The sequence below is a fragment of the Saccopteryx bilineata genome, chromosome 7 (assembly GCF_036850765.1).
Source record: "Saccopteryx bilineata isolate mSacBil1 chromosome 7, mSacBil1_pri_phased_curated, whole genome shotgun sequence".
Classification (NCBI taxonomy): domain Eukaryota; kingdom Metazoa; phylum Chordata; class Mammalia; order Chiroptera; family Emballonuridae; genus Saccopteryx; species Saccopteryx bilineata.
Window position 1 is genome coordinate 72344593 of NC_089496.1, and position 282077 is coordinate 72626669.

General features: G+C 48.4%; 7 protein-coding genes and 2 non-coding genes across 17 annotated transcripts; 6 read left to right on the forward strand and 3 right to left on the reverse strand.

The window, feature by feature from the left end:
• Positions 1 to 14355: 14355 nt before the first annotated feature.
• Positions 14356 to 51597, forward strand: ACSBG1 (acyl-CoA synthetase bubblegum family member 1). Of its 3 annotated transcripts, none has more exons than XM_066238445.1 (16): positions 22019 to 22249; positions 23047 to 23215; positions 26132 to 26230; positions 27151 to 27251; positions 34991 to 35214; positions 35626 to 35714; positions 35977 to 36097; positions 40737 to 40817; positions 40904 to 41053; positions 41369 to 41545; positions 42284 to 42465; positions 43729 to 43959; positions 44594 to 44811; positions 46792 to 46931; positions 47383 to 47626; positions 49705 to 51597. In XM_066238445.1, the coding sequence occupies exons 2-16, from the start codon at positions 23166 to 23168 to the stop codon at positions 49788 to 49790; spliced, it is 2193 nt and encodes a 730-aa protein (XP_066094542.1). In that variant the 5' UTR covers positions 22019 to 22249; positions 23047 to 23165; the 3' UTR covers positions 49791 to 51597. The 3 variants fall into 3 exon arrangements, with proteins under 3 accessions (XP_066094544.1, XP_066094542.1, XP_066094541.1); XM_066238444.1 differs by lacking the exon at positions 22019 to 22249 and adding an exon at positions 22363 to 22481; XM_066238447.1 differs by lacking the exons at positions 22019 to 22249; positions 23047 to 23215; positions 26132 to 26230 and adding exons at positions 14356 to 14474; positions 15281 to 15424.
• IDH3A (isocitrate dehydrogenase (NAD(+)) 3 catalytic subunit alpha) lies at positions 50583 to 69688 on the reverse strand. The gene is made up of 11 exons (XM_066238448.1): positions 69556 to 69688; positions 67219 to 67281; positions 63694 to 63777; positions 60379 to 60493; positions 59400 to 59587; positions 58785 to 58918; positions 57982 to 58084; positions 57818 to 57882; positions 55487 to 55571; positions 54907 to 55059; positions 50583 to 51995 (listed from the first exon to the last, which is right to left on the reverse strand). Exons 1-11 carry the CDS (start codon positions 69580 to 69582, stop codon positions 51912 to 51914), a joined length of 1101 nt encoding a protein of 366 aa, XP_066094545.1. The 5' UTR covers positions 69583 to 69688; the 3' UTR covers positions 50583 to 51911.
• A 91-nt stretch (positions 69689 to 69779) lies between these two features.
• Positions 69780 to 85789, forward strand: CIB2 (calcium and integrin binding family member 2). Of its 4 annotated transcripts, XM_066239424.1 has the most exons (10): positions 69780 to 69849; positions 71051 to 71302; positions 72635 to 72781; positions 75119 to 75153; positions 77219 to 77330; positions 79286 to 79433; positions 81982 to 82177; positions 82578 to 82601; positions 83857 to 83901; positions 84990 to 85789. In XM_066239424.1, exons 2-8 carry the CDS (start codon positions 71150 to 71152, stop codon positions 82597 to 82599), a joined length of 813 nt encoding a protein of 270 aa, XP_066095521.1. In that variant the 5' UTR covers positions 69780 to 69849; positions 71051 to 71149; the 3' UTR covers positions 82600 to 82601; positions 83857 to 83901; positions 84990 to 85789. The 4 variants fall into 4 exon arrangements, with proteins under 4 accessions (XP_066095521.1, XP_066095522.1, XP_066095523.1 ...); XM_066239425.1 differs by lacking the exon at positions 83857 to 83901; XM_066239426.1 differs by lacking the exons at positions 72635 to 72781; positions 83857 to 83901; positions 84990 to 85789 and having other exon boundaries at positions 82578 to 83642.
• SH2D7 (SH2 domain containing 7) lies at positions 83835 to 91549 on the reverse strand. Its single transcript, XM_066239423.1, has 6 exons — positions 91343 to 91549; positions 89717 to 89806; positions 88717 to 88882; positions 88223 to 88435; positions 86282 to 86956; positions 83835 to 84635 (listed from the first exon to the last, which is right to left on the reverse strand). The coding sequence occupies exons 1-6, from the start codon at positions 91516 to 91518 to the stop codon at positions 84585 to 84587; spliced, it is 1371 nt and encodes a 456-aa protein (XP_066095520.1). The 5' UTR covers positions 91519 to 91549; the 3' UTR covers positions 83835 to 84584.
• A 6643-nt stretch (positions 91550 to 98192) lies between these two features.
• On the forward strand, positions 98193 to 172872 carry TBC1D2B (TBC1 domain family member 2B). Its single transcript, XM_066239758.1, has 13 exons — positions 98193 to 98599; positions 123852 to 124005; positions 136358 to 136523; positions 139509 to 139669; positions 149738 to 149970; positions 150560 to 150955; positions 151438 to 151548; positions 152543 to 152736; positions 155633 to 156127; positions 158579 to 158696; positions 163415 to 163600; positions 166550 to 166671; positions 169786 to 172872. Exons 1-13 carry the CDS (start codon positions 98270 to 98272, stop codon positions 169979 to 169981), a joined length of 2862 nt encoding a protein of 953 aa, XP_066095855.1. The 5' UTR covers positions 98193 to 98269; the 3' UTR covers positions 169982 to 172872.
• An 8560-nt stretch (positions 172873 to 181432) lies between these two features.
• Positions 181433 to 215070, reverse strand: ADAMTS7 (ADAM metallopeptidase with thrombospondin type 1 motif 7). Of its 3 annotated transcripts, none has more exons than XM_066239872.1 (24): positions 214748 to 215070; positions 207423 to 207778; positions 206611 to 206776; positions 205461 to 205663; positions 203044 to 203127; positions 202328 to 202452; positions 201582 to 201731; positions 199936 to 200079; positions 195444 to 195588; positions 194340 to 194432; positions 193805 to 193950; positions 192487 to 192656; positions 192182 to 192315; positions 191195 to 191315; positions 189351 to 189595; positions 188957 to 189098; positions 188370 to 188496; positions 187834 to 188047; positions 186220 to 187554; positions 185302 to 185454; positions 184715 to 184888; positions 184480 to 184626; positions 183483 to 183642; positions 181433 to 181743 (listed from the first exon to the last, which is right to left on the reverse strand). In XM_066239872.1, exons 1-24 carry the CDS (start codon positions 214848 to 214850, stop codon positions 181586 to 181588), a joined length of 4995 nt encoding a protein of 1664 aa, XP_066095969.1. In that variant the 5' UTR covers positions 214851 to 215070; the 3' UTR covers positions 181433 to 181585. The 3 variants fall into 3 exon arrangements, with proteins under 3 accessions (XP_066095969.1, XP_066095970.1, XP_066095968.1); XM_066239873.1 differs by having other exon boundaries at positions 193805 to 193911; positions 207423 to 207781; XM_066239871.1 differs by having other exon boundaries at positions 207423 to 207781.
• Positions 215071 to 222412: 7342 nt separating this feature from the next.
• On the forward strand, positions 222413 to 222485 carry TRNAK-CUU (transfer RNA lysine (anticodon CUU)). Its single transcript has one exon. It is a non-coding gene; the product is annotated as a tRNA-Lys (tRNA).
• Positions 222486 to 231032: 8547 nt separating this feature from the next.
• On the forward strand, positions 231033 to 275821 carry MORF4L1 (mortality factor 4 like 1). Of its 2 annotated transcripts, XM_066238287.1 has the most exons (13): positions 231033 to 231189; positions 247473 to 247519; positions 254144 to 254211; positions 257050 to 257166; positions 258808 to 258894; positions 259676 to 259756; positions 266127 to 266152; positions 267689 to 267777; positions 269701 to 269802; positions 271325 to 271413; positions 272078 to 272250; positions 272510 to 272594; positions 275078 to 275821. In XM_066238287.1, the coding sequence occupies exons 1-13, from the start codon at positions 231150 to 231152 to the stop codon at positions 275160 to 275162; spliced, it is 1089 nt and encodes a 362-aa protein (XP_066094384.1). In that variant the 5' UTR covers positions 231033 to 231149; the 3' UTR covers positions 275163 to 275821. The 2 variants fall into 2 exon arrangements, with proteins under 2 accessions (XP_066094384.1, XP_066094385.1); XM_066238288.1 differs by lacking the exon at positions 257050 to 257166 and having other exon boundaries at positions 231034 to 231189.
• On the forward strand, positions 232725 to 232800 carry TRNAA-AGC (transfer RNA alanine (anticodon AGC)). Its single transcript has one exon. It is a non-coding gene; the product is annotated as a tRNA-Ala (tRNA).
• Positions 275822 to 282077: the final 6256 nt, after the last annotated feature.

The following is a 282077-nucleotide window of genomic DNA, read 5'->3' on the forward strand; positions in this document are numbered from 1 at the left end:
TATGATATCTGAGGCTCCCTTCCCAGCTGGGCTGTAACTCCTTAGAATATACCCATGTTAGTTCCCTCTGCCCCCGGTGTCCACCTGGCACAGTCACAGGTGCTCATTGGTCTGCATTGGAGGGATGCAGAGATGAACGTGTGGCCACGTTCTGCCTCATCTGCCTGAGTGTTTGATCAGCCCTCAGATCCAGCAGGAAAGGCAGGCTTCCGTGGCACCAGGCTAGCAGAAGTGGCAGTTTAGTTGACAGTGGTAAGGAGGAAGTCTCCCTGGAATGTACCAGAGAAAGATGGATAATGTAGGGGTATCTGGCAAGGCTTCCTAGAGGGGATGAGTGAGGAAAACCTGGAGTGAAGGGAAGCAGTGGATGTCCAACCTCATTACCCTCTTTACCTGGGCCCTCCTCAACCTTCAGCCCCTTTTTATCAGCTCCCAGGCTACAGTGTGAATGTTCTCTACAAACTGCGGCAAAGCCCTAAGAGAAGCAGTCGCAGATGCTAGGAAGGTTCTCAGGTGACTCAGGTCCTCACAAAGGACTGGTCAAGGCTGACCTACCTGTTCTCAATCAGCCACAGTTGGAACTCTTTCTTATGGGGCTCACTCTGCCTTCTTGGGGGGTGGGGAGGTCATGGTCTGTCTGGGTTGTGCCTCAGGGAGATCCCTGTAAAGAATGAGTCACCAGCCAAGAATGGTTTATGGAGGTGATCAAATTCCTGTTTGGGAAAGAAAGAAATGGTTTTCTAGACTGTTGGACAGATAACATTAGAGAAAAGGATGCCAATTCATTCAGCTGTGACTGCCCAGCACTGGGCGCTCCACTGAGTTCTTGAGAAATCAGGGAACAGTCCATTTCCTGGTCATTGCATCCTCACCCCACTATCCCCCATCCTCCAATGGCTGCAGGGGCCACCTCTGAGTGCTCACCTGCAGCTTGGTAGCCCTGGGCTCTTGTCACATCGGTATGGGCTAGTCCCATCTGTGGGACTGGGCATGTCCCAGACTCCTCAGCTCCTGTCACAATGTATGACGGCTACAGTGGTGAGGCACATGGATGTGGATGGCTCTGGGCGCAGGTGGCACCAGGATAACTTCCCTCCTCATCCTTGTTTCAAAGGTCAGGCTCCCAGCACCATTAGGCCAGGAAGCATCCCCTCACACCTGAATGTGAACTTACCAGGCCCCTGTTTCTGTCCAGCTAGTGCCCTCTGACATGAAGGAGCAGGGGCTGGGAGAGGAAAGGCTCAGCTGGAACCCGAGAGGCCCCAGCCTGGCTCAGCTAAAGATGCTCCGTCTTTACCACCCCCATTCCACCGCTACCTGGCTTTGCAGGTTTGCCATTAAGTAGGACATGGGGTTTGAGCAGAGTGGATTTGCCACGTTTAAACTGACCTGCCCCAGCCTGCCTCAGCTATGGCTCCTCTGCCTGGGCCACTTGCCAGGACTCTGAGGTCTTGGCTGGTTGTCCATGGTCCCCATTCCCAGCCAGACCCTGGGGGAGGTCACAGATGCAACCTGCCCAGGCAGAAGTTGGAGAGGTCCCAGACTCAGAGTAGACCTATTCCCTGAAGCTCCTTGGTATTGGGCTTCGCCAGACAAAGGTATCCCCAGGCCAGACCCTAGGCTCAGATAGGAGGACTTGTGTACCCCCTCCCCCAGGACACTCTTCGGTTCCTGTCCAGTGCCACAAGCTTTGGATGCAGAGGGCTGGAGGCAGTGATCTCCAGGTTCTTTAGATCTGACGTTCATAGACCTTACCTGGGGTGAGTGCTTCCTGGGTTTCTAGTCAGGCAGGCTCTTTGGGCTCCCTTGATCCCTGCCCAGGTGATGCCCCTGAGAGATAGGTGTCCATGTGAATGTAGTCACTGCACAGATGAGGAAACCGAGGCTCTGACACATGAAGCCTGCACCCAGGGTCATGCTATCAGTCCAGTGCTCTGTCCCCAGCCACAGCCCACTCCCCAGCTTCAGGGACAGCAACAGCACCCTCAGCCCCCAGGAGAGTCCTGGAGAGTCATCAAATCTCCATTTTCTTCATGATGATCTGCCTCTGTCCCAATTTAGAGCTTTCTAGGGTTCCAGTAATAAAAATAACAAACACTATCTCTTTTCTTTTTTAATTTATTTCAGAGACAGAGTGAGAGTCAGAGAGAGGGATAGATAGGGACAGACAGACAGGAACGGAAAGAGATGAGAAGCATCAATCATCAGTTTTTCATTGCAACACCTTAGTTGTTCATTGATTGCTTTCTCATATGTGCCTTGACCGCGGGCCTTCAGCAGACCCAGTAACCCCTTGCTCGAGTCAGTGACCTTGGGTCCAAGCTAGGGAGCTGTTTGCTCACACCAGATGAGCCCGCACTCAAGCTGGCGACCTCGGAGTCTTGAACCTGGGTCCTTCCGCATCCCAGTCTAACGCTCTATCCACTGCACCACCGCCTGGTCAGGCCAAACACTAGCTCTTATAAGAAGTGTCCACACTGTTCTTTCTATGTATTTAACTTACTGCAACCCTGTGAGGTAGGAGTTATTATAACTCCATTTTACAGATGAGACAGTGGAAGCACAGAGAGGTTAAATAATGTAGCCAAGGTCACACAGCTTTTAAACAGCTATCTTGTCCCAGGTTTCCCTAAAAAAGAACCCACAACAAAGCTTATGCCCTTTGTTGGGAATGGATCCCAGGGCACAAAAGCAAGGAGGAAAAAGAAATGAGGGGGAAAAGGAAGTGGGGAAAGGGAGGAAAGCAAATACAAGGTAATGAGAGCATTTCTGAGCTGCCCACTTTTTCACAAGAAAACATAGGTCTTTGCTATGTCACCATAGGGCATCTAAATAGGCCGATGCTCTGCACTCTGGACCATTCTGTTGAGGGTGATAGGGAGGGAACTGACTGCTTTCTCCTTCCCATTTCTGTGTCTCCACAGAAGGGAGCCAGTGTAGAGTGAGGACAAGAAGGTGGAGAGGTGTAAGCCTTTCTGGGTGGCAGACCCAGATCTGTCCCAGTCTGTACAACTCACCCTCCCATATTTAATTGTTAACCTTGTCTTGGGTTGGACAAGTTATTTTGTTGTCCATTTTGTTAAGCTTCCCCTTGCAACCAAGACTCCTCACTTTACAGATGAGGAAACAGACTCAGAGAAGTAAGGTGACTTGACCTTGATCACATAGCTAATCCAAGAACCAGTGTGCTCAAACTCTACCCTATACCATCCAGATCCACACAGGTCACGTGGTCCTCGATCCAGGTCTCCCCATGTGAGGGAAGAAGGTGCCTCTTCTGCAGAGATCACTGCCTTCCTTCTCTTATGCCCAGTTTTCTGTCCCAAAGGGCCTGGTCCTAGGTTGGCACAACACCCACTCCCACTCCGTCTCCACTCGTTAGAATCCTCTATGTGCCCACTTTCTTCTGCCCCTGCTTGCAGGAGAGCTGTCCTGGTGGCCTAAATCTCTGAGAATCTGAGTCCCAGGGAGAAGGATTTGAATCTCAAAAATCCCTGGGTTCTATGTAGAGCTGGAGGAAACAGTTCTTTCTGATCCTGGGCCCCAAACCTTACCAGTTCAGTTCAGAAAGGGACCCCAGAGGACAGGGAGGCAGTCCAGGCCCCAGGGCCCATCAGGTGCACAGGAGTCTCACAGCTGGACCTTGCGACCAGATGTCTGGGGAAAATAAGAGTTGCCAGAAGATGTCCTGGGGGAAGGTGGATGGAGGAAAGTGGTGGCTGCAAGAGAATTTTCCTTGAGAACTTGGACAAGTGGGAGGTTCTTGGCCACCAGGGGCCAGCAGAGGTTCATAGTTCTCCTTCCTTAGCTCTGGGCCTGCACCGTGAAACCTTCAGCCAGAGTCTCAGACTGCAGCATTTCAAAATTTTTAAAAAAATAAATAAATGAAAATTATATCTTAGTAATACGCACATGATTACAAAAAAGTAGTCCAGAAGTGCTTATGTTGAAAATATACTGTAGTACTCCACCACCCAAATCCCCAAGGCACCTATTTTCTTTTTTTAACTATCTGTTCTGAATACTTTTCTTAGAGGGTTTCATAGTTTAAAGACATAAGCTTATCTCCAGATCTTGATTGATCAGCCATAAACAATACTAGTGCACAGTGATTTAGCTCATCACCCTTAGCTCCGCTCCCCAATCTAACTTGGTTCTGTTATTTGCTCTTGTATTTGAACAGAATGCTCACATAGCTCTCCTCTCTCGTCCACTTTCACAGTATCTCACAGCCCTCAGCGCAAGGTGAGGATGTGAGGACCCATTTACCTCCCGTCTTCTGTCAGCCATTCCTTAACTTCCACGTTGTTAATGTTAATAACATTTATCTTCTTTAATGAAAACAAAATTAAAAGTTCTCAGCTTTGCCTGACTAAGCAGTGGTGCAGTGGATAGAGTGTTGTACTGGGATGCAGAGGACCCAGATTTGAAACCCCGATGTCACCATCTTGAGTGCGGGCTCATCTGGTTTGAGCAAGGCTCACCAATTTGAGCCCAAGGTCGCTGACTTGAGCAAGGGGTCACTCAATCTGTGGTAGTCTCCCCCCCCCCCGCTCAAAGCACATATGAGAAAGCAATCAATGAACAACTAAGGTGCCGCAATGAAGAATTGATACTTCTCATCTCTCTTCCTTCCTGTCTGTCCTTATCTGTCCCTCTCTCTGTCTCTCTATGTCTCTCACACAAAAAAAGAAAAAAATAAAGTTCTCAGCTTTGGCCTGACTAGATAGCTCAGTCGATTAGAGCATTGGCCCGAAGCGTGGGGGTTGCTGGTTCAATCCTCGATCAGGGCACGTAGAGGAACAGATAGATGTTTCTGTCTCACTCTCTCTCTCTTTCCCCTTTTCTCTTCTCTTACTAAAATCAAATAAAAATTTTTTTTTCATTCTCAGCTTTTTCTATAGCAGATTCTGAAAGTGTCCTATGACCACATACATACATATATTAGAGGTAATACATGGGCGTTTTAAAGAATAATTTCATATTAATTTTAATATGCATTGGGAAGAACCTACATATATATATGTATATATCATGAGCCCTTCAATTGGTGGTTTCACAAATCTTATTGTTTAGGTTGAAGCTAGAGTCAGTTTTTAAATTTTAAATGTGAGTTGAGGTGAAGAAAAGGATTAAATGATGTACAGTCCTAGAGGCAGATATGGTGAAAGTCGTGTAGGAGGGTCAGAGATTGATCAAAAATGGTCTAGATTGTCAGAGTTGAAAGCCAGTGAGTGAACAAGGACTTTGTTGAGATGATTGAGCCAAGCGATTGTGGTTCTTTCCTTCCCTGTGGGCTGAGGGCACAGAGACAACATGCTTAGCACTGAGGACAGGGAGACTGTATTTTCTTCCAATTAATTGTTGACAATCATGCCACATTCTTACTTGTGCTATGATTTATTTTTGCAGGTTTTTCTCTTGGTGTTCCTAATCACTCTTTTTTGGTTATTAACCAACCAGCATATCTTCAGGTTGAATAATTGTCTGGGTCATACCACCTGTTACATGGAGCCCACTTTTTGCCTGGAGACATCCAGGAACCATTTCCAAAAAGAGCTGTTTATTATGCCTCTGTGGTCAGAGTCCACAGCTGAGGCACAGTTAAACACTTTTTGGTACAGGTCATTCCTCTGACAAATATTTATTGAGGATCTATTCTGTACCAGGCACTGTGATCAGAGAAGGAGATAAAGAGACAGAAACCCCTGCCTTCCAGGACCCTGCATTCTAAGTAACAGGTGATAAAACACACAGTGCGCTAGAGTTAGATGAGGGTGAAGGCATGAACAAAATAAACAGAAAGGGGGGAGTGCTGGGTGGGGCATGATTTTAGATGGGTGGTCAGGGATGGCCTCACTGATATGGTGACATCGAGGTGGAGACAGGGAAGTAAAGGAGAGGCAGCCAATACATGAGGATAGTACGTTCCAGGCTGAGGGACAATCCATACAAAGGCCCAAGGCAGACAACTGGAAGATAATGGGAAGGCAGAGAAGCATAAGTCATATGCTTCAACAAGATAAATCCTCTGAAAAAGTCTTGGATGAATGGGAAATAATCAAATTACCAGATGCAGAGTATAAATAATGATTGTTAGGATGTTTAAGGATCTCAAAGCTACAATGGATGGACTTAATGAACACCTCAATAAAGAAATTATAAGCATCAAAAAGGACACGGAAATAATAAAGAAGAACCAGACAGAAATGACAAACACAATATCAGAAATGAAGACTACATTAGAAGGAATTAAAAGCAGGCTGGATGAAGCAGAGGATCAAATCAGTAACTTAGAGGACAAGATAAGCGAAAGCACAGAAGCAGAAAAGAAAAGAGGATTAAAAAGTCCGAGGAAACTCTAAGAGAGCTCTGTGACAACATGAAGAGAAATAACATCTGCATCATAGGGGTTCCTGAAGGAGAAGAGAAAGAACAAGGACTAGAGCAGCTCTTTGAAGAAATTATAGCTGAAAATTTCCCTAAATTGATGCAGGAAAGAGTCACACAAGTTCAAGAAGCAGAGAGAACTCCATTAAAAAAGAAACCAAAGAGACCCACACCAAGACATATCATAATCAAAATACCAAAGCTAAGAGATAAAGAAAGAATATTAACGTTGTAAGAGAAAAATAGTCAATCACCTACAAAGGAACACCCATAAAGATGACATCTGACTTCTCAACAGAAACACTTGAGGCCAGAAGGGATTGGCAAGAAATAATCAAAGTAATGCAGAACAAGAACCTACAACCAAGACTTCTTTATCCAGCAAGACTATTATTTAAAATTGAAGGAGAAATAAAAAACTTTCCAGACAAAAAAAACTCAAGGAATTCATCACAATCAAACCAATGCTGCAAGAAATGTTGAGGGGCCTGCTGTAGACAGAACAAAGCAGAAATATATATATATATATTAAAAGAGGAATATAGATTTAAAGAAAAAAATTGAAATAAACAACTATATATCAATAATAACCTTAAATGTAAATGGATTAAATGCTCCAATCAAAAGACATAAGGTAGCTGAATGGATAAGAAAACAGGACCTATACATATGCTGTTTACAAGAGACCCATCTCAAAACAAAAGATATACATAGACTGAAAGTAAAAGGATGGAAAAAATATTTCATGCAAATGGAAATGAAAAAAAAGTTGGGGTAGCAATACTTACATCTGACAAAATAGACTTTAAAACAAATACTATAGTAAGGGATAAAGAAGGTCACTACATAATGATAAAGGGAGCAATCCAACAGGAAGAGATAACCATTATAAATATCTATGCACCTAATATAGGAGCACCTAAATATATAAAGCAGACTTTGATGGGCATAAAGGGCAAGATCAACAGCAATACTATAATAGTAGGGGATTTCAATATCCCACTAACATCTATGGATAGATCCTCAAGAAAGAAAATTAACAAAGAAACAGCAGAATTAAGGGACACACTAGATCAACTGGATTTAATAGATATCTTCAGAACCTTTCACCCTAAAGCAGCAGAATATACATTCTTTTCAAGTGCGCATGGTACATTCTCTAGGATAGACCACATATTAGGACATAAAACATGTCTCAACAAACTTAAGAAGATTGAAACCATATCAAGCATCTTCTCTGACCACAATGGCATGAAACTAGAAACAATAGGAAAACTGAAAAACATTTAAACACTTGGAAACTAAACAGCATGTTATTAAACAACGAATGGGTCAACAATGAGATCAAGGAAGAAATAAAAAAATTTTCTTGAAATGAATGAAAATGAGCATACAACAACTCAAAATCTGTGGGACACAGCAAAAGTAGTCCTGAGAGGGAAGTTCATAACATTACAGGCATACCTTAAGAAGCTAGGAAAAGCTCAAATAAACAACTTAATCCTGCCCTGGCCGGTTGGCTCAGCGGTAGAGCGTCGGCCTAGCGTGCGGAGGACCCGGGTTCGATTCCCGGCCAGGGCACACAGGAGAAGCGCCCATTTGCTTCTCCACCCCTCCGCCGCGCTTTCCTCTCTGTCTCTTCCCCTCCCGCAGCCAAGGCTCCATTGGAGCAGAGATGGCCCGGGCGCTGGGCATGGCTCTGTGGCCTCTGCCTCAGGCGCTAGAGTGGCTCTGGTCGCAATATGGCGACGCCCAGGATGGGCAGAGCATCGCCCCCTGGGGGGCAGAGCACCGCCCCTGGTGGGCGTGCCGGGTGGATCCCGGTCGGGCGCATGCGGGAGTCTGTCTGACTGTCTCTCCCTGTTTCCAGCTTCAGAAAAATGAAAAAAGAAAAAAAACAACAAAAAAAAACAAAACAAAAAAAAACTTAATCCTGCAACTAAAAAAACTAGAAAAAGAATGGCAAGTAAAGCCTAGAGGAAGTAAAAGGAAGGGAATAATAAAGATCAGAGTGGAAATAAATGACATAGAGACTAAAAAAACAATACAGAGGATCAATGAAACCAAGAGCTGGTTCTTTGAAAAAGTTAACAAGATCATGAACCCTTAGCCAGACTCACCAAGAAAAAAAGAGAAAGGACTCAAATAAATAAAATTAAAAATGAGAGTGGAGAATTAACAATGGAAACAGCAGAAATACAAAGGATTATAATAAAATACTATGAAGAACTGTATGTCAAAAAATTAGACAACCTAGGTGAAATGGACAAATTCCTTGAAACATATAATCTTTCAAAAATCAGTCTGGAAGAATCAGAAAACGTAAATAGACTGATTACAACAAATGAGATAGAAAAACAGTTATCAAAAAACTCCCAACAAACAAAAGCCCCGGGCCAGATGGCTTCTCAGGCGAATTCTACCAAACATTCAAAGAAGAACTAACTTCTATTCTTCTTAAGCTATTTCAAAAAATTCAAGAAGAGGGAAAACTTCTAATCTCCTTTTACGAGGCAAGCATAATTCTGATTCCAAAACCAGGCAAAGACAACACAAAGAAAGAAAACTATAGGCCAATATCGCTGATGAATTTAGATGCTAAAATTCTCAACAAAATATTATCCAACCAGATCCAGCAATACATGAAAAAAATCATACATTATGATCAAGTGGGATTTATTCTGGGGGGGGCAAGGCTGGTACAATATTTGCAAATCAATCAATGTGATTCATCACAAAAACAAAAGGAAGGTAAAAAACCACATGATAATATCAATAGATGCAGAAAAAGCATTTGGTAAAATCCAGCACCCATTTATGATCAAAGCGCTCAGCAAAGTGAATACAGGAAACATACCTCAACATGATAAATGTTATCTATGATAGGCCCACAGCCAACATCATACTCAATGGGCAAAAGTTAAAAGCAATCCCCTTAACATCAGGAACAAGGCAGGGGTGCCCCCTTTCACCACTCTTATTCAACATAGTTCTGGAAGTCCTAGCCACAGCAATCAGACAAGAAGAAGAAATAAAACGTATCCAAATTGGAAAAGAAGTAAAACTATCATTATTTGCTGATGATATGATACTGTACATAGAAAACCCTAAAGTCACAGTCAAAAAACTACTGGACCTGATAAATGAATTCAGCAAGGTGTCAGGATATAAAATTAATACTCAGAAATCAGAGGCAGGCCCTGGCCGGTTGGCTCAGCGGTAGAGCGTCGGCCTGGCGTGTGGGGTACCCGGGTTCGATTCCCGGCCAGGGCACATAGGAGAAGCGCCCATTTGCTTCTCCACCCCTCCCCCTCTCCTTCCTCTCTGTCTCTCTCTTCCCCTCCCGCAGCCAAGGCTCCACTAGAGCAAAGATGGCCCGGGCGCTGGGGATGGCTCCTTGGCCTCTGCCCCAGGCACTAGAGTGGCTCTGGTCGCGGCACAGCGACGCCCCAGAGGGGCAGAGCATCGCCCCCTGGTGGGCAGAGCTTGGCCCCTGGTGGGCGTGCCGGGTGGATCCCGGTTGGGCGCATGCGGGAGTCTGTCTGACTGTCTCTCCCCGTTTCCAGCTTCAGAAAAATACAAAAAAAAAAAAAAAAAAAGAAATCAGAGGCATTTTTGTTTTTATTTTTATTTTCTTTTTTCTTTTTTTTTTTTTTCTGAAGCTGGAAACTGGGAGAGACAGTCAGACAGACTCCCGCATGCGCCCGACCGGGATCCACCCGGCACGCCCACCAGGGGCGAAGCTCTGCCCACCAGGGGGCAATGCTTTGCTCCTCCGGGGGGTCGCTCTGCCGCGACCAGAGCCACTCTAGCGCCTGGGGCAGAGGCCAAGGAGCCATCCCCAGCGCCCGGGCCATCTTTGCTCCAATGGAGCCTTGGCTGCGGGAGGGGAAGAGAGAGACAGAGAGGAAGGAGGGGGTGGGGGTGGAGAAGCAAATGGGCGCTTCTCCTATGTGCCCTGGCCGGGAATCGAACCCGGGTCCCCCGCATGCCAGGCCGACGCTCTACCGCTGAGCCAACTGGCCAGGGCCTCAGAGGCATTTTTGTATACCAACAATGATCTGTCTGAAAGAGAAATTAAGGAAACAATCCCCTTCACTATTGCAACAAAAAAAATAATAAAATACCTAGGAGTAAATTTAACCAAGGAGGTTAAAGACTTGTACACGGAAAATTATAAAACATTGATAAAAGAAACCAAGGAAGATACAAACAAGTGGAAGCATATACCGTGTTCATGGATAGGAAGAATAAACATCATTAAAATGTTCATATTACCCAAAGAAATTTATAAATTTAATGCAATTCCTATTAAAATACCAAGGACATATTTCAAAGATATAGAACAAATATTCCAAAAATTCATATGGAACCAAAAAAGAACACGAATAGCCTCAGCAATCTTGAAAAGGAAGAATAAAGTGGGTGGTATCACACTTCCGGACATCAAGTTATACTACAAAGCCATTGTACTCAAAACAGCTTGGTACTGGCATAGGAACAGGCATATAGATCAATGGAACAGAATAGAGAACCCAGAAATAAACCCGCACCTTTATGAACAACTGATATTTGACAAGGGTGGTAAGAGCATACAATGGAGTAAAGACAGTCTCTTTAACAAATGGTGTTGGGAACATTGGACAGCTACCTGCAAAAAAATGAAACTAGATCACCAACTTACACCATTCACAAAAATAAATTCAAAATGGATAAAAGACTTAAATGTAAGTCATGAAACCATAAGCATCCTAGAGGAAAACATAGGCAATAAGCTCTCCGACATCACTCACAGCAATATATTTGCTGACTTATCTCCACTTGCAAGGGAAATAAAGGACAGGATAAACAAATGGGACTATATCAAACTAAAAAGCTTTGGCCCTGGCCGGTTGGCTCAGTGGTAGAGCGTCGGCCTGGCGTACAGGAGTCCCGGGTTCGATTCCCAGGGCCAGGGCACACAGGAGAGGTGCCCATTTGCTTCTCCACCCCTCCCCCTCTCCTTCCTCTTTGTCTCCCTCTCTTCCCCTCCCGCAGCTGAAGCTCCATTGGAGCAAAAGATGGCCCAGGTGCTGGGGATGGCTCCTTGGCCTCTGCCCCAGGCGCTAGAGTGGCTCTTGTCGCGACAGAGCGACGCCCCAGATGGGCAGAGCATCGCCCCCTGGTGGGCGTGCCGTGTGGATCCCGGTCGGGCGCATGCGGGAGTCTGTCTGACTGCCTCCCCGTTTCCAGCTTCAGAAAAGTACCAAAAAAAAAAAAAGGTAAAAAGCTTTTGCACAGCTAAAGACAATGTGAACAAAATAAAAAGGCAAACCACACAATGGGAGAACATATTCGACAATACATCTGATAAGGGATTAATAACCAAAATTTATATAGAACCTATAAAACTCAATACCAGGAAGATAAACAGTCCAATCAAAAAATGGGCAAAAGAAATGAATAGACACTTCTCCAAAGAGGACTTATACAGATGGCCAATAGGCATATGAAAAAATGCTCAACATCACTAATCATTAGAGAAATGCAAATTAAAACCACAATGAGATATCACCTCACACCAGTCAGAATGGCGCTCATCATCAACAAAACAACACATAATAAGTGCTGGAGAGTGTGTGGAGAAAAGGGAACCCTCCTGCACTGCTGGTGGGAATGCAGACTGGTGCAGCCACTGTGGAAAACAATATGGAGATTCTTCAAAAAATTAAAAATTAAAAATCGAACTTCCTTTTGACCCAGCCATCCCACTTTTAGGAATATATCCCAAGAACACTACATCAACGAGTCAAAAGGAGAAATGCACCCCCATGTTTATGGCAGCATTGTTTACAATTGCCAAGATCTGGAAACAGCCCAAGTGTCCGTCAGTGGACAATTGGATTAAAAAGCTATGGTACATATACACAATGAAATACTATGGGGCCATGAAAAAGAAGGAAATATTATTTTTTGTGACATTTATGGACCTGGAAACTATTATGATAAGTGAAATAAACCAGGCAGAGAAAGAAACATATCATATGACCTCACTCATCTGAGGAATCCAATGAACAATATGAACTGAGGAGCAGAATAGAGTCAGAGGTGGGATCAAAGGATCCAGAAAGAAAGCGGACAGAGGGAAAGGGGATGATAGGATGATAGGATGGGATGAGAGCAGAAAAGCAAATCCTCGAGGGAAGGGGGGAGGGTGTTATAGGGAGAGGGACAAGGGGGATGTACTGGGGAACACGGGAGAGGGGAGAATGTATTCGGGGGGGACATTAGAAAAAGAAGAAAATAAATAAATAAAAACAAAACAAAGGCCCAAGGCAGAAAAACAGAGGCAGGCCGGTGTGGCTAGGTGAAGGGGCAGGAGATATGGGAGGTGAGGTCCAAGAAATGGTGTGGCCAGATCAGAAGGCCTTGTGTCTCCATGTAAGGGGAAGGAATGCCTTTGGATGATTTGGCAAAGGAGCAAGATGCTCTCAGACTTCAGTTTTACTGGGATCTTCTTGGCCTTTTCCCTATGCAAGGGGTCCAAGACCCCACTCTGCTCAAGGCAGTCCCTGGAGTCCACAGCTGATGGAAGGCAGGGATCCACCCTCAGCATTGGCTGTTTTCTGAGTCCCTTCCAGCTTCCTCCCCTCCCGTTTCAAGGACTCCTCACTCTTCCCCACCCCACATGCCCTCATTCTCCCTTTCACTTCTCACCTACCTTTGATCTCCTTCCAAGCCACCCTGTCTTATCTCTAGGAGAGGAAAAACTGTCTTTTTATGTACCCTACATCTTCTTGTCCCATGTCAGTGGCTTCTGGGAATCATTTTTTTTTCTAGATTTTATTTATTCGTTTGAGAAAGAGAGAGAGAGAAAGGCAGAGGGAGGGGGGAGCAGGAAGGATCAACTTGCAGTTGCTTCTTGTATGTGCCTTGACCAGACAAGCCTGGGGTCCTGAACCGTGGACCTCAGCATCCCAGCCTTATTCTCTGTACCGCCATAGTCAGGCCTTCTGGGAATCTTTGTTTCTGCCTTGTGTGGACCAGCAGAGGGAACACGGTCGTCCCCCCACAACCCTGCCCCAGTGAAGGGAAGGAGGCAGACAAATATGCAAAAACCAGGGTACTACCTCAACGTATAGCAATGCCCTGAGGAAGCCTTGCCTGCCTGGCTCTGTGCTGGGTGTCTCCCAGTCTTCTTAGTTCACCTACACCTCCAAGAAGCAGTGATCACTGCCCCATCATCACATGACAAAGCTCAGGCACCCATGGTGGAGTGCCTTGCCCAAGGTCACTCAGCAAAACAGAAGAGGCAGGAATTGAACCAGGTCTGTATAACTCGAGAGTTTCGGGGTTTCCATCTCCTGTCGTTCTTCACTGTCACATGCAGACCACCCTCCCCTAGAAAATACAGACATGTATAGACATATACACATACATGTACAGATACCACATATACATACATACATACACATACATGTAGATACTACACACGCATATAGGCGTGCATGCACAGAGCCACACACATAGACATACATACACACATAGAAACAACATGGATCTGCACATACATGCACACCCCACACAGAGACACATATAAACACACACACATACCACACACATATTACCTGTGACTTCATGGGTACTTGGTCTCCAGGTAAGAATTTCCTGTACCATCCATGGCTGTCTCTGGAGAGAGTACCATGGGCTAGGCCCCACTTTGTACACTATACTGGTTCCCAGAGCACATCCGGTTCCTGCCAGCAACACTTGTCCCTAAGCAGCCCACTGAACTCACTGATTCCTTTTGGAGACCTAGGATTCTTCACCAGAGTGCCTCCTGTATACAGTTATACTGGGTTGAATTGTGTCCTCCAAAAAACTCATGTCCACCTAGAGCCTTGGAATGTAACCTTCTTTGGAAATTTGGTCTTTACAGATGTCATTAGTTCACACGTGACAGAAGGAATACAGCCTTGGGAAGATGGCAACAGAGATTGGAGTGACATGTGTGCAAGCCAAAGAACATCGGGATTGCTGACAACCACCAGAAGCTGGGGAAGGCAAAGAAAGATTCTTCATTGAGCCTTTGGAGGGAGCCTTTGGTGACACCTTGCTTTTGGACTTCTGGCCTCCATCACTATGAGAAAATAAGTTTCTGAGTTTTAAGCCCCCCAATCTGCAGTACTTTTTTCCCTCTGCCCCAGGGACTGACACCTAGTGTTAGAGGGGAGACTTCTGATGCTCAGAGGAAGCCATCTGTTCTCCCTGCCCCTCAACAGTGTATGGATACCAGCACACCCACCATTAACACTGCTCTTTCCTTTAGCTGAAGGGCAGACCTTGCTTACATCTAGGTGCCCCTAGACAGTCACCTTTCTAGGTCCCCTGTATCATGTCTTCTTCAGTGCTATGCTCTGTCACCTATCTAATAGTCCTTAGAGGGCAGTACCCAGTGGTCTTCCTCGGGCCTCCAGTCTCTAGTTGGAGTGGATGAAATCTATTCCTGGGGCCTCGTCCAGTGACAGTGAGACAAAGCTGCAGAGTATGGGCAGTTAGGGGAGCAGCCACCATGATTGGGGTGCAGCTTGGTGCTGAGGAGGTTTTCTGGGGGCCCAGAAGCCCTGAGCTCATTGGCCAGGCTTCCTGGGAGAACGAGAGCAGATTTGCATAAAAAAGAAAACCGGCTTCATTGAAATTCTCCTCATCTTGACTAGAACAAAACCACCAAGAAAAGGAAAGTTTTAATCCTGAGCAAGTTCACCACTGTGGAGCGTTGTACGCTTCTAAAAATAGAGAGGAAATGGCCTCTTTGGGCCACTCCAGGGGCCGCCTCCCCCGCCCCATGCCCTCCCCCACTGCCCACTCAAGGCCAACCTCATGCAGTGTAAGACTGAGCTCTTTTCAGCAGATGCCCGAGGAAGATGCCACGCGGTTCTGGAGCTGGACACAGCTGCCCCCCCAAGGACCCCATCATGCTGGACAGCAGAGAGGTCCCACAGGATAGCCAGCTGGATACGAGCTTGGGGACCACCCAAGAACACTTGGGGACCAGGTAAGTCAGCAGTCAGGTCTCTGTCCACTGAGCCTGGGGTCAGGGTCTGGACTCTTTGTGAATTGGGCAAGCTGCTTTGTTCTCTGAGCCTCAATTTCTCCATCTGGGCATGAAGGAAGGATCTGGATGGAATTAGTATGGGGCTGGAATATGTGTTGTGTGGAGTTGCTACTCAGGGTCCACTCCTCTGTGTGACCGAGGGGATTCAGCCAAACAATGACTCACAACGTGCAGGGGTGTGAGTCAGGGACTATGCTGGATAGAGGAAGAATTTTCTAGCCACTAAGAATGCCCCATCTCATTGGGCATGTACAGTCAGTGACAGACAAGGACAGGGAGAGCCAAAGGTATGGCTCTAGTTTGCTGTGTGACCTTGGCAGATCTCTGCCCCTCTCTGGGCTTTAGCCTCCCTGTCTGCCTGAGTGTAGTGGCTGAAGGTTCCTCACAACCTTTCTGCTGTATATATCCTGTTAACCTGTGATCCAGAGGAAGTGGGCCCAGGCCCTGTTGGCCCAAGGTATGGGGAACCCTGAGAAGCTAGGACCCAGTCCCAGCCCTAGAACTCTACAACCGGGAGCAGGGAGAAGGCAGACACTTGGAATCCCAGAGCCCAGGAGGGGCACTTGACACAGGTCTTGGATGGTCACAGGAGCTAACAGTGGGAGAGGAGAGAGAGGAAGGGTCTGTGGGCAGAAGGAACAGTGTTGTAATGGTGAGAGGACACAAAGGAAGACAGAAAATTCAGGGATGGATGAGGTCTGAGTGGTGAAATGCAGAATGGGGGAAGGACCGGGATAGATGCAGGGTCTGAACCCTCTGCAGGGATGAGGAGAAGTTGCCAATGCGAGAGCTACAGCATGTATGGTTGTTGTTCTGGCCTGGGGGCGGGGGTTGTGGGGTTTAGAAGAAGGAAGGATCTCTCCATACAAAATGGAGTTAGTATGAATGTGCCTCACACACACACATGAATGTCCCCTTCCATGGCCAGGCAAAGAACCCAGAGTGAACTCCTCTCCTTACAGAAGCAGGGGCTCCTCACCTGCTCACCTGCAAGGTCTTCAAGAACATGAGGCCCAGCCCCCCCTGGAGTGGGCCCCTCGAGTTAAGCTGGCCAGTATCCCTCATCCAAGGGTAGGTTCTGGATTTGCTCTGGGAATCAATTGTCTTGCCACCTTGCTTCCTCCCTGGGGACCAAGGCCCCCTGTCCCCACAAGGTGCTCATAGGCACACCTCCTAAGTTCGACCCTCGACAGTAAACAAGGTCTGCTGATTTTCAGGGTTCCCTGACCTCCATGAAGGAGGGGCGGAAGTGGGGTCGGGAGCACAGTGTTTTTGAGGTCCATGCCTCAGGCCTGTGGTGACAAGGTGTGACTGAGGGCCTGGCCACCCTGGAGGAGGCTGGGCTCCTGGGCTCAGAGACCTGGGCCTGCTTTGCAGACCTCACAAAAGGCAGAGCCCCGCCTCATGCAGGGAAGGGGAAGCAGGTGAGGGCCTGTGGGGAAGAGAAGGATGAAAAACCCCCAGAGCTGGAGGGCCGCCCTCTGCTTTCTAGCTCAGTGACTCTCTGAGTCTCAGCATCACCCTCTGTGCAGATGAAGACAAAAGGCCTGACCCCTGTTGGCACTAGCAGGAAAGTTGGACAGACTGTCAGCTGGTGTGCAGTAAATGCTTCCAAAAGCTCAAGGGATGCCCTGCCTGCTACACCAGGAACTCTCTCAGCAGTAGGCTGGAGGCTCTGCTCTGGACCTACTGTGACCCTGGGCAGGACACCCTCTCAAACCTCAGTTTCCCCATATGTCCAAAGGGCGTGATAATGCCTGCTTTGCCAGCCTTGGAGGGTAGCTGTGAGGAAAGAACTCAGAGTCCTTGTTTCTGTTGTTCTAAAGTCAGAGACACTGACAGCTGCTGTAGGGCCCCACCTGCTGCTCTGCCCCTCCTGGCTCGCTTTGCATCCAGGGTGCCACCTCAGGCTGACTATCTGTGGTTTGTGCTGCTGAGCAGGGTGGGCTAGCTCTGCTGCTCTGCCCCTCCTGGCTCGCTTTGCATCCAGGGTGCAGCCTCAGGCTGACTGTTCTGGCCTTGTGGCTGTGGCAGTGCTGCTGAGCAGGTGGGCCTGCATTTCTCCAGGAGCCTGAGAGGGGCCTCATCTTTCCCCTCCCTTTCCCGCCGTTTCAGGAGAGAATGAAGTTGGGGAGAGTAGAGACTGAGAATGAGGACAGTGACGCACTGAATTACCTTCCGTGCCATGCCCGTGCAAGGCTGGAACCAAGGGGTATGGGCAGTGTCTGGAGAGAAGGGTCCAGGCCGGGAGAGATGGAACCAGCTGGGCCAGAACCAGTACCACTCCGTGCCCTTTGAGGCTGCGACTGTAGAGTGTGCCATCTATCAGGAGTGTGTCCAGTAGAGACATCTGTCCCTCTGAGCCTGAAGAAACCCAGGCTGGAGGAAGGGCTTCAAAGGAACTAGAGAAGGGAGCAGCTCATCCTGGGTTTGGTGGCAGGCAGGGGCGCCATGTGGACTGAGGGTGTGGTTATAGAGGAGTACTTGTGCCCGTACGGCAGGTCAGCTTAGGGCCAGGCTAACTCCTATGTCTGGATAGGCCCGGGTAGCCAGATGACGGGTAGCCAGGCTTGAGGACAGCCAGGACCAGAGGAAGAGCAGAGAGGACCCGGGACATGTGGAGGCAGCAGAAGCCTGGGGAGAGCCTGCTTTTAGGGAGGTGAACCTGGCAGTGGTCTTGGAGTGGAGCTGTGCTGGAGGCAAGAGGCCAGGAGATGGGAGCCTGCAGGATCGATTCCGGCCCAGGGAAGGATGGTGAGCTCCGAACTGACCACACCTTCCTGATTCCCAGCTACCTCCCCTAGCACTGCCTGACCAAGGACTGGGTGCAGAGAGAAGCCCCTCAGGGCTAGGATGCATTTCTCAGAATGTATCTCCGTCTCATGAAGTGACGCATGACTGTAATGATGACGCACACAAATAACTGCTGTCTGGTGTTTTGGGCCATCACAGAGAGGGCAGCATGAAGCTTGGAGCTGACATAGCTCTAACCTAGGTAGCCTCCCACACACCTGGGCTGTATGGTACAGCCTACTGCTCCTGGGCTACCAGCCTGTAGTGTCCAAAACAACACCAGATAAAATCAAGCAGAGGAGAAAATGATGTGATCGAGAGACAATAAACAAGAGATGGATGAGGCTGCCGCTGGCATAACAGAGTTACTGTTTTACAGCAGACTTTTCATAACTAGAAAGAATACACTCTAAAATAATAACCATACTACAGTAAACACAAACCTATAATGTAGTTGTTTATTATCATTATCAAGTATCCGTATTATACACAATTATATCTGCTATACTTTTATGCATCTGGCAGCATAGTAGGTTTGTTTGCACCCGCACAATCACGCACAGGTGAGCAATGCATTGTGCTATGTGTTAGGACGGCTGCAACACCACTGGGTGACAGGAATTTTTCAGCTCCGTCATAGCCCTGTGGGAACACCATCTTATATGAGGTCTGTCCACCAAAACGTCGTTGTATGGTGCCTGACTATGCGAGAAAGTGGCTTCGTGGTGACTTATTACGTGTACCTTTATGCACAAAATTTCTCAGAACAGAGTTGGAGAGGGGTGTACCAAGAGGGTCTGCTGACAAATGATAGAGAGTAGGGGTGCAGAGGACCATGGGACCCCTTTTGTACCTCCTCGCTTTTTGCCCCCCACCCCACCACTCCACAGCCCTGAGACCATAGGGTGCTGCCTAGTGGTTAAGAGCATAAACTGGCACCCATTTGCCTGAATTTGTATGTTGACTCTGCTAACCAGAAGACCTTGTGAGAGTTACATAATCTCTCTGTACCTCAGTTTCCTCGACTTTAAAGTGGGGATAGTGGCAATAACTACGTCACTGGGCTGGTGTTAGGAATGAACGTGCCAGGTGTACAACACATTGCCGGGCACACAGTGAGTGCCGGGGTTACTTGCTGTTACTGTTTTTTGTTCCTGCCTTGTTGTTGTTTCTCCCTGTCCCACAGGCCTCAGAGCCCAGTAACACTCCTGTTGAAGCCTTGTCCCTGCCCAGGACAAGGACTGCCAGCCCAAGCACCCATCGCAGTCACAGAGAAATCAGAAAGCCCTCTCTCTGTAACATAGCTAAGGAAACTGTGTTCCAGGTGGGACCAGGGACTTGCCCAAGGTCACCCATCTGGGCTAGGATCCAGGTGTCCCAGTGCCCAGAGAACTTTATCATGGGCACAACCAGATTGCCTGCCAACTCCTTCCGGACTTTCAGGACAACTTGATGACTGACAGTCGGGCTGTGTGGCTTAATAGGGCTGGATACTGTGCGTGCTGCCAACTAGCTTAGAAGTGAGCTGGCTGGTTACACTGTCCCCACCCACTGTGGCAGGAGCCAAGGGTGGAGCCTTTGGGGCTGAGGCCTCCATTCCTGTTGGGGCCATGGACTTGGGGCTCAGTAAAGGTTAAGTGCCCTGGGTGCCTGCTCCAAATATGCCCCTTCTGGTGGATCTGGGAGGATACGCCCCTTTCCAGGAGACCATGGGTTCCCAGAAGATCTCTGCCGTGGCCAAGCCTCCCTATGAGCTGGGAACCAAGGCTGGGGGAGGTTCACGGCCTGGGTCTGTCACCCATGCTCCTCTGCACAGTCTTTCTCACTGCCTATTGCGTGGGACACTTAACGTCTGTGTCACATGAAATAATCACTTTCACCCCTTGCCAACTTTCTGCCTTCAATTTGATTTTTTCCCCCTGCCTCAGTCTGGGTCAAGTGACCTTGAACACATCTTTGTTTATTGACCATCAGTCCCATCATTTCTGAGCCTTCAAGGCAGGTACCAGGGTCCCTTTGTTCACCTCTGTCCCCTGCCCCCTGCAATATCTACATAGAGGATGTGCTGAATCAAAGATAATAGTTGTGAGGCAGAGAGAAGTAATTTTTCAGTCAGAAATATGGGCTTAAGATTTTTATTGTATGGTAGACAAGTATGTTTAAAAAGCAGCACCCTGCCTCAAAATATAATACTTAGTACTCTGAAAGGGCCTTCACCAGGGCAACTCTAGGAAGAAGTATGAGGTCCTGATGCCCCTCCCAGAGGGCTTCCTGGAGGAGGAGGGGTCTGCAGAACAGGAGGAAGCTTCTGCCAGGGCAGGTGAGCTTGTGGGTTTTGCAAGGGAAGGGAAAGGGAAGAATACACAACTCACAAGCCCTCTTGATTCTAGAATAGCCCATTTGCCTGGCCTCATCAGTTTGGCAACTCTGCATCCAACAAGGTCATCAAACTGCCAGGAGGGGCTGAGAGATCTGGGGGTTCCTGCCAGCCCCCAGGTGAGGACATTTCTACCGCCACTCCTCAACTACATCTCCCCAGGGCCAACTCCTGTCAGCATCTCTGCTTAGCTCTCACCAGGGCAGGAACCATCATGTCCTCTTCAAGAAAGAGGAAGGGTTGGCAATTGCTTTATGGGGTTTGCTGGGAGGGGACTGTTAATACAGCTCGGGCTTCCAAACCCCTGGAACCCACGACAGCAAGAGAGCATCTAGGCACACTATTGGGGGTGAAGGGTCTCCTGGCAGGTTCTCCAAGGGGCTCATAACCCATGGGAGGCTCAGGTCAGCACCCCAAACCCGAATTGTCAGGGTGTCCTGAGGTGGCTGTGGGCAAGGATTGCTGGGAAAAGAAGCCTTTAAGGAACTGGGATCTGGCAAAGAGCAGAATTTTCTGGAAGTTGGTGCACTGGCATTGACCTTAGTGTGGCAATCTGGGGGTCATCTGCCATCTGACTGAGTGGAGGACCTTGGAACAACCCCAACCTCATCACTACCGCTGCATCCTGAGCCTTGGCCTTCAAATGAGGTCTTATTCCCCCACCCTGAGACCCCATGGGGCTGCCTCCACTTTTTCACCTCATCCAACTCCACTCACGCCAGAGGGAGTGGGGATTTTGGGGTCTAGGTGGTGATCTCTGGTGGCTAAGAGGGGTGTTTCCAAAGAAGCAGGGTCCCTGGTTTTAGAAGATGCTATTTATTTATAGTTCAGCAAGGAAAGAAGTCAGAGACAAGAACTCAAATTTAAAATAAGAAAGTTTATTTAAAAAGGTACAAAGCTAGTAGAACTAAGCCAGCTCTGGGTTGCTTGGGCTTAAGAAACAAGTAACAGAAGTCTCTGAAGCTTGGAGCTTCAGAGAAAATAAAAGGTAAAGAACGCGCCTGGGGGGAGGAAGAGGGGGGAAAGGCACAGACTTGCTCCCAAGAGGAAGAGCGCACCAGAAGATGCAGATGTGATGCGGTAAACCTACGATCAAGGAGGAAGTGGAGGGGGCATTAGAGGGGCAAAGGGCGAGGCGCAGGAACATTTGTTACCATGGAGTAGGGCTCTCCAGGGGCACGGATGAGACAGTTGGCTGAGTTTTATGATGCATTTAATGGATAAATCTAGTATACGCGGAGTCCTGATCTCAGAGCTAGTCCTGGATACCTGGGTCTCATATGCCAGATTCTGCCTCTGTCTGGGCATGTGACACTGAAAAATTTAAAGCTCTCTGGGCCTCTGTCACCTCATCTGGAAAATGGGACCATTACTAAAACCACATTAAAGGGCTGTTGAGAGGATACGGGCAGCCAACACTGGTGAAGCACTTGGCACAGTACGTGTATGGAGAAAGGACAAGTGAAAAAAAGATGAGCTTCCTGTTCAGCTCCTGGTGCCCAGAGGTGGCTCCAGGTGGAGGGCCCAGTGGCAGCAGCAGTAGGATGACAGCCAACAACATGCCTCTCCCACCCACACTGGCAGGTCCCTCCTAGGTAAGTCCCACAGGTGGGTAGTGGGGCTGTGCCAGGTGGGTCAGAGGTATCTGGGGCCACACCTCACAGGCAGCCCCAGGCAGGCTGGGGTGGGTCCTCATTCATGCCCAGCCCCACTGTCTCATCACCTGGAACCTGAGCACTGGCGGTGCAGCTCCCACACTCAATGCCCTAGCTGAGCGAGTGAAGGGGAGGCTGAGCCCTGAGCCTGCCGGCCACAAGGAGGAGGAAGGTGAGCACCAGGGGGCAGCCAGACCCTCCTGGCACACCCTCATGAGTCCTCTGTGGGGTTTTCAGATTGGTGGGGCAGATCTTTGAGGTGACACAGGCATGCAGACTAAGAGAGGTGAGGGGTGTGGGGTCATGTGCAGAGGACTGGAGATGCTAGTGTGGAAGCAGCTTGCAGACTCGGTGGTTGCTGCTGAGAGCTGTGGCCTGTGTGTAGGGAGTGTTCTCTCTGCTCAGGACTTGGGGAGTGTTTGGGCAACACCCTCAACTGGTAACATTCTCCATTGTTCTAGAAGACAGGTTTCCCTCTGCCTCCTAAACAGAGAGAGACAGGACCTGGAACCAATAGCAGGGAGGGCAGCCAGTGGTGGTCAGGAGTCCTTGTGGGTGATGGGCTCTGGGGAACAGAGAGATGGGAACCCAAAGGCGGCCACCTTCTGCAAGGCTGTGTGGGCTCAAGAGGGAGTAAATTATAGTTAGGTGCCCAGCCCAGTGAGTCATGGCCAGGAAGGAGGGCAACTGCCCCCTCACCCAGCCAGGCCATGACTCACACTGTGTCTCTGTTGCAGGGTAGTTTGGTGGCAGTGGGCCTCTCTGGGGCTGATGCAGCTCCCCCAGGGGACACTAGGACACGTTCTCTGAAGCTTTGTCCTGGGTGAGCTCACGGGTGTGCCACCCCTCGGGGACCATGCCAGAGGTGCTCCTGCTCAGGTCTGCCAGCTCCATCCTGAGGACCATGTAAGGAACTAGGGTCTCCTGTCTCCTGGTCCACTCACTGCCTTTCAGGGAGTGTACCTGGGCCTGGTGTGGCACCTGAACCTTCAGGCTTGGGTTTGGGGTTTTTCAGCCCACTCAGTCACCCTCCTAATCCCACCAAAGAACTTTTTTCTACTTACTCCCCAAATGATCCATGAGAGTCCACCAGTAAAAATGGTGAGAGATGACTATCTCCCAAGCATTTTTCATGTATCATGTTATCCTCACAATGGCCACAGTATTTAGGCAGAAAACTGAGGCCCAGAGAGGTACAGAGACTTGCCCAGTCATACAGCTAGTAAAGTTCGTTGAACCCAGGCAGGCCAACTGGTGAACCTCAATGCTATGTTGTTTTAAGGAAGCATTTATTGATCACCTACTGCATACAGAGCAGTGGCTTGGTTGCTGAGGGCTGAATGGGCAGAAAGGGCAACAGAAATAAATAGGAGATAGATCCCCGTCTGTGAGGGGTTCACATGGAAAAAGAGGACTCTCTTCCACTGACATGTCACACACAGAGTGAGAACCTGAGAAGAATTGGATCCAACCAGTGTTGACTGAGTTCCACGGTGCACCTCAGCAACTACTCCAGGCCAGAGGACAGTAGAATCAAGCATGAGTCTGCTCTCAAGGAGCTGCCCAAACCACATGTGGCCTCAAAGACCAAACCTTAGTGTACAAGGCCACGAGGGTGAGAGGGTGTTGGGGATAATCTAGGAGGGCTTCCTGAAGGAGGTTTGGCAGGAACCAAATGGTTTAAATGGTTCCCATCAGCACCTCTGACAAGATAGTTGCAGAAAAGAGAGGCCCATCGACTAGCGGTGGTAAAGAGAAAGAGTACAGGCTATTCCGGACTCCTCTGCCTTCCACACCCCTCACAGCATATTTGCTCAAATATGCCCTTTGAGTGTTTTCTTGCTCCTTGTGCTCTTGGGCAGGTGCATCGAGAAGTATTTGTTTCTGTGAATGGAGAATAAGATGAAGTGCTTCTAGAGAGTGTGTGAGGTAGAGATGAGTGCAGAGCCTGTCCTCAGCAAGGTGATCCCTTTGGGCTTTCTTCCTATGAATGGGAAAGCAGAAAAGAGAGAAGGCAGCATCCTCTGACTGTTTCTCCATTACTGTCATTCTGTGACATTGGGAACTTCCGCCCCAGGGCTGCAGCCAGCCTCCAGGATCCTGCACTCCGGGAGGAGTCTAATTGTCCAGAATGACAGTAATCCTGTGTTCATCACTGCTGACGGGCTTATGTGATCACTGTGGCAGTAGTGACAGCTCACCTGTTGTGGTGATTTACCATCCATGTATGCCTTCCAGGATAGCAGCAAGGTTCAAAAAGCCCCCAAGTTCTCTTGGGGAGTCAAAACAGTAGGGACTGCTCCCCCAGCCTCAGGTGCTTCTCTTTGAGGAAAACGTTATAAATTCCACTGTGGAGGCTATGTCCTCTGTATTAACCCAACATGCTTGGTTGTCCAGCTTGGTTATCTCATTTCCTGGTTGACTACAAACAGAATGTGCAAAGTAGGAGGCAGATGAGTTGCTGGAGGCTAGCACCCTTGACAGTGGGAAGAGATGACTAGTAGTAAAGTCAGTTGAGGATTTATAAACTAGAAAACCAGCAGCAGCATGACCAGATCTAACACATGGGGCAGTGGCCACGTTGGGAAGGGGCACTCGTGTTACAAGCCAGGACAGTAAGGTCTGTGATAGGTTGTGACCCTGAGTGAGAAGGAAATGTCACAGGGAGGTTTGGTGAATTCTGTTTCAAATGATGAACAAGGGTGATATCTCATTTACAGGGACTCAGTTGAGAAATTAGGTTTTGACCTTCTCGTAATCAGGCAGCCAGTGTTCTTCAGGCACGGGGCAAAGAGGGATAGATAAGACCCTTTATGGGCTGTCTGCAAGGGTAAGTGAGATGTTCCTGTCGCACTAAGTACAAGCAGGGGGCCAGGGTTCATCCTGTCACTGAGGGAGGGAAAGACAAGCAGGGGAGTGGACAATAGCAGTGTCTAACCCAGGAGAGTGGTGCCAGATGCCCCAGGAAAAGCCCCCACAGGGAAAAGGTGCTTCCAGCAGCCCCTCCCCCCATAAATAGAAGGTGCTCATTATGATGAGGACGCTTGGCCTCAGCGTCCTTAGGTGGCCATCTTTTCATTTAGTCTTTGTTTAGCTAATTTTAAAACTAGAACCAGTTTACACAGATTTTACTGGGTAGAAAAAAATGCTGCCTGTCCCTTTTAATGATGAGGATTTAAGAACAAACTTGTTTGTGAGGAAGCAGGAAAGGAGACAGGTGATTACAGCCAGGGATGACCGCAGCTAATTTGGGGGTGGCTGCTCAGCTGCTGATTTCAAAGGCCAGTCAGTCAACTTTAAGCCCTGGGGTTGCCCTGTGGCCGCCACCATCTCCTGAGCACTGGGTCAGGACAGACATGAACATTACACCCAGTGCTCACAGTGGGCACATCAGCCAGCTGTGCATGTGTCCTCTCATTCTCTGGGATTGTCTGAGCCCAGAGCTCAGGGGTTTTTTGGTAAGATCACAGTCTACTTTGTCCCAAAGTGGAGACAGCTTCTACTTGACAATTCAAGAGAGGAACAGCGGTATCAATGTTCTAAAGTCAGCAGGACAAGTGCCACGGTGTTCAGAACCTTCAGTTTCTCCTGCGTGATACAGGCGTCCTCACCCCAGAAGCATACTTTGTCATCTTTCCAGTCCTTCAGGCAGCATCCACTCAGCTGGTCACCATAGCAACAGAAGGGCAGCGCCAGCCCATCAGCCAGGCCTTGCTCACCAAGTTCCAAAGAAGGAACAGCTTGACCCCCAACTCATCCCCCTTCTCTCTGTCCCTCTTCCTTCATAACCTCCTGATGTCTTTTGCTTTAAACCTATCTCAGGTTCTTAAGCAGACTGCCACCAGGTGGGCCCAGATGTATTTGCAAACTTAGTTTGAACGTGTGGTTCCTGCAAGGAGTAAAACCGAATGTGAGAATCAGGTAACTGGCCCAGCTGCCTGGGAATTGGGTCCCACCCTGGCAGGCAGACAGGTCCCCCGGAGCCAGGGCCTGCCCTCAGGGCTGCCATGACCAGTGCACAGGTTGCACACTGCAGAACTCCAGCAGGCTCTGTTTACATAACTGATGACTGAAAAGTGTCCCTGAAATTGTGTGATACTGCAACCTGCTCAGTCTTGAGGTATGTGCTGAACTCCCATCTGCTCATCCACCCAGGAGGTTGGGGTCTTCCCAGTTGTGCCAAAGAGCAGGGAGACTGGGTTGATAATGGAGGCCCAGTAACCACTGGGGCTGTATTGGCCAGAAGAAGTGTCCAGGGTCAGTAAGGCTGGGAGGCAAGGGGAGTCAGGGCTAAGCATGAGGGCACATGGCATGAGCCCCAGGCCACCTGGGTCCCCTGCTGTTCTTTGCATGAGTGAATAGGCATAGGGCCTACCCACAGGCACTACCAAGGAGAAGAGGTCCTCGGCCTGCTCAGGACCCGTGAGAGTCAAGGAACACCCCTGCTTCACTCTGACTTTCTGAGCATGACTGTTATCAATAACTTTAGGGAGCAAGGTGTGGGGATTCCTCTCAACTCTGAAAATCTGCACTCCACTGGGGTGGTGCCCAGAATCCTCCAATGCTAGACCATTAGTTTTCTTTCCAGATGGGGACACTGAGGCCAGAGGGAACAGGCACTTGCCCAGAGTCACACAGCAAAGCAGAGCAGAGCTGAGCCAGGCTTGGTTTCTCTTTCTGCTGAGCTCTTAGAACCTGCAGGGAGAAGTTGGTTGGGGTGGGTTCAGGCTTGCAACTGCAGAGTTCTGGTCTCCTAACTCCTGCTGGGGGCACAGACCAGGGCTGGCCCCAGGCTGAAATGTGTGTTCACCATGTTCTAACAAGTGTTGCCCCTCCACCAGCTCGCTGACTGATGGGCACACACTCTCCAAAGAGTCCCTAAACCATGCTCTCAACTTCTCGTCCCCAGAGAAGGCAAAGGATGCTCAGCTGAATTCTCCAGGTGAGCCAGAGGGGAGCCTGGGCAGTGCAGGGTGGGGCCTGCTGCAGCGGAGAACTGAGTGGTGCTGGGTGTGCGGGGACACTGAGGGCACACTTCGAGTACAGGCAGAAGCAAGTGGGAGGCACAGGACAGAGCTTGGGAAATGGGGCAGGTAGAATCCTCACCACACTTCTTCCATCAGGACTGCTATCAGGGCCCACCCAGTGTGACGGAAGGTAGTGGGGAAAGATTTCTTCTAGAAGTTCAAGAAGGAGAGAGGCAGAGATAGGAGGCAGCTGAGGCCTCATAGGAGCCAGGATCTCAGCTGGGGTGGGGCTGCTGAGGACTGAGGAGGGAGGAGGTGCAGATCAGCATCGCCTGAGCACTGCCATCCGGAGCACTGGGGTGGGCGGCAGGCTGGCAAGCAGAGGCTGGCAGAGTTTACTTTGGAGGCTTGCACAGTCACATGCTCTCTTCATGACCTTTACCATCAGATAATTGCACCTTATTCATTCTTATTGACTGTACGATATTGTAGCAACGACAGTTTAGAAAGATGAAAACGGTGCCAGTACAGAGGGTCCCTGCCTCCACTCACCATACTGTCCTTGGGACAGAATGTTGTTGCCGTCCGGTCACCAGCCTGTGTCACCCATCGGGGATGAAGAGCTTCCCCCAGGTGCCGGTTTTCCTGGCTGTGAGTTTTCCCAGCTTCAGGATCCTCAGGGCAGCCGGGCTGTGACCTGCAGCTGCCCTCACTCCCTTGGGTGTTGGTGGGAACTGGTCAGCGAATGGGAGCTGACTATCAGTGGCAGTGTTTAAACTGGTTATGTATTTTGTAGAATGTTCTACAGTTTGGGTACACCTAGCATCTCCCTTGTTGTTAGAGGTTTGGGTTTTGGGGGACATGGGTGGGTGGTGGCATTTGAAATGGGACTAGCTTGGAGGCCAATGCCAAGGGTCTCTGAATGGGGCAGAGATGAGGCCAGAACCAGGGCAGGAGGAAGGGGCACTGGCCTGGGTTCTTGTTCTGAGATCTCTTCTCTCAGAGCTCAGAGAACAGGGCTGGTGTGAGGGCAAGGCCAGAGTCAGGTCCTCTGTCACAAGCATGGTCAGAGCTGGAGGGTGGCACTAGGACACAGGTCACCCTTCCCATTGTCAGTGAGAAACCTAGGCATGAAGAGGCAAAAGAGGGTGATACCAGGCCACCTGCTCCCTAGAGGCCAAATGCCATCTCCTCACCCTGGAGGTCTTGGCAGGGATCTGGGTGGAGTAGGTGCTGCCTGTTGTGCCCATCCCCAGAGATACAGAAGGGACTGGGCCAAGGAGAGCACTGACTGGTTTCTGTGGGGAGGGGTTGGAAAGAGGCCCCACGTCCTCCTCCCAGACCCAGGGCTCCTCCTGACTGGCTGGGTCACCTCTGGCGGCATCGTTAACGTGCTCAGGCTGGGTTTCTTCAGGCTGGGAGGTTCCTTCTCTGCAGCACTCAGAACAGCTGTCAGTGTCATGGCCTTGTGCACGTCAAAGCCCTGGTGCTCAGAGTCCTGGCTGTAGTGGCGGCACCTCAAGCGTCAGGGAAGGAGCCAATGTGTGGAAAGCTTGGTGTCCCCTGGAACCCCAGAAAAGCATGCAGTACCCCAGGGAGGAACAAGTTATCCCAGTCCTATGGCCTCGGTAGCTCAACCTGAATGCTGTCACCTGGAGTCCCTGCAGCAGTGGGGTGCGTGAAACATGTAGATAGGGAACCAGCCTCGCAGTAGGTCCCATCAGAAGGGCTGGAACAGGGCAGGGGGATGCACAGGGCACTGGAAGGGGGAACAGGGAGGCATCTGCAGAAGGCCATTCTGGTTTATCAGGACTTTGGGAAGCTGGCAGGACAGCCCACCTGGGTGTGTGCCTAGACCCTCCATCCTGTGTGCGGAGCCAGGCTGCTGGGATACTGCGGTAGACGAGCTTCTCTCCTGCCCTCCAAGAACTCCCAGTCTGAGTGCAGGCAGGCTCTGGGTGCAGGGCACACACAGGCTGGGGAGGAAAGCCTGCTACTTGGGAACTGGGATGGGCTCTTTGGAAGAGCAGGATCCCCAGCTAGCCTCAGACCCTTTAGCCACTTCTGGGCTGGGTCTGAGCTGAGTTTTCTGCCCCCTGGGAGTCACAGTATCTAGGGCGGGTGATAAGGAGGAAGGGACAGTCTGGGAGGGGTTGAGGGGCTTCTTGGCACCATTCTGGACACCCAGGACAGATGCCCCAAGGGATCCCGGGCACTGTCCAGGACAATGCCAAGCAGCCTCATTGGCTCCCATAGGCCTGGCATTTGGGTTGAGCCTCTTATGTGTCTGGGGGTGGATGGGAAGGCTGTTGGTGCAGCTGAGGTGAGACTCGGAGTCAACCCATACTGAGTGTGCCAGCTTGATGCTGGGGCTCAGAATCCTTTATCTCCACAACTCCCAGTGGCCTTGGGGGCCTGGCTCCAGACTTTGTGTGGGGGTGGAGACTGGAGCAGCCAGGGCTAGGGAGGCGTCTTGTGGCTGCCTCTTCACAGAGCACTTTCCCCAAGAGTGAGAAAAGGCAACTGTGCATCCATAGCAGAGACTATTGGGAGGGGGACTTGGGGGTTAGGAGAAGAGTTAAGTTCTCCTTCCCCTCATAGCTGCCGCCTTCATAACACGAACACATACCATGTGCCAGGCTCCAGGGAACTGCCTTGTGTTCTTTCATTTTATCTTCATAGCAGCAGTGGGGTAGGCATTTAATCATTCACATTTGACTGGGGAAACCAAGCTTCGAGAGGCTCATTGATTTTCTGAGGCACACACCTAGTAAGAGGTGGATCTCTTAACTGGCTGCACGCGTCTTTGGGCCCTAGATAGCATGGAGCACAGTGTAGTCATCACTACACTGCTGCCCTCAGCCTCTCTGGGGGCCCTGGGAGCTTTGCCTTAAGGAGCTGAATTCCCCTCAGTCTCCTTGAGTTCCCAAGAATATTGAGGGTCCATGAGCTCTGGCCCCAAGATGGCCACACTCCCAGGGGGAAGCCCCATTGAGTTAGGCCACAGAGCTGCTGGAATCTGGTTTCCACACAAAGGCAGCCTTGTGCTGGCCCTGAAGGCACATTTCTTTCTAGACCTTTCCAGGCTGAGCATGAACCCCCGCTGGAACAAGGGAGGGAGGAGATCCAGGCAGAGCAGCTACTGGGAATGGGTGGTGGAGGACTGGCAGGGCCTTTCCCTGCCCCCACTTTTCTAGGTAACCCCTATACCCACTGGGAGCTTTGAGCTGGAGGGAGGAGGCTGGGAGTCCAGCCCAGCTTGGTCCTCAGCCCAGTGAGAATAAGGGCTGCACTGGGCCAGCCTCCATCTCTCCCAAGTTCTTCAAGGGCATGGTTGTGTTGGGCTGGAAGGAAACAGATACGTCTTTTGTCCTGAGGCTGGGGAGCAGGGAAAGACCTCGGGGATGGTGGGAGGCAGAGGACCCACTGTCACTTCAGCCTGTGGGAGGAGTGGGGATGGGGGAAGGTAGGAAAGGCTTCCCAGACATCAGAGGAAATTTATGTAGGTGTCTCCTCTTCTAAGAAATGGGAACAAGTGGTCATTCTGGCCCCACCAGCCAAAAAAAGTAGGACCTCTAGGATCCTGTACAAAACTTTTCCTCATCAAAATGCCCAGTTCTGTCAAGTCACAAATGTGTATCAGGGGCTTTGTCTAGGCCCAGAGTTAGCCATGCTGTCCTCAAGGTGCTAAGCAGGTCTGTATACAAGGGAGGAGTCAGGAGGCTGGTCTGGTGCCCAAAATGACATGGGTATAGCCTCCAACAGCTGGGGTGCAGCCCCAGAGACCCCTGAGGTGGTATAGGCAACAGGCGGCAGAGCTCAGCAAGGTTCTTGGGTATCCTGGAGGAAGGGCACCCCCATCAAGGTGGGTGATGACTGAAGGTGTTGCTGGGTCTCAGGAAGGGACCACGGGGACCAAGGCATTCATATAGTCCCTGCCTCGATGTTCTTCAGACACTGCTTGGGTGTCCCTACTTGGCTGTTTCCTCCCAGGGTGTGCCCTGCCCGTATGTGGTGGTTCTGGGGCACCCCTGCACTTGGGCCCCTGGCTGGGATGCCCACTTCCCTCTCCCAGACCTCTGTCCTCCCAAGGGGTAGATCCCCAGCTCAGGGCTCCACAGGAACAGGTAAAGCCCAGCTCAGCTGCCCCACCCCAGTAGTCCAGTTCTGGACAAGAGCAGTCCTGGGGGTTAGGACAAAAGAACTAGAAGAATGGCCTTCATGGAGACCATTCCAGTTCAATTCAAACGAGAAACAGGCTGGGGTGGGGAGGGGTCTTGTGGCCAGAACTCAGAGTTTCTGACCCTCAGATGAGAAGGCTGGGGAAGGCCAGCAGCTAGAGGAGTCTCTCCCCTGGACTGCCAGGAGGCGCCAGGGCACAGGAGCTGGAATTGTAGCCTACCAGCTGGAGTACTTGGTATCACTTTGCCAAGGTCTGGACAAACTATTCTGGCCCAGGCCAGCCTTGTCCTTGTCTTTTCTGTGCTGGGGCTACCATGGATTCTTCCTTTCACATCCCCAGAAGAGCCTGGCCTGGGACTGAGGTGGTTCCAGGGGTCTTCTCCATATAGGGACCCTCTTTTTTTTTTTTTTTTTTTAATTTATTTTTCTGAAGCTGGAAACGGGGAGAGACAGTCACACAGACTCCCGCATGCGCCTGACCGGGATCCACCCGGCACGCCCACCAGGGGGCAATGCTCTGCCCCTCCGGGGCGTCGCTCTGTTGCGACCAGAGCCACTCTAGTGCCTGGGGCAGAGACCAAGGAGCCATCCCCAGCGCTCGGGCCATCTTTGCTCCAATGGAGCCTTGGCTGCAGGAGGGGAAGAGAGAGACAGAGAGGAAGGAGAGGGGGAGGGGTGGAGAAGCAGATGGGTGCTTCTCCTGTGTGCCCTGGCCGGGAATCGAAGCCGGGACTTCTGCACGCCAGGCCGACGCTCTACCACTGAGCCAACCGGCCAGGGCTAGGGACCCTCTTGGCACTAGTTCCAGACTGGCCTTTGCAGCAAGGTTCCAGTGCCCTGAAGGAGCGTTCTCAGAGACTCTTTGGTCCGAAGCCTGAGAGCCACCTTTGCCCAGGATCAGTGTCCTCTGCTTCTGCATAATGAGCTGGGCCAAGGCCTTTCCCACAGGATAGAGCACCATCCGGGCTCCTCTCTGCTCCTTCCCAGGTCATTGAGAGTGACTTCCTCTGTTGCTTAGCCGCCTTTATTCCAGAGCCCCAGGGAACACAGCTGCCTGCCTGCCTGCCAGGGCACTCCAGCACAATGGGCGATTGATAAGACACAGGCCAGGGTCAGGCCAAGACTGGTGGCAACATGAGAGAGAAGGAAGAGAGAGGGAGGGGCAGAAAGTGCATGCTGGGCCTTGGGAAAGCCTCACCACTCTACTTTCCTTCTTGTAGCTCCCATGCATGGGAGTGGGCTCGGCCCCTGGCACCAGAGGCTGAGGACCCTGAGCACTGAGCTGTAGTGGACTCAGGTCAGAAGGACATTGATCAGGCAGGGCCTCACCAGGCCCTGTCACAGGCTCTCAGACATGCAGGGTGGGGGTTCAGCCTGGCCTGGCTTACTTGGGCAGCAACGTGGGGAGGTGAAGGCCTGGGTTGCTGGACACATGGTTATTTGGTCCATTCCTCCTGGGTTTGGGATGGAACAGAGGCTAATATTTCCCCAAAAGCCCCCCTGACCTCTGCTCTAGGCTGGGCTCTGAACTCAGGACCCAGGGAACTGTCAGCCCCACCTTCAAGGGCCTGCAATCTGGTAGGAGTTAGTTAATAGGACAGAAGAAATTAGATGAAGGAACTCTGTCCAAAATGTCCATCAAAATTATAAATGGCTGTTTTTCTTTTTTTTCTGATTCAGGAAGCCCACTTGTAGAAATCTATCTTTTTGGGTGGCCTGGGACATGGATTGAAAGCTGGAATCATCTGAGTATCATTGGGGAAGTGGTTGAATAAAGTGTGATATGGTCAAATAACGGAGTTGACCCCCCCACACACACACACACAGAGTGAGAGAGACATTCATGTCACAGAAATTAAAGGTAGATGATTTAGCTCATGGATGTGTTTGATTTGGTCCACATATTTTTTTTAAGGTATGAGCCAACATTTAAAAATCAGGCGATTACACATAAACCCCCAGATTGCAGGTAACTCTTGTTTTCTTTCTGACTGGGCACCAGATCCTAGTGCAGCAGCTGCCCCTTTGACAAGGCGTGTGCTGCCCTGCCTCCAGTGCTAAACATGCCCTGCTGCCTCCCTGGCACAGGCTGGGGGTGGCGCAGTTACCACTGGCCGCTGTGTTGCTTTCCTTAGTGAGAGCCTGTACCATTTTGCGTCTTTATCAGAAGCAAAGAAACAAAAGGAGTGTATCCAGGAACATGAGAGTGAGCCTGGGGCTTATGCTGCTGCTTCACATGCACATCCTGGGACACTACACTCATTCATTATTGACTATTATACATTATTTATTAGGATATGGATACATTACCCACCTGACCCTTAAAGGCATTTTGGGTTTGCTACCCTCAATTTATATAGTACTAACGTGATCCTCTTTCCCCGTGTTGAGTAAAAAAAAAAAAGGAGCAACAGAATAAATCTTTTTTTTTTATTTATTTATTTATTCATTTTTAGAGAGGAGAGAGAGAGAAGAGAGAGAGAGAGAGAAAGAGAGAGAGAGAGAAGGGGGGAGGAGCTGGAAGCATCAACTCCCATATGTGCCTTGACCAGGCAAGCCCAGGGTTTCGAACCGGCGACCTCAGTATTTCCAGGTCGACGCTTTATCCACTGCGCTACCACAGGTTAGGCAACAGAATAAATCTTAACTCCTTGTACATATATTTCATCAGCTTGATACACTCCATTGTCAATGTAATGACCTGAAGGGGTGTGATTCAGGAGGGCCTATCCCTTTTTTTTTTTTAATTTTTGTATTTTGCTTAAGTTGGAAATGGGGAGGCAGTCAGACAGACTCCCGCATGCGCCCGACTGGGGTCCACCTGGCATGCCCACCAGGGGGTGATGCTCTGCCCATCTGGGGTGTCGCTCTGCCGCAATCAGAGCCATTCTAGCGCCTGAGGCAGAGGCCACAGAGTCATCCTCAGTGCCCGAGCCATCTTTGCTCCAATGGAGCCTTGGCTGCGGGAGGGGAAGAGAGAGAGAGGAAGGAGAGGGGGAGGGGTGGAGAAGCAGATGGGCGCTTCTCCTGTGTGCCCTGGCCGGGAATCGAACCCGGGACTTCTGCACGCCAGGCCGACGCTCTACCACTGAGCCAACTGGCCAGGGCCTCCCTTTTTATATTATGTACAACTAAATAGATTTGGGTTTCTTAGAACAAGTATGTACTGTTTTGTGATTAAAAAAAAAAAGATAGTCACTGTTAAAATTAAAAACTTTTGGCTGAGAAAAGGTTTAGTAACAGATTATAGAGCTTATTTCTGATCTTGGCAGCTGGTGAACAGGTAAAGGCTTCACCTCCCTTCAGCTGTTCCCTCTCCTCTTCCTTGTCCATCCTTCAAGGCTGTCAGACTTCTTCCTCCAGGCAACCTCCCACCTATGTCAGCCCCTAGCTTGTCTGCCAGCCCTCACGGTCAGTGCCCAAGGCATTGTTGGGACCAAAGAGCAGACAGCTTCACCCAGGGGAGGACCAGGGGTGGCTAGAGACAGCCCTGGGCCAGCATGACCCCAGCTGTGGTCTCCCCACCCTGCAGAGGAGGCACTGTGGACGACTCGGGCCGACGGGCGGGTCCACCTGCGCATAGATTCCAGCTGCCCACAGCAGCTCCCCTACACCGTGCATCGGATGTTCTGTGAGGCCCTGGACAAGTATGGGAATCTCCATGCTCTGGGTTTCAAGCGCCAGGGCTCGTGGGAGCACATCACCTACTCCCAGTACTATCTGCTGGCCCGCAAGGCCGCCAAGGGCTTTCTGAAGGTGAGGGGCCCTTGAGGCCGGCCCTCCCCTCCCCAGGCCCTTCTGTCCCCTGGCCACTTGCCATTACTGGTCCCTCACAGGCTTCCTCCACAATTACCTAACACCACTGGGCCCTCACTGAGGGTTTCCCATTTAGTGAGCCCTCAACAGGTGTCAAGCACCTGATAGGAGCTTTGCACTTGTGATCCCATTCAAATCAAGGTGGGCTGGGAAGCCGAGTGCTGGACTGAGGGGCCATCTCCTGGGAAGGCCCTGGGAGGGGCAGCAAGGCCTGCTGGGTGGCAGACCCCCAGGGCCTTCTTGGGCTAGGTGGATGCTGGGAGGGGGCTCTGTGGTCTGGAAGGGTGGCCTGATGGGAATGGGAGGCTCCCTTCCCTGTTTGCTGACCTGGTCTGTCTGTCCTGGCTGGAGCTTGGCCTGGAGCGGGCGCACAGCGTGGCCATCCTTGGCTTCAACTCCCCAGAGTGGTTCTTCTCGGCAGTGGGCACAGTTTTTGCAGGGTGAGTAGCTGGGGTAGGGGCAGAGTCCCTGGAGGTAGAGGTGGGTAGGGAGAGGAGAGACAGTCATTATTTCTTTTTAGAGACCCTCACCCCTCCCCAATATCCCATCTCTTTTCTGGGTTTCCCTCTGCCTGGGACAGCTGTGCTGAGCTGCTGTGGGAGCCCTGCCTGTCTGGGCATGGGAGCTCTCTGGGGCAGGGGCCTGGGCAGAGGGGGTGGCTGCCTGTACCTGCCTGGACATGAAGGATCTGGTCCCCTACAGAGGCATCGTCACTGGCATTTACACAACCAGCTCCCCTGAGGCCTGCCAGTACATCGCCTGTGACTGCCGTGCCAACATTATCGTGGTCGACACACAGAAGCAGCTAGAGAAGATCCTGAAGGTTTGGGGGAAAGGCATGTGGAGTTTGGGGGTTAAAGCTGGGTGTCCTTGAGGACTTCCAGCAGTTAGAGGACTTTCTACCCCACTTGCAGAGCCCCCTTCATCCTCAACAACGCCCATGCATTAAGACTCATTCGCCAGTTCAGAACATTGAGGCCCAGAAAGTTCAAGTGACATGCCCCACATCACTCAAGTGGGTGACAGGGCCTGGGCTAGAACTGTCAGCAAGCCAGCTGCTTCCTATGACTTTTTCAGGTCAGGGTCGCGCTGTGGGTGGCTCAGGACCCTGACACCCTGAACACTCCAGTCAGATTCTCAGCGGGATGGGATGGGAGGACAGGATGAGGGGCCACAGGTTGGGCTGTGTTAGGACTTCTACTGAGAACACAGCAGGAGCTCAGAGTGCCTCTATTTTTCTTTTAGAGAGGGAGAAAGAGAGGGACAGGGACAGATAGCAAGGGAACAAGATGAGAAGCATCGACTTGTTGCTGCACTTTAGTTGTTCATTGATTGCTTTCTCTTATATGCTTTGACCAGTGGGGCGTTAGGGGTGGCTCTAGCTGAGCCAGTGACCTTGGGCTTCAAGCCAATGACCTTTGGGCTCAAGCCAGAAACCATAGAGTCATGTTTATGATCCCACGCTCAAGTCAGCGACCCTGCACTCAAGCTGGTGAGCCCACGTTCAAGCTGGATAAGCCCGTGCTTAAGCCTGAGACCTCGGGGTTTTGAACTTGGGTCCTCAGCATTCCAGGTCAAAACTCTATTCATTGTGTCACCGCCTGGTCAGACTCAGAGTGCCTCTTGAGCCAGCTATGTCTTCCTAGAGGGTCGATGCCTCCTCATTCATGTAAGGCCCGTTTCTGATTGGCTCTGTCTCCACATGCACTCTGCTGGCGTGTGGTGTACTGGGGATACCTCTGTGTCCAGCAGTGTGCAAGGTCCACTGCAGCACAATTAGTCTTCCTCACAGGTACACAGCCTCAGGTTGGCTCTGACGCATGTGCATGTCCCTTCTTTTATGTCACTTGACTGTTAGTCTGAAAATCCTCTTTCCACAGGCACTGTGGACCTGCTTTTCTTTACTGTTAAGGACTTATCAGATGGGCTCACTATAGCAGTAAGGGGGACTGTCTTCCTGCTTGGGGGTCCTGGTCCATCTCTGCCCCTTCCTAGCCTTATGTTTTCAGGATCTCCCATTCTGAGCATCTCCATCTGTCTGACTTGGATATAAATGCTTGAGATTGGGAGAGGACATATGGGAATGGATGATTCGGCCCACAGTGAACTGCTCTGGAGGCCCCCGTCTCACTCTTTCCACCCCAAGCATTAGGTCCTTCACCAAACAGATAAGGGACAAATATTCAAAGGATAGTGGCAAGTTACTGGCCTGCCAGGCACCCTAGAGCTCAGCAGGGTTCTGATTTCCTTGGGAGTGGTGGCTTGAGAGGCCCCAAAGGCCCCAGCCAAGAGCTGACCCATTTATCACATGGTGTTCTCATCAGGTACCAGGTGGAGAAGACGGTAGAGCTTCAGGAGCCACCAGTAGGTTTTGTCCTGTTCCTTAGCGAGACGGTCACCTCCTCATAGATGTAAATCTAATCCACATGCCCTCTCCTCAGCCCCATTGGCAGCTGAAGACACTGAGGCCCAAAATTAGGAAATGTCCACTCTAGGCAGTTACTCAAATTAAATTTGTTATGAAAATTTCTAAAACTCAGAGAGAAGCATACAGTGGACCCCAATATGTCAATCATTGAGATTTAACAATCATCAGTGACATTTCATCACACTCATTTCACTGATGCACCTTTTGTGCTGATTTTTTTTTTTTTTTTTTTTTTTTTTGTGACAGGGACAGAGTCAGAGAGAGGGACAGACAGGGACAGCCAGACAGGAAGGGAGAGAGATGAGAAGCATCAAATTCTCATTGTGGTGCTTTAGTTGTTCATTGATTGCTTTCTCATATGTGCCTTGATGGGAGGGCTACAGCAGACTGAGTGACCCCTTGCTCAAGCCAGTGACCTTGGGTCCAAGCTGGTGAGACTTGCTCAAACCAGATGAACCCATGCTCAAGCCGGCAACCTCAGGGTCTCAAACCTGGGTCCTCTGTGCCCCAGTCCGACACTCTATCCACTGCACTACCACCTGGTCAGGCTGTGCTGAAATATTTTAAGACACATCTCTGACATTGTAATTTCTGTCCCTGAAAATTTCAATATGCATCTTTAAAAAAGGGACACCTTTCATAAATAATTGTGGTAACTTTGTCATAGCTAACACAGTAAACACTTCTTCCATATTTAATATCCATAATGTCTTTTTACAGTCGGTTCGTTTGAATCAGTATCTAAACCCTACCCCAGATGCTGTATGTGGCAGTGTCTCTTAAGTGTCTGATTTCACATCAAAGCCCTATCTTTTGCTATTCTAGCCACAGACCCACGTGGTCCCAATCAGCAGCATCAATATCACTAGGAAGCTGGTTAGAAATACAGATCCTCAGGCCCCACACCAGACCCACTTGCCTCAGAAACTCAGGGGTGGGCTCACATGTATGCTACGTTTAACATACCCCCAATGATGCTGACACAGGCACATGTGTGAGCACCTCCAGAATCTGGGTCAGCCTTCCTGAACAGCCTCCCACACCTAGATTTGTCTGCCAGCCTATTCCTCCAAACTCTGCTCTTCCTGTTAGATCACCCTGGTTTCATGCATTTCAGAGTAAACATTGTAAGCAAGAACACCCTGTAGGTGGCGCTATTGACTTCACAATGCACCACCTCACCAGGCGGTTGATGTCAGGTGGGACCACCTGTAGCGATGCTGAAATTTATCCATGGGTTTAGTGGCCACATGATCCTAGAAAGGTGATGTCGCCATCAACCTTCTTCCATTCATATTTTTGCCTGAATTAATTATTTCATGAGTGACAGCAAAATGTTGGTTTTCTTTTTTTTTTTTTAATTTTATTTTTTAATTTATTTTAGAGAGGAGACAGAGAGGGAGAGAGACAGACAGGGGGGAGGAGCTGGAAGCACCAACTCCCACATGTGCCCTGACCAGGCAAGCCCAGGGTTTTGAACTGGCGACCTCAGCATTTTCACGTCAAAGCTTCATCCACTGTGCCACCACAGGTCAGGCAAAATGTTGGTTTTCTAGTCATCAGCTAGGATCCTTCTCGAAGGAAGAACTTTCTCTCATCACCTGGGGCTCTTTGCTATCTGAAGCACCCCTTGGTACAGAGAAGGTGGATGTGGCAGTCAGAATAATGGTGTACAGGAAAAGCTCATTTTATTGTGCCTCACCAAGGTTGCGTTTTTTACAAATTGAAGACAAGACCATCCACCAGCAAAAAGATTGACTTCCTTGGTTGCAGTGGTCTAGAACCAAACCCGCAATGTCTCTGAGTTGTGCCTATATCTTGGTGAATGTTACATGCATATTTGAAAGCATGTGCATTCTGCTGATGTGGGCTGGAATGTTATATAAATGTTAATAATGTCAAGAAGGTTGATAGCTTTATAATATTAAATCATCTATATCTTTATTGATTTTTTTACTTTTTTTTCTTTTTTTTTTCAGAGAGAGAGAGAGAGAGAGGGATAGACAGGGACAGACAGACAGGAACAGAGAGATGAGAAGCATCAATCTTTAGTTTTTCGTTGCGCATTGCAACACCTTAATTGTTCATTGATTGCTTTCTCATACGTGCCTTGACCGCGGGCCTTCAGCAGACTGAGTAACCCCTTGCTGGAGCCAACGACCTTGGGCTCAAGCTGGTGAGCTTTTGCTCAAACCAGATGAGCCCATGCTCAAGCTGGCGATCTCAGGGTCTTGGACCTGGGTCTTCCGCATCCCAGTCCGACGCTCTATCCACTGCGCCACCGTCCGGTCAGGCACTTTTTTTTTCTTAAGTGAGAAGCAGGGGGGCAGAGAGACAGACTCCTACATGCACCCTGACCAGGATCCACTGGAAAGCTCTCTACCGGGAGATGCTCTGCCAACCTGAGGCTGTTGCTCAGCAACTGAGCTACTTTAGCGCCTGAGGCGAGGCCATGGAGCCATCCTCAGTGCCCAGGGCCAACTTGCTCCAACTGAGCCATGGCTGTGGGAGGAAAAGAGAGAGAAGGGAGAGGGGGAAGGATGGAGAAGCAGATGGTTGCTTCTCCTGTGTGTCTTGACTGGGAATCAAACCCAGGACTTCATGCCGGGGCCGATGCTCTACCACTGAGCCAACCAGCCAGGGACTCCCTATTGATTTTTTGTGTACTTTAGTTTTCCTGAACTTGGATCTCTGTCATTTCAAGTCAGTGAGACAACTGAGTTCTGTTTTCCTCTCCTTCTCTCTCTTCTTCTCCATTGTGGGCTGGATTGGTTTGTGAACCAGGCCCAAGGCTGGTTGTCCTCTAACAGAATCCTCCCCACCCCACCCCACCCCACTTCACTAAAGTTTTGATGGGAAATGTATGGCTGAAGGCCAGTGTCCTGCTGGGTCAAGGTCAGAGCTGGGGAAATCAGTGACCTTTTCCACAAAGTGTCTACCAGGCAGACTGACACCTAAAGATGGGGCTCTTCTCAGGAGGTGGATTTTTTTTTTTTTTTTAATGAAACTTCATTTAGTTTTTCTGTCAACACAGATCTGGAAAAACCTGCCCCATCTGAAGGCAGTAGTAATATATCAAGAACTTCCTGTAGAGAAGATGGCCAGCGTGTACACGGTATGGCAGAGGGCCTGGGTGCCCAGTGGGACCTCCCTGGGCCTGCCTGCTAACCTGGACAACCCACTCTCTCCTCCTGGCCACAGATGGAGGAAGTCATGGAGCTGGGGGACCAGGTGCCTGAGGATGACTTGGATACCATCATCAGTACCCAGCAGCCCAACCAGTGCTGTGCCCTGGTTTACACGTCTGGCACCACAGGCAACCCCAAGGGTGTGATGCTGAGTCAGGACAATGTAGGACTGGTGTCCCATTGTGGGTGGGGTGGGCTGCAGATGGATCTGGGCAGTGGCCCTAGCAGCCCCTGGGGAGGCTTCTCTGGCCCTCAAGTCAGGGAGTGGGGAAATGTGGGACAGCCCCTCAATCTGTGGTCCAGACTGAACCCAGCAAAGGGAGGGGGCTGCCCCTGGGGGGTTCCTGCAGAGATGCCCAGGAAGGCAAACACCCCAGAGGTCCTCCAAAGAAATAGCCCAAGCCCCAGGTACCCACATATGTGAGCAGTTCCAGGGCTGGCATGTAGACCCTGCCAGACCCATCCACCTCTCCTCCAGATCACATGGACAGCACGGTACGGCAGCCAGGCAGGCAGCATCCACCCAGCTGAGGTCCAGCAGGAAGTGGTGGTCAGCTACTTGCCCCTGAGCCATATTGCTGCCCAGATCTACGACCTGTGGACGGGCATCCAGTGGGGGGCTCAGGTCTGCTTTGCCGAACCTGATGCCCTAAAGGTCAGTTTGTGTGGATCACCTGCTTGTGTGGATGTCTGAGTATGTGTGCCAGGGCCACCCACATGTTTGCTTGAGGGTCCTAGCTGTGCATTCGGGACCTCCCTGGCTCCCCATGTATGTATCAGTCACAATTCTTTCAGCTGCAACCAGTACAACCTTCAATGACTGAACAAGAAGGAAAACTGATGGCATTAACTAAAGGAAAGTTGAGTCAGAGTAATTCTGTGGGGCTGCAGCACCATCAAGGACAGGCCATCCTCAGAGACAGGTAGCAGATAGTCACAGATGGCCATCGCCCAACCCTGTGCCTCATCAACTATACCTGTTCTTTGGGTCCTTTTTTTTTTTTAACCATGAGGACTTTCCCAGAAGCCCCCACCCCCCATTGACTTCATTCCACCTGGCATCTCATTGGCCCAAGTAGGGTCACATGTCCACCCTTACACTAGTCACTGCTTAGGGGGACAGGATATCACCTTGGAGTTAGAATAAGGAGTAGTCACCACCCAGGACTCAGGACCAAGGTTCTTCAGAAACATCTGAACAACATCAGGGTTCTATTGGCAAAAAGGAGCAGTGAGCAGATGGCTGTTGAATTGTGGCTGACAGCACATGCCCTGAGGTGTATGCATACCTGTGGAGGATGCCTGTGGTATGTGCATACTGACCCTAGTGACAGGGCCTCCTGCCCCCACTGGCCCTGAACCAGCAGGCCTATCTCTCTCTGGTGGCATGCAGGGGAGCCTGGTGAACACGCTGCGGGAAGTGGAGCCCACGTCCCACATGGGCGTGCCTCGGGTGTGGGAGAAGATCATGGAGCGCATCCAGGAGGTGGCAGCTCAGTCTGGCTTCATCCGGCGCAAGATGCTACTATGGGCCATGTCAGTGATGTTGGAGCAGAACCTTGCCTGCCCGGGCAGGTATGGAGGTCTGGGTCACAACCCCAGTATGCAACTGAGGGTCTACCAGGGCAAACCTATCTTAGATCCACCGGCCTGTCGGCTCTGTCTGGACCCTTGTGCAGAGGCCCTGACAATGGCTGGCTTGAGCCCCTATCCTCTTCCCAGGCCCCACAGAGTCATCTTGTCTTTGGGTTCTGACTGTGAGGACTAACTTGCTCCCTCCAGGTACATTCCCCTCCCGGGAGTGACTTCTGACCTCTGCAGTGACCAAAGAAGGGGCCACAGTGATGGCGCTTATCCAACCTTTTCAGCCTCCTAAGTGACCACTGGGATCTCTCCTGTGGCCTTTCATTTGCCTTTTACATTCCTGCACAGTGCTGTGGGAGGGTCAGTGTCATAAATCTGGCCTATACTAATTTACAAATATTTTCCATGATTACTGTCTGTGAAACAGTATCATGTTTCATGAGGCTTGTGTGCATGTGTCTGCACGTGAGCTTCATTTGCACAGATGTGAAGTAAATGTGCAGGATGACGCAGTCATAGGCCTCAGATGGGCTCACACACATCCATCCAGGCGTGTCCATACATGAATGCTTCCAGTCTCTCTACGTTGTGTGTGTGCTGGTACACAGCTGAATCTGTTTGTCTGACTTCCTGGCTTAAACATATTTGCAGCCCTGGTTGGTTGGCTCAGTGGTAGAGCATTGGCCCGGCATGTGGATGTCCTGGGTTTGATTCCCAGTCAGAGCACACAGGAGAAGTGACCATCTGCTTTTCTACTCCTCCCCCTCCCCCTTCTCTCTCTGTTACTCTCTCTCTTCTCCTCCCACAGCCATGGCTTGATTGGTTCAAGTGCATTGGCCATGGGTTCTGAGGATGGCTCTGTGGAGCCTCCCTCCGGCACTAAAAATAGTTTGGTTGTAAGCATGGCCCCAGATGGGCAGAGCATCAGCCCCAGACAGAGGTTACTGGGTAGATCCCATTTGGGGTACATGCAGGAGTCTGTCTCTTTGTCTTCCCTCCTCTTACTTGGAAAAGAAGAAAAAATAATATATCTGCACACAAGTACAGGCACACATACGTATGTGTGCCAGTATGTTCATAGGCAGGGCCAATATTTAAGATATTCAGTAATGGATTCAGCATTAACGCTAACCAGTCAAAGCAGAAAACTGGCCAGGTCATTGTGTACCCACTGAATACCCACCCTTTTAATGCTAGTGCATGTGTGTATGTGTGTGTATTTTCCTCTGTGACCTATTCTTCCTCTCCCAACAGTGACCTGAAGCCCTTCACAACCAGACTGGCAGATTATCTGGTATTGGCCAAGATCCGCCAGGCACTGGGCTTTGCCAAGTGTCAGAAGAGCTTCTATGGAGCAGCCCCCATGACTGCAGAGGCACAGCACTTCTTCCTGGGCCTCAACATCCGTTTGTACTCGGGCTATGGCCTCAGTGAGACTTCGGGCCCCCACTTCATGTCCAGCCCCTGCAACTACCGGCTGTACAGGTGCACCTGGGGTAGTGCCCGCTGGCCCACACACCCTTGCTCACACCCCTCAGTGCCTACCTGCTGACTGGGTTCCAGAGCCTGAGCTCCTGGACCATGGGGTAGGTCTCCAGTGCCGTGTTCCCTGGCCAGGCCTCTGTCCCATGGAGGTGGTCTCTGCCAGTGCCACACAGGTCTATTGCCGAAAGCCAAACAGCCTCGGACCCCTAAGCAGGGTTCTGATAGAGGAATTCCCCTTTGTACCTTTGTTAGTTGTCTCAGCATTGCTGATAACCCACGTACCACTTGGGGTAGGAGTTGAGGCAAGCCCTCTGGTGAGCAGAGAGGACAGTCACTTCTGGGGAATGAGTCAACTGATCATTTGTTGAGCTTAAATACCTCCTGTTTTTGCTCACCTGTCCAGAGCCTCAAGTTGTCCCATTAGGGACATTCATTTATTAATGCACCTGAAATAATTTGATAGGCCCTACTTCTCAGCTCTAGGTCCCCTGTTAAAATACAAAAAGCCTGGGAGGGGACACCTGGCCATTGGTGAAGACTGAGAGGTTGGAGAATCCCAGGGCTCTCTGGGGCTGATCTGAGGCTTAGAGGAACTGGCTCCCTCTTACCAGGCCTCTGCGCCCCCCACCCCCAGCTCCGGCAAGGTGGTGCCTGGCTGTCGGGCGAAGCTGGTGAACCAGGATGCAGAGGGCACTGGAGAAATCTGCATGTGGGGCCGCAATGTCTTCATGGGCTACCTGAACATGGAGGACAAGACACGGGAGGCCATCGATGCCGACGGCTGGCTGCACTCCGGTGACATCGGCCGCCTGGACGCAGATGGCTTCCTCTACATTACAGGGCGTCTCAAAGGTACGAGGGTGCGGGGAGTAAGGGGTCAGGGTAATTACACGGCCACCATCATTTATACCTGTTGCTATGGGTAGTGAGTCCTAAAGTGTCACCACTTTGATGGATGTCATTTTACTTAACTTAAAAAAATTTTTTTTCAACTTGTTTGTTCCACATAGTTGTTTGATTTAGTTGTATACTTATTGATTGCTTCTTGTATGTGCCCTGACCAGAGATTGAACCTGCAACCTTGGTGCACCTAGATGATGCTTTATTCACTTATCTACCTGGCCAGTGCCCATTTTACTTACTCTTGTCTCCTGTAGGGCAGATACTATTAAAACCTTAACTTACTAATGATAACTTGTCCAAGGACACTGAGCTAGTAAATGATGAGGTTGGGATCCAAACTCCCTAGAGAAACAAGGCAAGTCTTGCCAGAAAACTTGAAGAAATAAATATTTTGTATTTTTATATGAAAATATGGATATGATGTTGAATAGAACACAAATTGGATATAAAATGTAATATAAAATATAAGACTTCAAAGAAACTTCCTGCCTGACCAGGCGGTGGCGCAGTGGATAAGAGCATCAGACTGGGATGCAGAGGACCCAGGTTCGAGATCCCGAGGTCGCCAGCTTGAGCGCGGGCTCATCTGGTTTGGGTAAAGCTCACCAGCTTGAACCCAAGGTCACTGACTTGAGCAAGGTGTTACTCAGTCTGCTGTAGCCCCACGGTCAAGGCACATATGAGAAAGCAATCAATGAACAACTAAGGTGTCGCAACGAAAAACTAATGATTGATGTTTCTCATCTCTCTCTGTTCCTGTCTGTCTGTCCCTATCTATCCCTCTCTCTGACTCTCTGTCTCTGTAAAAAAAAAAAAAAAGAAAGAAAAGAAAAGAAACTTCCCGTAAAGAACATGGCTCTCCCAGGGAATAAGTTGGGGACTCCTCTGTGGAAAAGGGGCTTTGCTGACTTTGCCTGCGTGATGTAACATCCACCTGAACCAGGTGTCTCCTTCTGCTCTGTGCCTGATGTCAATACAGCACCTGTACACAGAATGGGACCAACTCATCTTTGTTGAATTACAGAGAATCAGGGTACAGGAGTACAATTTAGCTAAATCAGTCAAGGTGGTTTTATCAAATGCCTGTGCATCACCATCTAGCCTGGAAGTAAGCCATCACTCAGAACACAGCAGTGCCTTGAAGGCCCAGCACCTGGCTTTGCACTCAGAGGCACCCAGCGCACATTCAAATGGAAAAACGAACCGTGGATAAGTAGACTCACATCCAGAAAAGCTCAGAGTAGGCAGAGTTAGTGAGGACAAGAAGTCAGACAAGGCTTCTTGAAAGAGGCAGCTGAGCCGGTCCTTGCAAAATAGGCAGCCTGTTGGACAGGTGGGGAGAGAAGGCATTTCAGAGGACAGGTATAAGCAAGGTGAGAGGCCCCATGACAGGGTGGGGAGTGAACAGGCTCTGGGACAGCACTGGACTTAAATCAGCTTTGCTATGTGGCCCTGGACAAGCTAACTTAAGCTGTCTTTGCCTCAGTTTTCTCATCTGTGAAATGGAAAGAATTCTTTCTTTTTTTTTTAATAGGCACGTGGTAGGGGTTAAATGAGTTACTTATAGCACTTAGCACAGTGCCTGCACGTGGTGAGTACTGTGTAAGTGGTGAGTGGTCATCACTTAGCAAAGGCAGGGAGGGGTGACATGGGGACTCAGGGTGAGGTAGGAGGGTCTGGTAAATGTCTGAGTAAGCAGTTTTAGTTGATGAGTGGAGTGGGAGCACTGGGTAAGCATTTGTCCTCTAGAAACTGCCACCCCCCCCAGCAGGTGTGAGGGGATTCTAGGGAGTGCTGCTTCTCCTCTGCTAAAGAGGGACACCTCTGGTCTCCCCACGTGCCCAACAGTGCTGCCCGCTGCTTCTGGCCTCGGGGCCTTGGTTGAGGCTTGAGTCATGATTCAGCCGAGGCCTGGCCTTGCCTCCCCAGAACTGATCATCACAGCCGGTGGGGAGAATGTGGCCCCAGTGCCCATCGAGGAGGCTGTGAAGACAGAGCTGCCAATCATCAGCAGTGCCATGCTGATCGGGGACCAGAGGAAGTTCCTGTCCATGCTGCTCACCTTGAAGGTGTGTCTGTGAGTCAGGCCCAAGCTGAAACCATGTTTAGAAAGGACATGTCTAGGTGGGTATTAGGACTGGATTCTGGAATAGGCAGTTAGTTCTGCACTGAGGGGCAGCCATCCCATGGGGAAATTCCTGCTTCCCCTGGAGGTACCATTAGCAACATGTTTCTGTGACTGTCCTTCATGTCTTCCAGCATAGTCGACTGAGCAGGCGGTTAGCCTCCACGTTTTGGACGTGGCAGGACTTGTTTCCTGCTCTCAATATGGTTTTATTGCTTGAGGCCTCTAAGCTCTAAGTCTCAGACCTCTCCTCCTTCCACCGCAATCGGTGGCAGCTGCACCCTAGAACCGTAGCTCACAGGATCCACCTCCTGGACACCAGCAGTAACATTGCTCCAAGACTGGGCTGCGGGCTGTGGACTGAGGCATGGTGCTGATTCGTCTCTGGTTTGCAGTGCGTTCTGGACCCGGACACCTCTGACCCTACTGATAATCTGACTGAGCAAGCTGTGGAGTTCTGCCAGCAGGTGGGCAGCAAAGCCACCACGGTGTCGGAGATCGTGGGGAAGGATGAGGCCGTGTACCAGGCCATTGAAGAGGGCATCCGGAGGGTGAACAGGAAGGCGGCCGCCCAACCCTACCACATCCAGAAGTGGGCTATTCTTGAGAGGGACTTCTCCATTTCAGGTGGAGAGTTGGGTAGGTTTGTTTTGATTCTATTTCCCACTGTTTCAGGCACTATGTGGGAGGGCAGAGGTCCCTGATGGTACTTTGGGTTACTGACAGACATTATTCACGTGAGAGGACACTGCTCAGTGCATGAGCTGTGGTTGAGAGCCTGTTGCATGTACAAGGTATGTGCTGGAACATGTTAATTTTAACATACAACAGGTTTTTTTGTTGTTGTTTTTTCAAGTGAGAGGGAGGGAGACAGACTCCTGCATGCACCCCGACCAAGATCCACCCAGAAACCCCCATCTAGGGCTGATGCTCAAATTAACCAAGCTACTACCCTCAGCACTCGAGGCCAGCGCTTGGACCAACCAAACTATCCTTGGTGCCTGGGGCTGATGCTCAAACCAGTTGTGCCTCTGGCTGCAAGAGAGTAAGAGAAAGGGGAGGAGGGGAAGAGAAGCAGATGGTCACATGTGCCCTGACTGGGGATCGACCCCAGGATGTCTGCATGCTAGGCTGATGCTTTATTCACTGAGCCAGCTGGCCAGGGCCAAACAGATATTTGACTTTGCTTTGACTATAGGCCACTGTCCCCTCAGATCACCATGTGGCCATGTGGCAGACACCAAGACCCTGTTAGTGTTTGGGCTGGAGTACCTAACTCTAGAGCAGGTGTCCCCAAACTACGGCCCGCAGGTCGCATGCAGCCCCGAGGCCATTTATCTGGCCCCTGCCACACTTCCGGAAGGGGCACCCCTTTCATTGGTGGTCAGTGAGAGGAGCACTGTATGTGGCAGCCCCTCCAATGGTCTGAGGGACAGTGAACTGGCCCTGTGTAAAAAGTTTGGGGACCCTTGCTCTAGAGGGTGAGACCATCATAATCTGTCAAGTCAGCTCACATGGCAGGTACAGTGGTGAAGCCCTTCTGGACTGTGGTCCAGAGAACTAGGACTCTGCTAGGTCCTTCCAGTTCTGTGGAAGGTGTGGCCTCAGCAAAGTGGATGAAGTCATTCTTATAGCATCTTGGGGTATCTTCATGGCACAGGGGAGTTGGCAATGGCTTCTTCAGGAGGGTGCCCTCAGACCCATCAAAGTTGAACTCAGACACACTGCCACAGTAATGTTAACCTGCAGTCAGGCCTGGAGCATGTCTGACTGGTCTAATATTGAGTGCACAGTCAGCCAGACAGATGTCCTCTCCAAGCAGTTTATAGAAATGACTCTGATTTTGGAGTCTCTAGTTACATAGCCAAGAATGAGTTAGCACAAAATGAACTTTCAGCTGCCCAGGACCTTGACTCTGAGCCATTTTGCCCTTGCTTTTGAGGGAGAACCAAGTCCAAGATGAGTGATTTAGAGGCCTGTCAGCCAGGCCACCCCCTCCTCCATCACAGGTAGTCAAAACACAATGTCCAACAGTGTGTGAACTTTCACCAAAATGTGAACATGACTTGCACATTAGTTATTGTTGTGTAACAAACTACCTACTAATCTAGCAGCTTAAAACAGTAAGAGCTTACCTTATTTTCTGTAGGTCAGAAATTCAGGCAGCTAGCTGAGTGGTTCTGACTTGGGGTCTCTCATGAGGTTACAGCAAGTGTCGGCTGGGCAGCAGCCATCTGGAGCTGGAGGGGATCACTCAGTGGCTGTTGGCCAGAGCAGTGACCTCTCCACAGGCTGCCTCACAACATAGCAGTTGGCTGGCCCCAGAAACAGTGATCCTCAGAGCCCAGGGCAGAACTTGTAGTCTTATCATTTTGGTTGATTGAATAATTTATTCATTCAAGGGACAGCATAGAAAATACATCGAGGTCAGAAACAGGTTCAAGTCTCAAGGGTAAGGTGGACATGGCTCACACTACTACGTACATGAAAGAAACTGGTCTCTCAAGTGACAGACGATCACTTCTGTGTTCTGTTGGCCCTTTCAACCAATGCTGGTGCAACATGGGTACCAAGGGTCACTTAGGGCCATCTCAGAGTCTGGCTACTGTTTTCTCTGGTGGCTTAATTCCAGTTACAGGACTCAGTCTGGATCTTGACCACGTATTGCCTCAGATTTCTCAGAGTCTCACACTCACTTTTTCCAATTTCTCTTTTAGGTCCCACAATGAAACTGAGACGGCTCACCGTCCTGGAGAAGTACAGAGACACCATCGATTCCTTTTACCAAGAGAAAAAAAAGTAAGCAGGGCTTCCTTCTTCCTCCTGACGCCGACAAGCCTCCTGGAGAGTTCTGATCCACGTCCTCTTCAGTCTGGGCATGGGGACTTCTGGCAGGTCTGTTAGGTCTCGTCAGGTATGGCACCAGCATCAACATTTGCCAGGTCTCATGCCAACAATAGCTGAGAATTCCGAGAAACTTCGCGTGTCATAGTTGTAATTCTACGTATTGCTTTTTGTTCAGGTAACAGGAGACCAGCTCTCCTTCCAGAACTGAAGGGCTGACACTTTTTGGTCTTAGTTCCAGGTAGATTTTATGGGCTCACTGAGCAGGCCCGCCAGCTGCAGGCTGTGTGGGGAAGGGCGGGAAAGTCGGTTTGTGTTACCGTGTGTGCTGCAGGGAAAGCGGACGCTATAACTCACTCACTTACTCTGGAATCTGCTGGACACTGCCAACCTGCCACTCCATTCCCAGGCTCTCCTCCCCGTACTCGCCCACTGACTTGATGCTTCATAGAACTGCTGCTGCCTGTTTGTATTTAATGTGTGATTTGGACATTAAACTTTTTAACAGAACTGTCAACAAGTATGTAATTTTTTTCTGTCAGCTGAGCAGAAGGGACCAGTCGAGACAGTGGTGGGTATTAACCCACAGGACTGTCCGTGTACAACAGGCATGACTAACCACTAGCGCCTGGAAAAAGCAGAGGCACCAGCCGTCACTCAGATCACCTGAAGCAAAGCAGCCATTCCTAGTATAAGCTGAGCCAGTGACCTAAGGCATCTAATGGGAAAAGGCAGAGAAAGCCCACATCTCAGTCGGTTTGGGAATTCTTTATTAGTGTGAACCTAAGAATAATTTGCACAATCCAATAAAACAGAAGCAGCAGCAGCTTAAACAGAGTGAAATATACGTAAAATTGTTAAGTCTGGTTACAAGCCTAAAAAAGCACTCAGACATGGATATCTGTTAAGAAATCCCTGTGACCTGGATACATTATGCAAAGCCACAGGTTTACTTTATTACACGAGGGGCAAGGGACAACCTCAGCTGCCTTTGGTTCGGGGCCGAAGGGTAACTGTTCAGGAAAATAGTGACTCGGTGTCTGAAGATGAAGAAAAATCGTGCTGGGGGAGGGCAGGGTGCCTGAAGGTCAAAGGCTGTGAGCCCAAGCCCTATGCTGCAGAACTCGGTGAACTAGCTCAGCTGAGCTTGCTGTCTCTTACTAATAGTGCTCTAGGAAAGGGAGAGGGGCAGTCACCGTAACAAAATTCATAGTGTGGCCAGACGTTTTAGCAGGATCACTTTTAGCAGTTGACATGCATGCTGCAGAAGTGTGGCCGCAGACAGTGGTCAGCTGCCGTGTCTGACTTGGCAGTCCAGGGCTCAAAGGCTGTTACCCATGATGCTTCACATGTATCGTGAAGAGGACGTATGGCCCTTCACTTCGTGGAAAGTTCAAGAACTGTAAATCTCAAGGTAACAAAATAAACAAAATGCATTTGTGTCTTTGAAGTCAATATATTACCTACATCTTATTAACAAAAGTTACATCTCTCTTAATTTTCTTTGATCTGAAGTCTTTATTCATACTCAGTAATTCATATAAAGGACAAATCTGTGTTAGTTTTCTACATCATACAGTAATACATCATTGTCACTGTTGTTGATGTGAACTTAGGAAATTTCTCTTGTACCCATTTATTGATAAGAATGTCATCTTGTGCTATTATGTCAGTATTCTGTTTTATTCTATTACATTTTTCATAAACTAAGGAAAACTTTCTCTTTAAAAAGTTAGATGTTTTCTCTTAATTCTGTATCATATTTACAGCTGAGGAAAAACTGTTTTAATTAAAGTGTAAAATGGTTAACATGGCAAATGATACGGTCCACTTAGAGTTTACAAAAAATGTATACCAAATAGACATTAATAAATAAAACATGCACTTGGAAAAGTCCTTTGAAAGCAGACCTAAGGACATCACCTGCATCCTTTGAACCGACTTTATTAATATGCACGATCTAGAAATGTACTCTGTCAGGAAACAAGGAAACCAAGTGCACACAGAATGGGACGTGCTCTCATACAAGTTTACACGGTGTCGTTTGGAGTGACTGATGCGAATACCATCTGTAGAAACCTTAATCTAAATCTTTCACTCGATGACAGATTTCTTCTGTGAAGTCTGAGCATTTTGAATTGCCTCCCAAATCTTTTGTTAAGTTCTGAGGAAAGGAAAAAGGAAAAGGAAAAATGTATCATATTAAACCAAAGCAAGGTTTTTTTGTTTAAAGCACCTGGTGAGATAACCAGCTGAGCAAGTTACCTGTCTGCTCTCTTTCATTTAGTTCACTGCACCCACCCCATCGACCTACCCAGGAGGGCGGGAGTCTTGCTGTCCATGGCAGATGCCAAGATGTTTGATTATGGACATTTAATATCTAAACAAGGCAATCATATAGCCCTTGGAGAATTTTTTTATTTTTTAATTTACTGATTTTAGAGAGAGGAAGGGAAAGAGAGGGAGAGAGAGAAAGAGAGAAACATTGATTTGTTGTTTCACTTATTTATACATTACTGGTTGACTCCCTTATGTGCCCTGAATGGGGATTAAACCTGCAACCTTGGCATATTGGGACAATGTTCTAACTGAGTTACCCGGCCAGGGCCCCTTGGGGAATTTCTAAAGTTTAAAAAACTTAAGACATATTTTGATCTGTTTTTGGATGCTGGGAAACAAATACTAAGGTAATATTTAAATCACTAAGTCTCAAACTCCCTTTTTTAAACAAGAAATTCTCCCATACAGCCACTGTTTTCTACCAGGAAACATATCTTTTCTTTTTTTTTTTTCTTTTCCGAAGCTGGAAATGGGGAGTCAGTCAGACAGACTCCCGCATGCACCCGACCGGGATCCACCCAGCATGCCCACCAGGGGGCGATGCTCCGCCCCTCTGGGGCATCGCTCTGTTGCATCCAGAGCCATCCTAGCGCCTGAGGCAGAGGCCACAGAGCCATCCTCAGCGCCCGGGCCATCTTTGCTCCAATGGAGCCTCAGCTGCGGGAGGGGAAGAGAGAGACAAAGAGGAAGGAGAGGGGGAGGGGTGGAGAAGCAGATGGGTGCTTCTCCTGTGTGCCCTGGCCGGGAATCAAAGCCGGGACTCCTGCACGCCAGGCCGACGCTCTACCACTGAGCAAACCGGCCAGGGCCGAAATCATATCTTTAATCCCAAACAGACCTCATATTTCTCTTGTACCTCTGCATCCTACATAATTAAAAGGGCCTACTGTGTAATTTGGCACTTCTCTTCTGGGCTCTATAGGTTAAATTCACAAATATAACATCAGAATAAAAACCAATCAAAATCACATGCCCTTCAATGGAACTGTCAGGCTATTAAAAACAGCTTGAGTTTCTTGTATTTTAGCTGCAAGAAAGTAATTTCAAATTAAAGAATTTTTTAAAAAGGAGTAAACCTTGAAAACATTATGCTAGCCCTGGCTGGATAGTTCGGTTGGTTAGAACATCATCCTGATGTACAGAAATTGCCAGTTCAAACCCCAGTGAGGGCACACAGAGAAACAGATTGGTATTTCTGTTTGTTTCTCTCTTTCTCCCTTCCTCTCTCTAAAATAAATAAATTTTAAAAAAAAACTTAAAAAAATAAAACATTGTGCTAAGTGAAATAAACCAGACACAAAATGACAAATATACAATTCCACTTAGATGAGAAGTCAAAGTCTTAGAGACGGAAAGTAAAAGTGTGGGTACCAACAGCTGGGGGAAGGGGAGTCTGCGTTCAGTGGGGAAAGAGTTCCAGTTTAGAAAAGGAGGTTCTGGAGATGGATGGTGGTGATGGTTGCACAATATGAAATACATAATAGCACTGAAGTATACACTTCAAAATGGTAAAATTTGTATTATGTGTACTTTACCACAATTTAAAGAAAAAAGAGACCCCAGATTATGGATCAGCCTTTAAAGCCCAGCCCGTGAAGCCATCACCTCCTCCATTCTCTTCCCGCTTTCTGAGTAATCCATCACACCCCTTCTTGGGCCAGAAGTGCTTATGGAAACAGTGAAGCTGGTTGGGCAAGAGCTAGACTGGGTGCAAACCTCAGCCCTGGCATTTGGAGCTATGAGACCTTAGACAGATTACTTCATCTCTCTCTGTGCCTCAGTTTCCTCAGCTGTAAAATGGAATTCATTATAGAATCTACCTCACAGAACAGTCAAGAGGATCTGCTGAGATGACATGTACAAAGAACATAAAATGTAAGTATTTGATATATTGGCTATCATTAATACCTCTATGTTTCTGACGCACGTGGCACAATATATAACACCACTGTGTCACAGACACACCTGTGTCTCCATCAACCACCAGAACTAGAGCTCCTTGAGGCCCCAAGGTCTCCTCTTAGTCTTCAGTTTGCTGTACTCTTCACACCTTAAAATATACACAATAGTCTGACCAGGCGGTGGCGCAGTGGATAGAGCATCGGACTGGGATGCCGAGGACCCAGGTTCAAGACCCTGAGGTCGCCAGCTTGAGCGCAGGCTAATCTGGTTTGAGCAAAGCTCACCAGCTTGGACCCAAGGTCGCTGGCTCAGGCAAGGGGTTACTCGGTCTGCTGTAGCCCCCCAGTCAAGGCACATATGAGAAAGCAATCAATGAACAACCAAGGTGTCGCAACAAAAAATTAATGATTGATGCTTCTCATCTCTCTCCGTTCCTGTTTGTCCCTATCTATCCCTCTCTCTGACTCTCTCTCTGTCTCTGAAAAAAAAATGTACACAATAGATTTCTGCATAGAAAAAGTAATGGTTTTGGCCAAGCTCACATCACCAACAATGAACACCTGTGTCTGAGCTGGCTCTGACTCCTAAAGCTCTGTTTTTCTACAGCTCACTCGGTGCTTCTCAGCCCTTTTCTGGTGAAAGACCTAGACCGTCCCCCCTTCAGGAAATGTGTGCACACACACCCTGAGTTCACTCGCCCCCCACCCCCCCCAGGAGAAAGCCTGTTCAGCATCAGTCCTTCGAGGATGTTGAGCACCACCATGTGCTCCCTCCCAGAAAAAGCATGTGGAAGACACGCATTTTACGGTACAAGGATGATGGCATTACATTACCTTCCCACCCTTAATCGTAGCAAAGCAGGCAGCCTCAATCCGCGCAGCGTGATCAAACAGCCCCATGTGGCGCAGCATCATCACCGCACTGAGCAGCAGGGCCGTGGGGTTGGCCATGTCCATGCCAGCGATGTCCGGGGCCGTCCCGTGAACCTGCCTCGGGAAATGCGGCACTGTCAGGGGGACACAGGCTAGCATACCTCCTCCGGGAAGCTGGGCCCTCAGTCATCTTTTCTCACCAGTAGAAGATAGTTACTGAACAGCGGCTGCGCCCAATTCAGACACAGGTCTAGAAATAAAGCCGCACAAAAATAAAGGGCGGAAGTAAATTTTTTTTTCTATATTGCAATAGGACGGACAAACCATCTTTTCCTTTCAACTTTTGATAAAATATTTTAACTAAGGAAAGAAAAAATATGGACACAAAACAACAGGAACATAAATAAACCAAGCTTATATAAAAAACCTCAACAAAACATCATTTTCTTTCAACAATTAGAAAAACTCAAAAGTTCAAACATCCTGGTTTCTCACACCATTCTGACCTGAATTATGCTTTGGGTATAAGTAGGGTTCTTACCGATTCGAAGATTGCGACTCCGTTGGCGCCAATGTTGCCACTTGGTGTCACACCAAGACCTCCAATCAGTCCCGCACACAGGTCACTGGAGGCAAAAAGAATGTCAGGGATAGGCGCTTGCCAGTTTGCTCAGTGGCTAGTGTCAGCCTGGCATATGGATGTTCCAGGTTCAATTCCTGGTCAGGGCATAGAGAAGAGGCCACCTGCTTCTCTCCCTCTTCTCCTCCCACAGCCAGTGGCTTGATTAATTCAAGCATCAGCCATGGGCACTGAGGATAGCTCAAATGGTCCAAGCATGTCAGCCTCAGTTGCTAAAAATAGCTTGGTTGATTAAAGCAGGGCCCCAGAAGAGGGTTGGCGGGTGGATCTCACTCTGGGCACATGTGGGAGTCTTTCTCACTAACTCCCCTCCTCTCACTTAAAAAAGAATGTCAGGGGTATTGGTTTGAAAAACAAAACACCTTGCCAAGCACCCAGATATTAATTTTTATTGTTTCAGTTATTTATGCATTCATTGATTGATTCTTGCTATGTGCCCTGACCAGGGATTGAACCCACAACCTTGGCATATCAGGACAACATTCTAACCAACTGAGCTACCTGGCCAGGGCAACTTCAATTTTAAATACCATCCTCCACTGAAAGGAACCAGGACTCCATGGAGAAGTGGCTGATTCCAGGACTACAGCTAAGAAGATTCAGGATGAGCCTGGAGCATGGGACTGTGCCAGAAAGCAAATGACAGCTCAAAGGGCCAAGTCAGGACAACATAAGCATCAAATGAATGATGGTGATGGATATAACCACTGAATAAAAGAAATGAGTCCTAATTGATTGATCTAGATACATATGAGACAAGGAAAAGCTTATCCCAACAGAATACCAACTAATGACTGTAACAAGGCAGAGGTGGTTTAAGGTCAGTTGAAGCCCTGGGTGTAAAAAAAAATAATGAGCCTCTTGTCATTAGAAAAAAGTGTAGGCCCTGGCCGGTTGGCTCAGCAGTAGAGCGTCGGCCTGGAGTGCAGGAGTCCCGGGTTCGATTCCTGGCCAGGGCACACAGGAGAAGCGCCCATTTGCTTCTCCACCCCTCCCCCTCTCCTTCCTCTCTGTCTCTCTCTTCACCTCCCGCAGCCAAGGCTCCATTGGAGCAAAGATGGCCCGGGCGCTGGGGATGGCTCTGTGGCCTCTGCCTCAGGCGCTAGAATGGCTCTGGATGCAACAGAGCGATGCCCCAGAGGGGCAGAACATCGCCCCCTGGTGGGCATGCCCGGTGGATCCCGGTCAGGAGCATGCGGGAGTCTGTCTGACTGCCTCCCCGTTTCCAGCTTCGGAAAAATGAAAAAAAAAAAGAAAAGAAAAGAAAAGAAAAAAGTGTAAAGGTGGGGTTTTGTGGGGCCCTTCAGAAGTTGGGGCCCAGGGTGTGCACCTCCGTTAAATCTGCCTCTGTAAGAAGGAATGATGGACTCAGAAAATCACCATTTGGCTAACATCATAAGTATGAGTGTATACAGAGAGGGAGAAATACAATAAATTTGGTAAAATGTTAACATCTGGGGAATGTGGATGCCGAGTACATAGGAATTCTGTGTACCATTCTTACAACTTTTTTAAGTCTGAAATTATGTCAAAAGTTATAAAATTCTCGGCCCTGGCCGGTTGGCTCAGCGGTAGAGCGTCAGCCTGGCGAGCGGGGGACCCGGGTTCGATTCCCGGCCAGGGCACATAGGAGAAGCGCCCATTTGCTTCTCCACCCCCCCCTTCCTCTCTGTCTCTCTCTTCCCCTCCTGCAGCCAAGGCTCCATTGGAGCAAAGATGGCCCGGGCGCTGGGGATGGCTCCTTGGCCTCTGCCCCAGGCGCTAGAGTGGCTCTGGTCGCGGCAGAGTGACGCCTCGGAGGGGCAGAGCATCGCCCCCTGGTGGGTAGAGCTTCGCCCCTGGTGGGCGTGCCGGGTGGATCCCGGTCCGGCGCATGCGGGGGAGTCTGTCTGACTGTCTCTCGTTTGCAGCTTCAGAAAAATACAAAAAAAAAAAAAAGTTATAAAATTCTCTAAAAATGACCACTCACCTGCGTAGAGAGTCAGAAAACATTGAAGTCAATCAACCAGCCAACCAATAAAACATCTGAAGAATGTGAAGCAGGAACTCATGAGCAAGGAGCGAGAGCCCAGAGCCGATAAGGCACATAAAAGAAGGAATAATCCACTAACATGTATTCACTGATACCACCACCTAAATTGTTACAGCTGAACTCACATCTTTCAGCAGACACAATTTATTTTTTGGCATTTATAAATAAATTATAGGCAAAAAGGCTGCAATCAGACTTACCTCAAAATGTCTCCATACAAATTTGGCATAACAAGAACATCAAATTGGGATGGATCTTGGACCATCTACAAGAAACGCATTTGTGCATTTAGCAATCAAAACTGCACAGCACATGGACACACTACACACCACAGAAAGGAGAAGATAAGTATGAAGATACTTACATTCAAACATACTGTATCAAGGTACATCTCATTAAATTTAATATCTTTACAGTTTTCTGCAACTTCTCTGCATTTTTGCAGAAAAAGCCCATCTGACATTCGCCTGTATTTAATCAAATAGAAATCATTGAAAGCAAAAATTTGTAGAAAGAAAAGCATCAAATCACAAAAGTAAAATAAATTCAAGAAAGTAAGTTCCAGAAACCAATATGTATAATTTCAATTATTTTTTAGGTATCAGTGTTATCCAGCAAGAATTAAAAAAGATCTATTAATAAGAAAATGCTAAAATTGTTTTAAAAGGTTAACTATTTAAATGGTTTTACTATTTTACATGCTCAACACTTTTCTTGGGGGAAAGCAGGTGAGGAAACCTGTTTCTTTATACATTCACAGATGGCCTTTAATAGACCGGGACTGAATAACACAGCCAACAGTATTAGCACTATGAGAGCTATTTTAAGCCCCCGAGCATGTAGCATTCTCAGAAACACTCTTGCTATGCCACTTCTGCTGTGGCTCCAGACTCTACAGCTTCCTTCTCTGATATTTCTCAGTTCCTCCTTACACTTCCAGAGCCTGAATTCCTGCCCCCCGACCCTAGATCTGCTCTAGTCATTCACCCAGTGAGGCACACAAAATAGGAGATCACGACATAAGAGAAGCATGTGACCCTCTCACCAGTTACAGGTTATTTTTCAGAGACATCAGGAAGCAGTGAGCAAGCTGGACAGAAGAATGGAAAGCCCCATCATTGTTCCCCCCACAGAGCAAGACAGGGTGCTGGCCCCGCAGGGACTCACATGATGTTGGCTTTGTGCACAGCAGTGACGTTGCTCCGATGATTGTTCCGGGCATACTCAAAGGCGAACTCTGCAATGCGCCTGCTTGCCTCCTCGGTGATGAGCTTGATACTCTGCACAACTCCATCCACAATCTGAAAGACAGAAAGCCCTGCGTTGCTGGAAAGGGTGTGGCAACATCTCGGCACTAGACAGCTGCTGTGTGTCAATAGTATCATTAGTGGCACGCTAACACAGTGCCAGCAACCATGGCTAGCATCATGTATATGCTACACCAGGGGGGTTAATGTTGACTCAGTCCTCTGAGGTAGGTGCTAGAAGCCCCATTGCACAGAAGTGGAAAACTGAGGTGCAGAGATAGTCTCCAGCCCAAGAACATCCTCACCAAGTCAGGATTCCAAGTTCAAAAGAGGGCACGTTCTTAGGCCCATGCCATTCCCTGGCTTCTATGTGAGGACTGTTGGCCAGACACCCAGGACTAAGACAAATGCCCACATCTCACAGAGGTCAAAGGGAATTGGCTCTGGGAGATATTTTCACTGGGAATCTGAACAACTGCCAAAGCACTTGGGAAACCACCCAGCTAAGAATAACAAGTCTCTGAAATGAACATACCACATGCTCGATTCCACTGTACTCCCCTTCTGTGTTTTCGCGAATGGTGACAATGTTTACATCGTTGTAAGGGGTTTTATAGCCTTCGATTGAGACACATGGTCGGACATTTGCATAAAGGTCAAAAGTCTTACGCAGCAATAAATTCATGGATGGGTGACCAGCTGCTATTGGAGTCTTTAAAGGGCCTGTAATAAAGAACAACCAGATAAGAAAAGCATCTTCTCTTCTTTATAAACACAAGTTCATAATGTTTACTTGAAATTCCAATTTTTTGGTCTCAATTTACCGAAGTATTTAGGGCCTTTACCGTGGATGTCAAGTGGCTGTGCGACATGTTAACATACATGCTTTATGAACCAAGGGACACTTTCACAAAAGAGCAAGTCACTTCAAAGGAAAAACAGGTGCTGTTTCTTAAGTCAGATGTTCTCTTTCTTGTGGGTAAGTCCACCCTGGCTGGTCAGCCTCAGGCAAACATTCGCACCCACTCCCACTGTCACCCACTGACCCACTGACCCACTTGGGCTGCCTTGCACATGTGTTCTGCCTCTGACTTTACCTGCCCCTCAGACTCAGATGAAGGAAGGAACTCTCCTCAAGGAAGATTTCTGAAACATTAACTGAGCACCCACTGACTGAGGACCAAGAGTGACACGGTCTAATCCTCACCACCACCCTATGAAGTATCAACTCTATAACTGTCACTTAAAGTGGATAAAAACAACCCAAAATTCTTTTTGAAAACCAAAAATAAGAAATCTGTGCAAACCTCACAGGCAGTAAGTGACAGAGATGAGATGTAAACTTGATCTGTCTGGATTTAAAGCCTATCTCATACTAGGGTTTTGAAAACACCACATCTTACTATGGATAAGTAGCTTCATTAGAAACTAGCTTTATTTAGCTTAAATGAATAAACTTCTAAAAATATAGCAGCCTATAACAGAAATCAGCATCATGTCCATTTCACAGCTACCTTTCAGACCCATCTTGTTTTTGTCCATGGACTCTTTGGCTTCTGGAGGGATCATCCACTTTCCTCCTGGTCCTTGAATGGCAGTGACATTCCTCTCCTCCCACTGAATGGGGGCCTAGATGGCACAACATAGAGCACATGAAGGGGAAAGACTGAACATGAGTGACATTCACATCACAATTATCAACAAATTCTTCACTGTTGGATGCGACTAGTGAAAACACACACAATAAAGATCTAGAAAGTTCCTGACATGCAAGAAAAGATGTCATTCTCTACCTTGTCCAGAGGGACTCTCCACATCACCCCTGTCCAGTCATACTCCTAGCTGCCAACTGCCCACTTCAGTCATTCACAACTCTTTAATGTGGCTATAATTGGAATATCATTAGGAATGGAGAAATATGGTTTACAAAAATGTTACATAGAACTGATATATTGATGAACCTGGAAAACACTATGCTAAGTGAAATAAGCCAGTCATAAAAGACTATATATTATAAGATTCTATTCATATGAAACATACAGAGACAAAATCTGTGGAGGGGTAGGGTGAGAGACGGGAAATGGAAATGACTTCTAATGAATATGAGGTTTCTTTTTGGGAGATGAAAATTTTCTAAAGTTAGATCATGGTGAAGGTTGCACAACTCTGTGGATATACTGAAAATCACTGAATTGTACAATTTAAATTTTTTTAATTTATTTATTCATTTTAGAAAGGAGAGAGAGAGGGAGAGAGAGAGAGAGGAGAGAGACACAGAGAGAAGAGGGGGAGGAGCAGGAAGCATCAACTCCCATATGTGCCTTGACCAGGCAAGCCCAGGGTTTCGAACCGGCGACCTCAGCATTTCCAGGTCGACGATTTATCCACTTCGCCACCACAGGTCAGTGAATTGTACAATTTAAATGGGTGAATTGTTCACTGTGAATTATCTTTCAGTAAGCTTTTTTTAAAAAGCAAGATATATTGCATAACCTATGAAGGCAACAGTTTCAAGACATAAACCACAACATCATCCTTTCTTTCCACCCACATCCTTCAATGTGTACACCCACGATTGACAGCCAGCACACTGAGTGTATATTAGGAGTAAGAGCAGAGTAAGACATGCTCTTCACTGACAAGGAGCTTACAACTCAGGAAACAATCATATTTCAGTTCACCTAGGAATGTGCAAGCATCATTTCCTCTGCAGGAGTTTTAATTAGAAGCTCATGTAGAGCCCTGGCCGGTTGGCTCAGCGGTAGAGCGTCGGCCTAGCGTGCGGAGGACCCGGGTTCGATTCCTGGCCAGGGCACACAGGAGAAGCGCCCATTTGCTTCTCCACCCCTCCGCCGCGCTTTCCTCTCTGTCTCTCTCTTCCCCTCCCGCAGCCAAGGCTCCATTGGAGCAAAGATGGCCCGGGCGCTGGGGATGGCTCTGTGGCCTCTACCTCAGGCGCTGGAGTGGCTCTGGTCGCGACATGGCGACGCCCAGGATGGGCAGAGCATCGCCCCCTGGTGGGCAGAGCGTCGCCCCTGGTGGGCGTGCCGGGTGGATCCCGGTCGGGCGCATGCGGGAGTCTGTCTGACTGTCTCTCCCCGTTTCAAGCTTCAGAAAAATGGGAAAAAAAAAAAAAAAAAAAAAAAAAAAAAAAAAAAAAAAAGAAGCTCATGTAGAAAAAGAATATGTACAGGCCTTGGCCAGGTAGCTCAGTTAATTAGTGTCATATTAATACATCAAGGTTGTGGGTTCAATACCCAGTCAGGGAGTCAGGGCACATACAAGAATCAACCAATGAATGCATAAATAAGTGGAACAAGATATCGATGTCTTTCTCTCTCTATCTCCCACTTCCTCTCTAAAATCAATAGATAAAAGTGAAAAAGAGGCCTTGACCAGTTGGCCCAGTGGTAGAGCGTTGGGCCTGGTGCGTGGATGTCCTGGCCCAGGATGTCCTGGGTTCAATTCCTGGTCAGGGCACCCAAGAGAAGTGACCATCTGCTTCTCCACCCCTCTCCATCTCGCTTCTCTCTCTCTCTCTCTCTCTCTCTCTCTCTCTCTCTCTCCCCCTCCTGCAGCCATGGCTCAATTGGAGTAAGCTGGCCCCTGGGCACTGAGGATGGCTTCATGGCCTCTGCCTCAAGCACTAAGAACTCAGTTGCTGAGCAATGAAGCAAGGCCCCAGATGGTCAGAGCATCGCCCCCTAGTGGGCTTGCTGGGTAGATCCCAGTTGGGGCACATACAAAGAAGTCTCTGCCTCCCCTCCTCTCACTGAATTAAAGTTTTTTGTTTTTTTTTTTTTTTTTTTTTTCTCCGAAGCTGGAATCCGGGAGAGACAGTCAGACAGACTCCCGCATGCGCCCGACTGGGATCCACCCGGCACGCCCACCAGGGGCGCCGCTCCGCCCACCAGGGGGCGATGCTCTGCCCCTCCGGGGGCGTTGCTCTGCCGCAACCAGAGCCACTCCAGCGCCTGGGGCAGAGGCCAAGGAGCCATCCCCAGCGCCCGGGCCATCTTTGCTCCAATGGAGCCTCGGCTGTGGGAGGGGAAGAGAGAGACAGAGAGGAAGGGGGGGGAGGTGGAGAAGCAAATGGGCGCTTCTCCCATGTGCCCTGGCCGAGAATTGAACCCGGGTCCCCCGCACGCCAGGCCGACGCTCCACCGCTGAGCCAACCGGCCAGAGCCTCCTCTCACTGAATTTAAAAAAAAAAAAAGGTAAAAAGGAAAGAAAAACAATGTATGTATAGTTTAAATAAAGTATATTTCTTGACTTACAGTTGTTGGTATCATAAAAACCACTGATTTAATCTTACACATTATATCACCAAGCAGCTATAAATAGCAGTAATAAAGCATCATGTCAAAGTCCAAGTCTCCTAAATTCCCAAAAGGATTTTAAAATATCCACCAGTGTTAAAGGCTAAGCTGTTAGATAATAATACCTCACACTTGATAATACCACAGCAGAAATTCTTTTAAATCTTTCAGAATCTCCTATATAGTGTTATATTCTCTTGGGCAGAAAAGCTGAAGGCAGTAGACAGGTGACCCGGCAGGGCTGGAAGACCTTACGCCCAGGCAGGGTTCAGAGATCCACGAATAACTCGGTACTACTGCCTTGATTGCTTTCCACAGAACCAATGCCACTGCAGTGGCTTAAAACACCAAGAGTGACAGCAGTGGACACCAGTGTTTAAGTTAAAATTGTGAAGATTAACGACAGAGTGTATCTACTTCATACAAATGCAAACAATTCATCCTAAGAGTTCAGAGACTAAAAAAGTTTTCTACAGATTACTGTTAAAGGTATTTTTGAAGTCCACTTACTTTGGCAGCATCAAAAATCTTCATAACTGAGGCTGAAATTTCTGGGCCAATACCATCTCCTGGAATTAAAGTTACTGTCTGAACCTGAATATAAAAAATCATCAAAGAAGACAATAAGAATTGATTTTTTAACATTTAAAAAAGAATATCATTGACAGAAAAATCCATTTAATGTGTGTTGGCAGGTGTGTCTCAAGAAGACCCAAATACTATAAAGAAAAACACTCCTCTCTCCCCAGGACTCATCAAAAGAGGCAAGATTCAAGAGACTCCACAATTCTTTTATTTTTCTTTCTTTCTTTTTTCCAAGCGAGAGGAGGGGAGATAGTGAGACAGACTCCTATATGTGCCTCGACTGGGATCTACCCAACAACCCGTCTAGCGCCTATGATCAAATCAACCGATGCTCAAATCAATGAGCACCTGAGGCCAATGCTCAGACCAACTGAGCTATCCTCAGCACCAGGGTCACACTTGAACCAATCAAGCCACTGGCTGAGGGAGGAGAAGAGGGAGAGGGGAGGGGAGAGAGGGAAAGGGAAAAGAAGGAAACGAGAAGCAGATGGTCACTTCTCCTGTGTGCCCTGACTGGGAATCAAACCTGGGAGCTCCATATGTCAGGCTCTATCCATTGAGCAACTGGCCAAGGCTCAGACTCCACAAGTCTACTCTTTATCTGAGCTAAGAAGTTGTAGAAAAAATTCAAGTAGTGCACTTTAGATAACACAAAAATAAATTAAACTCCTAAGTAGATTTCCTAATTGATATTTCTTTTCAGACAAGCTACAAAGGGACCCATTAATTCAAGTCTGTTAAAGTAAAGAGAACAAAACAATTCAGTAATATTCTCACTAAAAATGAAAGGGCTTCTCCTGAAGGCAAGTGCTTTCCTCTCCACTGGGGTCCTGGAAAGTTTAGTTTCTCACACAACCTGTTCAGTCTCATGAAACACTTTCCAACACACCTCCAAAATACCACTGAAGTCTGTTTTGTCAGAGAAGACATTTCACATTAAGAGAGGGTCTTCATTTGTTTCAGTTCCTCTATAAAACTGGCTCCTTAATGACAAATGTAATTGAAATAAACTCAGCAAAGTTTACTTGTAACCAATAATAGCTCATATGATTATACTTGCAAAGTCTCAGTTATACTTAGAGTGACAATTTATTTCAAAGGCTTCAAGCAAGATGAAGCCAGCACTTCAAACATAAAAATAAAAATGTATAAAGAGAAATGATGAGAAGATTTAAATTGGTTAAGATAATCTTCACGGTTGGCTCAACAGATAGAGCCAACATCCAGCGTATGGACATTCAGGTTCGATTCCCGGTCAGGGTACACAAGAGAAGCGACCATTTGCTTCTCTCCCTCTCCCTCTCCCCCCTTCTCTCCCTCTTCCCCTCCTGCAGCCAGTGGCTTGACTGGTCTGAGCAGGGGCCCCAGGCACTGAGGGTAGCTCGGTTGGTACCAATGTCAGCCTTAGGTGCTAAAAATAGCTCAATTAATGCCAGCATTGGCCCCAGACAGGGGTTGCTGGGTAGATCTCAGTCTGGATGCATGCAGGAGTCTGTCTCACTATCTCTCCTCTTTTCACTTAAAAAAAAAAAAGAAAGGATAATACTCAGACCCTCTCTCCACTTAGGAAGTATTCATCATTATCTGGGGACTTTCTCTACCTGTAGGTTTGGCTCTGACAAGGTCCCCGGCCTTTTCTAGTTCCAGCTGCCTGTGCTACTTTCTTTTAAATCACTGATTCAAGTTTCCCTGATCTTTTGCTTTCCAGTGATGCTCCCTGAGCAGCTGGACTAATTAAATTTTTCTGTACAACTAAAGAAATTTTCTAAAAAATTAGTTTCTCTTTGTATTTCTTTCAAAAATATTCCCCTCCACAACCAGGCTAATACTTAAAAAAAAAAGGATAGTATGGGCCCTAGCCAGTTGGCTCAGTCGTAGAGCATTGGCCTGGCGTGCAGGAGTCCCAGGTTCGATTCCCGGCCAGGGCACACAGGAGAAGCACCCATCTGCTTCTCCCCCCCTCCCCCCCCCCCTTCCTCTCTGTCTCTCTCTTCCCCTCCCGCAGTCAAGGCTCCATTGGAGCAAAGTTGGCCCGGGCGCTGGGGATGGCTCCATGGCCTCTGCCTCAGGCACTAGAATGGCCCTGGTTGCAACAGAGTAACGCCCCAGATGGGCAGAGCATTGGCCCCTGGTGGGCATGCCGGGTGGATCCTGGTCAGGCACATGCGGGAGTCTGTCTGACTGCCTCCCCGTTTCCAACTGCAGAAAAATAAAAAAAAAAATTAAAAAAAAGGATAGTATGAAAATTAAGTCACAGCAGAGAGCAATGATCATCTCATTCATTAGCTTTCAGAAATGCATTTGAAATGCTTGCTTCACTGTCATTAAGCTTGAAATGCAGCCATACTGTGCATCTTTGCATGAGCAGAGCCCAGAACCTCTGGCTTCTTCCTATTCTTCCAACATATTGTGATGAATGTCATCAGGTCACCAAAAATACGTCCTTTATTCCACAGTACAGAAAGTGGGGGAAAAACATATACTATGGGTCTTGCAAATGCCTCATAGAATAAGATGTGACATGGGAGCATAGGAATTATGAAGTCCAAAGCAGATTCTGTAAGAAAGCTAAAATAAAAGCATACAGGAAGTCACTGATCCAAAATCTTAGAATGCTTTAAAAATGTGGTATCAGCTTTTAAAGCACAGAACTCTAATGCTGGGAATTCTTTATACACACACACACACACACACACACACACACACATTTTTTTTAATTTACTCATTTTAGAGAGGGGAAAGAGAGAGAGAGAGAGAGAGAAAGAGAAAGAAAGAGAGAGAGAGAAAGAGAAAGAGAAAGGAAAAGAAAAAGAGAAAGAGAAAGAGGAGAGAGAGAAGGGTGGAAGAGCAGGAAGCACCAACTCCAATATATGCCTTGACCAGGCAAGCCTGGGGTTTTGAACTGGCGACCTCAGCATTCCAGGTCAACACTTTATCCACTGTACCACCACAGGTCAAACTAATGCTGGGAATTCTAAAAACAGCAGATTTCATGAGAACTAGATGATACACTAACATGATAGTCTATAAGGATTGCATAAGGAAAGCATAAGCCTACAGGACTTACAGATTTTTGAGGCATTCCTATTTGGTGACCAATCTACTGTTTTTAGAGAAGCTCAAAAAATAAAAATGCAAAGCAGGTTTGAAGCTTCTCAACAATTTTTTCTCAACTTATATTAGTTTTGAAAAAAACTATCTTAGCAAAATGAGATTGTGAAATAAAGTAACAGGCTCAAGGGAAATTTCTATTTTTAACAAGGCTCCTTCCAGATCTTAATGTGACAGGCTTATATAGCTAGGTGTAATATAATTCTTTTAAATGTGATCTAATAGATTTATAAATGTTAGCCAATAATTTTAAATAAATGGAGATAAAGGGCGACATAATGTGTTAGAGCATCTTTCTTGAGAAACTTCTAAAAGGAAAAAAGACGTAATTATACTCACACCACCAGCAAAACCTCTGGTCACCTGTTTTGGGTTGTAGAATGCGCTCAGTAGCCGAGAGACCTATATTAATATCAACAAAGAAATGTCATGCACAGAATTAAAACCACATGCATTAAGAGGCAGAGATAAAACCATTTCTGATGGTTGCTAATGCTGCAAGTTTGCAGAGATATTTGGGAACTTCTGAGGAGTATTTTCTCATATATTAGCTCAATGTGGCAATCTACCTCAGATCCAAAAACCTCAATATTCAGATTACCTTTTGCTTTGAGAACTTAAATACTATATACTATAAAGTCAATTTTATCAACATAAGCTGTCAAAATATGTTGAAGGCAGAATGAAACTGTATTTTTTTCAGTTGAAACATTGGATTTTCCTCAAATGATCTGTCTTTGAGGCGCTTTCTGCTCCAATCCCAAAAGGGAATAAATGTCCCCACAGAGGACAAATGACTGTCAAAGGTTACATGGGGAGTCCATGTCAGAGAACCTTGTCTTCTGATTCCACAACCCAATATGCTCTCAATATGTTTTTTGGGTTTTTTTCTTGTAGACCACACTAAAGACAAAATAAATTGACTAACACATTATCAATGGTACTGCTTTAGTCCCTTTGCTTTGGTTCCTTGTCTGAAGGCTTCTACCACAGTTGAATTAGGTGTTAAGTGTAATCTCAGTGACTAAGGGATTGACTTCTGTTTAGACAGTGACACAGAAGTTGCTTCACCTTATGGACCAAATATGACATAACAATTACCATCACACACAAATCCAGGTCTGAAGAGGTAACAAGCAAAACCCAGTTACTAAATAAAACCATTATTTTTTTTATTTTTTATTTTTTTCATTTTTCTGAAGCTGGAAACAGGGAGAGACAGTCAGACAGACTCCCGCATGCGCCCGACCGGGATCCACCCGGCACGCCCACCGTGGGGCGAAGCTCTGCCCACCAGGGGGCGATGCTCTGCCCATCCTGGGCGTCGCCATGTTGCGACCAGAGCCACTCTAGCGCCTGGGGCAGAGGCCACAGAGCCATCCCCAGCGCCCGGGCCATCTTTGCTCCAATGGAGCCTCGGCTGCGGGAGGGGAAGAGAGAGACAGAGAGGAAAGCGCGGCGGAGGGGTGGAGAAGCAAATGGACGTTTCTCCTGTGTGCCCTGGCCGGGAATCGAACCCAGGTCCTCCGCACGCTAGGCCGACGCTCTACCGCTGAGCCAACCGGCCAGGGCAAAACCATTATTGATGTCCAAGAATTATGTTTTGTTTGATGATTGCAAAATAAGTTTGTTGACAGCTAGGAAAGTTTCAGGCATGTGTTCCTTCTACAGGAACAAGGTGTTTTCACATTAATTTAAGCCTCAAACAACTCTGTGAGGCAAGTATAGATATTTTACAGATGGACATATTAAGGCTCGGAGATGTTAAGTAATTTGTTCAGGGTCACACAGCCAATCAGTAGCAAAACCAGGATTTAAACCTAAGACACCTATATTCCAGTGTAGAACTTTTTTCACTAAGTAACACTGCATGTGGATCTCACTTTAAACTCCAAACAAATGAGAAAGAGTATCAAATTCTACAGAAAAAAAAATTTTTTTTTTTTACATAGATTTCTAGGGGACTGTTCTTGACCAGCACCAGAAGACCTGAAGGGCTGTTTTTTTCCTGTGCCTATAATCTGTGGTGGGACTAAGCTGGGAACACACCAGACGCCTGGGTTCCTGTCGCGGTGTGACACCGACTTCCTTCGTGACCTTGAGAACGACCTCTTCAGGCGCAGATGAGGGCCACCCAGGAACCAAGAAGCTGCAGTGATCTGAGCCCTGCCCAGCCCTGGCATCCGAGCTGTCAGGAGCACAGAAACTCTCCAGACGCAGATTCTCACCAAAAAAGTGGAGGCCCTTCTGGTTTTCTCTACGAGCGTTCGGGTGGCAATTCTAAGATGTAGGGTGCCCGTCTCCTTCGGAGGTTCAGAGCCTCAGGGGCAGACTGGGGAGAGCTACAGGGGAACTGGCAGGAAGCGGCCTGGGGTCCCTACGGAATCTCGCCTGCCCAGTGCCCACAGCCCGCGAGGTGACCCTGCCCTGCCGAGCAGACACGAGGAGGTCCGGCCATCAGCGCAGAGGGGGCCTTGCCTCGGGCCGTCCGGCTTGGCGTGGGCCTGGGCTCTGGCCTGGGGTACCGCTGGGAGCAGGTCCGCACCCCTCCCTCGACCTTGACGTAATCCCCCCCAGCGTGGCGCTTCCGGCTCAGGCTTCCTACGCGCTATACGCGGGCCACCGAGCTGCCTCCGCTTCAGATCGACCAGATCCACGCTCCCGCTCCGCGCTCACCTTGGACATCCACGCGGGCCCTGCCATCGCGTCTCCTCTCACCGCGGCGACAGAGCGGCTCCAGTGCGCAGTAGCGCAACCCCACTTCGGGGCACGCCCACTGGAAACCCCGCCCCAGAGCCCGCCCAGGGGATTCTCCTCGCCACTCCGGCCTGATCCGGACATGCGCCGCCTCCACTGGCCAATGGCCAGGCTCGTCTCACGGTGACGTACGCATCCACGACCCGGAAGCTGCGCTGTTCGGAATTCCCAGCGGGCTGCTTCTCTTCCTTCACTCATTGACTTGCCATTTAGGTAGGATTGTGGCACTGCTCCTTGCTAGTCAGTTGTTACCATCTGCCTTTTTGATTATAGCCATCCTAGAGTGGGTGAGGTGGTATCTCATTGTGGTTTTGATTTTCATTTTCCTGAAGGCTAATGTAAATACAGCGTTTCATTACCACTATATATATATATATATTTATTTATTTTATTTATTTATTTTTTTTACAGAGAGAGAGAGGGGGGATAGATAGATAGGAACGGAGAGAGATGAGAAGCATCAATCATCAGTTTTTTCATTGTGACACCTTAGTTCATTGATTGCTTTCTCATATGTGCCTTGACCGTGGGACTTCAGCAGACCAAGTAACCCCTTGCTCGAGCCAGCGACCTTGGGTCCAAGCTGGTGAGCTTTTTGCTCAAACCAGATGAGCCCGCACTCAAGCTGGAGACCTCAGGGTCTCGAACCTGGGTCCTTCCGCATCCCTGGGACCTCCTTCGGATAGTCCGAAGCTCTATCCACTGCACCACTGCCTGGTCAGGCTCATTACCGCTATATTATCTCCACTCCGCCACCGCCTGGTCAGACCACTATATTTTAGATGGCAACCCCTCCTCCCTACTGTCTATTCCTGTTCTCTGCTTTATTTTTTTTTTTAATTTTTTTAATTTATTGATTTTAAGGAGAGAGAAAGGGAGAAAGAGAGAAACATTGACTTGTTCCAATCATTTATATATTCATTGGTTGATTCTTATATGTGTCCTGACCAGGGATCGAACCTGCAAACTTTGGTGTATCAGGATGATGCTCTAACACAGTGGTCCCCAACCTTTTTTGGGCCACGGACCGGTTTAATGTCAGAAAATATTTTCACAGACCGGCCTTTAGGGTGGGACGGATAAATGTATCATGTGACCAAGATAAGCATCAAGAGTGAGTCTTAGATGGATGTAACAGAGGGAATCTGGTCATTTTTTAAAAATAAAACATCGTTCAGACTTAAATATAAATAAAACAGAAATAATGTAAGTTATTTATTCTTTCTCTGCAGACCGGTACCAAATGGCCCACGGACCGGTACCGGTCCACGGCCCAGGGGTTGGGGACCACTGCTCTAACAAACTGAGCTATGCGGCCAGGGCTGCTTTATTTTTTATACCACTTATCTCACCGCAATGACATACCAAGGGTATTTCACTTATGTATTTATTTACTGTTTGTTTTCTCCCCCAGGGGTAAATTCCAAGAGTTGGATTTTTGTTCTGTGTTGTGCTGTACTCTCAACGCCTATGGAAGCAGTAATTACATGTCCCCCTGCACTAGACAGGGCCCATGTTTAAATCCACCGATTACCAGCTGTGTGACCTTGGGCAAGTCACCTTCTCTGAGACTATTTCTTCATCTGTGAAATGGGATGATGACACCAAGCTCTACAGACTTAAGAGGTGTTTGTGGAATAATATTCAGGAAATGAGCACAGAGCAGGTAATCAATACTTCTTTCCCTCCGTCCACCCTCTCTGCAAGCAAATACATACACTGCCTTCCTCAAGGACCACACCCAACATCTGGGAGCCTCAGGAGCACGTGATTTGAAATCAGAGAATGAGGTTGAGCCTTGCTTTACCACTTCCTAGCTAGGTGGCACTAGGCAAGTCACTTTATCTCTCTGAGCCCAGGGTTTTTCGTAAGTATCATGGGAACTGTACCTCTTGACTTTCCTGAAAACTCTGCATAAGTTATGGCTTTTCTACCTGGAAAGCTGGAATGCAAGTGAACAGAGATTAGCAATTATAAAAGAATGTGCCAGAGCAGGATCTGAACACAATACTAGCCTGTTCACGGGCGTGTGGAATCTAAGATGAGAAGGAGAACTTTTGTAACAGTGGTTATGTGGTTTGGAGAGGTTTCAATTTCTCCAACTCTAACATGGGAGAAGGAAGTGCAGATGGGGAGAGTCTTACAAAGGCCTGTCTCTGCTCCAAAAAGACTTCTTTCCCAAGACTGAGGCCTCTACCCCACGTGTACAATACAATATAAACAAAGGATAGGGAGGTGGCTTGAATCCAACCACATTCTGCTACTTTCCAGCTTTGGGCTCCTGGGCAAGTTGCTGCATTATATAGCTCTGTCTTCATCTGCGAGATGGAGATAATGCCTATAGAATTGGCTGTCCTGGAGTTAGAAATAACACATGTGTGGGCTGGACCCTTAAAAGGCACTTGGTGGCCAAGGTATTTTATTAAAAGCCCCAGAAAACGCCCAGGCTTTTGTCAGAGTCAGTTTCTGGACACAGTAAGACCTTTAAATTGTGTCAAGTCTCACGTCAGTGTCCAAGGATTCAAAGAGAGGCAAGCAAATCCTGTCCTCCATAAGAGGCCCTGGGACCTGAGATGCCCTGCCCTGGCCCTGTTCCTTGTGGCGCCTTCATAGTCAGCCAGAGTGACTGACCCTTCCTTCTCCGTGAGGGACCGGCTTGGAGAAAGGCCGGGGACGTGCGAGCTCACAGGTCAGGGCTATCCTGCCCCATAGCCAGGGTCGCCAAAGCCCCTCAACTTGTCACTCTGCACCCCTAGAATGTGTCTACACACACCCCCAGCTACGCGCCCGCACCCTCACCGCCAGGGTTGGCCTTGCCCACACCGACTGGCCCGATCGCGGGTGCGGAACCGGCCGGCAGTTCCCTCTTCCCGCGGCCCGCGCCCCCTGGCGAAGCCCAGGCGCTCTGCGGCAGGGGGCAGGCTCCCTCTCACCGCGACCGCTGCAGGCCACGCCCTACCCTAGGCTCCGCCCACAACAGGCCACGCCCCTCCTCTAGACTCCGTCCCACGCCTCTCCAGTGGACTGCGCGGCGGGATGCGCGCGTGGCTGGGCGTCTGCGGTGGGAGGCGGCGCCCGGGTGGCCGCGCTCGCCATGGGGAACAAGCAGACCATCTTCACTGATGAGCAGCTAGACAACTACCAGGTGAGCCTGCGCTCTCCCCTCGTCTTCCCGTCGCTGCCGATTGCCTGGGTCACACCCGGCCTCTGCCTTCACTCCAAGCGTGACCTTGGAAGGGCTGCGACTCCTCAGAGCCTTACTGAGACAGCGAGCCTCTGTAAAACAGAGCCGAGCTGGGTCTTGTCTGGATTCGGAGTCAGGTACATCAGCCCCTAAAGGCTGTTGTAAGTTGGGGTGTCTTGTTTATCCTGGGGTCTCTTCCTTTGGCCCAGCATGGAAATAATGGAGCAAGAAAGCCATCCAAGACCCAGCCTTACATGGTTACCTCCCCGAACCCCCTAAGGTTCCCAATAGACCCGTTAGACTCTGCCAGGTCCTCCTGGGAGTTCTAGTATGAATAAGACTTCCCAGCTCCGCATGAGGCCCTGGCAGGGAACTAGGACCCACATTCATGCAGAACCTGCTGTGTACCAGGCACTGTACTTCCTGCAGTTACCATTAACTCCTTTGATCACAGTCTGGTGGGTTACTGGCCCCATTTTACAGACAGCTAAACAAAGGCTGAGGAGCCAGCCATTCAGGACCCTGCCCAGTGGAGCCACTCAGGAGTTTGAATCATGAATCTGAGACTCACTATTTGTTGGGGGGAGGGGGTGGACTGTGTATGCTCTTTGTCCTCAGGAGAGATAGACCTCACCCCCAGCACAGCCTCATGAGAGGAAGTGTGCACCATGGGAGGGCGCTAATAGGAGTGGGAGACCAGCAGAGAAGGGGGCTTTTGCTTTGCTGGAAGGTTCAGAAATAATGCAGCACTGGAGGAGGCCCAGCAGGGCTGGCAGGAGGCATTTCAGGTGGAGGGCACAGCCTGGATAAATGCTTAGAGGTAGGCACAGGTGAGCAGGTGGGTGCCATGCTGAGGAGTGAAGAGTAGCCCTGTGGGGGGCAGGGACCTGGGTTCCCATTCAGACTAGCCTGGCATTGGGTTACCCCTTGAGGCAGGTCTCTGTGTTGAGTTCTAATCTGTTGCCAGAGCCTGGCTGGATGCTGCCCACGAGTGGGGTGGGAGAAATGAGAACTGTGAAACCCAAGAGCCTCACATCTCCCTCCCTCTGACTCTCCAGCTAGCCACAGGCCAGCCAGAGGGTGACCCCAAGTTATAGCTGCCCACTTCCCAACTGATCCACAGAGCTTCATGTCCCCCACCCCATCCCCAGGTACCAGTGATCTTAAGGTTCAGTTTTCTTCCCAGACCACTTCTCTGCCTTCCAAATCCATCCGCAGACCCGAGGCTGCTCCTCCAGCTGTTCTAACCCTGCTGTCCAGCAGCAGGTCCTGTACCTCAGCCTCCCTTGGGCATCCCTCCTCCGTCTCCACAGCGAGGGCCCTGACCAGACCTCCTCAGTCCCATGGGGACTGAAGGTTAGCTACTTCCTTGCCCACCCCTCTTGTTTGCCCCCTCCAGCCACCTATACCTTATGGCACAATCCCTTAATTTTCTTATTCCACCTCTGTCTTTCTCCCCCTTCCCTCCCTCCTTTCTCTTTCTTTCAACTGCCACAGTAAGCATAACCATTGTCACACAACTTTTCCCATGGAAAGAGCTGCAGTTTATGAAACTCAGTTTTCCCATCTCTAACTGGGGAGACAATGCCTGCCCGCATAGGCTAGTGAGAAGGATTAGACAACGTTGGGGATTCAGAGCCCCCTCGGGCCAGGATCCTGACAATCATGGACAGTGTGCTGTGGTTCTCAGCTTGGGCTGTACCTAGCAAACATCCAAATGGCTTTGAAAATGGCTGATGCCCTCCCCCTGTCCGGATGCTGCCAGTGCCTCCCTGCCACCTTCTTCTCATCCCCATCCCTCCTCCACCCTGGGCCTCTCCACTTTCTTACTAATATGACCTTGTTGATTCCTGTGGTTACAGCTGCCAGGAAGCTGCTGATCTTCCCTGGTCTGTGTGCCTGGAACTCAGTCTCTGAGCTACGTAGACACACACTGCACAGCCCCACCAGGCTCCCTTCTCAGGGGCTGCACTGTGGTGGTGGCCCTGTCAGTCCTCACTCCTGAGCTATCTACCAGCCACTGCCCCTCCCGTCCTACAGGGTACCCCTCGGGCCCCTCAGAGCAGTGGCACCCGCCTCTGCCGCTAAATGCCCTCACTCACAGCCCTTGCACCTGCACTCAGTCCCCTGGGTCAAGTTCAGAGCTTCATGAGGTTTCTGGACCCACTAGACTGCTATCCTCAGTGGGCTGGGTGGTCAGGACTGTTCTGCCCCCAGTACTGTCCAGGGATGTTTCTGTGTGGGTCTGAGGAAAAAGGAGCTGGGGCTGCACACTGACTGCGTGTGTTTTCTCTGCAGGACTGCACGTTCTTCAATAAGAATGATATCCTCAAGTAAGTGTGGCTTCTGTTTACCCCTCAGAGCTGGAACTGGGTGGGACAGGGCCTGGGATCCCACGTGGGCTGGCTGTCCTGGCTGAGCCGAAGAAGAATGTCGTCTCTGTCAGGAGCCAAGTGCATGCTACAGTGTGAACTCAAGAGCCTCCCATCCGTCTTGGACCCAAATCCCTCTGCCAGGATTTGAGCACCTGTACCTGGCTCTGCAGTGGGTGGTATCAGGCACATTTTTATTTAATCCTAACTGTCACCTTGTAGTGGAAAAATTCAGTTTTATCCCCAGTATGACCAGTGTCACACAGCCAGAGGCTGAAGACCTGGCCCTTTGTTAATTTCCTGCATCTTGGATCCTGTCAGACTAGGAGTCCCTGTGGGTCAAACCAGGGTCCCTAAGGACCCTCTGGCTCCAGCCCTGATGACCTCTGACTCCTGGAAGGTGTAAAAGGCAAGGGCATGGCCTGCAATACCCCCACTGCCCTGAGCTTTCCACTAGGCACCTGTTCCTTGGACAGTCCCATTCTTTGGGGGCTTGGGGGGGGGCTAGGACAGGAGAGATGAATGAGTTGGCAGCCTCAGAGCCCAGGACCAGACAGTGAGCAGGATGCACAGAACGCCAGGAAACCTGGCCCCCTTCCTGGGCTATCAGGTGGCACTAAAAGGCACAAGGGCTCAGGATCACTTTCCCCAGAGGTCGATGGGCAGGCTGGGGCAAGAGCCTGTTGTCACAGCTTCCCGAGAAGATCACTCTGCTCGGACAAGCAGTGTCCCTTGGCCTTTCCTCTCTTCACAGGCTGTTCTTCCTCCCTGTCCCTTTGGTGGGCAGGGATACCCCACTTCCACCACTCTGGAAGGCAGGGTGAGGGGCAAAGTCCCCAGGCCTAGGCATCAGCAGACCTAGGCTCTGCTTCCACTTCCAAGTTCTGCGGCGTTGGGTGAAATCTGAGCCTCACTGAGCCTCAGGTTCTTCTATAAAATGGGGATCGTGATCCGACCCTCAGAACATTGCTGAGAGTCGGGAACCCCAGGGTGTGGGGCTTGACTAATGGGCCCCAGACCTAGGAACCTGCTCCCAAGGGCCTCAGAGCTACCACCCCCACCTCCCTCCGCCCCCACCCAGATGGGTTTCTAGGTGAGCTGCACCCTGAGCATGGACCAGATGGCAAGGAGGAAAGGTGAACTGGAGGTTCTTCTTTGCAGGCTGGGGCCCAGTTCAGTGATACTGAGTCAGAGTCACAGATAACCATCAGGGGTATCTCTCCTCGGCCCACCCCCACTCCCAGGTGGATCCAGTTGCTCCCTTGGGCACAGCCCTTCCACCCTCATGCTGACCCCAAGTGAGCAGCCCCCCACTCAGCCACCTTGTTCCTGTAAGTCAGAGCTCAGTGCCCCAACTCTCATACCCCCAGTTAGGCTGTGCTCCACAATAAGTGGTCCGAGTCCTCGTTCCCTCCACACACAGAGGCCCACCCAGCAAACAGCCTGGAGTCTTTGCCTATAGTTTACTTTATTATCTTGTTTTTTACCATCTTTAAAATTTTCTGTATCATTTATTTTAATTACACCTAATTTTTTTTTATTCTGCATGTGATACATGACCACAGAAAAATTAGATAATAAAGCCAGTCAAAAGAGGGCAAAAATGACCTCTAATCCTCCCTCCCGCCCCTAAATAGCGACTGTTAATCTTTTGATATATTGAACCTTTTGGTATGTAGCCACTATTTTCCCTTAGTGTGTATTTATCAAAAATTTGGATCATGTTGTTTTATAATTTCTGTGAAATTGCTTTTCCTTAGGCAAATGGTAAAAATAGATAAGAAAAAAATGACCTCACCACCTCCTTAATCCATTTAGTTGGACATTTTGGTTTTCAGTGTCCCACCATTGTATTAGCACTGTGGTGACTATCCTTGTGACACCATGGCACACAGCCCACACCTCTGCGATTACTACTTGGCATAAATTTCTAACAGAGGCTTCTGGATCAGAAGGTGTAGACTTTGACAGCTTTAGAGTTTTATTGCTAAATCACCCTCCAGGGCTTCCTCTGCTTCCCTTACAGGCTCCATGCGCGGTTCTACGAGCTGGCCCCCAACATCGTCCCCATGGACTACAGGAAGAGCCCCATCGTCCATGTGCCCATGAACCTCATCATCCAGATGCCGGAGCTCCGGGTACGTGAGAGGCCGCGGCTCTGGCAAGGCAGGAGAAGCATCGAGCAGGCCACACAGGTGGACTGGGGGGACAGGGATCCTGCTCCTCTGGATGGGGCAGGACAGCAGAGGCTCTACCCTTCGTAGCTGAGTGGCCCTGAGTGGTCACCGCACCTCTCTGTGCCTCAGTTTCCTCACTTCACTATGAATAAATGAGTGGCGTGGGGGGCTCAGGAAGGCTGCTGTGACTCATGCTGCCCACAGTCTGCAGGGCTCTTGGCCTGGGCCCACCCTCTTGCCCTTCTGTTAAATGGCCAGTCTACTCTTCTTTGTAGCCCTTCTGTCTACGTTTTTAGGTCATTTTTCTCTGCCTGCCCTGTCTGGCTATGGCCTCTCTCACAGCGTGGTCATCCATGGCTTCATTTCTGGACTTTTACTTGCAAGGAATCATCTTGTCAAAATGCTGACTTGGGCCCTGGCCAGTTGGCTCAGTGGTAGAGCGTCGGCCTGGCGTGCAGAAGTTCCGGGTTCGATTCCCGGCCAGGGCACACAGGAGAAGCGCCCATCTGCTTCTCCACCCCTCCCCCTCTCCTTCCTCTCTGTCTCTCTCTTCCCCTCCCGCAGCCGAGGCTCCATTGGAGCAAAGATGGCCCGGGCGCTGGGGATGGCTCCTTGGCCTCTGACCTAGGCGCTAGAGTGGCTCTGGTCGCAACAGAGCGATGCCCCAGAGGGGCAGAGCATCACCCTCTGGTGGGCAGAGCATCACCCCTTGGTGGGCGTGCCTGGTGGATCCCGGTTGGGTGCATGCAGGAGTCTGACTGTCTCTCCCCGTTTCTATCTTTAGAAAAATACAAAAAAAAAAAAAAAAAATGCTGACTTGGTTTGGAAGGTCTGGGGAACCCAAGGTTTGTTTTTCTAACAAACTTCCAGCCCATGTGGGTTTGATGGCCTCTTGTCCTCAAATTACATCTGTTTTTGCCATAAGGATTTCATGTCTATGGCCATACCACCCTGAATGCGCCCGATCTCTTCTGATCTCGGAAGCTAAGCAGAGTCAGGCCTGGTTAGTACTTGGATGGGAGACATAAAGATTTCATTTATGCGTTCCTCACCCATAATACACGTAAAATATTCTCCACCAGTGAGAGAACTGTGGGACTTTGCAGACAGTCCCTTTTAGGCCTCAGATGTGTGACTCTGGGGTTACCATATCATATCCCCTTGGGGCCTGTATCCTAGTTGTAACCTCAGTTCTGAGGGACAGGGAGGCCAGTGTTGACCCTAGGCAATCACTCAGTCTGGCCTGGAGAAGGGATTGAGCCCAGTCTCAGGGTCACCAGAGGGGTAGGGCACTCAGGCGAGAACCACATGGCTGTCTCTGAGCCTCCAGGACGGGTGGCCCCGAGTGATCTGTGATCAGAGGAAGGAATCAGTGGCATCGGTGGCCTCTGGACCACCAAATTCAAGGAGAATTCTAGGAGCTGGGTGATTGCTGACCTGGGGGGTCTGACGGGCTCTCTGACTCTTACTGCTTGTCATGTGCAGTTATCTAGCCCTTTGGGGACATCATCCCCTTTCACACATCAAGGCAGGAGGCTGCCTCTGTGTGCTCCTCCAGGCCCTGGGACTGATACTGGCTGCTGGCTCACCAGAGGTCATACTCCAGTGAGCACACCTTGCACACCTTGGCTCTGCTAAGGTCTCCGTGCTCGTCTTAATGATGCAATGCGACGTGACGTAACAGTGAACTCTTACAGGGGCCAGCCTGGCACACCTTTCTTCCTGTAACTCATTTAGTTGTCTCACAGCCCTGTTAAGTGGGTGCAATTATTTCCATTTTATATTTTATAGATGGGGAAGCTGAGGCCCAAGGGGATTACGTCACTTGTCCAGGGTTGCATAGGCTGTACACTGTCTGGCCCTGGAATCCTCCCGGTTAGCGCACCCCTGGGTGATGCCTGTGGTTCTTTCTCCAGGAGAATCCCTTCAAAGAAAGGATTGTAGAAGCTTTTTCTCAGGACGGCGAGGGGAACCTCACCTTTGATGACTTTGTGGACATGTTTTCTGCACTCTGCGAGTCGGCTCCCCGAGACCTTAAGGCCAACTATGCCTTCAAGATCTACGGTAATGAGGACCTGGGGAATAGGCACGACGCTAGGGGTCCATGTTGCTGTGAGGGGTGGCACTCCAATTCCTGCTGGCTTCTGCCATGGGGGACGCTGGGGACACCAAGAACATTTAGAAGAGTACTTGTCCATTAGGGTGTCCAGAGTTGACAGTGCACAAGAGACATCACAGGGTTCTGAAAGCAGAGGATGGACCCACCCCACCTATGTGGGTGAGGAGAGTTCACATGTAGTGACATTTCAGTGGGGGCTGGGAGGACAAGAGGAGACTGTGGACAGAAGTGGCAAGCACCGGGCAGAGAGAGCAGCCTGTGAGGACCCAGGACATAATGTGCAGGGCTCGATAAGGAAGCGGGACAAGGCAGGAGAGGCTGCTAGGACAGGCTTTGAGGAGCCAGCTGAGGGGTTAGGACCCAGTGCCCAGACCACCAGGCCACTACAAGGTTTCAGATGGGGCATGGGAGCTCTGTATTCTAGAAGCATCTTGTGGCATCCTGAGCTGTGAGATGAGGCTGGGGCTAGAGGGGAGGCTCTGGCCAGTTGGTAAGGGTCCCAGAGGTTCTCAGGCTGCCAGAGGCGAGGCCGCCTTTTGTATCATCCCGGCCCTCTGTTCGCTGTGCTATTAGCCACCAGAGGGCGCTGGGCACCACAAAGACTATTTAGACCTCACACTGACTGGTGTCCAGTCCTCATAGGGTCCTCTAACAGGGACAACGAGGCCCACAGAGGGGCTGAGACCTGTCCTGGGTCAGAGAGCCGCGGACAGACCTCCTGTCCCCAGCATCTTTCACCAGCCAGGCAGCTGGGCCCCTTCAGGTTGGTTTTTACATGTGGTTGTTTATTTCAGAGGACTTGGGTCTGAATGCTTCTGTGCACCCTCTGTGTTTGCACGTCAGAACAGAACCTATACTGTCTATCAGCAATGGTCACTGGTTCTTCAAAAGCTTTTTGAATTCCACCCATCACCCCTCTAGTCCTGAACCTCAGGCATTGTTTCTGGGAAGGGCTTGTTGTCTTCAGAGAGGGGTACACGTGATGGGAGGACCCAGGCTCCCTTGCTGGCCTGGCGGGGGGTGGACCTGGGGAGATAGTGTCTGACCTCTAGCAAGGACCTCAGTCTCTTCATATAAAATGGGCACAGGCATCCCCATCTCGCCGGCCCTGCAGGAAGGCAGCCAGCCCGTCTGCCAGCACATCACACCCGACATACTGGGCGCCCCTTGGAGGGCAGTGCGGAACCACTTCATGCTGCCTCACGGGCAGTCACAGGCCAGTGCGGAGATGGCAGGGTGGGCACCTGTCAGGAGCTCAGGCCCAGATCCAACACTGGCCACGGATGCGACCTCAGGCAGGTCACTTGTCCTTTCAAAGCCTCTTATTTCTTCATCTGTGTAGCGGGATTCTCATTGTATCTACTGAACAGGTTTGTTTTGCAAATTAAGTGAGCTAGACTTAGAGTGTGCAATGTTCACATTAGCAGTTACGCCCTTTGTCACCACCACGATGTCAGGGTTTGGCTAGTGGGAGGGGGAGCTACGTGGAGAAGGGGTTGAGCCCAGTCTCAGGGTCACCAGAGGGGTAGGGCACTCACTTAGACATTAGCCCTAACGTCTAAGAAGCACCCACACACACACACTAGGAGGTGATGTTTGAGCCAAAACTTGAAGGATGAATAGGAGTCTGCTGGAGTGATAAATGGGGAGGGCCGTCCAGGCAGCGGAGGGGTCCTGTGAGAAGATCTGGCTATTGGGTGGAAAAATGGTCAGAGGGCATTAAGGTCGCTGTGCCATGTCTGTGCCTTGGGACAGTACAGTGCCTTTGGCCAGCTAGACTCAAGCCACGCCCCAACTCTGGTGCACACGGGCCAGCCACGCTTTAAGAGGCATCTGTATCTCCTGACCAGTGAGTCTGACTGGGGGACAGAGGCAACAGACTGCAGTTAAGAAAATGTGGTCTCAGCGACCTGTGGTGGAGCAGTGGATAAAACGTCAACCTGGAAATGCCGAGGTCGCCAGTTCGAAACCCTGGGCTTGCCTGGTCAAGGCACATATGGGAGTTGATGCTTCTAGCTCCTCCCCCCTGTCTCTCTCTCCTCTCTGTCTCTCTCTCTCCCTCTCTCTCTCTCTCCTCTCTAAAATGAATAAATAAAATTAAAAAAAAAAAAAAAAAAAGAAAGAAAATGTGGTCTCAGCGTCACAGAGGCCTGGTCAGAATCCTCCAAGCAGCCCTCTGAGCTTGATTCAGTCACTTGGCCTCTCTAGGCCCGGGTCCCTTAGCTTTAGAAGGACTACCGTGTCACTGGGAGGTGAGGAGCTGAGTCCCCAGAAAGCCTCGGATGTGGATGTTTGAAGTGTCTCAGTCATTGTGGGTTTCTACGGGGCTGTGAGTGTTGCATGTGGTATACAGAGCTGCCTTGTAGGCGAGGCCTCTGCACTTCCCACCTGGGGACAAAAACCCCATGTCCTCAAACGTGTACGTGGAAAGGCTGAGGGAGGTACGGTACACAGTGTGACCAGCCTGGTCTGAGTGTCCCCGCCCCCTGGCAGATTTCAACACCGACAACTTCATCTGCAAGGAGGACCTGGAGCTGACGCTGGCCCGGCTCACCAAGTCGGAGCTGGAGGAGGACGAGGTGGTGCTCGTGTGCGAAAAGGTCATCGAAGAGGCTGACCTGGACGGCGATGGCAAACTGGGCTTTTCTGACTTTGAGGACATGATCGCCAAGGCCCCCGACTTCCTCAGGTGCCACCCGGGGCTGGCTTGGGCGGGCGGGCTGGCCTGGGGCCCATGGGTGCTAGGCCCTGTCACGCTCATAACAACAGTCTTGTAGGCTCCTGCGGCCAGAAGGCAGGAGGTTATGTCCCAGCCCAGCTGCCTCAGAGTGACTAGGAAGTCCCCTGCAGGGCCAGCTCTCAGATGAAGGATAAATACCGGGGGCCTTTGGTGTGTTGGGAGTGGATCCCAGGGCAAGGCCAGTTCTCCAAGCTGTCCTTCCCTCAGCGTTGATTAACTGTGTACTCTGCCCCCTCCATAAGGAACTCTCCAGGGCTGGGTGGGGTCTGGTCGGCTTCTCGCTGAGGAGCCCTTCCCCTTCCCCCTCCAGCCCCGGCCTCTCACCCTCTTTCCCATTCTCTCTTTTCAGCACCTTCCACATCCGAATCTAAGGGTATGTCCGAGGTTGCAGGGGTCCTGAAGCCCATTGTCCATTTTGCTGTCTACACAATTTTGACCTCCAAGCTCCCAGGACAAGAGTTGTGGCCTCCAAGGTTTACACTCACGAACATTTCCTTGGCCCTTTCAGCAAAAAATCCTTAACCAGGGAAGGGGCAACATGAGGAACACGGCCCTTCCTAGGCCCCCAGTGGTTCAGTCCCAGGATCCACAGTTCCCCCAGGACTTCCCTCTGTCCCCCAGCCTCCCCTGGGCCCGGTTCTCTCTTCAGAAATGCCCTCCCAGGAGGGGAAAGCAGAGCACCCAGTGGAGCAGGGGGTACTGACTTGTCCCAGTGCTGGAAACACACCCTGGTCACCCAGGGCAAAGTGGGGAAAAAAAAAGAGATTTTAACAAGCTATGCAATCTTTCTCCATTTGCACAGCCAGGCTGTATCCCGCCCTGCCTGTCCCGTCTCCCCGCCTGTCCCCGTCTGTTCAGTCTCCCTGCCTGTCCCGTCTCCCCGCCTGTCCCCGTTGGTTCAGTCTCCCTGCCTGTCCCGTCTCCCCGCCTGTCCCCGTCTGTTCAGTCTCCCTGCCTATCCCGTCTCCCGTCTCCCCGCCTGTCCCCGTCTGTTCAGTCTCCCCGCCTGTCCCGTCTCCCCGCCTGTCCCCGTCTGTTCAGTCTCCCTGCCTGTCCCGTCTCCCCGCCTGTCCCCGTCTATTCAGTCTCCCTGCCTGTCCCGTCTCCCTGCCTGTCCCGTCTCCCCGCCTGTCCCCGTCTGTTCAGTCTCCCCACCTGTCCCTGTCTCCCCGCCTGTCCCTGTCTGTTCAATCTCCCCACCTGTCCCTGTCTCCCCGCCTGTCCCTGTCTATTCAGTCTCCCCGCCTGTCCCCGTCTCCCCACCCTTCCCCATGGAAAGTTCTGTGAACAGTGGGCCCAAGGGCTCTGTCCTTGTGTTCGGCCTTCCCAACCATGTGGAACCCTCACTGGTGTGTGCTGTCCACAAATCTGTGAACTCCTGGTAGTAAAGCACTTTTCTGTCCCCGTGCTGTCTGTGTCTGCCAATGTCAGGAAGTGTTCCCCGGTCCCTTTCCTCCTCATCCTTGGAACCCACCATTGGCACTTCGCCTCTGGGCCAAGCACGGCCTTCCCGCTTCAGGCACTGACTTTTATTTCAGTGCTTCTGCCTTTGGGAGGAAGACGCATCTGTGCCCCCACGTAGGACGGACGTTGGGTTAGAATTCTGTTCCTTTCCTTCATAACAACAGGAGTTCCAGTGAACGTTTATGGGGCTCACTGTGTGTCAGGCACAGGTTGGTGGCCATACTCAGTCCTGACAACTCCTCTGGGAGGCGGGGACTCATCCATTTCTCAGAGGGAGGAGCTGCATGGCCAAGAGGCCACTAAGGGGAGAGGTCTCATCAATCCAGTTTGTCCGGGTGAACGCCAGCTCCGCCCAGGACGGGTGGGGAGGGGCTGCGGTGACCGTCCAGGATGGTCAGTCTGTCTCCACCTCCTATGCCTGCGGCAGTGGGAGGGAAGCAGCAAGCTGATCGTCACCCATGGGGATGTAGGGACACAGGTGGGACAGGACAAAGGATACGAAGGAAGGGGGTACAGGCAGAGCAGCCTGACCTGAGGGGTAGCTATCCTGAGAGAGTGAGTATCCTGTGTCCAAGCTGGTGATAGGCAAGGCCCTGAGGCTCCTGGAAGGGCAGGGCCACCTGGCTGGGTCAGGCTCTCATAGGGGGAGTGTGAGTCCCCTCCTCTCAGACCTTGATTTTCTTTTCTGGATGGGTGGAGGCCCTGGGGAACAGGATGTAGCCAGGAGCTGCAGGCAGCTGGAAGGCCTCTCCTGCTGTGTCTCTGAGCATGGCTCCATCGCAGGCCGAGTGGGTCTAAGGGGCACCTTCAGGTGGGCTGAGGGCCTCCAGTGACCCCTGGCATGGCACAGGTACTGGGAAACCCGTGGCGCAGACTGCCAGAAGCCAGGCTTTCAGGGTCTGGGTTTCTTGTCCACAAAGAAGAGCCTCCGGAGCTTGTCAGACTGCAAAGAGGGAGAAGATGCTGGAGCTGGGGCTCAGAGCGCCCTTCAGCGTTGCCTAGGGGTTGGGAGCCAGGACCTGATAAAGGCTCGGGCTCCACAAGCCCTTCACCCTCAGTGGAAATGACAATGTCGGCCCTCCAGTTTTGGGTGAAGGGTTTGCCCTCTTCTGGCTCAGGCTAAGGGGAGGAAGGAGTCTGGAAAGGGGTGAAAAGAAAAATGCCAGGTCCTCCCTTCTTTGCTGGAGTGCCCTAATGGACTCACTGGGGTCCTCGGTAGGATGGGGTGGGGCTGTACATGGTGCCACCATGGGCCAGAGGAAAAGCAGTCATGGGATGTGGCTTCTGTGGTTCTTAGGGCTGTCCTCAGGCAGGATCTGTGGGCCCAGGAGAGACAAGACCTTGGAGCCTCCTGGCCTGAGGGAGGAGCTGGCAGAGCGTCCTGCAATGGCCTTTCAGCTGGGAGCAGGGTTTCACTGTTCAGACCAGGAGAGGATGTCTGCGCTTGCCCGAGGTCTGAGGCTGCACCACAGCAGGTGGACTCGCCTGGCTCAACAGCTCCAAGTATAGGTGGAGGCTGCCAGGGCTGAGGGCTCAGAAGGGGCCCTCTGCCTCCCTGGGGACCCCTGACCACCTCTCTCTGCCCTCCTGATCCCTGCTTCCCCTTCTTATCAGAAACCCTCAGAACAATAGTTCTGTTCACCAAGGACCCTCTCTGGGCTGTGTGCTGAGCACATGATGATATCTAGCACTATCCTCTAGCCCAGCGATTTTCAACCGTTTTCAGCTTGTGGCACATATAAACCAATTACTAAAATTCTACAGCACGCCAAAAGATATATTTTTTGCCAATCTGACAAAAAATAAGTATAATTTTAATTCATTCATACCAGACAGTTATTGTGTTGACTACTGTCATGTTTTTATTTGACACTCTAAGGGAAAAGAGGTCAGTGCCCCTGACTAGTCAGGTATTGCATATTTTGAAAATTCTTGCGGCACACCAGTTGAAAATTGCTGCTCTAAGCAGCTGCCTCTGGACACAGCCTGAGGAGCAGCCCCTTCCCTAGAGGAGGGAATGCGGGTCCTGGGTAGGGTTGCTGAATAAGAATATAGGATGCCCAGTTAAATTTGAATTTCAGATAAGTAATGAATAATTGCAGTATTTGGAACATACTTATGCTAAAACAAAAACAAAAATAAAAAAACCTTGTTTATCTGAAATTCACACTGAGTGTCCTGTAATTATTTTTCTAAATCTGGTCAACCTTAGTTGCTTGAGGAAACTGCCTCACCCAAAGCCATATGGCTGGGAAGGTCTAAGCCATGACAAGTCAGACCTGAAGCCCCTTCTTCACCTTTCAGGGGCTCTGAGACCCCCAAAGTGGCCAAGAGGGAGGGACAGGGATCTCTGGTTCCCTGCAGAGAAAGACCTCAAAAGGGCTAGAAAGCCCCCATCTTACACCTAAATCTAATATCTCCCTCTTTCACCACCTCCAAGCAGATGTTAGGGCTGGAAAGTTCTGGGCACCTTTGGGCGGGGGTGGTGACCTGCCCTGCCCTGCCCTGCCTGAGGACTACAGGTCCCTCCTACCACCAGCTGTTCCCTGAGGGCTGGCAGCTGCCCACCCCCACCCCCATGGAACCCACCTTTATCCGTCCAGTGTCCTTGCTCTTGGCTGCTGGGATTTGTTCGTATGTGTTGCTAGGCTCCAGTAGTTCTGGGGCCCCTGAGATCCTCTCATAGCAACAGTCTGTGGGCACTGATAGCTTAGCATATGTGACACGGGCCCCAGTAAGTAGAGGTCTGGCTGGGCCACCCCAGGAGGCTGGGATCTGCTCGTAGGTACTGAGTTGGTCTGGTACATGGTTGGCCTGCAGGAAGCCTGTTGTCTGGATGCGCGCATAGTTGTCTGCAGAGGTGCCCTGGGAACAGGGCTGAGCCCTGTGGTTAGGCTTTGGAGACCCCTGGCTCCAGGCAGCAGTTGAGGACCCTAGAGCCTCAGAACTGGGGGGGCGGAGGAGGCCCCAGGAAGTGGGAGACACTGTAGGGCCCTGGTCTGGGCTCCTTCTAGAGAGGGCAGACCCTGGGCCATCGGGCCTGTTCTGGTTTGCATCTGAGAGTCTCGTCAGGGTCTCCTTGCCCGGGGAGCTGGCCTGGCCACCAGCTGGAACTGGCCCAGGCTTACCAGACACCTCTGTGTCCAGACTTAGCTGTGCCTGCTTCGTCTTCTTCAGGTCCGTGTAGATATCCTTGGGGCCTCCAAAAGTTAGGTCCAGAAGGGAGGCACTCCTCTCTGGGAGGGGCGGCACCCTGGTGAGGGGCTGGGGAGAGAGGAACAGAGGACCTTAGAAAGGTCACCGATTGCTATAAGGTCATCAGGTAAACTGAAGGGCTCTCAGATAAGCTGAGACTCCCATCTTGGCCTATTTACCTGACTTATGTACACATTGGTTACATGTGTTCAGGACCCAGCCAGCAACCATACAGGACTCTGAGGACAGCCTTTATATCCAGATCCAAAGTCTGGGGTCACCAGTTCTCCCCCTCAAGCTCACTCTGCCTCCAGAGTGGTCCCCTTCTCCCTCCAAGCCCCCTGAACCTACCCACTCACCAACCACTCCCTCCCCCTTCAGAATGGTCCCAGAAGTTAATCATTCGAGTATTCATTCAGCAGTGTGCCAGGTTCTGTGATTGGGTGTGTACACACTAACCTGAGAGACAGCAATATACCTCTCCATTACCTACGATAATAGGCTGATGTAATATACTTATAATAACATCACTAGGCAATGTGCAGTCAGGTCCTGATTGGTAATGAGGAGGAACAAAGTAGGGTAACGGGAGAGAGAGCCGCAAGTGGGAAAGGGGCGTGTTTTTATAGTTCAGGTGACTTTCCAAGGAGATGACGTTTTAGGCAGAGAATGGGATGCTGTGAGTGTGAGCCATGCAGGTGTGTGGTGGGAAGAGTACTATAGGCAGAGGGAACAGTCGCTGCAAAGGCCCTGAGATAGGAGCAAGGTTGGTATGTTCACAGAGGCTCCAGAGGCCTGTGAGGGAGGTGGAGGTATCAGGACACCTGGTAAGGCTCTTGTGGACCCTGGGAAAGATCTCAGTCTGTATTGTAAACTCAGGAGAAGCCCACAGCATGCTGTAATCTGATATTTAGAAAAATCTCTGAGCGCCTCCCATGAACTGCTGTGGAAGAACATAACGTATTGAGTCATAGGGACCCCACTCTACAGTTTACAGACGGACTTCAGGCATTTGGTATCCATTCTCTCATTCCAGCCTCACAGGAGCCATAGGAATGGTAAATTGAGGCTCAGAGAGATTATGGGGCTTGCCCAAAATCACTCAGCTAGAAAGGCCAAGGCAAGGTGTGACCAAAGTCAGCTGGCCAGAGGCAGGCCATGATATGAGCAAGGCCCTCAGTGTTCCCAAGCTGGAGCCTGCACCTCTCTGGGCCTGCTTCACCCAACATAGCCTGAGGGACTGGCCAGTGTGGCCTCTCAGGGCTTTCCTATGGGCTTGGTACACACGTCCCTGGTCTGACAGCCCTGACCCTGATGGCCCAGAATCCTCCTCACCTCCGTGCTCTCCTCCACAGACAGGTTCAAGGAATTCACATGCAGGCTTTTCTTCATGTGGAGGAAGGAGACCTGGGGCTTTGGAGGAGGCTGGGGGCTTCCGGCTTTGTCTGCGAACCGTGTTGCGGATGCCGTGGGAGGTGGGTCTCCCAGGCCTGGATTGATGTGGTGGAGGCCCAGGGTGACGGCATCGTATATATCATTGTCCTCTGGCTGCAGGCGGTGGGGACACAGTAGGAGTGTGGTCACACGTCTGGCCAGCCTCCAGCTGCCTGCCAGCAACTGCTGGTGAAGGACTGAAACATGCCCACCAGCCCCTAAGCTTGGGGAAGACAGTGCCTCATTCTCCTTTTCAAATAGGGACCTTAACCCCATGCTGAGTGCTCTTGCATGGCAGTAAATAGGGAAGAAAAGCCATGTAGCCCTGAATAGTGGACACCCTAGGCCTGGGCAACCCACCTGCCACTCTTACCCCAGGGGAGAGAGGTGCCTACCCGAGGACAGGCAGCAGCCAGAGTCTCCCCGAAGGGCTCAAACTGCACCTCCTGGTAATGGTGCACAAGCTCGGCCAGGCTGCCATGGCTGTGGGTGTCCCCTGAGACCAGGTAGCGCCGATTTTGGAGCTGAGTGATGACAAAATGCCGACACCGGTCACTGCCCCTGCAACACAACAGACTGGGCTGACCACTGGGCCTCAGGGTGTCCCTCTGCAGAGGGGGACTCACATCTGACAACCACTCTCGGTGAGTGGGTGGTTGTGCAGGGTTGGAAGCTAGGTTCCTGGAAGTACAAGCCTGCTCTGGGGGGTCAGGGAAGGCCAGGCTGGGCAAGGGTGGGGTGAGGGACACCCTCAGGTTGGTGCAAAATTTAAAGGACACCACAGAACTCAGTAATCAAGAATAACAATCCAATATTTTAGAAAATCAAAATGAATACCAAAAGAAATCTATGACAAAATATCAAAGTCTCAAATGAAGATGAGGACCGACCCTGCACTTGCACACGGCAGCCTCACCCGCCTGCCATAATCCCAGCCCTGTTGAAAAGATGGGACCCAGCTCCTGCCCACGCTGCACCACCCTGCTCTCCTCCACAGCATCACCCAGCAACCTGTGGCTCCGCCCACACCTTGATCTCCCACCCACATCCAGTTCCTTCTACTGGAAATGCTTCCTAAACCCAGCAACTTGCTATTCATCCTTCTATCATGGGCTCGAAATTCACCCCTGAAGCCTTTGCCATCCTCCCACCAGGAGGAGGTCTCCCCTGCCCCCCATTCACCCCCTTTGCCAGCTGGGGCTCCATCCTGGTATATGGCCAGTGCTGCTCAAAAAATGTCTGATGAGCACTGAGAGGGAGAGAGGGAGGGAGGGAGGGAGCTGGGGCCCAGGGAAAGCCACGTGGTGTGTGCAGGTGGGCCTCTGTGCTTATCTGCAAGGCTGAGTTATGGGAGCCGGAACCTGCAAGTTCCCCACCGAGGCCTCTGTTTCTTACCTGTAGGACAAGATGTAGCCAGTGGCTCGGTCACTGAGGCGGATGAGGAAGGAGCCAAGAGCTTTGTCACTGAGCAGCTGCTCCGCCTGCCTGGGCAGAGGATATGCCATTAATTGGGGCCTGTGCCCTGAGAGTAGCAGGAGCAGCCTGACTTAGATCTGCCAGAGAGGCCTTGCTGGCCATGCCCTTGTGTGCCAGAGCCACTGCACAGGCCTCCGAACCTCTAGAGAGATCTGCTCAGACCTTCTACTGGTCTGTGCTTCGTCTGGGTCCCATTGAGCAGGGTTGGCTCCTCACTGCAGTCTCTGCAGCAAGAATGAATCCATATAGCTGGTGAGTTTTAGATTTGTGGGGTCCTTGCTTAGGGCCACTGTGCATCAAGTAGGACTTTCTGTTATGTCCAGAGCCTGGTCACAATAGTATGTCCTGGCCCTGGCCGGTTGGCTCAGCAGTAGAGCGTTGGCCTGGCGTGTGGGGGACCCAGGTTCGATTCCCAGCCAGGGCACATAGGAGAAGCGCCCATTTGCTTCTCCACCCCCCCTCCTTCCTCTCTGTCTCTCTCTTCCCCTCCCACAGCCGAGGCTCCATTGGAGCAAGGATGGCCCAGGCGCTGGGGATGGCTCCTTGGCCTCTGCCCCAGGCACTGGAGTGGCTCTGGTCGGGGCAGAGCGACCCCTCCCCCCGGAGGGGCAGAGCGTCACCCCCTGGTGGGCAGAGCAATGCCCCTGGTGGGCGTGCCAGGTGGATCCCGGTCGGGCGCATGTGGGAGTCTGGCTGGCTGTCTCTCCCCGTTTCCAGCTTCAGAAAAAAAAAAAATAGTATGTCCTCTTCAGCCCCAGAGGGCCATGGGTATTTCTAAGTGGTGCCAGGTATTTTGCAGGCAAGGTGGAAAATTTCAGCTGTCCTCTGGTTTGACAACACAAAGACCAGATAGTGCCTCAGCTATGGACTCACCAAATACTCACTGAGTGTCTGCACTATGCAGAACCAACTACACAGTTTTCAGGGCCCAATACTAAGTGAAAATGTGGAAGCCATTACTCAAAAGCAAGAACTTCAAGGTAGTGACAGCAGAGCATGAAACCAAGAACAGGCCCTCCTGAGCAGAGGGCCCCATGCTACTGCATAAGTCAGTGCCCGTGAACCTGGCTCCACACAGGTCCTCATGACAGGCTGGACTGGTCATTCCCTCATCTAGTGCTTGGACAAGTTGGAGATTAGCCCAATTGGAATGCCAAACTCCCATGTTGGCCCTTATTTCTGGGGTTACTGTTCAGCCAGGTTTGCCTGGGACAGTCTCTTCTTAAAACAGCTCTACCTCATCATTAAGAGCGCTAGTCTGGATGATAAGTGTTACAGTGCTCAAGGGGTTCATCAAGTTCTTCAGATCTGGTCTGAACACATCCTGTTCCTGCCGCCCCTCTGTGTCCTCGCTTATATGCAGAGTGGGACTGGTGCCTAGGGAACTGGGTACTCCTCAGTCTGTTCCCCTGCCCACCACCTCCGGGGGTACCAGCCTAGCCCAGGAGAGGACAGGAATCAGTCTCATCCCAGAGTCCCCATACCACCTTCTTCTCCCCAAAGGGCTGTGGGTCATGCCGGGCAAGTGGACAGGAGCAGCCTTACTTGCGAGTGATGAATCCGTGAAACCAGGGGGGCAGGACTCCATTCTGCAGAATGAGGGGGGCCTGAGTCTCCATGAACCACCTCAGGGCCAGGCCCTGCAGCTCAGCCATAGCATGGCCGTCCCCGGCCCCCTCAAGCCCCCTGCCTGGGCTCAGCTGCCTCAGGCTGCTCTCCATTCTCACAGGCTCTGAAGTGAAAGCAGAGCCCAGACCCCACCTGCCTCTATATCTGTGTGTGCTCCAGCTCATTTGCCTGAGTCCATGCCCGCCTCAAACCACCAGCAGCACACAGGAGCTCTATTGTCACTTCTAGGCCGGTGGCTGGCTCTCCTTGGCTGGCTGTAGACACTGAGGGGAGGGTCCCTTCTGCAAGCCAGAGAGGGATGGGAAGAGATCCCTGACTTGCACCCAGCAGATAAGCCCCACGCGGCTTGACCTCGTTCCCCCAGCCTCCAGTCTTTTGCACAGGTAAAGACCAGCCCTTACTGACGTCCACAGCATGGCCACTGTTAGCAAAGTGGTGAATTTAAATTCTATGTATGGTTCCTTCATGGAAGCCACTTGTACTTCGGTAAAGTTTTTGTGCTGATTTAATTCCCCATTCCACTCAAGATTTATTTTCTAGACTCTAAGGTCATTATGAGGATGTAACAGCATGTTGGTTAAGAGTGAGGGAACATTTATATAGATTCAAGCATAGACAAAACTGATCAGTGGTGATACACGTTAGGATGTGGTTATCTGGGGACAGTGGGTGAGCAGTTGCTTGATGCTGGTCATTATATGTTTCTTGGTCTGAGCGGCGGGTTAAATGAGTATGTTCACACTGGGAAAATTCATGGAGCTCTGCACTCACAATTTATGCACTTTCCAGGTATATGTTCTACTTCAACAAAACAGTTCAGTTAAAAAAAATGAGGATGCTACATCCATATATTCTTGGTTCTAGTTCCAGCTGACTAGCTACATGATCTTGAGCAATGACAACTTTTCTGGGCTTCAGTGTCTTCAACTCTGGCACAGGGGCAATAATACGACATGTTGGTAGGAAATGAATTAAGTCCTTAGTGCTTATAATAACAACTGATTAGGATTAGCCATTACCTTGACGAAGACGACGACGATGATGATGAAGATGTATAACAACTCTGAAATACATTGGGTCCTTCCCTGTTGGTAACTAATATTATTTTTACTATTACAACTTCATCTCAAATCCAGATAAAAATACTGATGGCAAGTGTGTGATGCATGTTATTTAGAGGGAAGGCAAGGGCTGGAAGCAAGCCTCCGACCTCAGCCTGTGCAATGTCTTCCCTGTCTGAAACTCACATTTCACATCGGTAACAAGGGTACCAGGGCCTCCACGTGCCTCACATGCAGATGGAGTGAAATTCTGCAGGTCACGCTGTCTACACAGGCACATAGTAAGTGTTTCTGTTTCTGGAGGAAACAGGGAACATTACTTTAATAAACAGTTCCTTTCCAGCCTTGACAGTGAGGTGTCAACTCCAGCTAGAGGACATGGGAGGGAGCCATCATTCATGTTCTTGCTAGTTAATTTTCCCATCACGGATATAAGCCAAGCATGTGCTGGGGTTAGAAGGACTGGAATTTTGTAAATAGGGGCAGGCAGGTGGGTAGTTTATGTCTTTTTTTTTTTTTTTTTTTTTTTTTGACAGAGACAGGGAGAGAGTCAGAGAGAGGGACAGACAGACAGGAAAGGAGAAAGATGAGAAGCATCAATTCTTTGTTGCAGCTCCTTAGTTGTTCAGTGATTGCTTTCTCATATGTGCCTTGACTGGGAGGCTACAGCAGAGCAAGTGACCCCTTGCTCAAGCCAGCGACCTTAGGCTCAAGCCAACAACCTTTGGGCTCAAGCCAGTGACCATGACATCACATCTATGATCCCACACTCAAACCAGCGACCCCTTGCTCAAGTTGGTGAGCCTCCACTCAAGCTGGCGAGCTCGGGGGTTTCAAACCTGGGTCTTTGCGTCACAGTCTGACGCTCTATCCACTGTGCCACCGCCTGGTCAGGCTAGTTTATGTCTTTATCTTCCCTAACCTCTAACTGAAATCAGCATTTCCTTCCATGACCAGTGCAGGGAACAAACCTTTGTGTTGACAGCACCCGTGGCTTTGTCACCAACAAAAATCACAGGGATTTCCATGTCACATTACAGCTGTTGCAGACATCTTGAGACATCATTTTTGTTCATCACCTCAAAACTATAGTAATTAGACCCAATGCTGGATCCTGTTATTAACATGCTAATAAAGAAGCACATTGTATTAATACACCACAAATATTTTGATAGCTTTCGTTTTTTTTAAGATTTTACTTATTGATTTTAGTGAGAGGAGAGAGGGAGAGAAAGGTGGGGGAGGAGCAGGAGCCATCAGCACATAGTTGCTTCTAGTATGTGCCTTGACTAGGCAAGCTTGGGGATTTGAACTGGTGACCTCAGCATTCCAGGTCAATACTTTATCCACTGCGTTACCACAGGTCAGGCGATAGCCCTCTTTCAATACAATTTATTTCCAGTGATTCTATGCATTTTATTTTGTGCATTTAAAAACACTTTCAAAAAAGTTTATGGCTTTACCAGACACCCAAGCGGTTCGCAACACAGAAAAAAGGCTGAGGAAGCTGGGGTCTGACCCAGAGCCGGGTTGCTGCCAACAAAGTCCTGGAAGTATTCAAATACAAAGAAATGTGTTTCTCTCATTTTCCATGAAGTGTTCTTTTTCCACCTCCCTTTTAGGTCAGATATTTTTATGAGTGGAACCTGGGCATTTGCATAAGAAGACAAAAGCTTTGTGTACAAGAGGGGGCAGAGTCCAGGACAACTTGGGACAGAGGTGAAGATTCCAAATCAGGCAAATAAAGGGGAGGGGCTATATTTACACTCAAAAGAAATACAGGTGTGGAGGGCGAGGCCTAGGTCTGGGCCATCGTGTGAGCTCTGTGAAGGATGGGTGGGTTGACTCTGACAGTGTGCTCTGCTCTTCTGTTCGGCTCATCACTTGTGGCTGCCTCCTGGGGGCCACACCCTGGGGCATCAGATGCTGGAGCAGACCTGCTCTCCTCTACCCTGGATGCCCTGAGGAGTTAAGTGGTTTTAGGCTCTGGAGTCTGATTAATGGACTTAGAATTCCATTTGCTGGCTTTGTGAGGGTAGCAAGGTACTACCCTCACTCTCAGTTTCTTCATTTGTAAAAACAGAGGGGAGAGAAAGGAACCATCTGGGATTTGAACAGCTATCCCATGCAAAATAGTAACTGGAGGCCCTGGCCAGTTGGCTCAGTGCTAGAGCGTCGGCCCGGTATGTGGAAGTCCCAGGTTCAATTCCTAGCCAGGGCACACAGGAGACGCACCTATCTGCTTCTCCACCCTTCTCCCCTCTACCTCTCTCTCTATCTCTCTCTTTTCCTCCCACAGCCAAGGCTCCATTGGAGCAAAGCTGGCCCAGGCGCTGAGGATGGCTCTATGGCCTCCGCCTCAGGCGCTAGAATGGCTCTGTTGCAACAGAGCATTGCCCCCTGGTGGACGTGCTGAGTGGATCCTGGAGTCTGTCTCTGCCTCCCCACTTCTCATTTCAGAAAAATACAAAAAAAAAAAAAAAAGTAACTGGAAGTCACTGTGCACATGCAATAAACGTCAGCCCAGCTCTAAGTCATCATTGGGCTGGGAAGTCCCTAGAATATTGTCTCTGTCTGTTTCATCAACACTTCCTTGTCCTAGGTTCTCTCTCAAGGTCATGCATCTCCTACAGCACTAATAGATGGTAATGGGTTACCCCAAAGTTACTCTCTCCTGAGAGTGCTCAGTCTGGCTTGCCCTCTCAGGAGGCATAAGAGTAAGTGCATCCATGGAACACATTTTCAGAAATGGGATTGCATGGTGAGGGTATTCGCACTGGAAATTTTGATAGAAAATACCAAAGAGCCTTCGTTAGGGGGTTGTACTCACTTATGCTCAGTAAATATTGAGTGAATAGAATGGATAATAGTTTCAAGATTGGTCATTTTGCAAGAAAAACATGGGCAGGGGGCCAATGCTGGTCCAGAGAGTGACCAATTCTACTGGGACTCTACAGACCCCTCAATGTGACTGAGTGAGCTTGTCCTGTTATCTGTAGAATGTGGCTCCTGGGGTGGGAGAGCAATACCCAATGCCCCTTGCAGCCACCTTCCTCCCCAAACACAGCCTATTCTGTTTTATTTACAGGACAATGGCCAGGTACTGTGAGCTTGACAAGGACCTATAAACATACTGAGACCTGAAAACAAACCAAAAAAACAAAAACCCATATTAGTATTGGCTCCAAAATCTAAAGCTAGAAAAGCATGAAATCTAAGCGAACAAATATGTAAGTATCTGTCTATACAATGTAATACTGCATCAGCTTCATTTAGCGTTCATAAAAGTTCCATCATATCTGAAAATGGTCTGGAGGTCAGATCGTCTTACCTCACAAGAACCCCACAGTGTGCAGAGAAGCTGCCCTGCTGACCTTCAGCCCTCCAAGTCCCAGGGACAAGCAGGCCCTCTCCCGGGGGCTGGGAGCTTGGTCAGCACCTCAGATGCCTACCCTCTAAGAAAGAGAACCACAAGGTGTACAGATTTGCCTGCCAATTTGCTAGGGAAATGAGGCCTCCTGGAAGCTGGGTCCATACATCCAGGCTAAGAGGATCCCCTGCTGGGGCTCCTCTCTCTGAAGCTCTGCCGCCTGCCTTAGGTTGAGAGCTTCTTGCATTGGGAGCCAGGTCCAGTCCTTTTCTGAGTTTCAGCATCACCAACAGCAGGCAGAAACAAAGAGCAGGGCTGGGGCTGTTTGTTGAATGAATTAGCTACCAGACCGAGGACTGAATGCACATCAGGGACTGTGCCAAGTACTTTGTACTTATGATCTCGTTTAAGCCTCATAACAGCTCTAGCAGGTAAATGCTATTCTTATGCCATTCCATAGGTGAGGAAACTGAGGCACAGGAAGGCTGGGTGACCACACAGCTCCTCCCTTGAAACCCTCCCCTGGCCTCCAGAGCCCAGTCCATCTCCCTCACCCCCAAATAGGGCAGGAAGCGTGGAAAGCAAGTTCATGGTCAAAATTTCCCCTTTTCAGTAAATGGCAGCCATTTCCCCCTGGGTTGGCCACTTCCTTCTGGTCACTGGGTTTTCTAGAAGCTTAAAGGGGCAGGGCTTCTGGCACCAAGCATGGCCACATTGGACAGAGGCCGGACACAGGTGGTCTGTGTAAAGCCTCCCCTTGACCGCAGGGTTGACATTTAACCCAAGAGACTTGGAGAACTATAAAATGTCAATGAGCTATTTAAGGAGGGCCTCACCAGGTGGTGTCGCAGTGGATAGAGCGTCGGACTGGGATGCAGATGACCCAGGTTCGAGACCCCGAGGTCACCAGCTTGAGCACAGGCTCACCTGGTTTGAGCAAAGCTCACCAGATTGGACCCAAGGTCGCTGGCTCGAGTAAGGGGTTACTCGGTCTGCTGTAGCCCCAAGGTCAAGGCACATATGAGAAAGCAGTCAATGAACAACTAAGGTGCCACAATGAAAAACTGATGATTGATGCTTCTTATCTCTCTAGGTTCCTGTCTGTCTGTCCCTACCTATCCCTCTCTCTGACTCTCTCTTTGTCTCTGTAGAAAAAAAAAAAAAAAAAGGAAAAGAATGGTTCCAAGGAATTCAGAGCCACCAGAGGCAGTCCCCTCCTTGTAGGAGGGGCTTGAGGGTGTGTGAATCTGGTTAGAAAATGGGGGGAACTGAAATTGTGTTTTTTAGAATTTTACATTAACCATAAAAATTGTCCAAACTGATGATGGAGGGGGGATGCTAAGAAGATGAGATCAAGTGTGGAGCCCTCTTTCAGCTCATGGCACCTGGAATGAGGGGTGAAACAATGCAGGGTTAGTTCATGAAATCACCAGCATTGTGGAGTGGCCTCTTGAGAGAGAATTGGTAGCATTGGGGCCTGGGAGAAGTCAGAGTTGAGAGGGCATTAGAGGTGGTCCTGGAGGCCTCATGGGGCCTTGAAAAGGTTGGGCCACTCTACTTGGCTCCAGCAGTGGGCAGACACACTCAAGGTCCCCCATCCTCTTACTTGCTTTATTGTAAAACCACCCTAATTGCCTCTTGGTGTTGTGCAAGTACACATGCGTTAGTACTAAGTACAGTACTAAGTGCTATTTAAGCGGTAATTCTTATTCAAATATTATCACGCATTTATGGAACACAGTATGTTTTTTCTGTATATTCTATCCCTTCTTAGAATACAGTCAGCGTTTGGGCAGGGACACGACTGCGTCCCCTAGTGTCTGCACCTGCACCTGGCACACAGAAGGCACTCAGCAGATATTTGTTGAAGTCAATGCAGAACTGAGGTCTGGAGAGGCCGGACGTGCGCTGGCTTTCATTCATGCGTTCTACAAATATTTACTGAGCACCTACCCACTCAACGCCGGGCAATGGACACTCTCACTTGTGCAATATGAGTCGGTGAATCTGGCGGACAGACACTTAAACATACAGTTTTGTATCCACGGTGTTGAGGGGACACCCCGGTGGGTTTCGAGCCCTACGCACTCCCCTGTACCCACACTCCTAGACAGAAGTGCAGCAGTGCAGCACAAGAGGGCAGCGAGGACAGGGGTGGTCTGTCCACAAGTCGCTTGCAGAACTGCGGGGTCGCAGGGACTTAGCCCGCAGGGCCTCGGGGGTTGGCGTGGGTGGACTACACGTCCCAAGCGGCTTTGCGCGAGCAGGCCGTGGGCGTGACGGAGGTGGCACTACAAGTCCCAGGCTGCCCTGTGTTCGAGGGCGGGGAGGCCGAGAGGGTGTGGCGGCGGCGGTGCGCGCGGGCGGCGCGGGCGGGTGCCGGGCCGGGCAACAGTGGGCGCGCGGCGGGCGATGCCGGGGTCGGGGGCCCGCGCGGACGAGGGCGGCAGCAGCGGTGAGGGCGCTGGGCTGGGGCGGGAGCCGGCGCGGCTGTGCGGCTACCTGCAGAAGCTGTCGGGCAAGGGCCCGCTGCGCGGCTACCGCAGCCGCTGGTTCGTGTTCGACGCGCGCCGCTGCTACCTTTACTACTTCAAGAGCCCGCAGGACGCGCTGCCGCTCGGCCACCTGGACATCGCCGACGCCTGCTTCAGCTACCAGGGCCCCGACGAGGCGGCCGAGCCAGGAGCCGAGCCGCCCGCGCACTTCCAGGTGCACAGCGCGGGCGCCGTCACGGTGCTCAAGGTAGGAGCCCGCCCCTCAGGACCCGCCCCTCAGCCCGCACCCTGGAACCCGCTTTTCAGCCCGCCCCTCAGCCCGCACCCTAGAACCCACTTCCCAGTCCGCAGCCCAGAACCCGCTTCCCAGAACCCGTCCCGCCCTGTAGCCGACTCCCAGCTTTGCGAAGGTCTTCACATTGGACTGGCTCCTTCCATTCCCCTTTTATTGAGGCCACGGGTGCCTTCCTTTCCCTACTTCCCCAGCCTCTGTCCCCGTGTCCCTTTCTCGTGCCCTTTACTCCCTGGGCCCCTCTCTGTGCTGCCTCCCCCGTGGGGGTGACTTGTGCAGCCCTCCCCGGCGCTCATCACTGTAAGCTTGTTGACCTTGGCTGACTTCACCTCTCTGTGCCTCAACTGTCTCCTGTGGAACGGTGGGACATCAGTGGAATCTGCTTCGCGGGAGCGTGGGCAGCTGCTGGGTCAGTGTTACTGCATTCAGTGCCATAGACAGAGTGGACAGGGACTCCCCATCTGAGGTCCCACCGCCCCGTAAGTGGCAGTCAGTTTTCTTCTTATTTTGGCCGGAAAGTGGGACAGGGCTGCTTTTACCAGCTCTGCCTTGCATATAGGACTTACCAATTCTAGAGGAGGAACCACTGTGGGAGATAGAGTGCAGAAATATAGGCTAGACCAGTAGTCCTGGTGCCAGAAGCTTCCCTGGCCCTGGGGGTCCCATCATCTCCTAGGGACCCTCCTGCTTTGAGCACACAGGGTCTGGGCCCTGGCCGCTCCTGCCCCTGTGGCCTGCCTGGTTGCTGGATGCCTCCGCCCTCACTCTTTCTCTCTTCTCTTCCATGTTGTAAGCTGGGCTTTCTCCAGAACAGCAGGGCTGGGCTGGGCTGTATGACAGCTTTCTGGAAAGTGGGCCAAGTGCAGTGCTTAGTGGGCTGTGCCTAGCTCCCTTGGCCTTGTGAGCGAAGGACTGTTCCCAGAAACCCGGGACCCACAGCTGCTGGAGCTGCTCCCTGAGGTGTTCTTGTATTCTCCCCCATCCCGTCTCTAAGTGGGTGCAGATAGCCTGTTTCTCGAACGGAAGCCAGGCAGGGTTGCAGTTTAACTTTAGCTTATTTAGAAAGCATTTGTATGAACTTTAGGCATGACCCCAGTGAGTACATGGGAACTTTTGCCAAAGACAGTCTTGTCTTCTCTACATGCGGACCATCTCTGTTTAACAATTTCTGGTGGAATTGTTTGTTAATAAAGAAAACAGCATCCTGTTTCAGATCTGCTCAGATGGCTTGAGAGCCCTCTATCAGTTTTTTCATTTAGAAATTTTTGGAATAGTGGAGATGTCTACATATGTGGGACTATGGGTACAGTGTCAAGAGTGTGGCGTTAGAGCTGAATGAAGTTGAACCTGCATGAGTCTGCCTCGCACATGTGTTGGTCGAATTTGTCTGTTTCCTCTGCTGTAGTGACAATCTTACCTTTCTCTTTAGGTGGTTGTGAGGATTCTGAAAAATATTATGGGAAATGGGCTGGCACAGGGTAGACACTTTGTGGCAGCCATGGGAAATTATTGTAGTGTCTTGGCCAAATATATGTTATATTCATATAAGGGAACATTATGCAGCAGTGAACTTACAAAGGACTGAAAACTATAGGTGTCAATGTAAGTGACTCAAACATATAAAATGGACAAGAAAAACATTTATAGAATGACTGCAAGCAGAATAACACAATTTCTGTAAAGATGAAGTAGATCGTGTAAGTGTCTATGCCATATGGGAAGTGGGAGAACTGCATGGGGGAAGTGGAGACTGGGCCCTGGATTCAGGAAGACAGTTGCTGCTTGGGAAGAGAGGGCAGTGTGGGTGGGAATGGGTGCCCAGGGGCTTCCATTGTCTTTATTTCTAAGACTGGATGGTCAGTACGCCAGCATTTGTTTTGTTATTCTGTTCATCTTTGTATGTTCAGAGTATTTCTTTTTAAAAAGAAACTGATTTCCAGATGGGTTCCTGACTATGCAGGAATATTTTGATATATAATGTTGAATTAGTCCCAGAATAAGACAGAATGCCCAAAGCCAGGGTCTTCTTTATAAAACTAATGGAAATGGAAACACAGGAAGGCTCTCCAAAGGAAAGGAACGTCAGATGTAGGGTTTCAGAGTAGGGCTGTGTTTTAGGAAAGATGGATTTTAGTGTACCATGGTTCCTTTTAAGCAGTGAGAGGAAAAATTTTATGGTGGTAAAAGTGGAAATTAGCAATTTATGTTTCCTTTCACCTTTTGGATCCAAGGGCTGATTCTGTTAAGCTTTAATGTTTCATTTTAGGGTTTCTCAGCCACAGCTGAGACCCTGATTTCTGAGAAGCATTGTGGGCTGAGGAGATAAGCCCTGCTTAAACTTTAGCTAGTTATATGCAATTTTACAGATACCATTTCTTTTGACAGATGGTTAAAAAGAGAAGAAAAGAAAAATCAGCAATTTGCTTATTGTATTAGCATATGTTTCTCATTTTAAAGCGTCTTTCTGCCTTCTTTGGAGAAGCTGTGGTTTTGTTGGGCTTTTACAAAATGTTTTACTGCTTGAGTCTTAATGTAAGCTGATACTGGAATTTTGGTAAGCTTCTCTCTTCCTAAATGCAGAAACCTGGTCCAGTGCTTTATTTTACAGATGAGGGACTGGAGGCCAGAGAGGGGGTACAATTTGCCTGCAATTGTGAATTCAGACTCAGACCTTCGTTGAAAGTAGCGGCTTTGGGAACAATGAGTGTCGAAAATGTAGAGTATGTAATTGTATTATATGTTCTGACACATCTGCTTTTTTTTTACTTTAGAAATCAAAGGTTTTGTATTAGATAAGGTATAGTGGTTTCCTTTACTGCACTTGATCTGTCCTTTTTATGCAGCAAAAAGCACCAGGACTGTTGTTTTACCAACCAACCTTTTTTTTTAAGCAAGAGAGAGTCAGACAAATAGATAGGAAGGAAGACAGATGTGAAGCCTCAGCTAGTAGTTGCATCACTTTAGCTGTTCATTGATTGCTTCTCATACATGTCTTGACCAGGGGGAGGGGGGCTCCAGCTGAGCCAGTGAGCTCTTGTTCAAGCCAGCCACCTTGGGCTTCAAGCAGCGACCTTTGGGTTCAAGCTAGCGACTGTGGGGTCATGTCTATGATCCCTTGTTCAAGCTGGTGACCCTGCACTCAAGCTAGATGAACCTGCACTCAAGCCAGTGACCTTGGGGTTTTGAACCTGGGACCTCAGTATCCCAGGTCAACACTTATTCACTGTGCCACCACTGGTCAGGCCCAAGCAACTCTTTTTTTTTTTTTTTTTTGTATTTTTCTGAAGCTGGAAATGGGGAGAGACAGTCAGACAGACTCCCGCATGCGCCCGACAGGGATCCACCCGGCACGCCCACCAGGGGGCGACGCTCTGCCCACCAGGGGGCGATGCTCTGCCCCTCCGGGGCGTCGCTCTGTCGCAACCAGAGCCACTCTAGTGCCTGGGGCAGAGGCCAAGGAGCCATCCCCAGCGCCCAGGCCACCTTTGCTCCAATGGAGCCTCGCTGCGGGAGGGGAAGAGAGAGACAGAGAGGAAGGAGAGGGGGAGGGGTAGAGAAGCAGATGGGCGCTTCTCCTGTGTGCCCTGGCCAGGAATCGAACCCGGGACTTCCGCACGCCAGGCTGACGCTCTACCACTGAGCCAACCAGCCAGGGCTCTTTTTTTTATTATTTTATTATTTTTCTGAAGCTGGAAACTGGGAAGCAGTCAGACAGACTCCCGCATGCGCCTGACCGGGATCCACCCAGCACGCCCACCAGGGGGCGATGCTCTGCCCATCCGGGGCGTCGCTCTGTTGCAACCAGAGTCATTCTAGCGCCTGAGGCAGAGTTCATAGAGCCATCCCCAGCGCCTGGGCCATCTTTGCTCCAATGGAGCCTTGGCTGCGGGAGGGGAAGAGAGAGACAGGAAGGAGAGGGGGAGTGGTGGAGAAGCAGATGGGCGCTTCTCCTGTGTGCCCTGGTCAGGAATCGAACCCGGGACTTCTGCACGCCAGGCCGACGCTCTACCACTGAGCCAACCGGCCAGAGGCCCAAGCAACTCTTTATTGGGATGTATAGGATTTATCACTGGACATTTGGGAACTGCTGCAATGGTTAGACAGAGGCTGATGCTTCATTGTGGGGGGTATTTAGGGGTGCTGGAGGCTTTTTTCTCAATGAGCTTTCCTGGGATCTGAAGCATGGGAGACAGTTGTAGGGTAACTGGCACTTAGGGAAGAAGAGCATGTGATTGACTGAGGGTGGAGCTCTAATGACTCTTCTCTGCCAGATCTCTGCAGTCTCTGGAACAAGAAGCATCATCACACAGTCAGCAGATGAGTCCTATGTCACCTTACTCCCCTCCTTTTTATTCTAATTGTATTGATTTTAGTGAGAGAGGAAAGAAGAGAGAGAGAGACAGGAACATTGCTCTGTTCTTGTATGTGCCCTCACCGGGGATTGAACTTGCAACCTCTGTGCTTTGGGAAAGTGTTCTAACCAACTGAGTTATCTGGCCAGGGCTTCCCTTTTTTTTTTAATTGATTGATTTTAGAGAGAAAGAGAGAGAAGCATTCATTTGTTGTTCCACTTAGTTGTGCATTCATTAGTTGCTTCCTGTACGTTCCTTGACCGGGGCTTGAACCCACTACCTTGGTATTTCAGGACAACACTCTAACTGACTGAGCTAACTGACCAGGCCCCTCCCCCCCTTTTAATCTATTGATTTGAAAGAGAGTGAGAGTGAGAAACATCAATTCGTTGTTCCATGTATTCATGGATTTATTGGTTGATTCTTGCATGTGCCCTGACCAGGGATCAAACCCGCAACCTTGGTGTATCAGAATGATGTTCTAACCAACTGAGCTACTCAGCCAGGGTCTTACTCCCTTTCTTGAAGGCACTGAGTGCTCCAGTGAACATGTGTGTTGGTTTCTAAGTCATATGTAACTGAATAGTCATGCGTTCTTATTCTTAACCCACTTTTTTGAGGAAAATGCACATTCTCTGGTGTTGAAACTGTTCTCAGCTTAATGACAAACATTTGTTAGCTTGGGTAATCATGGTGTGTTCAGTACAAGATAGATGTAGTGGACCAGCCTTCTTGGCTAAAAGGTTCTGCTAATCCTACCCTGGGACATCTACTCGGGTCTGGAAACATTGTCTTTTACAAATATTTGACTTTCCTGGGTTGTCATGGCTTCCTGATTTGTAAGTTCTGTAAAGGCCTGTACAGACTCATGTGTGTGATATCACAATGGCTTTCCATCTCTCACTACCTGTCACACAGTTCTCACTGTGGCGTAGTCTCCATCCATTTCCTGTCTCCTGAGGACTGCTGTTTGTATCCTCACCTCAGAGAACAGTGCCAGGCACAAAGTAGGCACCCAGGTAGGCGTTTGTTTTATGAATGAACAGAAGTTGGTCACCTAGTAAGCATTGATTTTAGTGTGAGCTCCAACCCTTTAGAAGCAATCAGCCAGCCCCTGGCCAGTTAGTTCCATCAGTTAAGAGAGCATTGTCCTGAGTTGACAAGGTTGTGGGTTTGATTCCTCGTCAGGGCACACAGGGAAACAACAAGTGAATAAATGACTGCGTGATACAACAAATGAATGCTTTCCTTCCCCCTCCCCTCTCTCTTCCTTCCTCTCTCTGTCTCTCTAAAAATCAATCAATAAGTCAAAAAAATTAAGCCCTGGCTGAATAGCTTAGTTGGTTAGAGCATCATCCCAGAGTGTGGAGGCTGCTGGTTTGATTCTCTTGTTAGGGCACATACAGGAGCAGCTCAACGTTCCTGTGTCTCTTTCTCAAAAAAATAAAAAATAAATAAATAAAAAAGAAAAGAAAAAGAAGAAGAAGAAAAAGAAGCAATCAGCCAGAATTCTCAAATATATTAGATGATGTTCTCACCTCATGTCATGGAGGTGGCTGCCTTTCAATCCCCAGATTATGGTCGGTCCTATATTTTTACATCTCTTGTATTTCATACCCACTGTCTAGACTCTGAGAACACTTACATTGGTGGCCACATGTTTTATGTAAAGGGCTACACAGTCAATAGTTCAGGTCTTACAACCATACCATCTCTGACTACTCTACACTGTTGTACATAAACAACCATAGAAGTGTAGCTGTGTTCCCATAGTTTTTATTTATGGATTCTGAAATTTCATGTAAGTTTTACATGTCACAAAATATTATTCTTTTTATTTTTTCCCAAACATTTAAAAATGTAGAAACCATTCTTGGCTTGTAGATATATAAAATAGAGAGTGGGCTGGATATGGCCTTTTGAGGCTTCTGTGGGTGAACAGTTCTCCTTGGTGAGGTGCCTTTGCACATGAGCCACTGGGTGACAACCTTCGGGTCAGAACAAAATATATACAGTACCTTCCCCCAAAGAGAAGAACCTTGTTATTGAAGAAATAACTCCCGTATTGGGGAAGGGAAGAATTTTTTGTTTGTTTTTTTCCAAGTGAGAGGAGGGGAGATAGAGACAGATTCCCACATGAACCCAGACCGGAATCCACCCAGCAACCCCTGTCTGGAGCCGATGCTCTGCCCCATGCTCACAACCAAGCTATTTTTAGCACCTGAGGCAGAGAATCCATGGAGTCATCCTCAGTGTCCGGGGCCAACACACAAGCCATGGCTGCTGAAAGGGAAGAGAGCGAAAGAGAGAGAGAAAGAAAGAGGAGGGGGGAGAGGTGGAGAAGCAGATGGTTGTTCCTCCTGTGTGCCCTAACTGGTAGTCCAACCTGGGACATCCACATGCTGGGCTGATGCTCTACCACTAAGCAACCGGCCAGGACCAGGAAACAGTTTTGATTAGGAATTTTCAGTTCTCTTAGAGATTTATGTAGTAGGGTCTCAATAGCATTGAGTGAGTGTTTATCTCTATGCTATCAGGCCCAGTCCTCAGCTAAATTTTGTTTGCTTTCACAGAATGAATATGATATGGAAATAGTGAATTAGGCAGCAGTGATGCTTCTAACCAGCATCCGGTATATAGTCTACCTGGAGAACTCAGTGACGGGAGCACTCTGGGCACTTGTACCTGCAAGGCTTTCTGGGGGCACCAGGCTGAGATGATCTCTGGGGAGGCTACAGCTTTTGTGATCAACCAATAAACAGTAGCTTACTAAGCAGCACTGGAAACCCTGAATCAGCTAGAGATTCAGGCTAGGGTTGCTCCCAGAAGTGAGTCTAGTCCTGTTCTGTTATTCAAGCATCTGATGCTGTAGTCCTACTAGAGCATGAGCTCTCTGGACAGAGATCTGACTGGGGTTCACCACTGCATTCCTCATTCTTAGAGGAGTGTCAGGCACGTGTCAGATGCACCAAAGGAATGCTTCAGGCCCTCGTGTTTTTGTAGGGTGTGTGTTTGCTGTGCTCTTGTTACATGGTCACAGGGTCAAAGGGACATTTGCAGTGTGTGTGCATTCATTCAACAAATATTTTGAGTACCTGCCATATTGTAAGCATTATGCTTTTTCTTTGGATACAGCAGGGAAAATTTTCCATTCATTTAAGAAAGGATAGCTAGTTAAGACTTTAAAAATAGGTCAACACTTGATATAATAAAAGAATTGAAAGTGCTTTGAATAAAAACTTCGACAGAAACCATATTTGTATTCAGCATTGGGAGTAAATATCAAATGTCTGCCAGTTTTTCGATTCTGAGGGAGGTCTGGCATTTTTCCAAAGTAAATGAAGAAGAGGGAGAATCCTAATTCGGATATGGCCCAGAGCCAGAAATCTGTGCTTTGTGTAATAATTTCTGTGAGCACTGCAGGCTTGGAGAGATCTGTACGCACTGATTTTCGAGAAGCACTCCCTAGACAAGATGGGCTGGGGAGTTGGTCAGGTTTTGGTGTAATTGTGTAGCTGCTCAACGATTTGGTTCTTCTTTGGTCAGCCCTACCAGAAGGAGCAGGCTTTCCCTGAACTCTGCCTCAGGTGAGAACCTGTCTGCATGTGGGAGGCAGGCCTGGTCTCAGATGTGAGGTGGGCAGGCCAGTGTTATCAGAGATGTTGGTCTTGGATTATGTCATTTCTTGGCGGCAAGCCCAGTCTTCATTTCCCTTTCCAACCCTCTGATGTCCTGGGGAGGCTGAGCTTGCCGAGAGTAGCCTGACTTTAGAAATGTAATACAGCCAGCCGGCCAGCCATTCACCTAACAGATTTGTTGAGCAAGGCCCTGCCAGCATAGGGCATGTTGCTGGAGTGAAGCATTGCCTGTGGCCTCAGGGAGTGTGTCTGGCTCTGTTCTGGGCTGTGGACATTCTCTTAAAGTGGCTCTGTGAGCTGGAATAAGTTCTTTGTTTTTGCTCTAAGGGCCATTACCCTGAGTCAGAACTGAAGAGGTCCTTGGAAATCAACCTTCCCTGTCCGCACCTGACACGGAGAGGAAACCAAATCCCACAGCCAGACACCAAAACCTTTCCCAGACTCATGAACGATCTTTTACCATTTTACCTTTTCTTTCTTTTTTTTTAAAAAAGATTTTATTTATTGATTTTAGAGAGAGGAGTGAGGGAGAAAGGCAGGGGTGGGGGAGGAGCAGGAAGCATCGACTTGTAATTGCTTCTCGCATGTGCCTTGACTGGGCAAGCCCGAGGTTTCGAACCTCTGACCTCAGCATTCCAGGTCAATGCTTCATCTACTGTGCCACCCCTGGTCAGGCTATTTTACCATTTTAAGTGTACCAGTTGGTTGATATTTGCTTTGTATTTCCATCTTAATTCATTAGTAGGGAAACTAGGCTTATTCTGTTTTTCGTTGTTGCATACAGATACTGAAATTGTTCACTGACCTATTTTGTTTGGTGGCATAGATTAAGACATTTAGTGACCTAAAGGTTGGAAATGAACAGTATAGGTAAGAAATTTTCAGAGGGTCAACTTAAAAATAAGCTAGTGTCAGAGATGAGGCCTGATGGTCCCTGCTCCAGAGCCCTCTCTGGAGGTGTTCACACGGCCTCTGAGCGTGTTTTCTCTTGTTGCTCTATGAGCTGTGCCCTCTAGCCTCAGAAGTGTACCGTGTTTTATTTTTTTATTTAATTGAATTTATTGGGGTGACATTGATTAATAAAATTATATAGGTTTCAGGTGTACAAATCTATAATACATCATCTCTATACTGTCTGTTCACCTCCCCAAGACAGTCTCCTTCCACCACCATTTATTCCGTTTACCCTCTTCTATCTGCCTCCACTCCCCGTGAACCAGTGTTTTAAGCCTTACACTTTGCATGACTCTCTCCCATCTAAGATCCCAGAGCAATGTGCTGATAAGATTTCTTTCATTAAAGGGCAGTGTCTCCTTCAGAATTGTGCTTCTCAAAGTTGATGTGGGGAAGAAGCCTCAAGAGATCCTGCTAAAATGCAGATTGCAGGGTTCCACCCCCAGAGGTCCTGATTCAGGTGGTAGGCTAGGGTAGACCTTAGGAATCTGCATTTCTACCCATCATCCCAACCCCTCTGCTGTAGACCTCTGTGGCTCTCCCCCTTTTTTTTTTTTTTTTTTTTTTATAGAGACAGAGAGAGAGTCAGAGAGGGATAGACAGGGACAGACAGACAGAGAGGAATGGAGAGATGAGAAGCATCAATCATTAGTTTTTCGTTGCGCATTGCAATACTTTAATTGTTCATTGATTGCCTTCTCATATGTGCCTTGACCGTGGGCCTTCAGCAGACCGAGTAACCCCTTGCTCGAGCCAGCGACCTTGGGCTCAAGCTAGTGAGCTTTTGCTCAAACCAGATGAGCCCTCACTCAAGCTGGCGACCTCGGGGTCTCAAACCTGGGTCTTCCGCATCCCAGTCTGACGCTCTATTCACTGCGCCACCGCCCAGTCAGGCGCTCTCCCTTTGAGAAGCACTGCTGTCCTCCAGATTGTGAATGATAGTTCTCTTTGGTTCAGAAGTAAAGAGGTCTAGAGAGAACTAGACTGTGTGGTGGAGACCAGGAGGCTGAGCCCTTATCCTCAGGTGGTGCTCTGTGGTTTATATCTGCACGTGTTCTTTGCAGTCCCAAGTTTCTGTGCTCCAGGACAGTGGTTTCAGCCTGTTATCCCTCCCCACAATTCCTCGACGACCCTGAGGTTTCTGTCCCCCATGCAGTCACTTGGTCACTGGTATACCACCACATGCTCGGGTCCCTCCAGGGGCTTTCAGAGGGAGCTCCTGGAGGGCACTGGTCTCTCTCAAAGAGTGAGTTTTAGTGATTGTCACCACCCAATAGCTGGTAGGACTTTAGAGCCCCTGACCTACCACCCATAGAGGGATGAATAACAGAAGGGAACAGGGGTCGTCAAACCTTTTATAAAAACCGCCCACTTTTGCAGTGCTGGTCAACCTGGTCCCTACCGCCCACTAGTGGGCGTTCCAGCTTTCATGGTGGGCCAATTGCGCCTTTATTTGACCCAGTAGTGGGTGTTCCAGCTTTCATGGTGGGCCAGTCTCGTGTTTGTTTGACGACTCCTGGATAGGAGAACCACCTGACACTGTCTTGAGACACCAGCTCTACCTTAAAAGACTGTTAGAAGCAGCATGCTTCCCAAACACTCCTGTAATTCACTAATGGGCCAGGCAGATTTCTGGTACCAAAGGCCCCTGCATCCGAAATGTCTGCTGTGTGGGGCCTAGGAATCTTTCCCTCCGAGACCCTAGTTCCTAAAACTTTTTAAGTCAGTCATTCATGTGCCCTACTTTTAAGTTAAAAAAACACCAAGCCAGAGCAGTGCAGTGTTGTGTGGGGTGTGGAAACCATTGCAGGCAGAGGTGGTCCAAGAAGCTGCTGGCTGTGGCTGCAGGAGTTTTATTTTCCTGAGCTCATAAACCCTGGCTCCCTCTTATTGTGCAAGAGCAGAGCTGATAGGGAGCCATAGGAATGTAGTCTGTGGTCACTTGGAGGCCACGTGCTCCTTTTTTTCTGAAACAGAAAGCATTTGGACAGGCTTCCACGTTTCCTACAGGAAGAGCAGGCCCCGAGAGTGGCCTGGTCCTTGACCTTGTTTGGATGAGATCTGTCACCCGGGTAGCTTCACTGAGGCCTGGCCACTCACAAGCCCAGTTTCCTTATTGCCCCTTTCCTAGAATTTGGCTTATCTCTGTTCTATTTGTAGGCTTTATTCTCCTAGTCTGTTACCTTGCATTGTTAAACTCTATTAAATTGTTAAAGCTAAAAAGTTTAGTTGAAGATGGGTCCAAGAAATGGCGTTTCTCTTGAGGTGTTTGCTTGTTGTTGTTTTTTTAAGTGAGAGGAGAGGAGATAGTGAGACAGACTCTTGCATCTTCCTGACCAGGATGCACCTGGCAAACCCTATCTGGGGCTGATGCTTGAATCATCTGAGCTATTTTTAGCTCCTAAGGCTGGATGCTGGGACCAGCCAAGCTATCCTCAGCACCTGGGCCAAGCTCAAATCAATTGAGCCACTGGCTGCAGGATGGGAAGAGAGAGAGAAGGGGGAAACAGAGGGGAAGAGAAACAGATGGTCGCTTCTCCTGTGTGCCCTGACTGGGGATCAAACCCAGGACGTCCATATGCTGGGCTGATGCTCTATCCGCTGAGCAATCCAGCCAGGGTCGTGTTTGCTTTTTAAGAGAATGCTGACTATTAGAGGTGGCAAAACTGCTCAGACTGTCACTTCCCAGAGCAGATGAGGAGTGGGTTATCTTCCTGGGGAAAGGCCACCCCCTCCGACTCAAGTTGTTATGGAAAATGATTGTGGGGTCTAGGTTCTTGCTTAGTCTTTTGAAGAGATTTAGATTAGAATCCATGTAGTTATTTTAATAATTATTATAAATGAGTATGCAGCTGATAAGATGACATTTTAAAAAGATAGAAAATGAGAATTTATCATGGTCACTGGAGGATGAGGGTTCATGCAATTGCAATCAGCCCTGAGGAGCCTGACGATCCAGTGTCGTTTCCCTTCTCATTGTCAGTCACTGGGCTGAAACACAAGATTTCAAAACCTTCTAAGGGAAAAATTACATTTTTCTCCATTAGTACTAGGACAGATCTCTTGCGGTTGTTTCTAGGCTCGTGATTTTGAAACACTTAAAAGAAAACTTGGAACTAGATCAACCTGGGATTATAATCTTTTTTTTTTCTTTTGTTTTTTTTTTTTGTATTTTTCTGAAGCTGGAAACAGGGAGAGTCAGTCAGACAGACTCCCGCATGCACCCGACTGGGATCCACCCGGCACGCCCACCAGGGGCAATGCTCTGCCCACCAGGGGGCGATGCTCTGCCCCTCCGGGGCGTTGCTCTGTTGTGACCAGAGCCACTCTAGCGCCTGGGGCAGAGGCCAAGGAGCCATCCCCAGCGCCCGGGCCATCTTTGCTCCAGTGGAGCCTCGCTGCAGGAGGGGAAGAGAGAGAGAGGAAGGAGAGGGGGAGGGGTGGAGAAGCAGATGGGCGCTTCTCCTGTGTGCCCTGGCCGGGAATCGAACCCAGGACCTCTGCATGCCAGGCCGACGCTCTACCACTGAGCCAACCGGCCAGGGCTATAATCTATTTTAACTGAGTTTCGTTTTGTATTATCAAGTTGCCTCCAATATTCTTGTGCTTTTTATTGCTTATGGAAGAATTGTCTTAGACACAGCTCGGAAATCCAGATATCCTTTCTTAGATATAAGAAATAAAAATCCCTTCATTCTGAGCAGCATGTGGGTGGACTTCTTCCCACAGGATGTCAGACTTCCCCCATCTAGTTGTGTCTCCACCTTTCTGTGGCTCTTCATGGCCACCAGCCTTTCAGCTTGTAAACATGGTAGGCCCTGATCCTTTCACATCCTAAGTGATGACTGAGCTGCTGTGTCATCACATGTAGTATTTGGAGGGGTGAGTGAGTGGCTCTGTAAGGGACATCAGATGGCCTAGTAGATGAGATCTATGAACTGAATGAGTTTGAGAAGCTAGTAGGAGTTTGTAGGTAGGAGTTGTTAGTGCAGTAGGAGCAGGGGTCATGAAAGCTGGCTTCTGGGTGCCTGCTGTGTGGGGGAGAGGCAATAATCCCATGGGGCACTGGAAGCCATCAGAGAGTTCTAAGTGTGGGACATATAACACTTGATGGTTAGGTGTAAGAATAGGGTTTGGAGGGGGGAGACTGAAGACAGCAACACCAGTTGGAATGCTGTTACAGAGACCTGAGTGTCTGAACAGGAGAATGTCAGGGAGCATGATGGGAAAGTCTGACAAGGGCACTCTTTGGACTTCAGACCTGGTGATTCTCTGATGCTGGATATGATCTTTCTTCTCCATATTTGGGCTCACTGCAGTCTGTTGTTATAATGTCCTTAGAGCAGAACTGTACACTTTACGGCCTGGGGGTCATGCTGTGGTGACCCCCTTTGGTGTGCAGAAGACTAGCCTGTGATGTGGGAGTTGTCCTTGTGCATGAAGCCAGCACGCTTGCAGGATTTTCAGTTGAACTTGTCTGTGCTGGGGTTATTGGGATTTCACTATTTGAGAAAAACCATAGAGGAACTTCTGATTCCTGCTGAAATGCTGAGAAGATGGATTTTGTCCTGGGCATGCACTTCTCCTTCTTGCCCTAATAGCAAGAAGTATAGGCCCAGCTTTGAATTTCTACTATGCCTGTGAGATCTCATCCATGGTGAGCACGTGGATAGTGGGTGCCTAACAGTGTGCGATGCACTGGGCACTGTTTTGAGCTTAACGTGAAAAAAGTCATCTAGTCTTGAAACAGTAGGTTCTTGTTATTATTCACATTTTAACAAGGACTGAGGCCCAGACACGTTGCCTAACAGCCAGCAAATGGAAGAGCTGGAGTTTGAACCCAGACAGTTAGGCTCCACAGTCCTCGGCCATTAAATAGGTCATACTATCTTGCAACACTGTCATGAATTAAATTTGAATTCATTTTCCTTTATATTATGGCCTAGGTCATAATTCAACATATATTCATTTCTTTCCAAATTTTTAGCCAATTTTCCTAATGCCATTGTTTAATAATTAGCACTTGTCACATCAATTTGATTTGAAATGCTACATCACTGTTTTATGTATTTAGTCTTATGTTTTGATTCTCTGACAATAGTGCTGGTTTCATTATTGTTTCTTTATAATATGCAGGGCAAAGCCTTATACCTTTATTTTTTCAGAATTCTCAAAGGTTAAACTTTAGATGAATTTCATAATCTCCTTACCATTCTTTGAAGAACTCCTTTTAGAATTTTGACTGGATATTGATAAGTGTCTATAATGTGTTAGGATTTCCTTTTTTTTTTTTTTTTTTTAGATTTTTAAATTTATTGATTTTAGAGGGGGTGATGGAGCAGGAAGTTCAACTTGTAGTAGTTGCTTATTGTATGTGCCTTGACCAGGCAAGCCCAGGGTTTCGAACTGGCAACCTTAGCATTCCAGGTCAACAATTTATCCACTGCACCACCACAGGTCAGGCTGAGGATTTTTTTTTTTTTTTTACAGAGACAGAGAGAGAGTCAGAGAGAGTCAGGGAGAGTGACAGACAGACAGGAACAGAGAGATGAGAAGCATCAATCATCAGTTTTTTGTTGTGACACCTTAGTTGTTCATTGATTGCTTTCTCATATGTGCCTTGACCGTGAGCCTTCAGCAGACCAAATAACCCCTTGCTCGAGCCAGCGACCTTGGGTCCAAGCTAGTGGGCTTTTGCTCAAACCAGATGAGCCTGCGCTCAAACTGGCAACCTCGGGGTCCTCAGCATCCCAGTCCGACGCTCTATCCACTGTACCACCGCCTGGTCAGGCAGGATTTCTTAAATGTATGCTTAGGCGTTCATATTTTGATTGTGATTGTGAACATGTTTCTAACAGTCTATTGCTGGCAAAAAGGAAACTGTTTGCTCACTTGGATCGTCTCAGGCAAGAACTGACCAGGTCTCACCCAGCTCCGTGTCCTTAGTGTTGACCGCCACGTTGGCCTAAGTTAGGCTTTTAATAAATATTTGCCAAGTAAGTGAACACATGTTTTTAGGTACATGGTGTTTTTCCATTTTCCTTCTTTTGGATTACTTTAGAGAGATTCCCAGGAATGGAGTTGTGGGTTAAAGGAGATAAGTATTGTTACAGCTGCTAAAAAATGCTAAGTTTGGGGGTTTTTTTTAGAGAGAAGGACAGACAGGGAAAGATAGACAGGAAGGGAGAGAGATGAGAAGCATTAATTCTTTTTTTAAAAAGATTTTATTCATTTTAGAGAGAGGAGACAGAGAGAGAGAGAGAAGGGAGGGAGGAGCAGAAAGCATCAACTCCCATATGTGCCTTGAACAGGGAAGCCCGGGGTTTCGAACCAAGGACCTCAGTGTTCCAGGTCAACGCTTTTACCTACTGTGCCACCGCAGGTCAGGCAGAGAAGCATTAATTCTTCATTGCAGCACCTTAGTTATACATTGATAGCTTTCTCATATGTGCCTTGACCGGGGGGGGGGGGCTACAACCGAGCCAGTGACCCCTTGCTCAAGCCAGTGACCCCATGCTCAAGCCAGTGACCATGGGGTCATGTCTGTGATTCTATGCTCAAGTCTGTGAGCCCACGCTCAAGCTGGTGAGAACCATGCTCAAGCCCATGACCTCAGGGTTTTGAACCTGGGTATTTTGCATCCCAGGCCAACGCTCTCTCCACTGTGCCACCATCTGGTCAGGCTAAAAGGTGTTAAGTTTTGATAGGTAACCTTTAACAAAAGGGCTAGGGACCCAGGGAGTAAGAGAGGTTGGATTAATTGTTGTGTAGCAAGGATGAAGTTAGGGCGTGAGGTCTGGCTCCTGTGTGTGCTCTAATCCCCCTCTCCCAGTAACGCATTGCCTGCTGAGTGGGCCCTTAATAAATGTGTGTCAAAATGAATGAACTTGTGATCAAATGACTTTATTGTGGAACTTTTCTGAACACCAAAGAGAGAGCTGAGCTTGGAGGAAAGGCAGCCCCTAGGGTCCAAGAGAAGAGTCAGGTGGTTGGGGCCTGTCTTCCCAAGAGTTGACTTCTGGGTATTGGAGACAAAGGACTTCTGGCTTTTGGGAGCAGCTGGGGCATCACATGGTTCTCAGCCAGATGTCAGGGACTAAATTCTACCTCAGGCCGCATGAGGGTGGCCTGATTTTCATTCTCTCAACAGGCACCTGATGTGATGGCACCTAAAAGCAGCAGATGTCTGTTACATCAGGGCTGTGCCCACCCAGTCCTTGTGTCCCCTCACCCCCAGTACATTCTTGCAGCTGTATAGGGGGACTGCCAAAGTGACTTTCCATTTGGTCTATCATGTGGGGGTTGGTGCCAGTTTGAACCGGGATTTTAGCTGTCCTGAAGCATTATCAGTAGCTGAACATGAGGAGAGGATGAGTCAAGTCTCTGAGTGCTTACCTGTATTCAAGGTACTGTGCTAGGTGTCTTGGACCACAGTGAGGCCAGCAGGTCTGGCTTCTGTCTTCAAGGAATGCAGACTAGTGAAGAACACACAGGAAGTGCCCCTATCTCCATGGAAAGCTGCCCTGGGCTATATGGTGCTATGACCTCCCCGTTCAGAGTATGGAGAGAACTTGCAGGCTTGGGTCAGGGAAACCTCCTCTGGAGATGGCTTTTGCCCTGGGCTTTGGAGGATGAGTATGAGTGGAGACACGAGTCTTATGAGAGACTCAGGATTTGGCCCCAGGAGCCTTCAGACAGAACTGCTGACACCAGGCCTCCTGCTAGCTGCTTGCCTGGCGTCAGCTTTCACTTTGCTGAATTGTGGAGCTTGGCCTTGTCTCTGCCCTTCTAGCAGGAGTGCAGTGTCTGTCTGACTCTCCAGAATTTGGGATTCAAGCATTTTAAATGATCCTTTAGGGTTGGGCTGGGTTGGGCAGGGCAATTACTGGTCCTCTCCAGTCCTGCCTCTAACCCCTCTGGTGCTTGGTGAATGTGGTGTGGGGTGACAATTTCAGTGCTTTCTCAGTGCAGAAAACTCCCAGATTATTCGATGGTCCTCCTTGCCCCACTTTTAGAGAGGGTAGCAGATAAAGGTCCTAAAACTGGGACCCTGTCCAGCCAGATTCATTCTTTTTGGTCCTTAAAGAAAGTTGGCATCTGTGGACATGACTGGCATGGAGTGGAGGGAGATGTGGAGGTGCTTAGTTGAAGAAGGAAGTTGTCTTGAGTCATAAAGTTCTGTGGAAGGGAGTAGTGTTGGCTGCCCCACACCCCAAGAACCCATGCTCTTGGCCTGTGGGTTCCCCAGGCCATTCCCACCAACCTTGGCTCTCAAAGTGGAACTTATTTGTCATTATAATCTAGACCAGCACTTTTCAATACAAATACAATGTAAGCCATAATATACACTTTTAAGTTTTCAAAAAGCTGCATTGAACACATGAAATTAGTTTTAATAAACATGTATTGTTTAACCCAGTGTATGCAAAACATTTCATCATATAGTACTAGCTGTGTCTCACATGCTCAGTAGCCACATGCAGCTGGCTGTTGGACAGGTTAAATCTAGATGAATTTTACATGTCAAAGGGAGACTGGGACTGTGAAGACACTAGTTTCTGGTTCTACACCTGATAGGACTCAGTCTCTGTTTAAATAAAAGATACTAAATGGAAAACTCACAGACTCTGGATTTCTGCAGATTCCGCCATATTTTGTTCTTGGTTGCTCTTGGTCCTGCCCTGTCCTATAACGTGTATGTGTTTCTGTGTTTGGACTTCAGTTTCCTCAGAGAAGGGCCTTCCTGCCTCCCTGATGCTTGCTAGCACACACCCCGGCCATGTGCTCACAGCACCAGCCTTTCATGAGCTGCTGGGGATTGAAGTCAGATGTTTTCAGTGGTTTCTAGTTTTGCTTTTTTTTTTTTTAAAGGAACCCGTTAATCACAGTCTCGAGGTGTTTTGTCTGCCTTATTGACCAGAGAGAGTTCTGTAACATGAATAATATGTCAGACACTGAAAGCATGTGATCTACGTCTTTTGCCCCAGGGATTCAGTAAGAGATGATTAAGAGGTTACTAATTGTTTCCTAGTTAGATTTATTATTCAGAGATGTAAAGGGAGAAGGTTTTCTTATAAAAAGCAGATTTTTCATGGTGCCTGCAATTATAGGAGACAGCTGGAGAGGTTAGTGAGGGATCTGACACTGTGTGTGCCCAGTTTTCTGAGCACAGACAGAAATAGAGGCGAGTATGCAGGCTGGGGGGCGAGGGGAGTGTCTGAACAATCCCTGGTGGTCTCACATGTGCGCACATACACACATACCTCCTAAACACACATTTCTCCATGCTGGGGGGTGGGAGACTGGGGGCTCAATATGGACCCTGTGAGTGGAAAAGGGGAATGAGGTGGGCTTTGGGCTCTGATGTTGGCTGTGGTAGTGTCTCCCAGCCACTTTCCACTCCCTCCTCTGGGAGTGCTGGCTTCTCTTTTCCCTGCCCAGAGCCAGGCTGAGCCTCCCTCCTTTCATCCCTCCACTCTAACCTGCCACCCCCCGCCATCTACCCTGCACCTTGGGACTCACAGGTAGGCTAATCTCCCAGACATGAATCCTCTATCCACCTTCTCAGTTGCAGTGACATTGTATAATCATGGCATTGCCCCACTAGAAATTCTTGGGCCTGTCCCTGGGTGCCCCAGCCTCTCCTCTCTCCATACCCCTCTGCTCTCCCCTCATGCTGTCCCTGCCCCAGGGTCTTTGCACACACTCTTCTCTCTGCCTTGTCCTTCTGGCTACTGCCTGCTTCTCCTTTAACACCAAGCTCCTGTGTTGCTTCATTCATTTCTTAATTATTCAACAGATACAACCTCCTTTGTGTCTGACATTAAGCCCAAACTGTGACCTTTCGAATCTGTAAGGGGGCAGGTTTCCTGAGCTTCAAGCTCCATCGCCTTGCTCTACCTCCTCTGCTTGTTAGATGTTTGCTTGGTACTCTGCAGTCACAGCAGCCCATCTCGCCCCTCTGGCCTCTTATGCCACTTGACACACTCTTAAAACTACTGGTTTGTTTTTCTCATGAGGCCAACCCCTGATTCCAGGGATCTGTTATTCCTGACAAACTGTTATAGCAGGAGTCGGGAACCTTTTTAGCTGAGAGAGCTATGAACGCCACATATTTTAAAATGTAATTCCGTGAGAGCCATACAATATGTTTAACACTAAATACAAGTAAATGTGTGCATTTTATGTAAGACCAACACTGTTAAAGTACAATAAGTCTCCGAATTCTTTTTAATAACGTTGTCATGTTGTTGCTAACCAATGATGAATAAAGTACTTCTTACCATTAATGCGACTTCTGGTGCTGCATGGTTTTGCTGATGGCTTTTTTTTTTTTTTTTTTTTTTTTTAGCTAGAAACGGGGAGAGACAGTCAGACAGACTCCCGCATGCGCCTGACCGGGATCCACCCGGCACGCCCACCAGGGGGCGTCGCTCTGTCGCGACCAGAGCCACTCTAGCACCTGGGGCAGTGGCCAAGGAGCCATCCCCAGCGCCCGGGCCATCTTTGCTCCAATGGAGCCTCGGCTGCGGGAGGGGAAGAGAGAGACAGAGAGGAAGGAGAGGGGGAGGGCTGGAGAAGCAGATGGGTGCTTCCCTTGTGTGCCCTGGCCTGGAATCGAACCCGGGACCTCTGCACGCCAGGCCGACGCTCTACCACTGAGCCAACTGGCCAGGGCATTGCTGATGGCTTTGAAGTCTGGTTGATACGTGGTGAAGTTAAGCTTCATGCGGGTGTTGAGACTTCCATCTGTTAAATTTGATCGTAGGTTGGTCTTAACATTCTTTAGATGTGAGAAAGACTGCTCACATTCATAAGTAGAGCCAAACATTGTCAGTACAGCAATACTCACACGCCTCAGTGTGTGGTATGTGATGGGAAGCGCATTCCAAGTTTGTTTGTTTTTTGTATTTTTCTGAAGTTGGAAATGGGGAGGCAGTCAGACAGACTCCCTCATGCACCTGACTGGGATCCACCTGGCATGCCCACCAGGGGGCGATGCTCTGCCCATCTGGGGCTTCACTCTGTTGCAACCAGAGCCATTCTAGCGCCTGAGGCAGAGGCCACAGAGCTATCCTCAGCGCCTGGGCCAACTTTGCTCCAATGGAGCCTTGGCTGCGGGAGGGGAAGAGAGAGACAAGAGAGAGGAAGGAGAGGGAGGGAAGTGGAGAAGCAGATGGGCACTTCTTCTGTGTGCCCTGGCCAGGAATCAAACCCGAGACTCCTGCACGCCAGGCCGACGCTCTACCACTGAGCCAACTGGCCAGGGCCGCATTCCAAGTTTTGACAATCAGCTGGTCCATGGGTTGAAGTTTTTTCATTTCTCCCCACTTGTGTTTGCTCGCCAACTCTGCCTGCTGTTGTGCAAGACTTTCCAAATTTTCATTCAGTGATTTGAACTTATTCACCCACATGTCTGAGGCCTTCAGGTCAGCAGCTTGTAGCTCAAAATCTCTGACAGAGACACAGGGGATATAACTCAGGTTGGTGCTGTCCACTGCACGCTTGTGTGGATGGGTGACGAACTTAAAAAGACGAGTGCGCTCACGAAATTCTCCAAAGCGTGCTTTGAATGACTGCAGGAGATTAGATATGAAGCCCGCTAGCTGCTGGAGATCAAGATGTTGAGCAGGGACACTTGCTGTGCATGCATCTTTAAACTCTCCCAGTTTTTCAAAGTGTAGTAAACGACCTGTTTCAATGTCGGTGATGAAGAGTTCCAGCTTGTTTTCAAATGCAAACACTGCTTATTGAAAGGATAAGACTGTATTTCCAACGCCTTGCATTTTCACATTGAGCTGGTTCCAATGTTTAGTCGTGTCCACAAGATAGTAAAACTTCAGGAGCCACTCAGTGTTAGCTAACTCAGGATGCTCGACGTTTTTTGTTTCAAGAAAAGTCCGGATTTTGCTCAGACAAGCCGCAAAAGAGCTGAGCACCTTCCCTCTTGACAACCAATGCACATTGCTGTGCAGAAGCAGACCAGAGTAATTATTCCCAACTTCATCCAGCAGTGTTTTAAACTGGCAATCATTTAAAGTTTGGGCAACAATAAAGTTGACCACCTGAATGATCAGCGACATTACCTCACCAAGCTGCTCGCCACACATCTGTGCACAAAGCGCCTCCTGATGTAGGATGCAGTGAAAACTTAGGATGGGTCTCTTTTCATGTTCATGAAAAAGCGCTACGAATCCTCTGTTTTTCCCCACCATGCACGGAGCACCATCAGTACACATTGAAATAAGTTTATCCATCGGTAGATTTTTTTCTTTAGCGAAATCAGTGAAAGACTTGAATAAATCCTCCCCTCTTGTTGTTTCTTTCATAGGCAAAACAGCAAGACTTTCCTTACTTGTGTGTCATCGACAGCATACCTTGCAATCACGCTGAACTGGGATAAATGGCTTACGTCTGTTGACTCATTCAAAGCGAGAGAAAAGAATGGTGCATTTATGTCCTTCACTTATGTTGCCTCAGTTTGATTTGCCATCAAGATGGTACGATCGTGAACAGTTCTTGCCGACAGAGGCATGTCTTTTATTTGTTTGATTATCTTGTCTTTATCTGAAAAGTCATCAAAAAGTTCATTGGCAACATCAAGCATGAATGTTTTGGCATACTCCCCATCTGTGAATGGCTCTCTGTTTCTCACAGTTACTAAAGCACCAGCAAAGCTAGCCGAATTCCAGTCACCTTGTTGGGTCCAACCACGGAGTTGCTGCTGACTAGCTTGTACTCTGCACAGTAGCTCTTGACATGCTTTCTTCCTGCTGTCCCCTGCTGGATATTTCGATGCAAATGTAGTATGGCGTGTGTCGAAGTGCCGCTTTATATTTGGCCGTTTCATTGATGCAATTTTTATCATTGCATATTAGACACACTGCAGAACCTGCTCTCTCCACAAAGGCGAATTCCTCTGTCCATTCCTGCTGAAAAGTACGATACTCCTCATCTTTTTTTTCTTTTAGCTATCTTCTTTGTCAAAAGGGTTTCTGCAATTAGCTAGCTGACTACTTGATTAAAAGGAGGGAAATTTATTTCCTGACCTCACAACGACCCGTGTACATTACACATTATCCAATAAAAATTGGGTGTTGTACCGGAGGACAGCTGTGATTGGCTCCAGCCACCCGCAATCATGAACATGAGTGGTAGGAAATGAATGGATTGTTAATACATGAGAATGTTTTATATTTTTAATGTTATTATTTTTTTTATTAAAGATTTGTCTGCGAGCCAAATGCAGCCATCAAAAGAGCCACATCTGGCTCACAAGCCATAGGTCCCCGACCCCTGCGTTATAGTAAATGTTGGTTGATTGATGGATAAAATGATCAGTTAGCTCATAGGTGGGTGAATTTTCTGTAAAATACCCAGAGATCCTATCATGGGTGGCTTTACTTACCTGGGACTACATGTGCAAGTGTCACTAGAAAGACCCGAGGTTATAGCACTGGAGGCTGTCCCATGTTTGTGGACAGTAGCTGTATACTGTCAGGCGTGTAAAACAGTTATCCATATTTTCCTCTGACCTTGGGACCACTGTGTCTGATGTCTGTTCACTGCCCTGGACGCCAGTGTTGATGAGGTTCCCACAATTGTGCCCTGGCATCCTTCTCGGGGTTCCTTTATGGGGTTTATACCTGCCTCCTAGTTTATTTACAGCTAGTTTATTTTCTGGTTTCCCTCCTCATCTTGGTTGAGTTTTTTTTAATGTACATGTAATGAAATCCACTCTGTCATATATAGTTCTATGAGTTTGACAGAAGACTCACATGTCCACCACCAGTCAGGATACAGACAGCTCTATCACCCCACAATTCTCATGTGCTATCTCTTTGCAACCAGTCACTCCTCTCATCCCAAGCCCTGGCAACCACTGATTTGTTTTCTGTGCTTATAATTTTGCATTTTAAAATGTTACATACAGGCCTGACCTGTGGTGGCGCAGTGGATAAAGCGTCGACCTGGAAATGCTGAGGTTGCTGGTTCGAGACCTTGGGCTTGCCTGGTCAAGGCACATATGGGAGTTGATGCTTCCAGCTCCTCCCCACTTTCTCTCTCTGTCTCTCTCTCCTCTCTCTCTCCCTCTCTGTCTCTCTCTCTCCTCTCTAAAATGAATTTTAAAAAAAATGTCACATACATGAGAAAGAAGGGGTGAGTGTGGGTGGAGGTGGAAATAATGGGGACGGGAAAAGATTTTGCCTGGGACAGAGCATGCACAGTGTGGTGTGCTGATGGTGTTCCATTGAGCTGTACATTTCAAACTTGTATGGTTTTACAAACCAATGGTATCCTAATAGATTCAAACATAAATGGATAAATAAAAACAAAATTTCACATACATTTTATGTGACATTTAATGGACCATATAATATAAAGCTTTTTGGGTCTGGCTGCTTTCACACATGCATTTAATATTTATCTGTGTTGGGTGAATCAGTGGTTCCTTTTATTGCTAAATAGTATTCCATTTTGTAGGTAAGCCACAGTTCATCTGTTCACCAGGTGACGAACATTTGGCTTGTTTTCAATTTTTGGCATAAAGCCTCTGAACACTTGCATGCAGGTTTTTGTGTAATATATGTTTTTTTTTTGTTTTTTTTCATTTTTTTTTTCCATTTTTCTGAAGCTGGAAACAGGGAAAGACAGTCAGACAGACTCCCGCATGCGCCCGACAGGGATCCACCCGGCACGCCCACCATGGAGCGACGCTCTGCCCACCAGGGGGTGATGCTCTGCCCATCCTGGGCGTCGCCATGTTGCGACCAGAGCCACTCTAGCACCTGAGGCAGAGGCCACAGAGCCATCCCCAGCGCCCGGGCCATCTTTGCTCCAATGGAGCCTCGGCTGCGGGAGGGGAAGAGAGAGACAGAGAGGAAGGTGCGGCGGAGGGGTGGAGAAGCAAATGGGCGCTTCTCCTGTGTGCCCTGGCCGGGAATCGAACCCGGGTCCTCCGCACGCTAGGCCGACGCTCTACCGCTGAGCCAACCGGCCAGGGCCTGTGTAATATATGTTTTATTCCCCTTGGTTGAGGCCTAGGAGTGGAGTTGCTGGATCATTTGGGAACTGTATATTTATGAGTAACTGCCAGTTTTCAAAAGAGACTCTGCCATCTATATTCTGCTAGCAATAAATGAGGTTTCTAGTGGTCTATATATCCTTTCATTTAAAGATGTCAATTTAAAAATTTTTGGCCCTGGCTGGTTGGCTGTGTGGTAGAGCGTCGGCCCAGCGTGAGGATATCCTGGGTTTGATTCCCAATCAGGGCACACAGGAGAAATGACAATCTGCTTCTCCGCCTCACCCTTCTCTCTCTCCTTCTCCCTCTCTTCCCTTCCTGCAGCCATGACTTGATTGGTTTGAGCAAGTTGACCAGGTGCTGAGGATGACTCCCTCAAGCCTCTGCCTCAGGTGCAAAAATAGCTCAGTTGTGAGCATGGCCCCAATGGGCAGAGCATTGTCTTTAGGGGGCTTGCCGGGTGGATCCTGGAGGGGTGCATGCATAGTCTGTCTGTCTCTCTCCCCTCCTCTCACTTAAAAAAATTAGCCATTTTAATGGATGTTCCAGATAATGTTTTATTTGTAGTTTCCTTTCTTCACTCTTCCAGGTGCTGGCAGAGGTTAAATATCATTACTGATTTGATATGGCCAGGGTGGTATCCACTCCTTTGTGATTTCTTAAGACAGAACTTGGAGCACTCAGGGTGAAAGGGCAGCAGGAATATCAATCCTTCCTAAATTTTTTGAGGAAAATGTTGTATCTTATCATACTGTAATTTTAGAACTTAAATAGGTTTCTTATATTAGGGTAAATTCTTTATGTTAAAATTGCTATTTATGCCTGACCTGTGGTGGCGCAGTGGATAAGGCATCCTCCTGAAACGCTGAGGTTGCTGGTTCTAAACCCCGGGCTTGCCTGGTCAAGGCACATATGGGAATTGATGCTTCCTGCTCTTCCCCCCTTCTCTTTCTCTGTCTTTCTCTCTCTCTCTCTCTCCCCATTACTCTCTCTCTCTCTTCTCTAAAAATGAATAAAATCTTAAAAAAAAAATGCTATTTGCTTAAGCAACTTGTGAGCAAAAGCTGCTAGTCTTGAAATTGAAATTTCTTTGACCTGTTCTTCTAAACTTTTCCTTTCAGTGGTGAGTTGTCTGTTCTCATAGAACATCGTTTTTTTGTTTGTTTTTTTGAACATCGTTTTTTTAAGCCCTTCATCTTCTTGGTGGCCATAACACTTTGTTCCCTCTCTCTTTTTAGGCTCCTAATCATCAACTCATGACTTACTGGTTACAGGAGCTGCAGCAGAAGAGATGGGAATATTGCAATGGTCTTGACATGGTAAAGTGGGACAGCAGGACCTCCCCCACCCCTGGGGACTTTTCTAAGGGCCTCGTCGCCAGAGACAGCACAGGTGAGTGAGAAATGGAGGGACCCATGCCAATTTGACATGGCAAGTTAGCTTAGCAGGGAGATTCAGAATGAAAATCATAGTGAAGATCCCTTGTGAATGGGCAGCTTTCCATGCTTACTGAGTGCTTCCACGCCCAGAATTGTGTTCAGGCCTAGTAATGACCTTAGCAGTAAGGCAAGGCCATTGCCAGCACCCTGCTGAGATGACACAGCTGAGGTAGGCAGGTAGTTGTGCTGATGGAGCTCCTGTGTGCCTTCAGAGCCAGCCTTACTTTCTTCCCACCTGGAGGCACAGTACCCACACTTACACCTTCATGCTCAGGTGGGCAGAATTGCTAGAGTTTACAGATGTCTGTGTACACTGGGAAGGTTTTCTCCAAGAACTCACATGTGACCTGGTGATGTTTTTTAGGAAGACTGTACCTCAAACACCAATTCCATTTCTTTCTGGATCTGTGGCATTTCCCTATTCATGGCATAAGGGCCTTGGCATATGTGCAACTGACTTGTTTTAGAAACAAATGCCTTCATAGACTTTTTTTTTTTTTTTGTATTTTTTCTGAAGCTGGAAACGGGGAGAGACAGTCAGACAGACTCCCGCATGTGCCCGACCGGGATCCACCTGGCACGCCCACCAGGGGCAACGCTCTGCCCACCAGGGGGCGATGCTCTGCTCCTCCAGGGCATCGCTCTGTCGCGACCAGAGCCACTCTAGCGCCTGGGGCAGAGGCCAAGGAGCCATCCCCAGTGCCCGGGCCATCTTTGCTCCAATGGAGCCTTGGCTGCGGGAGGGGAAGAGAGAGACAGAGAGGAAGGGGGTGTGGAGAAGCAAATGAGTGCTTCTCCTATGTGCCCTGGCCGGGAATCGAACCCGGGTCCCCCGCACGCCAGGCCGACACTCAACCGCTGAGCCAACCGGCCAAGGCCTACCTTCATAGACTTTTAATTATTATTTTCCTTTTAACCCCCATTTCCCTGCCAACCTTGTTTTTACCAATCAAGTCTTTCTCAGCAGGTCAGTGGGAATCATGGCGTGTGCTCCGTACCCACTTATATGTTGTGCTGCGAGAACTCTCAAGTTTTCCTGGATGTCTTAACTCTGATGACACCAGAGCAGAGGTGATGCCTTGTTTTCAAGTTTAAAGCCTCTGTGTTTGGTTTACAAGTCTACTCATTGTTGACTGTTTCTTAAAGCCACCGTTAGAGTGCTTTTGATTAAAAGAAGCTCAATAACTGAAGCCACTTGGAACGTGTGGAAACTGTAGGGCAGGGGTCCCCAAACTATGGCCTGCGGGCCACATGCAGCCCCCTGAGGCCATTTATCCGGCCCCCGCTGCACTTCCAGAAGGGGCACCTCTTTCATTGGTGGTCAGTGAGAGGAGCATAGTTCCCATTGAAATTCTGGTCAGTTTGTTGATTTAAATTTTCTTGTTTTTGATTTTAAATATTGTATTTGTTTCCATTTTGTTTTTTTACTTTAAAATAAGATATGTGCAGTGTGCATAGGGATTTGTTCATAGTTTTTTTTATAGTCCGGCCCTCCAACGGTCTGAGGGACAGTGAACTGGCACCCTGTGTAAAAAGTTTGGGGACCCCTGCTGTAGGGGAACGAGCAGGAGTCACGATGGCAGCTACTGCCTTGGGCACAAAGGGGCTGGATTGGCTCAGTTCCTTCGCTCCGAGGTCCAGTGCTTCTCTAGCAGAGGCTCTGAGGTGTTACCCGGAATGGAGAGGCAAAGAGGTAACACCTGGCCTGTGGTCTGTGTAGCACGTCCTTCCTTCTTTCAGTAAACTTTTAAAATTGGCTTTTGAGAGACAGAGACAGGAAGGGGGGTGGGAGGAGAGAGAGCGGAAAGCATCAACTTGCAGTTGCTTCATTTTGGTTGTTTGTTGATTGCTTCTCATACGTGCCTTGACTGAGAGGCTCAAGTCGAGCCAGTGACCCCTTGCTCAAGCTAGAAACCTTGGGCTCAAGTCAGCAACCTTAGGTTTATGTCAGCGGTTCTCAAATACATTATGTATTTTCCGATGGCTTTAGGCGACCCCTGTGTTTTGGTCGTTCGACCCCCGCCGGGGTCGCGACCCACAGGTTGAGAACCGCTGGTTTATATTGAGTCCATGCTCAATTGAACCCACGCTTAAGCCAGCAATCTCGGGGTTTCAGACCAGAGACCTCAGCATTCCGGCTTGACACTCTATCCATTGTGCCACCGCTGGTCAGGCACGTCCTTCCTTCTTTTGAGCCAAAATACTGTGACCTGGGAGCCAGAGAAGGCATCTGAAGCCCATATTTGGTTCTGTTCACTTGGTTTGGGGGCTCTCAGGGTAGGAATTTGGAGTTTGTGCCCCTGACATTTACTCATCCATTCAGCAGAGTAGGCGCCTGTGAGCAGCTTAGTCCCTCTCCTCAGGGAAGTTCCAGTGAGTAGGTGTGAAGAAAACGTGAGATGAATGTGAGAGATGTACAGGATACAGAGGGCCATGAGTGGTTGGATACAGCTGTGGGCGGTCGAGGGTCTCTCTGAGGAGGTGGTAGCTACGCTGAGACCTGAAGGATGAAGAGTTAGCTGGGTAAACAGGGAGGGGGCTCCTGTGAGAGGGTGGGCCGTGGGAGGAAAGCAGGGCGTGAGACGAGCCTGGACGCACACCCAGGCTGGAGTTGAGAGAGCCTTGACATCTGGGTCTGGGGTTTGGACTCCATCCTAAGAGCAGTGGAGTGTCTGAAGATTTACCTGTAGAAATAACTAGTTTTAAACTTCCACCCATTTTTAGGTAGCTTCTAAGAACAAATAATGAAACTTTGGACTACTGGCCAATTTGTGAGACTATAATTATTCAGCAGTCAGAAAGTCTCAAGGAAGAAGTGGAGGAGAAAGGTTGTAGCCCCTTTGTTTAATTGTCAGAGATAAAAATTGGTTAAAAGATAAAATGTAATGGTGCCTTATGTTGTATTTGAAGCCGTATTGGCCTCTCTACACTGCATTGTGCACTCGTCCCAGGCAAAGTCTCCTTCTGTCCTCATTTTTTCCCATTTGCCCACCTCCACCTACCCCCACCCTTTTTCCCTCTGGTGTCACCACACAGTTGTTTGTGTCTGTGTGTTATGTATATATATATATATATATATGTTTTTTGGTTGATATTTACTATTTGCCAGACTCTGAGTAGGTCATTTTTTTTCTCTAGTACAAGATAGCAAACAAACTATGGCCTGTGGGAATGAAGTTTTATTGGAATAAAGCATCATCCATTTATTTGCATATTGTCTGTGACCGTGTACAATATAGTCTAATGAGCACAGCACCAGAGGTGAATTCAGGAACCTTTCTCTGCTTGGGGTGTTGGAGTATTTCCTGGGCTTGAAGACAGCTGAACTGAGTCTTGGAGGTCAACTAGCAGCCGCCTTGTGAACCAGGGAAGGAAAGACTTAGGGGCCCTGGAGACCTGGCACCTGGCGGGAGGTAGAGTGAAGTGGGTGGGCAGGAGTGACCAATGGAAGGCTGGATGGATGGTCAGGGACCAGACCTGGAAGGTTTTATGAGACAGGGGAAGGCATGGCGAGTGATTGGGTCAGCTGTTCACTGGAGATGAGGAACCATGCCGAAGGACAGAGAACGGCTTCCTTGGCAGTTAGAAGGCTGTTGTGGTGTCCAGGCTGGAAACCCTAGCAGCCTTGACCTGAGCTGTCACAGAGAAGATGGAAAGAAGTGGGCAGAGCTGGAAGAATGTTTGGTGGGAGAACTGGAGGATTCAGAGATGGATTAATTAGATTTCAGGGAGAGGGAAGGAGTTGGCTCATTGAGTTTGAAATAGTAACAATGGCCTTGTCCGCCTCCTACCCCCATAGTTGTATTATGAAAACTGCATTAAGTGTAAACATACATGTGTATATATATATATGTATGTATGTGTATTACCATTTTGAATTAGGATGTATTCAGTTGCAGTTAACAGGAAAGCTGACTAATAGGGACTTACAGGGACTTGTCTCATGACAAGTAGTTCATGGCTGGCAATGCCATTGAGAGACCCCTGTTCTATCCTCTGTCCCTAATGTTACTAGCTTTTCTCCTACTGCAGGCTGCCTGTAGAAGTGGCACCTATATTAAAAAGGAGAAAACTTGCCCAGAAACCCTTGATCATGCCTCATTAGCTAGAGCTGTCACATAGCCATCTGTACCTGGAAGGGGGTTTAGGAAGGCTAGTGTTGTAGCTCAGCATGTGGCCACCATCAAAACCAGGGTCTGTGGGGAAGGCAGAGCTGGAATGAGTACTTATTGGGCAGCTTGCACTGTCACAGTTGTTTTCTAGGGAGTAGGAGTCTGTTCCCACCTGTGTGATTGAATTTGCAACCTTATATTAAATCAAGTATTAGAAAGTGGGATAACTTTGTCATTTGTTCATCTGCTCTGTCTGCCTTCCTTTATGCAGCCTGGCCTGTGAAGGTGCGCAGGCCTCAGACACAACTCTGCAAGTCTTCTGTGTTTGAATAGACAAAGACCTGGTTTCAATACAAAGGAATAAGTTGCAGAGATAAAATCAAGGGTCCTGCACAATGCTGATATCTAAGAAAGAACAATAGACTCTGATACTGTAAACAGATGTATTAAGTGAAGACAGTTGGTTTAAAAAAATTATTACTGAATGGAGGCTGGAAAAAAGATGTTTAAAAAAAAAGTTAAGGGGGCCTGACCTGTGGTGGCGCAGTGGATAAAGCGTCGACCTGGAAATGCTGAGGTCGCCGGTTCAAAACCCTGGGCTTGCATGGTCAAGGCACATATGGGAGTTGATGCTTCCAGCTCCTCCCCCTTGTCTCTCTCTCTCTGTCTCTCTCCCCCCCCTCCTCTCTAAAATGAATAAATAAAATAAAAATTAAAAAAAAAAAAAGTTAAGGGCCCCAGACCTTCCTAGCTCTTAGGAATGCGATAGCCAGAACCCAAAGAAGCCCTCTTCCGTAAGTAGCAATAGCTTCATGACAAGATGCGTGTCCAGCACATCTGTTTGCTTCACTTCCCACATAAACTTATGAGCAAACAAGCCAGGGTTAATAAGACTTTTTTCAAAAACTTCTTGAGAGTTCAACAGGGCAGAGGCACTCACCGTCCCAGGAGGCATGAGTGCCAAAGCACTCATGTTTGAGTATGGATGGTTTTTCTTACCAACAATGGCATCGTGAAGACAGTTAAGGCTTGACGACATATTTCCTCCCTGAAGCCCTACACCAGGCAGTGTGACTTGTGTGCCAGCAGCTTATGTGGGAGGGGAGGGAAGGGAAGTGGCTACTTGTTCCTGCAGCATGTGTGTGCCCTCCACTCCGGTGCTGGAACTGACAGATGGAAAACTATTGGGTGGAATGCAGACCCAGCACTGGCAAAGCTGCATGAATTCCATGTAACATTAATATCACAATCCCATAAAGTGATCAAAGAAGTCTGAGCAGGCGGTAGTGCAGTGGATAGAGCATCGGACTGGGATGAGGAGGACCCAGGTTCGAAACCCCGAGGTTACCGGCTTGAGCGCAGGCTTGTCCGACTAGAGCACGGGCTCACCAGCTTGATCACAGGGTTGCTGTCTTGAGCATGGGATCATAGACATGACCCCATGGTCACTGGCTTGAGCCCAGAGGTTGCTGTCTTGAGCAGGGAGTCACTCGCTTTGCTGTAGTGCCCTGATCAAGGCACATGTGAGAAAGCAATCAATGAACAACTAAGGAGCTGCAACAAAGAGCTACAACAAAGAATTGATGCTTCTCGTCTTTCCTTTCCTATCTGTCTGTCCCTGGCTGTTCCTCTTTCTGACTCTGTCAAAAAAAAAAAAATCAAAGAAGCCGTGTTTTCTGTGTAATCCTGTTTGTAACTACGACACAATGCCAGGTGCTGTTCTAAAGTGTAAGTTGTGTCCACAAGGCAGCCTGCTCTAATGGAGAAAGCTTATGGGACCTTGGGCATGCTGCTTTCCTATCTGTGGATGAGATGCTCTCTGAACTTCCTTTGTAATTCTACAGTCAGGGTTCAAGTCCCCCCTCCTGGAGAAGATCCAACAGGAGACTGCACAAGGGGCTGGGGTTTGGTGCCAGTGGAGATGAGCTGAGCCTAGCTCTGCTGGGAGCAGGTGCAGGTAAACAAATGCAGGGGTTATTGGTGCTGTGGAACGGGGAAGACAGCCATGTTGCAGGAGAGCAGGGGGGCATGGAGGGGGGGGAAGGTTGCCATGGACTCAGGTGTGCATCCCTACCTCTGACTTAGAGGATCTCTCAGAGGCCAGGTGGCAAGAGGGATGGTGAGCCTATGCCCATTAGAGACTGCAGGGCCTCCTGTCTCATTCCCTGAACCCAGAGAAGGCCCTCCCTGCCATGTCATGTTAGCAGATTACCTACCATCTTCTATTTATTCATTGAGCCCTTTATCTGTATTTATTGAGTCCCTCCTCTTAGTGTTGGGTGTCAGTTGTGCAGCTGTTGGCTAATCACACCAGGTCCCATTCTCACAGGATGTGTGTCTTTGGTGGGGGATGTGGGAGAGTGGACAGACAAGTAATCAACGAGACACATGGACTGGCCCACCTAGAGCTCTCAGAAACTGGTGGCTTGCCCCATCTCCTTTTTGGTGCTTAGCTCACACTATGCCATCACTTGGAAGCTATGTCTGTTGACCATTTCTTCACAGTCTGGATTAAACTCACTTTGATAAAGGGGGAAAAAAGTACATTTTTAGATTAACCCCATTCTGTTCTGCAGCTTCCAGTGGTAATGTCCAGGCCCTTTTTGCTATCTTTGACACATGGGACCAGCCTTGTCCAGTGTTCTTTGCTTCTTTCTTGGATGACAGTGTGTCCTGGGTTTGGCTTTGTGGGCATTCTCCCACAGCACTCAGCTCTGCTCTCTGCAGAGCCAGCTGGCAGAGGGTCTGGCCCCATAGAGGCAGCAGGCTGTAGCAGGAGAGGAGGGAGACCCACTGAGGCAGCCTGAGTGTGAGCACGGGCCTCCTCCTGTGCTAGTAACAGCCTGTGGGAAGGGCTTCTACAGATCCAGAAAGCTGAGGCTGTCTAGGCCACAGTGGAATTAAGAGGTTGTGCTGGAATCAGAACCTAGGAAATGTAAAAACTGTAGCCCAAAGCTCACTCCAAGTTGTCATTTAGGCATTTGAAAGTGTTTAAAGAGAATAGAGAAGGTCTAACAGTAAACCCCTCAAGCAGACTTTCTCTCCTGCTGAAGCTGCAAGATCAAGCACACTTTGAATCCAGTTTGTCCTCTTAAAGACGTCCCGGGAATACTGCTGGTTCCCAGTTTGTGTCCTGAGGCAGTTCCCTGCATGCTAATGTTAGGACGTGTATTGAGGAGAAGCCAGCAGCTTTGCTTTTATTTAAGTAAATGTCACATGGTTTTCTAAAAACTGAAAGCCAGACAAAAATAGCAATGATAGCAAAAACTTGGAAATAGCTTTTTTTCACATCAAATAATTACATTTAGAATTAGTCCCTGTTCTCCATGCCACCCTTGGGCCCCGACTTCCCCAGGAAGCATTTCCAGTGTGGTGCGAGTTGCTGCAAGGGCTGGGGTTTCCTTTGTCACACGGAGCATTTGACGAGCAGACCTTGCAGAGGGGCCACCCTCACTTTGCTGTCAGCCCACACAGGAAGAAGAGGCTGGACTGGGCTGTTACAGGTCCTTGTGTTTACTGTATTCCCCCATGTGTAAGACGCACCCTTTTTCGAAAAATTTGGCGTCTAAAAACTGGGTACATCTTATGCAGTGGTTATAGATCTTTTTACTTGCATTTCCCACTTTTTTGCGCTTGTTTTTGCACTCATTATTGAAGATAGTGATTCATCATCAGACACAGATGAGGACAAGCTAATGGATGGGAGTTTTGACAGTGATGAGTTGTATGAATTTTATGATGAATAAAACTTGAGTTCGATAACTTTATATAATACTTTTTTTTTTTTTTCAAATTTCGGGCCCCAAAATTAAGGTGCGTCTTATACATGGGAGCGTCTTACACATGAGGAAATACAGTATTTCCTGTCCTGGCTTAGAATGGTAATGTTTTGCCCTGAGGATGAGGGGTCTGCGAAAGACCAGCCTTTGGGAAGCTGGGAAGCCTGGAAGCCCGGAGAAGCCAGGTATTAGTTTTATCTTCCTGCCTCCTTCTTGCCCATTGTCTGGCACAGGGACCCACCAGGGCTGGGGCCCACCTCTGATAGGTATGGTCGTGCACCTGCTGCGGTTGGTCCACCACAGGGCCGGTGACTGCATTCATGCTCTGGCTCTGGGCTTTCTTGTCCTGACAAGTGAAGCAGGCAGAAGAGACTATTCGGTGTTTGAACTTGTTTTTTGTTTGTTTATTGAACCTTCTTTTCCAAATGAAATCTTAAGGGGAACTCCAAAGAGGAAGCACTGTCGTTGACGCTGAGGGTGGCATCTCTCCCTCCTCTCCCTTTAACAATCTCTATGGCACCTCCTGGAGCCCCGTGGCTTAAAGGAGGGGTCTGCACACGAGGGACTTGATGCATGCCATCTGACTTTATTATTTGGTGTGTGTCTCTCTCTCCTAGATGTGGCTTACTTTAGGCGCCACAACTGTGTCTCACTCTGTTGTACCCTTAGTACCTAGTGGAAATCTATGGTGGGTTATAACTTCTAGCCTTCTTGACTCAGGCCTGTACTCCATTCCCCAGTCTTCAGTTCTTCTGTCTTCAACACTTTCTTGCTTTTCCTACTCAGAACTCTACTCTAAGCCAGTGTTGACTCTCCTGGCCAGAGCCAGGTTTCCCTGATAGAGACACAGCAGTCACTTCTTCACCCAGGACACTTTCCCCAGTGTGTTCCTTCCCACGCTGACTGTGGTCAGGTGAGTGACTTGCCTGCAGAGTGTGAGCCCATTGTAAGGGGTTATCTTTGGGACCATCGATTTCCTGGGGCCCCTGTAGCCCGGTTTTCTTGTGCTCTGCTTTCTCTACCAGAGCTCGGTTACCTTCACAGACGCCTGTCCTACACAACATCTGGTCTGGTGAGAAAGTCGTTTTTTTCTTGGATATCAATGTTCAGCAGTTCTTTTTTTTTTTTTTTTTTTTTTTTTGGTGACAGGGATAGAGAGAGAAGGGGACAGTCAGGAAGGGAGAGAGATGAGAAGCATCAATTCTTCTTTGTGGTACCTTAGTTGTTCAGTGATTCCTTTCTCATATGTGCCTTGACAGGCAGGCTATAGCAGAGCCAGTGACCCCTTGCTCAAGCTAGTGACCTTGAGTTGAGTTTAAGCTGGTGAGCTGTGCTCAAACCAAATGAGCCTGCACTCAAGCCGGCAACCTCAGGGTTTCTAGCCTGGGTCCTCTGCGTCCCAGTCCAACGCTCTATCCACTGCACCACCGCCTGCCTAGTCAGGCTTTCTTTTTTTTTTCTTTTTAATGAGAGAGAGAGGGAGAGAGAAAGGCAGGAACAGGCAGACTGAAAGAGAGAGAGATGAGAAGTATCAACTCATAGTTGCTGCACTTTAGTTGTTCATTGATTGCTTTCTCATTTGTGCCTTGACTGGGGAGCTCCAGCCGAGCAAGTGACCTCTTGGTCAAACCAGCGACCATAGGGTCATGCCTATGATCCCACACTCAAGCCGGTGACCCTGCGCTCAATTTGGATGAGCCCGCACTCAAGCTAGAGACCTTGGGGTTTCAAACCTGAGTCCTTAGCAACCCAGGTCGATGCTCTATCCACTCCGCCACCACCTGGTCAGGCTCAGCAGTTCCATTCTGATTCTGTTTTCACAAAAAGAGTGATGGATGGTATTCCTCTGTGGAGATGCTTTACTGGAAGGAAGTGTAGATCAATCTTTGTTGTGAAACAATGTTATATTCTGCTACAAACATGCCTCTTCTCAGAGATCAGATCATTTGGAAGAATAGAAAGTATTTGTAGTTGGATGCATTGTTGTCAAAACTTAAAAAGTAAATTTTTATTATGGGATTTTAAACATATGCAAAGAGAATAACAGTATTACCCCCATATTTATTAGGTAGTTTCAAAAATTATTATTTCGCCCTGGCCGGTTGGCTCAGCGGTAGAGCGTCGGCCTAGCGTGCGGAGGACCCGGGTTCGATTCCCGGCCAGGGCACACAGGAGAAGCGCCCATTTGCTTCTCCACCCCTCCGCCGCGCTTTCCTCTCTGTCTCTCTCCTCCCCTCCCGCAGCCAAGGCTCCATTGGAGCAAAGATGGCCCGGGCGCTGGGGATGGCTCTGTGGCCTCTGCCTCAGGCGCTAGAGTGGCTCTGGTCGCAACATGGCGACGCCCAGGATGGGCAGAGCATCGCCCCCTGGTGGGCAGAGCGTCGCCCCTGGTGGGCGTGCCGGGTGGATCCTGGTCGGGTGCATGCGGGAGTCTGTCTGACTGTCTCTCCCTGTTTCCAGCTTCAGAAAAATGGAAAAGAAAAAAAAAGAAAAAAAAAAGAAAAATTATTATTTCATAACCCACCTTGTTTCATTGATACCCCTGCTCAGTTAACTTTGTGATTTTTAAAGTGACATGTTATTTGAAGCAAGTATTTATATTAATTTTATTAAATAACAAAATATTGTTATTTTAAAGCAGGTCTTGGGTATTATATAATTTTAACCTTAAAAAATGCAAAAGCTTACATTTTAGAATGTTATAGTATAAAGTTTGAATCTGACATACTTTAGCATCAACACATTTGCCTGTGAATTTACTCCCCCCCTCCAAGTGAGAGGCGGGGAGGCAGAAAGACAGACTCTCGCATGTACCTGACCGAGATCCACCTAGCATGCCCACCAGAGGGCGATGCTCTACCCATCTGGGGCGTTGCTCTGCTGTGGCCAGAGCCATTCTAGTGCCTGACGCGGAGGCCATTGAGCCCGTGGGCCATGGAGCTGTCCTCAGAGCCTGGTGCAACTTTGCTCCAATGGAGCCTTGGCTGTGGGAGGGGAAGAGAGAGACAGAGAGGAAGGAGAGGGGGAAGGGTGGAGATGCAGATGGGCGCTTCTCCTGTATGCCCTGACTGGGAACCAAACTCGGGATTTCCACACTCTAGGCTGACGCTCTATTGCTGAGCCAACTGGCCAGGGCCTGAATTTACTATTTTATTTATTTATTTATTTGTTTGTTTGTTTGTTTGTTTTACAGAGACAGAGGGAGAGTCAGAGAGAGGGATAGACAGGGACAGACAGACAGGAACGGAGAGAAATGAGAAGCATCAATCATTAGTTTTTCGTTGCTCATTGCGACACCTTAGTTGTTCATTGATTGCTTTCTCATATGTGCATTGACCGCGGGCCTTCAGTAGACTGATTAACCCCTTGCTCGAGCCAGCGACCTTGGGTCCAAGCTGGTGAGCTTTTTCTCAAACCAGATGAGCCTGTGCTCAAGCTGGTGACCTCGGAGTCTCAAACCTGAGTCTTTGGCATCCCAGTCCGACGCTTTATCCACTGTGCCACTGCCTGGTCAGGCTGAATTTACTCTTTTACATCAACTCATTTGCCTGTGAATTGCTCTTCTGTAACATGCAAACTTATTAAATAGTGTTACTATTTGTATATATTAGCAAATATGTATTTGTTTGTATTCTCCCCCCACTTTCTTAGAGAGGAGGGAGTGTAGTGTGATCTGATCAGTGCTTTGCTTTTTTTGTTGTTACAGAGACAGAGAGAGGGACAGATAGGGACAGACAGACAGGGAGGGAGAGAGATGAGAAGCATCAGTTCTTTGTTGCAGCTCCTTAGTTGTTCATTGATTGCTTTCTAATATATGCCTTAACCGGGGGCCTATAGCTGAGCAAGTGACCCCTTGCTCAAGCCAGCAACCTTGGGCTCAAGCCAGCAACCTTTGGGCTCAAGCCAGATGACCATGGGTCATGTTTTTGATTCCACGCTCCAACCAATGACCCCGCGCTCAAGCTGGATGAGCCCGTGCTCAAGCTGGCAACCTCCAGGTTTCAAACCTGGGTCCTCTGCATTCGAGTCTGACACTCTATCCATTACACCACTGCCTTGTCAGGCAGCATTTTGCTTTTTGTACCTAACAGTTTGTCTTGGAAGTTGTTCTTTATCAGTACAGGTGAGTGGGCCTTGGTCACAGCTAATGTCAAGTTTACTGATCCACAGGACAGCAGAGGAGAGCCCAGCCTCCTCATTCTCTGGGCCGAGCCTGTTAACACCTGGTGGTTTGAAGGACATCACAACCTTCCCTAGAGAAACGATGATCTGCTTTAGATCAAAATGATTGCAGAACATCGATAGATACATATACATGGTTCCGGTTTTTATATAGTTTATCAATCAGTGTTTCATGGAGGATATCCATGTGGAAGCTTTGAGTAACTGACCTCTGTCTGTCTCTTTCTTTCAGATTTCATTTACCCACACCCAAATGATTCTGCAGAAAAAGCCAGAAATATCTTAGCTATGGAAACTGCCCCTCGAGAACTGGTGGGAGAACAGGCTGCTAGTCAGCCAGCCCCAGGGCAGCCGAATTCCATCAATTTCTCTTTGAAGCAGTGGGGCGCTGAGCTCAAGTGAGTCTTGGGAAGGTCACACGTGACACTGAAAACAAGTGACTTCTAATAATATATGTCATGATTTCATGTATAAATTTTATCTTCCGTCATTTCTGGGTCTGTTTCTATTTACTGATTTTTCTCCTCATAATTAGTATATTCAGACTTCTTTGCATGCCTGGTAATTTTTGTATTGGATGACCAATATTGTGACTTATCACCTTTCCAGGTGCTGGATTGTTTTGTATTCTATAAATATTCTTGAACTTTATTTTGGAATATAGTTGAATTACTCAGATAGTTTGATACTTTTGAACTTCCCTTTAAGCTTTGTTAGGTGGGATGAGAGCAACCTTTAGGTATAATATTAGTAACCTTTGTCCGAATATTCTTTCTGATGCCCTTGATGTAGCTGTTTTACTGCCCTGGCTGGTGGACTGGACACTCCCACCCCTGTATAGCCTCAGAGACTGTTCTCTTTGCTCCTCTCAGGCGGTTCTGTCCCCATTCTGGGATAGATTTCCTACAAACCTCACAGTCCCCCCACTGGGGACTTTGGGGACCCCTGAGATCACTTGCTGTTCAGCTCTCTCCTCCAGCACTGTGCCCTCTGAATGCACTTGGATTCCCCCGCCTGGGCCATGGCCTGGAAACTGTCCCAAGCTGTAAGCTGGGCTCTCCTCATTTGTCCCCTCTCTCAAGGTTACAGTCCTGTGCGGCCTGGTGTCCAATATCTGAAAATCATTGTAGGCTACAGTTTTAGTTGTTTCAGGGCCTGTAAATCCAATCCCTCTTATTCTGTCTTCACTGGAAGCACAAATCTCAACATAGTTTTTAAAAGTTTTAATGAAATATTTTTAGCACATGGACAAGTATAGTAGATGAATTACCTGGGCAACCACTGCCCAGTGTATATAATATTGTCATATTTCTGCTGCATTAAAAAAAAAAATTAGCCTGACCAGGCGGTGGCGCAGTGGCTAGAGCGTCGGACTGGGATACGGAGGACCCGGGTTCGAGACCCGAGGTTGCCAACTTGAGTGCAGGCTCATCTGGTTAGAGCAAAAACTCACCACCTTGGACCCAAGGTCGCTGGCTCGAGCAAGGGGTTACTCGGTCTGCTGTAGCCCCACGGTCAAGGCACATATGAGAAAGCAATCAATGAACAGCTAAAGTGTCGCAATGCGCAACAAAAAACTAATGATTGATGCTTCTCATCTCTCTATTCCTGTCTGTCTGTCCCTGTCTATCCCTCTCACTGACTCTCTCTCTGTCTCTGTAAATAAATAAATAAATAATAATCTTCAAAAAAAAAATTAGCCTGACCAGGCAGTGGCGCAGTGGATAGAACGTTGGACTGGATGCGGAAGGACCCAGGTTTGAGACCCCAAGCTTGCCAGCTTGAGCGCGGGCTCATCTGGCTTGAGCAAAAAGTTCACCAGCTTGGACCCAAGGTCGCTGACTTGAGCAAGGGGTTACTCAGTCTGCTGAAGGCCCATGGTCAGGGCACATATGAGAAAGCAATCAATGAACAACTAAGGTGTCGCAACAAAAAACTGATGATTGATGCTTCTCATCTTTTTCTGTTCCTGTCTGTCTGTCCCTGTCTGTCCCTCTCTCTGACTCTCTCTGTCCCTATGAAGAAAAAAAAAATTAAAGTATTAGGTACAGATCAGATTCTCTGTTCTCAGTGTTCCTGTTCTTTTTTTGCCGTTCACAGAGGTGACCAGAATCTGCATTTGACAATTATCATTTATGTATGGATTTTTAAACTAGTTTTACTACATATGTCTGTATCTGTAAATATCTATTAATAGTATTGTCTTAAAGATTTGAAACACTATCCTGTTGTATATATCATTCTTTAAAAACTTTTTCAGGCCTGACCTGTGGTGGTGCAGTGGATAAAGCGTCAACCTGGAATGCTGAGGTTGCCGGTTCAAAACCCTGGGTTTGCCAGGTCAAGACACATATGGGAGTTGATGCTTCCTGCTCCTCCCTCCCCCCCCCTTCTCATTCTCTCTCCTCTCTAAAAATTAATTTAAAAAGTTAAAAAAAAAAACTTAAAAAAAAAACTTTTTCATTCAGTATGTTAAAACTATCTATGTGATACATGGAACTTTAGCTAGAAAGTACTTTCCACAGGACAAGAATCTTTGTCTTGTTCACTGGCTTATCCCAAACACTCAGAATAGTGCCTGCCACATAGTAGGCACACAATAAATATTTGTTGAGTGAATTCATTCATTTTAAATGATGTAAAATCTTTGATTTTATGAGTATTCTTCAGTTTATCTGCTTTCCTGTTGATGGATATCTAAGTTTACATTTTTTGCTAACATGAATAGTGCTGCAATGAATGTTCTTTTTTGTGGCTCCTTGTGCGCATATGAGAGATTCGTCTAGGAAATGCTTGGTCTTAGGGTGGACACCTTTGCCATAACTGTGGACTGATGATTAGTCTCCATGGTAACGGTATCAGTTTATGCTCTCACTAGCAGGGTATGAGCATCCTCACCAGCATTGGATATTATTAGATATTATCATTTTATCCAACCCTGGATATGTGAAATTATATGTTGTTTTACAATTTTTTATTTATTTATTTTTTATTTTTCTGAAGTGAGAAGTAGAGAGGCAGAGAGACAGACTACCACATGCGCCTGACTGGGATCCAGCCAGCATGCCCACCAGGGGGCGATGCTCTGCCCCATCGCAACCAGAGCCAGTCTAGCACCTGAGGTGCAGGCCACAGAGCCATCCTCAGCACCTGGGCCAACTTTGCTCCAGTGGAGCCTTGGCTGTGGGAGTGAAGAGAGAGATAGAGAGAAAGGAGAGAGAGAAGGGTGGAGAAGCAGATGGGCACTTCTCCTGTGTGCTGTGGCCAGGAATCAAACCCGAGACATCCACATGCCGGGCCGATGCACTACCACAGAACCAACAAGCCAGGGCCTGTTTTATAAAAATTTTTTTTAAAATAACACATTTCATTTGTCCCAATAGAAATTCAATGTCTTCTTTCCGCCCTGGAAGAGGGCATGATAGTCGGAAGAGTGTGTTTTACACCAATGAAGAGTGGGAGCTTCTAGACCCGAGCCCTAAGGACCTGGAGGAGTCCACAGCCCAGGAAGAGAGGAAGAAGCAGATACCTGAAGGAAACAAAGGTATAGCCATGTTGTCTGTCATTCTTTCCTTTTGCCTTATATGAGGCACCAGGGATGTGGGCGACCCTTCAGGAACAGGTATTTTCAGAAGCGTAATGCCCATTGGGAGTTTACATTCTCTTTATGGGAGATAAAACATAAAGACCTTAGATGTTACAAGAAATGAATAGCTGTTGAGTCCTGTGATTCTTAAACTTTTTCAGGAGCTAGAACATCCATGGTGCTTTTTACAGAAATGTTGATTGAAAAAAACAAAACATATCTGACTGGTGGTGGCACAGTGGATAGAACATTGATCTGGGATGCTGAGGACCCAGGTTCGAAACCACAGGTCGCCAGCTTGAGTGCACATTCATCCAGCTTGAGCGTGGAGTCACCGGCTTGAGTGCAGGATCATCAACATGATCCCATGGTTGCTGGCTTGAGCCCAAAGGTCACTGGCTTGAAGCTCAACATTGCTGACTTGAGCCCAAGGTCACTCGCTCGGCTTGAGCCCCCAGTCAAGACATGTATGAGAAACAGTGAACAACTAAAGTGACACAACTATGAATTGAAGCTTCTCATCTTTCTCTCCCTTCCTGTTTCTCTCTATCAAGGAAAAAAAAACCACTTTGGCATTTATAGAGATTTGACACATATACAAAAGTAGACTATATAGTGTCATGAATTCAGGAGTGCCCATCATTTGTTTTCCACAATCTTGAACTTGTAGCCTCTCTTATTTCCTCTGAGCTCCTACCTCTCTCTCTCTGCATACACAATCATCTGGATTATTGTAAAGTAAATTCTAGATATCAATCCATTGCCTTTAAATATTTGAGTATGTATCTCTAAGAGATAATGACTCTTTAAAAACATTATAACCACAGCTTCATTATTATACCTAAAAACAGTTACAGTAAATCTTGAATATTCCCCAATTGCTCCAAAACTATCTGTCTTCCATCGGTCTGTTCAAATCAGGAGCCCCACAGGCCTGTAGATGTGTTTAAATTTTTTTTTTATTGATTGATTTTAGAGAAAAGAAAGGAGAAAGAGGGACATCAATTTGTTGGTCCACTAATTTATGCATTCATTGGTTGATTATTTATTTTTTATTATTATTAATTTTAATGGGGTGAATTGATAAATCAGGGTACATATGTTCAGAGAAAACATCTCTAGGTTATTTTGACATTTGATTATGCTGCATTCCCATCACCCAAAGTCCAATTGTCTTTTGTCACCTTCTAACTGGTTTTCTTCGTGCCCCTTCCCTCCCCCAACCCCTTCCCCCATAACCACCACACTCTTGTCCATGTCTCTGAGTCTCATTTTTATGTCCCTATGTATGGAATCATATAGTTCTTAGTTTTTTCTGATTTACTTATTTCGCTCAGTATAATGTTATCAAGGTCCATCCATGTTGTTGTAAATGATCCAATGTCATCATTTCTTACTGCTGAGTAGTATTCCATAGTATATATGCACCAAAGCTTTTTAATCCACTCGTCCACTGACGGACACTTGGGCTGTTTCCAGATCTTCGCTATTGTGAACAATGCTGCCATAAACATGGGGGTGCATTTCTCCTTTTCAAACAGTGCTATGGTGTTCTTGGGATATATTCGTAAAAGTGGGATAGCTGGGTCAAAAGGCAGTTTGATTTTTAATTTTTTGAGGAATCTTCATACTGTTTTCCACAGTGGCTGCACCAGTCTGCATTGCCACCAACAGTGGAGGAGGGTTCCCTTTTCTCCACATCCTTACCAGCACTTATTCTGTGTTATTTTGTTGATGAGCACCATTCTGACTGGTGTGAGGTGATATCTCATTGTGGTTTTAGTTTGCATTTCTCTAATGATTAGTGATGTTGAGCATTTTTTCATATGCCTATTGGCTTTCTGTATGTCCTCTTTGGAGAAGTGTCTATTCATTTCTTTTGCCCATTTTTTGATTGGATTATCTTCCTGGTGTTGAGTTTTACAAGTTCTTTATAAATTTTGGTTATTAACCCCTTATCAGACATATTGTCAAATATGTTCTCCAATTGTGTAGTTTGTCTTTTTATTCTGTTCTTGTCTTTAGCTGCGCAAAAGCTTCTTAGTTTGATATAGTTCCCCCCCCCTTTTTTTTTACATAGGCAGAGATAGATAGGGACAGACAGACAGGAACGGAGAGAAAAATGAGAAGCATCAATCATTAGTTTTTCGTTGTGCGTTGAGTATTGATTTTATATCCTGCCACCTTGCTGAATTCATTTATCAGGTCCAGTAGTTTTTTGACTGAGACTTTAGGGTTTTCTATATACAATATCATATCATCTGCAAATAATGATAGTTTTACTTCTTCTTTTCCAATTTGGGTGCCTTTTATTTCTTTTTCTTGTCTGATTGCTGTGGCTAGGACTTCCAGAACAATGTTGAATAAGAGTGGTGAAAGGGCCTGACCAGGTGGTGGCGCAGTGGATAGAGCATCGGACTGGGATGCGGAAGGACCCAGGTTCGAGACCCTGAGGTCGCCAGCTTGAGCACGGGCTCATCTGGCTTGAGCAAAGAGCTCACCAGCTTGGACCCAAGGTCGCTGGCTCCAGCAGGGGGTTACTCGGTCTGCTGAAGGCCCGCAGTCAAGGCACATGTGAGAAAGCAATCAATGAACAACTAAGAAGTCGCATTTACAGCAAAATGGTGGGATCTTGATAACATGATACGAAGCGAAATAAGTAAATCAGAAAAAACCAGGAACTGCATTATTCCATACGTAGGTGGGACATAAAAGTGAAACTAAGAGACATTGATAAGAGTGTGGTGGTTACGGGGGGGAGGGGGGAATGGGAGAGGGAAAGGGGGTGGTGAGGGGCACAAAGAAAACAAGATAGAAGGTGACAGAGGACAATCTGACTTTGGGTGGTAGGTATGCAACATAATTGAATGACAAGATAACCTGGACTTGTTATCTTTGAATATATGTATCCTGATTTATTGATGTCACCCCATTAAAAAAATAAAATTATTAAAAAAAAAAAAAAGAAGTCGCAACGCGCAACGAGAAACTGATGATTGATGCTTCTCATCTCTCTCCGTTCCTGTCTGTCTGTCCCTGTCTATCTCTGCCTCTGTAAAAAAAAAAAAAAAAAAAAAAAAAAGAGTGGTGAAAGGGGGCACCCCTGCCTTGTTCCTGATCTGAAGGGGATTGCTTTTAATTTTTGCCCATTGAGTATGATGTTGGCTGTGGGTTTGTCATGGATGGCCTTTATCATGTTGAGGTATGTTCCCTGTATTCCCACTTTGCTGAGAGTTTTGATCATGAATAGGTGCTGGATTTTATCAAATGCTTTTTCTGCATCTATTGATATTATCATGTGGTTTTTCTTCCTTTTGTTTATGTGATGAATCACATTGATTGATTTGCGAATATTGTACCAGCCTTGCCTCCCAAGAATAAATTCCACTTGATCATGGTGTATGATTTTTTTCATATATTGCTGGATCCGGTCTGCTAATATTTTTTTTTGAGGATTTTAGCATCTAAATTCATCAGGAATATTGGCCTATAATTTTCTTTCTTTGTATTGTCTTTGCCTAATTTTGGAATCAGAATTATGCTCACCTCATAAAAGGAGCTTGGAAGTCTTCCTTCCTCTTGAATTTTTTGAAATAGCTTGAGAAGGATAGGAGTTAGTTCTTCTTTGAATATTTGGTAGAATTCACTTGTGAAGCCATCAGGCCCAGGACTTTTCTTTTTTGGGAGTTTTTTGATAACTGTTTCAATGTCATTTGTTGTAATCGGTCTGTTTAGGTTTTCTGATTCTTCCAGATTAATTTTTGGAAGATTATATGTTTCAAGGAATTTGTCCATTTCATCTAGGTTATCTAGTTTTTTGGCATACAGTTCTTCATAGTATTTTTTTACAATATTTTGTATTTCTGTTGTGTCAGTTGTTATTTCTCCACTCTCATTTCTAATTTTATTTGAGTCCTCTGTCTTTTTTTCTTAGTGAATCTGGTTAAAGGTTCATCAATCTTGTTTACCTTTTCAAAGAACCATCTCCTGATCCTCTGTTTTGTTTCTTTAGGCTCTATGTCATTTATTTCCACTCTGATCTTTATTATCTCCTTCCTTCTACTACCTCTGGGCTTTACTTGCTGTTCTTTTTCTAGTTCTTTTAGATACAGGGTCAATTTGTTTATTTGAGCTTTTTCTAGCTTCTTAAGGTATGCCTGTAATGCTATGAACTTCCCTCTCAGGACTGCTTTTGCTGTGTCCCATAAATTTTGAGTTGATGTATGCTCATTATCGTTTGTTTCTAGAAATTTTTGAATTTCTTCTTTGATCTCATTGTTAACCCATTTGTTACTTAATAACATGCTATTTAGTTTCCAAATGTTTGAGTATTTTTCAATTTTTCTGTTGTGGTTGATTTCTAGTTTCATGCCATTGTGCTCAGAGAAAGTACTCGATATGATTTCAATCTTCTTAAATTTGTTGAAAGCACTTTTGTGCCCTAACATGTGGTCTATCCTAGAGAATGTACCATAAGCATTTGAAAAGAATGTATAATCTGCTGCTTTGGGGTGAAAGGTTCTGAAGATATCTATTAAATTGAGTTGATCTAGTGTGTCCTTTAAATCTGCTGTTTCTTTGTTCTTTTTTTTTTTTTTTTCATTTTTTCCAAAGCTGGAAACGGGGAGGCAGTCAGACAGACTCCCGCATGCGCCCGACCGGGATCCACCCGGCATGTCCACCAGGGGGCGATGTTCTGTCCATCTGGGGCGTTGCTCTGTTGCATCCAGAGCCATTCTAGTGCCTGAGGCAGAGGCCACAGAGCCATCCTCAGCGCCCGAGCCATCTTTGCTCCAATGGAGCCTCGGCTGCGGGAGGGGAAGAGAGAGACAGTGAGGAAGGAGAGGGGGAGGGGTGGAGAAGCAGAAGGGCGCTTCTCCTTTGTGCCCTGGCCAGGAATTGAACCCGGACTCCTGCACGCCAGGCCGATACTCTACTGCTGAGCCAACTGGCCAGGGCCTGCTGTTTCTTTGTTAATTTTCTTTCTTGAGGATCTATCTAGTGACATTAGTGGGGTATTGAAATCCCCTACTATTATAATATTGCTGTTGATCTCACCCTTTAAATCCATCAAAGTCTGTTTTATATATGTATGTGCTCCTGTATTAGGTGTGTAGATATTTATAATGGTTATATCTTCCTGTTGGATTGCTTCCTTTATCATTATGTAATGACCTTCTTTATCTCTTACTATAGCTTTTGTTTTAAAGTCCATTTTGTCTGATATAAGTGTTGCTACTCCAGCTTTTTTTTTTCTTTTTTATTTATTCATTTTAGAGAGAGAGAGACAGACAGACAGAAAGGAGGAGCAGGAAGCATCAACTCCCATATGTGCCTTGACCAGGCAAGCCCAGGGTTTTGAACTGGTGACCTCAGTGTTTCCAGGTCAACACTTTATCCACTGCGCCACCACAGGTCAGACCCCAGCTTTTTTTTCATTTCCATTTTCGTGAAATATTTTTTCCATCCTTTTATCTTCAGTCTATGTGCCTCTTTTGTTTTACAGTGTAGACAGCATACGTATGGGTCCTGTTTTCTTATCCACGCAGCTACCCTATGTTTTTTGATTGTATCATTTAATCCATTTACATTTAAGGTTATTATTGATATGTAGTTGTTTATTGCCATTTTATTCTTTAAAACTGTATTCCTCTTTTGCTGTATTCTTTTTCCTCTTTGATCTGTTTACAACAGGCCCCTTAGCATTTCTTGCAGCATTGGTTTGGTTGTAGTAAATTCCTTGAGTTGTTTTTTTTTTGGTCTGGAAAGCTTTTTATTTCTCCTTCAATTTTAAATGATAGCCTTGCTGGATAAAGTAGTCTTGGTTGTAGGCTTTTGTTCTGCATTACTTTGAATATTTCTTGCCATTCCCTTCTGGCCTCAAGTGTTTCTGTTAAGAAGTCAGAAGTCATCCTTATGGGGGCTCCTTTGTAGGTGATAGCCTTTTTTTCTCTAGCAGCTTTTAATATTTTCTCTTTATCTCTTAGCTTTGGTATTTTAATTATAATATGTCTTGGTGTAGATTTCTTTGGGTTTCTCTTTAATGGAGTTCTCTGTGCTTCTTGAACTTGTGAGACATTTTCCTGGCTTAATTTAGGGAAATTTTTAGCTATGATATGTTTGAACATGTTTGTTCTTTCTCTTCTTCTTCAGGAACCCCTATGATGCGGATATTATTTCTCTTCATGTTGTCACAGAGCTCTCTTAGAGTTTCCTCAGACTTTTTGAGTCTCTTTTCTTTTTTCTGCTCTGTTTCCGTGCCTTTGTTTACCTTGTCCTCTAACTCGCTGATTTGATTCTCAGCTTCATCCATCCTGCTTTTAATTCCTTCCTTTATGTTCTTTATTTCTGATATTGTATTTGTCATTTCTGACTGATTCTTTTTTATTATTTCAATATCCTTTTTTATATTTGCTATCTCTTTATTTAGGTGTTCGTAATGACCATCTATTGTTGTTCTAAGATTTTTGAGCATCCTAACAATTGGTGGGGGGTTTTTTGTATTTTTTCTGAAGTTGGAAATGGGGAAGGCAGTCAGACAGACTCCCGCATGCACTTGACCGGGATCCACCCAGCACGCCCACCAGGGGGCGATGCTTTGCCCATCTGGGGTGTCGCTCTGTTTCAACCAGAGTCATTCTAGCACCTGAGGCAGAGGCCACAGAGCCATCCTCAGCACCCAGGCCAACTTTGCTCCAATGGAGCCTTGGCTGCGGGAGGGGAAGAGAGAGACAGAGAGGAAGGAGAGGGAGAGGGGTGGAGAAGCAGATGGGCGCTTCTCCTGTGTGCCCTGGCTGGGAATTGAACCCAGGACTCCCACACGCTTTACCACTGAGCCAAGCGGCCAGGGCCACAATCATTATTTTAAACTCTGCATCTGGTAATTTGGTTATATCCAACTCATTCAGGTCCTTTTCTGGGGATTTCTCTTGATACATTTGTGTTGCATTTCTCTGCCTTCCCATTTTGTCTATGTGAAAGAAGGTTTTGGCCACTGGAGTCCACTGGGTGTGGCCTCTGTGTTCCCTAGGTGTGGTCTGTCTGCAGGCCCACCACACCCTCTGCTGCTGCTACCTAGGGTGTTCAGGTATGGGGGTTGCTGGTGCCCCATTGATTCATTCTTGTATGTGCCCTGACCAGGGATCAAATTCACAACCTTGGCGTACTGGGGCAATGCTCTAACCAACTGAGTTAGCCAACCACGGCTGCGTATGTGTTTAGTAACTCCATCTTCTTGGGTCTCTTTCTGTCTGAATAGCTCTCTGTGGTTTGTCCTTTCATTGCCTTGCTGTGCTTATTGAAGAAACAGGGCTTTCATGCCAAGGATTTTGCTAATAGTATTTATGTGGGGTCCCTTAATATGCTCTTGCATCTTTGTGTTTTGTGTATACTGGTCTCTAGAGCAGAGGCCTTCCCAGATTCAGGGATGACTTTTCATCATGGCAAGAATATTACATTTTGGGAGGGGGTGCTGTGTGTTTCCTGTTGTACCACATCTGGAATAGCGAACATTGATCAGGGTTAGGGTATCTGCCTGATCCATTGGTACGGATTTCCTGCTGCCTTTTGCCTGATGCTTTAAGCAATCATTCATGGTGCTGCATCCATTCATCCATTAAGGGAATATTGATGTTTTATATTTAAAATAACAAACTTGAAATTCTAATTTATGCTTGATTCAAGCATGGGCTTGTAGGAGTAGGAGGCAGGATTTTAGGAAATGTTTATTGGGAAAGCAAGTATTAGCTGAGAAAATGTTTCTCTGTCCCTGGAAAGGACCACCATGACTTGCTTTGAGGGGAGCTTGCCTTTGTCCCACAGGATCAGGTGTGGAACCAACCTGCATGTGCAATGTGACAAGCTGTGCACAGCAGAGGCAAGGGGAGCACCCAGGAGAGGGCTCACTGTGGACTGGGCTGGCATTCTGGAGGAGGGGGCATTTGTATTATTGAAAATGAGATGTGTACTTATCTGTAGAGACTTTGGGAATTAGATGGGAAGTGATGTGCCTGACCATGCGGTGGCGCGGTGGATAGAGCATCAGTCTGGGATGCAGAGGACCCAGGTTCGAATCCCCAAGGTTGCCAGCTTGAGCATGGACTCATCTGGTTTGATGGCTTGAGCAAGGGGTCACTCATTCTGCTGTTGCCCCTCGGTCAAGGCACATATGAGAAAGCATTCAGTGAACAACTAAGGTGCCACAACTATGAGTTGATGCTTCTCATCTCTTTCCCTTCCTGTCTGTCTGTCCCTATCTGCCCCTCTCTCTTCTGTCACACACACACACACAAATAGATAGGAAAGGATGTGACTTCCTGTAGAGACTTTGGGAATTAGATGGGAAGGGATGAATGTGAGCAGATCTGGGAAGGGTCTCAAAGGGCTTAGTGACATGGAGAGATGAGAACTTCCCAGCTTCTAGAAGAGTAGCTTTTTTTGTTTGTTTGTTTTGAGAGTAGCTTTGTTTGTTTGTTTGCTTGTTTTGAGAGAGGCAGGGAGAGAAAGACAGGAACATCGAGCTGTTCCTGTATGTACCCTGGCCAGGGAATCGATCAGCAACCTCTGTGCTCTAAGACGATGCTCCAGCCAACTGAGTTATCTGGCCAGGGCTTACTCTCTTTTATTTATTGATTGATATTTAGAGAGACAGAGAGAGGAAGGGAGAGAGAGAGTGGGGAAAAGGAAGCATTCATTTGTTGTTCCACTCAGTCGTGCTTCCTGTATGTGCCCTTCTGGAGATTGAACCCGCAACCTTATCATTTTGGGACGATGCTCTTAACTAACTGAGCTAACTGGGCAGAGCCGAGAGTAGCTTCTTTACAGAGCCCCTGGCCCTTTGAGAGGGAGCCTACATGGAAGACACAAAGGGACAGAGGTGTTTCTGACTTTGATTTTGCTTCATTCATGGGTATTTCCTCTAATGACTCCAGAATAACCCCACCAGCTTGTCCATGTCACAGGAGGTGAGCTACCCTTCCCCCTATTAAGTAAACTTTTTCATAGAAGTATAACATATAGGAAAGACTCCAGATCAGAACTGTATCACTCACTGGATCGTCCCATAGTGACCACACTCACGTTGCTAACACTCAAATTGGTTAATACTGCTCCCAGGAGCTGGCCCTGCCCTCAGACCTTCCGGTCACTGCCCTCAACTTCTCACACAACATAGGTTCATTTTGCCTATTTTCTAACTTTATACTATATAAATGGAATCTGTAGAGTATGTACTCCTGTGTGTCTCCCCTAATGTTTTAAATATATATTTGAATCCATCTACACAAAAATTTGTTTGGATTCCTCAGTATTCTTAAATATCAATTTTTAAGAAACAGAATTGTGCTTTAAAATGTGTGTTTATAATTTTTATATACATTTTGGACCTTTTGTTTGTTTTTTACTAAGGACAAATTAGCAAAGATAGAAGCCAAGGGTCCCTAGTATGTCTAAGTCCTGTCCTTGGAACCTGCCATCCAACTTCACAGGTGGGGCCGTCCTCACAGGGTGTCCTAGGGCAGGGACACCATCCATGTTCTCAAGATGCTGTGGGCACTGGAGAAGCCACGCCCTTCCCTGGCCTGGGTCTCTGTTCTCTTTGGTCCTCAAAGTACCTGAAGTGGGAAAATGGTTATGTGAACATAGAGGTTTATCACTGAGCTTTTGAAAATAGATTTTGGAAAATAAACTTAGCATTACCAAAGAATCTTAGGAGAGCTATAGTACTGTTTTGTCATTAATTCCTCATTAGTGCTTTTTTCATCTGTCTTAAGGCAAACATTGAGCAATCAGATGACAGTGTAGTCTTTTAAAGTGGTCACATGGTAGAGTCTTGTACAGAAGCATCCGGTGGGGGAGCACATCTTACTCAGGCACGGTTGTTTTCAAGAATGAGAGGGGCAGAGGCATCTCTATGGTATGAATGCAGACTCCTTGGAAGGTGAGAGGTGAGAGCCTAATGTATTTTATTGGAGTTTCCAAAAGTAAGATTTGGCCTGCTCTTGAAAAACAAGTTTTGTTTCTCTGTAGGAGTAACTGGCTCAGGGTTCCCCTTTGATTTTGGACGCGTTCCCTACAAAGGAAAGCGCCCTTTGAAAGACATGATTGGATCATACAAAAGTCGTCACAATAGCGGTGATCCTGCAACCGAGGGGACATCAGGCAGTGGTGGCGCCAGCAAGCCCGCCTCTGACATGCAGCTGCAGGTCCAAAGCCAGCAGGAAGAGCTGGAACGTTTACAGAAAGACCTGTCTAGTCAGAAGGTACCTTTTCTTCTTCACACTTCTCTCTCATTCCACGTCAGCAGGCCAGGGACTCTAAAAGTTTTATGTTGCCATAGCCATTATGTTAGGCACTGCCACTAAGCCTGCTCATTTGTTCAGAAGTATTTGAATTTGCAAGGAGAGTGCAGACCCTTCGAGTGGTTGGAGGAGTGTGTTGTGTGCACCTTACTCCCTCCTGCTCTGGCATCAACTCTGTCTGAGCTTCAGCCTAGAGTCAGTGAGTAGCTGTTAAAATACTTTCCACATCCTGTTAAACAACACTCTCCTTGTGAGCTAATCAGACCTAACCGCCCTTAATTGCTTAGCAGGCCAGTTTTTAATACGGGTGAGCATTTACCCGGAACCATTGCTAATTACAGCATGTGTGCCCATTATTTCCTGTTTCCGACCATTGTTCTCTACGGATGGTCTTTATGGAGTTTTTTTTCCTCTTTATTTTTGAGATCCTTCAGGAGGAAGTTTGGTATTAAAATGTTGCCAGCAAAGCTTCTGCATTCCCTCCAGTTCCAGTGTAGACTTACCCCGGTTCTGTTTTCCTCTCCCTGCCCTTCATCCGCTCCGGCTCCAGGAGCTTGTGCGGCTGCTGCAGCAGACAGTGCGGTCATCCCAGTATGACAAGTACTTCACGAGCAGCCGGCTCTGCGACGGGGTCCCGCAGGACACACTGGAGCTTCTACACCAGAAGGATGACCAGATTCTGGGCCTCGCTAGCCAGCTGGAGAGGTTCAACCTGGAGAAAGAGAGCCTTCAGCAGGAGGTGAGAACACTGAAGAGCAAAGTGGGTGAGCTCAACGAACAGCTAGGGATGCTGATGGAGACCATCCAGGCCAAGGACGAGGTCATCATCAAGCTGTCGCGGCAGCTCAGCGAATGCGAGGGCAGCGCGGCCTCTCCCACCTGGGTGCCCAGCTCCCCCACAGCGGCCTCTGCCGGCAGGGACCAGCTGGAGCTGGACAGGCTGAAGGTAAGAGCCAGTGTGGGCTCTGATTACTGGGACGAGAGATCCCCAAACCCCTTACCAGTCTGTGTCCGTTGATGTCACTCAAAGGCTACTGTCCTCTGAGCGACAGCGAAATAATTCCTAGTCTCCTAAGGCAGCCCCAGCAGTTTCAGCTCTCTCTCCTCTCCCACTTCCAGGCAGCTGAGACGTGGCTTATGCAACCCTCAGGCTTCACCTTTCCACGTACCTGTGGAGGCTGCGTCTTGCCCCACCGTGTTCAGTTCAGGAATATCACCACCGTTAAATAAAGTCATTTCCCCATCTCTTTCATCAGACATAGTTCCTGCTTGCCATCCCCTGCCAAGCGCTGCCCCAAATATTAACCAGAAAGTGCCTGATAATCAGCTTTCAGTTCCTCAGAACTTGCTCTAACTTAGCAGGGCTGTTTGGTGAGGCAGCAAAATATTAACAGCCAAAGTGAATGGATGGATTTTTTTTTTCAACAGGATAATCTGCAGGGGTACAAAACCCAAAATAAATTTCTAAATAAGGAAATTTTGGAACTCTCAGCACTGCGGAGAAATGCAGAAAGGAGAGAGAGGGATCTGATGGCCAAGGTGGGTCAGGGTGGATGTATTCCATTACCTGGCAATTTGGAAGCCATTTTGAAATGGACGCGCTTGAAAACCCATTCAGCGTGCATGCTGGGATGGATGTTGGTCACTGACACCAAAATATACTTAAAATACTTGCAGTGTTTGATGCTGTTTGCTGTTTCATGTGTCTGGGATGAAGACAGAAGACAGTGTCCTGAGATGTTGCTTCCTTTCACACATATAATGGAGTTTACAGAAAAAAATTAAATACAATTCCGAGCCCCCCAAATTAAGGTTATTTGAATTTTTGACTAATGCTATTGGGCTAGGTGAATCTGTATTTTCTCTGTAAAAGGGGGTGGTGAGAACAGTGCCTCCCCTGTGAGCCTGACAGGGCTGGTGTGAGGGTCAGACATGATTGTGGCTGCAAAGGGCATTGCGAAGTTTAAAGACATCACCAACACTGCAGTTATAGTCCAGTGAAATTCAGTGACAGTGTGTCAGCAACTGCTGTGTACCTGATCTGCCTCTGAAGTGATCCTCAGAGCACTTCCCACACCTCGTTCTGCATGCTTCCTAGGGGTGTATTTGATTTGCTTTATAAGGTGGCAGTTGAGAACTAGTCCTGAGTCATTGTCCTGAGAAGGTGTTGAGCACGGGGAGGCTGCTCATGACCCATGTGCCAAGTGGCACTCAGCTCAACCTCCATGATGGGCATGTGGCCTGGTTTCTGCAGCTCACCTCACCCCTGTCCAGAACTGATGCTTGTGTTGGCATCCAGAAGTCTTATTAGTAGCACCTCTTCTGTGCCAGACACCATCGAAGGAAGGGGAGCCCCTGGCAGGCCATTTTAAATGACTGGTGTGAGGGCATAAATTAGTCGCTTGCCTTTGATTTAGTGTCTCTGGCTTTTCCTAGTAGTTTTGGGCTTGTCATTGATTGATAGCCACGGTACCTAAGGTTTATTTTTTCTGCATCTCTGTCTGGATGGAGGTAACCACTACTTTCTTTGCAGTATTCCAGCCTGGAAGCCAAGCTCTGCCAGATAGAAAGTAAGTACCTGATCTTGCTCCAAGAAATGAAGACACCGGTTTGCTCAGAAGAACAGGGGCCAGCCCGGGATGTCATAGCCCAGCTGCTGGAGGATGCTTTGCAGGTGGAGGGCCCAGAGCAGCCAGAGCAAGCATTCGTGAAACCTCATCTTGTCAGGTAACAGGACCAGTGACTGGTGGTGGTGGTGGGAGTGGGAGTGACAGCAGCAGTGATTCACAGAGAGCTTTACATGACTGTCTCATTGGATGCTCATGACAAGTCCTGTCGTCATTAGAACAGATAATCTCATTACTCTTGCCAGAATAACCAAGTCACAGAGCTAGGACTCAGCCCGGATTTTTTTATTGCAGGACTTTCCTCCTGCGTTCCGTGCCAGCGTGAACAGTAGCCTTGATTCTGTTTCCAGTGCAACCTGACTGGTGGTTCAGAACTCACTGAGGGTCTGATACAAACCATGGACACACTTGCCCCCAAAATGCACTTGGATACACATACATATTATGTGTATTTTTCAGAAAATCAGGCTGTAAGCCTGTGATGGATCTTGGATTAAGAACCTTCATATTTGAGTTTCTGAAAAATAAGATTCGTGAAATGCTGGAGAGGAGCAATCTGCAGGTTCACTAGGTGCAAGTCCTCTGTTTCACTCCCTTGCTGTTCAGGGACAGACCCTGCAGCCCAATGCCAAGGCCCTACTCACGGAGGTTGCTGCCTCTCCCGCCCCACCTTGACCCTGGGCTGAGCCTGGCATCAGCTTGGCTTTGCCTTCTGTGTGCCGACAGCCCTGGCCTGCACTGCCTGAGCCACTCAGACTGTGGTTCAACATGTGCTGCCAGAATGTGGGCAACGCCATCGTTAAGCTCTCACTGAGTGCCAGGAGCTGTGTGAGGATCTTACACACAGGCTCGTATTTACTGCTCAGTGAGGGTGAGGGTGTTTTATCCTTAATTTACAGATGAAGAAGTTAGGGTTAGAGAGGTGACATAACTTTCCCAGGGTCACACAGCCCCAGAGTGGCAAGGACAGGAGGACCCCAGCCTGGGCGGCCACCCTGTACCACGTACTCCTGCTCTGTTCCTAGTGGACTCCTGTGTGGGCGTTCCAGCCAGCTGTTCTCGGGTGCTGTGTCTTCCTCCCCATGCGTTTGGGCTCTGACTGTGCTGTATGTCTTCATACGTTATGTAGACACAGAACAATGACTGTATATTGACTTATTTTAGCTTTCTATTATGGGAAATTGTAAACATATGAAGTAGTATATAGAATCTTACAAAAAACCCCATGTGCAAGTGTGACCAGCTTTAGCAATTTATGTTTGCCAATCCTGGTTCATCTCACTCTTCCCCTCACACAAAGTGATTTTTTTCTGGAATATTTTTAAGCAAATGCTAGATGTGTAATTTCATCTTTAAACACTTAATATGTATTTCCAACTGATGACACGTTTTAATACACTAACCCCACCACAGTCCTATCTTTTTGAGGCTTCTTTTAACAGTATTTTCTGAAATTGTCCAGGTACCCACGTGTCTAGTGTGTGTTGTTACTGCTCACATACCTTCATTGTGTGAGCACACCACATGTCTGTACTCCTTCCTCGGGTGGGCGTGTGGGATCATTCAATTTTCCTTATTACAAACCATGATGCAGTGACCATCATGTACGTGTGTCCACATGAGCACAGTGTGTGAAGGGCTTTTGTATTGGGTAACAGATTGTTGTACACTTAGTGGCTTAAAACCATCCATGTGAATCATCTTACAGTTCAGTAGGTCAGCAGTCAGCATGGGTCTCACAGGTGTCGGCAGGGCTGCACTACTTCTCAAGGTTCTAGGGGGCGGTTTGTGTCCTTGGTCATTCAAGCTGGCAGAATATAATTCTTCGCAATTGTGGGATCAGATCTCTATTCCCTTCCTGGCTGTCAGTTGTGGCCATTCCCAGGTCCTATAGCCACTCATGTCCCTTGGCTTGTGGCCCCTTCTTTCATCTTCAAGGCCAGACACAGATGGCCAGTGCCTCTCCTCACATCTCTGCTGCCTCTTCCATTGCTGCATCTCTCTAACTCTTCTGTTTTCTTCTACTTCCTAGGGCTCCTGTGATTGCCTTGGCCCACCAGGTAACCCAGGATAACCTCCTTATCTTAGGTTCTGTAACTAATCCCATCTGCCACATAATGTCGCATTTTCACAGGTTCCACAGATGAGGGCATGGATGTCTCTGCAGCCCATAGTGTGATTGACCACAGCCTACACCACTAATAGCTTATAAATGTTTTTCTCTCACCTGACCAGGTGGTGGCCCAGTGGATAGAGCATCAGCCTAGGACTCAAAGGACCCTGATTCGAAACCCTGAGATCACTGCCTGGAGTATGGGCTTATCCGGTTTGAGCATGGACTCACCAGCTTGAGTGTGGGGTCGCTGGCTTGAGTGTGGGATCTGACTTGAAGCCCAAGGTCGTTGGCTTGACTCCAAGGTTGCTGGCTTGAGCAAGGGATCACTTGCTCTGCTGGATTCCCCATTCAAGGCACATATGAGAAGCAATCAATGAACAACTAAGGTGCTGCAATGAAGAATTGATGCTTCTCATCTCTTTCCCTTCCTGTCTGTCCCTATCTATCCCTTCTCTGTCTCTCACTTAAAAAGAAAAAGTTTTTCTCCTTTGTCTTTTCACCTTTTAAAACGATACTTTTCAAACATAAAAGCTATGCAAATACCTGTGTGATACATAAACACACCCACACACACACCAAATGTATCAGCCTTGTTTTTGTGGTTTTGTATCCTCTGTGCTTTTCACATCTAGGGCTTTAAACCATGTAGAATTAATTTTTTTCTTCTATGGTATCAAGAAGAGATCTAATTTAATTTTTTTCCCTGTACAGATAACCAGTTGTCCTCACCCTGTTTATGGAGATGCTTATTTCCTCACGAGTTGAAATGCCTGGTTACATATCAAAGTGACCATTACATAAGAGCTAATTTCTAGGTTCTCTTTTTGGTCTTTTTGCCAAGTTTACATTGTTCAGTTTCCCCTGTTGTTTTTCTCCACAGTGAATATGATATTTATGGATTTAAGACTGTCCCAGAGGATGACGAGGAAGAGAAGTTGGTGGCCAAAGTCCGGGCATTGGACCTGAAGACTCTCTACCTCACAGAAAACCAGGAGGTTTCCACTGGGGTCAAGTGGGAAAACTATTTCGCGAGCACGATGAACCGGGAGATGATGTGCTCCCCAGAACTGAAGAACCTGATCCGGGCGGGCATTCCCCATGAGCACCGATCCAAGGTGTGGAAGTGGTGCGTGGACCTTCACACCAGGAAGTTCAAGGACAGCACTAAGCCCGGGTACTTCCAAACCCTGCTTCAGAAGGCGCTGGAGAAGCAAAACCCAGCCTCCAAGCAGATCGAGCTAGACCTGCTGCGGACTCTGCCCAATAACAAACATTACTCCTGCCCCACGTCGGAAGGCATACAGAAGTTACGCAACGTGCTGCTGGCCTTCTCCTGGCGAAACCCGGATATTGGCTACTGCCAGGGTCTGAACAGGTGGGTGCTTGCCCGCAGAATGCCCCCGTTTGCCGTTAAGATCATCTGTAGGCACCAGGCACTGCCGGAGAGCTGCCTCCCCTCCTGCTTAGCCAGGAAAAGCCAATATTTTATTAATGGAATAAGGAGCTACAGTAAGCCAGTTTTAATTACGCAATCTCCCCTATTCTAAAATAAGAGAAACAAACGTGTTTTCAGAGAATGTTAAGAACACCGAAGTCTAGTGCTCGCTTTGGCAGCACATATACTTAAAAAAAAAGAACGCCGAAGTCCAATTGATCTGAGACAACTAGGTTTCTCTTTCCTCATGGTTCTTATCACACTAGGGCTTTCATCAGAGTGTGACTTCATTCGTTTCTCATGCATGACGTGAAACCCGGTGGCCTTCCTGTGTGCCCAGGGTCTTTGTGAGTCAAGAGGTTGCCTAGGCAGTCCTCCAGCTGGTTGAAGCGTAGCCCTCGAAGAGCCTGAACTTGTTTTTGTTTGGACTTGAGTCTCTCCTTGTTTTCATAGAGGACTCTGAAAGTCTGTCCTCTTTTACTGACGCAGGCGACTCTGAGCTGAGCTGGGACCGGATGAGACCTCGGCAGGTACTGAGGTTTGCTGCCCGGGCAGCGGCCCCATCCCTGGACTCGATGAGTGCTGTGGCACTTTTTGTGCCGTGTCTGCTCCTTGTCTGTTTCTCTCATCACTGTCATTACAGTTGTCCATTTAGAGTCCTCTCTGTGTCATAAAAGTAGATGCCCCGGGTTATACATGGACGCAATGAGAATGTAGACATTCTGTGTGTTCTTCGGGAATTCCCCTGTAAGTCAACTGCATGAGCTGACATGGTGGCTGCTCACGGGCCTTTTTGACCTCCAGATAAGGGCTGCCTATTTGCATCTGAGATGAACGTGCTGCAGGAAGAAAGGTGTAACTGTAATGTTACTTGTTAAGACATGAAAGCAAGTAGTTTCCTGGAAGTCATTGCCTCTGTGGGGGTGAGGAGAGGGTGGCATCTCTGTGTTTTGCATGAAAAGGCACCTAGGCTGCCTATCTGCATCCTGTCCCCATTAGAGGAAAAGCCTGTAATAGAACACTGCCTGGTGAAGCCATCTTGTTTTGTTAAACTCACCTTATATATTCAGTCTAAACATTTCTGGAAGCTGGAAACCTGTGAAATGCAAGGGGTCTCGGTGAGGACAGAGCATGCCTGTTTGGGGATACAGTAACCCCAGCTATCTGGGAGGGTCAGAGAATCAGTTCTTCCACACACGTGATGTCTCAGAATATTGAAGCTTTCTCTCCACACCTCCATCCCCTGACCACCGCTCCTTCCCACTCATGCCTTCATCCACCTACCCCAGTTCTTTTATTTCTTCAGCCTTTTAATTTTAGATGAATTCATTATAATTTTTTTTTTTTTTTTTTTTTTTTTTTTTTTTTTTTTTTTACAGAGGCAGAGATAGACAGGGACAGACAGGAACAGAGAGAGATGAGAAGCATCAATCATCAGTTTCTCGTTGCGCATTGCGACTTCCTAGTTGTTCATTGATTGCTTTCTCACATGTGCCTTGACCGTGGGCCTTCAGCAGACCGAGCAACCCCTTGCTGGAGCCAGCGACCTTGGGTCCAAGCTGGCGAGCTCTTTGCTCAAGCCAGATGAGCCCGCGCGCGACCTCGGAGTCTCGAACCTGGGTACTTCCGCATCCCAGTCCGACGCTCTATCCACTGCGCCACTGCCTGGTCAGGCTCATTATAATTTAATTTAAGGAAACGAAAAGCAAAAACCGATTCTGAGAAGTGGCTTCGGGGGCTTTCCCGTGAGGGGTACACTGAAGCCTCATGTCACAGGCAGAGGTTCTGGACTGCAGACGTGGAGCGGGCACTTTCCGCTGCCGTATTCTTTCGTCCTGTGTCCTGAGTGCCGCTTGCTCAGAGCCACACCGGATGACTAAATAAGTAAACTCTTGAGTGGTGACAGCGTCAGTGGCTAGACCCAAGTCCCCATCGTGAATCTGTAGTAGTTGATGTGTGTGGCTGTCCCCTACCCCACGTGCTGACCCTTAGGGTCGGGTTTGAAGCCCCCTTTTAAGCAGAATGGCATCAGGAACGTTTTTTCAAACCATCATGTGTTCTTCGCCTCTCCCATCAGCTCTGGGTTTTTTGTGCATAAAAGGATCAGTTGGAACTTCTTGAACAATAAACTCAAAGAATTAGCTGCATTAGCAAAAATCTCATAATGAAAACTTTTTTTAAATGAGGCTGGTTGACAACTGGGAAACAATTTCATCATCTTTAAACAAAAAGCAAATTAAGGGGGAGGAAGTGTGGCATTGCTTCTCAGACTTGAAGAAATGCCTTGCTTGTTGACATGTACTTACTGTCATTTTTTGGAGAACTAGACAGCCACGCCGTGAGAGAGCGCGGCACATGCCAGCACTCAGCCTGTTCCCTGCTTGCTTGTAGGTTGGCGGCAGTGGCGCTCCTGTACCTTGAACAAGAGGACGCTTTCTGGTGCCTGGTTACCATAGTGGAAGTCTTCATGCCTCGAGACTATTACACAAAGACTCTTTTAGGATCCCAGGTATTTCTTAATGTATTGTGCTTCTGTCAGCAACTTGTAGAATTAGAGCAGAGAAGTGACCTGAACTGAACCTTGGTGGGGGAGGCTTTCTCTGCGTGGCTTCAGCCCTGACGACCCCTGAGTGAGGCGCACAGGCAGGGCCACGCTGGAGACGGGGCCGCTGTCCTGAGCAAGCGGGTATGGACCGGGCTTTCTAGCACCTGGTCCAGCAGGTTGTTAGATCCCAGTGAGAACTAGACCAGCTAGCCCTGCAGACCTGCTCTGCATGGTGACAGGTAAGCACTCTCGGCCCAGGGCCTAGTATGCCTGGCAGGCTGAGCCATGGTCCAGGGCCCTTGGGACCGTGCCTGCTCAGCTTCTCCAGGAGGCAGAGGCCAGGACATGAGTAGATGTGCCATAGATTCCTGGGGGAAACACCTGTGAAGGACCCAGGGAAGGAAGGAAGTGTGGGTGGAATGATCTCAGACTACTGTGCAGTTCTAGGAAAGTTTTGGCCAGGCTGGCGAGGAGTCCTCAGCCAAGGCCACCTATTGAAGGTGCAGGCATCTCAGGGACGGGCTGTGTCGCTGCTGCTGCAGTGCTCGCTCTGGGTTGAGAGCTGCCGGCAGGGTGGCTGTGAGCAAATGCAGTGATAGACCCAGAGGGAAGTGCTGAGCCATCAGCCTGGTCACCTTCCACAGCAGATCCGAGCAGCCAGTCCGTGTCCACCACACCTGGGGTGCGAGCCAGGGGACAGGATATGATGACATGGGCTGGGGAGCCCAGAGTTCTGTCTTGCTTGAGACAGCCCCTGTGGTTGAGGGTGTCATCGTCATGACCCTGCTTCCTGCTGGCAGCGCTTGTCACGTCTCTCACAGTCATGTCCTGCCTGAGAGCATGTCTGTCTCTCAACCACAGCTCTGCATTAGTCTATGCTCCACTGTGTCCTGTCCCCAAGTTTATGCCCTCCTCATGCTCCCTACCCCACTCAGCGTCCCAAGGGCTGAGTTGACAGGCTGCCTCCCATGTCCTGAGTTGGCTAGGGGATGAGGGGAGCGGGAGGTGTATTGAAAGCACTTCACCCTCTGCGTCAGGGGCACTGCCTGTCAGTGGCTGTGTCTCCTGAGTGTCAGGTCCCCCACACCAGTGGAGACCTTTGTGCTCTAACCTGGGGATCCTTTCTGTCTTTGCCTTGTGGCCACCTCCCCATCAGCTGTTTGGCTTCTCAGCGGTTGTCACCAGGATGGCCATCTCTCTGGTAAAGACCCCCTGTTGTAAATATCTAGAGTGGCCTCTGAGTTTCACTTTCTAGTTGCATCTCTGCCATTGGTCAGGAGCTGGGCTGAGGGTCCCATGGCTGACCACAGCTAGGCCCTCCCTCCTGTGAGCTGTGGAGGTTGGCCACCTCACTTACCGTCCCTGTGCCTCAGTTTCCTCATCTGTAAGATGAGCATCATACTCCCTTCATAAGAGTGTTTGAGATTGAATTCTGATGATATATTAAAAGAGTTTAATGCTGCCCTGGCCGATTGGCTCAGCGGTAGAGTGTCAGCCCGGCGTGTGGAAGTCCCAGGTTCGATTCCTGGTCAGGCACACAGGAGAAGCGCCCATCTTCTTTACCCTTCCCTCTGTCCTTCCTCTCTCTCTCTTCCCCTCCCGCAGCCAAGGCTCAATTGGAGCAAAGTTGGCCCGGGTTCTGAGGACGGCTCCATGGCCCCTGCCTCAGGCACTAGAATGGCTCTGGCTGCAATGGAACAATGCCCCAGATGGGCAGAGTATCACCCCCTAGTGGGCATGCTGGGTGGGTCCTGATCTGGCACATGTGGGAGTCTGTCTGACTGCCTCCCCGCTTTTAACTTTGGAAAAATACCCCCCCCCAAAAAAAGAGTTAATGCTGAGAACATTCTCAGAACTCAATAAAATTATTATTAAATTGTTATTATAGGCAACAGGGGAAGGCCTGTTTTAAGTGTATATTTAAGATAAAATCTGCATCACATTGTCTCACAAATACACATGTAAACTCTAAGGAGATGTCTTCTCTTGACTATAAAAGTAAAGGTCTCAATAAAGAGAAGTTTCTTAAGATAGAAAGATATTAAGAAAGTGAGAAACACCTGTTACCCTACCAGCTATAGCATAGTAGTTAGCATTTTGATATATTTCCCATTTTCTTTCTTTTTTTTTAACCCGGGTTGGTTTCCATTATAGCCCAAGCATTCTCCTGTGTTATACATATTTTGTAATCATCCTGGTCAGTGGCTATGATATTCCTTCAGCGTGTGCCTGTTATGTATTTGACCATTCTCCTATGATGGATATTTCACTACACTGCTCCTAAATGGGGGCAGCCTTGTGTGTGTGTGTGTGTGTATGTGTGTGTGTGCACACGCGCGCACTCTGCCCCCCCCCCCCCCGTTCTGTGCTTACAAATCCCTGTCAAATGCCTGCTGCCAGGACCCAGTGCACAGCCCGCTCCCCTGCTGCTGCAGTTCAGACATTTCCCATCTGTTCTATCTGTTGACTGTACATGGTGGTCTGGGACCTTGCTAGGTGCTGAGGACACAGAGATGAATGATAGAGTCATTCCACATCCTCCTAAGCCCAGATTGGGAGGGGGATGAACAGAGGCCCGAGCAAGCAGTCCCTGGCCAGCTCTTACGCACCCAGCCCTCTGCCAAGCACCAGGCAGCCTTATGAGTGACACATCATCTGCCACCTGGCTGGGAGGAGAGACATGTGCATGTGTCCTCTCCCACTTAAGGCCAGCTTGTAAGTCCCTTCCTGTAAGGCGTCCTTAGCCCTGACCCTCCAGGCAGAATGAATCATGTGGCCATCACTTGGTCCTGAGATCAACTGCCCTTCTACCTTGCCAACCTAACATAACAGCCCCCCTCTTTTTTTTTTTTTTTTTTTTTTAGTGAGAGAAGGAGAGGGACAGGCAGACAAGAAGGGAGAGAGATGAGAAGCATCAACTCATAGTTGTGGCACTTTAGTTGTTCATTGATTGCTTTCTCATGTGTGTCTTGACTGGCGGTCTCCAGCCAAGCCAATGATCCCTTGCTCAAACCAGCGACCTTGGGCTTCAAGCCAGCAATTTGGGTCACGACTAGGATCCCGTGCTCAAGCCAGCAACCTCGGGGTTTTGAACCTGAGTCCTCAGCGTCCCAGATTGACACTCTATCCACTGCGCCATTGCCTGGTTGGGTGCTTACATCCCTTAAAGGCAGCTGCTGGTCCCTATCACCTGTCATCATCAGTACTGGCCAGTGCCAGGCATGAAGCAGTGCAGATATGTCATTGTTATTTGAATGTCGAGGGACAGAATAACACCGGCAGATAAGAAGCACCATCACTATGCCTGGCCTGTGGTGGCACAGTAGATAAGAGTATCTACCTGGAACACTGAGGTCACTGGTTCAAAACCCTGGGCTTGCTTGGTCAAGGCACAAACGACAAGCAATCAATGAACAACGAAAGTGAAACAACTTTGAGGTGATGCTTCTCGTTTCTCCCCTCTCTCTCTCCTCCCTCTGTAAAATCAATAATTTATTTTTTTCGAAGTTAGAAGTGGGGAGGCACTCAAACAGACTCCCGTATGCGCCTGACCAAGATCCACCTGGCATGCCCCCCAGGGGGCAATGCTCTGCCCATCTGGGGCATTGCTCTGCTGCAATTGGAGCCATTCTAGTGCCTGAGACGAAGGCCATGGAGCCATCCTCAGTGCCCGGGCCAACTTTGCTCCAATGGAGCCTTGGCTGCGGGAGGGGAAGAGAGAGACAGAGAGGAGGAGAGGACGAGGGATGGAGAAGCAGATGGGCACTTCTCCTGTGTGCCCTGGCCGGGAATCAAACCCGGGACTCCTGCACGCCAGGCCAACGCTCTACCGCTGAGCCAACTGGCCAGGACCAATCAATGAAATATTTTTTTAAAAAGAGGCACTATCGCCTGACCAGGAGGTGGCACAGTGGATAGAGCGTCAGACTGGGATGTGGAAGGACCCAGGTTCGAGACCCCGAGGTCGCCAGCTTGAGCATGGGCTCATCTGGCTTGAGCAAAAAGCTCACCAGCTTGGACCCAGGGTCGCTGGCTCCAGCAAGGGGTTACTCGGTCTGCTAAAGGCCCGCGGTCAAGGCACATATGAGAAAGTAATCAGTGAACAACTAAGAAGTTGCAATGTGCAATGAAAAACTAATGATTGATGCTTCTCATCTCTCTGTTCCTGTCTGTCTATCCCTCTCTCTGACTCTCTCTGTCTCTGGAGGAAAAAAAAAAAAAAAAAAGCACTATCACTAGCCGGCCTTCCAGGGGGACTGGCCACACAGCTAGTAAGTGGAAGACTGAGATTCAAACTCTGACTCTAGAGCCCTTGCTGCCTTCACCGCCCTGTTGGGTGGACATGGTGATGTCCCATTTGCTCTTCAGCGGTTAGGTCTGCAGTCCTTTGAAGCAGCATCTCCTGTACTCCCACGGGGATTGGCAAGACTGACTGTTCCGCTGGCTCCTGCAGCGTCTGCTGTCATAGGGCATATTGGGTACAGGAGTGGTCTTCAGGCCATTGCCCACCCCCTTGCCTTGGCCTGTGGAAAGGGTGACAGGCCACAGGCACTCAGTGGCACCTGCAATCCGCCCAGGGCCGAGCCCAGTGTACACCTGGACCATTGTCCATGCCCTGGGCCTCAGATTGCCTGCTCAATGCTGTGGTGGACCCATGTCTCTGCCCTCTGTTCTCTATGTAGGTGGACCAGCGGGTGTTCAGAGACCTCATGAATGAGAAGCTGCCGCGACTACACACCCACTTCGAACAGTACAAAGTGGACTACACCCTCATTACGTTCAACTGGTTTCTGGTGGTGTTTGTGGACAGTGTTGTCAGTGACATCCTCTTCAAAATATGGGACTCTTTCCTGTATGAGGGACCAAAGGTGGGTCTGCTCTCTGAGTGACTGTGTGGGCAGCGTCAGTAGTGGCAGAGTGGCTGGCTCACCTGGGACATGTGAGGGGTACCCTGGGTCAGAGCCTTCTCAGCACGGTGTGCCAGTGGAGGGGGGGCTGGGGTCACAGGAAACAGCATTCATTTGCTTGTTTGTCTGAAACATTTAGCGCCCTTGTCCTATGCATGGGGACTCTGATGGTTTTCAGGCTGAGACTCACCGTGTCAAACTGACAGTGGTGTTGTCTCCATTATGTGAATGAGAAGGTTGAGGCCAAGAGATAAGTATGCAGATTATCAGGGGGCAAACTCAGGGGGTCTACTTTAGACCCTTATGGCCACAAGCCCCCCACCCAGTCTGTTGTATGTTTTTTGTAACCTGTGTGTGTGTGTGTGTGTGTGTGTGTGTGTGTGTGTGTGTGTGTGTGTGACAGAGACAGAGACAAAGAGAGGGACAAATAGAGACAGACAGGAAGGGAGAGAGATGAGAAATATCAATTCTTTGTTGCAGCACCTTAGTTGTTTTTTTATTACTTTCTCATATGTGCCTTGACCAGGGGGCTACAGCAGACTGAGTGACCCCTTGTTCAAGCCAGCGACTCTGGGCTCAAGCTGGTGAGCCTTGCTCAAACCAGGTGAGCCTGCGCTCAAGCTGATGACCTTGGGGTTTCGAACCTGGGTCCTCCACGTCCCAGTCCGATGCTCTTATCCACTGCGCCACTGCCTAGTCAGGCTATAACTTTTTTTTTTTCAGTGAGAGGAGGGGAGGCAGAGACAGACTCCCATATGCACCCTGACCAGGATACACCCAGCAAGCCCACTAGGGGGCAATGCTCTGCTCATCTGGGGCATTGCTTTGCTGCTCAGCAACTGAGTTCTTCTTAGCGCCTGAGGCGGAGGCCATGGAGCCATTCTCAGCGCCTAGGGCCAATTTGCTCCAATTGAGCCATGGCTGCAGGAATTGGGGGGGGAGTGAGAGGGAGGAGGGGTGGAGAAGCATATGGATGCTTCTCCTGTGTGCCCTGAGCAGGAATTGAACCCAGGACATCTATATACTGGGCCAGTGCTCTACCACGGAGCCAACTGGCCAGGGCCATAACTTTTTATAAATTTTTAAAATTGGTTTTAGAGAGATAAAGAGGAAAAAAACATTGATTTGTTGTTTCACTTATTTATGCCTTCATTGGTTGTTTCTTGTACATGTCCTGACCCAGGATTGAACCCACAACCTTGGTGTATCAGGATGACACTTTATCTGAGCCACCTGGCTAGGGCCCAGTCTATTGCATGTTTTTAAAAATCAGTTTTTAAGTTAGTAAATGATGAACTCAAGTCATAACTCATAGTTTGTAGTAGAAAGGAGATCTTATAACTAAAGGAATGTGGTAGGGAGGAGATCTCTCCACCCCCAGTCTTCTAGTCTCTCTTCTTGATTTATTACATATCCTTCTCAAGATATTTTATGTATATTTAAAATATAGGTTTTTTTTAACTTAATATATCTTGGAGATAGTTCCATATCAGGCCATATAGATCAGGCTCTTTTTTTTTTCTTTAACTCTGCACAATATTTCCTTGTACAGATGACCTAGAAATATGTGTAACTGTCCTTTATGATGTCTTTCCACACATCTGTGGGCTTAGTCCTGGAAGTGGAAGTACTGGGTCAAGGGTAAACCTGTCTGTAGTTTTCATAGATAATGCCAAATTGCCCTTAAAGTGCCTTACCGATTTATAGTCCCACCAGCAAGGTGTGTGTGTCCTCCTGACACTCTGTCCTACAGGACTTGAGTCTGTCACCATGAAAAAGAATTCTCAACCAGGACCTCTACAGTGTTTGCGATTATGGCCATTGCTAGGAATGTCAACAGAAAGATAGCATATTTAAATGCTGCAAATACTGCTTTCTAGATAAGAGGAAGTGCAGGTTGGACAGGCCAGCCAAGGTGTTGGGTGTGGGCAGTTAAGACTCCAATCCCGCCTGACCAGGCAGTAACGCAGTGGAGAGAGCATTGGACTGGGACGTGGAGGACCCAGGTTCAAGACCCCGTGGTCGCCAGCTTGAGCGCAGGCTCATCTGTTTTGAGCAAAGCTCACCAGCTTGAACCCAAGGTCGCTGGCTCGAGCAAGGAGTTACTTGTTCTGCTGTAGCCCCCGGTCAAGGCACATATGAGAAGACAATCAATGAACAACTAAGGTGCCTCAATGAAGAATTGATGCTTCTTGCCTGACCTGTGGTGGCGCAGTGGATAAAGCGTCGACCTGGAAATGCTGAGGTTGCCGGTTCGAAACCCTGGGCTTGCCTTGACACAACACATATGGGAGTTGATGCTTCCAGCTCCTCCTCCCTGTCTCTCTCTCCTCTCTCTCTCTCTCTGCCTCTCTCTCTCCTCTCTAAAATGAATAAATAAAATAAAAATAAAAAAAAAAAGAATTGGTGCTTCTCATCTCTCTCTCCCTTTCTGTCTGTCTGTCCTTATCTGTCCTTCTGTCTGACTCTCTCTCTCTCTCTCTCTCTCTCTCTCACACACACACACACACACACACACACACACACACACACATTCTCTTTTACTGTTTTCAAAAGTCAGACCCTAGTTTCACTAGTTGAAATAAAACTGCATGGAGGTGTTGAGCTTTCTAAGAGTTTCAGAATCAATCCTGGTTTTGATTTTATTTAAAAATGATTTCCAGTTGTTTATACCTTTTTAACTATAAGTGTTAGTTGAATATGGAAAGATTCCACAAAGGTTCTGCTCCCCAAGGACATTTGGTTTGGGCTGGAGAGTTGTTGCAAACCATCAGTGACTATTTTTCTGTAAAGAGGGCCCTGCCCCCACCATTGGGAATATACCTCAGTTGCATGGCTTACCCAGGTCCTGGGATGCCTGTCCACCCTGGGTAGGCATCTCGGCATACAGAGCCCCTGTCCTTTCCACAGGTCATCTTCCGTTTTGCCCTGGCACTTTTCAAATATAAGGAAGAGGAGATCCTGAAACTGCAAGATTCAATGTCCATATTCAAGTATCTTCGATACTTCACTCGCACAATTCTTGATGCTAGGTGAGTACTTAGGAGAATTTCTAGACGTCCAGGGCAGTGGGGACCCTGACCTCTGCTCCCCTGAGAATGCCCTGTCCTTGCCGTCTCAGACTCAGTCCTCCCCAGGTTGGCAGAGGAAAGATGGTTTTATCCTCTATCCAACAAACCTAAGTCCCAGCAACAGGTGGATTTGTGTAGAAGGCATTGACTGAGTGTTGACAATGGGGCAGACCCTCTTCCTGGCATCAAGGGTGACAGATGACAGCCTTGTCCTTGCAGAACTTGTGGGAGCAGGGGGTGCTCAGTGCTGTGATGGAGGAAGCCAGACCAGGGCCAGGCATGTACAGAGTGACCTGGGCTGGAAAGTGGCAGCTCAGGAGCCGGCACAGATGTGGAAACTGTGTGGGGAACTGTGACATGGTTTGGCCAGGCTGGAGTCCGTGTGTCAGGGATTACGGTTGGGCCAGAGCAGTGCAGGGCTCTTACAGCCTTTGTAGACTCTGCCTGGGACTTTGTGCTTCTCCCTAAGAATGTTTGTGTCACTTCAGGGTAGACAGTGAGGGACCTGTCAGGTTGGAGCGGGACTGGCTGATCTGGGAGACCAGGGGGTCCAAGTGAGAGGTGGTGGCCTGGAGTGAGGTGCCCCCAGACGTGGGAAAGGAGGGGAAGATCAAAGAGAGTGGAAGACCCCTGGCGCTCTGGCCCGGGCAGGTCAGTGTTCGGGAATTGTTTTACCCTCTCTAACCACACAGTTGTTGCCTGTTTGGGCCCCCTTTTGTTCGTATGTCCCCCGAACCACAGCTGGTGGCTGTTCTGGCCCTGGCAACTGATGGCCCTGTTCCCTAGCTATGTTCTGTGGACCTGCTGCTGAAAACGACATCTCTCTGAACCACTGAATCGCTGAGGTCATGTCAACATCCACCAGTTTTAGCTTCTCTTATTTGGGAAGTAGGTTTTGTGTTTGTGTTTATTTTTGTTTTTGTTTTTAGAAGAGGTGTGGGTTGGGGGGATAAATATGGATTTCTTGTTCCACTTATATATATATGCATTCACTGGTTGATTCTGGTAAATGTTTGCCTGTGAAAGGTTGATTCTGTATCCTGGGTGGACCTCGAGACTATTAGTTTCACATGGTGTCAGGATTACAGGATGGCATTCGATGAACTTCACTGCAACAGCTTATGGGTGTGGACAGCATTTTGGTTCCAAAGACCCACCTGCTTGGCCCAGACAGCCTTGTGCAGATCACTGATACTCTAGGGCAGTGGTCCCCAACCCCTGGGCCGCGGACTGGTACCGGTCCGTGGGCCATTTCGTACTGATCTACAGAGAAAGAATAAGTAACTTACATTATTTCCATTTTATTTATATTTAAGTCTGAACAATGTTTTATTTTTTTTAAATGACCAGATTCCCTCTGTTACATTCATCTAAGACTCACTCTTGACACTTGTCTCAGTTACGTGATACATTTATCCGTCCCACCCTAAAGGCTGGTCCGTGAAAATATTTTAAGACATTAAACCGGCCCGTGGCCCAAAAAAGGTTGGGGACCACTGCTCTAAGGGTAGAGGATGAGGACAGAGCCTGCCCACCCACCCACCTGCTGACCAGCCTCTCTGCGGAAACCACAGGCGGCAAACCTGTGCCCGCAGCGCCATCTTGTGGGGAGCTCGGGGTGCGGCGGCTTTTCTACCAGTTCACTTCAGAAGACAGGTTCTGTCGCACAGTTTTTAGTTCTACAAAACATATGGCGGGCCTGACCAGGCGGTGGTGCAGTGTATAGAGCGTCGGACTGGGATATGGAGGACCCAAGTTCAAGACCTGGAGGTCGCCAGCTTGAACACTGGCATATCTGGTTTGAGCAAGGCTCACCAGCTTAAGCCCAAGGTCGCTGGCTCGAGCAAGGGATCACTCGGTTTGCTGTAGCCCTCCGGTCAAGGCACATATGAGAAAGCAATCAATGAACAACTAAGGAGCAGCAACGAAGAATTGATATTTCTCATCTCTCCCTTTCTGTCTGTCTTTCCCTATCTGTCCCTCTCTCTGACTCTCTGTCTCTGCCACACACAAAAAAAAAAGAAAGAAAAATAAAATTGAAAAATTAAAATAAAAATAAAAAAACATAGCGGGAATTCTGCATCAGAAGTGTCCAGAGGATGCTGGGTTAAACCAAATCAACTCATGTCTGAATCAGGATTTCTGGAGCCTTCTAATTAGCACCCAGGGCACTTTCTCATCTTTGGACTGGACCCTCCAGGCAGAGGCAGAGGTGTGTGGCTTCCTGTTGTGTCTTGGGCAAACCAGGTCCTCGTTGACCAGTTGCCCTGGAAGCAGGAGTAAGTGTCTTGTTTTCAACAGAGACTTAGGAGGTGTTGGGGACTTTTCTGTTTTATTGCATCCTTTCTTGGGCTCTGTATGTGTATCAGGGGCCTTTGATCTCTGCAGAATGGGGGGAGGGGCGAAGGAGCTCCCTTACTGTTGGAAGATCCGGTTTCTGTTGTGACCCCCCGAGACTCGTGTCTGGTTAGTGCTGGGAATTCCCAGCAGACCTCGGGGCTTGTTTATATCTGTTTTCACTAAACCACTGGCCAGTGGTTAGGGGCAGGTTACCATGGTTTTAACATGTCTCTTGTAGATTGGTGCCTTGACCTGTGACACCCATTAAGTGCACATTCTCCATAGACTGTCTCGATGCTTGTCACCCTGGTGAAGGGTCTGACAGCTGTCACCGGGTTTGCTCAGGCACCCATTGGACCCTTCCAGACAGTCCTGAGCCAGTCCTGCTGCTGGTTCCAAGGACTGGACTCAGGTGTTACCACTGAGCAAGTGCCAGTGCTGTCCTAGTGCCCTTGGGTAGCAAGTGTGGTGATCCCACACCCCCGTTTTACCTCAGCATACACATGAGGAATTGACCACAAAGGGGATTGACACCGTGAGTGTGGGGAGAAGCAGCTGTCTGATCCAGCCATTGTTCAGGGGCTGCCCCTGTAGCCGCTGCATAAGGAGGACTGGCCTCTGGGTGCCTCATCTACGTCAGGGCCTATGGTGTCTGGATCCACTCCCTGCATCCCCAGGTCTCCATGTATGAGCATCCCCTGAGCCCCGCTGACGCTCTGCCCTGTGTCCCACTAGGAAGCTGATCGGTATCTCCTTTGGGGACCTGAACCCATTCCCCCTGCGCCAGATCCGCAACCGGCGCACCTACCACTTGGAGAAGGTGCGGCTGGAGCTGACGGAGCTGGAGGCCATCCGAGAGGACTTCTTGCGTGAACGGGACACCAGTCCTGACAAAGGCGAGCTGGTCAGTGACGAGGAGGAGGACACCTGAGTGGCCCCCGCCCTGGGATGCTGCTCTTCTTGCCTTCACAACCAAAGTGTGCCAGAGGGTGAGCTGCAAGTTACAAACCCAGAATGTAACGCCGTGGTCTCTGGAAATCTGCTGGGCAGCTGTCCAGAGCCACACTGCAGTCTCTCATTTCCCCTCGGCCGGGGTCTCATCTGTTTACAGCCATCTGTCCACCGTGCATTTGGTCCCACGTGTCTCATCACACGTTCCAGCTGATGGGTGCATGGCCCGGTCCTCCAGTCAGCTGCTCTCCAGGCCTGTTTACAGCGCTGGTCAGCTGTGTTGGGGTCTGTGCCCTTAGAAAGCCTCCGTGGGCTGCAGGCTGCCTTGGGTGTTGCAGCTCCTGTACACAGTGGGAACGGTCACACTGTGGAGAACGCCCGTATGCTCACGGACTCGTAGGCCACAGTGTGGCTGCCTCAGAGGCATAAGGTCAGTGTGGAAAAAGTGGCTTCCTTAGAAAATCAAACACATCCCGTGTTCTGAACAGCCCCTAGAGATTGCACAAACCTGCTGGTGGCTTCATGCTGCTAGCGGTGCCTTATTTCTGGAATACTTGTGCCCTTTTAACCTTTCAAGTGTGGCTCCTGAGCTGCTTGGGGTGGGGGTTGGGGCGGCAAGCACCACACTCACCCCTCACCGGCCCCTGCTACAGGTCGGAGCAGCACCACGAGTTCCTACAGGAGGCTGGCTGTTCATTTGAGCGATGACTTAGGATCATTTTCCACATACAGGTGGGATGAGATTCCAGGGAAATGGGCTCATCGTCTTGCAATACAGGCCCATCCCTGGGCAGCCTTGCTCAAGGGGGTGCAGGAAGCTCTTCTGGGGGTTTTGTAAGGTAAGGGTGCCCCTGCTGAGTGAACGCTGGGCAGCCAAAAACTGTAGCTTCCTTGGGAACAGTCGGCACATCCGGTCTGCCTGACGGGGCCACCAGTGCCGGCGCTGGACGTGCTCTTGCTTGGGGCCAGGACCTCGGCGAGCCCTCTAGATGTGTGCCCTCCCCACTGCGGCCCAGAGGCTCCTGTCCTGTCCTGGGCCACACTGTGGGGTTGCACAGCCTTCAGCCTGTCAGGCTGTTCTGGAATTCTGGAGACCCTAAGCGCCACCTTTTTGAAGCCTGGGAAAGAGGCTTTGCACAAGGAAGGTGGTTCTGCTTAATCCCTCTGTGGACCATCCCTGCTGTGCAGATGTGAGAGAATGCTTTCTGGCACATCATTATTCAAATGGGAAAGAAGCTGTTTTAAATGGAATTTTTCACACTACCCAGAAGAAACTGGAAGTAATGTTAGTCGCTATCCACTAAACACACTCAGACTGAGAGTTGAATGGCTGTAATTTGAAGATGTGCTTTTTTCATAAGTATGGCTCTTGTTTGTGACAGTCGGCCTCCCAGCAGCCATTGTGGTTTACCAGACTGAGCTCAGCCTCTGTCTTGGCTTAAACTGGTTCATTAGATTTTCCACTGTGTAAAGAGAACTGGTCTCTATATTTAGACAAAAGCCTTTGTCTCTTTTCAGGTATCAGAAATGTGTTTTTCATTGTCTTGGTCTCTGGGAGCAGGTGCTTGAGGCCCAGCTTCTCCAGGAAGTCGCCTTGCAAGTCAGGTCCTGAGAGGAGGCTGGTAGAGCAGCCTCGCTGCCCTCTGAAGCCCTTGCCTCCTCCCAGGACCAGGGGCCGCTGGAGAGCCCGGCTCCCCCGCCCGCAGCGCTGTTGGCCTGGGGGTGCAGTGGGAACGAGGGGGCTCCCTGGGTCAGTCACTGACTTCATCGTCTAAATTCATTCTCTCCCGGAACTACCTGTCCTGGGGTGAAAACACCGCCTTTAGGAATAAGCTTGTTTTGTCCATTTTGCCCTGAAGAGGCACATCTTAAAAGCACCTGAATGGAGCCTAGTGCCTGCAGGTGGCTGGAGCCGATATTTCAGCCCTTCCCCAAGCACAGTGGTGTGTCATCCTCAGAGGCCGGACAGTGGACATGAGAACAAAGCTGGTGGAGAAAAGGGCCGGGAGCTTCTTGGAAGGTCTTCTCTGTGGGCATGCTGCCTGATTCCAGACTGGGAACCCAGGGCTGACTCCTTCCTCCACAACTGTAGGGTCCAGTCCCACTATTTTGAGCCAACACTTTCTTCTGGTGCCACTTGGAAAGAGTTGTTCGACACCCAGGCTGGGTGGCCTCCGGCTGGCCTGCCCAGATGCGCCTGCCGTGCCGGGAAGCCCACCTCACACTGTTGGGAAGTGCCTGCTTTACATTGTGGGCTTCTGTATTCTGGGGGTTGAACATCTGTTAATACTTTTATATATTTCACTACAGTTTATATTTTTATAGCCTATTTTTTATCAAGGTTTTTTAAGACCTCATCTATTTTATATAACACGTTCCTCTGTGTGCACGACTTCCTTGTGTGTATTTATGCAAACCTGAACCTCCTGCGTTGCTCTCCACTCTGGGCCACCTTTGACCTCCAGCCTCAACCATCATGGACCTTCACTTATGCACGGCCCCCTTCTCACCCAAGGTAGCGTCCAGCGCTGCTTGTAGTCATGCTGACAATTGTCCTACAGCAGCCTAGACTGTGGTTGATGGGGGCGATTCTGGTTTCAACTACATTATATCGATATAAGAAGTATTCTAGGCAAATAGCCATTTCATTAAACGAAATGCTTGTATTGCACAATTCCCTGCCCCTTGTGTGTGGGCAGCTGGGCCTGCAGGGGCATCCTTGCAGGGGGAGGCTGGATGCTGATGCTGGAGGACTCAGAGGCACTGCCAGCTGACTCTTGCCTTTTATGTCACAGCAGCTCCCATACTTATCTTCAAGTTCAACTTTGGAATTGTCACATTAAAAGGTAAAATAAACTAATTTGTATAACATTCTTTTTTTTTTCAGAGACAGAGTTTAGAGAGAGGGATAGATAGGGACAGACAGACAAGAATGGAGAGAGATGAGAAGCATCAATCATCAGTTTTTCATTGTGACACCTTAGTTGTTCATTGATTGCTTTCTCATATGTGCCTTGACCGCGGGCCTTCAGCAGACTGAGCAACCCCTTGCTTGAGCTAGCGACCTTGGGTTCAAGCCGGTGAGTTGTTTTTTTTTTTTTGCTCAAACCAGATGAGCTCGTGCTCAAGCTGGTGACCTTGGGGTCTCGAACCTGGGTCTTCCGCATCCCAGTCTGACACTCTATCCACTGTGCCACCACCTGGTAAAGCTGAATAACATTCTGACATGAAATACAGTTATGGTCACTTGTAAGGGACTCAGCCCCAAGGGTGGGGAGGGGAGCAGGGCCATGAGGGCCTTTCCAACATGCCAGGTGGGTATTTCTGGGTCCCTCCCCTGAGTTCACTCTGGGGTGGATAAGACAGGATGCCTTTGTCAGCAGTGGCAGCCCTGAGCAGCCCTAAAAGCTGCAGATGAAGGCTGGAGCCATGGGCAGGGGGCTCTGCAGGGGCCTGGGCCTCAACCAGGAGCCAGAAGATTAAGCAGCTCCCAGCCATGAGTGGTAGGCACCCCTCCTCCCATCAGCTGTGACATGCTGCCTGAGTCTTGGGTTTACCTCCTGCCTGGGATTATGGCTCAGGTCCAGGTGCCACTCTGGATACCATCCCCCACCCACCCAGCCCTGGCCAGTGGCTCAGTGGATAGAGCATCAGCCTGGTGTATGGATGTCCTGGATTTGATTCCCAGTCAGCACACACAGGAGAGATGACCATCTGCTTCCCCCCTCCATTTCTCTTTCTCACCTTCTTCCCCTCCCATAGCTAGTGGCTCAATTGGTTTGAGCATGGTCCAGGGCACTGAGGATAGCACCATTAAAGCGCATTGGTGCCTGACCTGTGGTGGCGCAGTGGATAAAGCGTCGACCTGGAGTGCTGAGGTCGCCGGTTCAAAACCCTAGGCTTGCCTGGTTAAGGCACATATGGGAGTTGATGCTTCCAGCTCCTCCTTCCTTCTTTCTGTCTCTCTCTCCTCTCTCTCTCTCTCTCTCTCTCTCTCTCCCTCTCTCTCTCCTCTCTAAAAATGAATTAAAAAAATAAAAAGAATATAAAGTGCATTGGCTTCAGGCACTAAAAATAGCTCAATACTTGAGCATCAGCCCAAGATGGGGGTTGTTGGGTGGATCCCGGTTGGGGCACATGTGGGAGTCTGCCTCACTATATTTCTTCTTCTCACTTAAAAAAAAAAAATTAAATAAAAAAAACAAAAAACATGAGAATGATTAAGACCAAATGTCCAGGCCCTGGCCAATTAGCTCAGTCGGTTAGTGCATTGTCCCGAAACACCAAGGTTGTGGGTTCAATCCCAGGTTAGAGCACATGCAGGAAACAACCACTGAATGCACAACTAAGTGGAACAATAAAGGATTGCTTCCCTCTCTCCCCCCCCCTTCTCTCTCTCTCTCTCTCTCAAAGTTAAGAGCAAATGTCCTTCCATGGTGAAGGGGAGGTCCTCCAGGGAGAATTCCCAGATAGTCTGAACAGGCAAGGACGCAGTGAGCCCATTCCCTCCCGGAAAAGGATGCAAAACGGCTGGTGGTTCCTGAGATGACCCAGCACACGGCAGTGGCAGAGCTGGGGCTGAGACTACCCTAGGCTTATTTGTGGGTTGAGAGGCCCAAAGCAGAGGCCCTGCCGTCTGTCATGAGGGGCCATGGACAGTGGACAACCATGGAAGTCAGTACTCAGAGCAGATCCCCAGGGCCTCCGTGGGCCATCCAGGCATCTACAAACACACAGGAAGCAAGCCTGGGCACGAGTAGTGATACAGATGGCAGAACAGGGACAAATAGATCAGGTCTTGGTATTCTCAGATTAGGAGTCAATGAATCTGTTTCTTTCCCAGAACTTCAGAACTGCAGAAAGAATAGCAGCCAGTCTCCCCCGAGCCAAGTGCATTGACAGGTCCTTCAAGAGAAAGCCATTCCAGTCACTATTAAGTAAACAGCCACATAAGAGTATTGTGGGGAAGAAACAGCAAGTGCAAAGACCCTAAGCTGGAGTAGGTAGAGTGTTTTTCCAGAGCCCCTCCCCCTTAACTGATATATTACCCACTACCACCCTAGACTCCTGGAAATCTATAAAGGCTCTTAGCAAAGTTAGCAATTGTCCATTCCTCCCTCCACCACACACACTGACTAGTTTTTTAAAGCAGGTAAATAGTGCCACCCTGTGGGCATGAATGGTGTTGCAGTTGGCTGGACAGGGACAAAGAAGATAGCTGTGTATTCTCAGATTAGGGCCTAGGTGTCTGCCGGAACCTGCAGAGGTAACAGGTCAGTCTTTCCTGAGCCAGCTGTGTTGCCAAGTCCTCTAAAAAGGGGCCATTCCAGAGACACTCTTAAGGAAACAACCATATAAAGAGCATTAAGGGGGAGGCAGTACTAAGTGCAAGGGACCTGAGCAGATGTCGCTGGGCTATTTTTCAAGATTCTCCCACCCATAAATTACCTATTACTTTCCTAGGTAGGAATCTAGGAGGAAACCCATCAAGGCTCTATAACAAAGTAAACAACCATATTGTCCTTTTTCCCACCGACAGTATTTAAAAGCTGGTAAGTGGTGGCACCTCTTGGAAATGAATGGTATTGCAGTTGGCAGGACAGGGACAAATAAGACAGCTGTTTATAGTCTCAGATTAGTGGTTAGGTGTGTCTTGCTTCCCTCCTAGACATGCCAGAGCCTACAGAACTAACTGAAGCCCTGTGCCAGCTGCATCACCAGGCCCTCCAATGTTAAGCTATTCCAGAGCCAGAATTAAGGAGAGTTGTAGAAGAGGGAGGGGCGGGGCGGGGTACAGCAAGTACAAAGGCCCTGAGCAGGAGGAGGCACTAAAAAATAAGACTACTTTGGAAGACTCCTGAAAACCAATTGAGATTCCTAGCACATTCGACCACTTGTTTTTGTTTTTTATTTTTTTTGCGTCGCCAACGGCATTTTTTTTTTTTTTTTTTTTCTGAAGCTGGAAACGGGGACAGTCAGACAAACTCCCGCATGCACCCGACCGGGATCCACCCGGCACGCCCACCAGGGGCGATGCTCTGCCCACCAGGGGGCGATGCTCTGCCCCTCTGGGGGGTCGCTCTGCCGCAACCAGAGCCACTCTAGCGACTGGGGCAGAGGCCAAGGAGCCATCCCCAGCGCCCGGGCCATCCTTGCTCCAATGGAGCCTCGGCTGCGGGAGGGGAAGAGAGAGACAGAGAGGAAGGAGGGGGTGGGGGTGGAGAAGCAAATGGGCGCTTCTCCCATGTGCCCTGGCTGGGAATCGAACCCGGGTCCCCCGCACGCCAGGCCGACGCTCTACCGCTGAGCCAACCGGCCAGGGCCGCCAACGGCATTTTTAAATAAAGCCAGTAAATGCTGTCACCCTGTGACGTGTGTGGTATTGCAGGTGGTAGAGCAAAAACAAAAGGAACTGTATCTCAGATTGGGGGTAGTTTTCCTTCCAGACTTATTTTTTGAGATAGCCCCCACCCATAAATGACCCACTTCTCTCCTAAGACTCTAGGAAACCTATCCCGGCACTTAGCAAAGTTGGAAACCCATCAGTCCTTTTTCCCACTATCGGTAGTATTAAAAAATAGGTAGATGAGTGGACTTGTGTGATACTGTAGTCAGGAGAACGGGACAAATAAGACAGTGTCCGTATTCTCAGATTAGCGGTTAATTTTGTCCTGCTTCCCTCCTAGACGTGCCAGGACCTGCAGAACTAACTGAAGTCAGTCTTCCTTGTGCTGGTTGCATTGCCAGGTCCTCTGATTTAAGCTATTTCAGATACAGTAATAAGGAAACAGCCGTAGAAAAGGGTTCACAGGGAGGAAACGGCAAGTACAAAGGCTTAAAACAAGATAAGGTAGGCTATTTTTTCAGAGCCACACTAAAATATAACAGACTTTTTTTTTGACAGAGACAGAGTCAGAGAGAGGGACAGAGAGAAGGGAGATGAGAAGTATCAGTTCTTCATTGTGGCATCTTAGTTGTTCATTGGTTGCTTGTTCATTGATTGCTTTCTCATATGCGCCTTGACTGGAGGGCTACAGCAGAGCAAGTGACCCCTTGCTCAAGCCAGAGACCTTGGGCTCAAGCTAGTGACCATGGGGTCATGTCTGTGATCCCATGCTCAAGCAAGGAACTCTGTGCTCAATGAGCCTGCATTCATACCGGCAACCTCAGGGTTTTGAACCTGGGTCCTCCATGTCCCAGTCCAACGCTCTATCCACTGCGCCAGTGCCTGGTCAGGCAACAGACTACTTTAAAAAAATTTTTTTTCCTTTGATCTGAGAGAAAGAGAGGAAGGGAGTGTATGGGGGGAGAACCATCAATTGATCATTCCACTTAGTTGTGTATTCATTGATTGCTTCTCCTACATGCCCTGACCAAGGATTGAACCCATGACCTTGGCATGCTGGGATAATGCTTTATCTACTGAGCCACCCAGGCAGGGCAAAAAAATAACAGACTACTTCAAACCAATCAAGATTCCTACTAAAGTCGACCACTGGTCCTTTAGCTGCCAAGGTATTCTTTTTTAAAGCAAGCAAAAATGCTGCCACCCTGTGCTAGTGATATTGCAGGTAGCACGACAGAAACAAATGGGACAGTTGTCTGCACCTCAGACCTGCCAGAACTTACAGAACTAACTGAAGTCAGTCTTCCCTGAGCCAGCTGCATCGCCAGGTCCTTCAATAATAAGCGAGTTCAGAGGAGCTCGGGGTGCAGCTTTCCCGGCAGTTGGCTTCAGGAAGTCAAGGTCACTGGACCAGGATTTCCCGAGTGTATCATCATGCAAGGATGGCTACAGAGGATCTCCCCAGGGGGGTTAATACTGCGAGTGCCCTGGCCCCGCCTCTGGACTGAGCCTGTGTGTTATGCTTCAAGGACACAAATTCTGCAGCGCACTGTTTGGTTCTACAAAATGGACGGCGGGAATTCTGAGTCAGATGTGTCCAGGGGATGCTGGATTAAACAAGATCAACCCGTCTCTGAGTCAGGATTTTCTGGAGCCTCTAATATGCCCAGTATTGTTTTCTAACTTAGCAGGCACAGGGCACTTTCTTCTTCTTCTTTTAATTTTTTTTTACATGAGAGGAGAGGAGATAGACGCCTGCATGTGCCCCAACTGAGAGTCACCTGGCAACCCCGACTGGGGCTGATACTCGAATCAACCGAGCCACTGGCTGTGAGAAGGGAAAAGGGAGAAGAGAGGGAGAGGAGGGAGAGAGAAGCCGATGGGTGTTTCTCTTGTGCGCCCTGACCAGGAATCTAACCCGGGATGTCCATACGCTGACTGATGCTCTATCCACTGAGCAAACCAGCCAGGATCCGGGTACTTTCTCATCTCTGGATAGGACCTTCTAGGCTGAGGCAGAGAGCTGTGTGACTTCCTGTTGTGCCTCTGTCAGCAACGACCGACTGATGATATCAATGAAGATGTGAATATAATTTACATTCTGTAGCAAAGATGGGGCTGGACACCAAAGATTCATGTATGGGGAAGAGAGCCTGTGATAGCTGAAGGAGAAGAGGCCCTGGTCATGTGGCCCTGGTCGCTGTCCCCAGCCCTGTCAGCTGAGCAGAGCGAGAGGCAGAACCCGATCAGCCCACGCTGATGGTGCCACACCCTGGCCTGTCTTTTTCTCCCATCTCACATGTTCTAGAAGGTACACTGGGAACTCGGCATTTAAAGTGTCTTTCTGACCTTTTACTTCCTTGAAGGAGCATCCGCTGGGTGGGAGTTTGGCATTAAGGATGCAGGGTTTAGATATAAAAGCAAGAAACGCTGAAGCTGTGTGTGTTCTGTTTGTGCACCTAATATTCCAGTAGCCCAAGCACAGACTAGAAACAGGAGCAAGTGGCTTATTTTCTGACAGAGACAGAGGAGGTCCTGGGGACATTTCTGTTCTGTCACAGCCTTCCTGGGCTTTGTATGTGTATCTGGGCCTTTGGTCTCTGCAGAATGGGGAGGTATTGAAGGAGCCCCCTTATTATTGGAGAAATTGGCTTTTCTTGTGACCCCCAGAGACGGCTGGGTCTGGTCAGTGCTGGGAGTCCCCAGCAAGCCTCGGGGCTCATTTTACATGTTTGCCTAAACTGCTGGCCAGTGGTTAGGGACAAGTTTCCATGGTTGTAACATGTCTGCTGTAAATCAGTCAGACCTGGGGCTAGTGTGACACCCTAAAGTGCCATTCTCCGTAGACTGCCTCAACGCTTGTCACCCTGGTGAAAGGTCTGACTGTTGTCACCAGGTTTGCTCAGGCATCCACTGGACCCCTCCAGACAGTCCTGAGCCAGTCCTGCTGCTGGTGCCGAGGACTCAGGCATGACCACTGAGTGAATGCCAGAAGCACGGGCCTGGGCTGCAGCAGGGGGCCAGGAGCTGGAGCAACCCCCAGCCTTGAGTGGTAGGCACCCCTCCTCCCACCAGCTGTGACATGCCCTGCTTGAGTCATGGGCTGTTTGCCTCCTGCCTGGATGACAGCTCAGGCCCAGCTGCCACTGGGGACACCATCCCCCACACCCCATCATTGGAAAAACACACAGGAATGATTAAGGCCAAATGTCCTTCCATGGTGTGGGGGAGGGCCCCCAGGGAGGATTCCCAGACAGTCCGAGCCGGCAGGGACCGGTGAACCCATCTCCTCCCAGGATAGCATGCGGTGAGGCCGGGGGTCCCTGAGATCACCCAGTACAATGGCAGTGGCAGAGCTGGGGCTGACACCCCCCTAGGCTTGTTTGTGGGTTGGGAGCCCCCAGGTGGAGGCTTGCTCCCTGTCTCTCATGAGGGGCCGTGGACAGCAGACAGCCGTGGAAGCCATTACTCAAAGCACGTCCCTAGGGCCTCCTTGGGCCAGCCGGGCATCTGCAAAAACAGACAGGAAGCAAGCCTCTCAACCCCTCCACCCTCGATGGTAGATTCTTGGACTCACGCAAGCTCCCATCAACTTGCTTTCCTGAGTGACCTTGGACAGACTGCCCTCTGTCCAAGCCACTGTGGGGCCTGCTCAGGGTCCTCTTCCTGCCTGGCCTGGGGTGGCCCAGAGCTCAGAAGGAAATAGGGCTTGAGGCCTATGTGGCCTCAGCCGGTCACCTCCCACAGAGCCTTGGGCTTCTGGTCTAAAATGGGGTGATGTGTGATCGGACAGCACCTGGGCACAGCTGTACCCCATGACTCCTGGGGGCAGCTATAGTCCTCCACCTTTCCACGTAGGGGCCAGATCTGGGACAGACACTGTTGATGCTGCAGCCTCTGGTCTCAATCACCGAGGAGGGGTTTTCAGTGTCCCCTTTGTCTGCAGCACACACCTGGTCATGAGTGGCCACAGAGCCCAGGGCGAGTGCCCCCAGGCTGCCACATGCACAGCTCCAGGGCCAGCACTCATATTGCATCGCAGACTAGGGTGAGTGGGGTCCCCTGAATGCATGGCGGTGGGGGCAAGCTAGACCCCTCTAACCCTCAGTGTCTCCCATGGAGAAGAGGAGGGACACCTTCTAGTAAGACTTGTGAGCAGGTTACAAAAGGGGCAAGTCCAAGGCTCCCGACCAAAGGTGAGACTGGGGTCTGCACAGGCCACCTCTTGGAAGAGGGCCTGGGCCCAGGAGGGGCTGCCCCCTGCCCAGCCTCACCATCCCCGCTAGAGGCTGGGACACTTCTAAGCATCCAGGCCCATGTGCTCCCTGGTGTGTGTACCACTCTCGTTCTGTGGAACACACACTAGGTTTTGCAAGAAAGGGCTGTGGGGAAAGGTGCCAGGTGGCTGGACCTCAGGTCTGTGTGGTGGGGACCCCGCACCAGGGGTTGGCAATGAAGGAGACACCCTGAGTGAGACCGGTGACCAGCCCAGCCCCTTCCCTGAGCATGGAGATGAAGGAAATAGACAAGAGGGTGCAGCTAGCCAGTCTGCTCCTCCCTCCACCCCCTGGGTCAACTGTCCCAGGGCTAACAGAGCCCAGATGATGCCTCCGTCTGTCCCCGTGGTGCAGATGAAGCAGAGAGCAAGAGGGCATGGCCTGGGTGTAAAGTTAACAGACCCAGCCATCACCTCGGGCGGCAGTCCCGGTGGGGACAACATGGGCCTGGCTGGTTGTCAGGGTGGCCCCATTCCTGTGGGACATGGGTCTGAGGACCTTGCAGGGGACATGAGGGTTTGGGGGGCCTGAGCAGGGAGCATGGAGACGCCTCCTGCAGGAAACAGCCTCCGTGGGGCCTCGCTGGCCTCCTGCCCATACGGGTCAGTTGTCTGCTCAGTTTGTCTGCTCCTCTCCCCTGCTGGCCTCCTAGCGGAGCCAGGAAAAGGTGGCATTTTATTTAGGCAGAGGACAAAGGGTGGGGGCAGTTTCAGACCTGAAATCACCCCTCCATCCAAGAGGAAGCCAGCCTGTGCTTTGACAAGATAGATGCTTGTTTATATAATAATGATGATGTGTTACACAAACTGTTAGAATAAAAAAATACCTTTTCTGAGGGAGTTCCCCAGTCTGCCGTGGGCAGGGGCCGGGGTAGCACCATGAGGGCGCAAAGGGTGATGGGCACTGAGGTCTGTGTGGCTATCAGTGGTTCGTCTGTCTGCTCACCCGGCCAAGGCGGGGGTCAGCGGCGGCTAACTCGCTGGTGGCCACGGGAGGGGGCGATGTGGCCGGATGGGGGGCAGGTGCGGCAGCACTGGGAGCGGACGGTGGGCAGCTGGCAGCGGCCAAGGAGGCGCAGGGTCTCGCAGAAGCCGAAGGACAGCCGGTCCTGCTCACAGCCTGGGGTGGGGGAACAGAGAGAGGGTGGGTTTGTTTGGGGCCGATGCCTGCTCATTGGAACTATTTTGGGAAGCTATTTTGGCAAAACCCCCTGACTTTGCCCCCAGTGCTGCTGACAGCCCTCAGCTGCCGCCCGCCCTGCTCGCTATGGTGAACACCCCCAGGGCCTGGCGCCCCCTGGGGCCCGCAGAGGGTGCCGGCAGCAGGCAGTGGGCAGGCTCTGCCACCTGCGTTTCTAGAAGCAGCTCCAAGTCACACGTGCAGACATGTGTCCTATTCCTCTCGCATGACCTCACGCAAGCTTCTTAATCTCTGGGGGTGGTTCCCCCTTTGTCAATGCCCCCCTTCCATAGGAAGACAGATGTGGCTGTGCCATCAGCTGCCTCACCGGGGTGACCTCACACCCTGGAATTTCCAGACTTTCCAGATGTCCTGCTACACAACTCCACGGACTATCAAAAATATCCTGGGGACTCCAGGGTCTCAGTGTCCAAGTTACCCCCTGGGTGGCTCCAGCCTTGATCTCCTCTGTTGGGACAGCTCATGGCTTGGCCAAGTGACCACCCTCCAAAGCCACCCAGAACCTCCCGGGCCAGGCCTGTCCTTAGTTCCAGCCCCAAAGGCCTCAGTTCCCACCCTCACCACCTGGAGCCCAATTCCCCAGAGGCCCTGAGACCAGCATGAGGGTCCACAAGGAGCAGCGGCCCAACCGTGCCCTGAGGGCAAGTGCTGTGGCCCCGGCAGTGAGCTCGGGGCCCTGAGTAGAGGCACTGGGGTTCGGCTGGATGGATGCTGAGGGCAGGGGCAGGGTGGGTGGCATTTCTGCTGTGATTTCAAGCAGGAAGGTATCCCCCATACAGGGCATGGGCAGCTAGCCACAGCAGGGGCCACTCTGGGCCTGGATGAGGGCTGCCAAGGAGCCAGCCACCGGTAGACAAGGCAGATTGGGACAGATCCCAAGGCCCTGAGGGCCACTGACTGTCCTAGGGGCCGGGGACAAATAGCTTATAGTCATGGGTGTCCCTGGGCTCTCTCAATTGACAGGCAGCCCTAGACCTGCTTCCTGACATCACGATGGGGGTGACAGTGGCTCTGAGGAAAGACACCCATATTCCAAGCACTTCCGGGGCCTGTCACCCCGGGTGTGCTTATGGATGCACCCCCCTTTATGGGAGCTGTCTGCCCTTTATGGGTGAGGAAGGGAAGGCCAGAGAGGGAAGTGAAGCCCAAGGCCACACAGCTGTGAGGGGACCCAGGTGGACACCAGGGCTAGTTTCCTGTGCTCAGCACTGCTGGCATCTAAGCTGCAGGAAGTGACTGTGTGTGTGTGTGTGTGTGTGTGTGTGTGTGTCCAGAACCACCTCTGGCCCAGGCCCTCCCTCCAGGAGGACCCAGCTGGTGTAGAAACCACCAGAGCAGGGAGCAAGCAGGAGCTTGAGAGGGAGGCATTGCTCCTCTGGCCAGAGGTGGGGAGAGGGGCCCATCCAGGTCTGTCTGCAGTCTCACGGACATCCCTGGCCTCACTCTGAGACCCAGAGGGAGAAAGAGTTTGCCTAAGGTCACAGAGCAACTTGGGGGCCAAGGCTGCTGCCCCAGTTCCTCCCAAGCAGGAAACAGCTGAACCCCTCTGGCCCAGTCCCAGCACAGCCCCAGCTTCCGTGTGCCCCCCCACACTGCGCTCAGGACTGCTGTAGGGACTGTGACCCCCCAGTTACCCCCCCTGGGGTGAGGACACTCACGTGGGGGCTCAGGCTCACAGTCGTGGGTGCCACAGGGCTGGGAGCTCTCAGGCCGGGCCTCGTGGCCACACTGGTCGCTGTCTTCCTCGGGCAGCCCCGTCCGGGTGTTGACACACCTGACCAGACGCCGCTGGACGCCACCCCCGCACGGGGCCGAGCACTGCAGGGAGGAGGGCGCAGGGGTGAGCGTGGTGGGGGCCGGACGCCCCCAGGAGCCGACCACCTCTCCTTGCGCCCAGCCCCACCCTGCATGCCTCCTAGGAGGGTTGCTCCATCCCAGGACCCACTGGGGGTTCACTGCTGTACCCAGAGGGTACGGGGAGCTGCAGCCCCTCGCTTGGGATGGGACCAGCCTGAGTGCCTGAGGTGGAGGCCCAGCTGCCACTGTGAGCAGGGAGGGAGGAGGCCTCCATCCCGAGTCAGGCTCTGTTTTTCCCATTTGGGGTCTGATGTTTTTCTAAAAGCCCTAAAACACGTTTAATCTGTGCCAACCTGGTGACAAGGCCCGTGCTGAGTGACTCACTGTTGCTTCATGTAATCCTCACGACCCCCTTTTACAGATGAGGAGACAGAGCCCAGAGCCACTGAGCAGCCAGGGAGACAAGGACCAAGAGTCCTGAACCTCCGAGTTCCAAAAAGGCCTGGCTGGAAGGCCCTGCCCACCCGAAGCCTCACTGGCCCCTCTTGTGCCCTCTCTGATGGCCACTCTGTCAGCTAGTTCCCTGACCACCCCAAGTCTGTCGTTCCTGCCCAGGACTTTGCATTGATGTCCGCCACCCTCCCCTAACCCCCCTATTCCTCCCCTTCACATCACGGACTCCTCCAGGTCCGAACCCCGAACTCCCTTCCCCAGAGGCCTTCCCTCACATCCCAGCCCATGTCTACTTTTCTGTCCACTTCTCCCTGACAGGCTGTAGCTCCAGGGTGGCAGGACCTCGTCTGGCCACCACTGTATCTGCAGCGGCCGCAGGGAGTCCAGCGCACGGAACACCCTCACCTGGTTCCAGGGCCCCACCACCCACTGCGTGCAGGGGTGGGTGTTGCAGGGCCGCGTGGCGTTGGGTCTCAGCGCCTCGTCACACAGGCCGGGCTCTGGGCAGGTCACCAGACGCTGCTGCTCCCCACCGCCACAGGCCTCAGAGCACTGGAGGCAGGATGGGCAGGGAAGGGGGTGAGGGCAGGGCCAAGGCCCAAGCCCCCCGCCCACCCGAGACCCCCCCCCCAGGTCTCACCTCCCTCCAGGAAGAGGTGTACCAGCTCAGGCAGGGCTGGGCCCCACAGGGCTGGCGGGCTGGCGGCTGGGCAGGCCCAGGCTGGCAGTGGAAGGGCCGTAGTGGACGGAGGCTTCGGGTGTCCACACACTGCACATCCCGCACGGAGTACCCTCCGCCACAGCTGCGGGAGCACTGGGGGCCGAGGAACAGGTGTATGGACATACCACACATGCACGCACTGGCGTGACCCAGTGAGGGCGGCACAGGGCAGGCATCGGGCAACCGCCTTCCCCGCCAGCCAGAGCCCAACACTCCAAGTTCCCTGGAGAGACCGCAGCTGAATGACCTCGGGCAACAGGCTGTCTGGCCCAGGGCAGGATGGGCCGGAGGGAGAAGGGAGTGGGTGAGAATGAGGTCCCAAGGTGGGTGGGGGTGGGAAGTACGGAGAAAAGGATGCAGCCAACAGGAGATGGGTCTGGGGCAGGTCACACCAGCAAAGATGCAAAGACAAGACAGAGTATAGGAATTAATAGGAAGTTCAAGGCCTGCAGCTCAGACACCCCCCACCACTGTGGGCGGGGCCCCTCCCCACCGTTCTCACGCACCTTACTCCAGTTGCCTGCATGCCAGGTGGCGCATGGCCGCAGGTGGCAGCGGCGGGCAGGCTGGGGCCGGCCGGCCAGGGCACAGTCATCATCCTGGCCGGAGCTGCAGCGCACAGACCTCCAGACGGCGCCCAGTCCACAGGTGGTGGAGCACTGAGGACACAGTCAGTGGCCATGAGCATGGACAGATCCCACCCCTTCAGCCCCAAAGCCAGAACCACTTGTCAAGGTGAGCAAGGCATCTGGGCAGCCAGGGTCTTGGTCCACTCATCTGCAAAATGGGCTCCTCCACCCACCTCCCAAGGAGACACTGAGGATGAGGAGTCAAATCCTCTCAGCACCACTGTCTCTCTCTGCTCACAGGGGACACACATGAGGGGACCCAGCTATCCTGACAGGACCACCTGGGAATGAAGTCTGGGCTCCTCGCTGGGCCTCAGTCTGTCCCTCTCACCCCAACATTAAGGACCTGAACAGAAGCTCACTTCTCCTGAAGTGACAGTCTGGGATCCTGGGGGTGGGGATGGGGGAAAGCAGCTGGTTCCATGCTGCTCAGACTCCTGCAGGCCCTTACGGAGCAGGGTGCAGTCCAGGGTGGGAGAGCCAGGGGAGGGGCCTAGGCCACACCTGGAGGAGCCAGGGGAGCTGGGCCCTGCCAGGCAGCAAGGGGTCTGGGGCCATGGGACGAGGTTGCCCCATCAACAGCTATTTGGGGTGAGCTCCCTGTCCTTGGGGGCATTCAAGCCCGAGTAAGAAGAATGCTCCTGGCTGCCCCTCACTGGTGCCCATCCTTCCTTCCTGGTGGCTCCTGTGATTCTGGGGACTCCAGAAACACAGAGAAATGGGCCCCCTACCCCTAACCCCCACTGCTCAGAAGAGAAACAGAGGCAGCAAGGTCCTGACCACCCCAGAACTTGCCTTACTCCAGTTTCCCACTTCCCAGCTGGCATTCCTGGTCGGAGGCAGGTCCAAGGGAGGCCCCTCCTTGGCCAGGCTGGGGTCCAGAGTCTGGGCCTCAGGGGCTCTGCTGTTGCTGGCTGGACTGTCCCCAGCTGGTGTGGACAGCAGTACCAAGTGTGGAGGTAACTCAGGATTGGGGGGCTCAGGCTGGCCCGAGGGTCCCAGGCTCAGAGTGGTCACCCAAGTGGGGGCTGTCAGAAGGAAGGCCCTTGGCAGTGCTGGGGTCTGCAGGTCCAGCGGAGCCAAGCCTGGGGCTGGAGGGGTGGATGTCCCTGGCTCCGGGGAACTGTCCTTGTTCGAGGCCTCCGACAGAGAGGCTGTGGGAGGAGCTCTCCCTGTGGTGGATCCCAGTCCCCCGTCCAGAGCTGGTCCCCATGCCCTGGACCTGCCTGTCCACAGCTCCACCATGTTGGCGCTAGGAGAGGAGTGGGCAATGCTGGTGGAGGACAGAGGGAGTGAGGTAGGACTCTGGGGCAGGTGTGGCACTGGGTGACCGAAGGTGTCATCGTCACCGTCCTCGGAAACCTCATTGGTCCTCTCCCACCACGGAGCGGGCAGCTGGCTTGGACCATACTCCTCCACCAGGAACTCATCTTGGCTCCCAGGGGCAACAGGTATGTCACTGACTAAAGCAGGGGGCCAGGGTAAGCTCGGGAGCCTAAGGTCTGCGTCCCCAGTGGGGGTGTCTTTCTCAGTCAAGAAGTTTTCCAAGGATTTCCAGGGGGTCTGCTCCGAAGGTGGGATCAGGAAGTGGCCGGCTTGGTTGGGCCAAGGGTCAGAGGACCAACCTCCTGGTGCCCCTTCCTGCCCAGGAGACTCTGTGGCAGACTTGGGGGCTTCGGTGGGGGGCTCAGCAGGACGGCTCAGGGATGGAGGCGTCCAGTCCCCTGTGCCCACCGGGTCTGGTCCAAGCTCCTCAAAGGACCCGTAGGACAGGTTCTCATGGAATCTGATAAAGTTGTAGTCGTAGTAGAAGTCATCCACGAACACAGGCCCAGGCGGGCCCACCTGGGGGCCCTCCTCTTTGATGGCATTGCCCTCGCCGGTCGGCTCCAGGGGTGAAGGGCGGGGGGCCAAGTGGCGGGGGATGAAGTCGACCTCGTTGTAGAGCTCTTGGCTGAAGGAGCCACTGCCAGAGCCTTCGGGGTCCAGGGTGTCCAGGGCCCGCGGGCAGGGCAGCAGAGGGCAGGCGACCTTGCTTGGTGGCTGCTCGGCCTCGTCACAGGGGACACCAGTGTCATTGGTGCAGAGAACAAGTCGGTGCTGAGTGCCTGGCCCGCAAGTCACTGAGCACTGCAGGGGAGGCAGGGCGGGGGCTCAGGCTAGAAGCTGTGCTCATGTCATCGCACCCGCATTCTGTGGCTCCACCTAGCTCGACATCAGGGTTTATGGCTATGGTGTGCCTGGGCATCCTAGTCCCCAAAGTTTGGGGACGGGCTGGACCCAAAACACCCCACCGCCCTCCCACCGTGGTGCCTGGCAGTCAGGGCTCCCCGAAGGCTACATTTGCCTCCCCGTAGCCCAACACTGACAGTGGAGCTGGGGGCAGGCCCCCATCACCCTGCTGCTCACCTGAGACCAGTTCCCCACGCCCCAGGTGGCTGGACAGGGCACATCGAGGTTGCAAGGGGTTTCGGCAGGGGGCCGGGGCAGGTGTCTGCAGGCAGGTGGCTCCAGGGCGCTCTGCTCATCTAGCCCCACACTTCGGATACAGAGCACAGCCCGGTGGGAGAGGCCCCCGGGCCTGCAGGATCTGGAGCATGGCTGCCACTCACCTTCCCACCACCTGTGGGCACAGGTCGCTGGCTGGACTTCCAGGCACTCAAGGTCCAGGCAGGATTAGGCCTAACTCCAGGGGACATGTCCCCAGAGCTCCAAGTCTGGGTCAGCCCAAAAGCCCAGTCTCTTTGCTCCTGCCACCCTCACCCCAGGAAGACCAGTCCCACACAGGGACTCAAACACAAGTGGCCAGAGATCTCCAAGGCTGAGATGGGGGCAGCCCAGGGCTCGGGAAACGAGGCCAAGAGCCTATTCCCTCTGCTTCTCTGATGTGGGGCCTGCTCCTGGAGGGCCAGAGCCCGGGAGGACAGTGGCCAGGATGGGCTCACCGGGCGGGACAGGGCTCCTCGCTGCACTTCCTCTGGCGGTCATCAGGCCGGTCCACAGGGTCACAGTGTCTCTCATCCACGAGCCCAGCCTGCCGCTCTCGGCAGTACACACTCTGCCTCTGCATGCCTGGGGGGGGGGGGGGCACAAGGCTCAGTGGAACCCAGAGACATGGCCACACCCACCCTGCTCAGAGCCCTCCCCCAGCAGGCCTCCACTGCCCCCATACTGGAAGGAGCGGAGTGTGGTGGGTTGGGACTTTTTAGCTGGGAGGCCTTGGGCAGCTCATGGCCTCTCTGAACTGCAGTCTTTATCTGTAAATGGGAGTAGCAATAAAAGCTGCCTGGAAGCCCAGGTGTGAGGATAACATGTGTTCACATGTGTGTAGGCTCAGCCCGTGCCTGGCACATGGCCAGAGCTCCACAAGTCCAAGGGGCCTACGAGCTGGGCTGTTGGTAGCCCCATTTTACTGGTGGGGAAACTGAGGCTCGGAGAAGCTCAATTCTAGGCTCACAGCGGCCCCACAAATAAGCAGTAAGCAGTAGGCTAAAGCTGGTGTCCCTGCCCAGAGACCAAGGCTCCTTTTCACCTGTGCCGCAGGTGACCGTGCACTTGGTCCAGGACCCGTACGTCCAGGAGAACTCGGGCGGCAAGGGGAGGCTGTTGGTGTCCGCCTCCCGGTGGATGGTGTACTCGTAACGCACTCCGGGGTTGCTCTCCTGGAACAGCAGCTGGGAGCGGGCGGGGCCCGTGAGCGTGAGGCATCCTCTCCGCCCACCCAGAACAATCGTCCTTAAGAAGCCCACCTGCCACCCCAGTGACCTAGGGCTGCTTTAGAAATGGGGAAACTGAGGCGGAGGCCTCAGCTGTAGGGCCAGGCCAAAGCCAGGCTCTGGGACTGCCCCAGGCCTTTTCCCGCCATGGGGCCTGGGTCGCTCAGACTCCACCTCTGCTCCCCAACCTGGGCCCCGGGAGGCAGGCACCTGGATCCAGACAGGCTCGTCGGTGGGCCCGGGGGACGTGAGATTCTCCCAGTTGCCCGTGCGTGCGTACGTGAAGGTGGTGCCCGCCACCTGGTAGTCCCCGTTCCACTGGATGGTCCAGTCGCCGTTGAGGAAGTACTTCTCTGGGTCCTCGCTCCGCAAGGCCAGGAAGTTGGCGGCCTCGGCCACCTCCTCGATGTGGATATCACGGGCGCCGGCCGGGATCAGCCCCACATCCACGTACCCTGATGGCCGGGGTTGTGCAGAGAGGTAAGCAGGTTGGCTGTCCCTGTCCCCACTCCCTCCCTCCCCTCTCTTCCCGCTGGTCCCACCAGCTGATGCCAAGGATTTCACCGTTAGCTTAAGATTCTGAGCTTCCCCAGAAGCAGATAGTTTCATCTGTCTTAGGTCACCAACACCTCCAAGGGAGTCCTCTGATCCTGCCCTGTGACCCACGTCCCATCACCCTGTCCCAGAGACCTGAGCTGGTCTTTGTCATATGGCTAGTCTATGCCCTACACTCAGGGCCAGTGTCACTATTCTAAACAACCATGTGGACGGCCTGTCCCTGCGACACCCTGCTCCCTCCATACGGGCTGTTCGTTCCCTCACTTCAAAGTGTCCGTCACGTGTCTGGGATTGCACTAAGCACTTCACATGTATAACAACCTTGTAGTGTAAGGACCGCTGTCATCCCACATCAAGTATGGGGAACGTACAGAGTGATAAAGCAACTTGCCCTGGGGTTCTGCTGGGCTGTGCATCAGGCTACGGGGTCTGAGCTATAGCCACTGTGCTGGGCAGCTTCTCTGGGATGAGAACCAAGGCCTGGAGCAGCTCTGCCTTCCCTGCAGTCCCCAGGTGGAACGGGAGCCTTCTTGCCTCCAGGCTGTTTGACACAAGCTCTTTCCTCCGTGTTTAATGCCTTTGCTGGCTGAGCCTTTTATGGTTCAACTCAACGGCCACTTCCTACAGGAAGTCTTCCCTGACCTCCCCAGGACAGAGATTTCTTCCTCCATACTCTCACAGCCCTCTGGCCCTCCCTCCCTCTGCATCTGTGAAACTGAAAGATTCTGTCACCCTGTCAGACGCTAAGTACTTCACTTCCACGTCCCTTCATTTGGTACACAGTTGCACTTAAACAGCGTATGCAATGGGTGAGGCAAGAAGGCACCTGCTCCATCTGGGGCCTGTAGGGAAGGCAGGACTGCCCTGGGGCCTTGAGTGCTAGGCCAAGATGCTTAGATTTCATCCCCGAGAAGCTGATGCACAGTCCAGCAGAACCCGTGGGCAAGTTGCTCTACCACTCTGTGCCTCAGCTCCCCCATCCGCAACACGGGATGACAGCAGTACTTACGTCACAAGGTTGTTTCACACGTAAAGTGCTTAGAGCAATTCCAGGCACATGATGGACACTTATGAAGTAAGAGGATGGGCAGCCCGTATGGAGGGAGGAGGGTGTCGCAGGGCCAGGCCCAGTCCACACAGTTGTTTAGATCAGTTACCCTGGCCCAGCACAGTGGTTACAGCTCGGACCCCGCAGCCTGAGTGAGGTGAGGGGGTGCAGCTGGGGATCCTCTGAAGCTTCATAACAAGACAGCAACCCTCTGAAGGGCTGAGTGCTCCCCTGAGACTGACTGGCCCAGCCTGGGCTCCCTGGGCAGGAGGACACCCTGTGAGGACAGGTCACTGTATCTGGGTCAAGCGTCCCATCTCCTGTTTGCATCCTGGATCAAGCACAGTGGCTTCCCTGCTTCCCGTTTCCACCCCGGGTGGGGACAGTGGGAGGCAAGGGTAGAGATAAGGAAAGGCCAGCGGTCCCCCACCAGTGGTCCTGCCCATACCCAGGCCCTCAGCCTCCTGGAAGGTCCTGCTCACGGTATGACAGGTGGAGCCGTTGCCGTGACACACGCCGCAGCGGTCCTCAATGGCACCTGAGTCGATCTCAAAATCGCAGCCCACGTTCTGCAGCACACAGAAGGGAGGCCCTGGGCTGGGTGTGGTGCTTGGGAGGTAAACTCAGGTAAAGCCCTCTGCCTCTCCGAGCCTCAGTTTTCTCAGATGTGCAGCAGGGAGATGAATCCGTGCCGTAAAGGCGTGTTATGAGGTTGCACGAGACGAGAAATGGGAGAGGTTCTATAGGAAGGGCAGTGGGCAAGGGAGCTGGCACTCCATGGGTGACCAGTGTGGACAGGAATCAGCGTCACAGGTCCCGGGGTTAGCACTCGCTGCTGCTTCTACCTCGGAGGCCAGGCCTCTCGGCCTCAGTGGCTTACCTCCCGGAAGCAACAGAAAGAAAATGGCTGGGACACGAGCATGGAGGTGCAGCCACTGTTCTTGCTGGAAATGAGACTAAATATTGCCAGCAAATGCTGCCACTTGCTTTGCCAGTCTCTGAGTCCTGCCTGTCCCAGTAATGACGCATTAAATGACCTCATTGAACCTGGTGACATGGATACGGTCTCCTTTCTATCGCACAGGAAACCATTGCCTGAGGTCATCCAACCAGAAGGAGGCCAAGCCACGGCCCGGGCTCCGGTTTCCTGGCCAGGACTGTGCCGCAGCAAGGTGTATGCAGGAGAAGCTGAGGGCAGCCAGGGGGGACACGGGGAACGAGGAGGCCGAGCACCAAGGCAGAAGCAGGGGTGAGGGGCCCAATGGTGAGGGGGCCAGGAGGAGTGGGAGGCTTTGCTGAGAGGTGAAGGGGGACCACCGGCAGGGCTGGGAAGCCCAATGGTGCAGCCTGGGGAGGGCGCCCAGGGGACCGGAAGGGACTCAGAGGAGGCTGCTATGGGTAGGGCAGGTGGTGGAGACCCTCTTGCGGGGCACACCTTGCAGATGCCGTTGATGCAGAGGTCACGACTGACCCGGCCCTGGTAGCAGGGGGTGCCGTCCACCACAGCGTCCCGCAGCTTCTCAGCAAAGGACTCGTTCAAGGGCCGGCAGTGCAGCTCGCAGGGGTTCACTGTGGGCCCAAGGGCAGGAGCCATGAGGAACAGCAGGGCAGGAGTCACAGGGGCCACCAGAGAGACCACCTCCACAACGGGCAGGGGTGGAGGTAGAGCCAGGCAGGAGCGCCACAGTGGCCAGTGCAGAGCAGCCTGGGACTGTGTCCTGGGAAACATTTAGGACTCACCGTCATTGATCACGGGCACCCACGTGTGCAGCTGGCCCTTGTAGAGCATGGCATCAAAGTGGCTGCACTGGATGTGGCGGAAGGAGGGGCGGCCCGCGGGGCACTTCTGCAGGCTGCAGAGACGCAAGCGCCTCCGTTCGCCCACACAGTATTTGCCCTTGTACTTGGGCCTGTGGGCAGAGCCAGGGTGGGGCTGAGTACATGCACAGGGAGTGCCAACTGCACCCCCAACACCTGCCACCCCTCTGCTCACACTGCCCCGGCGGCCGCCCACCCTCTGGCTGTTTGTAAGGATCTAAGGGTCGGAGCCAGCAGGGAGCTGGGCTCTGCCCCCAATCTGCTGTGTGACTCTGGGCAAGTCTTCAGCCCTCTTTGAGCCAGCCTCCTCATCTATAAAAGGGGGTTAGGGCTGCCTCTGCAGAGGGCTGTTTAAAGGCTGGGACAAGCTGCAGAGATGACCAGCACTGGCTGCTCTGAGTCTCCAAAGGGACCCGGCATCCTGATGAGCCTATGTGTGGGCAGACACCCACCCACCCAGGTCAGGAGGAAGGCTCGCACTGAACCCCACCTCCACCTGGGCCAGGGTAGCTTCCTCCAACCCAATTCAGCCTGGGGGCCAGGACAAGGCAGGGGTACAGGCCATAGTCCTTGCCACACACATGGCCCTCGATGGGGCTGGCTCTGAACCCCATGCTTCTGGGGCAGCCTTGTGCAGAGGCCTCCACATGTCACAAAATCTGCACATCACTCTTAGGTGGGGAAACTGAGGCCCAGAGAGAGGAAGTCACTTGTCCCAGGTCCTGCTGACCTCTTCTCCCAGTTGTGCCCGGTCTCATCTCAGACCCACTCTGATGCTACCAAGCAGCTCCTGTTTCCTGAGCGCTTCATGGACCATCTGCATCCACCCCTGACTGCAGCTCCACCAGCAGCACTGCTGGGGCCCCATCACACAGCTTCTCTGGAAACTGAGGCCCAGAGAAGGGGTGAGCAGGCTCTCACACAGGACTGGAGGGGAGACTTGAACCCTGATCCATCTAAGGCCAGGGGCTAAGCTCTTGGACACCATCCACTCCTGCCTCCCTCCAGCAGTTGTTGCTTTGTGGTGTGGCCTCTGTCTGCAATGGGTCATCAGCGGTGACTCTGTCAGCCTCTGGAACACTCCTGCAAGTGACCCGACGTGGCTGAACACTCCTGTCTTGGCCTCTATGGGGACACTCCCAACAGCAGGAGGCTGGGACAGAGCCAGGCTCCCTCAGTCGGCTGGCTCTGCTCATAATCCTGGACCCCACGGACCCCAGGTGCCGGGCTCCATACTCACATGGGCTGTGTGCACTGCCGCTCAGCGCTCTGCACACCCACGCCACAGCTCCGCGAGCAGGTGGACCAGGAGCTCCAGCCGGACCAGCCACCGTCTATTGCTTCGGGCTGGAAGCCCACAGGAACACACTCCCCATTCAGACACCACTGCCAGGCAGACGGAAGTAGGACAACCACCCCAAGCCTATCAGTCATGCTCACTCTGGTGAGAAACCGGTGGGTGGAAGGCCTGGAAGGCACATCCAGGAAGGATCAAAGGGGTAGGGGAGGTCCCCTTCCAGTTGCCCGAGACCCAGACCCTACAAGGTTGCTGAGTAGAGAATAACATGGAGCCCAAGAGCTGACTCAGAGCTGAAGACACCTGGGAGTCACTGAATCCAGCCCTACACCTCCATTCTGCAGATGAGGACTAGGGCTGCAGAGGGCGGGGGTCTGCTAAGGGCATGTGCCAGTCTGTGGGCCAGGGCTGACCTTACAGACAGCAGCAAGTCTGGCCTCTTGCTCCCACCTGCACAGCTGGGCCAGGGCACCCCTACCTTGCTCTCCCCACACCTGGTACCATCCACGGCTGCATCCAGCTTGGAGTGACAGGTAGTCCCCACGGAGCACCACAGTGTGTGACAGACATTCTGCAGGAGGAGAGCATAGGTTACACCAGGGATCCCCAAACTTTTTACACAGGGGGCCAGTTCACTGTCCCTCAGACCATTGGAGGGCCGGACTATAAAAAAAACTATGAACAAATCCGTATGCACAGTGCACATATCTTATTTTAAAGTAAAAAAACAAAACAGGAACAAACACAATATTTAAAATAAAGAACAAGTAAATTTAAATCAACAAACTGATTTAAATGGGAACTATAAGCCTGCTTTTGGCTAATTAGATGGTCAATGTCCAGTTCCATATTTGTCAGTGCTAGGTGTAACAAGTGATATGACGCACTTCCGGAGCCGTGATGCGTGCATCCCACGTCACCGGAAGTAGTACTGTATGTGAACGATGCCACGCATTGTGGCGCCGCCACATACAGTACTCCAGGAGTGGTGGTCCTCTCACTGACCACCAATGAAAGAGGTGCCCCTTCCGGAAGTGCGGCGGGGGCCGGATAAATGGCCTCAGGGGGCCGCATGCGGCCCGTGGGCCGCAGTTTGGGGACCCCTGGGCTACACTCTCACTCCCTCCCAGTGCCCCTTCGCTGCCCCAAGAGTCCCCAGGGCCCTTCCACGGGGCTGGCACCCAGTAGAGCTAAGCAGATGGGTTGCTCAGGGGCCCCTTTTGTCTTCTCTGGACCATGTGGTACTGTGGGTGTCTTGAGGCTCGTCTTTGCTGGTAGCAATAGTCTCCAGCCTACCTCAGAAGCCACGGGGTCTGGGTAACATGCCCGTGGCTGTCACTTCAGGCAACCTTCCCTGGGACCCAGAAGCATCAATTTTGTTTAACTTCTTAGGATCAGCTCTGGGAGGCAAGTCTTGCCCACAGTCCCACAGTTGGTGACAGTCCACCCAGAATTCAGCCCTGGGCCGATGGCCACTCAACCTGAGGCCTTTCCCAGTGCGTATCACATGTGGGCCCAGCCCAGGCCCAGGGGGGTCTGCATGCTGGTGAGTCCTGCCCTTGCCCCCATACCCCCCACTCACATCCATGTCCTCACAGAAGGCAGAGCTGGCCCCGTACTGGAGGCGGCACTGGTGGCTCACGTCATAGAGGACACCAGGTGGCACTGAGGGGAAGTCGATGACATCCTTGGAAGGGGGGTCATCCAGGCACAAGCCCCATCCTCGGCTGCAGAGATGGGATAGGAGGATGGGACAAGGGGACTGTTTAAGAGACCCAACCTGGATGCTTTGGTGGTTGGAGGGCAGGGAGCTGCAAGGGGAAAAAGCCTGAACTTGGAGGGACTCTCCAGCCCCCTCGCTCAGCCTGGCCCATCCTGAGACCCCAGCCCAGCCCACGGGCCCTCCCGGCCTGACCCGCCTCATCTCCTATCCAGACAACTCATGCGCAAATCCCAACGCCAGGCTCTGCACAGCTGTTCTTTCCCTACGACGTGAAGATTCTCTCCTCAAGATCTAGCCCAAAGGCCCTTGCCCCAGATACCTCCGCACCACTAAGCCCTCATGTAGCCCTGCCCCGAGTTCCTGCAGCCTCCACCCCTCTGTCCCGGGGCCTGGCTGTCACATAGGGATCTGGACAGCGTCACATCACAGTTGATAGATACCACAGGAGGCTCTGATGGCTCTGCTGTAGGCTGAGACCTAGTCATCTGTGTCAGGACCCAGGGCTAGGAGAGCCAGGGGGTAGCCAGCCCTTCCTGTCTTGATACAGGGCCCGAGGCAGTAGCCTCCGAGGCAGGAGGGTAGTGAAGTCAGGACCTGATGGCAGGCCCAGGCTGCTAGTGCCCTGGGTGTCCACCCCCTGGGTTATCTCTAGAGCAGGGCTCCTCCCACCCCACCGGGAGCCAGGCTACAAATATTTTACCCTAAATATGAGTTCAGAACCATGGCACTGAGGCCTGGTGAGGAGAAAGAAGGGCTCTGGGGGCTCCCTGGGCCTGCACCCTGGGACAGAATGTCAGCTAAGGGGCCAGTGGGTTGGCCTGGCCTGGCCTGGGGGCTCCTCCAACTCAGGCGGGATGTGCCTCAGCCCCACACCAGCAGCTCCCAGGCCACACGTAGCCCTTGTCTCCTGGCTGGGACCCAGTCTGACTGGCTGCTGGGCAGCCACAGCGATGACAACCTATCAGATCTGTCCCACATGAACGTGAGAGGGAAGGGCCTGAGGAGGTCCTCATAGGATCCCCCACGAGAATCAGGGCCACATTCAGGCCCAGGTGCTAACTGGAGAGTCAGAATCCCAAGTTCTACTCTCTACCTGCCATGGGCGCTGTGTGGCCTTGGGCCATCCTTCACCCTCTCTGGGCCTTCGTGTCCTCAACTAGAAGAGGCTGAGGCTGCCTGTGTGACCTCGAGCTGCAGAGGTATAAATAGCAGCATCTACTTGGGAAGAGTCACACAGGCGGCCGGCAGCCAGCCTTCCTTCCTCTCTGGTCGGCTCCCCGCCAGGTTCCTCCGACACACCCGAAGCCCCAGCCCCGTCAGCCCTTCCCCTCGGGCCCTCCTCGCTCTAATTATAGCGGGGCTGTGGTCCCACAGGGGGGACAAAGCAGACAGGGTTGGCTCTGGTCAGAAGACCCGCTCCCACCTTGAGGAAGGTACAGAGCTGCCCACTACCTGAGGAGAGACCTCCCTTTGCCACCCCTGGTCCTGATCATGGAGTTGACAATCGGAGGGGGCATGGCATGCACTGAGGGGCGGGACACACTCTTGAGCCAGCTTCCCTCCTGCAGGAACCCTGGCTTTGAGGTCATGAGTGAGTGCCCCCCCCCCCCGGCCCTGGACCACGTCATGCACTCCACCTCGAGCACCCTCTTCCTCCGGATGCCCCAGGAGTCTTTAGAGGGCGGCCTCGAGGCTCCTCAGAGACAATGTCTCCAGGAGGGGCTGGTGCAGCTCTCCAGATTCCTACACGCCCACAGTGCAGTCGACCACAGCACTAAACACCCACACTGTCACTGTCACATGTCTGTTCCCCCAGAAGGTGAGGGCCTGAAGGCAGGTGCCTCATCTGTGTCCTTTGTGCTACTCCCCAAGCACAGGGCATGTTGATGTTGTTGCCCTAACAAGAGTGTGACTTGGAGATCATGTGGGGGTCACTCACACCTGGGTCTGTGTGGCTGGTAACCATCTATTAGCAGAGGCTGAAGAGAGGCCGATGGGGCTAGAAAGGTGGTCCCAGTGTCTCTGAGCCGCCCCCAAGACCAGGGAACACTGCCTGACCATACATGGTACCTTCAGTGAGTCTTGCTCATTCTGTCCCCGACCGTGTTCAGGTGGGATGGGTTCGGTGTCCCATCCCACTCCCAGCAAAAAGACGGAGGGCACAGTGGCTGAGGGACATGCTGGTCCCATGGTCCCTGTCTGAGTATTCCTCTCCTTCAACCTGTCCTGGGCCCTGGGATGCCTGCCTGCCTGGCCCTCTGAAGGCTGAGGTAGGTGTGGGCCGGCCTTGCAGAGGTGAGGTCCCCCCTCCTCAGCACCTCTCTACTGGCCGCATGTGCCACCCTCCTCAGCCAAGGCTGGTGGCTCAGGCCGTCACCCTTTCCTCCCAACCCTCGCCCACGCCCTGAGCCAAGTCCCTCACGCATTCCTGCCACTGAATGGAGACAGAGACTCGTCTGTCTGTCTGTCCAAGAACTAGGGTGCTGGGCGGCACCCTGGGTGGGAGCAGCTGGAAACTAGCCCTGGGGTGTTGTGGGAGCAACTACTGTTCAGATTCTCCAGCTCATTCTCTGCCCCCATCTGGGGGAGGAGCCACACCCTTGGGGTTTTTTCAATCCTGCTCTTCATGCCCAGGCCCATTCCCTGCTCCAGTTCCTTATCTTCTGTGGCCTTTAGCTGTGATAACAGTGACCAAACACTGAATGCTAAAAATGTGGTCCGCACTATGCTACACGTCACACATTTGCTCACTGACTCCTGATATTAACCCAAAAGCCAGGTCCCTCATTATCCCATTTTTGAGGCTTAAGGGCACATGTAACTTGTCTGCCAACAGGGGTAGAATCCTGGGCCAGAATCCAGGTTCTTAATCATCATACTCAAGTCTCTGCCGCTTCCAATCCCATGCTCACCCCAGTCACCCCTTGCTATCAGAGGGCAGGGTTCTTGCCCTCATATCCAACATGGACGTGGTCACGTCCCTGCTCAAATCCCACAGGGAGTGGATGTCTAGAAAAATGTAGCACATTGAGATTTATCTCCACCACCTTCCAGAACCCTACCACAATGATAGTGAAGAAATAAATAAGGCATAAATCCACAGAGCAAAGGAAAGTGAAAGGGAGAGGCAACAATGGCAGGTGAAAGATGTCAGCAAAATTCTGGAAGGTAGAAAGCCGATGGCCAAGTGGCAGCAGAAGAAGAGGTCCGGTGAGAGCTGAGAGCCACGTCCTGCAGCGAGGAGCCACCCAGAAGCGGAACCCAAGATGTCTGGAAGACTTCATCAGACGCTAGACCCCTCCCCAATCCTGTGTGGCCAGGGAATGGCTGTTTCCCTCCTGGCAGATAGTGAACCAGGCTATCTGGCCTAAGAAAGCCAACACAGTTGAAAACCCAAGGCAGAGAGAACATACTGAGAAAAGGGGACAAGCAATCGTCTACACGAGGATGCTGACACACCCGCCAAGCCCCTTCCCTATTTGGATGCCTAAGTGTTGTCGCCAGATTTATACCCTCCTAGAAAAAGACTAGATAACTTCTCTCTGGGGAACTGAATCACTCAGGAAAATGACCCCTGGTGTCGACATCTGAAGATTCCCCCAAAGAAACATCCTGCCCTGCCTGGTCCCTCAGCTGTGACTCAGAAAAGTGCTATTGATCTACAGACCTCCCAGTCAACCCCCCCCCCCCCGCATCTCCTTCAGTGCAGGAAATACAGCCAAGCCATTTTAAGAAACCTTAAACAGCAGAGAAACATGTAAGACAATAACTCAAAGGAAAGACAGACTTTGCAGGGAGCTGAAGAAGAAAATAAAATCTGTGTAAGTAACAAGCTCAGAAAGATGAGAAAAGCCCTGGCTGGTTGGCTCAATGGTAAATCATTGCCCCAGCATGTGGATGTTCCAGGTTTGATTCCTGGTCAGGGCACTCACACAGGAGAAGCGCCCATCTGCTTCCTGACCCCTCCCCCTCCTCTTTCTTTATCTCTCTCTTCCCCTCCCACAGCCATGGCTCAACTGGTTCAAGCACATCGGCCCGGGCACTGAGAATGGCTCTGTGGAGCTTCCACCTCAGGTGCTAAAAATAGCTCTGTTGTGAGCATGGCCCAAGATGGACAGAACATCGGCCCTCGAGGAGGTGGCTGGGTGGATCCTAGTCGGGATGTATGTGAGAGTTTGTCTATCTTTCCTCCTCTCACTTGGAAAAGATGAGAGAAGATACTGCTCCCATGGGTGGACACTGGGGCCCCTTCTGCCCCCGCACGTCCCTCTGCCTGGTGCCTCAGTGACACTCATCTCCAAATCAGACCCTCATCTCGGGGTCAGAGGCCGGGCCCTGGGGAAAGGCTTACTCAAGGAACCTGGTGATGTACTCGCGGCTACAGCGGGACCAGGTGAGGGGTGAGGCGTCGTACAGGAGCTGTGGAGACATGATGAAAGGCCGTTTCCCAACGGGCTCACAGTCATTGCCGCTTCCGTCATGCTGAATGCCAAAACTGTGTGAGAGCACAGGCCCCAGGGGCTGGTGAGCTGGGGGGAGGTGCCGACCCCCTTCTCACCGAGGCCTGCGAGGTGCTTGATTCTGGCCTCAGGGCTGGCTGGGCCACCATACATCTGTGTGGCCTTGGGAAAGTCACTTCCCCTCTCTGAGCCTCAGCCTTCTTACTCTAGAACAGTGGTTTTCACCTTTTTACACTTGGAGACTGGTGAAAATAGGAGAATGATTTCGGGGACTGCTAAGGCAGAAATCACCCTGAGCATAAAATCACCTCTTAGCACATTCAACTAAGATCATTGGGTCTAGAATCTTTGTACAACATCAGGGTGATTAACTATTTCATAGATTGGCATGCAATTTCTGGCAGACTGGTCCGCGGATTGGCAATTGAAAAACACTGGTCTAGAAGGTGGGTGTGATGGCTAGTATCCCACAGGAGCCTCCTCCAGCTGCACCAGCCTGATTGGGTGCCAGGGACCCAGAGCAGCCCTGATCCTGCCCCTGGGCTGGCCAACAGTGGCAAGTCAGGTGGCATGGATGACAACCTACTGTGGCCCCTGCAAACTCATTGGCACCAAGAACAGTCGGATAGAGTTCCCCCACTCCCCAGGTCCTTGTCACAAGAATGTGCACACGAGTTAAGGGAGTCTCAGCTGTGTTATCACAGAAAAATTCTCGAGAGACCATTCTTGGGAAGGACATGAGAAAAACTATTCCCTCAGGCACCATACTGAGCACTTTCAGAAATGCTGCATTGTTCAGTACTCAGAACTGCCCACGGAAGCATTGTTACTCCTGGGGAAGCTCAGAGAGGCTAAGGCACTAGCTGAGGTAACACAGCCAGGAAATGGCAGATTTGAGGTCAAGTGTTCTTTCTGTGGCCAAAGGCATCTTTTTAAGGCCTCCATATATGGCCATCAGCCAAGGAACCCAGAGTGTCTGAAGGATGACCCTAACACCCAAACCAATAGAACTCTCCAGAAGCCTTCCCCCATGGGCTCTGAACAGTCTAAAATGCTACCACATTCAACAGGTAAGCAGCTTAGCACTGGGGACTAAGGACACAGGCCACATGCAGACATCTCAGATGGAGGAGGCTTGGACATCACTGAACCCAACCCTTCAATCCACAGGAAGCGCACAGAGGCCCAGAGGGGGCAGGGTACTTGCCTAGGGCCACAGAGCAGTTAGGAACAGGGGTGTGGTGGGGACCAGGAGTAAAAAATGCAGGCACTAAGGGGAACGAGGAGGGACAGCCAATGCCCTCTGGGGACATCTGGCCCTTCCCAGCCTCAGGTCAGACAAAACTGGCTGCAGGCCAGCCAGCCCGAGGTGCCCAGTGGCCTCGCCTGTTTAGGGTAACAGCCTGCTTGTGGATGGGGACATGCAGGAACAGTGTAGGGCCAGGGCACCCTTCCCTGGAATGTTGAGGCCCATGGCCCTGGCTGCTCGGTGTGTCCCCCCCCAAGTTGGGAAATGGCAGTGGGGACTGTGAAGTACCTGTGCCCGAGCTCGTGAGCCACAGTGAAGGCCAGGGGCAGGCCTGTGTCCTCGTTAATGCTGCAGCTGCGGTGCGGCTGGCACATGCCCGCCACGTGGGACAGGCCCAGGGTCTCGCAGGGCCAGTTCATGGCTATACACAGGTCCTTCCTGCACAAGCACAGAGAAGTGGCCCTCAGGCTGGACAGGCCCAGTACCAGGCCAACCTGAGGCCCGGGACCCCAGGGAGGGAGTGAAGAGGATGCTCGCCTCTTGCTCTGAGACGTTGGGCCTGCACAGCAGCTGTTGGGCCATAGCTGCCTTCCTTCATGCAGGCCTCATCGGACACTATTTGGGCCTGGGGAGTGGACCCTGCACAGATCTGCCAGAGCCCAGCAGAGAGAAAAAACTCCACGTGGAATTCAAAAACACTGCCTCTGAACAGAGTGGCAGCTGAATGCATGTGATAAAACTGCACTGAACTAAACACATGCAAGTGCCTGCAACACTGGTGAAATCTGAGTGTGGCCTGTGCGTGGATCTGTGCCCATTCCTGGTGGGTTTCACATCACAGTGATGCGAGATGTTACCCTGCAGCACTGGGCGAGGGTACAGTGTCTCTCTGCATTATTTCTGACAACTGCGTGAGAATCCACAATTATTTTCAAATAGAAAGATCTGCCCCAGTGCTGACGAACTCCCCACAGAAGGAGGCTCCCAAGAGCAGGCCTGGGCTCCCTGAGGGTGGCTCCCCGAGCTGGCAGCACCTGGTGAGCAGGATGGCGGTGTCGTGGTGCAGTGGGTGGGCATCCCCCTTCATGTTGATGCTTTTCTGCCACCTGCAGAAGCTCTTCAGGGTGTTATCTGCGTGGTGTGTGACCTTTAGGTCCTCCTGCGGGCAGAGAGCATGGCCATTCGTGCCTGCCCCTGAGCTCCAAAGGCTCGGGCTCAGACACAGACATCCAGAGGGGGCAGCGGGTCAGCAGCCAGCCTGACCAGCCCTTCCTCCTGCAGGCATCTCCTGGGGACACCTGAGAGGCAGCCTGCAGAGACTGGGAGTGACGGGTGACACTGACCGGACCACGAAGGCTCTCCTCTGCCTTTCACACATAGACAGTGTGGGCAGGTAGAGCGTCGGCCTGGCATGCGGGGGACCCGGGTTCGATTCCTGGCCAGGGCACATAGGAAAAGCGCCCATTTGCTTCTCCACCCCCCCTCCTTCCTCTCTGTCTCTCTCTTCCCCTCCCACAGCTGAGGCTCCATTGGAGCAAAGATGGCCCGGGCGCTGGGGATGGCTCCTTGGCCTCTGCCCCAGGCGCTAGAGTGGCTCTGGTCGCAAAAGAGCGACGCCCCGGAGGGGCAGAGCATCGCCCCCTGGAGGGCGTGCTGGGTGGATCCCGGTCGGGCGCATGCGGGAGTCTGTCTGACTGTCTCTCCCCGTTTCCAGCTTCAGAAAAGATAGTGTGGGCACATGGCCTCTCACCTCGTCATCTTCCAGCAGGATCAGGCGCACGATAGTGATGTGGATGGGGTTCCCGATGCTGGGGTCGTGGAAAAGGCCAGCCACCTGCTCGGGGAAGGGGGTCAGGCTGTCACCCTGTATCTAGGATACGGGCAGACACCGCCCACCACCACCCTGCAGCCATGTTCATATGAAGGGGAGCTCCGTGGTGCACGCGTGCTGCACACACACCTTCCCAACCATCATGAGGGGCTCCCCGCTCAGCTCAGGAGAGGAGGCCACCCCCAAAGATGGAAGGTATACAAGGTGCAGGGAACATGCAGGGAAGGCCATCTGCTCTTTTAAATCTTCCTCAGAACAAGAAAGGCCAGCCCACAACTGAGGACAGGCGTCAGGTTTCCAGAGGGCAGAGATGACGGGACAAGCCAGTAGTGAGTTGGCTTCTAGCAATTCCTTCAAGAAAAACAGTATTCAAATAGAAATGGACCAAACACACTCCATTAAGAGGGCACAAAAGCCCCTAATAATGGGGATGAATTACCACATTTCCCCACATATAAGACACTCCCATGTATAAGATGCACCTTAATTTTGGGGCCCGAAATTTGAAAAAAAAATGTATTACATAAAGTTATTGAACTCAAGTTTTATTCATCATAAAATTCATCAACTCCTCATCACTGTCAAAACTCCCATCCATTAGCTTGTCCTCATCGGTGTCTGATGATGAGTCACTGTCTTCAACAATGAGCGTAAAAACAAGCGCGAAAAAGTGGGAAATGCAAGTAAAACAATCTACAACCACTGTATAAGACACACCCAGTTTTTAGACCCCAAATTTTTCAAAAAAAGGTGCATCTTACACATGGGGAAATAGGGTAGTTTCAGAACCCAAGTTGGGACCGCGAGGACCATGACAGAATGGCCTCTGACCGCCACCATACAGAGTGGAACCTGGAGCCCCTGACCACCTTCCCTCTTCCATATCCAACCAAGAAAGGCCAGCCCACAACTGAGGACAGACGTCAGGTTTCCAGAGGGCAGAGATGACGGGACAAGCCAGTAGTGAGTTGGCTTCTAGCAATTCCTTCAAGAAAAACAGTATTCAAATAGTTTGCATCTGTCTCCTCTCTCCATTTTTACTACTACTGCCCAGTCTAAGGCACCAGCATCTCTGGTCTGTCCCACTCTTGGTCTCCTAGTGAGTGTCCCCATGTCCTCCATGGCTCCCCAGCCCACCTGCAGCCTACCATCTCAGTCTGTTGTTGAAATGCAAACCCAAGCATACTGCATCTCTATTCCAGGCAATACTAGCTCTCCACTATCTACAGGCAAGGCCAAAAGTCCCGGGCCTGCCCACCTCTCTGGCCTCCTCTACTTTCCCCGTGCCCTGTCGCTGCTCCCTGGCTCCAACCACTCTGGCTTTCTTTCAGAATCCCATGACTTTTTCCTACCACAGGGCATTTGCAGATACCCTCAGCCTGGAACACATTCCCTTCCATCTTTCCTAACTCCTCTCTCCTCCTCAGCTCTCAACCCTCCATCCTGTCTTCTGGGGGGAGGGGACTTATTCTATTGAACACTCCCAAAGCACCATGACTCTTGCACCTTCACATTTGTCAAGGTGATAGTTTCATGAAGGTCTCTGTCCCTCATCAGACCATAACTTTATGGAGACTGGGGCCATGTCTGTATGGGCTCCATCTTACAGCTCAGAAATCTGCCACCTGGATGGGCACTCAGGAAATATATGTTGAATGAAGAAATAGATCTTTGATGCTTGCTAAGTATTGCATGATCTCATTTTAAAGAAACAGTAGGAAATGAGAAAAAAATATCCTAGAGAAAGTTATGTGAAAAGAACAGGTCTCCCAGAGTACAAACAGGTGAACTAGGCAGCAGCCCACACACAGGGCTCTGCAGGACAAAAAGCCTTTTCGGATTGGCCTGACAACTGGCCTACCCCACACCCTGCAGTAGGGTCGGGCACCCTCCATTGGTATGTAACACCCCCACTGCCTCCCTGTAAGTATGGGAGCACAGCAGGTATTGGGAGACACTGGCAGGAGGCACAGTCACATCCGGTTGACAAACTCAACTGGGGATGTTAATGGCCTAAGGTCAGTGTGGGTGTTTCCACTGGATAAGTGACACAGCCAGCTTGGGTCCTGGCAGCAGGTAGAGGCTGCCTCCCAGATGCCAGTTGAGCCAGTGAGCTGAGTGACACCCAGGAGAGTCCTCACAGCAGCCCCCAAAGCCCCACCCATGCCCAGTTCTCTCCCAGGGACTTCTTGTACTGAAGAGCTGGAGACTGTTCTCCTGTCCGGGGCCTGGGCCTGGGGGCTAGCCTGCCATGCTTTCTGCCGTACGCCCACCATTTGCACCCCACCAATGCCACCCCTGGCAGCTCTCACCACCGTGACTGCCTGCATCCTCACCATGTTCATGATGGTCAGCACATATCTCTCAACATGTGGCTGTCCATGGTATTCCACCATTTTGGCATCAGCTACCACCAGGGTCTCCACCCACTTCTCTTTGCTGACTGAGCGCTGGTTTAGACGCCGCGGCCGCCGCTGCTGCCTCTGCCGCTGCTCCCAGTGCTCCCGCCGGGACTCCTGCTCCACGGTCTCTGTGGGCCCTGGACGGGGTGGGGTGAGCTGTCTGATGGGCTTGGGGCACATGCCTCAAGGGCCTCTCCTTAGCAAACTCTCAAGGACAGCGCTGGGACCAGAAGCCTGGATTCCCATGGTATTCTGCCCTGATCTGTGCCATGTGACCCTGGGGATCACCTGCTACATGTAGGAATACTCAGATCAGCCTCAAGGCTGACCTCAGGGGCAAATAAAATGGTGGGCACGACATAGTAAAGCACTGTGCCCATGTGAGGGGAGGACCTAGCCCTGTTGCCCCATGTGGCTGCCCCACAAGCAGTTAGTGCATCCCAGCACATGCAGACCCCCAGAGGCCTGCTGCTCTGCCCCAGGCTGAGGATTCACAACTATGCAGCTGGGGAAACTGAGGCCAAGAAGCATGTATTTGTTCCAGCAGAATCCCTGAGCTGTGGCAGCTTATGAGGTTGGAGTGCCAGCAAGTGGTCCCCAAGCCCCAGGAGCCATCGGCAGATAGCTCCACGCCTGCACTGGCAGACACATTGGGTCCCAATACCAGAGGTCAGTTATTCTGGGGTGGGACCTGAGTGGGAAGAAAAGGGAGGCTCCGGGCTAGCTGCCTGCTGGGGTGCTTATGGCCCAGCCTTGCCTGGAGACATGAGAGTAATGATTAGCAGAGCTGGAGATACCGCAGGCCATGAATAGCGAGGGGGCAGAGAGACACCAAGCCCTGAGGTGAGAGGCAAGCGAGGTGGTGGCGAGAGGAGTTGATCCAGGGGATAAACTGGGACATGCCTAAGAGGCCTCAGGCTGGGGCACACTTGGAGGGCACAGGCTATGATGTATCTGGTGGTCTGTCCATATCCTTTTGGTCCAAGGGAAGCTAAGCATGGGAATGGTGAAGGAGGCTTCCAGAAAGAACCTCCTTGCCCCATGCCCATCCTCCTGCCCTGTAGCTGGTGGCTGAGGACCATACCTTGCACTCCACAGGTGCCTGGAGCCTTGGATTTGTCCTGCTCTGCCCATATCTTGGGGGCTTGCCGCTTGTAGACCACATGGGGCTGGGCCCGACCGGGCCGGGCTGGTACACCTTCCATGGGCTCAATGAAGTAGTCTTCGTCAGAGAGCTGGAACACACCTTTCTGGGGAGAAGCTCCAGGTTACAGGGGATCACTGGCCCAGCTGCTCCTCTCTCTGTCCCACCACCCTGCTGACCCCAGATGCCCTGGGCCTTTGTTCATGCTGTGCCCTCTGCCTGGAATGTCTTTTCCTGCCATTTCACACAGCCAAAGGCTTCGAGGCTGAAGCTCTGCCACACATCCACCCCATCAAATCTAACAAGATAGAGCCTTTCATGTAGTCCCTGACAGCTATGCTGATGGGCAGCCCAGGCTCCAGTCTTCAGGCCATCTGCGCCTTCTCTGGAGATGCTCACGGCCTGCAGGGCATCCTGTTCCCTGGTGGCAGGGCCTGCCAGGAAATGAAAACTCACACCTCAAAGGAAGAGGGGCTCAGTGGCTTTCTGAGCTACCCAGTCTGCACAAACCACACACCATGGTTCTCAAAATGGTCTCTGAACCTGCATCTGCAAGTTTGGGACCCCATCCCGACACTGTTTTAACATGGCATGTGGGTGATTCTAGCTTAAACTAAAGTTTAGGAACCCAACCCTCGTGAACAAGGAGACCTTAGTTCTCCCATTTTACAGGGATGGCTACTGAGGCTGGGAGAGGAGGGGTGAACTGGCCAAAGCCACCTGGGGAGTCCGAGGTGAGCCTGGGCACTCACCAGGCCGTCGCAGGCGCTGATGGCCGCCATGCCACCCTCCAGCTGGGGGTCCTGCACCTCGCCCAGCAGGTGGCAGGCGGACACGCGCGTACGGATGTGCGCGCGCCCCAGGCCGCCGCCCCGCCGCGTCTCGCTCACGAAGCCCGGCGCCAGCAGGTGAGTGTTGGCCGCCAGGTGGAAGCGCAGAGCGCGCCCGCGGAACTGCAGCTCGTAGAAGGCGCGCACGGCCCGGTGCGCAGACAAGGCCCGCTTGCGCAGCGCGCGGGGCCACAGCTCGTAGGACAGGAAGACGCCCCCCGCGTCTACGCGCACAGGGTGCACAATGTCCAGGACCTCCTGGCCCTCGGCAGCTGGTCCTGCTGAGAGAAAACGGTGCGGTCACCCCAAAACCAAAGTGTGGGGATTCACAGCCCTACTGTGCCCGCACTAGCTCTGCAGAAGCCTAACTCGCGTCCAGTCTACCTCCTGCCGAGTGCCCTGGACACACCAGTGGGGTACCCCCTGCTGAGGACATCCTCCCATTGCCCACCACGGCCCGGGGCGGCCCCCAGGTACATTACTCCAAGAACATGCTCCTGGACGCAGGAGGCAGGGCCGGCTGGGCTGATTTGCTGTGTGACTCTGAGCACATCTCCCCCATCTCTGGTTTTTAGGACAACTGTGCAAGGGTTTTCCAGACTTCTCAGGTAAGAATTCAGTAGAAACCAATTCCCATGCCCTGTCCCAGAGGCACTGAATCAGCATCTCCAGGAAACCCGACCAGGAAGCTGTGTTTTGAGCAAGTCTCAGGGAAGTTGGGAAATTCCAAACTGGGAATTAATTTGGCTGAACTTCAGCAACACCTGGAGAACCATGAGAGGCTGCAGGTGCCCAGCACTAGCCCAGAGTGCTGGTCCCACAGGTCCAGGGCTCTGGGACCCCAGAATTGGTATTTTCCATATTTCTCTAAAACTTCAGGGGATTCCGATGTAACCATTTCAAGGCCTGGCATTTGGAAGCCACTGGGCTGGGTAATTTAAGGAGACTTCTTGCTCTGACATCCTAATAAGGGAATTTGGGACTGCAACCCCCACAACACAGGCTGCAGACTTGTTTTTTGTCAGTTTATTGACTTTTTTTGAGGGGGCATTTATTTTGGCTGATACAAATATTGAAAAGTATAATCAGTCATCAATGTTTAAAAATCACATGAGCTTGTACCAAAAAAAAAAAATCTCAATTTTCAGTTTGCCTTGAAAATTCTTGTTATCTATTCATGTCAGGCCTAAATTCCCATTCGTCAGAAGCAGCCCTGTAAGAGAGAACCTGTGTTCCCCACAGTCCCTGTTATATTCCAACACGACAGCTAAATGTATATAGGGTGCCCTCTAGCCTCACACTTGTATTTCATTCAGTACAGAACCAAATCTCTAACAAAATGGGAAAACAAGAGATAGGCAAAGAGGCCCCATGTTTCAAGGAAAGCCTCCCCACCAGCCTTGTTTTTGTTCATTTAAGTTACCTGCCTTGTCCATGGCATTTGGTGTTGTGAGGGAGTATGAGGTTTCCCAAAGTCCAGGAAAGTGTATAGGACACCGTCGTGGCCCTCAAAATAGAGAAATGGATGCAAGGCTCTCATGGTCTTCAACCCTGGCAGAGTGCTGAGAGGGTGCAAGAGAGGGGAGTGGGCACCCACATATGAATGGGGCTGAAGAAAAGCTTTGTCGGCCCTTGCCAGTGGCTCAGTGGATAGAACACTGGCCTGGTATATGAAACTCCCAGGTTCAATTCCTGGTCAGGTCACATATGAGAAGTGACCATCTGCTTCTTACTCCTTTTTTCTCCCCCTTCTCTCCCTCTTCCCCTCCCTCAGCCAGTGGCTTGATTGGTTCAAGCGTGGCCCTGGGTGCTGAGGATAGCTCAGTTGGTCCGAGATTGTCAGCCTCAGGCACTAAAAATAGCTTGATATTTGAGCATTGGCCCCAGATAGGGTTGCTGGGTAGATCCTGGTTGGGGCACATGTGGGAGTCTGCCTCACTATTTCCCCTCCTCTCACCATAAAAAAAGAAAAAAAGAAGAAAGAGAAAAAGAAAAGCTTTGTCAAAGGAGGCACATGTGAGATGTCTCTTAATATAAGGCAGTGGTAGGCAAACTCATTAGTCAACAGAGCCAAATATCAACAGTAGAACGATTAAAATTTCTTTTGAGAACCAAAATTTTAAAACTTAAACCATATAGGTAGGTACATTCCTTATCGAGGTAGCACCCACACGTGATATTTTGTGGAAGAGCCACATTCAAGGGACCAAAGAGCCACATGTGGCTCATGAGCCACAGTTTGCCGACCACTGAAAGTTACATGTTTAACTGGGAAGATAAGGAAGTCATCTTGGTCACAGACCTCCAAGGATGGAGATAAAACTAGAAGTATGAGGACAAGTAACAAGAAGGTAAGCATGGCCCAGGAAACCTGTGAAATGAGAGCTGGTGGAGTCATAAAGCATTGTCAAAGGTGGGCTTTGAACAAAGGAACACCCAAGTTCAGTCTCAACTTAGTCGCTTTATTATATTATTATGTGTGACCTGGCCCTGGCTGGATAGCTCGGTTGGTTAGACTTAGAGCATGCATCATCCGGAAGCACAAAGGTTGTTAGTTGATCCCCAGTTAGGGCTCATACAGGAATGGATCAATGTTCTTGTCTCTATCTATCTATCTTCCTTCATCTCTCTCTCTAAAATCAATAAAATAAACATTAAAAAAATTAACATGTGGCCTGGAGGATGAGGACAGTCACAGCTACGGCTGCTAAGGCCAAGCTGAAGAACAGGGGCACTGATGCCATTGAAGCCTGCAGCATTCAATGTACTAGAGGAACAGGAGCTATGTGGCACATTCCACGTAACAGCAGTGTCCTCAAATGCGTGTGGGTGGGACAGGGAGGTCCATATGCAATGGGGAATCTGAGCCACTGAGGAGAAATAGTCTCCCAGATCTTAATAAAATGTACCTGGGGAAATGCATTCCTGTTGAGAAATCCTGCTCTATACCTTGAGGCAACACTCCAAGACAGAAATTCAAGGTGAATTCTTGAGCTCAGAAATGTGACAGAGGTCAAGTAGAGGTATGCTATAGGTCATAAGCATTAGGATTATCACATTGGAGAGCCAGTCTGCCAGCTGTAACACCCACCACTCACAGCCTCAGTTTCTCCATCTATAAAATGGATATGGCCCCGTTTCCAACTTCAGAAATTAATTTTAAAATAAAGAAGAGAATATAAAAAATAAATTAAAAAAAATATATTAAAAAAAAGAAAAAATGGATACGATAGTCATACCTACTCCCTTAGGTTGTGAAAATTCAATGGGTTAAGCCTGACCTGTGGTGGTGCAGTGGATAAAGCATCGACCTGGAAATGCTGAGGTCGCCGGTTCGAAACCCTGGGCTTGCCTGGTCAAGGCACATATGGGAGTTGATGCTTCCAGCTCCTCCCCCCTTCTCTCTACCTCTCTCTCTCCTCTCTAAAAATGAATAAAAAAAAAAAAAAAAAAATTAAAAAAAAAAAAAATTCAATGGGTTAATATGTAAGGGCTGAGAACAGTAGATGACACATAGCAAGTGTGAGCTAAGTATAATTGAAAATTAGCAAGAGAAGTTCTACAGTAAACTTAGCTATTTCTTAAAAACCCTGTTTTATCTCTTTGCCTAATGGCTTAATGAAATGTTTAAAAAAAAACAACAAACTTATGACTAACAAAATGTTACCACTTTTATTGCAACAATTTTTATTTTCTTGTTTTGTTCTGCATTAATTTTTTTCTTTTTTTTTTTTTTTACATAGGCAGAGATAGACAGGGACAGACAGACAGGAACGGAGAGAGAGATGAGAAGCATCAATCATTAGTTTTTCGTTGTGCGTTGCGACTTCTTAGTTGTTCATTGATTGCTTTCTCATATGTGCCTTGACCGCGGGCCTTCAGCAGACCAAGTAACCCCTTGCTGGAGCCAGCGACCTTGGGTCCAAGCTGGTGAGCTTTTTGCTCAAGCCAGATGAGCCTGCACTCAAGCTGGCGACCTCAGGGTCTCGAACCTGGGTTGTTCCGCATCCCAGTCGGACGCTCACTGCGCCACCACCTGGTCAGGCTTCATTAACTTTTTTATAATCAACTTGTATTGTTTTGCCATTGAAATATTTTTAAAGGGGGGTCGAATGAGTTAAAAAGTAAACCATTCAGCCTGACCAGGAGGTGGCGCAGTGGATAGAGCGTCGGACTGGGATGCGGAAGGACCCAGGTTCGAGACCCCGAGGTCGCCAGCTTGAGTGCAGACTCATCTGGTTTGAGCAAAGCTCACCAGCTTGGACCCAAGGTCGCTGGCTCAAGCAAGGGGTTACTCGGTCTGCTGAAGGCCCACGGTCAAGGCACATATGAGAAAGCAATCAATGAACAACTAAGGTGTTGCAATGTGCAATGAAAAACTAATGATTGATGCTTCTCATCTCTCTCCATTCCTGTCTGTCCCTGTCTATCCCTCTCTCTGACTCACTCTCTGTCTCTGTAAAAAAAAATAAAAAATAAAAAATAAAGTAAACCATTCAGCCTGACCTGTGGTGGTGCAGTGGATAAGGCATTGACCTGGAACACTAAGGTCTCTGGTTCGAAACCCTAGGATTGCCTGGTCAAAGCACATATGGGAGTTGATGTTTCCTGCTTCTCCCTCCCCTTCTCTCTCTCTCTTTTCTCTAAAATGAATAAGTAAAATCTTTTAAAAAAAGAAAAATAAATAAACCATTCAGTGCCACCTATGATAGGAACGGGCCCCCACTGGGGCCCGTGCTGAAACTAGCACCTCTCAGTGCCCGCAGGGGGTACTGCAGGTTGTAGTCTAGAATGGGACATGGTGCATGTATGGGGCAAGCAGAGCTGACTTGGCACCAGAGCAGGGGCCATTCAGTGGGACTGCCAGTGGCCCATGGTTGTGTCTGTTCTGAATGGCGGGTGTTAAATGCTTTGAATATCACCCTTAGGTTACAGAACTGTCACTGTAGAGCTTCTACCAGAGAAATGCCAACATGCTGTGTAACCTTACCTCCCTATCAAGAACCTGCATTACAATCCAGCCCTTCAAATGACCTGCAGCTCCTGCCAAAGAGAAAAAATAATCATAGTATGTGTGTGTGTGTGAATGTGTGTGTAAAACACACATGGGCCTCACATGTGCAATTCAGCATTTTGGTGGGGACATTGCTGGGCCCTAGTCCCAGCAGCCCCAAGCCATTTGATTTGTTACATTTTCCTAAAAGCGAGCCCAAGATGTTCTCTTTGGCCCCAAAGAAAGTATCATTCAGTGGGTAGATCCCCCAGGCTAGGTCTCAGGGCAATGCCAAAGAAAATGACAGAGCATTGTCCAGAGCACCTAGGTCACGGGTTCAATCCCTGGTCAGGGCACTTACCAGAAGCAATCCATGAGTACACAACTAAAAATGGAACAACTACTTGGAACAATGAGTTGGTGGCTTCTCTCTCTCTCTCTCTCTTTCTCTCCCTTTACCACTTCCCAAATCAATGGAAAAAAATAAAATATTAAAATATTAAAAAATGCCAGACCTGTGGTGGCGCAGTGGATAAAGCGTCGATCTGGGACGCTGAGGTTGCCAGTTCAAAAGCCCAGGCTTGCCAGGTCAAGGCGCATGTGAGAAGCAACTACTATGAGTTGATGCTTCCCGCCCTTCCCCATCCCTCCCCTACCTTTCTCTCTTTCTAGGCTCTCTCTAAAATCAGTAAATAAAACCTTTCTAAAAATTAGAAAGAAAGAAAGAAAGAAAGAAAGAAAGAAAGAAAGAAAGAAAAGAAAAGAAAAAATGACAGAGAGCTCAGGACCTCAGGGTCAGAAATCCTGAGTGAGCAGAATGAGGAGGACCCCAGCTGCATTATCTATGAGGATTCTAGATACAGATACTCCACCCTGAGTGGGGGGGGGGGGGATAAGCTAGGAGAGGGTGCATCCCCTGCCTCCACCCCCAAATGGCAGCTCCCCGTGACAGGAATCACCAAAACTCCCTAATCATACTGGGTCTGCCTGGCAGATTAATAAAAATCATGGCCACCACATGGTCATTCACCATGTCACTCAATCCTCACAAGAGCCCTATGAGGTACAGTAGATGCCATAATCCCTACTTGACAAATGGGTGAATCGGAGGGCACAAGGATGGCCACACTCGTACATGGGCACCCCCCCCCCCATTCTTCCCACAGCTGCCAGGGTTCTTGGACCCAAGTCCAGGCTCAGGGACAGACCCCTGGGGAAACCACTGCCCTGCTCTGGCACGGGCACTGGTATCACCTGGTTCATCCTCACCCACCTTTGGGCAGCTGAGTGACCTAGCAGGTCACTCTTCCTGAACCTATTCCCTCAACGCAAAGGACTTTCTACTGCCTGCCTGGCAGGGTTGTTGTCCAGCTGATGAGAAATAACCAGGACGACTGGCACAAAGTAAATGCCCATTAAGTGTTTGTTTCTTCTCCACATCTGGACACACTGCTGCTCATGAAACTCCCTGTAACGACTGCTTTCATCAGCTACTCCCCTCACTAGCTCCCCAACCACAATCTACTAGGGAGCAGGTCTACCTGACCCCAGCACGCAGGCCTAATCCAGCCCCCACCCCTGCACACCTTTCCAGCCCGAAGTTCATCGTCCTCCAAGCCCCGAAAGCTCAGGCCCTCCTCCCCTACAGAATCCCCCGACTGCCTCCCGCATAGCTCTCCGCACTGTCCCACCGGGCCCATCAGATCAGGGGCTCTCCAAGCACGGAACCAGGGTACTCCTACACCCCCAACTCCTAAATCCCCAGGCCGGCTGCTCGGACGCGCTAGGCGCTCCGCGGCCAGAGGCTGATCGGAGGCCAGCCGGGCGCCTTCGCACTCGGGGGAAGGGGAGGCAGGAAGTGCAGGGCGGCGCGAGACCGGACCCGGGCCCGGGAGCAGTTCAGAGGCGGGAGGCATTTGGGGGGCCGCGAGAACCGCAGTGCTTCGCACTCCGCTTTCTACATAAGCGCACGGAGGATGGTGAGAAACCGACTCCGCGTGTAGACCGCGCTCTGTCCAGCTCCGACGAGAGACCCGGACAGGGACGCACACTGCTGCGCCCGATGTGGGGACACTGGAGCCCAAAGAACAGAGGGACTTCTTCCCGCACAGGCAGGGCCGATAGCGGAGTCGGGAGTCTGGAGGGCCCTCGACCCCACCCCAATGCCTCACACCCGGGGGCAGCGGGGGCGGGAGCGGAGTCTGCAGAGCAGAGAGGGGCCGAGCCGAGGCGGGGGATCGGGGCGGCCACCCACCTGGTGCGGTTCCGGGGGCGCCGGGCGCCAGCGCGCACAGCAGCAGGAGGAGGGGGCGCAGCGGCGCGGGGCTGCGGGCATCGCGGGGGACCAGGTCGGGCATGCCGGCCACCCACGCGCTTGTCCGCGCGTTCGCTCCTGCCGGGTCCTGGGTCCAGCTCAGGGCATACCCGGCCGCGCGCGTGCAGCTGCGGGTCCGGCCGGACTCGGCCCGCGCGCAACAAAGACTGGAGGGCCCGCCCCCCGGACGCCGCGGAGGCGAAGAAAAGACTAGGGAGCAAGAAAGGGCGAAAGAAAGAAAGAAAGGAGGTGGGTGGAAGGGAGGGAAGGAGGAGCGGGCGCGGCCGCCGGCCCCCGCCCCGCCCCGGTCTCCTGCCCCCGCCCCGGCCGCCGCGTCCCTCCCCGCCGGCCTCTTCGGCCTCTCACGCCCTGGCCTCGCCGCCGCTCCTGGGGCAGCGTTCCCGCAGCACCCCTGACTTAACACCCGAACGCCCGCTGGGCCGAGGGCGCCCTCTGGTGGTGGAGCTCAGCCAGTTCTCCGCTCCTGGGCGCTCAGAGACCCCTCAAAGAATCTGGAATTTCCGGAATTCCTGCCTTGTCCCTAAGCTGTACTCGTGGAAGCGCCCCTCGGTGTGCGCCCTGGTCCAGCAGGCCTGCCCCTCCTAGGAATGGGCCGCGGAGGCCTCCTGGGGCTCCGGGTTATCCCAGCGGTGCAGCAGAGGCTCCGGGGTCCCAAGGTGATTCTGCTCCAAGGCCAGTTCCAGAGAGAGGCCTGGCCCTCTCGCAGTGGGCAGCCTTTTCCCACGCAAGGCGGGGCCCCCAATTCCTTATCTCCAAGTGTCTGCGTGGAGCTAGGCCGGTGCCCACAGATTCTCAGCAGGGCCCCTTTGGGAGTCTGGAGTTCCGCCAACCCCGGCCTCATATCCCAGCTTCTGCTAAAACCTTCTGCCATTTGTTCTGCTGCTGCTTCAGCCCTACCTCTGCCTCCTACCCCTGCCGCCGCGCCCCTAAGGAACACTCACCCTCCATCTCCTGATTTACCAGAAGGACCTCCTCTTCTTATTCCTCAGGACCAGGACTACTGTGGTCAGCTGAGCCGCCCTGACCCTTGGCCAGCCTCTGTGTAGCTTCTACACAGTGAGGCCCACAGTCTTCCTCATTGTCGGATCTCTTATGCACTTCCTCTCATTCCAAGAGCTTCACCTCAAGCCCTTCTGCCCTCCTGGGGGATACATGGAGCATCTGGCCACTCAGTTTCTTGTCTTTGTCTATGATGGCCTTTCACTCCACCCCAGCCACTGACTCTCAGGGCCACATCGTAGGCTATTCCATACACAACTCCCGCACCTCTGAAATCCTAAAGTCAGATGCCCCACTCTCAGACCAGACCCTGCCACCTTTCCTGCACTCCCCAAACCCTCACAATCACACCATGTATTTTTCTTCCTCCAGTCCCTTGTCACCTTCCTCTTCTCCCCACCTACTGGCCCCTCCTGGCTTCATCTACTTCCCTCCTTAGCTGTGTTTACCACTCCGTCCCTGGACCCTAACCAGCCATTTTCCATTTCTTCTGGGCCCCTAAGTTGGCCTTGCTGCCCAGTGATGGGGACAATTCAGGCCACCACATCCTGCCACACACACCACTACTCCTGCACCCAGCATCTGTAAGTGGAAGCCACAGATTACTCCTCCCTCTGAATATAATGGAGTAGGCACCCACCCTCCAGCAATCAGAAACAAATGCTTCTACCAGGGCTCTTTGTCTCCCCTTCTTGCCTTTCCAAGGACCCTGCTCTAGGTGTTCCCCTTTTTCCTTGGTCTCCACTGGCTCCTGACCTTCAGTCTGAAAACATCTGGTCTCCCACCTATATAAAACACTGACAGTCCTGGCCAGATAAACTTTTTTTTTTATTTTTTAATTTATTCTTTTTTTTTTAGAGAGGAGAAAGAGAGGAGAGACAGAGAGAGAGAAGTGGGGGAGGAGCTGGAAGCATCAACTCCCATATGTGCCTTGACCAGGCAAGCCCAGGGTTTCAAACCGGCGACCTCAGCATTTCTAGGTCGACGCTTTATCCACTGCGCCACCACAGGTCAGGCCTGGCCAGATAAACTTTATTGGTTAGAGCAGTGATTCTCAAAGTGTGTGCCAGGGCGCACTGGTGCGTCCTAGAAGATTTCCAGGTGCGCCCTATGGTATTCCAGAGAAATATGTGCGTATTGGGGACCAAAAAACCAACCAACAGGGTTTTTGGAATTTAGATATTTGGGGGACAGAGGTGTGGGGAATTGGCTGTAAGCTGACAGTCTGCCCTACCCCCCCCCCCACCTCACTTGCCTGATTAGGTTGCAAAAGGCTGTTAAGCTGTGGTGCTGGATTGTTTACACTACCTCCCATGTTCCCTGGAAAGACTGGAGGCAAGTTTCTTTTATCCTTTATTTGGTGTAAAGTTAAGATGATATATATGGTGGGGGTTTTCTGCACTCAACACAATTAAGAGTAAAAAGAGAGAAATTCTTCAATGTATTGACGAGGAAATGAGAATTTGCCTTTCAAATATATGCCCAAACATTGAAGAAATTGCTGGACACATCAGGTTCATATTTCTCATAAACACAAGAATGAAAAAAAATTAACACACTTGTGCTGGGACCTGCTGAATTTACTAAATCTTACTAAGAATGTATCTATCTATCTATCTATATATATATAACTTTTTTGTCTTTTTTTTAATTTTTAACCCCTTTTTTGCAAATTCTAAAAAGCATAACTCAAAAAATGTAACATAAAAATGTTTTTTAGGCCTGACCAGGCGGTGGCGCAGTGGATGGAGTGTCGGACTGGGATGCCGAGGACCCAGGTTCGAGACCCCAAGGTCGCCAGCTTGAGCGCGGGCTCATCTGGTTTGAGCAAAAGCTCACCAGCTTGGACCCAAGGTCGCTGGCTCAAGCAAGGGGTTGCTCGGTCTGCTGAAGGCCCGTGGTCAAGGCACATATGAGAGAGCGATCAATGAACAACTAGGGTGTCGCAACACGCAACAAAAAGCTAATGATTGATGCTTCTCATCTCTCTGTTCCTGTCTGTCTGTCCCTGTCTATCCCTCTCTCTGACTCTCTCGTTGTCTCTGAAAAAAAAAAAATGTTTTTTAGTGTCAGAATAAATTTAATTTTGTCATATTTATTTTATTTACTTACCATAAAAGCATGCTTGGACTTTTTTTTTCTTTAATATTTGACTTATTATATTTCTCAGGAATTTGTAGATAGTGTGCCTACAATTATTTGTAGGATTTTAAATGCACCCTGACTTCAAAAAGTTTGAGAACCACTGGGTTAGAGCATCATCCCAATATGCTAAGTTTATGGGTTCAATCCTCAGTCAGGGTACATACAGGAATAGATTGATGTTTTTCTCTCTCTGTGTGTGTCTCTCTCTAATCAATAATAATAATAATAAAGCCCTGGCCGGTTGGCTCAGCGGTAGAGCGTCGGCCTAGCGTGCGGAGGACCCGGGTTTGATTCCCGGCCAGGGCACATAGGAGAAGCGCCCATTTGCTTCTCCACCCCTCCGCTGCACTTTCCTCTCTGTCTCTCTCTTCCCCTCCCGCAGCCGAGGCTCCATTGGAGCAAAGATGGCCCGGGCGCTGGGGATGGCTCCTTGGCCTCTGCCCCAGGCGCTAGAGTGGCTCTGGTCGCAATATGGCGACGCCCAGGATGGGCAGAGCATCGCCCCCTGGTGGGCAGAGCGTCGCCCCTGGTGGGCGTACCGGGTGGATCCCGGTCGGGCGCATGCGGGAGTCTGTCTGACTGTCTCTCCCTGTTTCCAGCTTCAGAAAAATGAAAAAAAAAAAAAAAATAATAATAATAATAAAAGATACTGGCCTGACCTGTGGTGGCGCAGTGGATAAAGCGTTAACCTGGAAATGCTGAGGTCGCCGGTTCGAAATCCTGGGCTTGCCTGGTTGGGGCACATATGGGAGTTGATGCTTCCGGCTCTTCCCCCCTTCTCTCTCTCCCTCTCTGTCTCTCTCTCTCTCCCTCTCTTTCTCCTCTCTAAAAATGAATAATAATAAAAAAAAATTTAAAAAAAAGATACTGACAGTACCCCTCTATAAACAGGTGGCCCCTCTAGTTCCCACCCCACATAGACACATGCCGCCAACCACTAACGTGCACATACGGTATGTTTCCGTTTATACGCAATACAAAAAGGCCAAACAAATCTGTGCTGTTAGAAGTGAGTCTGGTGGTTACCCTGGGAGGAGAGGGCTGCTAATTGTCTGGTTTTTATTGTTTTTTGTTTTCTTGTTTGTTTTTATTTATTGACTTTTAGAGAGAGAGAAGAAGGGAGAGAGATAGAAAAACATTTATGCCATCATTGGTTGATTCTTGTTTGTTGCTTTGTATATTCACTATGGGGAGGGTATTCAGCAGAATGACGGACAGCCTGACCTCTCAATAATAACAAGAAGAAGAAGGGGAAGGGGCAAGGTTCCACAGCAGGTGGAACTGAGAGCTTTCTCTAATTACCTTGGTAAATTCTCCCAGGACTCTGTTATCATGGGTTATCATTATCTTCCTTTACAAATGGACAAGGTGAATTGATTAGCCCCAGGACACACAGCTGGTTAGTGACACAAAGGGGGCTGCAGTCTCCTCCCTTCACACCCTTCAACCCATCTTCCCTTCCTTGAGTCTCCCTCCTGACCTATCATTGTCTTATTTCTGTAGGCCTAATTGTAAAGTAATATGTAAGTGTATATAGTTCTACTTGAAAGTCCGATTCTTGTTTTACTTTATTTTTTCTTTCTCATCTTATAAAAAAATATAACCTTTTGCCTGACCTGTGGTGGCGCAGTGGATAAAGCGTCGACCTGGAATGCTGAGGTCGCCGGTTCGAAACCCTGGGCTTGCCTGGTCAAGGCACATATGGGAGTTGATGCTTCCAGCTCCTCCCCCCTTCTCTCTGTCTCTCTTTCTCTCTCTCTCTCCCTCTCTCTCTCCTCTCTAAAAAAAAAAAAAAAAAAAAAATGAATAAAAATAAAAAAAATTTTAAAAAATATAACCTTTTAATGATTATGCAAGTATATGCACATGGGTTTTAGAAAGTAAGAAAATAAAGACAAGCAAATTTATTTATTTTATTTTTTTAAGTGAGAGGAGGGAACATAGTGAGACAGCAAATATTTTTTAAAGTAAAAACAGAATTCTTACCGCTCAAGTATCAAACATTAATACCTTAATACATGGCCTTCTTTTTACTAAGTGAGAGATTACTTTTATTTACAGTCTGCTCTTTTTTGTGTGCGTGGCAGAGATGGGGAGAGTCAGAGAGAGGGACAGATAGGGCCAGACAGACAGGAAGGGAGAGAGATGAGAAACATCAATTCTTCATTGCTGTTCCTTAGTTGTTCATTGATTGCTTTCTCGTATGTGCCTTGACCCAGGGGGTAGGGCTACACCGGACCGAGTGACCCCTTGCTCGAGCCAGTGACCTTGGACTCAAGCTGGTGAGCCTTGCTCAAACCAGATGAGCCTGTGCTCAAGCTGGCAAGCTTGGGGGTCTCGAACCTGGGTCCTCCACATCCCAGTCTGATGCTCTATCCACTGCACCAGATGAGTCTACTTTTTTGTTTGTTTGTTTTGTTTTTTAGTCTGCTCTTTTTAAAAGATTTTATTTATTCATTTTAGGGGGGGGAGCAGGAGGCACCAACTCCCATAAGAGCCTTAACCAGGAAAGCCCAGAGTTTTGAACTGGAGACCTCAGCATTCCGGGTTGACATTTTATCTACTGTGCCACCACAGGCCAGGCCAGTCTGTTCTTTTCAATCATCTCCACTTTTTCATTACGGTAAATTTTCATCTCATCTAATATTCAAAATATATTCAAATTTCCCAGTTTACCCCAAAATGTCTTTTATAACTGGTTAACTCAGAACAGTATCCAATCTGGGATCACCTATTCCATCTGATTCTTATGGTTGGCTGTCTCTTTTAATCTAACAAAAGTCATTTTTTAAAAGCTTTTTTGACTTTATTTATTGATTTTTTACAGAAAGGGCAGAGAAAGAGAGAGAAGGGAGAAAGGAGTAGGAAGCATCAACTCTTAGGAGTTGCTTCTCATATATGCCTTGACCAGGTAAGCCTGGGGTTTTGAACCAGCAACCTCAACATTCCAGGTTAACACTTTTATCCACTGCTCCATCATACATCAGGTACAAAAATCATCTCTAAAAAGATAATAGTTGTTTAAAATACCAGGCCAATCATCCTGCAAAATTTTTCACCTAGTTTTGTGTTATTGCTTCCTCGTGGTGTTATTTATCTGTTATGTACCCTCATCCCTGTCTGTATCCTGTGAAACATTTTATGGCTAGAATAAATAATTGCCATTGATCTTGTGTACTTCATATAATGTTACTAAAGGCACACTATCTTGCTGAAGATTAGTAAACCGCTAGCAAAACTCAGGTTAATTTTTCAATTAGGTTAGTGGCGGCTGAGTCCCCCCAGAAACACTTAAATTGTCGCCCCCACCTAGGCCTTGTAGTGATGAAGTAACCTATTAGTGTTAGTTTGACCCTGGTGAATATCCAGTTCCTCACCAACTATTAATGTAATGGTTTAACCAGTTGATCGGAAATTAGGCTTTTTCTAATTCTACACGTTTTTGTTTTCATTTTTTCCCCTACAAAGTAGAGCACTTCCTCATCAACTGGGACTACTTGGTGATTGGGAACTAAAGTGCCTATTAGAAAAGCAAAATAAATATTTAATTTTTTGTTTTAGTGAAGATAGTCTTTTATTTATTTATTTATTTATTTATTTTTATTCATTTTTAGAGAGGAGAGAGGGAGAAGGAGAGAGAGGAGAGAGAGACAGAGAGAGAGAAGGAGGGAGGAGCTGGAAGCATCAACTCCCATATGTGCCTTGACCAGGCAAGCCCAGGGTCTCTAACCGGCGACCTCAGCATTTCCAGGTCGACCCTCAATCCACTGCGCCACCACAGGTCAGGCGAAGATAGTCTTTTAATAATGCCCCTCCCCCACTCGGAGATGCTAAGTCTGTAGGATAACCATCTTTCCTTTCAGTTTTGTGTGTGTGGCAAACGCTGTTTGCTATTTTCAACAGCAAAATTTCAGAGTCTGCTTTAGCTTTTTAATCGTTTTATGTTGTGTGAACAGTAGGGCATGGCTAAGTTGAACCACCGTTGGGCCCTAGAAAAACCCCAGGAACCTCAAAGCCATTACGGGGCAGAGAGGTCAGCTCTGTAGGCATGCTCTGAATTCGGGTCTTTTCTGGAAGGACGGCGGACTTTCCTACTTCCGTATTCTGCACGTTGTGTCGGGGACACCCTTGGTCCCCGCAGCGGGTGCATGCTCCGCCTGTGATCTCTGTGGCAACCGGGAACCACGGGCTTGAGTCCTGTCTCAACCGGAGTCCGGGACCACCTGCACCCACCGCCCCCTCGCTGACCGCTAGAGGGCCGGTTGTGGATTTTACTAATCAGTAAATTGGTGCGCACTTAACCATACATAAAATACGTTTGAGAGTAGAGGGAAAGTTTATCCCTGTAAAATGTAATCTAATACAAAACGTTAATCTCTGAGCAAGGTGACACAACCTCTTTACTTTGAAGGGATCTAGAAAAAAGGGCAACTTCCGACTGCCCGGCTAGCTCAGTCGGTAGAGCATGGGACTCTTAATCCCAGGGTCGTGGGTTCGAGCCCCACGTTGGGCGGCTCTTTTACTCTTTTTTTTTTTTTTTCTTTTCCCCTTCCCCAGTTCGATCTCAGACTTTATCCGGAGTTTCTTATTTTCAAACAATTCAGAACACAAAACACTATTAAGCCTGAACTGGTTAAAAGGGGAAACCATGAAACTAGAGAGCAATTTCATTTTACAAATACACGGTTAAAGGTTCTTTGATGTAGAAAACTTTGTTATGGAGTGGCTTATTGAAGGGCAGTGTAAAAACTGAAGGTCAGGGAGTAAGAAGACCTGAATATTTATGAAATTGTGAATTTCATAAATTTTGCTGAGGTGATCTCGGTCAAAATATTAGGAATGTGCATTTTTGAATTAGTAATTCAAACTGAAAAATTTCCTTCAGCCATTTTTATTCATTTTAGATTGTTAAGAGGAGCAGGAAGCGTCAACTCCTATATGTGCCTTGGCCAGGCAAGCCCAGGGTTTTGAACCAGAAACCTCAGTGTTGCAGCTCAATGCTTTATCCACTGTGCCACCACAGGTCAAACTGATTTTGGTCTTAAAACATCTCCCAAAGCAAATAATTATATTCTCCTAAAATAACTCAATTTCTTGGGGCAGAACATTGCTTTTATGTTAACAGCTGTGAGTTCTTTTCTTGTCTTATATATTTTCTATAATTACCAGCAATTTTCAAACATTCTCCACAATTACCATATGTTATATCATCAATTCAGGACACAATTTCTGACTTTGGAAGAAACACATGGAAATTTTCAGAATCAGAAATAAAGGTCCCTAAATACTGCTTTTATTACAGAGGCATACTTCCAGTGGTGGGATTCAGCTGGTTCGCACAGGTTCAGCAGAACCGATACCTACGTAATTTTTTCTTGAGTTCGGCGAGCTGGTTGTTAAAAACTGGTTGTTAGAACAGCACTTGTCACCTGGCCTGTGGTGGCGCAGTGGGTAAAGTGTTGACTGGGAACACTGAGGTTGCTGGTTCAAAACCTTGGGCTTGCCTGGCCAAGGAACATATAGGAGTTGATGCTTCCTGTTCCTCTTAACTCTCTAAAATGAATCAAAGGAAATCTTTAAAAAAGACTAAAATGGCTGGAGGGGAAAATTCAGTTTGAATCACTAATTCAAAAATGCACATTCCTAACATTTTGACTGAGAGATCACCTCAGCAAAATTTATGAAATTCACAATTTCATAAATATTCAGGTCTTCTTACTCCCTGACCTTTAGTTTTTACACTGCCCTTCAATAAGCCACTCCATAACAAATAGTTTTCTATATCAAAGAACCTTTAACCGTGTATTTGTAAAATGAAGTTGCTCTCTAGTTTCATAGTTTTCCCTTTTAACCAGTTCAGGCTTAATAATGTTTTCTGCTCCTCTCCCTTCTCTCTCTCTCTCTCTTTCTCTGTCTCTCTAAAAAAAAAAAAAAAAATGGCACTTGTCATCAGGGCTCTCTCTAAGGTGGGCACCTGGGCAGCTGCCCAATGTGGAGGTCACAAATTTACATTCCTTACTCTTTTTTTAAATTATTTTTTTTTGTTTGTTTGTTTTTTTAAATTTTTATTTATTCATTTTAGAGAGGAGAGAGAGAGAGACAGAGAGAGAGGAGAGAGAGACAGGGGGGAGGAGCTGGAAGCATCAACTCCCATATGTGCCTTGACCAGGCAAGCCCAGGGTTTCGAACCGGCGACCTCAGCATTTCCAGGTCGACGCTTTATCCACTGCGCCACCACAGGTCAGGCTTTAAATTATTTTTTTAAGTTTATTCATTTTTTTTTTTTAGAGAGGAGAGACAGAGATAGAAGGGGGAAGGAGCAGGAAGCATCAACTCCTATATGTGCATTGACCAGGGAAGCCCAGGATTTCGAACCACAGGTGACCTCAGAATTTGAAGTTGACACTTTATCCACTGCGCCACCACAGGTCAGGCCATTCTTTGCTCTTTTTTAACATTCACCTATACAACAGCATATTCTAAGCACCTCTAGTAACATTCATTCCGTCCATAGGTGAAAAAAATTGTAAGTGAGGATGCCAATCAAGAAGCAATATGCAATATGTTAAATGAGTTTTATTGTTTTTTGCCAGGTATTATTTAATATTTTTCATGAATATTTTATTTTATTTATTTATTTTAAAGATTTTATTTATTCATTTTAGGGGAGAGAGAGAGAGAGAGAGAGAGGAGGAGGAGAGGAGCAGGAAGCATCAATTTCCATATTTGCCTTGACCCAGCAAGCCCAGGGTTTTGAACCAGCAACCTCAGCATTCCAGGTTGACACTTTATCCACTGCGCCACCACAGGTCAGGCCTTTTCATGAATATTTTAAAACTCTTTCTTATAATGTAGTTTTGTGTACCTCTTCTATTGTTCTTATTTAAGTATTAAATGCATGAAATAATAAACTACCTTTCAGTATATCGCTTTTTTAGACTTAAAACCGTCATTAGGGTAGAGACCCAGCTGTTAAATTATTTGAATCCCACCACTGAGTACTTAATCTCAAGGTGATGAGAGGTGAAGTAGAAACTTCCAAAAGGTAAATCCCAGCAGAGAAAAACAAAGTTAAATTGATGAGAAGTCAGTGAAGACATCAAACATTCATTTCAAATCTAAGATTGGTGTTATGAGTTGAACTGTGCCGCCCAAAAATTCATGTGAAGTCCTAACCTCTGATGCCTCAGAATGTGTCCTTATTTGGAAATAAAGTTATAGATGTAACTAGTTAAGATGTGGTGGTAACCAGAGCAGAATGGACTCTTAATCCAGTCTAATTGGTGTCTTTATAAAAAGGAGGAATTTGGAGACAAACATACACACGCACAGGAGAACGCCATGTGAAGATGAAGGCAGAAATCTGGGTGATGCTTTAACAAGCCAAGGAATGTCAGAGATTTCCAGCAAACTACCAGAAGCTGGAGGAGGGGCATGGAACAAATTCTTCCTTACAGCCCTCAGACAATAAATTTGTTGTGTAAGCCAGTTTGTGGCACTCTATTATGGTAGTCCCAGAAAACTGATATTATCAATGTTCTACTGGGAGGTGATTTTGATTTTAATGTTTTTATACCTTATATTAAATAATTGGTATCTTCATTTCATTTCAAAAGCCTTAGGAAAAGCAATGGTTTGTTTCAATGTTTTGATGTTGGAAAATGGGTAGGTAAGGGATTTTTCACTTTTTTATATTTCCAAAAAATTTCAATGATTATTGAATTATTTTGAAGTATTCTGCATTCAGAAAGTTTAAAAAAGTGTACTGGCAGTGGGTGGGGTCACAGAGAGGTCTTTGCCCTTTTTCTGAAGACTAGGACAGACAAGATGGTGTATAGACACCTGAAATGCAGGTTCTTGGTGGTGTCTGTGTTCATAGAAGGGCTTGTGTTAAAAGGAAGAGTGAAGGACAACTTGGAGAAATGGAGAGGGAGCCTGGAAGTGGTGGTGTGCATAGCAGTTCAGAGGAGGGTTTAGGAAAGACAGGGAGACAAGTGTAAGGCCTGGAGGATGTTGGGGACTGTCTGTGGAAGTATTTTGGGACTTGTCAACATAAGAAACATTCAAACCTGTAGATAATTTTTTTTTATTTATTCATTTTAGAGAGGAGAGGGAGAGACAGAGAGAGAGAGAGAGACAGAGAGAGAGAAAGAGAGAGACAGAGAGCAGGGGGGGAGGAGCTGGAAGCATCAACTCCCATATGTGCCTTGACCAGGCAAGCCCAGGGTTTCGAACCGGCGACCTCAGCATTTCCAGATCGACACTTTATCCACTGCGCCACCACAGGTCAGGCACTGTAGATAATTTTTTGTAAGTTTATTTGAGCCAAACTGACAACAATTGCCAGGAAGGAAAATCTCAACAGATAGAGAAAATGCTCCAGAGAATGGCAGTTTTGCATCTTATTTTATACATTACAATAAACGGAGGAGGCAGTCTGACCAGGTGGTGGCGCAGTGGATAGAGCGTTGGACTGGGATGAGAAGGACCCAGCTTTGAGACTCTGAGGTCGCCAGCTTGAGCGCGGGCTCATCTGGCTTGAGCAAAAAAGCTCACCAGCTTGGACCCAAGGTTGCTGGCTCAAGCAAGAGGTTACTTGGTCTGCTGAAGGCCCACGGTCAAGGCACATATGAGAAAGCAATCAATGAACAACTAAGGTGTCGCAACGAAAAACTGATGATTGATGCTTCTCATCTCTCTCCGTTCCTGTCTGTCTGTCCCTATCTCTCCCTCTCTCTGACTCTGTCCCTGTAAAAAAAAAAAAAAAAAAAAAAAGGAGGAAAAAAGGGGCTATATGAAATCCATTGGTGATAGATTAAGCAAGCAGGAGAAAGCAAAGTGGGTAAATCTCTGGGATTGGATAAAAAGTAAAAATAAATAGACAAATACTTCTTTTACATTGGTGGGTATAGGATAGGGAATACAACAATTAACATGGTAATAACACTGAGGGGTTTTGTGGTCTCTGCTCTGGTAAAGTGATTGTGCCCTGAGGGGTTTGGAAAAATAAATTATCCTGACATTCCAAAGGTATGTTATCTAGGTGCAAAAGGACAACAGACAGGCTCAGTGTAAAGCCAGAAGCCACGACCACTATCACAGCCGCCTGGCCCATGCAGGTTCCCATTGGATTCGGACAGTCAGTAAAGAAACAACGGAGCCAAAAACTGGTGGGCCATCATCTTTAATCCTAGTTTGCACCCGGCGGGCAAGTAAAAAACACACACTGAGCTCCAAAACCCACTCACATTCAGTGCTCACAAAGCTACTGACTTATTCGAGTTTCCTAGAATCAAAGGTTTCTAGCTCACCAGTCTTATTCACCTCTGTTCCCCATCTCCTTCCTTATCCCAGATACAAACTCTCACAAACTGGCCTCTCACTCAACACTCCACCATCTTGGCTGCTTTTCCTGGCCTCCTCCACGTGGCATTTCTCTGCTCTCTCCTCTAATATTAATCTCAGGAACCAAGAGAGCAAGCTCCCGTTCTGCCCCTATTTTATAGTGTAGAAATCCAAACCTTTAATCCAATATACAAAATAGGGAAGCCTGACCTGTGGTGGCGCAGTGGATAAAACGTCGACCTGGAAATGCTGAGGTCGCCGGTTCGAAACCCTGGGCCTGCCTGGTCAAGGTACATATGGGAATTGATGCTTCCAGCTTCTCCCTCTGTCTCTCTCTCTCCCTCTCTCTCTCCTCTCTAAAAAGAATAAATAAAATTAAAAAAAAAAATAGGGAAGTCTCTAATACAAAGTCACTTATCTGGGGCATGATGGGATTGTACCACCCCACATCAAAAAGGTTGGGAAGGGGGAGGGGGAGGGGTACAAAGAAAACTAGATAGAAGGTGACAGAGGTGTTGGGCAGATAAAATGTATTATGCTCACTTTGTTAAAGATGACACTGCCCACGTGGAGGCCGTTACCCAGGTGATATTAATGTGTGTTGGGGGTAGGCAGGATCGTTGTAGCCTGGGGCTTGGTTCTGGGATTAAGCCTTTCCCACCCTTTTTGATGTGGGGTGGTACAATCCAATCATGCCTCAGAGAAGTGACTTTGTATTAGAGACTTCCCTATTTTGTATATTGGATTAAGGGTTTGGATTTCTACACTATAAAATAAGGACGGAGCGGGAGTTTGGGCTCTTGGTTCCTGAGATTATCATTAGAAGAGAGAGCAGAGGAGAGCAGAGAAGGAGGCCACGTGGAGGAGGCCAGGAGAAGCAGCCAAGATGGCGGAGTGCTGAGTGAGATGCCAGTTTGTGTAGAGTTTGTATCTGGGATAAGGAAGGAGATGGGGAACTGAGGAGAATAAGGCTGGTGAGCTAGAAACCTTTGATTCTAGGAAACTCAGATAAATCAGTAGCTTTGTGAGCACTGAATGTGAGTGGCTTTTGGAGCCCAGTGTGTATTTTTACTGGCCCGCCGGGTGCAAGCTAGGATTAAAGATGACAGCCCATCTGCTTTTGGCTCCTTTGTTTCTTTACCGACTGTCCGAATCCAATGCGAACCTGCATGAGCCGGGCTGCTGTGACGGTGGCCCTGGCCATGCCTTCTGGCTTTATAAGAGGACAATCTGACTTTGGGTGATGGGTATGCAACATAACTGAATGACAAGATAACCTGGACATGTTTTCTTTGAATATATGTACCCTGATTTATTGATGTCACCCCATTAAAAAAATAAAATTATAAAAGAAAAAGAATGTAAAGCCAGCAGCCAGGGCTGCCAGGGCCACCATCACAGCAGCCTGGCCCATGCAGGTTCTCATTGGATTCGGACAGTTGGTAAAGAAACAACGGAGCCACAAACTGGTGGGCCATAGTCTTTAATCCTAGCTTGCACCCGGTGGGCAAGTAAAAACACACACTGGGCTCCAAAACCCAATCACATTCAGTGCTCACAAAGCCACTGACTTATCTGAGTTTCCTAGAATCAAAGGTTTCTAGCTCACCAGCCTTATTCTCCTCAGTTCCCCATCTCCTTCCTTATCCCAGATACAAACTCTACACAAACTGGCATCTTACTCAGCACTCCACCATCTTGGCTGCTTTTCCTGGCCTCCTCCATGTGGCCTCCTTCCGCTGCTGGCTCTACTCTCTCCTCTCTCTCATGCTAACCTCAGGAACCAAGAGCGCACTCTTTTTTTTTTTTTTTCTTTCCATTTTTCTGAAGCTGGAAACAGGGAGAGACAGTCAGAGAGACTCCCGCATGCGCCTGACCGGGATCCACCCGGCACGCCCACCATGGGGCGACGCTCTGCCCACCAGGGAGCGATGCTCTGCCCATCCTGGGCGCGATGCTCTGCCCATCCTGGGCGTCGCCATGTTGCGACCAGAGCCACTCTAGTGCCTGAGGCAGAGGCCACAGAGCCATCCCCAGCGCCCAGGCCATCTTTGCTCCAATGGAGCCTTGGCTGCGGGAGGGGAAGAGAGAGACAGAGAGGAAAGCGCGGCGGAGGGGTGGAGAAGCAAATGGGCGCTTCTCCTGTGTGCCCTGGCCGGGAATCGAACCCGGGTCCTCCGCACGCTAGGCCAACGCTCTACCGCTGAGCCAACCGGCCAGGGCCCCAAGAGCGCAAACTCTTGTTCTGCCCCCATTTTATATTGTAGCTTCACAATCTCTAATCCAATATACAAAATAGGGAAGTCTCTAATACAAAGTCACTTCTCTGAGGCATGATTGGATTGTACCACCCCACATCAAAAAGGGTGGGAAAGGCTTAATCCCAAAACCAAGCCCCAGGTTACAAGGATTCTCAACACACATTAATATCACCTGGGCAACGGCCTCACGTGGGCAGTACCATCTGCCCAACAAAGAAAAAGAATACTTTTACAAAAAAAAAAAAAAGCCTGACCTGTGGTGGCGCAGTGGGATAAAGCGTCGACCTGGAACACTGAGGTTGCCGGTTCGAAACCCTGGGCTTGCCTGGTCAAGGCACATATGGGAGTAGATGCTTCCTGCTCCTCCCCCTTCTCTCTCTCTCCCCTCTCTCTAAAAATCAATAAAAAAAAAAAAAAAAAAAAAAAAAAGGTGGAAAAGGCTTAATCCTAAAACCAAGCCCCAGGCTACAAGGTTCCTGCCTGCCCATAGCCCGCCCCCAACACACATTAATATCACCTGGGCTACAGCTTCCATGTGGGCAGCGCCATCTTTAACAAAGTGAGCATAATATATTTTATCTGCCCAACACTCAGTTAAGGTTACTAGGACAGGACTACCTGCCATAACTCGCTTGTTAGAAAGTTAATTTCAGACAATCCTATGTAGTTACTTTTGGTCTGAGTTTCTGAGGCCGCAATGCAGGCCTGTTCTGAGCTCATCGGTTTAGCAAGTAGCTCCTTTTCTTTCCCTCCACAGACTTTTATCCTACTTCCTGTTTGTTGAGCACCTATTCACTGTTAGGCCCTCAGTCTTCTGAGCATTTCTCACAGGACACCAATTTTGTAGCTGAGCAAACCAAGGGCTTTTCGTTCACGTTCTGTGTACATTCAGTAACAGATCATAGAAATTAAAGGCTGCATGAGTAGGGTGGCGTTGCACCCGATTTGGGCATTACACAACGGTATTCACCTAAGCCTCTTTCAGTGGCATGTAATGCTGCATGGTCTCAAAGGCCAAGTTCACTCCTGCATCCTGCGGAGTCTGCGCTAACCCCGGGGGTCCGCAGCCTACGTGGACTGGCAGTGAGCTGGCAGACTGTAGCCAAGCGGTGGGCCCTAACGCTGCCGCTCGGATCTCTTCTTGCAGGCCGCCTCACGCCATATCATGGTGGTTCGTATTGTCCGCGGGTCTTCTGCACACTAGGCCTTCCCCGTTCTTTATCGCCTCACGCACCACCTTACTCCCGGCCCCAAAACCGCCCACACTTAGATGGGGGATGGGAGGGAATGAGAAGGGCGCCCCTCCCCGCCCAGCCTGGAACTACCATTCCCGGCGTGCCACGGGCGGCGCGGCGCAGGGCGCGTGCGCAGCGGGCGCGGTTGGCGGGCGCGGCTGGCGGGCGCGGCTGCGCAGTCGCGGCACAGTGAGGTGTTTGGGCGCCGGCAAATCGCGCCGGGGATGTAGAACTGGTGCTGCCCACGGCGTCTGACGCGAAGTTGGGTGGGGTGGCGAGTGGGGGGCGGTAGTCGGGGTGGTGGGAGAAGGAGGAGGCGGCGGCAAATCCCTATAAATGGCGCCGAAGCAGGACCCGAAGCCTAAATTCCAGGAGGGTGAGTCCGGGCTTTGGGTGAGGCAGCTAACGGAGGCTGGGCGGCAGGCGGGTGGCGCGAGGCCGGCGGCGTTTTGTGCAGAACCGCATTGCGGCGCGGGCCTGGGCGCGGCTGGGGAGAGCGTTTTGTGAGCCAGGGGCGCCCTGCGGCACTGACGAAGCCGAGGGGGCGCGGGCGCGGGCTCACCGGGCCTTCCTCAGCATCTGTTGTTTTGAGGGGGCGGCGCAGACGAGGGAACGGTGGTGGGAGGGTCGGGCGTCATGGCGGCGCTGATGGGGTGGGGAGGGGTGCGGGCCCGCCACGGATGGACGACCGCTAGCGCTGGGGGGCCCGCGAGCCCGGGTCGGGGGCGTCGGGTGGAGGCGCCGAGCTGCAGAGAGGCGGGCGGCGCGACCGGGTGGGAGAGCCGCGCCGTGAAATGGCCGCCGCAAGATGGCCGCCGGCGTCTCCCCGCGCCCACCTCCGCGGGGCGGGCGGCGGCGCTTTGTGCTGCCTGCAGGCAACGCTTTGCGCTCGGAACTGCGGAGTGCGCGCTCGCGGTGCGGCAGCTCGTAAAAAGATGAATAAAGCCAGGAACACGCAGTGTGATGAGGCGTCCGTTTACAAGCCCCGTTGCCTTCATGCTATCCTTTAAATACCGCAGTTGATTAATTGCAACAACATCTGATTAACAGTGAAATTTTTATTGGCTTTTGACCAACAAAGCTTTTTGGCTGACGATAGAACCTGGTCTCCAGTGGAAGAAAGCTCCTAAATTTCATTACTAATGCATCCATTTACATGTATTAAGGGGGTGGCGTAATCGTATACTAAAATGAAAGTAAAACTCTGACGCTTTAAAATTGCCTTCGTTGCTGTTGGATATGTGTGCTGCTTACTACAGATGTCCAGATGGCTGCAAAAATCTTTTGTGGTAGTGATTTTTAAAGTTTAATTACTTAAAAGAGTCCTATATCCAAACCCCATGTATGTTGTAACTGTGGAATATTCAAGAAGTTTTTAATGGTATTTTTAGTAATGATTGACTCTTTATGCCTTTCACATTGAGGAGCTATGACCACACCTTCTATAGATTCTTTTTTTTAAACTAGGTGTTTTAAAGTAGTGATTTTTATTTTATTTTTTCTGAAGTTGGAAATGGGGAGGCAGACAGACTCCCGCATTTGCCCGACCAGGACCCACCTGGCACGCCCACCAGGGGGCGACTCTCTGCCCATCTGGGGTCTCGCTCTGCTGCAATCAGAGCCATTTTAGCACCTGAGGCAGAGGCCATGGAGCCATCTTCAGCGCCCGGGCCAGCCTTGCTCCAATGGAGCCTTGGCTGCTGGAGGGGAAGAGAGAGACAGAGAGGAAGGAGAGGGGGAGGGGTGGAGAAGCAGATGGGCCGGGAATAGAACCCGGGACTCCTGTACGCCAGGCCGATGCTCTACCACTGAGCCAACCGGCCAGGGCATAAAGTAGTGATTCTTAATCTAGAGTCAGTGAACGTAACTCATAAGTTTCTTGAACTTGCTCGGGAAAAATTGTGTTATTGGGCCCTGGCCGGTTGGCTCAGTGGTAGAGCGTCGGCCTAGCATGCGGAGGACCCGGGTTCGATTCCCGGCCAGGGCACACAGGAGAAGCGCCCACTTGCTTCTCCACCCCTCCGCAGCGCCTTCCTCAATGTCTCTCTCTTCCCCTACCGCAGCCAAGGCTCCATTGGAGCAAAGTTGGCCCCGGGCGCTGGGGATGGCTCTGTGGCCTCTGCCTCAGGCGCTAGAGTGGCTCTGGTCGCAAAATGGTGAGGCCCAGGATGGGCAGAGCATCGCCCCCTGGTGGGCATGCTGGGTTGATCCCGGTCGGGCGCATGGGGGAGTCTGACTGTTTCTCCCTGTTTCCAGCTTCAGAAAAATGCAAAAAAAAATTGTATTATTGTCTAACTGAAATTTAGTATTTCAATTAGGAATGTAGCACCCCCACAAAAAACAACAACAACAACCCAAAACAGCCCAGTAGTCTTAGCAGCACGTTTTCCTATTCCAGCATTACGGTTGTGGAAGATAAATGCTCATTACTTAAAAATTGTGGTAGCTATAGGGTCAGCAGCTAACCAGTGAGTTCATGTAATATTATAAAACATTTAAAATCCTTCTCTTTTTTATTATAGTTGGATTCCTTTGAAATACTGTGTGCTTTATATATTTATAAAAACATTCTAGGAAAAGGCGCATTGGCTTCACCAGACTGTCAAGGGTAGGTGACACAAAAAGTCAGTCTCTCTTGTAGGACATCAGAGGAGGAAAGTCACTGTGGTTTGAGATGGCTTTATGGAGAAATGCTTTTTTTAATTCTACCAGAAGGCTGGTATTGTGGAGGTGGGGGGGGGGGGTAACAGCCAATGAGAATTGGTATGCTGCTATACTGGTGAATTAGAGAAGAGTGGGAACCAAGGTGCTCTTTTTTTTTTTAACCTTTTCTGTTGAATTTGTTGGGGTGACACTCGAGATCACTCTTAAGGTTTTGAAAGCTGCCCAAGAGAGTCTCTGTCCTTACCATCATTTTCCAGATGTGTTTTTTACTTTTGTGTCAAAGCTGTTGTATAACTGTAATTAAGAAGTTTTAATTATTTATATAACATGTTAAGAAAAAGTCATCTAAGGGAAAAGGAATACTGTAACAGTTATAATAAAACACTGCAGAAGAAATTGAGCTTAATGTAAGGGAAATATGAATTATCAGAAATAGTATTTTATCATAATTCCTTTAAACCCTATTATTTTCTCACTTAATAATGGTACAACATATGCCCTGGCTGTATAACTTGTTAGAACGTTATCCTGATATACCAAGGTTGTGGGTTTGATCCCAATCAGGGCAACATATAGGAACAGATTGATGCTTCTCTCTCTCTTTCTCTTCCCCCTTCCCCCCTCTTTCTTGTTCTCCCTCTATTTCTAAAATCAATAAATTAAAAGAAAATTTAAAGAATGAATTAAAAAAATAATGGTGCAACATGTTAAGCAATTTTTTTATTTAGACAATTTTAAGGGGGTGACATTAATTAGGGTACATAGATTCAGAGAAAACATCTCCAGGTTATTTTGACATTTGATTATGTTGTACCTATCACCGAAAGTCAAATTGTCTTCTTTACCTTCTATTTGGTTTTCTTTTTGCCCCCTCCCCCGCCACCACCTCCCTCTATGTTAAGCAGTTTTTATTTTTTATTTTATTTTTGGTTTTTTTTTGTATTTTTCTGAAGCTTGAAACGGATAGACTCCTGCATGTGCCCGACGGGGATCCACCCAGCACGCCCACCAGGGAGCGACGCTCTGCCCCTCTGGGGCGTCACTCTGTCGCCACCAGAGCCACTCTAGCGCCTGGGGCAGAGGCCAAGGAGCCATCCCCAGAGCCCAGGCCATCTTTGCTCCAATGGAGCCTCGGCTGCTGGAGGGGAAGAGAGAGACAGAGAGGAAGGAGAGGGGGAGGGGTGGAGAAGCAGATGGGCGCTTCTCCTGTGTGCCCTGGCCTGGCCGGGAATCGAATATGTTAAGAAGTTTTTTTTTTTTTTTTTATTCATTTTTAGAGAGGAGAGAGAGACAGAGAGGGAGAGAGAGGAGAGAGAGAGACAGAGAGAGACAAGGGGGGAGGAGCTGGAAGCATCAACTCCCATATGTGCCTTGACCAGGCAAGCCCAGGGTTTCGAACCGGTGACCTCAGCATTTCCAGGTCGACGCTTTATCCACTGCGCCACCACAGGTCAGGCTGTTAAGCAGTTTTTAAGCACAGTGACTGCTTGCACTGGACTTGGTCTTCCACTTGAAATTCTATTAAAGCATAGTATAAAGAAAGCTGTTGGACATCTAGCCTGTAGGTAATAGGAAGGCCCATTGTCTTGTCAGGAATTGAGAGACTGGCTGATTCTGGCCTTTCAGTGATAACTCCTAGTAAGGGAGGGTGGGGAACTGGAACCTTATTCTTGAATTTAAGAGCATGGGGCGGAATTACCTTTGTAGTTTGATATTAGAAAGGATTAAGAATGGAGAAAGGTTTTTATTTTTTTAATGCTTTTTTATTTTTATTTTTTGGTATTTTTTTCTGAAGTTGGAAATGGGGAGGCAGTCAGACAAACTCTCGCATGCGCCCAACCGGGATCCACCCGGCATGCCCACCAGGGGGCGATGCTCTGCCCATCTGGGGCATTGCTCTGTTGAAACCAGAGCCATTCTAGCGCCTGAGGCAGAGGCCATGGAGCCATCCTCAGCACCCGCCCAACTTTGCTCCAGTGGAGCCTTGGCTGCGGGAGGGGAAGAGAGAGACAGAGAGGAAGGAGAGGGGGAGGGGTGGAGAAGCAGATGGGCGCTTCTCCTGTGTGCCCTGGCCGGGAATTGAACCCGGGACTCCCGCACGCCAGGCTGACGCTCTACCACTGAGCCAACTGGCCAGGGCCTGAGAAAGGTTTTTAAAAAATAAAATCTGTCCTGGCTGAATAGCTCAGTTGGTTAGCAGTGGTTGGCAAACTTATTAGTCAACAGAGCCAAATATCAACAGTACAACGATTAAAATTTCTTTTGAGAGCCAAGTTTTTTTAAACTTAAACTATATAGGTAGGTACATTGTTATTAACCTAATTAGGGTACTCCTAAGCTGGCTTTTGCTAAAAAGGTCCTCAATCTGATTGAGCTGCATGTGGCTCGCGAGCTGTGGTTTGCTGACCACTGGGTTAGAACATTGTCCTGAGACACAGGTTGCTGTTCCGTCCCCAGTCAGAGCACATATAGGTACAGATGTTCCTGTTCCTCTCCTGCTGTCTCCCTCACTCTAGTCAATAAAAGAAACATTTAAAAAAAATCTAATGTTATGGTTTGCTCTTTCCCCAATTGCTAGTCTTTCTCTCCACTTCCATGAAAATTAAGCATTTATCCTGGGTCATACTCCTTAGCCAGTGCCATATTTTTCCAACAGAATATTAAGGTCACGTAGCTAGAATGGAGATCAGAGGGCCTTAGCCTCAGTGCAACTGTCTTTGGCAGCAGCAACCAAAAGTAGACTCAGTAACTTTACTTTGATCAAATTTCTCTATGAACTAATTCCTGTGCTGTGGTCCACTCTGAAGACCATTTTTATGGTGCCTTTAAAGTTTACCTGTAGAGAAATTGAGACACAGGTCTGATCTTTGCTGCGGCTATTTACCTTATTTATGTCCACGTGGCCTCCTTGCCCACAGTATTGAACAATGGCTGTAGGCCAGGTCTTTCCTCAGCTCCAGGCATGTTCTCAGCTGTTTACTAGATGGCTCCATTTTGGGTGTGCTATAACCACTAACATATTTCAAGATTGAACTGAAAAACTTCTCCCTCCATTTCCTGTCCTAGTTAATGCTTTCCAGCAGCCTGAAAGTAATTTTATTCTCTTTGTATTTTTGCATAGTTATCCTTAATTTCTACTTTTGGTTTAGGCCTATTTAGCTTATCCCAGGCTGTTCGGAGAAACCTTTGACCGGTCTCCCTATTTTCAGTCTCCACTTGAATCTCTGCATAGGCCCTGCAACCTCAGACAGTGGTTCTTCAGAGTAGACCACTGTATAGGAATTACATAGAGAATTTTTTTTTAAAGATTTTATTTATTCATTATAGAGAAGGGGTAGAGAGAAGGGGGGAGGAGCAGGAAGCATCCACTCCCATATGTGCCTTGACCAGGCAAGCCCAGGGTATTTTTTTTTTTCTTTCTTTCTGAAGCTGGAAACGGGGAGAGACAGACTCCTGCATGCGCCCGACCGGGATCCACCCGGCACGCCCACCAGGGGGGCGATGCTCTGCCCCTCCGGGCGTCGCTCTGCCGTGACCAGAGCCACTCTAGCGCCTGGGGCAGAGGCCAAGGAGCCATCCCCAGCGCCCGGGCCATCTTTGCTCCAATGGAGCCTTGGCTGCGGGAGGGGAAGAGAGAGACAGAGAGGAAGGAGGGGGGGGCGGGGGTGGAGAAGCAATTGGGCGCTTCTCCTGTGTGCCCTGGCTGGGAATCGAACCCGGGTCCCCCGCACGCCAGGCCGACGCTCTTCCGCTGAGCCAACCGGCCAGGGCCAAGCCCAGGGTTTTGAACCAGCAACCTCAGCGTTTCCAGGTTGACGCTTTATCCACTGCACCACCACAGGTCAGGCGAGAAATTTGATCAAAGTAAAGTTATTGGGTCTGCTTAAGGCATGGCCAACATATGGTCTGCGGGCAGGATTCAGCCTGCATAATGAGTTTATGCGGCCCGCTATTAAATTTTTAATATTCTCCGCTACTTTGAAATTTCAGCTATGCAGAAGCAGAAGCGTCTTTGATTATTGGAAATTGAGATATTTTAAGAAGATAGTGATATGCGGAAAAGAATTCCGCGTGTGACTAATCTAGGGTTAACTTCTAATAATTGGTCGAATGGATTCGCAGTACTTCTTTATTTTTAAAAAAATTCCATTATAAAGATTTACAACTTTTGTACTCGTCCGTACTCGATACAAACTGTTTAGCGGTGATGTGAAACCCACATTCTTTTAGGCGGAGTTTGCCAGTTCGCACCCAAGTTCAAACAATTCGTTATTTTTGTGGTCAAGTGTGCTGAATCAAGTAGCGTTGTAGCATAGACAATAGCTGCAGTTGATAACTGAAAACGTGTCCAGGCTGTTTTTAAAACGAAATAATTGTTTTATTTGTGATATAACCCCTTCAAGCTCATTCTATTAATTAAATATTGTTTTGATTGATTGCATTACAGTTTGGATATTTATACAGTATATGATTATATTTTTATTAAAATAATTTATTATATTTTTATTAATATAATTAATGTATATTAAAATTTTTTTCACTCTTACATTTATTCATAAACAAACTACATGATAAAATTTTGTTTACTTAAATCGTTTTTGTATTTAACATTTAAAAAAAATTTTTTTAAATTCATTTTAGAGAGGAGAGAGGGATAGAGAGAGAGAGACAGGGAGAGAGAAGGGGGGAGGAGCTGGAAGCATCAACTCCCATATGTGCCTTGACCAGGCAAGCCCAGGGTTTCGAACCGGCGACCTCAGCATTTCCAGGTCGACGCTTTATCTACTGCGCCACCACAAGTCAGGCCGTATTTAACATTTTTTAATTTTGATATTTTGTCCTGCCAGTGAAAAAAGTTTTCTAATCTGGCTCGGGGGCAAAAACTGTTGGCCACGCCTGGTCTACTTGGAGAGATCTTGATATAGTTCTCTGGTGAGGTTTGAAATCTGTAGTTGTGGCCCTGGCCAGTTGGCTCAGCGGTAGAGTGTCAGCCCTGTGTGTGGAAGTCCTGGGTTCGATTCCTATCCAGGACACACAGGAGAAGCGCCCATCTGCTTCTCACCCTTCCCCTTCTCCTTCCTCTCTATCTCTCTCTTCCCCTCCTGCAGCCAAGGCTCCATTGGAGCAAAGCTGGCCTGGATGCTGAGGATGGCTCCATAATCTCTGCCTCAGGCGCTATGATCGCTCCTGCTGCAAGGGAGCAACGCCCCAGATGGGCAGAGCATCGCCCCCTGGTGGGCATGCTGGGTGGATCTTGGTTGGGCACATGCGGGAGTCTGTCTGATTGCCTCCCCGCTTCTAACTTCGGAAAAACACAACCCCTCCCCAAATGTTTGTTTAAGTGAGAGGAGGGGAGATAGTGAGACAGACTCCTGCATGTGTCTGGACCAGGATTCACCTGGCTGCCCCATCTGGAGCTGATGCTTGAATCAATCAAACTATTTTTTAGCACCTGAAGATGAGGCGCTCTCACCAACCAAGCTATCCTCAGTGCCCGGGGCCAATGCTCAAACCAATCAAGCCATTGGCTGTGGAAGTGGAGGAAGAAGGGGAGAAGCAGATGATTACTTTCTTATGACCTGACTGGGAATTGAACCTGGGACTTCTATATGCCTGGCTGATGCTCTGCCACTGAACCAACTGGCCAGACCCTGAAATCTGTTGTTTTGAAAACTGCACCAGCCTGACCAGGCTGTGGTGCAGTGGATAGAGCATTGGCTTGGGACAATGAGGACCCAGATTTGAGGTTGCCAGCTTGAGCATGAGGTTGTTTGCCTGAAGCCCAAGGTTGCTGGTTTGGCTGGAGCCCACCCCTCAGGCACATATAAGAAAGCCATCAGTGAATAACTAAGGTGCCACAACTATGAGTTGATATTTCTCATCTCTCTTCCAGTCTGGCTGTCTATCCCTGGCTGTCCTTCTCTCTCTGTCTCTTTAAAAAAACAAACCCCATACTAAAGCCCTCACCAGTTGGCTCAGTGGGTGGATGGAGTGTTCGCCTGATGTGTGGAAGTTCCAGGTTTGATCCCTGATCAGGGCACACATGAGAAGCGACCATTTGCTTCTCTTCCCCTTCTTCTCCCCCTTCTTTCCCTCTTTCTCCCAGCCAGTGGCTCTTTTGGTTTGAGTGTTAGCCCTGGGCGCTGAGGATAGCTTGGTTGATTCCAGCATCAGCCCCAGATGGAGGTTACCAGCTGGTTTCTGGCTGGGGTGCATGTGGGAGTCTGTCTCTCTATCCCCTCTCCTCTCACTTAAAAAACAAAAAAACCCAAACTGCACCAAGAGACTCTTGTTCAGATTTGGGAATCCTGTACAGAATAGAAAGTCCAGGTTTCATAACATGACATAAAGGCATTCTGTGATCTGTGTAACTTGTACTTCTACTTTTATGTTTATCCTATGTTCCAGTGATAGTGTACTGTTTATATTTAAATAGTAATGTGACCTTAACATGTTTCTCTGCTTTTGTACCAGTTGTCTTCCACCTGTACCCTTCCCTGTGACCTTTACAGTAGTTCATCAGTTGCTGTTTTTTATTTTTTTTTAAATTTTATTTATTTATTCATTTTAGAGAGGATGGGGGGAGATAGAGAGAGAGAGAGAGAGAAAGGGGAGGAGCAGGAAGCATCAACTCCCATATGTGCCTTGACCAGGCAAGCCAGGGTTTTGAACCGGCAACCTCAGTGTTTCCAGGTTTACGCTTTATCCACTGCGCCACCACAGGTCAGGCGCAGTTGCTGTTTTTTAATAATTTTTTTCTTAAAATTTATTGATTGATTTTAGAGAGACAGGGAGGGAAGGGGAGGGGGGAGAGAGAGAAAGAAAATAAAGAAAAGCATTCATTTGTTTGAGTTAGTCTTGCATTCATTGGTTGCTTCCCGTGTGTGCCCTGACCGGAAATTGAATCTGCAGCCTTGGTATTTCGGGATGACACTCTTAACCCAGTGGTAGTCAACCTGGTCCCTATGGGTGTTCCAGCTTTCATGATGGGGAGCAGCGGAGCAACCAAAGTAAAAATAAAAAGATAGATTTAACTATTTTTTTCTTTTTGGGGGGGGGCTCGATCAGAAGGACTTGGGCCCTATAGTAAGTTGTTTTATAAAGATTTATTCTGCCAAACAGCGAAAATCTGACATAAAATACTTGGCAAGTAATTATTACATGCTTTAACTTGCTATAACTCTGCTTTATAATTTTTTTTTTTTTTTACAGGGACAGAAAGAGAGTCAGAGAGAGGGATAGATAGGAACAGACAGGAATGGAGAGAGATGAGAAGCATCAATCATCAGTTTTTTGTTGCGACACCTTAGTTGTTCATTGATTGCTTTCTCATATGTGCCTTGACCGTGGACCTTCAGCAGACCGAGTAACCCCTTGCTCAAGCCAGCGACCTTGGGTCCAAGCTGGTGAGCTTTGCTCAAACCAGATGAGCCCGCGCTCAAGCTGGCAACCTCGGGGTCTCAAACCTGGGTCCTCCGCATCCCAGTCTGATGCTCTATCCACTGTGGCACCGCCAGGTCAGGCTGCTTTATAAATTTTATAAAGTAAGTTACTTCCCTACTGTATAAATCACCATTATTGTGGAACCGGTGGGTGGTTAGAAAACTACTAACAGATACAAAAGTGGGCGGTAGGTATAAAAAGGTTGACTACCCCTGCTCTAACCCATGGAACTAATTGGCTAGGGCAATCACTCTTATTGTTTGTGAAGATAGTTAAAGTATGAAATTTGGGGGATTATGCAAAAGTATATGCTCACTTATTGGTGCCCCCATTAATCAGAAAGTGTTTATTTACCACAGGCAGGCACATGAAAGACACTGGGTAAATATGTTGAAAATGAATATACAGATTTGCTGTGTGATAACAGTATTTCAGATTGAAGGTTTATAAGTTGTGGTCAGTTTTGAAAACTGTGTTTTAAAAGCAGTAATTTTTTGCCCTGGCCGGATAGTTCAGTTAGTTAGTGTCATCCTGATACACGAAGGTTGTAGATTTGATCTCCAGACAGGGCACACACAAGAATCAACCAATGAATAAGTGGAACAATTCTCTCGGAAGTAATTTTTTTTTTCTTGAGAGACAGGGTGAGAAGCATCAACTCATAGTTATTTTCACTTTAGTTGTACATTGATTGTTTCTCATATGTGCCTTGACCAGGGTTGAGTCAGTGTCTTCTGGCTCAAGCTAGTGATCTTTGGGCTTAAGCTGGCGAGCTTTGAGATCGTGTGGATCATCTCCCACTCAATTTAGTGACCCCACATTGATGAGCCTGTGCTCAGAGCTAGTGTGACCACAGGTTTTCGAGCCAGTGACCTCAGTGTTCAGGTTGATGCTTTATCCACTGTGCCACTACTGGTCAGGAGGCTAAAATCTTCTTTTTCTTTTCTTTTTTTTTTTGAGAGAGAGAGGCAGGGAAAGAAGAGACTGGAACATCAGGCCATCAAGCTTGCTTCTGTATGTGCCCTGACTGGGGAATCAGAATCAAACCAGCAACCTCTTTAAGTTCTGGAATACATTCCAGCCAATGCAACCAATGGAGCTATCCCCCCAGGACTTGCCTTCTTGGGGTTTTTTATTTTTATTTTTTTTGAGACGGGAGGGGGAAGCATTCATTTGTTTTTTCACTCAGTCCTGTGTTCATTGGTTTGCTTCCTATATATGCCCTTAACTGGGGAATGGCAACCTTGTCATTTCAGAGTGATACTCTTTTTTTTTTTTTTTTAAACATTTTTTTAGAAGAGAGAGAGAATGGGGGAGGGCAACAGGAAGCATCAACTCCCATATGTGCCTGAACCGGGGAAGTTCAAGGTTTTGAACTGGCAAACCTAGCACTCCAGGTCAGTGCTTTTATCCACTGCACCACCACAGGTCAGACCTGGGACAGTGCTCTTAACCGCCTGAGTTAACCAGCCAGTGCTAAAAGAATTTTTTTTTTAAGAATTTTTAAAAAGCAGTAATTTTTTTTCCAAGTGAGAGGAGGGGAGATAGACTCTGACACGCGTCCAACTGGGATCCACCCGGCAACCCTCATCTGGGGCCGATGCTCTGCCCATCTGGGGCCATGTTTGCAACCAAGCTATTTTTAGCACCTGAGGTGGAGGTTCCACAGAGCCATCCTCAGCACCTGAGGCTGATGCGCTGGAGCCAATCCAGCCATGGCTGTGGTAGTGGAAGAGAGAGAAAAGAGGGGGTGGAGAAGCAAATGGTCACTTCTCTTGTGTGCCCTGACTGGGAATCAAACTGGGGACATCCACAGCCAGCTGATGCTCTGCCACTGAGCCAACCTGCCAGGGCCCAGTAATTTTTTAAAATGATGAAATCCGTATAGTCTCTTCAGAATTGATCTGGTAAACTATTTTTATTTTTATTTTATTTTTTTATTTTTTATTTTATACAGAGACAGAGTCAGAGAGAGGGATAGACAGACAGGAACAGAAAGATGAGAAGCATCAATCATTAGTTTTTTGTTGCGCATTGCGACTTCTTAGTTGTTCATTGATTGCTTTCTCATATGTGCCTTGACCGTGGGCCTTCAGCAGACTGAGTAACCCCTTGTTGGAGCCAGGGACCCTGGGCCCAAGCTGGTGAGCTTTTTGCTCAAGCCAGATGAGCCCGCGCTCAAGCTGGCGACCTCGGGGTCTCGAACTTGGGTCTTTCCACATCCTAGTCCAACGCTCTATCCACTGTGCCACCACCTGGTCAGGCTGGTAAACTATTTTAATTTAGCTTTAGAGCTAAAAGACCTGAGTTGGAGTACTTTGTAACCTGTGGGTCTGTTGAAAACAAGTGGAGAAATTATTTTCTATTACAATACAGTGTAATGTTGAAGTGCTGCCAGAAATTACCTGCCTGATTTATCTGGCGAGCAGAATTGGCTTCCAGATCTTTTTTTTTTTTTTTTTTTTCTGAAGCTGGAAACAGGGAGAGACAGTCAGACAGACTCCCGCATGCGCCCGACCGGGATCCACCCGGCACGCCCACCAGGGGGCGATGCTCTGCCCATCCTGGGCATCGCCATGTTGCGACCAGAGCCACTCTAGTGCCTGAGGCAGAGGCCACAGAGCCATCCCCAGCGCCCAGGCCATCTTTGCTCCAATGGAGCCTTGGCTGCGGGAGGGGAAGAGAGAGACAGAGAGGAAGGCACGGCGGAGGGGTGGAGAAGCAAATGGGCGCTTCTCCTATGTGCCCTGGCCGGGAATCGAACCCGGGTCCTCCGCACGCTAGGCCAACGCTCTACCGCTGAGCCAACCGGCCAGGGCCGGCTTCCAGATCTTATTCCAGTCCCTTATAATGTATTTTATTTAGTTTTGCAAGTCTTCATTTGACACAGAATGTAAGTTTCAAAGTTTAGAATTCTTGTGTTTTTGTTGGTCATTGAAGCAGCCTAGTGCCCAGAACATTGTTGAACACTCACTCTGAAGTCATGAACATAAAACTTTTTTTAAAATTGATTTTAGATGGAGGAGAAAGAGAAAGGCAGAGTGTGGGGGTGTAGAAGAAGCAGGAAGCATAGTTGCTTCTCAGATTGCCTTGACTGGGGGGTCTTGAGTCTGCAACCTCAGCAGTCCAGGTTGATCCGCTGTGCTATCACAGGTCAGGCTGAACCTCTTTTCTTTTATAATATGTAAAGTATTCTAAATTGATTTTTTTATTTTTATTTATTTTATTTTTTTTTATTTTTTTAATGATGGGATCTTTTTAAAAATTATTTTATTTATTCATTTTAGAGAGGAGACAGAGAGGGACAGAGAGAGACAGAGAGAGACAGAGAAAGAGAGGAGAGAGACAGGGGGGGAGGAGCTGGAAGCATCAACTCCCATATGTGCCTTGACCAGGCAAGCCCAGGGTTTCGAACCAGCGACCTCAGCATTTCCAGGTCGATGCTTTATCCAATGCGCTACCACAGGTCAGGCTATTTTTTATTTTTTTGTATTCTTCTGAAGCTGGAAACGGGGAGAGACAGACAGACTCCCGCATGCGCCCAACTGGGATCCACCCGGCACGCCCACCAGGGGTGAAGCTCTGCCCACCAGGGGGCGATGTTCTGCTGCGACCAGAGCCACTCTAGCGCCTGGGGCAGAGGCCAAGGAGCCATCCCCAGTGCCCAGGCCATCTTTGCTCCAGTGGAGCCTTGGCTGCGGGAGGGGAAGAGAGAGACAGAGAGGAAGGAGGGGGTGGGGTGGAGAAGCAAATGGGCGCTTCTCCTACGTGCCCTGGCCGGGAATCGAACCCGGGTCCCCCGCACGCCAGGCCGACGCTCTACCGCTGAGCCAACCAGCCAGGGCCTAAAATTTTTTTTTTAATTTTTTTTAAAATTTTTATTTTATTTATTTATTTATTTTTTTAATTTTAAGAAATCTTTATTTTATTTGAATTCATTTATTGATTTTAGAGAGAGGAGGGGGGAGAGGAAGGGCAGTGGGGAGGAGGGAGAAGCATCAACTCGTAATAGTTGCTTCTCATATGTGCCTTGACCGAGCAAGCCCAGGGCTTCGAACCGGCAACCTCAGCATTTCCAGGTTGACCCTTTATCCACTGCGCCACCACAGGTCAGGCCAAATTTTTATTTTATTTATTCATTTTTTTTAGAGAGGAGGGGGGGGGGGAGAGAGAGACAGGGGGAAGGAGCTGGAAGCATCAATTCCCATATGTGCCTTGATCAGGCAAGCCCAGGGTTTTGAACCGGCGACCTCAGCATTTTCAGGTTGACGCTTTATCCACTGCACCACCACAGGTCAGTTAAATTGATTTTTAGAGGAGAAACACGATCAGTTCCTGTATGATCCTGGGGATCGAACCTGCATCCTTTGTGTATGCTCTAACCTGCCAAGCTATCTGTCCAGGACTGAATCTCTTTCCTTTCCCCTTTTTTCCCCTTTTTTCTCTTTTGCTTAAAGAAAATCCATCCAAATCATCCCTGCCAATAGGTAGCTACAGATTTTATTTGCTTAACAGGTAATGAGATGGTTTTATGATTTATTTGTGTGTGTAAAAGAGAGAGATGAGAAGCATCAACTTGTAGTTTCAGTTGCTTCTCAAATATGTCTTTCTTTTTTTTTTTTTTCCTGAAACTGGAAATGGGGAGGCAGACTGACCGGGATCCACCCGGCATGCCCACCAGGGGGCGATGCTCTGCCCCTCTGGGGCGTCGCTCTGTTGCATCCAGAGCCATTCTAGCGCCTGAGGCAGAGGCTGCAGAGCCATCCTCAGCGCCCGGGCCATCTTTGCTCCAATGGAGCCTTGGCTGCGGGAGGGGAAGAGAGAGACAGAGAGGAAGGAGAGGGGGAGGGGTGGAGAAGCAGATGGGCAGCTTCTCCTGTGTGCCCTGACTGGGAATCGAACCCTGGACTCCTGCACACCAGGCCAACGCTCTACTGCTGAGCCAACCAGCCAGGGCCTCATATATATCTTAATGGGGGTGAAGGAGCATGGATCCAGCGGAGCCGGTGACCCTTGCTCAAGCCAGTGGCCCCACGCTCAAGTCTGCGACCTCAGGGTTTTGAACCTGGGACCTCAACGTCCCAGGTCAATCAATTCTCTTATCCACTGCACCACTACCAATGTGGCTGGCTGGCTTATTTGTTTGTTTGTTTGTTTATTGTGACAGACAGAGGGACAGAGATATGGACAGACAGGAAGGGAGAGAGATGAGAAGCATCAATTCTTTGTTGTGGCACCTTAGTTGTTCATGGATTACTTTCTCAAACGTGCCGAAGCAGTGACCCCTGCTCAAGCCAGTGACCTTGGGCTCAAACCAGTAACCATGGGGTTATGTGTATGATTCCACGTTCAAGCTGAATGAACCCACGCTCAAGCCGACAACCTTGGGGTTTCGAACCTGGGTCCTCTGCGTCCCAGTCCAATGCTCTATCTACTGCGCCACTGCCTGGTCGGGCCTGGCTTATTTATTTTTAATTTACTTATTTCAGAGAGGGGGAGAGAGAGGAAGGAGGAGAGAGAAACAGATTTGTTCCACCTAGTCATTTATTGGTTGCTTTTTTTTTCTTTTTCTTTTTTTTTTTGTATTTTTCTGAAGCTGGAAACAGGGAGGCAGTCAGACAGACTCCCGCATGCACCCTACGGGGATCCACCTGACACACCCACTAGGGGGCGATGCTCTGCCCATCCGGGGCATCGCTTCCCTTGTGACCAGAGCCACTCTAGCGCCTGAGGCAGAGACCATGGAGCCATCCCCAGCGCCCCGGCCATCCTTGCTCTACTGGAGCCTTGGCTGTGGGAGAGGAAGAGAGAGACAGAGAGGAAGGAGAGAGGGAGGGGTGGAGAAGCAGATGGGCACTTCTCCTGTGTGCCCTGCCCGGGAATTGAACCCGGGACTTCTGCACGCCAGGCCGACGCTCTACCATTGAGCCAACCGGCCAGGGCCGGTTGCTTTTTTTTTTTTAATTTTTATTAATTTTAATCTGGTGACATCAATAAATCAGGGTACATATATTCAAAGAAAACATGTCCAGGTTATCTTGTCATTCAGTTATGTTGCATACCCATCACCCAAAGTCAGATTGTCCTCTGTCACCTTCTGTCTAGTTTTTTTTGTGCTCCCCCTCCCCCTTATTGGTTGTTTTAAAAAAAAAAATGATTTTAGAGAAAGGAAAGGAGGAGGAGAGACAGAGAGACAAATTGATTTGTTGTTCCACTTAGACAATCTTTGGTTGATTCCTGTATGTGCCCTGACTGCTGGGGATTGAACCTGAGGCTGTAATCAACTGAGCTACCCTGGCCAGGGCAATGGTTTAATGATTTAAATAGATTAAGCATTCTAATAAGTTGTTTTTGTCGTTTACATCAGATACTAAGGTGTTTTAGTTGTAGGTTACTTTTGAAGTTTGATCTGAACCTGTTGACCCATATATAGCCTTTCACACTTTCCTAATTTTGTGATGAATACTGTAGTGTAAATGTGATGGCTCTCAGATGTGAATTTTCTGCATGGAGAAAAATTGGAATTGACCCATTACTTTTTTACTTTTGCAGGTGAACGAGTGCTATGCTTTCATGGGCCTCTTCTTTATGAAGCAAAGGTATGAACCCTGTTTTCCTTTTAAGAAGTTATCTGAAACTACTGGTTAGATCTGACATTTAAAAAAAATACTGAGTTGATTTTAGAAAGGAAGGAAAAGAGCAAGAAAAACAGAAACATCAGTCTGTTTCTCTATGTGCCCTGACCAGGGATCAGACTGGCAACCTCTGTATTGAGACGATATTCCAGCCAACTGAGATACCTTGGCCAGGGCAAGATCTGACTTTATTTTTTATTTTTTATTTTTTTCCCCGCTGGGAAGCAGCCCCACTCCACCAACGGTGGGCCAGCTGTCCCCAGCCTTCCCCCAGCCTTCCCCCAGCCTTCCCCTAGCTCCTCAAAGAAACGTCTGCTTGCTTCTCCTGGGACTGAGTTTTGAGCCACCCATGGCAAACTCCAGCTGCCAGGACAGGCCTGGGAACCCCCAGCATCCGCAGCAGATCTGACTTTATAAGTAGCCTTTTTCATAGGTTTGTGGAGTTCCTCACTGCCGGGGTCCAGCCCCGGGGGGAATCCAGGGGTCCCACAGGAAGAGACGGCGTCGGCACGAATTGAGTGAGAGAGCTGAATTCTTTTCTTTCTCTTTATTCTCTCGTTAGCATTTATTGCCAGGCATCTCTCTCAATTGCTGGTCTAGCTTTCCTTTTATGCACACACACTAAGTTACAATCACATAGTATTCAGAATACATTGATTAATCATTGTTTTTGTTTCACTATGGTTACATTTTCTAGGTAACAGTTAATTCATTTCTATAAACTATAAATCAGGTGATAAGTCATTCAAAGTACAATTATACAATAACTTGAACAGCAATAACAATATTGGTACAAACTTCCAAAAGGTCAGTACTGATTAATAACTCTACCTTGTCTAGGATTCTATTGTCTAGTCAAATTTTATTTACTATATTCATACACTAATTAAGTTCTAACTTTACTTTTCTCAGAGTGTTCCACCACCTGCAGGTCAGGTATGCAAGAAGAATGGAAAGTTTCTTTACCACATGAAAAGGCTAGGGAGGTAAAGTGACGAATTAAGTGAAGGCTGAAAGGTGCTCTGTGTATAGTTACTGTTTCCTACCTATTCATAAGTCACAATCTATTCTTTCTAACATGATTAATAAGAAGGAATTCTCCTACAAACTTAACCCTTTACTAGGGATATCATAGCCAGCCTCTTATGTCTATGAGCCCAGTTCAAGGGGCTTACAGGCTTTTCTGTGGAACTCACACCCTCTGTCTCATTTCCAAAGACATTACTATGAATCTACAGGGAAAGTACGGTACTATTATCCCTGTGCCATAAATGATAGCACACACCCAGAAAAGGGGGGGTATAAGGCCAGATTAATTCAAAAAGGTCAAAGGGGGAAGTATCATTGTGCCTTTCCTTTGCGGTGACTTTTGTCAACCCGCAGCTATTAGTCTTCACTGCAGTGACTTAACCAGCAGCCATTGGTCTTTTTCTGCTGTGACTTTGTCAACCAGAAGTTGTGGGTCTTCTGCTGTGACCTTGTTAGCCAGCACTAGTGGATCGGCTCCCGACACCTCACATTCTCTTACTGGGTGTTTTTTTTTTTTTTTAATTTTTTTAAAATTTATTTATTTTAGAAAGGAGAGAGAGGGGAAGAGAGAGAAGGGGGGGAGGAGCACGAAGCATCAACTCCCATATGTGCCTTGACCAGGCAAGCCCAGGGTTTTGAACCAGTGACCTCAGCATTTCCAGGTCGACGCTTAATCCACTGCACCACCACAGGTCAGGCTCTTACTGGGTGTTTTTAATGCTTGCTTAGTGGATCAGATAAAGCAGTGGTTTTCAACCTTTTACACTTAGGGATCTGTGAAAATAGAATTATTTTAGGGACTGCTAAGGCTAAAGTCACCCTGAGCATAAGTGAATTCGACCAAGATGAATGGGTCTTATTCTTCATGCAACATCAGGGTGCTTAACTGTTTCATAGACTTGTCTGCGGACCAGTGATTGAAAACATTGAAATAAAGCATTGCTATCTTCTTTTTTTTTTACAGAGAGAGAGAGAGAGAGAGAGAGAGAGTCAGAGAGGGGGATTGACAGGGACAGACAGATAGGAATGGAGAGATGAGAAGCATCAATCATTAGTTTTTCGTTGCGCGTTGCAACAACTTAGTTGTTCATTGATTGCTTTCTCATATGCCTTGACCGCGGGCCTTCAGCAGACTGAGTAACCCCTTGCTGGATCCAGCGACATTGGGCTCAAGCTGGTGAGCCTTGCTTAAACCAGATGAGCCTGCGCTCAAGCTGGCGACCTCGGGGTCTTGAACCTGGGTCCTCTGCATCCCAGTCCGATGCTCTATCCACTGCGCCACCGCCTGGTCAGGCAAGCATTGCTATCTTGCCATTCATCTTGTCTCATTCATTTAGTAGTTGGAAGAAGCATTTGAGGAAAAAGAGAAGATTGATTATTGATGGGAGCAGTAGCATTGTGCAATTAATGACTTGTGAGAAAACGCAACCAAGGTTAGTTCTATGTGCAATTACAGTATGCTGAATAAGCACTGAGCTAATTATATTACATTAAAGGTAAAAGCTAACATTAAAAATGAATGTATTGCCTGACCAGGCAGTGACTCAGTGAATAGAGCGTCTGACTGAGACGCGAAGGAACAAGGTTCGAGACCCTGAGGCAGGGGTCCCCAAACTTTTTACACGGGGCCAGGCCAGTTCACTATCCCTCAGACCGTTGGAGGGCCGGACTATAAAAAAAACTGAACACATTCCTATGCACACTGCACATATCTTATTTTAAAGTAAAAAAACAAAACGGGAACAAACACAATATTTAAAATAAAGAACAAGTAAATTTATAATGCAATTTATTTGTTTATTTTATTTTACTTTTTTTTACAGAGACAGAGTGAGTCAGAGAGAGGGATAGACAGGGAGAGACAGACAGGAACGGAGAGAGATGAGAAGCATCAATCATCAGTTTTTCGTTGCGACACCTTAGTTGTTCATTGATTGCTTTCTCATATGTGCCTTGACCACGGGCCTTCAGCAGACCGAGTAACCCCTTGCTGGAGCTAGCGACCTTGGGTTCAAGCTTGTGGGCTTTTTGCTCTAACCAGATGAGCCTGCGCTCAAGCTGGAGACCTCGGGGTCTCGAACCTGGGTCCTCGGCATCCCAGTCCAACGCTCTATCTACTGCGCCACCGCCTGGTCAGGCAGAACAAGTAAACTTAAATCAACAAACTGACCAGTATTTCAATGGGAACTATGGGCCTGCTTTTGGCTAATGAGATGTTCAATGTCCGGTTCCATATTTGTCACTGCTAGCTGTAATAAGTGATATGATGCGCTTCCGGAGCCGTGATGTGTGCACTCAGCGTCACTGGAAGTAGTACTGTACGTGAGCGACGCCGTGCTTTGCAGTACCGCCACATACAGTACTCTCACTGACCACCAATGAAAGAGGTGCCCCTTCTGGAAGTGCGGTGGGGGCCGGATAAATGGCCTCAGGGGGCCGCAGTTTGGGGACCCCTTCCCTGAGGTCTCCAGCTTGAGCCCAAGGTCGCTGGCTCGAGCAAGGGCTCACTTGGTCCACTGTAGCCCCCCAGTCAAGGTACATATTGAAATCAATCAATGAACAACTAAGGAACCATGAAGAATTGATGTTTCTTATCTCTCCCTTTCTATCTGTCTGTTCCTATCTGTTCCTCTCTCTGACTCTCTCTGCTGCGTGTACACACACACACACACACACACACACACACACACACACACTCCCCCCCCCCCCCCCGTAAAGTCATGGTACACTTTTGACTGGTCACAGGAAAGCAACAAAAGACGATAGAAATGTGAAATCTGCACCAAATGAAAGGAAAACTCTCCCAGTTTCATATCTGTTCAGTACAGTTTGCTGTGGGCTCACGCACAGATTTTTTAGGGCTCCTTAGGTAGCTATCCCATACAGCCTCTAGAGACTCGTCACTGACTGCTGGCCTACCAGAATGGGGTTTCCCCACCAAACTGCCTGTTTCCTTCAACTGCTTATCCCATCGAGTAATGTTATTTCTGTGTGGTGGTGCTTTGTTATAAATGCACCGATATTCACATTGCACTTTGGTCACGGATTCGAATTTAGTGAGCCACAGAACACACTGAACTTTCCTCTGTACTGTCCACATCTCGACTGGCGTGTCCGTGGGCTGCTCTGCTGTATACACAGTGTTATGTTATCATCTGCGCATGCACACATGCTGCCACATCATCCTACAGAAACTGGGAGGGTTTTCCTTTTATTTGGTGCAGATTTCACATTTCTTTAATTTTTATTTTATTTTTTTTTTACGGAGGCATAGATAGGGACAGACAGGAATGGAGAGAGATGAGAAACATCAATCATCAATTTTTTTTGTGACACCTAGTTGTTCATTGATTGCTCTCATATGTGCCTTGACTGTGGGCCTTCAGCAGACCGAGTAACCCATTGCTGGTGAACTTTGCTCAAAGATGAGCTCGCGCTCAAGCTGGTGACCTCGGGTCTTGAACCTGGGTCCTCCGCATCCCAGTTCGATGATCTATACACTGCGCCATCGCCTGGTCAGGCGATTTCACATTTCTGTCGTCTTTTGTTGCTTTCCTGTGACCGGTCAAAAGTGCACCATGGCTTTACAGACACACTGTGTGTGTTTGTGTATTTACCTTTTATTTGTTGGTTTGGCAAAGTTTAAATTTTGGGGCCTCCCTTTCCTGTATCAATGTGTGCTTAGGTTTTAGAAAACCTGATTTTACATTTAGCCAGAGGTGAATGGGATAATGCAGTCTAAAGTCAAAAATGTTTCTAGTATTTTCTTTCTGTTAACTTTTTTAGGGTAAATATTAAAATGTGACTATATTTAACAGCAGTAGCTTTTTAAGGAAACAAATCCTGATGTACAAAACAGCATCATGTTTGTTAAAGACAGTTTCTACACTCTTTGAATAGTTTGTGGGTATATGAAAATAGTTTTAATATTGTAAAGTGTCAACTAGTGTGAATAACCATTTTCACTACTTTTGTTTTGAATAAATATAATGATGCTTTTAAAATTCTAAAATGAGCCTGACCTGTGGTGGTGCAGTGGATAAAGCTTCGACCTGGAAATGCTGAGGTCGCCGGTTCAAAACCCTGGGCTTGCCTGGTCAAGGCACATATGGGAGTTGATGCTTCCAGCTCCTCCCTCCTTCTCTCTCTCTGTCTCTCTCTCTCTGTCTCTCTCTCCTCTCTAAAAAAATGAATAAATAAAATAAAAATAAAATTCTAAAATGACTGAATTTGGATTTATGGAGGTGGTCAGGAACTTTATGTGTATGTACACATATCTTAGTAATATAATGCTAATACAGTTTATAAATAAATTATGAGTCCTAGTGGTCATTTATATCCCAGAATGTTATTTTTGTTGTATTGACTTCTGGCAGACTACTAAACTGGCAGGTTTTTCTCTGCTGGCAGCAAAAACACTCCAGTGAACAAATTTTAAATGACTAATGGAATAACTTAAAGTTTTGTGGTTCTTATGGTAAAGACTTTTTTCCTCTCCATTTTTTAAATTGATTTTTAGAGGTAGGGGAGGGAGAGGGAAAGAGGATGGAGAAGCTGAAAGCATCAACTTGTAGTAGTTGCTTTCTTTATGTGCCTTGACCCAGGCAAGCCCAGGGTTGCAAACCAGCGATCAGTATTCCAGGGATCAGTATTCCAGGTCGACACTTGATCCGCTGCACCACCACAGGTCAGGCTCTTTTGGTAAGACTTTTAAATCCAAAACCAGATATTATCACTTGTTAATGACCTCCCCTGTTCATTCTAAAATTAGAATGAATTTGGCTGCTTTGAGGATTAGAAAATTTTTGATCTGTCACTTTGCTAGTTGTTTATACTCTGCAGCAAAAATACATAGTTTATTGCCTTTTATTAGCTAATAAAACTTTCATGTATGTTGTCAGTTTTTTTTATTTTTAGCTGAGTTTGTTTTTGAAATGATAACTTATGACTAGTTAGACTTTGAGAAAGCACAAAATAGCATTTATTCACTGTTCTGGGGTAGCTTATCTAGCCCATTGCTTTAAGGTTTAGGGTGACCCCCTATACTTATAGTTCTTGGCTTTGTTGGACTAACTCGAGCAAATTGTGACAACTCAGCAGTTTTAAACCTCTCAAACTTACAGTTTTAGATAATGTTGCTTTAGAGAGTCACATTTTCGGGGGGTTCATTTTAGATAATGTTGCTTTAGAGCAGGGGTTCTGATTTCTTTAGGCGACCCCTGTGTTTTGGTTGTTCGACCCCCGCCGGGGTCGCGACCCACAGGTTGAGAACCGCTGCTTTAGAGAGTCACGTTTGTGGGGGTTTGTTTTGGCCACCAAAAAGTTTTAAGTTTGGAGAGTCTGTGAAAGATTGAAGACCATTCAGGTAGGCTAGGCTGGAAAGCTCGATTGGTTGGAGCACCCACCTGATACGCAGAGGTTGTTGGTTCAAACCTTGGTCAGGTTACATACAGGAACAGATTGATGTTTCTGTCTCTTGCTCTCTAAAATAAAAGTCATCCTGGTATTCTCTCTTTCTTCTTTAGTATTTCTAAGTAAAAAAAATTTTTTTTATTTCAGTGTGTAAAGGTTGCCATAAAGGACAAGCAAGTGAAATACTTCATACATTACAGCGGTTGGAATAAAAAGTGAGTATTAATTCTTCAAAAACAATCTTTATTTATAATGTACAAAGTACATTGTGTTTTTACTGGCACAAGCATATGCTTCTATATTCTTGCACGATTTTAACATTGGAGCAAGGGCGAACCATTTGAATATGATGGCTATAATAGTAGAAATTGGGGTATGCAGCCATTTTAAGTTTTTTGGAGTATTTCTGTGTTCTGGTATAATGTCTTATAATCATTAGTCAACCAACTTTTTTGTGGGTGTTTTTTTTTTACAGAGACAATGAGTCAGAGACAATTACGGGATAGACAGGGATAGACAGGGAGAGACAGACAGGAACGGAGAGAGTTGAGAAGCATCAATCACTAGTTTTTCATTGCGCGTTGCAGCACCTTAGTTGTTCATTGATTGCTTTCTCATATGTGCCTTGACCGCGGGCCTTCAGCAGACGGAGCAACCCCTTGCTGGAGCCAGTAACCTTGGGTTCAAGCTGGTGGGCTTTTGCTCAAACCAGATGAGCCGTGCTCAAGCTGGAGACCTCAGGGTCTCGAACCTGGGTCCTCTGCATCCCAGTCCGAGGCTCTATCCACTGTGCCACCGCCTGGTCAGGCTTTTTTGTGGTTTTGATACATTTTAGGGCAGCTTTGATATTATTATTTTGCCTTAGCATAAACTCAGTAACTACACTGCTCACAAAAATTAGGGGGTATTTAAAAATGAATATGAAGCGATAATATATCCTAATTTTTGTGAGCAGTATATGTATGTTACGCCAAGCAATTATATTCCAAGCTGGTTGGGTTTTTCTACCTAGAAAAGGGAAAAGGATAAAAATTGCCTGATTTGGAAGTAATGACAAACTTATGTTCTGAACTTTGGGAACATAATTAAATGTTGACAGAAAATGATTTCATGTGGTTCAGTTTTTACCATCTGGTTTAACACAGATACAGGAATTTAATTACGGGATTTAATTTTCCACCTGAAGAGTTAGACTATTTTTATTTATTTATTTTTGAGCAGTAGTATATTGCTCAGTTAATGTGAGTGGACAGTGTATATAGATTGGGCACATTCTCGAGTGTCCAGCTTAGTGGAGCTCTTTTTCTGTGATGAGTCTTTCATCTTGGAGGCCACAGACCTAATTACTCATTTTTGATGCTTATAATGGAACAGTCTCTGATTTTTACTATGAGAGGTTTAATTTATTGATGTTTTATCCTTCAAAGATAGCACTGCCAGAAAGCGTAGTTGTTTAGGAGTTGTTTCCTAGCAACTTTCTTTTTCTAGCCACTTGGAATACTTTGTGTTACCTGAGCTGTGCCCTGGTGCCTGGTTTTCCGTGTGTACAGTGCCATCTTTGTTGAGTACTCTATTGCCATGCAAGGAGGTTTTCTTTTTGATGATTACTGACTTTGATCTTGTTTTATACAGTTCCTACATGACCAACTCAGGTAGTTAATATTTATTAGAAAAAATTTTCCCAAATGCTTTTAGCTAAAAAGAAATGTCAGATCTTAACTTCATTAGTATAATTGTAGAAAGGTGGAAATCTAAAGGTGTAAAAGCACATTCTGGCAACTTACAAATTTTTTCTAGTTAATAATTAAAATATTTCTAATAAAGATAGGTCGGTAGTACTAGTAACTCAATACCAGCTGTAAACATAGTTTTGGGGCTTAAGTCTTTTATGTGTAATAGATATTTTATATAAAATTACATGTAGATGTGTAGATCTTAAAGACTTTGTTTTAGGTGGCATTTGTAGCTTATAAGAAATTGTGAAAATATCAAATTCTTGTAATTTCTTATATCATTGTTTCGAAATAACATTTTTCCTTTGTAATAGTATAGTTCAGTAACACAAATAAGTGATAGGTTGTATAGATTTTTTTTATTTTCAGCTAATTTTGTATATTAATTACTCCTTAGAAAAAGAAGAAAAAATGGCATTAAATATTAGGTCTTTATTAATATCTTCAGAGATATATTGAGAAATATTAATAATTTGTATCTTCAGAGATATATTGAGGAATATTAATATATTGAGGTATATATTTGTCATTGATTTGCTATGTAGATAAATATATGTAATTTTGAAAATTTTTATTTTTACTATTTAGGGAAGCCTTTAAATATACCGATTTTGAAAGGGGGAGGAGTTACCTAGATGTCCAGCATGTGTCTGATGTTTTTATTTAGTGGTATGGAAGCAGTGTCATGGGTCAGTGTATCTTTGGGAATTTATTACAAGCTGTCTTTAGAAAATTCTGTAATTGTTTTATGCTTAATCTATGTATAAATATTTCTCAGTGTTTGGCCTTTAGTTATTATTCTAGTAGTGATGATCCTTAGAACAAAAGATGTCATTTTATTTCTCTGGTTTAGCAAGGGTTTTCAGCTTCTGACATATAAAGAAACTTTAGAATTGATTTGTTTTATAGATCAAGGTGCTTATTTAGTAGATGCATTTTATATCAAATGGGGAAGGGATTTCAAAGGTTTTTTTGCTAGAACTTTGTAGTAAGTAAAAATTGACTAGCTCTCTTTGAGAAAATGGAGTAGCTATAAGTAGATACGTAAATAAAAACCCCATTTTGTAAATGGTTTGTAGGATACCTTTTAGAAAATTACACAACAAAAGCCCAGTCTACAAATGGGAATTTTGTTTAACTTAAGTAAATATTATATATGGTTTTTTAAAGCACAATAGGTAAGGTATTTCTAAATTTTCAAAAACCTTATTGGAATTTGTTCACACAGACATTTAAATAATCCATTTGTAAATCTTATAGCTTAAACTAAATTCTGCACCTAGTTACTGAGATTACTTTGTACTATGCTGTCTGTATCAGAAGTGCTGTGAGGCCCAGGCGCTCTGAAAAATCTTTGAAGACACGTGAGGATATTGTAGCCCTTTTTCCTGTTCCTGAAGGAGCTCCCTCAGTACACCACCCCCTCCTGACCTCTAGGTAAATGCATGTTTTAAAGTTTTCTCTAGGAAATCATGTTGAGGATTGCTTTTTATTTATTCTCCTTTTGGCTATCTTATATAAGAGGTCAGAGGTGGGAAATCATTAAATAAAAGACTTTGAGGATACATCTAATTGTGTCACTAAAGGAGCTCCATCAGCAGGAGGAAATTGCCACTTGGCACAAGAAGTTAAACACTCCCTAAGAAGTATCTTTTTATTTTTTCCCTTTGGAAAAAACTACGTTGTTTCAAAGGAGCTATTCTAAGTATTAGAATGCCTTAGCAGTTAGATGTTTTCAGAGGAGGGGGTGGTTAGAAAGCTCTCTTTCTGGTTATGCCTTGGAAGTTAGTGTACATTTGTGAGAGAGTAAACATGAAGGATGGTGAAGTCTGATAAACCATTGTAATACTTTAATTTACAGTTTTAGCAGAGTCATCCTAGATGGTATTATGAATATTGTAGACCTAATATGTTTCTGACATACCATGTTATCTTTTGTGTCAAACTTTGAAGTGTTTTACATGTATTGCATAATTCTCAACAATCCTATGGCATTGGTTATCCCTATTTTATAGATGATATAACTAAAGCTCGGAGAGTTCTGTAACTTTGCTTATTACACAGCTAAGTAGCATCGTTAGTATTTTTGTTTTTACTGTGGTTTCTTTTTTATTAAGATTTTATTTATTGATTTTAGAGAGAAGATAGAGAAAGGCGAGGGGAGGAACAGGAAGCATCAATTTGAGTTGTTTCTTGGCTTGACCAGCCAAGCCCAGGGTTTTGAACTGGTGACCCTCAGCATTCCAGGTCAATGCTTTATCCATTGCACCACCACAAGTCAGAGGCTAGTTAGTTAGTTTTAGTTCTTTCAAATGTCAGCTTATTATGGTCTGCTGTACCTTTTTTTTTTTTTAATTATAATTCTTTAAGGTACTGCATCTTTATTCTGTAAGGATAATTATTTAGGAACTCTTCTGTTAAATGCCATATTCTTAAGCTATTTTGAAAAATGAATAATTTGCTTTTGGACTCTGGCAGTTTAGATTTGGAATGTGCTTTTGAGAATATAATGCTTGCTTCTTTACAGAACAGACATTTTCTTTTTTTTTTTCCCTTGTATTTTTCTGAAGCTGGAAACGGGGAGAGACAGACAGACTCCCGCATGCGCCCGACCGGGATCCACCCGGCACGCCCACCAGGGGGCGATGCTCTGCCTCTCCGGGGTGTCGCTCGGCTGCGACCAGAGCCACTCTAGCGCCTGGGGCAGAGGCCAAGGAGTCATCCCCAGCTCCTGGGCCATCTTTGCTCCAATGGAGCCTCGCTGCGGGAGGGGAAGAGAGAGACAGAGAGGAAGGAGAGGGGGAGGGGTGGAGAAGCAGATAGGCGCTTCTCCTGTGTGCCCTGGCCGGGAATTGAACCCGGGACTTCTGCACGCGATATTCTACCACTGAACCAACTGGCCAGGGCCCAGAACAGACATTTTCACTTTAGTTGATAATGGATTTGTAGTCCTTTAGGTCATGAAATTAACTTAAAAGAAATCCAAAGTCTTGCCTGGTGGATCTCTAAAAAATAATTGAAGGACATAATCTGAATAAAAAAATCTTTGAATGACATTCTAATTTCTCTCTTTTTCAGTTGGGATGAATGGGTTCCAGAAAGCAGAGTCCTCAAATATGTGGACACCAATCTGCAGAAACAGCGAGAACTTCAGAAAGCCAATCAGTAAGTTTGTTTTGCAACGCGAGTAGAGGGAGAAACGCCTGTAAAATAATTTTTGGAAATGGAATGAATAATAAAATCATGTTGGCTACCGGCCTATAAAATGACACTTTGTACTTGTCAACTGCTGTATTATGGTTTTGACTTGAAGTAATCGCAGAAGCCTTTGCTAGAAAAGCAAGTTGCATATCTGTTATTACTTGAGTCTGTCCTTAGAGGTCAGTAGAAAGTAGCAGGATGTTACTGGAAATGTCTGTAGTTGGCAAACACTGTGGTCTTCTCTCCTGGGCTCTTTGGAAGATAGTTGTGAGGTGAGGAAACAAAACAAGGAGAAGGGGCATCCCCATTACTTTCCTTCATTTCTGGAAGCACATTGAGAAAAGGGACGCAGAAAGATGAGGTGATCCATAGGGTAATTGTTTTCATTTTAAAGCTGAAATGTATGTTCAGAAAATTGAAATAGTAAAAGAGACCAAGTAAAAGAAAATATTGGGATTAGTGAATTTCAAAACAAATGGGACTTTGAATTATGTGAGATGCAATCTATTACAGTCACTTTTTACTGTAGAGAGCAAAATCTTAGGCCCTTTACTCTTTTTTTGAATGGTTTGATTTTTGTCAATATATTACCTGTTTGTCCAACTTGTTAAAAGCTTTATATCATGATATGTATAGGCTTGGAACCTCAGTTGAATATAAATTTCAAAGTGGAGTTGAGCTGTCACAGTTTCTTTTTCTACATGTTGTACTCATTTTATGATGACTATGGAAATTATTTTTGAAGGGAACAGTATGCGGAGGGGAAGATGAGAGGGGCTGCCCCAGGCAAGAAGACATCTGGTCTGCAGCAGAAAAATGTTGAAGTGTAAGAAACTGTCTTGTTTTAATTTTACATACTGTTTTATAAGTGAAATTCAAACTTGATACCCACTATCCTATATTAGGTTTTATTGAAAAGGAAACGAGCATGTTGTAACTTGAAAAATCCCAATGAGAATTTCATTCTTGGGTGTCTGGTTCTTTAAAATAGTTTTGAACAATACACATTTTTTTTTAAATAAAATTTTTAAAATTTATTGATCTTTTAAATTTATTTTTTACAGAGACAGAGAGAGGGATAGATAGGGACAGACAGACAGGAACGGAGAGAGATGAGAAGCATCAATCATTAGTATTTCATTGCGCGTTGCAACACCTTAGTTCATTGATTGCTTTCTCATATGTGCCTTGACAGCGGGCCTTCAGCAGACCAAGTAACCCCTTGCTGGAGCCAGCGACCTTGGGTCCAAGCTGGTGGGATTTTGCTCAAACCAGATGAGCCCGCGCTCAAGCTGGCGACCTTGGGGTCTCGAACCTGGGTCCTCTGCATCCCAGTCCGATGCTCTATCCACTGCGCCACCGCCTGGTCAGGCACAATACACATTCTTAATTTTCCTTAGCAGGTTCCTTTTTTTAGTCTCCTCCCTTGTTTTTTTAGTGAGAGAGGGACAGACAGATAGGAAGGAAGGGAGATGAGAAGCATCAGTTCTTCGATGTGGCACCTTCATTGTTGATTGCTTTCTCATATGTGCCTTGACTGGGAGTGGGAGGGCTGTAGCCAAGCCAGTGACCATGGGGTCGTGTCTATGATCCCACCACACTCAAGCTGGCGACTCTGCTCTCAAGCTGATGAGCCAGCCCCCAAGCCGGATAACCCCATGCTTAAACTGGCAACCTCAGGGTTTCGAACCTGGGTCCTCTGCGTCCTGGGCCAAGGCTCCATTCACTGCCCCACTGCCTGGTCAGGCAATCCTCCCCCCCTTTTAATGGTAAAATATACATAACATTTACCACTTATATATATAATTTAGTGGTGGTAAGTACATTTATAACCTGTATCTTTTAAATTGTGTGATGATGTGTTTTCTTTTTTTTTTTTTTGTATTTTTCTGAAGCTGGAAACGGGGAGAGACAGTCAGACAGACTCCCGCATGCGCCCGACCGGGATCCTCCCGGCACGCCCACCAGGGGGCGATGCTCTGTCCCTCCGGGGCGTAGCTCTGTTGCAACCAGAGCCATTCTAGCGCCTGGGGCAGAGGCCAAGGAGCCATCCCCAGCGCCCGGGTCATCTTTGCTCCAATGGAGCCTCGGCTGCGGGAGGGGAAGAGAGAGACAGAGAGGAAAGAGAGGGGGAGGGGTGGAGAAGCAGATGGGCACTTCTCCTGTGTGCCCTGGCCGGGAATCGAACCCGGGACTTCTGCACGCCAGGCTGACGCTCTACCACTGAGCCAACCGGCCAGGGCCATGATGTGTTTTCTTTTAAAAGCATAGATTGAATTATCAGAACATACATTTTGAGGGTTTTTTGGGGGGGTAGATTGCTTTTTCAGCAGTGTTAAAAATATAGCTTAAGTTGAATTCACTTGAAAACTCATGGTGATAGTGTGTGAGATGTTAAGGTTTCCAGTTACTTCCCTTACTCGTAAGAAAAGGAAAACCATTCCTTGTTAATTTTAAGATTAGAACATCTCAGCATTCTTTGTGTGGAAGTCCTATACATTCATACATTGGTGTATGTCAAAAGTTTATGTAGTTGAAAGCCAGTGTAGGAATCGTAACTTAGAAAATGGAACCGGCCTGCCTGACCAGTCATAGCGCAGTAGATGGAGCGTTGCCCTGGGATGCTGAGGACCCAGGTTTGAAACTCCAAGGTCATTGGCTTAAGCAAGGGATTAGTAGCTTATCCTGAGCACGCCCCCTCCCCCTTCAAGGCATGTATGAGAAGCAATCAGTGAACAACTAAAGTGACATAACTATGAGTTGATGCTTCTCATCTCTCCCCCCCTCCTGTCTTTCTCTCATTCTCTCTAAAAAAAAATTTAATAAAAATATTGAGTAATTAAACCAGATGACGTTTTTAAAAAATTCTTTCATTTTGATTTGAGATTTTGACATTTTTAATATCCAGTTTTACCCTATTTCATCTTTAGTATTATTTGATCTTTAGCTTTCTCTAAATGTAAGTGTTACTGGTTAGAAAATACCGTTAACTTTGAACAACATATGTCCACCTATACACAGAATTTTTTCAGTTAATATCTACAGTAATTTTAGTTTGTGGTTGGGAATCTGCAAATGTAGAGGGCTAGCTGTATGCATTGTTCTACACCATTTTATATAGGGACTTGAGCATTCTGGTTTTTAATATCTGGAGAGGGTCCTGGAACCAGTTCCCCTCTGATACTGAGAGATGACTATAGTTATTTTGGGAAGGGTCAAAAGTTATATGTAGATTTCCGACTGCTCTGAGGGATTGGTGCCTCTTACCCACACTTCTCTCAACCTGGTGGGTCAGCTGTATTAGGAAAACCAGATTTTTTACTTTGTTGATATTTAGGTCCTTAAGTTAGGGTGCTTATTGTTTTGTTTTTTTTAGATTGATTTTGTTGATTTTAGAGGAGAGGGGGGGCAGGAGGAGCAGGAAGCAACAACTTAGTTGCTTCTCGTATGTGTCTTGACTGGGCAAATCCAGGGTTTTGAACCAGTGACCTTAGCATTCCAGGTTGATGCTTTATCCATTACACTGCCACAGGTCAGGCTGAGTGCTTATTCTTTTTAAACTAATAGTGATGAATACATGTGAATTTTGTTAGCACTTGGCCTCAAAAGGCTATTACTTGGTTAATTATTTAGTGAAATGGTTTTTTTTCTTTTAAATGAGAGAAGGGGAGATAGTGAGACAGACTCACATGTGCCTCTATCAGGATCCACTCAGCAACTCTGTCTGGAGCTGACACACAAACCAGACAGAGTTTGGTTAAACTCTGTCAGCCTAGCTATTTTTAGTGCCTGGGGCTGATACACAAACCAGTTGATCTTCTGGCTGCAGGAGGGAGAGAGAAGCAGATGTTCACTTCTCTTGTGAGCCCTGAATGGGAATCGAACCTGGGATATCCATATGCTGGGCTGATGCTTTATTCACTGAGCTGCTGGCCATGGCCAAAGTGATTTTTCTTAGAATGACTTAAGACTTAAGTTTATTATTTTTAATTTATTTATTGATTTTAGAGAGACAGAGACATAAACATTGATCTGTTCCTGAATGTACCCCAACCAGGAATCGAACCTACAATCTTGGTGTATGGAGACGATTCTCTAACCAACCGAGCTATATAACTAGGGCTTAATTTATTTAAAGTAAATTGAATCTAAGAGCTTATATTTTGACTGTATAATATTTAGTTATAGGGCTTAGAAAGAGGAATACAAATAGAATATCAGCAGTTGATTATATGAAATCTGTTGCACAGATTGAGAACTAACTTGCATGTTTAAGTAATACAAGCAGGAAGGTTGAAGCAAGAATGTCCAGAAGCAGCGGTAGAGCGTCGGCCTAGCGTGCGGAGGACCCGGGTTCGATTCCCGGCCAGGGCACATAGGAGAAGCGCCCATTTGCTTCTCCACCCCTCCGCCGCGCCTTCCTCTCTGTCTCTCTCTTCCCCTCCCGCAGCCAAGGCTCCATTGGAGCAAAGATGGCCCAGGCGCTGGGGATGGCTCTGTGGCCTCTGCCCCAGGCGCTAGAGTGGCTCTGGTCGCAACATGGCGACGCCCAGGAGGGTCGCAACATGGCGACGCCCAGGATGGGCAGAGCATTGCCCCCTGGTGGGCAGAGCATCGCCCCCTGGTGGGCGTGCCGGGTGGATCCCGGTCGGGCGCATGCGGGAGTCTGTCTGACTGTCTCTCCCTGTTTCCAGCTTCAGAAAAATGCAAAAAAACAAAAAACAAACAAACAAAAAAATGTCCAGAAGTCCTTAGTACTGGGATTCATTGAAGAATAGTTTATAATTTTTTTCTTTAGTGTTGTAAACAGTTGTCCATATTTTTCTTTAATTTTATGGAATGGAGTAGGTAATGAATGAGTGTTGGACCCCAGTGTTCTTGACATGTACAAGTAAAAGTTTATGGCTTAATCTGAAACAGATACTGCCTAGAAAATGTTTGTGTTGCCGAAGTTAACCTGAGAGAGCAGGAAAGCCGCTGTACTTTCAGATAGCCAGATTTTTGTGTTTATAATGAAGCATAAGTTAATTTGAGTTGTAAATGAACCCTAAATTAAATGAATATAGTTAGTAACATTTAGAAATCTTAGTTAAAGCTGTAGAAAATTTAGCATATTCAGATGTAATCCATAATCATGGGCTTTGCAAACTTGGAATTCTAGAAATAAATATGACAAAAAAAAATTAGTAATTTATATGACCAGGTGGTAGCACAGTAGATAGCCTGGGACACTGAGGACCCAGGTTTTAAACCTTGAGGTCACCAGCTTAAGTGCAGTTTCACCTGCCTTTAGTGTGGGATCATAAACATGACTCCATAGTCACTGGCCTGAGCCCAAAGGTCTCTCTGGTTTGAAGCCAGTGGTCTCTGGCTTGAGCAAGGAAGGGGGGATCTTGGCTTTGCTAGAGCTCTCTGGTCAAGGCATGTATGAGAAGCAATCAGTGAACAATTAAGAATGCCACAACTACAAGTTGATGCTTGTGATGTTTCTCCCTGTCTCTCACTAAAAAAAAAAAAAAAAAAAAAAAAAAAAAAGGCAATATACTGTTTGGCAGCATATAAACAGAAATAGGTTGCTATTAGAATGCTATTAGAAATGATAGCCATGCCTGACCAGGCAGTGGCGCAGTGGATAGAGCGTCGGACTGGGACACAGAGGACTCAGGTTCAAAACCCTGAGGTTGCTGGCACGAAGTGCGGGCTCATTCAGCTTGAGCACGGGCTTGCTGGCTTGAGCACGAGGTCACTAGCTTGAGCGAGGGATCATAGACATGACCCCATGGTTGCTGGCTTGAAGCCCAAGGTTGCTGGCTTGAGCAAGGAGTCACTTGCTCTGCTGTAGCCCCCCAATCAAGGCACATAGAAGAAAGCAGTCAGTGAACAACTAAGGAGCTGCAGCGAAGAATTGATGCTTCTCATCTCTCTCTTTCTGGCTGTCTCTCTCTGTCTCTGTCACCCCCCCCCCCCCAAAAAAAAATGATAACCAGGCCCTGGCCATTTTGCTCAGTGGGAATAGAGTGTCAGCCTGATGTATGGGTATCAGGATTAGATTCTCAGCCAGGCCACACAGAGAAGGAATCATCTGCTTCTTTCCCTTACCCCTCCCCCTTCTCTCCCTCTTCCTCCCTCTCTCGCAGCCAATGGCTTGATTGGTTCATGCGTTGGTCCCAGGTGTTGATAGTTGGGTCCAAGTACATCAGCCTCAGGTGCTAAAAATAAGCCTGGAGTTCAGATGGCGGTGCTTGGTGGATCCCAGTTGAGGTACATGTGGGAGTCTGTATCACTATCTCCTCATCTCTCAATTTAAAAAAGAAAGAAATAGTAACCAGCCTGATCTGTGGTGGAATAGCCCCAGAATGCTGAGGTCACAGGGCAGTGCCCCGAGGTTGCTGGTTCTGAGTGCAAGCTTATCGGTATGAGTGTGGGAGTAGGGTGTGGGGGGAGGATTGTCCACTTGAGCCCAAGGGTCACTGGCTTGAGCAAGGGGACACTGGCTCAGCCCTGGTCAAAGCTCTTGTATAAGAAGCAGTCAATGTAGTAACTAAAGGGAAAGCAACTGCAAGATAGTGCTTCTTGCTCTCCTCCCTCAGAAGCAGTCCATGCACAACTAAAGTAAAAGCAATTAGGAGTTCATGCTTTTCGTCACCTCTTTCCATTCCTGTCTCAGAAAAGAAAATGAAAAACTTGATAACCATGTGGAAGGAGATATTAGCTATAGTCTGCTTGTGGGAGAATGCAATGTTTGGTGTGAAAAGTATAGTTTAGAGGAAAAAAAGTGAATTCAGTTTGGATCTTTGATAGTTGAGTACCAAAACCAGGTTGTCTTAAAACTTAGAAATCTAAAGTTAATATGCTGATACTAAAGTAATTAGGGAAATAATTGGAACATTATTTTTGATGAAAGTAATGTAAATCTTTGTAAACTATAACTTACTGTAACCTTACATGTTAAATAATATAACCCTGGAAAGAAGTCTCTTGATGTGTTCTTGGTTTATTTTTATATTATGTGAAGGGAGATATGAATTTAACCAGCTGTCAATAAAAATCCTGTGTCTGAGCAGGAAACTACTCATTGTCTGATTTTTATCATTTAAGGCAATATTTCTTTAGGACCTTAACTCTGATAAAAGGGAATTGAAACAAGCAGTTTTATTTAGCAATAATTCTTTATCTTTTTCTTTCCTCTTTTTTAGGAAAACAAAAAAGAACAAACAGAAAAGTAAGTATTAACTTTGTTAAAATTATTTTATCTTTATAATGTTGAATTGACTGTTAAAAGTTAAACAGTTTTTTTTATCTTTGACTGGTGGTGGTGCTATGGATAGAACATTGTTCTGGGTTGCTGAGGACCCAAGTTTGAAAACCCAAGGTTGGCCCTGGCCGGTTGGCTCAGTGGTAAAGCGTCAGCCTGGCGTGCAGGAGTCCCAGGTTCGATTCCCAGCCAGGGCACACAGGAGAGGTGTCCATGTGATTCTTCACCCCTCCCCCTCTCCTTCCACTCTGTCTCTGTCTTCCCCTCCCACAGCCAAGGCTCCATTCGAGCAAGTTGGCCCGGGTGCTGAGGATGGCTCCATGGCCTCTGCCTTAGGCGCTAGAATGGCTCTGGTTGCAACGGAGCAATGCCCCAGATGGGCAGAGCATTGCCCCCTGGTGGGCGTGCCAGGTAGATCCCGGTCGGGTGCATGCGGGAGTCTGTCTGACTGCCTCCCCGTTTTCAACTTCAGAAAAATACAAAGAAAAAAAAGAAAAGAAAAGAAAACCCAAGGTTGCTGATTTGAGGGCAGTTGTCGCCAGCTTGAGCGAGGATCAGATAATCAACATGATCACATGGTTGCTGGCCTGAGCCCAAAGGTTGCTGGCTTGAAGCCTAAGTTTGCTTGCTTGAGCAAGGGGTCATTGGCTCAACTGGACCCCCTTCCCCCCAAAAATGCTGCAGTTACAAGTTGATGCTTCTCATATCTTTCTTTTGCATGCGCGCACACAAAAAAAATGAGGTATTTCTTTTTAGAGTAAGCTTATGTTTATTGATGGTTTTAAATATGAGTCAGCATTATAGGTACATAGCAGTACAAGCCTAACTCTGGTATTCTCTTTACCATGGAGAATCCTATAAGCATTTATTATTTCATGTTCTTTATTAATGACTAACCCCGAAGATGTAATTTGGTGCCCTGTCCAGTTGGCTCCGTGGTAGAGGGTTGGCCCAGTGTATGGAAGTCCTGGGTTCAATTCCTAGTCAGGGCACACAGGAGAAGCAACCATCTGATTCTCCATTCCTCCACCTCTCGCTTCTCTCTCTCTCTATTTTCCCCCTTTTCCCCTGCAGCCATGGCTCAAGCAGTTTGGGCAAGTTGGCCCTGGTGCTGAGGATGGCTCTGTGGCCTCTGCCTCGGGTGCTAAAATGGCTCCTGTTGCAACAGAGCCAGGGCCCCAGGTGGGCAGAGCATCGCCCTGTTGTGGGCTTGCTGGGTAGATCCCTGTTGAGGCACATGCAGGAGTCTGACTCTGCCTCCCCTCTTCTCTCTGAAATAAAAAAAAGAAAAATTAAGATGGCAATATTAAATTTTGTCTTACAACTAAATGGTAGAGGTGTTCATCGATACATTTTTGGTAGGAATATGATTCTTTAACATAGATTCAAGTAACACCCACATAATGGGAAAATGAAAAGAAGGGTGTGTCATGAGAGACTGTTTTCCTTAAGAGTTTCTCGTTTAATAAGTTAAAAATTTCTTTTTTACCTTCATTTGTGTAGCACCTGGAAATGGAGATGGTGGCAGCACCAGTGAGACACCTCAGCCTCCTCGCAAGAAAAGAGCTCGAGTGGATCCTACTGTTGAAAACGTGAGTTTTCCCTTAAGTTTATGATTAGCATGTTAAATTCTATTTAGTCAGTCTTACAACATAATAAAACAGAACTTTGAGTCTCAAAAGCATTTGCTAAAACATCATTAAGGACTGAAATAAAAATACTCCCCTTTTTTGGATACAGGATATATTTTGTTGTTTTTGTTTTAACTTTTAACTCTTAGTGACGTACTTTTTGCTAGATACCCGTCCCCCCAGCTTATCATTAGATGTTTGTAAGCTCTGTGTTCATGTCCAGAACTAAATGTTCTTTGGTGTTGAATTGTGCAGCAGGTCCTCGAATAACTCATTTTGTTTAATGACGTTTTGTTATTATGTTGTTGAGATGCTATAGGCCCCAACTTTTTTTATATCAACTAGCCTATGATCAAATTGGTTTTAGTATACATGGTTTGCTTCAAGTTAAAGAACATCCTGATGACCTTAAATGAGGACTTAGTATATATATACTGCTCACAAAAATTAGGGGATATTCCCAAAATGAAGTGATAAAATATCCCCTAATTTTTTTTTCTTCTTTTTAAGATTTTATTTATTGTTTGACCAGGTGGTGACACAGTGATAGAGCACCGGCCTGGGACACTGAGGACCCAGATTCGAAACTACAAGGTCACCTGCTTAAGTACAGGTTGATCCAGCATGAGCACGGGCTCACCAGCTTGAGTGCAGGGTTGCCAGGCTTGAGTGGGATCATACACATGACCCCATGGTTGCTGGCTTGAGCCCAAAGGTCGCTGGCTTGAAGCCCACGGTTGCTGGCCTGAGCCCAAGGTCACTGGCTTGAGCAAGGGTCACTGACTTGGCTCAGCTGGTGCCCCCCAGTCAAGGCACATATGAGAAAGCAATCTATGAACAACTAAAGTGACATAACTACAAGTAGATGCTTCTCATCTCTCCCTTCCTGTATGTCTGTCTCTCTATTTCTCTCTAAAAAAAAAAAAGAATTTTATTTATTGACTTTAGAGAGAGGAGAGAGAGAAAGAAAGACGGGAGGAGTGGGAAGCATTAGCATATAATTGCCTCATATGTGCTTTGACTGGGCAAGCTTGGGGATTTGAACCAGCAACCTCAGCATTCCAGATTGATGCTTTATCCACTGCACCACCACAGGTCAGGCAAGAAGAGTTTTTTTTAAAAATCTGAAATGTGCCTGACCAGGCGGTGGTGCAGTGGATAGAGCGTCTGACTGGGAATATCCCCTAATTTTTGTGAGCAGTATATTAAATGACTTAGTTCCCAAGATGACTTAATAAACTGATAAAAAATATTGTGGAAACCTATTCTGTGTGGGTGGGGGTATAATAGCTTCAGATTCTTTATTAACTGATAAGTCTCATTTCTTATTTACTATGTTTATAACTCCCAAAGTTATGAATTATAACTCTGAAAGCAGGGTTATAATTCTTATCTGACATTTCACATTTCTGAAGCTGATGTTATAAAGCAGTGTTATACTTATAACGTGGAATGTTTTCAAAATCAGGCATCTTTGAACAGTTTATTGAAGACTCTAGCAGTTAGAATATTGAATTTTCTGTTTTAAAGATATAACTAAGATAGTTGTATTTGGAATAGTCATTATATATCAACAATAAATATGAAAACACTAAAAGCACAACAAATAAACACTAAAAGTGCTCATTTACAGAAATGGGAATTTGCTAAAGAATTTTTGTTTTCACAGCAAAATATTCAGACCAACTCTCTATCAAGGATAGATTGCTATTTCCCAGCAGCTAGCTTTAAGGTCTTTTCATTTATGATTTTTGAAATGATAATCTGACTGCCTGTTTGAGTACTCTATACCCAGTGCTTCTCAAGGCCAAGAAAAATCTTGTCTTTCAGAATAGCCATTCAGTAAGAAAAGACCTTTTAGAATATTTTCCTTTTTCCATTTAGGAGGAAACATTCATGAACAGAGTTGAAGTTAAAGTAAAGATTCCTGAAGAACTAAAACCATGGCTTGTTGATGATTGGGACTTAATTACCCGGCAGAAACAGGTAACTTGAAAATTACACTGATTATAATATAGATGTGTTCTTTCTAGTTTGAAAAAAACTTTTAAAGGAAAAGGTTGTATAGATGATCATAATATTGAAATTGTGTGACTAATGAATGCTTTATTTCAGAGACTGAACAATTTGATCATCAGAAAGAATGACTTGGGGAGGAATAAAGTATTTATATAAAAGTTTGTGAGGTTATCATGATAAAAAGTGGAGATAACTCATTTTGGAGGTTGCTTGAGGTCCCACCTCAAGCAATTCTTTTTCTTTCTTTCTTTTTTTTAACAGGGACAGAGAGAGGGATAGACAGGGACAGACAGACAGGAAGGGAGAGATGAGAAGCATCAATCATTAGTTTTTCGTTGTGCATTGCAATACCTTAATTGTTCATTGATTGCTTTCTCATATGTGCCTTGACCGTGGGCCTTCAGCAGACTGAGTAACCCCTTGCTGGAGCCAGCGACCTTGGGCTCAAGCTGATGAGCTTTTGCTCAAACCAGATGAGCCCTCACTCAAGCTGGCAACCTCAGGGGTCTTGAACCTGGGTCTTCCGCATCCCAGTCTGATGCTCGATCCACTGCGCCACCGCTCAGTCAGGCTCAAGCAATTCTTTACCAATTCTGAAAAAATTGGTAAAGGCAAGCATGGGTTTCCTGTCATAACTGTCATTGAAAATGGGACATCCCCACATATGTCACTACTAGTGGAATATAATAGGAAGCACACAATGCCACCTGTAAGGTATTCATGGCCTCCAGAAGCACCCAAATCCAGTCAAGTTTCTAGGTCTAGCTACTGAGGTATATTTGTAACACGACAAGGATGCAGACGTCAAACTCCAGAATGAGGAACTCTATAAGATGAACCAATTTCTTGTAACAAATGGCGTGGGGAGGGTTGGGGAAGAGTAGAGACTTCGTGAGAATTACGAGACTTAAGGCAGGTAAATCATATACAACACGTAGACTTCATTTGATTCTTGATTTGTGTCTGGCTAAACTGCTATGATTGAAACCTTGGCTTTACCATTTACATCTGAGTTGGGACAAGTTACCTAGCCTTTTTATATTTTGGTTCCCACCTTTAGTGGAGTTAATGACATCTGCCTTATGGTTGATAAGATGAAAACATAATGTTAATGCTCTGGACCGGGTCTGGTATGTGATACACATAGAGTAAGTGATTGATAACATGGAGATACATTTATGTGTGGTGTGTTCCAGATATAGTGGTAGTTTATGTGTGTCCATTTGGTCACCATAGAGCTGTGCTATCCAATATTGCAGCCACTAGCCATATTTGGCTGTTTAACTGAAGGTAAGTAAAATTAAAATTTCAGTTCCTTGACCACATTAGCCATATTTCAAATGCTGAACAGTTTTTTATTTCTTTGCAATACTGTTGGTCGATCTTTTATCATTGAAGCTTTAGAAAAGTTATATTAAAGCATTTAAGCTTTGCTAGTGTAATTTAAAAAAACAACAACTCGTATTCAAGTGTATTTTTGTTTTTATAGCTCTTCTATCTTCCTGCCAAGAAGAACGTGGATTCCATTCTGGAGGATTATGCAAATTACAAGAAATCTCGAGGAAACACAGATAATAAGTAGGAATATACACATGTTTGAAGTATATTCAAAGACTTTTTTTTTAGAGAAGGAGAGAGATGAGAAGCATCAACTCATAGTTGTGGCCCTTTGGTTGTTCATTGATTGCTTCTCATATGCGCCTTGACTTGGTGGCTCCAACCAAGCCAGTGACCCCTTGCTCAAGCCAGCAGCTTGGGCTTCAAGCCAGCAATCTTTGTGTTCAAGCTGGTGAGCCTGTGCTCAAGCTGTTAACCTCAGGGTTTCGAATCTTGGACCTCAGTGTCCCAGGTTGAACACTATCCATTGCACCACCACCGGTTAGACCCAAAGTCATTTTTCTTTCAAATATTTTTTTTTTAAATAAGTTCTCTGAAATGTGTACCTACTTTAATACCATCAAATACTAGCAAAATTGAATTTCATTGACATGGGTTTGGCTGTTAGACTTTTTCTTCCGATTGGAAATATTTTAGGTAAAATTGAAGCTATTATAAATATGTATTTAACCATGTACATATATAACCATTTAAAAGCAGTTTTTAAAAAAATATTAAAGCCACTTTTAGCTTGAAGGGAGCCTTGAACTTAATCCTTATGCTTGTGTTGGTTGAATTAATCCCCATCTCTCAGATCTTTTCAATGACCTGTTTTGGAAGTAAATTATTTTTGTTCATTTATTAGGGAGTATGCTGTTAATGAAGTTGTGGCAGGGATAAAGGAATACTTCAATGTGATGTTGGGCACTCAGCTGCTCTACAAATTTGAGAGACCACAGTATGCTGAGATCCTTGCAGACCACCCCGATGCACCTATGTCCCAGGTGTATGGAGCGCCACATCTACTGAGATTATTTGGTAATACGCCATTTAGAAAACAAAATTTTACTTTGTCTTTCCTCATTGATATCAAGGAGTAACAAAATAACATTCCATTCTAATTTAAACTTTTATTTAAAATGATGAATGCATGTCAAAGTTTGTGTAAAAATCAGGAGTTTCTAAAATCATGTATTTAAAAGAATTGGTGATAGTTAGTTACATTTGCTCACATAATTAAAATTATTTGTAATGCTACCTTGGATGTAACTTTGACCAGATTATTTTGTTTAAATAGTACGAATTGGCGCAATGCTGGCCTACACACCTCTGGATGAGAAGAGCCTTGCTTTATTACTGAATTATCTTCATGATTTCCTAAAGTAAGTGTGAGGGTATGCTTGAAATGAAAAACATGCCTTAGTACAGTATACTGAAGATTACTCTGATAGATTGACACTATAGATAGTGTAGTATAAAACTGAAGTAAATAAAACAATGGTATTGGTACAGTAGTTATGTTAATGGAATAAGGTACCAAATGTATGGGAATATCAGACGTGATAGAAGCTAGTGGAATGATGGAATACTAGAAAATGGGAGCAACGGGCTAGTCTTTAGAAAGAAACAAAGTTAGGTCCACACTATTAAGCATAAAAATTTTAGATGAATCGAAAATTTAAATTGTGAAGACTCCCCTGGCCTGTTGGCTCAGTAGTAGAGTGTTGGCCTGGCATGTGGGAGTCTCGGGTTTGATTCCCAGCCAGGGCACACAGGAGAAGCGCCCATTTGCTTCTCCACCCCTCCCCTTCTCCTTTGTCTCTCTCTTCCCCTCCCGCAAAGTTGGCTGGGGTGCTGGGGATGGCCCTATGACCTCTACCTCAGGCGCTAGAATGGCTCTGATTGCAGCAGAGCAACGCCCCCTGGTGGGCATGCCGGGTGGATCCCGGTCGGGCACATGCGGGAGTCTGCCTCCCTGTTTCCAACTTCAGAAAAATACAAAAAAAATAAAAATAAATTGTGAAGACTAAGAGAATGAAGGGGGAAATGTAGGGCATTATTTTTATAACTTTTATAGTGAGAATGGTCTTTCTAAAAATTCAGTGATACAGAAGATGATTGATAAATTTGACTACCAATATATAAAATTCTATGTGATAAGAATATGGTCTTAAAGATGAAAGGAATAGATCTTACATATATGTTAAAGGACCTGGTAACTTTAACACACACAAGAGTTCTTGCAGTAAGGAAAAAGATGAAAGAAACAGTGGTAAGTAGGACATCAGAAATTCAAAGACATGGAAGTATAAAAGGTGTTGAACATTAAGACCAGGTATCTCTTGTTAGTTTATCTAAAAATAAAAAGGTTGAAGAAACGGGGGAAAGGCTAGATGGGTTTCCATAGGATTTAGTAGGGCGTTTGAAAAGTTATGCTTTTGGGAACTTACCCTATAGAAATATTAAGTGCAAAAAGAGTTTCAAGCAATTTGCAGTAGAGAATATGGTGTGATTCTCCTCATTTGTAGAGAAACATTTTTAGTCTTTGGGAAAGATCTGGAGAAGTCTGGCTCATACTTAACAGTGGATTATTTCGTGGGCATAGTACTGAAAGGAGAGGTTGAAGTTTTCCGTTTCCACTTTACACATTTCTGTATTTGAAATTTTTTTTTTTATTGTGAGACAGAGAGGGACAGATAGGGACAGACCGGCAGGAAGGGAGAAAGATGAGAAGCATCAGTTCTTTGTGGTGGCACATTACTGATAGTTGTTCATTGATTGCTTTCTCATATGTGTCTGGGGGGGTGGGCTACAGCAGAGTGAGTGACCTCTTGCTCAAGCCAGATGTGCTTGTGCTCTAGCGGTGACCTCAGGATTTCAAACCTGGGTCCTCTGCGTCCATGTCCAATGCTCTGTCCACAGCACCACCGCCTGGTCAGGCTGTATTTGAATTTTCTTTTTATTTTATCTTTTGGATTTTTCTGAAGTGAGAAGTAGGGAAGCAGAGTCAGACTCCTGCATGCGCCAGACTGGGATCTACCCGTCAAGCCCACCAGGGGGCGATGCTCTGCCCCTCTGGAGAGTTTGCTGCATTGCAACACGAGTCATTCTAGCGCCTGAGGTGGAGGCCGTGGAGCCTGTGGAGCCTGTGGAGCCGTCCTCAGTGCCCAGGCCAACTTTGCTCCAATGGAGGGGAAGAGAGAGACAGAAAGGGAGAGTGGGAGGAGTTGAGAAGCAGATGGGCGCTTCTCCTGTGTGCCCTGAGCGGGAATCAAACCTGGGACTTCCACACACTGGGCTGACACTCTACCACTGAGCCAACCAGCCAGGGCCTCTTTTTTATATATATAATAAAAAATTTAAAAATGCAACGTGAGCCTAGGAACTTAAATAGCTTTATAGTCTTTGATCAGTGATAAATACCTTTCTTTACTTCTATTTTTTATAACATGAAACTGCTCTATTGACATTTCAGGTTACTTTGATTTTTATGGTTGGTGTTCAAGTTTACTTGTCAGTTTCTGAATATATTTAATTTGAATAAAGAATAAACACCAAATGTTATTCTTTGAGGGTAACACCATGACCTTTCCTTAAAAGATAGAGTTGAAGCTCTCAAGTTGGTATTAAGATAACTATTCTTGCTGTTTTGAAATTAGGGGAGTAATTCTGGACTTCATTTTCTATGCATTGTTACCTGGTATATATCTCTATTATTGTTAGTTGTAATTATATGGTTTTATTATGAAGTGATTATTTTAGAATATGTTAATTTTTGTATGACTTTTGTATATAATAAATGAGAAGAAATTTGAATCAACACATGTTTCTTTTTCATTTGTAACGAGGAACATTTTATTTTCAGATACCTGGCAAAGAATTCTGCAACTTTGTTTAGTGCCAGCGATTATGAAGTGGCTCCTCCTGAGTACCACCGGAAAGCGGTGTGAGGCGCATACTACAGTTACGTTTGGATCTCTGTAACACATTTCTGTTCTTAGTCCTCCTGTACAAATGATGTACTTTGAAAATGTTAGTGTATAACAGAGTTGATGTTTGTTTTCTGTTTGAGTTAAACAGAGAAAATAAAAGGGGTTATAGCTCCTTTTTTCTTTTTCTTTTCATTTTTTAAATTTTATTTCAAAGTTGCTACCAGTGTATTGATGGACAATGGAGAGACATACTGTAGAGTGTTCTTTTGCCTAGTTGACAAAGCTGCTTTTGAATGCTGGTGGTTCTATTCCTTTGACACTACGCACTTTTATAATATGTGTTAATGCTATATGACAAAATGCTCTGATTCCTAGTGCCAAAGGTCCAATTCAGTGTATATAACTGATCACACTCATCCATTTGTGCTCTTTTTTTTTTTTATTGGTGCTTAAAGTAAAGAGCTTATCCTTTGCAAGTCATCCACATTGTTCCTTAGGCATTTTATCTACTCAGATTGTTGAAGAGTGGTGGCTTGTTTATGGTTTTTGTATTTGTGTCTAATGCACGTTTTAACATGATAGGCGCAATGCATTGTGTAGCTACAGTTTTCTGGAAAAGCCAATCTTTTAGGAATTGTTTTTCAGATCTTCAATAAATTTTTTCTTTAAATTTCAAAGAGCAGTGTGCTTGTGTGGATGCATTATACAACCTTTGTATATTGTGTGTTCTTTGTGTATTCCTTCTTGTATTTAGACTCATCTTTCAGGTGGGTGTTTAATTTTCTTTGGCCTTTATGGAATGAGACACTTGGCTTCAGTACCTGCCTCTAATCCGTGGCAGCTCTGGCAGCTTGCTCTCTTGAGTTCTTTTGAGTTGTGGCTAAGAAGTTGGAGGTTGACATGACTTTATTTCCCTATAAACTAAGTTTGGGCATTAAGGGACTTTTCTTTTAAAGATTTTATTTACTGATTTTACAGAGAGAGGAGGGGATGGGGTATGAAAAGTAGTTGCTTCACTCTAGCTGGTCATTGCTTGTTTGTCATACGTGTCTTGACCAGACAATACCAGAGTTTTGAACTAGCCACCTCAATGTTTCAGGTCAGTGCTCTGTCCACTGAGCCACTAAGTGGACTTAATACCTGTCTGACAACTTGCTGTCATTATGTAGGATGTTTATCAACATTTACAATCCTGAAAATTCAGGGTTTTAATTATTCATTAAGGACCCCCCCCCCCAATCCACTTAAATATAGCATAAGAATAGAACATTGAGCCCTGGCCAGATAACTTGGTTGGTTAGAGCATTGTCATGAAACACATCTTTCTCTCTCAAATTAGTAAATTAAAAACAAATTGATAGATTTGCCTTGTGATATTAAGGAAGCTAATATCTTCCAATTTATTGATTTTAGAGAGAGAGTGTCGTAATGAGAGAAAAATCGATTTGTTGTTCTACTTATGTATCGAACCTGCAACCTTTGCATATCGAGATGACACTCCAGCAAACTGAGCTACCTGGCCAGGGCCTACTCATAATTCTTAATGTGGCTCCAGAATAACTTGTGCATTAATAACAGCTGGAGTCAAGATGGTCCTCAGGTGATGATTATGGTGTTTCTTACCAAAAAGTGAAGTTAGTTTAATTTTAAAACCATTTTTTATTGAGGTATTAACTTGGTTTCAGGTATACAATATGATTTGATATTTACATAGATTGTGAAATGATCAAAAAGTCTAACATCCATCACTCTGTAGCTCATTACAATTTTTTGAACCATTTTTTATTTTTATTTTTTTATTTATTATTTTTTTTAATTTTCTTTTTTCTGAAGCTGGAAACAGGGAGAGACAGTCAGACTCCCGCATGCGCCTGACCGGGATCCACCCGGCATGCCCACCAGGGGGTGATGCTCTGCCCATCCTGGGCATCGCCATGTTGCGATCAGAGCCACTCTAGCGCCTGAGGCAGAGGCCACAGAGCCATCCCCAGCGCCCGGGCCATCTTTGCTCCAGTGGAGCCTTGGCTGTGGGAGGGGAAGAGAGAGACAGAGAGGAAGGCGCGGCGGAGGGGTGGAGAAGCAAATGGGCACTTCTCCTGTGTGCCCTGGCCGGGAATCGAACCTGGGTCCTCCGCACGCTCATTTTTTATTTTTATACTTAAATTTTTTTTCCATTGATTGGAGGGGGTAGAGAAAGTAGTTTCTTGTTCCACCTAGTTCCATTTAGTTGTGCACTCATTGTTTGCTTCTTGCATGTGCCCTGACTGGGGATTGAACCCTTGACCTCAGCGTGACAGGGCCCAAACCATTTTGTTTTAATACTTTTTTTTTTAATCTAGGTTTTTATTTGTAAATATACTGCTCACAAAAATTAGGGGATATTTCAAAATGAATATGAAGCAATAAAATACCCCTAATTTTTGTGAGCAGTGTGTTTGTACTGCCAGTATTTATTAAACTAACCAGTGCAATTTGAGTCACAGCCATGTTTGAGACTTTTGTAAGCAACCTTATGTGCTGTGATCTAGAATTTTTAGTCTTGTTTATTTATTTTTTTGTATTTTTCTGAAGCTGGAAACGGGGAGAGACAGTCAGACTCCCGCATGCGCCCGACCGGGATCCACCCAGCACGTCGGGTGTAGGCTCCGGGGCGTCGCTCTGCTGCGACCAGAGCCACTCTAGCGCCTGGGGCAGAAGCCAAGGAGCCATCCCCAGCTCCCGGGCCATCCTTGCTCCAATGGAGCCTTGGCTGCGGGAGGGGAAGAGAGAGACAGAGAAGAAGGAGGGGGGAGGTGGAGAAGCAAATGGGCGCTTCTCCTATGTGCCCTGGCCGGGAATTGAACCCGGGTCCCCCGCACGCCAGGCCGACGCTCTACCGCTGAGCCAACCGGCCAGGGCCTAGTCTTGTTTATTTTTTGACCTAGTTAGTGATTCATTGAAATGAAAGGAGTAGACTTGAAGGACTGGAAGATGCATTGCTGATAATGAGGCTGCATTTATATTAATATTCTCTTGGCTTTTGCTTCCATCTCTTTTTCTTGTTAATGCTGCAATTCAGTTAAAAGTTCAGGGCTGTTTATAAGGCTGTAATGTTTTTGTTGTTGCTATACAGGGTGGGGCAAAAGTAGGTTTACAGTTGTTGGTATGGGAAATACCATAAATAATAATAGAGTAATAAACTGTGTTTCACATACCAACAACTGTAAATCTACTTTTGCCCTGCCCTGTATAGCTGACATTATATTAGTTTCAGATATACAGCATAATGATAGATGTTTATATCAATATGCAGTTTTTAAAGTTAACTTTTTAGATTATTGTTGGTTCAATGCCATACTATGTATTGCTTTAGTCCAGTCTTAGAACTTGGTGTACATGTGTACAGAGAAAGTAGAGATTCGTAAAGTTGTAGGCTCTAATTTTATAATAAGGATAAGATATACTTCTGAAATAGTTATTGAGCTTTGACACATCCGTCACATTTGTGTGTCTCACTATACTCGTACCTTGTTTACATGTTAGGTGCTTTTAAAACATTTTGTTCTCTTTAATCATCAGTTGTGGTATTTTCAAGGTTTTGAAATTATTTCCTCAAATTTGAGATGCTTTGTTCTTTCTTATCCCTTCTTCTGTTTTTGGCCTTTGCTGAGTGTAATTTTGTCCTGTACACATTTGTTAGTGACAGCTGCCACTGTTTTTGGAGTGCATATTACGAACAGGAAGTCAAGGTTGTGTGGGTTCAGGGGCTTGCCCATGGTTTAAACACCACACAGGTCCCATTCCCCAGCCACACTGACATCCATCCATTCTCAGTCACTGAGTTTTATTAATTCTTCATTATTTTGTCTTATCTTTTTTGTTTCTATCATTGAGTGTGTATTTTAATAGTGTTCTAGTCTTAACATTACATTTTCTATTCATTCTCCCTCTGCTGCCATGATTTATATAAAAGAAGTGTGCTGCTTTTGTCCTTAAAACTATTGGTTTTCTGTTTGATGTGTTTGAAATATGGGAGTGAAATCAGGTTAGGTTAAGTTCCAAACTCTTGTGTAATCCTGCTTGTCTTCACTTTACTGTAGGGTTGTTGTGTGATTTTCATTTTTGTTTGTTTGCCTCTAGGCTTGCTTTCATATGCTGTTGAATGGAAAAAGCAAGTGGATAACAATATTACAGTATATTAAAAATACCATATTTCAGGGATTATGTACATATATATTTTAAAGGTCTTGAGACTTGTTTCAGAGCAATATAACAGTTGGAAATATATCATTTGAAATTGCAAGATAAAATTTATAACTTTCTTATAAATACGTAAATGGGCACAAAAAAACCCACTAAAAATAAAAAGTACAAAATCCCCAAAGATTGTCTATCCTAAATGTAGATCAGTGTTTTTCAACTGCCTGTTTGTAGACTGATCTGCTAGAAATTTCGTGCTGGTCCACAAAAAAGTTAATCACCCTGATGTTGTATAAAGATTATAGACCATTCTTTGCTTATGCTGGGGGTGATTTCTGTTTTAGCAGTCTCCAAAATCTATTTTCACCATTCCCTAAGTGTAAAAAGGTTGAAAACTACTGATCTAGATAATATAGGGATATGGTATGTAAAGTATCTCTCAAATGTTTAAAGAAAAAAAGAATTGTAAACATGAGAAAGGAAAAAAGATTTTACTAAGACTCCAGTGTTAAGGTAATGGCATACTTAATAATTTAGACCCACCTCCCATTGAGGAATCGCGGAAAATTAAGCAGAATTGTAAAACACATGCCTGAGGCATTGGAGACCTAAGAAGCTGGGGAAGACTTTTTTCTTTTTTCATTTTTAACAGAGACAGAGCCTCAGAGAGAGGGACAGATAGAGACAGACAGAAAGGAAAAGAGAGATAAGAAGCATCAATTCTTAGTTGTGTCACCTTAGTTGTTCACTGATTGCTTTCTCATATGTGCCTTGACTGAGGGGGCTACAGCAGAGCGAGTGACCCCTTGCTCAAGCCAGTGACCTTTTGGCTTAAGTTAGCGACCATGGGGTCACGTCTATGATCATGTCCTCAAGCTGGCGACCCCGCACTCAAAGCTGGTCAGCCTGTGCTCAAGCTAGCGACCTCGGGTTTCAAACCTGGGTCCTCTTGTGTCCCAGTCCGATGCTCTATCCACTGTGCCACTGCCTGATCAGGCTAATAATCTTGGGAAGACTTGATGGCCAGGATCTGAGGAAAGACAGTTCCAGGGATATAAGCCCATGTTCAGTTTTGCTTTTATCTTGCAGGTGTTTGTCAGTATCATTGTGTGCCTGATAGACTGACTGGTGCTTTTCACAATTTCACTTGGGCTAAACGACTTGGAGTCAGGGACTTGCCAAGGAATTAGGACCCCACAAGGTTATATCCTTAGGTATACGGTGAGTGAGTTGTAATTATTTCTTTTAAAAATGTTCACATAACAACTAGGTATGAGAGACAAAGAATGAAGAACAAATTAAAAGCATCTCTTTGAGAAACAGACTCAGAATAACAAATGGTGAACACTTAAGTTATTCTTTAATAAAAGTCATTCAGATATTGAAGTTATAAGACACCTTAAAATAACTGTTTACTGTATTCAAGGAGGAGTTGGAATTGAGAATTTAAACAGATAACCTAAAACCAAAAAAGAACCTAATGGGAGTTAAGAAACCAAAACAAAACATATAATAATAGTTAAAGCAGGAATTTAATAGGTGCAACAGATTAGAGCTGAAGAGAAGTACATTGAAAACTTGGTTAAGAAGTCTTGGCCAGGAGCTTCGTTGAGTGTCATCTTGAAAAACACCAAGTCACGGCACTGACAACCATGGATGCATCAACAAATGGAACAACAAATTGATGTCTGTCTGCCTCTCTCTGTGTCTCTCTAAAATAAGTAAATAAAAGAATTTAAAAGATAGGTCAGAAAGAAATTAACATAGAGGAACAGAGAGAGAAAGATGGAAAACACAAAGATGATAAAGGACATGGAACGTACCTAAGATAAGAGTTACTAAGGAACAAGTGCTGGAGAGAAGGGACAGAAGTAGAAGTGGAAAAGGCTGATAACTTCACCCAAGCGATGAAAAGAATGTCAAGTCTAAAGACTCGAGAAGCTCTTGGGATTCTGAACCCAGTAAACCTTTAATAAACACAAACTTTCAAACAAAGCTGGAAAAATAGGTTACAGTTTACAAGCAGCCCAAAGTGGGGTGAGACACTAGACTTTTTAGTTTGGAAAGTTTGGCAGTTGTGTGAAGTAGAGCTCAGAGAAAATGATAAATATGTGGGAAGTTAGTGTTACTGTATAGAAGTATATGATACCATCTTACTGAGTTTATGTATGTGATAACCGTGACATAAAATTTCCTTAAGGAAGATGGTAATCTTCAGTAAATCATGTAGTAGAATTTAGGGATAACCGTTCATTAAAAGAATAGTAAAAGTTTTACTTTCAACCTAAGAAAAATGAATTTAAAAAAGCAAGAACAACAAAATAAAAGGAACAGAACAGGTAGAACAAATAGTAAGGTGGTATATTCATACCTAAATACTATCAATAATTAAATGTAAGTAGCTAAGTGATTCAATTAATAGATTGTTGAACTTGTTAAAATCCAGCTGTTGACAAGGGATAAATCTAAAGTATAAGGATGAAGATCAAAGGAAGAGGCAAGATATACGGGAAGACTGTTACCTGTTTTGTTGCCCCTAAATTTAGCGGCTTGAACAGTGATTTATTTCTCCTGATTCTAGGGGTTTGCTGGGCTCAGCTGGGCAGTTCTGTGCTTGTGTGGGGTCACTTGAGCCAGGTGATGTTGGGAGGTAAACTCATGAGAATTGAGGGGCATGCCACTTGGTGATGTCTTTTTTGGGGGCGGGTGCAGTGGCCTGGAGCAAGTTGAAATGTTCCCATCAAGGTAATGCCA

What these genes read in the sequence shown, in the direction of transcription:
- CIB2 (XM_066239424.1), top strand. Translation starts at nt 71,150, where the DNA reads ATGTTTAAATCCACCGATTACCAGCTGTGTGACCTTGGGCAAGTCACC. An exon ending in AGGAAATGAGCACAGAGCAG is followed by an intron (nt 71,303 to 72,634) that starts GTAATCAATACT and finishes CCCCTCCTCTAG; the next exon opens with ACTCCGTCCCACGCCTCTCC. An exon ending in AGCAGCTAGACAACTACCAG is followed by an intron (nt 72,782 to 75,118) that starts GTGAGCCTGCGC and finishes TTTTCTCTGCAG; the next exon opens with GACTGCACGTTCTTCAATAA.
- TBC1D2B (XM_066239758.1), top strand. Translation starts at nt 98,270, where the DNA reads ATGCCGGGGTCGGGGGCCCGCGCGGACGAGGGCGGCAGCAGCGGTGAG. An exon ending in GCGCCGTCACGGTGCTCAAG is followed by an intron (nt 98,600 to 123,851) that starts GTAGGAGCCCGC and finishes CTCTCTTTTTAG; the next exon opens with GCTCCTAATCATCAACTCAT. An exon ending in GTGAAACCTCATCTTGTCAG is followed by an intron (nt 152,737 to 155,632) that starts GTAACAGGACCA and finishes TTTTCTCCACAG; the next exon opens with TGAATATGATATTTATGGAT.
- ACSBG1 (XM_066238445.1), top strand. Translation starts at nt 23,166, where the DNA reads ATGCCAGAGGTGCTCCTGCTCAGGTCTGCCAGCTCCATCCTGAGGACC. An exon ending in AGCTCCATCCTGAGGACCAT is followed by an intron (nt 23,216 to 26,131) that starts GTAAGGAACTAG and finishes AACCTATCTCAG; the next exon opens with GTTCTTAAGCAGACTGCCAC. An exon ending in AAACCGAATGTGAGAATCAG is followed by an intron (nt 26,231 to 27,150) that starts GTAACTGGCCCA and finishes CCCCTCCACCAG; the next exon opens with CTCGCTGACTGATGGGCACA.
- ADAMTS7 (XM_066239871.1), bottom strand. Translation starts at nt 214,850, where the DNA reads ATGCCCGACCTGGTCCCCCGCGATGCCCGCAGCCCCGCGCCGCTGCGC. An exon ending in TACATCACCAGGTTCCTTGA is followed by an intron (nt 195,589 to 199,935) that starts GTAAGCCTTTCC and finishes CCATCTCTGCAG; the next exon opens with CCGAGGATGGGGCTTGTGCC. An exon ending in CCAGGAGGCTGAGGGCCTGG is followed by an intron (nt 189,596 to 191,194) that starts GTATGGGCAGGA and finishes CCCGGCCATCAG; the next exon opens with GGTACGTGGATGTGGGGCTG.
- MORF4L1 (XM_066238287.1), top strand. Translation starts at nt 231,150, where the DNA reads ATGGCGCCGAAGCAGGACCCGAAGCCTAAATTCCAGGAGG. An exon ending in GAAGCCTAAATTCCAGGAGG is followed by an intron (nt 231,190 to 247,472) that starts GTGAGTCCGGGC and finishes TTACTTTTGCAG; the next exon opens with GTGAACGAGTGCTATGCTTT. An exon ending in TACAGCGGTTGGAATAAAAA is followed by an intron (nt 254,212 to 257,049) that starts GTGAGTATTAAT and finishes TGTCTGTATCAG; the next exon opens with AAGTGCTGTGAGGCCCAGGC.
- IDH3A (XM_066238448.1), bottom strand. Translation starts at nt 69,582, where the DNA reads ATGGCAGGGCCCGCGTGGATGTCCAAG. An exon ending in AGATTTTTGATGCTGCCAAA is followed by an intron (nt 60,494 to 63,693) that starts GTAAGTGGACTT and finishes TGTGCCATCTAG; the next exon opens with GCCCCCATTCAGTGGGAGGA. An exon ending in TTGTATGGAGACATTTTGAG is followed by an intron (nt 55,572 to 57,817) that starts GTAAGTCTGATT and finishes TTTTGCCTCCAG; the next exon opens with TGACCTGTGTGCGGGACTGA.
- SH2D7 (XM_066239423.1), bottom strand. Translation starts at nt 91,518, where the DNA reads ATGGAGAGCAGCCTGAGGCAGCTGAGCCCAGGCAGGGGGCTTGAGGGG. An exon ending in CTGTGGAGGAGAGCACGGAG is followed by an intron (nt 86,957 to 88,222) that starts GTGAGGAGGATT and finishes CTCTCTCCCCAG; the next exon opens with CCCCTCACCAGGGTGCCGCC. An exon ending in AGGACACTGGACGGATAAAG is followed by an intron (nt 84,636 to 86,281) that starts GTGGGTTCCATG and finishes CCCTCTTTGCAG; the next exon opens with TCTGACAAGCTCCGGAGGCT.